This window comes from Patella vulgata, chromosome 9 (genome assembly GCF_932274485.2).
Source record: "Patella vulgata chromosome 9, xgPatVulg1.2, whole genome shotgun sequence".
NCBI classification, from domain to species: Eukaryota; Metazoa; Mollusca; class Gastropoda; family Patellidae; genus Patella; species Patella vulgata.
In genome coordinates, this window is record NC_065887.2 from 36,749,186 (window position 1) to 37,033,200 (window position 284,015).

Below are 284,015 nucleotides of genomic sequence, written 5' to 3' on the forward strand. Positions count from 1 at the left end.
ATAGAAGTACCGTAAAGTCCCGAATTTTCAGGTTAAATGTCAGGTTTTATAATAAATCAGTCAATTTATGAAAAAAAGGAGACAACTACACAAACAATTGCAAGAAGAGGTTATTTTGATGGTCTCTGGTAGAGCTGGGTTTACTGACTGACATCCTAAGAGTTTACTAAAATGGGAGTACCGTAAAATTCAAAACTTTTAGGATAAATGCTAAGCCTTTTTAAAGTCATTTTCCTTTCAAAGATAAAGTGAAGAGAAAGAAATGACACCTTGCCTTAGGTTGTCAGAGCCAATCTTTCATATGAAATGCTTTTCATAGATGCCCGATGCTCCCTGTGCCATTTTCGGGGGCTCCCCGACCCTCAAAATCTTTGGCCGAGAATCCACATGTATGAATGGACATAAAGCTGTACTGTTTCGTCATAAAATAGCAAATTTGGTCATTCTGGCATTTGTAGCAATGGTGTTAACTGGCCTTTTACACCATTTTCAAGTGTACTCCTACACCACAACCTGCGACCGAAAACTCAAATTGACGAATAGACATAACTAATGTTTTTGGGGTCAATATTTCATTTGAAGTTATGCTCAGGGGTGTTAACTGGTCCCATACACCATTTTCGGGGTACTTCATTACATACTGGCATATAGGATACCCCTATCCCCATAACCTACTGTCGTGGAAAATGAGTTAAGCAAGACAGGTAAAAACGACGTGTAAAGAATATTTACTAATAAGGCGTGCTGTTATCTAAATGATTTTCAGCACATGGAGTTGCTTCCCATTTGTTAAAATAAGCGTCAATATCAGTTTGCTGAACTATACAACGTTTTTGTTTGCATCTGATATACTATAGGAAAGGCATGTGGCTGTAATGAATTGGAGTTAAGAGGAGGTTGCAGTGTTGTACACGCATCTGCGGAAGTCGACAAGGTAGTTATTGAAGTTGTAGAGTTGCATTTCACGGCAATGATTGAAGAGGTCACAGATCTTCTGATACTGCCGGTGCAGAATGCAAACATCCGTGTAAAAGACATAATTTTCGTTTCGTTCCGACAAACAGAGTGCAAAATTTGTGTATGGTATAGTTTGTCTCAAAAAAGTTCTAGGATCTAGAGTATGTTCCCAAATCGTGTTTCTTCATGCGTTCGGCATTGGCACAAAATTGTTATTACAAAGGAGATCCTGTAATAGCAGCAGTATGTGCAATATAGAACATACTATTATGTCATGTCTTTCTGTGTTCACCATCTTGTTGTTGGGAATGTTCATGATGATGCACCAGAAGCATCTTCCTCTTGTCCTGAAAGATACTGATAACATTCCCGGGGCAGTTTACAACAGTTTTTAGATGACCACAGAAAGACATGATGTAATAGTACACCATAAACCGTCCATATTGTGTCATTCTAATGTTCTAAAGACCCTTCAGTGTCATGTTCGGATAACCTTAATATACATTTATAGGGAATAAAGCCACAAGTTTAAATGTTTTAGTACATAGATGTGCCGGTCGGCATAGTATCTCATTATATATGGCTATATGACGATAAGATATTCCTATACGTTCATTTTACATATAGGGTCTTAAACCAACCGTTGATTAGGCGAAGGTCGGCCATTTTGGATTTTAACAATTTGTACCGTTTACCGTTGCGCAAGATTTGGTAAGCTTTTCGGATGTTATAAAGAACACCTAAATTAACGCAAAAATGCCTAAAAACCTTGTCTTGCAATCATTTAGGGGTAAAATCATAAATTGGCTGGTCTATATTGTTTTTCAAGTGATCACGTATACCAGATTGTGAATATAATGGTAAATGAAATTAACATCCATGTGTAATCGATACAACATGAAGACAGTAACTAGACTATCAGGGGCGGATCGAGGGGGAGGGGGTCCAAACACCACCCTGTAAAGCAACACTTTATGAGAAAAGTGTAACGGTCGTGTGCTTTATCTTTTATCATCAGATGGTGGGATAAGATTGACATTCAAAGCGCGGAATATATACATATGTGATATCACAATTAATACTTTGTATCAATGAAATTGAATCACAATGTGATCCTATGAAGTCATTATAAAAATTGATATCAAAAGGGGTGTTGGATTTCTCTCTTTAAAAAGCTCAATGTGTATTATGCCTACATAATGTAGAGACAATGATGGTATCATGCATTGTCAACAGTCGAATTTCCTAAACAGGAGTCTGCCCCCCCCCCCGCCCCTGCATAAAATTCCTGGATTCGCCCCTGACTATACATAGTCAATTTCATGTAATCAACCTCCATTAATACCTCAACATGATTTATAAAGTGCACAGGATTGTAGGCTTTTATGGTTGTTGTCTTGTACGTTTTATAATTCAAAATCGTTTAACTGGAATTTGAAGAAACAGACGCGAGGACTACTTTCAGAGGACTGGGTCTGGGAACCATCGAATGATAACTTCCTTTTTTCAAAGCGGTGAAGAGAAAGATTTATGGATTTGTCTCCCTTGTACAAGTAAACCAAACCCAATACTGTATTAAATCCTCTGGAAAAGCGAGCATAGTATTTTACATTACATTAATGGTGTACATGTAGGCCGGAATTAAATTCATATTGGGAGGGGCGACGGAGGGTGTGTGTGTGTGTGTGTTTGGGGGGAAGCCTCTCTTCTTTCGGTCACATACATTTTTAAGATAAATTGTATTATAGTTTCATGTTCAGATAATTTTCCTTTGCTCATTTCTATTTCCGTGTTCCACAGAGTGCAAATATTTTAAATGACAACCACATTCTTTTACAATTTTGAGCCCTATATGGTTTGTGTTATAAGTATCATGCAGTTGTTAGTTGAGAGCTCGGTATTTCCTCCACCTGTTGTGACCTGTCTAATGACCGCCATATGTCCATCAAACAGCAACCACGGCAAATAAACGGTGGCTACTGTCACGAAATTTTTAAAACACCCGCTGTAGCTGTACAGTCATATCACGTCAAACGCGACATTATATTGGTTACCGACAGAAGATCTCCAAACCGCCATAACTGCCCATTCAAGATAACATATATCTTTATGTTTCATGCCATATGTATTACGTAGAAACGAATCCAGAGTTCGTTGTGCTTTTGTCTTTATACTATTTAAATCAAATTGTATTAATTATGCTTAAAGATGCCTTCCCGCGTACAAACTGTGGTTTGATGATATATTTGGACTAAAAACATTATTCTAACAAATTTATCTATTAAATCTCCCTCAAAACATTTTACTAACAAAAACCAAGCCATAAAAATCAATTTAACAAGCAGGTTGGTGGGGGGGGGGGTAAATTCTTCAATTATCCTCTGCCATATTCTTGTTAACTGTTCTCACTATCGATAGCTATTCTATAAACACCACGACGCGCTCCTTACGTCACTCGAACAGATATCAAGTGGACAGGTTGCCAGTTACATTTTTGTCCTGTGCGTGACCAATATTGTTTTTCTGGGAATGCATTATTATTCTAGTATACTTTCCATACCAAATTTGCCACACATTTATTGGACTATAAATACTTTCGTGAGAATGCATAGATTATAATAATAAATATATAACGATGAGGAAATCCTAGAGTAGCGGAAGTAAAGCCTTTTGACAAAGATGAATGAGTTATGTTGTTTTTATCAATAACGAATTCTAAAGCTCTTTTGGCCATTGTCAAGTTATATTAGTAATTCTCTCAGCGATAATTAGATATAACAAGCTTGAAACTAAACATTAAAGGACAATATCCGTATAGTTGCATTTTGTCCACCTTAAAAAAAACCATAACAATTTACCAGATCCTATAAACTAAACCTCTATTGTCTCGAATAAGACACCCACTGTGTCCTGTTGGGTTAACAAATTAACACAAAGTTATAAAAAGTTGGACAATATAAGAGCATCCTTTGTCCGAATGAATCATTGCGTCTACTCCAGTATAGACATGCTGATATTCCATATTCAATCGTCGTTTGATTTGATTATTTCGCAGCTAGTTTATACATTGTAATATAATTTAATTTAATGTAATTTGAAATGTTCACAATAACGTTTACAACCCTACAAGCTATCAATTGCGTACCTGTAAGAGGATATGTCTTCCAGGGCAGTCCTTGACTGTTTTCGTGAAAATAAAACTGTTTTTGTGTTCTGCTACAGTACCAATAGGGGAAAAAATGGTTTCTCAACGCAGTAGACCAAATGCCCCACTCCCAGCTATCATACTGTATGTAGTGCTTTAAAAAAAATTCGTTTTCTACCAGACATTACATAAACAATTCTGCTGTTTAATTTTGTCCGACAGAAGTTTCGAGTTTGTAAGCAATTGGCCCGTCTTCATTAGCCCAGTTGGAGCAGAACTGGAGGGCGTTAAACCCCATTTCATTTTATTTCATTTATAAGCAAATGATAATAAAAGTGCCCCCCCCCCCCACACACACACACACTTACACTTCATCTGATAAATTCACACTTAAAACAAATTTTAAGTCCACAAGTCGGACAACTTCAAAACCGTATCGATTTTCTGAAAACTTATTGACAGTATAAACACAGCATTATCGGTGTTAAATTTTCTTTTGATGAAACAGTGCATTGTCACTTTAAATAAAGAATAAATAAACAAAATGGCGAGATGTTACTCAGCAAACATGTTCCAGTCCCTGAAAAACACCTTAAATAGTATTTAGTACATATAGCCTCTACTTTCTTATACTTACAAGACCTAATTTGGATATATCCTTTAAATGTCAGGGGTCAATATTGACACTGTGAGCTTGTCACACCAGTTTCACCAACCATAATATTGTCATCATCCCACAAAGAGACATCGTCGTACAACCATGTCACTTCTCTTCATCATTTAATTCGATGAATGAAGATTGACTCCCTGAAACGAGTTGCTCTGAGTGGGCTAATGCAGACGGTCGATGACCTGCATCACACGAAGATCTGATCAGTTGTAGTGGGGGCGTGTCAGGGGTCATACGAGCGGCTTTTGACCTATGAAGTCAGACATTTGATAAACCAATCAGCGTTGACGTTTCTAGTAGGATACCCACAGTTCCGTGCATCGCACGCAAAGAACTTGCTGCAACAGACCATTTCATTGGCTAATCCCTCACATCAAACAGAATGCGGGTTGTAAAACAACTCCTCCAGATCCTAGTATAGTAAAGACAAGTAAAATGAAATTTTGAACTATAAAAAACGTAATGACATAGGATCTGTATTTTAATCAGATTGAGAGTAATTCTTTAAACATACATTATACAAGAGCTAAATCTGCCTATTGCAGGTCTTTCTTTAGGCCTGAAATGTTATATAAACTATTAATTAGAAATTAATTAAATTATCCAAACCATAATCAACTTTCGATGTCATCGCTATCCTGCGATGTTTATTGGATTAGGTTCCGATTTGCTCTTTGACTTCCATTCATGATTTAATTATGAAATGGATAATCGAGACTATGTTTTTTATCCTACCGACTTAAGTAATGATGAGCGAGGCTAGGCCGAAAATTCAATCGCTAAAATCTCGGTTCAGAGTGAATCAATCTGACTGAAATTTTCAGCAAATTCGCTATACATTATCTAGTTTTTAACTATTATAATGAGAACTGTCAGCTCTTTATCTAATCTCCCATAATGTATCTTTAATATATCAACGGATTGGCCATGGCTTTTCGTGCTATACAAACAACAATTCTCATTGCATGAAGTCACAATGTGCATCAATCCTGCATGGAGGTGGGGGGGGGATCTATTGGCTAGCGGGATAAATTTCGCCATGTTGAGCGAAGATGTTAACCGACCTACAATATTGACAAACTGTTTTGACGAGCCCGGGAACATGAATAATACAAATAAAGAGCGTATAAAAGTATTATATGTTAGAAGTTTAAGACTATTCTCACGTTGGACTACTTACAGCCTTAGTGAGCTCTCTACACATATTTTTTAACATTTTCTTTATTTATTTAGAAATCAACAATCATGGTAAGTGTTGCTTATTTCTATTATATTTGAGACATCTGTGACGTTGAATCGTTGATTTATTACACTATGATTAAAAAAATCATTTCCTTCATATTTCATTCACGGTCTTATAGTGGGTATATGTTGGATATGTTTAAAAAGTCCCTTTGTAGACGTATCTGAAGACAATGTTGAGATATATTAGAAATATACCCAAGTATATTCAAATGGACCATATATTCAATAAGCCAGAACATTCACCTTTGTGAAATATGAATAATTTTTACTGTTTTATACAGTGTTGTTATTAGTATGTAATTTTTGTAATTAAGCACAGCTGAGTAATAAAAAGAAATTCGCGACGAATAGGTTGGCTTGTACAAAATTATTATTACTTTAATTGCCTAAGGTCCATAAAGATGACAGTGTGCAATCAATAGAAACAAACGTAATCGAAGCTGCACTTAGAATTGAATCGATTTTTACAAATAGGTAACAATACCGTTGATTGTATATGGTCTTAAACTCGATATTTAACCATTTCTTTTTTGAGGAGATGGGGGGGGGGGGCATTCCTAAAGACTTATAATTAATCAGTTAGGACTTAGAAAGTTTCCATGGGAGTGTTTACAACATGATGGAGATGCTGGATAAGATCAGTTTGTTCCTATTGTTTTCTTAAAACGAATATCAAATATTTGAGACTTTCAACTGCGTCAACAGCCAGTGCATATAAACATTATCTCTAAACATGTTATTTTGGCAACTGACCAACATGTGTATGTTTGATGCTAAAATAGATAAATTAAGAAAGGTGTTGAATTTGTCTGTTTATTTCATCGATTAACGTTTAAAACAAGTAATTTGGATAGTCTGTTTATAGTTTAAAGTTGATTTTCAAATCTTTCAAGCCATGCATCACCGAGATATAAACGTTTTAACTACAAATTTACAAATGTTTTAGTTGTTTTTAAGACTGTTGTCCAGAGTGATAATTCCCCTTTAAATGAGCAACATTTGCTTGTGAGTTAGTAATTTAAGTTTAAAACCTTGTAGATGCACCGTTGTAAAATATTCACCGAAACTAACATGAAAACGAGCTTACAAGTTGAATATTTATAAACATATAATTAACATAAATTTAAACTTGCACAACCAGTTGCATTTAGATTTTTTTTTTTTTTTTTTTTTTTTTTTTTACAATAGACCCGTTTTACCTGTCACTCGCAACAGTATACATTTAAATTTTCGACAAAATCTATTTGGCCGAACAGATGCAACATCTGTAAGTTGTTGACTCAACTTACATCAAACGTCAAACCTCCTTCAAACGATCACAACAGTTTTGGCATTTCATTTGACAAAACGAGTTTTCTATCTGAGTTCATAATGTAAATCAAGAAATGTTCTATTGTTTGATTAGGAACGTACTAGCATATACATTTCGTATTATGACCAGGAAACTGTACAGAAGAGATGCGGAACTATCTCAGAGGTGTAAAAATGTAAACCTAAATATGGACATCTCCATAATAACCTAACCCAGATTAATATTAGACTAGTTTACATTTCAACGTAAAAATCAATAGAAATTGAGAAAGAAATGGTGAATAATGTAAACAGTCTCTTTAATCATAATTCATTGATCTTGACACCAGTCAGCAAGGAATTTAATAAACGGCTTACCGATAGACTCTTTATATGGTATGTTGCTGTCCGTAACAACATCAAAAATCTAAATTAGATACTTAGTATAAAAACTAAAACGACTGAAGGGTAAATGGGGTGTGGTGGGCGGATGGAGACAACAGACTTCTATCTGAAAAGTTATTTCCCTTAAAATATTTTGATAGCTATTAATATGAAAATATAGCTGGAATAAGTATCATACTAATTTTCGATATGTCAACTGCATGAGTCAGTACAGACAGATGTTACAGGATATACGAATTCTTTCAAACTGTCGTATTGATTTGAAGTTATATGTGTGTATTATTTTGATTATATAAATTCAATATGTTTAATCCACACGCTATATTTTTTTATTGCAATACAATTGGTATAACTGTGTTATTTGGTTGATAAGACTAGAAAGTTCTAGATGAAACATCGTTTACAATGAACGAAAATTGTAGTTCATCGTTTTGTGTCCTGTGCATTTTCAGTTCCATTATATGGAACGATTTTATAAAATATAATCTTAGATTGTATCTATATAGGCTCTAGTTGAAGGATTAAAATAAGACTAGCTCGTTTACGATCAGGGATTAATCATACGCCTGGAAATCAATTCCTGTCTGAGCAAAATTTGCATCATAGCCCACTGGGGAGGAGTCACGGTGGCTTAATTAGTAAGGCGCTGGCTCACTAACCAGGCGGTCCCAGAAAGTTAATCTGGGTTATCTAGCGTGGTTTCTCATCGTCGGCGATGCAGGATGGAAGGCCTGACAAGGACCGGTGTCCGATCAATCTGATTAAAACACAGATCCTATTTCGTTTCGTTTTTTATAGTTCAAACTTTCGTTTTATTTGTCTATACTACACTAAGATCTGGAAGAGTTGTTATAAAACCTGCTTTCTGGATGGCGTGAGGGGTTAGCAAATGAAGCCATCTGTTACGGCGATTTCTTTGCGTGCGATGCACGGAACTTTGGGTAATCCGGAGAGGGCTAGATCGGCGACGGCCCTGCACATTTTAGCACATGTGCAGGACCGTCTCCGATCTAGCGTTCTCTGGGTAAACCGCTAGAAACCTCAACGCTGATTGATTAATCAATGTCTGACGTCATAGAGTCAAAAGCCGTTCGTACGACGCGACCTTTTACTACAATCGGCCAGATCTTCATGTAGTGTAGGCCATCGAAAGTATAAAACAACGAAACGAAATATAGATCTGTATTTTAATCAGAGTTATGACCAAAATTTCCCTCACTTCACACCGCTTACCACATGCCCGTCTTCGTTATCTCAGTAGTGCCAAAAAACCCATTTCATTTCACTGGAAATAGCTAAATGAGATTGCAATGGAAAGATATGCGTTCTTTCAATGAACAACGTATTGGGCCTCTAAATGTATTTTCGGCCCCGTTACGTATAAGATACGTCCCTTGTAAATAAGATTTGAAAGTTAGGTAGTGCCACTGTTGGCTGCAAGTCACAGAACCTGACAATCTCAGCACCCCAGGTCGTCTTGCGACACCAGAACCGTTTCTGCTCAGCGGTTCAGGCAAATAACAATGCATTTATTTTTTCAAGATTAAAAGGAATCTGAAAATCCATTTTAAATATGAGTAGACTGATAATGACCGCCGTTTGATGATGACTATCACCAATGCCAGAAAGGAAAGAAGACCCTATGTGTCAAAGTTTGAAGATAATTATTGTCAAATGGAATGTTTGTTTTTTAGTATTCACAAACTTTTTGATTTGTTTCAGCGTGAGTGTATTTCCATCCACATTGGCCAAGCTGGGGTACAGATGGGCAATGCCTGTTGGGAGTTGTACTGCTTGGAACATGGTATCCAACCTGATGGTCTCATGCCATCAGATAAAACAGTCGGAATGGGAGATGATTCATTCAACACGTTCTTTAGTGAAACTGATGCAGGCAAACATGTACCTAGAGCAATATTTGTGGATTTGGAACCAACTGTCGTAGGTATGTACGGAATAGAGGGTCTAAATTTCACCCCCTTTTCACCAAATATGGTGAGGTCGAAAATTCCGACTGTCCACACCTAGTTTTCGTGTTGCGTACACTCGGACTGTTGGTATAATCTGCCATATAAGTCCGATTAACAATGTCACTTCTGCGAACACTTCCCGGTTAGATATCATGTTGGTTTCTAGCATCCACTAATTGGCTGTATAGGCTAGGGGTAGGGGGTAAGTTTAAGTCCGGTGACCACATTAGATGTATTAAATACACGTGTCCCAACATATCTAAGGACCCCAATAAGGTCAGGTCAACAAACATTTAGAATTCAAACATGGCACGTCGCGTAGCTATGTGAAGTTTATCCATAGAGTCTTTATCGGCGAATCTTTACTTTATAAGGAAATAAACAAACATGGAGTAACTGTTTAACATTTACCCAGGATAGGCCTGCACCTAGGTAAACAATGAAAACATATCATCGTCTAATTACAACACCACGGGGAACACCCTAAAATGTTGATATTTGTATTGCTAAAGACTGATAACTGGGCTCACTATAAAATGAAATAACTTACATATTCTGTAAGTCCAGATTGTGCGTTCACTTGGACCATCCTTTAACATTCTAAAAGTCCAAACTGAGTTCACATCAACTATTCTATTTATTGTAATATGAAAACCCTAAATGTTTAAACATCTAATGCATTAGCCCCAACCTGTTATAGAAACAAGGTGTGGAATTTAAAGTTTTCCCTTTCACAGGTGCACCTATTTTGACATATAAATTATAGAATGTTAGCGCTGATCGTTTGTAATTTTGACTAGTTCTGCATTAACTATTATTTTTTCATTCATTCTTCTTTATTAGAAAACGTTTTGATGTTATCATAGTGGACGACAAATGAACAAAGATTTGACACTGTATTTCTAGCGTGCATAAGACGACAAACGTTGAACAATTTGGTGCACGTTGTACAGTTAAACTTTGTTGTTACGAAAATGGTAATATCGAAGACCTGAGTTATGTCTGGCGTCCGTTGTCTGTCTCGCAAAGCAATTTTCTGTGTTTGTCTCAAATATGGTTAATTTGAGAACTCAATTTGATCCCTGACAATCAAAATACTACATATCACCTTTCATATTTCAGATGAAGTTAGAACTGGTGCATATCGTCAACTCTTTCACCCAGAGCAACTTATAACAGGAAAAGAAGATGCTGCTAATAATTATGCTCGAGGCCATTACACCATTGGTAAAGAGATCGTCGACAGCGTCCTGGACAGAATCCGAAAACTGACCGATAACTGCACTGGTTTACAAGGTTTCCTCATCTTCCACAGTTTTGGTGGTGGAACCGGCTCTGGGTTCTCTTCCCTGTTGATGGAACGCTTGAGTGTCGATTACGGTAAAAAGTCGAAACTCGAGTTCTCTATCTACCCCGCTCCACAGATTTCAACTGCTGTGGTTGAACCCTACAACTCTATCCTCACTACCCACACTACTCTAGAACATTCCGACTGTGCCTTTATGGTTGATAACGAAGCTATTTATGACATCTGTCGCAAGAATCTTGACATCGAACGCCCAACCTACACAAACCTCAACCGACTGATCGGACAGATTGTCAGCTCTATTACGGCCTCTCTCCGATTCGATGGTGCTCTTAACGTCGACTTGACCGAGTTCCAGACTAACTTGGTACCCTACCCACGTATCCATTTCCCACTAGCTACTTATGCTCCAGTTATATCGGCAGAAAAGGCGTTCCATGAACAACTGTCCGTTGCTGAGATCACCAACGCATGCTTTGAACCAGCGAATCAGCTGGTAAAATGCGACCCACGTCATGGTAAATACATGGCATGCTGCTTGTTATATCGAGGGGATGTTGTTCCCAAGGATGTTAACGCTGCTATTGCCACCATCAAGACCAAGAGAAGCATCCAGTTTGTGGATTGGTGTCCAACTGGTTTTAAAGTGGGTATCAACTACCAACCACCAACTGTTGTACCAGGAGGTGATCTGGCGAAAGTCCAGAGAGCCATGTGTATGTTGAGTAACACCACTGCTATTGCTGAAGCATGGGCTCGTCTTGATCATAAATTTGATCTGATGTACGCTAAGCGAGCTTTCGTACATTGGTATGTCGGTGAAGGGATGGAAGAGGGTGAATTCTCTGAGGCCAGGGAAGATTTGGCTGCCCTAGAGAAGGATTATGAAGAAGTGGGTGTTGACTCGAATGATGGTGAAGCCGGAGAGGATGGTGATGAATATTAACTTCCGATTACAACATCGTCCAATGCTAATTTGAACACCAAACACGTGTAATTTATTTATTTTAGACACAAAACTGAAATTTTACCATTCTTTACCACAAATATTGTTTGAATTACATACCAATCTGATTATAAATATACACGAAACGAAACAAATGTGTCATGTTATTTTAATTAGATTAAATTACACAGCTTTTGTTGTTTTAAAAAACACAACATACCAGATATACATATAGTCTTCCATTCCAAAGATGAACCCATTGCTTTAATAATAATTTCTGCATGAATTCCCGTTGAGTTCTAAACCCTTTTTGTTTTATCACATAGCGTATTTTGATTTAAAAACCTTTCACCTAGAATCTCCCCCTCTTGTCGTATAGAATAGAATAGAACCAATTCAACAAATAGTCGTGCAATGTAAACCAGGCTTAATAATAGTTTATGTATCCATATTTATAAGAGTTATCATTTTTTAACTGACTATAATAACTGTATCATGACTATAGTTTTATTTTGACAATGCTGATGCAATGGTGCTTGTAAGGAAAGACTGAACTATTTATTTATATGTTCAATATTTCAATTATAATAATTCAATACAGAGCTGATTTTTAAAGCCAGAAACAGACTCTTGTTATTTTATTTCCTATGCTACGCTCTGTATAAACATCAGAAATGGTATAAGGTATTCTAGACAAAGTAATCATACCCTGTCTTGTATCTGATACTCGTCTTGTGCTAATTGGGGCGATATTTTAACAAGGAAGACAGATGAGTTTATTGTGGAGGTGGGTGGTTGGTGCGGGCGGGTGAAGAATCCGGAGAAGATGAATGTGGTTAGTAGTAGCAATGGTCATCAAACAAGATAAATATAAACGAAATGAAATGTCTATTTTTTTCACTCGATGTTCAGCAGGCACAGGTTCTCTTACGGGCATGTCTTACGTTGTCCCTTGCCAGGTCTTCCGTCCTACACCGCTGGTTAGGTGGAACCCTGCCGGAAAATCCTGATGAACATTCTGGGCCAACACAGGACCTCCAGGTAAGCGAGACGTAGTCTTACGCACTGAGCTACCGCGGTTCCAAGATAAATATAATCTAATATCCCACTTTTCGCATGAGAATAGCTTTCCTAACGTGTTTTAAACGGTGTAAGAAGTTCACCTGAATGTGGAGTGAAAGGATTGCCACTAACATACTTTTCAGTAATAATACGCTATCATCTTTTATATCTTAGTCCCAAACTGACCAAGTTTCAACGGACTGTTAAATCCCATTCAATAGAAAGTATGAAATGAAATGAGTTTTACTTTTCTAAAATCAACTGGGTTAATGAAGGTAGTTGTATTTTGATTTCCGATTATCACGGGATCTGCAGCCAATGTTATGCTATCATGCAGAATCGGTTAAGAATGTATGGCGCTGTTATCAATAATCAAGTATCTCACATTATACAAGATATGTTGTCTGGCAACGAAACATACACCCACAGCAGCTAAATCGTCCACGCAGTCTACAAGGGTTGTCTCATATTTTTCTTTTGTGGGCAATGGGGGCGTTTATAAAACACTGGTATCAATTTAATACAAATCTGGTGATAACATTTGTTGTCTGAGCGCTCACGTGGTTATATACTCTTATTTCGAATTCGAACTGTCAAAGAGGTTTTTTTTACGTGCACGCTAACGTGTACACACAGTTTTACGTCCCATCTGAATAACTAGACGCTGCCTATGACAGGTCCTCCGTCCTGCACCACTGACAAAGGGAAACAGCGCTGGAAAAATTGGGGGAACTTTCTAGGCCAAGATGAGGATCAAACCCCGGAACTCCTGATTAGTGAGCCAGCGCCTTACCGAGCCCATCGTAATGCAATACTGATAAGGGGAAAGCACGCCGGACCAGGATCAAACCCTGGACCTCCCAGTAAGTGGACCAGCCCCTTACTGAGTTACTGCGACTCCCTTGCATGGAAAGCAGGGATATTAGCCATACATGTACATTGCAAAGTTTCTCCCCAATAATGCATGGCTTATGCTCATCTTCATTATACGGGTTGGTGCAGAACAGTAAGCTATTAAACCCCATTTGATTTCTTCTCTCTTCATTACAAATGTCACCCCCATTACAGCATTATTTAGTTTTGGCCATATCTATTTTAGTGAGAAAACTAGATATTTATAAATGCTTTGTTTCAGTTTAAATACCTGTTAGAACTTTATCCTCAAATCCTATCTGAAACACAGGTTTACAGCTATTATAGTAGAAATAATATTTTGGGGAGCACTTATATGGGCCCTTGTCTGTTGTTAAATCCTATCAGTGTACAAGGTACAGGGGATTCTTATTTAAATCAAAATTTGACCAATACACTATTCTTTTCCAAGGATGAAGACATTATGTATTTTCGCCAATATTTAATTTTATGTCAACTTCAGAGTTGTTAAATAATGCGTATACATTTTATACAGATCAGATGATAACTTTTGTCATTTGACCATTTATAAGATTCTATACAGTGAGAGAGAGAGAGAAATGGGGTTTAACGTCCACTCGACACAAACTAGGTCATTTCGGGACTAACATATGGTTTAATTTTATTTCAATAATTCGCTTGCGCGTAGGGGTCTTTAGCAGTGGGAGGAAACCGGTCCATACAGTGAAACAAGGGCCAGAAATTAACGGAAATTGTTGAAATTAAATAGGATTCTTCAAATTATTATTATAAATAATAAACATAAATTTCATACAGATCGGGTGTATTCAGATGGGATTAATTTCGTTATAAACAGATATTGTTGAAATTCAATAGATTTCTTCCTTTTACTAATTTAAATAATATACATAAAAATTCCATACAGATCAGTTCGGGAATTACATAAATGGCATGGGTTAGGTCAAAATTGCTGCAAGATATTAACTATCCAAATTGTTATAATATAAATCAAGTAACTTGTATTCCATACAATTATGCCAAGTTATATAGCTTTGAAGATAGCAAGATAAGCCATTGAACCACCCAATAAAAACTACGTTAATATCAAATAAATGCTGACCATTACACAGTTAAAGCTGAACTCCGATTACAAAACTACAGAAATAATCAAATAAAAAAAATTAACACCCTAAATAATCGCCATACTTGTTTTCAAGTTGTAGAAAAATCATGGACGATTGTACGGCGTACAAAAACAAGAGGCATGTCACGCCCACATCCAGTTCACGCCTTGTCAGTTTACTGAAAATATTATTGCTACACAATTATTATATCTGATCAGGTACATATTATTTTACTAATTAGACGAAATAAGTAAACCACGGTGTACTTTTGCTCTAAAAATAAGAAACAAGTGCCTTACCACAAACAATAACAAATCTACGAACAACACCAACCAATTCTATGTTGTTGACATAACATCAAGGGACATAACTACTTCACAAGATGGTGAATATTTTGAAGTGAAAAAACACTTCTTTGATGGAGAGAACAACAGTTTTATTGCTGCTTTGGATATATTTTGGAACGATAATACTAGACTTTATAATACTAGAAATTATTTGGTGTTCCCACGCTGTTGTACAAAACATTTCAAGAAATAAGAAAAAAATTGTTTGTGTTGGTAGATTTGTTATTGTTTGGGGTATCCCAAGGCAGTTTTTTAAGAGCAAAAGTACACCGTGGTTTACTTATTTCGTCTAATTAGTAAAATAATATGTACCTGGTCAGACATAATAATTGTCTAGCAATAATATTTTTAGTAAACTGATAGTGAAAAAACGTCAATCAGTCAGCTAAAATAATATTGCTAGCCGGATGTGGACAGTGTGGTTGACAAGGCATGAACTGTGTGTGGGCGTGGCCTGTCTCTTGTTTTTGTACGCCGTACAATCGTCCATGATTTTTCTACAACTTGAAAACAAGTATGGCGATTATTTAGGGTGTTAAATTTTTTTATTTGATTATTTCTGTAGTTTTGTAATCGGAGTTCAGCTTTAACTGGTTAAAAGGGTTCAATTTGTGTTTTCTTTAATATGTTTATATGTTTGTCAACATGCTAAAGTCATAGGCTTCATTTTAACCTTTTAACATCCACAATTTTCACGACTGCTTGTATGGTGAAGTTGTTGTTGGAATCTAGGAACCCATTTTCTTGGTTTACGAATCGCTTCCAGTTGATGAAAGAGTACCATCCAAACCCTTTTTGAAAACCCTCTGAAGCCTTGGGAATATTGACACTTAGTCTTAAATTATTTTCATCTAATTCATTAATTAGTTCTAAAGAGTAAAGAACATTACAAGATAAAATATCTCGGCCCATGTTCACAAAACGAAGATAAATTTGTAAACTTTCACTTTCATCACGAGTATTTGTCACGACAACTACACTCCACTGTAAACCCTGAAATGTTGTAACAGGGCTGTCGAAAAACTCATTAAGTTTGACTTGATCTAAGTTAAATGTTTTTATAAAACTTGTTTCAAGCTGTATATCCATTTCACCAAGTTGTTTCTGAAGAACTGTTTCGTCTATCTTTTTTTCTTTAAACGATGGGTACGTCACATCCGGGAACGACACTGATCGCTTCTTGGCGATCTTTTTGCAGTCTGTCCAAAACTTGAACAATGGATATGTCTTCTATAATGTTCTCAGAATACTTGACATCTGCTTTCAAATCTTCTGCTAGGGTTTCAATGTCTGCCACAAGCTTTGCGAATTTTTCATTTTCTTCATTGCAGGTCTTTTTAATTTCTTGTTTGGTATTTCCTCCAATTTCTTGAACTTTAGCACAAATGTTTCTGACATGAACATCAAAGTTGTCACACGCAGATTGTGCAGATTCTTTCACATGAGATAATTTACTTTGTAAGAATGTTGAATGGTTTTGAAGTGTAAAAATATGTTTCTTTATTTCTAATATTAATGTTCTAAGTTCGTTAGGGTCGCCTGTCCAACCTCGTGGGTTTTCTCCGGGTCCTCCGGTTTCCTCCCACTGCTAAAGACCCCTTACGCGCAAGCGAATTATTGAAATAAAATTAAACTATATGTTAGTCCCGAAATGACCTAGTTTGTGTCGAGTGGACGTTAAACCCCATTTCTCCCTCTCTCTCTAAGTTCGTCTCTGAAAAGTTCACACACGTCATCTTCTTGTAAATCTAACAAGGTATGTCCATTATGATCTTTGATAAGACATTTAAAACAGATCGCCCCAAACAATCTTTGCAATAGATGTCTCTGATCTTTACTGGGTGGAGTGGACAGAAATCACTAGGGTGTACAGGTGGCATTTTTTCGCTGCTATTTTGCTCTAACCCTGCTCTCCTAGTGTGCCAGGAGATCTTCCTTAGTGTGCCACTAAAAAAATGTAAAAAACCTCGTGATCCCAATTGAGTATTCACTGGTGTCTACTGCTAAGTTCATAGCTGTGTTTTTCTTTGTTTAGTTTGAGTCATTCTATGTGTCTATGACTATTCTCTGTCTACGGTTGTATTCCGTCCAAATTACCATGTTTTTATTTTGCAAAATTCAAATATTTTTTATATGTATTTAGCCAGGTGTGCCGTTATTTTTTCATGTGTTCCAAGATGTGCCGTTGGCAAAAACAGGTTAAGAACCACTGCTCTAACGTAACAACATGTGCAGGTTCCTACTCACGGAAAGGGCCACACTCTGGATCTAATTATTACAAGAGATATTGATGACATAATAGCCGGTACAAATGTTCTTGATCACTGTATCTCCGATCATTACAATGTTTTTGCCTCCCTTAAGCTCAACAAACCTGGCAGTGTATCAGAAAGACTGACTTTTAGGAATACAAAGAACATAAATATAGATAGTTTTTGAAGTGACATTAATGACGTTTAGCAAACTAAGTAATCTGGACGATCAAATTTCGGAATATGACAAACAATTGGCTACAATATTTGACAAACATGCTCCTGAACAAACAAAACTATTGACAAAACATCCAAACAAGCATATTAGTTATAAAAAATAAAAAGCGATCAGCGGAAAAAATATGGAGAAATTGTAAAATTGAAATAAACAGACAAATATACAAAAATCTCCGTACTGAAGAAAATAAATTGATAAAATCAACAAAACGAAACCACATTCAAAAACAAATTGAAGAAAACAAAACTAATTCTAAACAAGTGTATCGTATTGTGAATAGTCTGCTTAAACAAAGTAATCAAAGTCAGCTACCATCGATTCCTGACAATGTCCAACTTTCAGAAAGATTTTCGTCTTTCTTCACCAACAAAGTAGCCGAAATACGAAGTGAATTAGAAAGTGACATTCTGTTGAATCATACGCATATCAATAACTCTGTGGCTAGTGATACCGATCTTAACACATTTACATTGGTAACTGAGGATGAACTTAAACAAACCATCATGGCATCACCTAGTAAATCCTGCAGTCTTGATCCAGTTCCAACATGGCTATTAAAATTATCTTTACCAGATCTACTGTGGATTATCAAACAGATTGTAAATACTTGCTTACAAACTGGTTATGTATCTCCCATATTGAAACAAGCTATTGTAAACCCTTTACTAAAAATACCTACTCTGGACCCTGAAATCTTAAAAAAACTATAGGCCTGTCTCCAATTTATCCTTTCTGTCGAAAGTAATTGAAAAAATTGTAGCCGTCCGTTTTCGTAGCCATCTCCAACAATTCAGACTGGAAGAACCTTTTCAATCAGCTTACAAAACGAAGCACAGCACTGAAACAGCTCTTTTAAGGGTTCACAACGATGTAGTGTCTTCATTAGCTGGTAAAAATTGTGTATCCTGATTCTACTAGATTTAAGTGCCGCTTTTGACACAATCGACCAGGAGATTCTGCTCACACGTCTCAAATTCCAGATTCGGAATTAACGGATGTGCTCATGCGTGGTTCAAATCATATCTAAAATTAAGATGTCAAAAAGTATCAATACACGGCGTTTCGTCTCAACCAAAAGAATTAAAATACGGAGTACCGCAAGGCTCCGTATTGGGCCCATTGCTTTTCACAGCCTACACAGCTCCTCTTGGTGATGTCATTCGAGATCATGGATTAGATTACCAGTTGTACGCCGATGACACCTAACTCTATGTTGCTGTAAATGAACATTCTGAAACTGTGAAAATTACTATTCTAGAACAATGTATTTTAGATATTAAAGCCTGGATGAAAACCAATCTATTAAAACTGAATGACAAGACCGAAGTTATAAGATTTTCAAACCGCTTTAATAAACACAATTTAAAAACCAATGCAGTACATGTTGGTAATAGTTCAATCGCATGTGTTGATACTGTAAAGAACTTGGGTGTTATATTCGACTCAAAGATGTCAATGAAAGCACAAATAACTGCAATGTGCAAATCCTGCAATTATCACCTGTATAATATTGGCAAAATTAGGTCCTTCATTGATTATGACACAACTAAACTACTTGTAAATGCCTTTATCGCCTCAAAATTAGACTACTGTAATTCGTTGCTTTCTGGCCTTCCTTCTTCATATATCCAACCGTTACAGCTAATTCAAAATAAAGCTGACCGAATAGTGTCCCGGACTAACAGGAGTATACATATAACACCAGTGCTCAAAGTCTTACATTGGCTTCCAATCCCATTCCGTATTGAGTTTAACATATTATCATTGACATACCTTTGTTTAAACTGTGACAATGCTCCAAGATATCTTAAAGACCTAATTCAACCTTACAGGCCATGAAGATCTTTAAGATCAAGTGATCAAAATCTTTTGGAAATTCCAAAAGTCACTACTCTATTTGGACAAAGAGCCTTCTAATTTTCTGCCCCGATGCTATGGAACAAACTTTCCCAACAAACCAAATCCAGCTCAAACTATGCAGTATTTAAGAAAAACCTTAAAACTGAACTTTTTAATCATGCTTTTAAATAGTGTGTAAATAGTGTTTAAATTGCTTTATTCATGTAATGATTTTATTCGTATTTGCTAATTAACTTTTAAAACTTATATATATTTTAAATTTTGAGTAATTTTAAGCCTTGTGTTTTTTTTAAAAATAATTGTTTAGATCGTATATGTTTTTTAAAATAATTATAAATTTAATATATTTCAAATTTAAAATGTATTTTTAAAGTATTTATCTTGATGTAAAACCAGCGCCACTGAGCAGCTATACTAGCTGGAACGTGTGCGCTTTATAAATGTATTAAATTATTATTATTATTTATTATTAACAACGACGTGTTCCTTACAGCCAGCAAATGTATCATGCCCATGGATTGATTTACATGAATGACATAAATATTGTTGACACTCGCGACATCTGCATGTTGTTGGAATGTTTGAACAAACGTCATATTGTGGAACTTGCGGTGTTGAGTCATTATCAATTTGGTGTTTGAATGAAAAATCTTTCATACCTCCTTTAGGAACCTTAATAATCTGACGACACAATGGGCACTGGAAATTATCATTAGTACAGGTTTTATTGACGTAATCTCCTAGACAGGTGGAACAAAACACATGATGCCAGTCAATTACTTTAGGTTGATGGAAGTTGTCCAAACAAATACTGCACATTATTTTTATCTGTCTGCTCAGCCATTCCGTATAATAAAATGAATAAAGAAAATTATTTATCAATTTATTGTCCAGGAAAATTCCTGGAAATATCCATATGTACCGGTGTATGTACGATTAATATTTTAGGTGTTTATGATTAAAGAGTACGGCCATTTCACACAGAATATATATAATTATATCTATACATACTATCGCATAAAGTTAACAAGACACTTTAGATATTTCCAGCTGACACAGAATATGCAGTTCTGCTCCTATGATGGATCACTTTGTTGACAATTACATAACATATGGTCTGTTGATCTTGTTCCAACTTTCAAATTAAATTCTAACCATCAGACATATACAGGACTGTATTCTATTAATGGTTTTTAAATTACTTTGAATCATCAATTATATGACGTTACAAAAACACACAACTTTGATTTTGAGTCTATTACACTATGTTATTAAAATACACAGAGATAATACGAGACACAAAAATTGAAATATTGTTATATTACTCCCTGGTAATAGTAATAACTTTGTCACCCAGGCGGTGGTGTATTTAACGAGATATGGGGTAAACAGGATCTGGTGTGCGTGTGTGTGTGTTATAAATGTTTCACCAAATTGACCATTGTCATTATTCAACGTCACCACTCTGCACAATACTGGATCTTCAAATAAGGGTTGTTGGTTAGGGTTAGGGTAAGGGCTAGGACCTGCAGATTTCGTCAAAGTCTTGGTATCAAAATATTTCGCACAATTTTGAAGATCCAGTATTGCTCTACAACTCTTCAGAAATCTTGAAATTCAAAATATAATACATTTGTCTCTCCTCAATCTGAGAATACTCAAGGGATACAACTCTTGAACGAATACGATGAATGCAGACCACCAAAGAAACTTACATGGATTATTATTTCTTGTCTCTCTGTCGGGCTGCAATTTAAATTTTCTCCAAATGTTCGTCGGGCTGAACGGCTTACGCCATAGATGGGGTGGAATCTAGCAATGTCTTATGTTCTGCTACAAAGCTTGCATCAGGTTGGTCATGGACATTTTGATACCCAACAAATTGAAGTAATACCAGTAAAACATGTTTGATTTTCGGAATCTTTATAACCACAAAGAGCCAACCATGTCACAATGATCTGCTACACATATTGATAGAGGTAACTGTTCCGATTGTATTCACGCCTCGTCAAATCGGTGGTATCATTTTCGACGGTGATTCATATTTCTTTCCCCTTTGATCCTTCCGCCTCAAAATCACGAATATTTATCCAAAGTTGGCAGAAAATTTACATTCAAACACTCGCTTCTTCGATTTTAGACTAAAAAATCAACAAATTGAAAAAGAAAGAATTGCTATAAATAGACGAAATGCATTCGCATATAACGAAGTACTAGCCCTGATTGTAATTGTTTACATGTGGAAAATGATAAACCTTTATTAGAAGGTCTGTAATACACAATACATTGTACTTAGTACTTCCCACATAGTAATCAAAGTCATAAAAAAACATAAAACGAAAGACCAAAAAGAAAGACCAAAATTAAATACCTGTGGTTACGTTTACCCGGGCGACCCTATTTTATAGACCCAAAATCGCCGGTCATAAACTTTGTAGTAAAATCGGACTTCCTCGTTGTGTTTCCTGATCGTAAATAAAATTACAGATTAGTTCGTTTCTATAACTTTATTATTAAACTGTTTGGATTCGATGTTCCTCGTCCTCAATAAGGTATAGATGATAGCTGCTCAGAATATCTGGGTGAGCTCTGATGAATTCCGCTCAACACCCTCTTTTATAACCCCCTAATTTCTGTACGTCATAGACTGACCTTGGCGTTAATTTCCTTCCCAGATATGGAATAAACATTTCCATTCTCCAAAGACCGGGAGGAGAACATTACTTTATTTGGTCTACCAAACACATGTCAAAAACAAGATAATATTTGATGGATATTTGGACAATGGTAAGGATTTTACCAAAATAACACTGGGTTTTTTTATACATGTATATAAATATATCACTCATTTCATTAAGTACGTGTGATATGACTCCATAGAAAGTGTGAACCAAATAATTAGTTTAAGGACCATAGTATTACAACTTATCATCGTTTTGCAGGTCTATAAATCGACTTGAGGATGCAAATAAGTTCTACAGACAACTGTGGTTTTTACCGCCAATTCTAAGCAGTAATAAATCTATAGGTTCATTCATTTCTCTGTAGTTTCTTATAGTATTCTATAGAATTCTATAGGAAATTACACTTAGAAAACTATAGTAAATTAAATTTTTTTCCAACAGTATTCGATAGAATCCCACAAGTTTCTGTAAAAACCTTAAGTTTTGCTATAGGCAGGGAAAGTTAATCTCAAATGTGGAGTGACCCCAAACAAATTGCAAAAGAAACCAATGCAGTTTGGTTCAATCATACTTATATAAGACATTATCACACTCAAATTCGGCCGAAGTCTGCCAAGACGAAATGACGTAATTAATATAATTCAAAATTTGGTTGAGTTTTGATCTCAAAAAATTAATTTTGAAATCCAAAATGGCCTCTAGAATGAAGTCCAAAATGTCGGATTTTTAATTAATCGTCATTTTCTTCCGTTGTATATGTAATGGTTTGTAATAATGTCTTATATAAGGTTTCTGGGGTTACTGGGTTCAATTCTGACACCTACATCTAACTTTGAATAGTCCAGAGGGTATAAATTTAAAACGGCAATCAAAATAGAATCCATACTGGCGATTTTTTCCATGTGGATATTGCTTTTAAAATATATCTACTAAGGTTTGCAAGGTTACTAGATTCTGTTTTGGGTTCAAATTTTAATTTAAGAATTCCAAACATTTGTTCTGTTTAGCCTTCCTTTCTTTAAATGCAATTTACTTCATTTTGTATGTCTGTGTACCATCTTCACCGGGGTTAAAAGTTGTTTTGATACATCTAGCTGTTAAGAATTTGCGCCCTAATATTAGGTCAGAAATGGTTATGCGATCCTTGTTTACAGCCCTTGTGGTATCAATTCCAGGTATGAACTGAACAGGGGTATGGTAGTTTCAAGGTTCTCTAAACTGATTAATGTTCTTGCGTAGTTTGGGTCCCCTGTTAGTCATAAATTTACGTTGTTTTTGTTGAATTGTTAAGAATGCCACGCGTTAAATATGTGCATACGCTAGAAACACTATGATATACCATAGAAAGTACCATTTACATACAGTTTTTCAAAATCATTTCGCGCCCATTTGGAGAGACCCCCCCCCCACCACCACCACCAACGGAGCAATGATCAGGACACCCAATATAGTCCGCCCCTAGTATCTTATAGATCGATAGTATGGAATGAAAGAAAATGAAATGAAATCGGGTTTAACGTCCTACTGTTCTGCTCCGACTGGGTTGTTGAAGACGGGAAGACCGATAGTAACCCACAAGTTCATTTAAGAAAATACACATGTAAACAACATTTAAATATGGCCTAACACCTGCAGCACTTTCCCCTCGAACTAAAAAAAAAATTATTTATTGGAATTTTCGATGAAACCGAAAGGTTTGTTCCGCATAGGAATTCGCTTAGAAGGGGCAAATACAATTTGTAGAATCAGATATTTGATGTCAGAGAACCCGTTTGTTTCCTCTCCGGCGCGAAATTTCTTTTGAACACCTGACTATAAATTTATGTTTTTTTTATAGTATGTCCTGATGTTTCTAGCTTATGCACAAATTTGATGTGTGACAATCTTATCGGAAATTAATTTTTGAACCCAATATTGAATTCAGTAACCCTGAAAACGTTTTTTTACAAGCAATATCCACAACAACAAAAATCGCAATTAAGGATTCTATTTTGATTGTCGTTTTAAATTTACACCATCTTGGCTAGGTCTTTAGGTAGAAACTGAACTCTGCAACCTCAAAACCTTTACATAAGGCCATTACAAGCCATATCCAACGGGAACAAATACAATTCCGCCATTTTGGATTTCATTTTTAATTTCAGCAGTCATGGATTCTCGAAATTGAATTTTGAGATCAGAATTGAAACTCAGCGACATCGACAAGCACATAAATGACATGCTACAGGTCATAGCCATCTGGAAAATATGACGGGTAACTTTAAAAGAAAGAAAAGTTATTTTCCTACAGTCCTACCACTAAAACACGCTGGTTGTATACGAGATATCGCTCTCCGAAACTTCACGAAGACCGTCATTATTGACTAATGTTATTTCATCTTGGCTGAATTCGACCGAATTTGAGTAGGCCCCATGATGTTGTCTGACATGTATAATTGAACCAAACTGCATTGGTTTCTTTAGAAATTTGTTTTGGGTATAACGTTATCCCTCTCCGACTACTATAGGACTTTTTCATAGCGGATGTCCCGGAATCTTACCCAAACAAAGTCTAGAGAATGCAAGTATCCACTACATATAAGAGCATGCTATGTCTATTTTCTCGATCTTGGGGCCAAACATTCCATAGGTGCATTAAAACGATCGTTTTTCCTACAAATATATATAGACTTAGGCCTACCCATTAAAATTCTACTTGAAAATAGTACTGGATTATTATAACTTTGTTTCAGATATGGCGAGAAATGATTAGGCGTACTTTTGACGAACAAAGAATAATTGCGGTGAAAAATAGAAGGTACGGACTCTAAAATAGGCCCTAGCCTTGGAATAGAGTTGGGGAGGAGTGGTATTTATAATAGGGCGGGGAGATGACTTCGTCCGTAAGATAGCCTACCGTTCCGCAAGGAACTATTATAAAAGAACCCCCAACACACTGTAGAGAGACAGTTTGTTTGTGAACACTCTACAGGTCACAATTCTTATCCGATTTTGACGAAACTTGAAATATAGGTTTATCTCCAAAAGATCTCGGTTCATATTGGCATGTATCGGATCGAAACTTCATGGATTATGGCCCCTGTCTGTACGAAAAATCACGTTTTTAGCTTGTGGACACTATAGAGGTCACAATTTTTATCCGATTTTGTTGAAACTTGAAATGTAAGTTTATAACCCAAAGATCTCGCTTCTTTTCGATATTCGCTCATATCGGACCCTAACTTCCTGATGGCCCCTGATTGTACGAAAAATCGCGTTTTTAGCTTGTGGACCCTATAGAGGTCATAATTTTTATCCGATTTAAAAAAAAAACATATTATCATATCACCGTTACCCCCTAAGGACGGCTGAGTTCGAATTTCGTGTAAATCGGCCCAAAATTGACAGACAAAATGGCCGCTGTTCGTTCTCAAATAGCGTAAAAATATGGTATATCAAGGTTGTGGACCCTATAGTCATAGAGGTCACAATTTTTATCCGATTTTGTTGAAACTTGAAATGTAAGTTTATAACACAAAGATCTCGGTTCCTTTCGATATTTGCGATGATTGTAGGAAAAATCACTCTCTTTTTAGCTTGTTCTCTATCCATCTCTCGAAAATGTGGGCGTATCCTGCCGGGCAGCCGCTGGTTTATAATACTGTTTTCAAAACCGTACTGGCTTAATTCCGCCACGGGGGATATGATATGGCAGACATAGGTGTTTTGGGTAATTAAAGGTGTTTTGGGTTGTTTTGGAGATGGAGACGTGCTAATTATGGAAGCGGTATGACTTTATTAACGTTCGTTTCCATTCCAAAATGACGCGTGCGCGTTGGATCATTGGGTCTGTCAAGTGGCGTCGTTTTGATTCACGCCTTGTGTAGGCCTACGTGACAAGAGGAATAGGGTCGTATGTCCAACCTTGTCGGTTTTCTCCACTTTCTTCCCACTGCTAAAGACCCCTACGCAAGCAAATTATTGATATAAAATTGAACCATATGTTATTCCCGAAGTTAAACCCCATCTCTCTCTCTCTCTCTCTCTCTCTCTCTCTCTCACGAAATGAAGCGGGTGTTTATTTTACTTTTTCGTTTCGTTTTATATTATTGGATTCTGGGTAATGTCACGTGATATCTATTTTTAGCTCCAGTCAGTCAGCAGCAGTGATAGAAGTCAGAGTTAGAGTAACGATCATGGAGAAACTAATAATAACGAAGTTATTTTGTATTTTGCTAGTAATATTATGTATACAAGATTGCGGTACCGTGAATCTCAACACACTACGTCTAACTAATGTAGTAAGTATTGAACTTGAGTTAAAGTCAATGAAGTTGACAAAGACTCAAAGAGATAGACTGATGATATAGACTTCACTTAGTAAACTTTGATTTTGATTAGCCCAATCAGTTGAGGCGTAGCAGAACAGTAGGCCAAAGAAAACGTTAAACCCAGTGTAAACTTGGCCAAACTATCATAACAGTCGATTGCAGACGTGCTGGGGTCTCCGAAGTAGTGTAGGCAGACCAAACTTAGGGTGGGGATTATATAAAGTCTAGAAGATTTGAACAAGAACGTGGGTTAGCAACAATCATGAATTAAACGACCTATGGGTAAAGAAAAACAAGTAGCAAAATTGACTAGGTTACCTTACAAAGGGTACGGTACCTGCCCACTTTTATTCGATTCTGTTCTTAAGAAATAACTGACACAACCCTAAGAACGAGAAGGTTTATACACTGGCCGTGGCATCGGTGTAAGCCTGGCCAAGGGAGTTACTAGGGACAGAATAGATGTCAATAGGGTTCGTGATAATGGCTAGTGTATAAGCTTAGTCCTTGACTAGAAATATTCCCATTGCCTGTATTGCAATCAACGATTTTTTTTTCTTCCTAAATTGATTTAACGAAATAAATGGAATAAAGCCAGATTAAATGATTCTGAATATGGAACTAGCAGGTCTGTCCCTTTTAATTTTAATACAGGGCTAAATGCAGAATTGTGTTTATAAATGGTTGCAAACTGCGAACTTTTTAAAAATCGAATCCAAATGAGAGAAAATTCAATACCAGCCACAATCAGTCAATCACCAGCAGCCTTTTAAAACTGGTGTCCTGTCCCTCTGAGACTGAGAGCCACCAATCAAGGCCAAGGGGGATTGATCGGTGGTGCATATAGGCTACATACATTGAGAGCAATTGGTATTTAGTATCGCTGGATCTGTTTGGACAAGGGAAGGGCAGCACATCTCTGGCGGTTACTGTAGCCACTATAGACTATAGCCATAGGGCAACATTTAACAAATTAAATATAGTAATTATCAAATTGTTAATAAAACATACATCCAGATGTATGTCTACGCAATGCATACTAGATGTACATGCCATATGACTAGAAATATAACTATTTTTAGTCTTAAATATTAAGCTAAATTTTTTATTCCTCTCTTCTGCTGCGCTAATACTAGATAATAAAATTGATCTCTCAACCCTGCATGTCTCGAGATATGAGTACTAATAGATATAGTTCTTTCTGGAAGATGCAATTATGTGAATAAGCAAAATCTGTAAATTATTTCTTCAAAACAATTGATGTTAATTATTACATCAACTACAATTAAGCATATAATCCTACCGGACACAGGCACAAATGGTCTCTTTTAAATCGAAGTGTTAAAGGCTAGCTATGCTCGACATTTTAAAACAGAAGAGAACCTGTAATGCACCGTAATTATGAATGTCATTTGATGGCTGTTACAAGTTAAAAACACCGCTTGATTAGCTTATCTGTATTTATTTTAAATGGGAATGTTGATATCAGTTTTAATGTGATAAATTATTATTAACACATGGTGTCACTATAATATATCATAATTGTAAATTCTTATTAATTATGTAATGTATGTTATAGAACAACTCTTCCAGGTCCTAGCGTGCATGTGCTAACCATTCAGCCATCCACACACACCCCTCCCCCGACCTACATAAAGAAAATCGGATTACTTCCTGATCAATCGTCTAATTTAAGCCATTGTTATTAATTACAATCATTCTTTAGTTTTCAATCCAAAGTATTTGTTCATTGACTTTTTTACTTCTTCTTTTGTCCTTGCAGTTTCCAGCGGAGCAATAAGGCTTTACAGTAGATTTCCATTAATTATGGTTTAAAGCTACCAAAACCTTCTTTCTTTCTCCCCATCAGCTATGTACCAATGGTCTTTAATTGCGAGTTTAGGTGTGTTCTCCGATTCGACCTGTCTTAACATGATGTGTAACAAAGACAGATTCATGTATTTTAAAGGATCTGCACCTCTATTCTTTATATCATTATTGTATTTTGTTTTGTTTACAGTTGTATCGTCATGGAGATAGAAGTCCTGTGAAGATCTTTAAAACAGATCCTAATACACTCAGTAGCTGGCCACAGGGATTTGGATATCTTAGCAAAGTGAGTACATCCACATGGCATGTAAATTTCTTGAAAGGGAATTTTTTTTTACATGAGCACAAGCGTACTATGGACAAGCAACGGAGCATGACATCTTGGAACTGTAACGTCTTATCAAAAATTGGAATTCTGTCAATCGATTTACAATTGTCCTAGGCACATGCATGCCAAGTTCATGTCAGTCATATTTGAATTGACAGAACCTTGCACTTTTTCGAAGCGTGTCACCCCCAGGAAGAACAAAAAGAAGATGAGTATGTTTGGGGCACAATTTCTGGTCCTAAAGTCAGACATAATATCACCAGACATAGACATCTGAATATAAACTCTACACATTAAAAAAAAACAACAGTTTTTAAGTTTATTTTTCCATAATTCAAAGCGTCGTAAACATAACCATTATATTCCAGATTGGAATGCGACAACAGTATAACTTGGGTAAATATTTTAGAGAACGATACAATGGATTCCTAAATGAATCCTATATCTTTTCAGAGGTAAGTCAATTTTATATTTCTTGAATTTTTCTTTCAGTTTTCTAGAATATTCTGTCTTCCTTAGCCCAGTTTGGAGCTGAACTGTAGAGTAGAACGTTAAACCCCATTTCAATTCTTTCTAGAATATTAAAATACAAGATAAATTCTAACTAGTGTTATTGATTGGTTGTTATTTACATATATTTTTGGTATTATTATTGAATACCAAGCATCCTCATAAAGCATCCATTGAATAATTGCAGTCCTTGTATAATTCATGCATCCTCTGTTGAATGCCTGGATGTATTAGTCTATTGATACTGATTACCAGGTTTCTTTAAAACAACCAATCTCTGCAAATCACAGGTGGTAAATGAATTCTGTCTGCTTTATTATCAGACTGTCAATAAAAATCTTATAAAGAATAATGGATTATTAGTACTATGTCATTCATATTACATTAAATTACACTGTTTTTCCTGCTTGTCAAGTCATACTACTTGCATTGACACAAGATTTAGATTTTAAGTTATTATCCGGAGGGTTAAAATTTAATAGATACTTTAAATGGATATATAATGATTAGGTTGGAATGTAGCTGTTGTGGTAGAATCACTCATATTAACATATAATGATGATAACCATGTTAGTCATCCTCAGTATCCCCAGTGACATAGTTCCATTCTTCTCCACTAAGTGGCACTAACCCATGGGTCAATTCATGGAGTATTCACAATTTCCGATTATCTGCCCTTGATGATTTCATTGGCCATGTAGATTTATTATACGAACCAATCAAAAACAGTTTACATACCAGTTTTAGTGTCATTGTGTACGCTTACCACAATACAGGGGTTATTGGAGCGGAACGGAAATATACCACCTGGGAAACCAAGGATCGTCTCAAGTTAGACCTTTTTGCTCTTTATAGACACTTAATTGCAATTGGAGACTACATGTACTTTTGATTTTTGTATGTTTATGTTTTTCCTATGAACTATACTATAAAATCTAATAACATCTTTAAAATTATGTGTTCAGTTTACCTAACTGATCTTTCATTTAACTACTGGGTAATGAAAATATTCTTTGGTTTGGACAAAAAAATGATTTTAACCAATCACAGCATCTGTGAGCATCTACAGATAGACTTGAAAGAGAACACAGAATTTAAATGAAGTAGTCAGAACTCAGATCTCATGTACATGTAGTGTAGGTCAACCAAAATTAAAACCAGATGATCGAATTAAAGATCAGATATTAATTGACTTGTCCTAATTTAGATAACTGTAATAATTGTTCAGCAGAATCTAAAGATTAATATTCTGTTAATTTCCTCTCTTCTTTGCACAATTAAAATGGAAAGGGGTTTAACATAATATTTTTATGCACCAATCTGTCTAATGAAGACTTGAGACAAACTAGTTGTTTGGGAAACATTTCAAAGTGTCGCATGATTGAAAGTTATATAATGTTGAAGCTGGTATATAATTTTATTACAGATATACGTCAATAGTTCTAATGTAAATCGATGTTTAATTATATTACAGATATACATCAATAGTTCTGATGTTTAATTTTATTACAGATATACATCAATAGTTCTAATGTAGATCGATGTTTAATGTCAGCGTACAGTAATCTAGCTGGTTTGTATTATCCAAACAGTGATGAAGAATGGAACACGAATATAACATGGCAACCAATACCAGTCCATACAATACCAGAACCACTAGATAATGTAAGTTCCGGTTTCCTCCTGCTATTAAAGACCCCTACGTGCAAGCGAGTTATTGAAATAAAATTGAATCCATATGTTAGTTCCAAAGTGACCTAGTTTGTGTCGAGTGGACGTTAAACCCTATTTCTCTCTCCCTAACCTTTCTGCACCAATCGAGCTAATGAAGATGGGTATATAGTATGCTGCACAGGCAGCAGCAGCTTTACCCGTTGTAAACTTTTCCCAAAATGACCTAGCTTGTAGTGAGTGGACATGAAACCCCATTTCTCTCTCTCTTATAATGTAATTATGATACTTGTGTTGGCTGACAAAGTTCATCTGGATTTTCAGGCATTGTTCCCCCTTGTCAGTGGTGCAGGGCAGAGTGCTTGGCAAAGGACAACATAAATATAATCGTTTGGAGGTCCTGTGTACACATTGGCGTGCGCGTAAAAGAATTTGATAAAATAGTAGGCCATACAGTCATAGCAACAATATGCTACTACAATCATAGCCATTTTATGATCATTGACTTAGCTGAGCTATCATTCAAAAAATTGTTTTCCTCATTCCACCCTGGTGTACACTTAATTGTGAAATATGGACTACAAGAGGCCCAAGGGACTTTCAAGGTGAACATTATGAAACGGCTTTACCATTCTTGACCAATCAAAATGCTTTTTTTATGTACATCTCTACACTTAATGGCCATGTATGACCAAGTTACAGTGAAGGTCATAGAACCTACCATGGAATCCTGGATGCAGGAGCTTATTTTGGAAAATTTACTCATATATTTCTTTAAAATTCTACCTTGTTACCATTATGGCTTGCCATTCTAGATGGGTGTAATATATTTTGGAAAATGTTTTCCTGTTTAAAATGTGTTAGTAATGTTTTTATTTATGTTCAGTTGATAAGTTTACAAAGAGCATGTCCTAAATATGATCAACTATATCACCAATCATTAAAATCACCAGTAGTTAAAAAAGAAGAAATAGAAAACAAGGTAAAAACTTCTGTTGCTGAAATCATTAGAATCCACTCGGAATCAGACAACAATGGTCATTTACAAAATAATTAGTACTTTTAATGTCTATTTTTATCAGAGAGGTGCCAATCATTGATGACAATATTGGAACACTTAGTAAGATATCAAAATGGCAACCAGCGTTCATTTCTGACATTTGAAGTAAAGTTTTGGTAAACACTGATCCATCGTCAATCATAAACAATGTTATACAACAATAACATGGTTAAGCTTAAAGATGCATTATGTAAGAGGTAAATCTACCTATTGCAGGTCTTTATTTTGGCCTCAAATATTATATGAATAATTAGACATTTATTAGCATGACAAGACCATAATCAACTCTCAAGAATATCGCATTGTTGTGATTTTCAATGGATTGAAACAAGATCGTGATATAATAATTTAATTAAACAGTGGCAGTGACACTAGAGACTCTGCTTTTCTTAAAACAGCCATAACTTAAAATGAAATAATTTGACTGAAATTTTCAATATATTTATTTTTCATTATCAGTTTTTAAACTATTATAGTGGGACGTGTCAGCTCTTTATCTAAATCTTACATAATGCTTCTTTAATGTGTCTAACTATTTTGTATACAAATTATCACTATCGTTATTTGTATCAGTCTATAGTTTTACTAAAAGTATTTGAAATTGGTTTTACCAATAACACTGGTATGGACTCTATGCGATTATACTGTTTGCTGTATGTTTTGCTTGTCAGTTATTCTGTCATATATCTCTTGTAATTATAGTGTGCATTTTCTATGGAATCTCTGTTTTTCACCTGGTGCTAAAGGAAGCTTGACACATGTCAAATTATGTAATAAAGATATAGCTGTGTTTGTGTCGAATGTGCATTAAACTCCATTCCAGTCTTTTTCTTCGTTTTATTAATCGATTCAATTCCCAAGTAATTCTTTTCTAATTTTGTGAGGTATTTTGAAAAACATTTCATTTCATTCCAGGGTTTTTATGAATTTGTATCCCAAAAAAGTGGCCAGTCAAAAGAGACTATAGAAACAATATGGCAAGTAGCTGATACTCTGCTATGTGAGGTTAGTTTTCTTAATAGTATTTAATAGAATTTTGACTTATTGTAGTCAAGGAATTGTGAAAAGATGGGGTTATAAATAGTGGCAAGTCTCTGAATGATCTGGAGATCAGAGGGCTTACAGAGATGTGGGGTGATTTATATATCGGTTTCTACTCCAGACCTCCATTAAACACCTTGGGTTAAACGCCTTTTATTCACAATCCATGCTACAAATCTCAAATTTAAGATTAGTCAAATTCTATAAACAGTTCTGTGTTTGTGCTGAATATATCAAAAACCTTGTCAAATCTAATATTATATTTTTAACACATGGAGGATATTTGCAAACACTCGGAATTCTACAATTTCATATTCTTGATTAAAATGAATCGAACCATTAGCCTTTTTTTTTTATTTGTTAAATGTGCTATGAAGTTTATTCAGACCAAATCTATTTTGAACATATGGTTTGAATTGCTAACTAAGCATTAAATGAAGATGATCATTTTCTCTATTTCTAGCAAAGACATAATAAAACGTGGGCTCCGTGGGTTAATAATACAATTTATAATAAACTACGAGATTTAGAAAAGTGGGGTTTTGATCTTCTATTTGGTGGTAGAACAGTTAGTAAATTAAAGGGAGGTAAGTATCATTGTAGTGCATACTTAATTATTAAATTGGTCCTAACGATCACTGGAAGGTGTGACAGTAGGTTGTCACTATTATGACGGCCAGAACAATTCTTATTTTTTAACCTGCTGAATGCAAACTGTGGAGATGCAGGCAATTATGTTTGTTTTAATTCATTGTCAAGGAACTCTTTTAAATTCCAATTGTGACAAAAAGAATCCTTTACAATTGGAATTCGAAATAAGATTAGGTCATAGTACTGCAATCTTATTGATCTACTCTGAACCAAGATATTAGCTTTTGAATTTTAGGCCTGGTCTTGACATAGTCTTGATTATCCATTTTTGGATTGAATCAACAATGAGCATTGAGCAGCAGATTGGATTCAAATCCAGTAAATATCGCAGGCTCGCGATGACATTGAGAGTTGATTATGGTCTGGATAAGTTAATTAATGTCTAATTAATAATTTAGATAACATTTCAGACCTAAAGAAAGACCTGCAATGGGCAGATTTAGCTCTTGCATAATGTATGATTAATAATGGCCAAATGTTTAATATTTCAGGTCCAATCTTGGGTCAAATTGTCAACAATATTCAGATGAAGATAGCTGGACAATTAGATTATAAAATGATGATGTATTCAGGGGTAAGACATCAATTATAAATATTTAAATCACAATCAAACTGTATTTTATGGATTGAGACCACTTTCTATAGAAGGCTATAGTATGAAATAAAACATCCTATTCTTTACAGCATAAAAGCAAGGCTATATTGTTTAAAGTACAAAACAATACTTCATAGTTTTAGTTAGTGCTCAAACAATTTTTGTGATTCAAATATTCAGAGTGTTTATTGAATAATCATCAAATAATCAGCATATTATTGTTTGGTAGATGGAAGAAATTTTGAAATCGCAATATACATATCCCATGCTCTAGATCCCAATGAGTTTCTCTCATGCAAAGCAAATGGTTCAAATATTTCAATGGTTTAAAAAGGGATCATTTCAGAAGAATCAAATTTTTACTGAGTAATTGAAAGCAACTGTTTTTATTTTGTCAAAAAATCATGTGGCTAATTAACCTATCACAAATATCATATTTCAAGGCTCCACATTTATATCATCAATTGTCTTATCATGGTGTTTATAGTAGTGTATGATTATCCAGTATTATTTATGACTGTCAATCAGGGTTGCATATTTAATAACTGAGTAGTGCTCCTACGATTAGTCGGATAGCCGTAAACGGTTAGAACTGGACGGTTAAACGGTTTGAATTCAACGGTACGGTTATTCGGAGATGTCCCCCATTACATAGAGTTGTGTCTGATTATATTCCTCTTTATAACAAAACTTGCCCGTTGTAATTTTGTATTTGATGTTTGAAAATTTTAGAATGTAACAGTCGTTCAACGATGTCGACTGCTAAACAATGATACTATTAATAGCACTCGTCGTAGTCATACGGCAAAGTCAACGGACCTTGTTCGACTTTTGCTATTGTTAATCCAATCTAAATACTTCTCGGCATTTCTAACTATATTCTACCTTTTTTATTATTTACTTCAAAACGTAACCACCATTCAAAATATAATCATAAAGGCTAGAAAATGACATTATACTAGATTCGTTACGGCATTGAACACGTTTCATATCTCGTAATTTCTCGAATGAATTCTACTTTGGTTTTCAGTTAAATTAACCAATCATAAAATTCTACTTGCAAGCGAGGAATTATTTCTTTATTGTCCAATCAATAGACGCCTTCTAATTTACTTTATTCTATTCTTAGTAACATTGTGTAATCGTAATATTATCGCCGTTTGTCACGTACGAAGGGAAATTGAGTATTGTTTTGTATATTATCGTTATATTGAATTAAAAAAATGTTTCAAATGAACCAAGTTAACCAGGTAAATAAATAGCTACGGCCTTAGATAGTTTAAATTTTCATTAAAGAATTGTACATGTCTGAAAAAATTCCTGAAATTTTTGCGCGTGTAATGCCTTTTATAACGCGAGTATAGCGTGCGCCCGAGTAATGACTCGTAGCTCCTGACAAGCTCTGTTTTATGTTTAAAATTGATACCATACGGTTAACGGTTACTAACCGGTTAATAGTTACGGCTATTCGAATAACAAAAAGTCCTAACCGTAGGAGCACTATAACTGAGTCTGCTATACACTGCTGGTTTCATTAGTTTATGTAACCAGGGGTAACGGTGGGTAAGACACTGGCTCGCTAGCCTTGAGGTCAGGTGTTCAGTCCCTACTAAGTTCACCCAGATTTACTGGCATGGTTTCCCCTTGTCAGTGATGCAGAAGGGAGGGCCTGACAAGGGCAGCTGTCTTGTTGTTCGGATGGGACGAAAAACCAATGTCCTGTGTAAATATTGGCGTGCACTTAAAAGATTCCTTGGTAGTTGGAATTAGATATGAGAGTAGGTCGTAGTGCCACTGTCCGGGCAAGATTTCCCTCATAGCACACTGTATGGCGTATGTCCGTCTTCATTAGCCCAGGTCGGAGCAGAACAGTAGGACGTTAAACCCCATTTCATTTTATTTCCAGGTGGAATATGAATGTACACCAATTATTGAGAATGTTTTATATTGCCACATTTTCACTATATTGTGAAAATTTCAAAGCCTGATAACTCCGCCCTATATTAAGAAGATTGATTGCTATTTTTCAGCACGATACGACAGTAGCTGCCTTGTTAAATGCTATGCAGGTTTATAACCTAGAGAGTCCACCATATACAGCAACAGTTATTATAGAACTACATGAAGAAAATAACCAATATTTTATATATAGTTATTATAAAAATAATACCTGGCCTAATACTACATCAATACATAATCTTACATTACCAGGTAAATATTATATTTATTACTTACTACCCAGAAAGCTATGGTGGTTCAGTGAGAAAGGTGCTAGCTTACTAACCAGCAGGTAAGGGTTCAATCCTGGTGTGTGCTGAGAAAGTTTCACTGGATTTTCCTCTTGTCAGTGGTGCAGGACAGAGTATCTGGCAAGGCAGCATCTAGTTGTTCAGGTGTGATGAAAAACCGAGATCCTGTGTACATGTTGGTGTTGACAGTTGGAATTCTAAATAAGAGTAAACTCTAGGGCTGCTTCTTGGGCTAAATTCCACTCCAACCACACTTTATGGCTTTCACCCATCTTCATTAAACTGTTGGTGCAGTAGGGCGTTAAACCCATTTCATTTCATGTTTTGACTGACAAATGTCTATCTTTTATTTCTATGTTCAGGTTGTGATTTCCGATGTCCAGTTGATCAGTTTATTGCTATAACTAAAGATAGAATTCCTGTAGACTGGGAGAAAGAGTGTAGTATTAATCAACATGGTCAAAATCCAGTAGAATTCAGTAAAGGTAAAAAAAACCTATTTTAGACATTTAAAAAAATAAGTTGGCTGATAATACCAGTTATATACTAATATATATATCAACTTCCTTTGTCTACAAGCCATGCCTTGAAATAAGATACCTTTCACAGATATTGTCAGGCACAAATTACAGCTTTGTCAGGTATAACCCCACTGGTGTCTTGTCATTTTGTCTGGCACACATATGATTTTTTTTTTATTAGTGTTTTTTATTAATATTTTTAAGTTCAAAATGTTAGGGCTGGGGGTTACTACTAATATCATAATTTCCAGACCTGTAGAAACTTCCATGAGAATCAAATTACGATAAGTTAACAGTTACAGTGACGATTATATCTATATTAGGGGAGAGAGAGAAATGGGGTTTAATGTCCACTTGACACGAACTAGGTTATTTTATGACTAACATATGGTTCAATTTTATTTCAATAAATCGCTTGCGCGTAGGGGTCTTTAGCAGTGGGAGGAAACTGGTGGATCTGGAGAAAACCCACGAGGTGGGACATGCGACCCTACTCCTTGTCACGTACAACCGGGCAATCGAACCCATGACAGTTGACGCAATGATAGACCTATGGTACAGCACACATGTGATGAATTTATAGTACAACGCGACACACTAACCATTTGGCCATCCAAACCCCCCCCCCCTTGCCCTGTCTATATTAGGTGGTATGTGGTTACAGGAACTATGTTTTGTCTATTTTAGGTGGTATGTTGTTGACAGTAATTTATATTATTTGTTATTACAGGTGGTATGTGGTTACAGGAACTATGTTTTGTCTATTTTAAGTGATATGTTGTTGACAGTAATTTATATTATTTGTTATTACAGTTGCAGTGACAATTATGTCTATATTAGGTGGTATGGTGTTACTATTGACAATGATTATATTTATATGTCAGTGTCGACAGAAAAATACAAAAACTACTAAATACAGTTTGTTAGAAGAAAATGGTTACCAAGATTCCTGATTATGAATTTTTTTAAAACTTGGTTTTAACTTTTTTTTTTAATTTTTTTTTTGGTTTTATCCATTTTATCAATCAAGTCAGGGCTAGGGCTGACTTATGTAATGAAATGGGGGGCATATGTGGCATTCAAGTGTTATTTAGTTCTTCAGAAAGTGGTGGGGATGGGGTGAGTGTTTAATATCAAAATATGGGTCTTAATATGAAATTCCAGTTATCATGTTATACATCACCAGAAAGTAAGTTTCTATGGCTCTTTGAATCTACTTGTTATTTTCTAGCATATTCATGAATACAGATCTATATTTCGTTTCGTTTTTTATACTTTCGATGGCCTACACTACATGAAGATCTTATCGGTTGTAGCGATAGGTCGCATCAGAGGTCATACGGGCGGCTTTTGACCTATGATGTCAGACATTTGATTAACAAATCAGCATTGATGTTACTAGTGGATTACCCACAGTTCCGTGCAAAACACGCCTAACGCTCGCCGTAACAGGCCGTTTCATTGGCTAATACCTCACACCATCGAGAACACGTCAATGATAACAACTCTTCCAGATCCTAGTGTAGTAAAGACAAATAAAACAAAATTTTGAACTATAAAAAACGAAACGAAATAAGATCTGTGTTTTAATCAGATTGCATGATTACATACTTTCGAAGAGATAAAACCCTTTTTATTTTGAACAAAGAAATGTGTCGCCATCAGACAATAAGCTTGTTACTAAAAATAGACTACTTTCAATTTATTTTATTTTGGATTAGCCCATACTGAGCACGTGATTTCACTGAAGTCATGGTCATCAAGTGAATTCGTTTGTGTATGCTGACTTGATTCCCCCTTATTGTTTGGAGTGCAGGACATAATATTTTGTAATATATTTTCAACTTATGCATTTTATGTCAATCAGTGTAAATAGTGTTCATGTTGAATGCTCATATTCTAAATCATTTCTTGAATTGATCTACAGTGATGAATACTAAACACATATAACCATACTATGGATCAGGAACCAACCATGACATTATCGCCGCCATATTGGAAATGTTTATGATATCAAAATTCGAAGTCTGTCAGTCGATGCAAAATTGTCCAAGGAACAAACATGCCAAGTTTTATGCTGATCGTACTTAAATTGACAGAGCCTGAGGCTTTTTTCGAAGCTTGTCAACCCAAGAACAAGATGAGACAGTTACTGGTCCAATTGTTTCTTCAAATGGCCACTATTTTAATTTGGGTATTCATGTAAGAACATGCATTACTTAAATAATTATACATATATTACCATTATGTCATTGTTTCATAGCATGTTAGATTGTCATTTTGACTATGTAACTGTTTATTGGTTTACTGTTTGTTCTTTTAAAATATATATTGATTGATAGTTCAGTTAAAAATGGCAATCAGTTTCTGGTCCAAAAATATATACTAATATTTGTTAGTTTTTAGTCCAATGGAAAGATTGCTTTTAAAATTCTGATTTGTTCAACAATGACAAATCATTCAGTTTAAGTAAATTCTTAGTAACTGCACCTTTTATTTATTTTTATCAATAGTTTTTAATATATATGTTTGTATGTATGTAGAAAAATGCTGTAAAAATGCTTTTATTCTATTTTTTTCATTAAAAGGTATTTTTGATTATTATCATTTTGTTAACTATTTTGCTGCTAGTTGTTTGATTAGAAACATTTCATCCATTATCGAACTTAGTTAAGGTATTGATGTAATGAAACTATACACCAAGTTTCATCACTCTCACTTAATTAGAACTAAAGTTATCGTGTCCCAAAGCATCAACCAATCAAATTGCTTATCTCTGCTTACCCTAAGCAGAAAGTGCTCATCTGCGAATTCCATCAAGGCATTGACCTAATAATCACTTACACCAAGTTTGAACATTCTAGCTCAATTAGAAAGAGAGTTATTGTGTCCCAAAAAATGAAATGAAATGAAATGGGGTTTAACGTCCTACTGTTCTGCTCCTAACCTGGACTAATGAAGACGGGCATACGCCATACAGTATGCTATGTGGGAAATTTTGCCCCGGCAGCGGCGCTACGGCCAGCTCTTATATCGAATTCCAACTGCCAAGGGATCTTTTACGTGCACGCCAATGTGTACACGGGACCTCGGTTTTTCGCCCTATCCGAAGGACAAGACAGCTGTCCTTGTCAGGTCCTCCGTCCTGCATCACGGACAAGGGGGAAACCACGTGTCCCAAAAAGTGTGACGAACAGACAGACAGACGGACGAACGCATTTTAATAGTCCCCTGCTTTCTTCGAAAGGCGGGGGACAAAAAGTACCCTATCAATCAGAACAGGAATGTGGACGTATATTGCGGCGGTAGCATACTCTTGTTCACTGACCATTGACATCTAAATTTATTCGACAACAACGCTGACGCCAGGCCTTTCAAAAGTTTTATGACCCTCATTCCAACCTATATCCCATTTTAAACTAGAATGTCAAATCTCTTTACTTGAGAATCATATTTCATGAAACATAAACTCATTTCATCAAGATGACTCATTATAATAAACTGAAATTTGACTAACATGTAAACCTACTGTGATATTAATTCATATTCATTCATTATCATATATTTCATTACTAGATAGCGCAAAGTATAGTAAATATGAAATATACGTGTGTATGGCGAATAAGAATAATTAAGTGTATGGTAAATCCATTGTATGGTAATTTGGTTCAAGATGAAAAAACAAATACATGTCGTATTTAAGAAAAAACGACGAAACATATTTGTCACCAGTGGAAGCTTTGAAGGTACGTATGCCCGGTCAGGAATTGGCGTAGCCATTGCATCATCGGAGTACATCGATGTTAACTTATTACATTATTTAGTTTATATTTAGTTTATATTTAGTTTATATTTCGTTCCCATTTAAAGCAATCTGATTAAAATACAGATCTATATTTCGTTTCTTTTTTATACGCCCACATTGAAATGTGGTCGTATATTGTCGTCGCCCCCGTCCGTCCGTCCGTCGGTCTAGATCGTCGGAGACGCTTATTGGGCAATACCTTTTATTGGTAGACCAGAGGTTACCACAAGGCGACAAGACCGCCATGTTGTGCGAAAGCACATGCAGAATCCCTTCACACAGGCATCTGAGACAGCACGTCAGACAGTGGGGACACATGGAAGACTCATCAGTACCGATACAGTGCGTCGACGTCTCACCAGAGAGAACATCCATTGCCGTAGACCTTACCGTGGACCGATCGTCGCCCCTCGCCATCGACGTCAACGTCTACAGTTTGCCCAACAACACCAGAACTGGCGACACTTACAATGGAGAACTGTTCTGTTCACAGATGCGTATCAACTGCAGATGGCAGGACTCGGGACTTTCTACAGCAGAGCGGTGTCAACGTTATGCACTGGCCAGTCCTTAGTCCGAACTTACACCCGATTGAACATCTTTGGGATGAAATTCAGAGGAGACCAAGCCCAGCTTTTCTGAGAGTGTGGTTCCAGGTGCCAATGGCGTTCATGGTCCACTTCGTGTACAGACGCTGCGTTGCTGTTATTGACACTCGCGGTGGACACACCAGATACTGATGTATAGACTGTGTACAGACTCTAAACCTTCTCGTATTGTCTTGGAATTGTGATGAATTAATCACTAATGTGTCAATATACTGTTCACAATAAATTGCCTTGATCCATTTAGTAAGTCGTTTTCTAGAATGATTTGATTAAAGTGCCTCCCTGATTTTGAAATCGTACTGACGATTTTTTTGCTGTTTAGCATATGTTGCTGGGTAGTTAGTGTTTAAGAAAGAAGCCATAACAGTTCTAACATATTTAATAATCATAGTTAACTCCCCTGATGTGATACAGTATATTAATAATAGGCCTACATAGTGATGCACAATACAAATAAATAAAACTAGGACAATACTTAAATATTGATATTGTAACATCCTTCTTTCTGTAAGGAAAAAAAATGAATTAACTAAATTGTCAATAATACTAGAATCTTACTGTTATAGGAACATTAAACACAATCAAGGATAATTAAGTCTTTGAGGAATTTTTACAGTTCTTCCTGAACTAGTATTTATTACACCAGGGCCCGATTCCTAAAAAATCCTTAAAGGACAATATTGGTGTCAGTCATTATTACATATGTGATAGAACTGGTTAAATACATTCCAAATATAATTTTAACACAAAGATCATTGCTACGGGAGATGTGTAACAAGCACGTGAAGAAACGTGAAGTGACGCTAAACATGACAAACACGAGTTATCCTTCTATACAACTGACTGAAGTAACGAGCGATAACAGACAAACGATCGAATTTCATTTCACTGATAATTCCGTTGAAGTTGAAAAGTTATTATATGGGACGGTGAGAGGGTATCTCACAATTCAAAAATAGAATTGGCTGTCACTAGATAAGGGAAAACGAGGAAAATAGAAAAATTCCGTGCATTCCCCCGTTTTTATTCATTCTGTTCTTAATAAAAACATGGTAATGCACGGACTTGTTTTAAGTTCTTTGAACAGGCAGTCATAATAATATCGTTTACATATAAACACTAAGTTATTGGACGCTTTGTCAGCCGGTACAATAACATACTTGTCATGTAGGGCGTGGAGATTTTCAACAGTGCTAACATCATTGAAAATAGATTTAGGCCTAGTATCAACTAACAAACGTATATAAATTCTTCGTTTAAGTAAACGACTGATAGACTTAGTCCAATTTGAGAGAGTATCCTATGTTCACAGATGAAGAACTTATCGCCCCAACAGAACCACTGAGCTGCACATGCGCCACGCAATAGCGCCATACACGTGGGAGGGGTTCATTGTCAAATTTCACACTTCAAGGAAGGGTTGATGAAAACTGCCCCGTGCTAGTTTATCTATCCATGTTTGCTTTCCTATCGGTTCTTGCATAAGATTTACTGTTTTGTGTATCTTTGCTTTAGTGTGTTACGTTTAATTTGATCGGGAGACATGTTCGTCGACGTCAACGTCAACCGACAACACTGCAAGAATTGGCCGTGGCACTGCAAGAGGAGTGGGTCAGATTGCCCCAAATCCTCATTGGACGGTTGGTTCAGGAGCATGCCACGACGAATTGCTGAATGTCTGAGGATTGGTGGAGCAATTACTCATTATTAGGACAAAAATCAAAAACATCCATTTTCACTTTTGACGGTGTATCACTTTGCGAGTGAAATGGGTCCGTCAGATAAGACGCCCATATGAACTGTTTATGTTCATGTGTAGGCAATTGGCCTGTTATTAACATACACTGGTTACCTCTAATAAAAACAGCAGTGCATTTCTGCAGTTTTGTATTGTTTCTGAATATCCCGTACCTACTTTTTTGAAGGGTATATATTGTCTGGTTGGAAATTGTGTATACATATATATACGGATAGAAGGTCAGACTCCTGTGAGCGGACGTACATCCCCACATTGCTCTCTCTCTCTCGTGGCACCAGGAAAGCATTTATTGCGTGTTATAAACAAGAGTATACACGTGCAAAATGACCACATGGCGTTTCCCATCCACGTAAAACTAGACAACTCACAGATATTCGAGTGAATTATCTGTGAATTATTTAATGGATACTGACTAGACGTGGTAAGCGACAGTTATACATGTATGTATACCAAAGACTTAAACATATTGAAGTGGATTTAGTTATTATTATTTTAACTAATTATATATTGTATATTATATATTGTCTAGTCGTTCGGATGGGACACGTTGTACACATTGGTGTGCACGTAAAAGATCCCTTGACAGTTGGAATTCAATATAATAGTAGGCCGTAGTGCCGCTGTCCGGGCAAAATTTCCCTCATAGCACACTGTATGGCGTATGCCCGTCTTCATTAGCCCAGTTCGGAGCAAAACAGTAGGATGTTAAACCCCAATTTTTTTCATTTCATTTTTTCAATCCCAACACAATAGGTTCAGTGGTTGTAATCCCCATGTTTATTGTTCATATTTTGATCAATTTATTCGTTTTTATCTATGTTTTATTTGTTACAGGAAGTCCTGAACCAATATGGTTTTGTCCTGTACACGGATGCTTCAGGTCGATTTAGAAGTTCAAGATTTACACCAACTTTTAATTATGTGAAGGAAACAGGTGTCATTTTCCGCTCAGTAGAACATCTACCATATTTTCTAGTTAATCACACATTTGCTAAAACATTTGAATATTTTCAAGAGAAACCATGTTTGTTTCATAAAATAAAAGAACCAGGCGCGACATTTGGTTTGGTTGTGAAAAACAACCTGTATTCCTACGCCATCATGAGATCGTGGTTAACATGCGCCCTTCAGAGATATTGTATTATGCCCGAAGGGACAGAACAAAGACTTAAATGTCCATTGAATGTTTTTAAATATCATAAATGCCATCGTGAAGATCAATCAGCTTTGGGTATTGCTATAAGCATGATTTATCATTACCCAGAACGACGACCTTATCTTGCAGAGGAAATATATTACATCTACTGGGATAGAAAACCGGGCTATTTTTAAACTAAAGAAAAACAGATCAATTTAAATCACAGTCTGTCCAGTGGACTGACTATGTCGTTCGCCATTTGTACAATAGCGGTAAAAAATATTTGGGCGATTTTTGTTGTGGTAATATTTTTTGGTTCCGTGTCTTGTAAATTCTTTCATTATGCTTTACTGAGCGACGTTTGAATTAGGATGGTCGATTCTTTATCAAGCAAATGCTGAATGAAAAAGATTAGAGAATCCTGGTATTGTTTATTAACTGGAATGTGGTGGAATAGTGGAATGAAGGTATTCAAAAAGGCATTTACAACAGCTTGTATACCTATGTTTTGGTATTTACACGCGTTTGAGATGACATCGAACATTCAAAATATGGATGATAGTCCAAAATATTTCCAAAGTAGCAAGGATCCAGATATTTGATTTAATCTTCAGTAACAGGGGGTCCATGTCTATGCGATAAAAGGACAGATTTCTTCGTGAGCTTTTTAAAGTACAATATCGGTGTACGACTTAGCTGCTGTGGGTACATGTTTCCTTGACTGGAAATCTTTTTTTAGTATACAGATACCGGTCTGTTGTCATTCAAAACGTTCCATAAAACAACAATTATTTTGTTTTTTGCTTGCCACACTTGAAAATTACACAGATCGCGAGTATGTTCAAAGAATTGTGTAATTACTTTTGGAACTGTGATAATTACCGATTTAAATACAAAAATAAGTAGGCTATGCTTTGTCGAATCTATGCCCCCATGACAGTGTGATGAGATACGTAAACTGTTTTTACTCGTTTTTAGATATCTGGGCATTTTTATTTGTGAATGCTGATCTTTTAAACAAACATAATGGTGTTGTATCTCAGTGTCTACATCGTTCATTGTCATTGACGGCTTTGGAAACGGATGGAAAGTAACACCGATCATATAATATTTATGTTTTCTCTGTTGGTTTTGTTGCAAGTTCCCACTCGCGCATCGTTTAGTCACCAGAGAGAGAGAGAGGGGGGGGGAGAGATAGATAGATAGAGAGAAATGGGGTTAAACGTCCACTGGACACATACTAGGTCATCTCTAGGTCATGTGGTTTAATTATATTTCAATAATTCGCTTGTGCGTAGGGATCTTTAGCAGTGAGAGTAAACCGGAGGACCCGGGGAAAACCCACGAGGCTGGACAGGCGACCCTACTCCTTGTCACGTACAACGGGTAATCGAAACCACGCCAGTTGACTCAATGACAGACTTTATGGTACAGCACACACGCTAACCATTCGACCATCCAACTCCTCTTGCTGGGATGGATCAATATTTTTCGTCCATAAGGATGTGTTTTGTTTTATTGTTTTTATGTTGACTTTATCAATAAAATATTACCTCCATGAGTGTTCTAACTATCGTCTAGATAACCCAGATCTCAGAACCTATGTCAGATGACCGGCATATTGCAAATATTAAACTGCACATTAACATACATGTATATTTAAATAATAATCTCGTCCCTCTCGGTTTCGGAAATTCTTCACGCACCACTGTAAGGAATGAAATGAAATGAATTGTGGTTTAACGTTCTGCGCCGACAGGGCTAATGAAGTCTGGCATAGTATATGCCATAAAGAGGACTACGCGGGAACTGCGCCCTGGCAGCGGCACTACGACCTACTCATATTTCGAATTGCAAATGTCAAGGGTCCTTTTATGGACTTCGGTTTTCTTCCCATCCGAACGTCCATTGCCAGGCCCTTTGTCCTGCACCACGAACAAGGTAGGGGAACGACGCAGGAAAATCCCGATGAACTTTTTGAGCATCACCTGGATCGAACACGAGACCTCCAGGTTAACGAGCCAAGGTCTTACTCACAAAGTCACCGCGGCTCTGTCACTATGTAGGCATATTATAATAACAGCAATGTTTTTTTTATATTCATATAGTGATTACAATGACAACAAATTAAAGAAGACATGTACTTTAATATATTATCAGTTTACTGGGGGGTGGTTTACGGGGGGGGGGGGGGGTAAAACACATTTTAGATTTTTCAAACAATCCTTCCAGTATTTTATCTGTTTGATAACGTAAGCGGTATCATGACAGGTCATGGGAAGGCAACAAACTCCACTCTATGGTCGATAACATGTGAAACCTGCAAACAAAAACAGATTAAAAATAAAACGTGAAAGAATGTTTTTTTTTTTAAAAAAAAACATGAATAGATTAAAAATAAAACGCTTAAAACAATAATTATACCAGGCTATTCACGACCTGCTAAAACTAAAGTTCTGTAATCCATCCCGAAGTTCAGTTTCGCTATTTTCTTCGAGTAAAAATCTTTCAGGAACCACGTAATTCTCCTCATATAATACTGTCTCGATAAGACCCGCGTTGTTTACATCGGTGCCTTTTACTCATTTTACGTTTTACTATTTTATGCACCGATTTACACTAAATAGGGAATATTTTTTATTCCAGATATACTTCCAACACATATATTTATTTTTTTTTCCCAATAATTTAAATTTAATGTTTTAGGATTTAATTTGCAAAAGAACAAAATGTTGATATTGAGAGCTCGTTAACTCGCTCCCATGCCATCATCCCTCCCAGTGATAGTAGCGGCCAAACGAATAATTTACTGATAATCAGTTTGCAATTCTCTTGACTAGATTTAGTGTATTGATCAACCGGAAAATAAAATGGAACGAAATGTTCAAATTAGACTAGAATTTTACCTGTATCACATTGGCAATCACCATCACATGCTTCGCCTGGTTTTGCTTTACCTTGCGTGCAAGTTCCTTCACCGTCTAATAGAATTCCTGTAATACAACACAAAAATATACAAATAGCTATTGAGTACTGGTACAACCACGGCTGTGATTGGATCCAAGCGAAAAGCCGCGTGAAAGCATTTTAATCCTCATTGTGTGTTTCAATAATATTTTTAGGGAGCCTCATATACTTAAAGGGTGTATGGCTCTAAAACCTTAAAAAAAGACGAAAATCGGTCTTAAAGCATATATTATTGTCATATTAATGTCTTTAAAGTGATTTAAATTCAAATTTGAATTTTTTATTGTATCATCTAATTTAATCAATTATGTCCGATGAAATACGCGTTTTCTTATTATTTTGTTGTTTGTGAATCAGCCATTACTAATTTCTTCGATACATTCTTGTATGATATGCTTTTCTTTGTTCATTACAAATGGTACACGAAGACATAGAAATACACGACTCGTGTACTGATTTTAGAATGGTCATTATGTCTTAAATATTGGGTATTAAGATCTGATATTTTCACGACAAGATAACAACACCAATATTCATTGACGTGGTCCAGTATTGAACTTTAAATCGTGTTCTGAATTTAGAATTTTATGGAAAATATTGAGTTAGAGGTTTAGCTCCTTTACGTGCGCCAGAGTCCCCGTGTGTCTTAATCCGGCACTGACCCACCATCGTCCCCAATTTTTCCTCGGCACAAAGTTACCATTTGCTGAACAGTTATCCACTCTTATTACAATGTTGTTCTAAATATAACATGTGTATGGAAACATATAACTACCATTCGTAATTTCTACTTTTCGCCCCTTCAGAACGCGAAAATTGAAAAGGGGAAAAGTAGAAGTTATGTGTGTTTATTTCTTAATTTCCTATTTTCGCATCGATTTGTTCTTAGTGTGCATGCTGTTGTTGCCTTACATTTTATCGTAACTTCTACTTCACGCGTTCTGAAGGGAGGAAAAGTAGAAATTACGAATGATATTTATAGACTTCCAGCAGAATGAATTGTCCGACAATGGAGAAACCACGATGTAATCTCGTAAATTAAGTTTATAATCACCCTTATTGGATTTATAAATAGTCCGAAAAGGAGAAGCAATGACTACTGTTCGGGATTGGATTGATGAATTGTCCGACAAAGGATTAATTCAGTCAATCATAAGGCAGATTAAGTAGTTAATCAAGGTGTTGTATAGGCGGTAAAACACGAAAAATATGTTGACCATTTAATTACCTAATCAATCAAGTCCATTATTAACGATGATCGGGTTGAGTGGTAGATATTGGCTCAGTACACTATATTAATTTTGGAATTTTGGAATTTTGAATATTATTCACCATAACTTGATTTCCGATTGAGCATATTCCTGGTCGGACGTTTGGAAAATAGCGTAGGACATGTCCGGAATATACGGGTGAAATCCCAACAGTGGGAGGCTTCCATACATGCGTGACTCCGATCCATAAATGTTCTCTTACTTACCAAACCGATCATGGTGCCATGGAGTACGAACTTTGTCCGTTCCCACCTTCTTTGTTTGAAAGTAAAAACGTGATGAGGGCGCCCGACAAACCAGCACTGTTGCAAGCCCTCGCAAAGTCTATTCACAATGAAGAAGCTGAAGACAACAAAGCCATTTTAGATTATATACCGAGCACTGACTGGTATGTTATGGACGGTGGTTCATTACTGCACCGTATCAAATGGACACCAGATAGTTCTTATGGTTCAATAATAAAGTCGTATGTGAAACTCTTGGATAAGTATGGTCTAGATAAAACAACGATCGTCTTTGATGGCTACGACAGTGGACCAACGACCAAATATTGTACACAAGAACGACGGCATCCCTGTAAATCTAATAAAGTACACTTTACTATCGATAGCATATTTCACGGAAAAAAGGAAGAATTTCTGTCAAATTCGTCCAACAAACAGCTCTTCATTACGATTTTAGGAACAGAGATTAAGAAAGCTCGAGGGCAAGTTGTCCATGCTAATGGAGATGCAGACCTAGACATTGTACTGGAGACAGTGAACACGGCGCTGATACATTCCACAACTGTGATTGGTGAGGACACTGATCTCATAGTTCTACTGTTGTACCACTTAAAAGACCCAGTAGAGTCAGAAAAACTATACTTTCGGACGGACAAAGAAGAAAAAAAACATTAAGGTTTATGATATAGCATTGGTAAGACAAATCCTGGGAGAACGTGTTTGTAAGCGACTACTGTTTCTACACGCTTTTACAGGGTGTGACACAACATTAAGGATTTTCGGAATTGGGAAGTCGACGGCGTTCTCCAAACTTATGAAATCCACTAAACTAGGAAAATCTGCGGATTTGTTCACTACTAGTGGCAAGAATGTGAAGGAAATTTCGAAAGCTGGCTGTGAAGCAATGCTCACGTTATTCAACAGCAAAGAAGAAAGTTTAGCGAAATTACGCCATAATCAGCTGACAAGCAAGGTCTTCTCGTCGAAAAACGTTGTCACGCCTGAACGGTTGCCTCCGACTGCGTCTGCGACGATATTTCACAGCTTGAGAACATATCACCAAATAATGACTTGGAAGGCTGAATCTGGTGATATGGTGGTGACTGATTGGGGATGGAACATGTCTAATGATAAACTCTTACTTTTACCAATCATGACTGATCAACTTCATGCACCGGACGAATTATTGAGAATAGTTCACTGTAACTGCACCACACACTGTGCCAGTATGAGATGTGGGTGTCGACGATACGGACTCTCCTGCACTAGCGCATGTGGTTCGTGTCAAACGGACAGTTGTGATAATAGCATTAAACCCGATATTAATGCAGATGGAGAGGATAATGATGCACTACCTGACATTCCATAGTGTATAATTTAAATAAATGAAATGGGGTTTAACCTCCTACTGTTTTGCTACGACTGGGCTAATGAAGACCGGTATGATTTAAATAAGACATTTAATATATAAAGTGTGATAGTACCTCCATTTATTCTTACTTTAATTTATTATAATCCATTTCTATTCAATTTGTTTATTTTCTGACTAGAAATTGCGTTATGACGTCACTTTATATTTAATTACTTCCTTTTCTGACTCGATATTGCGTTATGACGCCACTATGACGACATAGCTACAATTTGACCCCATCATCTGATTCAGTGGTATCACTTTTATATTAACTCATAGTACATTTATATGGTCTAAAACGCTTCCTTTCCGAGATATTTAGCATTTTAAGCCATTTCACGTCGTCGTCCGCCATCTTGGATTGATTATCGATTTTCGCATAGACCCGCAAATCCGATTTTGGAAGATTTTTGGTTTTTTGATAAGCAAGTACCCTAGATACAAAAACAGTTGAATCCAGCTTTCTGCAAATTTATTCCAGGTCATAGTGGGTCTGTTCCATAGATTTACGGGTCTATTAGTCCACGGCGAGCTATGAAAAGACGCAAAGCACGAATGCAGGAACTTGTGTCTTGTGTCTAACGGTCACCTATCTCAATATGTGTAGGACGAGAGGATATTTTGGTAAATAAAATACCTTATCGTTTCTTAAGAGATCGTCCACATTTCTCTTGAAATGGTCAGAAATAATCTAGCCCAACTCTTGTAAACACTGGCTCATCTGGTTTGACGCGGAAGGATGGTGAATCTGAAATGTTCAACCTACTTTCATAAGCCCTTCATTAGTTATCAGATCTAAATTTGCAATATTTACTCTTAACTATCGCATGCTTATTCAGGAGATTCATCTACACTTAAATGTGTCTACTTTAAAGAATCCGGAACTTCCAGGTTCGGGATGACAGGAGGTCATAGACTGATCTCATGATGGACAATGACTCAGTTTTAACACTTAGCCAGTCGTGTTTGTCTAGTGGATTTGTTGTTTGGGACCAAGATGACGTAGGATTTGCTGAGTGCGATCACTTTGGCGTGATGGGGAGGAGTGGGAGGGGGAGATGGGTGTTCTGTCGTATCAGTTACAGCAGACCACTCTGCACCAAGACCATGTTTAAAATAACGGTTGTCGATATCAAAATCTAGAATCGTAAAACCGTCTTCTAAAGTAATTGTTTACTATTGCTGACTCACAAATTTCTTTTACAGTGTTTACACTCCCTATTACAGTTGGTAGGGATTTCAGGAACTCATCAACATTTTAACATTGCCAAGTTTTTTTGGGATGAGAAACAGAATGGTGAGGAATATATCATACCCTTCTATCATTCCTGGCTAAATCTTTAGTCGGAATCTTCAAACAGTAATTCTTGTTTTCTAGATCCATGAAATCTGTTCATTATTCACGTAATGAACTGGTTATCTTCAGAAGACTTTTTAGTCGAAACGCATATATTTCGGCTTGTAGTTTTTTCTTCGGCACAAGTCGGTTCGGAATCCGAAAAGGTAGCATAGCTTCCAAATGATCATCTTTCAACACGGCATATTGGCTCACAATCTGTAAACTGTTTGTCTTCTATGGAAAAGGTCAGCGTGTTGTTAAACAAAAGTTCGCCAAATTCAAGGATGAAAAATCGCTTGACCTGTTCTACTAAAACTTTACTTTCACGTGGCTCACTTCCACATCGTTTAGCTTATTAAATCTACTGAACAGTCGTAGGATTCGCCTAATTAGCCTGTTGCGGATTTGAAGATCGTTTCTGCAGCTGGCACGTTAATTCTAATCATGTTGGAAAGTTTAAGGATCTTAATTTCACAAACATCAGGGACGGAAATTCCTTTAAAATGTCACTATTTGTCTAGGTCATTTCTGAGTGCCAATCGCGGTAACAGAGATCTTGTCTCCACTTTCTAGGTTAACACATCAGTCACAATTTCAATCTTAACTGACATTTCATTGTTCAATGTTTTCGCTTTACGGTACACTGGTTAACAGTTAACTTTTAAAGCGGTTTCAATAACGGGTGTCACAAACCCTGCACTAGAACCACTATCAATAACAAGTTGTCACATTATCACTGGCTGTCTTAGATGTTATTTGTACAGATGTAACAGCCATTAGTGAATCACCATTAGAGACGATTTCTAAAATTTCTTCAGTTTCTGCACTACAAGTATTACACGTAGCTGTCAAAAGAACAGCTGAAAGTCACATTAGTCTTCGGTTGTGTTTCATCATTTATGTTCTGTAGATATTTTCATTGATAGTGGGCAGTTGTGGGGTGGGATCTCTGACGCTTTGTGCATTTTGCGGATTCAGGAAATACACAGGTCTGTTTACCATGCCCACTGTTCAACTATGAAATACAAAGTCCAGCTTTGAATCAAAATGATGATCTATCTGCTGGTGATAAGTGCTTGCTTTCTCGACTACAGTAAGTACACGATAGCTTCTTGGGTAAGTTCGGTCAAGTTTTGCATTCTGGTTTTCGAAACTATCCACACGCAACACGTGACTCATTCCCATTTCTGGCAAACGACTCAAAAGCTTTTAATATTGTAGAGCGGTATTCAAATTCACGCATTTGAAAAATAAAACATTGATTTTAAAGGTTAAAAATATATTGCTTTGAAAAATGTAGTCACGTCCTGTGTTAAGTTTTAATTGTAATCAATTTGATATAACATATATAGCCATTAGGCATCAAATGGTGTGACTTTTATGAACATTAAATAATAATTGACTCTTTTACAGGTAAAATTACTTATTCCTCGGCAACATCCCAAGTTACGAACTCATTTTGACATAGATTATCTTTGTATAGTTTAATGCTACAAGTTTATAAAAGTTACGAAGATATACAAAGATACGAAGACGACGAATGGATTGTAAATACCATAGAAAAATATAAATAAATAAACATTTAAATTTGGTGCCTAATATCTGCGAAGATCTCAAGCTATCCGAAACATATCAACTGTTCAAACAAGATGCTTATTGTTAAAATATTTAAAAAGAAACGGTGGTGGCTCCGTGAGCATAGCACTGACTCACTAAGCATGGCGCTGGCTCACTATCAAGACCACTGTGTTGGAATTTTCCATACTGCTTTCCCCCCCCCCCCTTGCACTTATTATTAACTCGATTCTGCCTTTCGTTTTATTTTCTCGTTTGTCTGTGATAACAGTTAAGGATTTATGACGTGCGATATCTATAATTATGTTTATTCATGACCAATTGTTTTCCTCCATAGAAAATTAGTGAAAATTGCGTATATTTAAAGATAAAACTGTACACGACACTAGCATTTATCTAAATTGATCTATTGATAATCGATACCAAATGTCATAATAATAATGATATTTTATATTGGGTTGTTCATTCCATACAAACATTATATGATTCAGGTTTCTTTATGTGTTTAGTGTACAAGAGACCTCGAGTTTTCGTATTATCCGAACGACTATACACTGTTCCTTGCCAGGCCTCCCGTCCTGCATCATTTTTATGTTGCGCAATGATGCATTGGTCATTTATATTTCATGTACCTACGTTAGTTGTAGTAAGTGATATGCTTTACCTTGTGGGCTACGATGGCTAGACGACTGTGGGGATTTCCAAGTCTGGTTGTCCATCGTTTGTGGTTCACAAATTCAACTCTTTATCACGCAGTATAAAATTCAGAATAACCTCTCTAGCCACACTGTCCTACATTTAGAATGAATCCCTGATATTTCTGATAATTGTCATTATTGAGACTCGATGTTATTAAAATGAATCTTTTATTATTTCAGATGAAATGTCCATACCGACTATAACCATATTCTTTCCATTTTTATACGCCCACATTTACAAGTGGACGTATTATGTCGTCGCCCCTGTCCGTCCGGACGTCCGGCCGTCCGTCCGTCCGTCCACAATTTGTTTGTGGACACTCTACAGGTCACAATTCTTATCCGATTTTAACGAAACTTGAAATATAGGTGTATCTCCAAAAGATCTCGGCTGCTTTCGATATTGGCATGTATCGGATCGAAACTTCATGGATTATGGCCCCTGATTGTACGAAAAATCGCGTTTTTAGCTTGTGGACCCTATAGAGGTCACAATTTTTATCCGATTTTGTTGAAACTTGAAATATAAGTTTATAACCCAAAGATCTCGGTTTCTTTCGATATCGGACCGTAACTTCCTGAATTATGGCCCCTGATTGTACGAAAAATCGCGTTTTTAGCTTGTGGACCCTATAGAGGTCATAATTTTTATCCAATTTAAAAAACGTATTATTATATCACCGTTACACCCCAAGGACGACTGAGTTCAAATTTCGTGAAAATCGGACCAAAAATGACAAACAAAATGGCCGCCCTTTGCTCTCAAATAGCGTAAAAATATGGTATATCAAGGTTGTGGACCCTATAGAGGTCACAATTTTTATCCGATTTTGTTGAAACTTGAAATGTAAGTTTATAACACAAAGATCTCAGTTCCTTTCGAAATTCGCGCATATCGGACCATAACTTCCTGAATTATGCCCCCTGATTGTACGAAAAATCGCGTTTTTAGCTTTTGGACCCTATAGAGGTCATAATTTTTATCTGATTTAAAAAAACGTTTTATTATATCACCGTTAAACCCTAAGAAGGGCTGGGTTCGAAAATCGGCCGAAAACTGACAGACAAAATGGCCACCGTTCGTTCTCAAATAGCGTAAAAATATGGTATATCAAGGTTGTGGACCCTATAGAGGTCACAATTTTTATCCGATTTTGTTGAAACTTGAAATGTAAGTTTATAACCCAAAGATCTCGGTTCCTGTCGATATTCGCGCATATCGGACGTAACTTCCTGAATTATGGCCCCTGATTGTACGGAAAATCGCGTTTTTAGCTTGTGGACCCTATAGAGGTCATAATTTTTATCCGATTTAAAAAAAACGTATTATTATATCACCGTTACACCCTTAGGACGGCTAAGTTCGAATTTCGTGAAAATCGGCCCAAAACTGACAGACAAAATGGCCGCCCCTCGTTCTCAAATAGCTTAAAAATATGGTATATCAAGGTTGTGGACCCTATAGAGGTCACAATTTTTATCCGATTTTGTTGAAACTTGAAATTTAAGTTTATAACCCAAAGATTTCAGTTCCTGTCGATATTCGCGCATATCGAATTGTAATTTCCTGAATTATGGCCGTTGATTGTAGGAAAAATCACTTTCTTTTTTAGCTTGTTCTCTATCCATCTCTCGAAAATGTGGGCGTATTCTGCCTGGCAGCCGCTGGTATTTATTTGTGTTATATGCTTGATAACGACTTGTGAAATCTTGTCAAAACGTCGCAGTGAAATAAACCTTAGAAATTGTTATCCATAAATAATGTTTTATTTGATTATTCCTTCTATCCTAAGGAACATCCCAATTGTTTGTGGTGAATGCCCAAGCCCCAGGGTCAGAGCCACGCCCATTTTCATTTTGTGTCAGTGTGTCACTAACAGCCTGCAATGCTTAATCGATCGTCTTGAAAACTTTTTTATACTTATTCCTTATACCCTTGGGCTGGCCTCTATTATTTTTGGTGCATTTCCGACCCCCTGGGACAGAGCCACGCCCAATGTTTGTGTGTCTTGTGTTTCGTCTACTGGCCGCAATTCTTAACAGATCATTTTGAAACTTTGCATACCTATTCCTTATACAATAAGAATAACCCATATTGTTTTTTGGTGATTGTCCAACCTCCAGGATGTCACAGAGTCAACTTGCGTGGTTTCGAATCCCCGGTTGTACGTGACAAGGAGTAAGGTCGCCTGTCCAACCTCGTGGGTTTTCTCCGGGTCCTCCGGTTTCCTCCCACTGCTAAAAGACCCCTACGCGCAAGCGAATTATTGAAATAAAATTAAACCATACGTTAGTCCCGAAATGACCTAGTTTGTGTCGAGTGGACGTTAAACCCCATTTCTCTCTCTCTCTCCCAGGGGCAGAGTCACGCCAGATTTTTGTGTTTTTGTCTACAGGCTGGAATTCTAAATGGATCATCTTGGAACTTGGCTTATTTATTCCTTATACTGTAAGGATAGCAACTATTTATTTTGGTGCATGTCCCGACCCCCAGGGGTATTAAAATACAACATACATATAAAATTATTGTTCTTAATTATAAATAAAAATTTAATATTATAAATTTAAGCTCAAAATTATAAATTAAAAATCAAAATTATAAATTAAAGATCAAAATTATAAATAAAGGTTTAAAATTATAAACTACTTTACAAAATTAAAAAATAATGTTACAATATTGGAAATTCAAAAAAAAAATAATTTAGAAAATTAAAAATCATTCTACAAAATCCAAAATAAAAAATAGAAATTAGAATTTATATATCAAAATTAAAGCACAAATAGGAAATCTAATTTTCTGTAATGTTTTTTTTTTTTTTTTTTTTTTTTAGCGTGTGCGCGCTGTATCATAAGGTCTGTCATTGAGTCAACTGGCGGGGTTTCGATTCCCTGGTTGTACGTGACAAGGAGTAGGGTCGCCTGTCCAACCCCCAGGATGTCACAGAGTCAACTGGTGTGGTTTCGATTCCCCGGTTGTACGTGGCAAGGGGTAGGGTCGCCTGTCCAACCTCGTGGGTTTTCTTCGGGTCCTCCGGTTTCTTCCCACTGCTAAAGACCCCTACGCGCAAGCGAATTATGGAAATAAAATTGAACCATATGTTAGTCCCGAAATGACCTAGTTTGTGTCGAGTGGACGTTAAACCGCATAAACCCCATCTCTCTCTCTCTCTCTCTCTCTCTCTCTCTGTAATGTTTTTGGTCCATTTCACAGTTTGTGATTTTTATACAAACTGTATGCCATCGACTCGTGACAAACAGTCTGTTGTGACGACATTTTGCGTAACACAGTTTGTTAGCAAGTTAACCTGAAAGGCGAATACGTTTACAATGACCAGGTGCTCGGCCACCCAGTAAGAAATTTCAGCCTATTTTAATGTATACTATAGTAGCTAAACATAAAAATAAGGAGATTTTTACCAGTAATGGATCAGTGTGGAGTCTATATGGCTTTTTGTTTTCAACAGGTCTTTAACAACCGGCAATCTGTGTTGAAAATTTTACATCTACAAAGATAGGCGTACTGGCCGATTTTCATTGAGAGGTTGTATCATCTTTGCCCGAAATATACGGCGACAGCACCCGAAAAAAGAACCTACATAACTTTACCACAGAATAACCGTAGTAAAATCTCAAAACATAACGGCAAATTTTCTGGAACTGCAGTTTGAGTTTGAGATCTAGACATCCTGAATCAAAATCTGAACTCCGGATGGGAATTGCGTCACCCCATCCAGTGGTCAATAAAAGTCCTGGATTTCGGACATTTCAATTTGCTTGATGGAATAATTTTCACATTTTCTTTTATATCCTTTTTCCTTTTTCGTAATTTGGCCACTGCCCGAAAAATTTGATGGTCGCTCGAAAAAATTTTGCCCGACTTCAGACAAAATCAAGCCAGTGTTGATAAAACACGTCATATCAACTAGATTCTAAAACTGTATATTTGTACCCAATTAAAACAGGTTTTACTACCTAAAACAAAACAACAAAAAATCACGAATCCGCCCTTGATAATTACCTTCATATTGATTGACACCAGAATATTGCTTTCATCCTTATTAAACATGGCGGCCATGTGGTCGTCTAGTTTGTACCCATGTCAACCTACGTGCAGCGTAATGCTAATTATCATTGGCTGCTGCTAATGAACGTGGACAGAAGGCTATTAATAATACATTTATCTGATGAATAGAACTACTGTATGTTACAACATCTTAAATGTAATAGTTCTTTCTACACATTAGTTTATATGTCGTTGTCTGCTACGAGTAGCTAGAACTATACCGATTAATGGAAAATCAACTATGAGGAAATGAAAGGTAGGAATAGTTTCCAATATTATTAACGAACTGGATACCTTTTAAATATAATATATAACGTGGCTTTAACTCATAGAAAAAAACAACCCAGAGAAAATCTATGGATGAATTCGGGGGAAATTAACAAGGGCAAGACTGGGGGTAGGTTTTGGGGTTGGGTTTCCTTGGTCTTGTCCATTCGTTTTTTGTGTTCTGGGTGGCTAGTTAGTTGTTATGTAATGATGTGTTTATGTAATGATGTGATTCCGATAAAGAGAGAGAGAGAGAGGAGAGAAAGAGAGAGAGAGAGAGAGAGAGAGAGAGAGAGCAATGGGGTTTAACATCCATTCGATAAAACTAGGTCAGTTCGGGACTAACACATGGTTCAATTTTATTTCAATAATTCTCTTGCGCGTAGGGGTCTTTAGTAGTCGAAGGAAACCGGGGGACCCGGAGAAAACCCACGTGGTTGGACAGGCGACCCTGCTCCTTGTCACGTACAACCGGGGAATCGAAACCACGCTAGTTGCCTCAATGGTAGACATTATCATACAGTGCGCACGTGCTAACCATTCGGCCATCCCCCCACCCCCGATTCCGATAAAGAAATAAAAATGTTGATTTGATTACGTTTAATGTGTAAATTAGTTTTGTGAAGTCAGTAATATGTCTACATTTTAACGTTTTAGACCCACAGATGGGGCCAACTGCCAAAACGAAACTCAAATTATAAACAAACTGACTTCCGCTTAAGATTTCGAAACGAAAATCGTATAGATCTTGTCCCAACACTTTATTAATTTGATTTTCTATACGGATAAATTAATAGTTTAAAAGTGGACAGTGGACAATGTCTAGTATTAGTAAGAAAGTTGTTATTTGCCAACTGGGCTCAGTTTTAAAATAGTTACTTGAATAAGTTGACTAATGTCAATTGTTGATAGTCATTTACTGTCACGGATATTTCAATACTAAATGATTTGCATCCTAATTGTAATTAAGTGAGACAATAACATGCGGTTCCGTCTTTTAAATTATTCTATGATAAGGATGTAATTGATGACGATTAGGGACGCCCCTAAATACAAAACTGGTTGTTTGGAAATGAGCTCTACTTCCATTTTTGGGACAATTTTCAACGTAAAATGTACTCTCATCAAAAATGCAAAATCAGAATATCGACGGTAATCTCCAGGCTTGGATTCAACCAGATTAAAAAGTGGTCAATCAAAAGATGTCACCCAACACTTATGAATGTTGCTGGTCTATAGAAATGAAATGAAATGGGGTTTAACGGCCTACTGTTCTGCTCCGAACTAGGCTAATGAAGACGAGCATACGCCATACAGTGTGCTATGAGGGCAATTTTGCCCGGACAGTGGCACTACGGCCTATTCTTATATCGAATTCCAACTGTCAAGGGATCTTTTACGTGCGCGCAAATGTGTACACGGCACCTCGGTTTTTCATCCCATCCGAACGACTAGACAGCTGTTTTTGTCAGGCCCTCCGTCCTGCATCACTGACAAGGGGGAACCACGTCGGAAAATCTGGATAAACTTTCTCGGCCAATGCAGGGATCGAACACCCGACCTCCAGGCTAGCGAACCAGCGTCTTACCCACTTAGCCACCGTGATCCCTAGCTCGTCTATACAGGATGCCGTTGGTCTTTATATATAATGAACGGAATTGAACCATTGATTTTAGACTTATATTGCTTTTTATAGTGTTTCAACTTTCACAATATTACAGTTTGCAATGGATTCAAAATCCCTCAACTGTTCGAAGAATTTGAACGGGAAAAATCGAAGGATGTACGTGGCTCAGTAACCTTGGTACTCACAAGGCGCAAGAGAAGCATCTGGAATTTTTATCTAAAAAGCGGCTGAGCTGGTATTATTGTGTGTTTGTAATATTGTAATATTGACATTTACATGGTTTTATCGATATCTTGTAATCATCATACCTGACTTGCTAACTGACACCATTAACAGTAGAAACATTCTCTAGGGGGCTAATTAATAAGTATTTCACACGCAGAGAGAGAGAGAGAGAGAGAGAGAGAGAGAGAGAGAGAATTATTATATGATTTCCGGTTTGGAATAAATGAAACCGAGTAGTTATACCCCCCCCCCCCCAAAAAAAAAAACCAAAAAAAAAACCCACCAAAAACAAATCCTTCAAGACAAGATGAAATGATATGGTGTTTGACGTCCTACCTTTCTGCACTAACCGGACTAATTAAGAGAAGTTTTGCCCGGACAGACAGACTTCCACCTATTCTTCGTCGAATCCCAACTATTAAAGGTTCTCGTACGTGTACGCGAACACCAGGATTGAAGTTGGGGTGATTTGCTAATGAGTCAGTACACTACCTACTGTGTCACCTGCGCCTCTCCTGATATAAGATATAGAGGAGGGTTTCACATGGCCCTGCATGTTCCACAAAGCTTATTCAGTCACTTTCTCGAATTAAACTAATTCCCCTCACAGTAGGTAAAATGAAGCTGTCATAGTTCCACCAGAATAGATCTTATTTTTCAAATATCTAGAACATTGTTAAATAAGCATTGATTTAGTGGGACAATGGTTTCGTCTGCAATACGTCGTCGGATTCTTAATGCAAAGGGTGCTTTTACATACACGCCAAGGTGTATGGGAGAGAGAGAGAGAGATAGAGAGAGAGAGAGAGAATGGGGTTTAACGTCCACTCGACACAAACTAGGTCATTTCGGAACTAACATGGGTTTAATTTTATTTCAATAATTCGCTTGCGCGTAGGGCTTTTTAGCAGTGGGAGGAAACCGGAGGACCCAGAGAAAACCCACGAGGTTGGACGCCAAGGTGTACACGGGACCTTGGCTTTTCATTCAATCCGAACGACTAGACGTTTTGCCTTGCCCGGTTCTCCATTCTGCGTCTTTGACAAGGGGTAATCACGCCGAAAAATCCCGGGGAACTGTCTTGGCCATCATCGGGATCGAGCCTCGGACCTCCTGGTTAGTCAACCAGCAATCTACACACTGAGCCACCTCCCCACCCTCACCTTCCATCCTCCACCCTAAATAAACACTATATGTTTATTAAAACATGACATGTCGCGTGAGTAATATTGCTTTGAATATCAAGGCTTTTAATCCATATTTTATTAATCTGTGGGTGGGATGGAAAACTGAATATCGGCATCAGAAGAGTCTTTATATATAAAAATTCCAATGAAATAAATGAAATAGATATGACTGAATTGATATATAAAATATCTGTGGAATCTACTCATATTAATTGTTTAAAATAAAAGTTGAATTATTTTCAAGCTCAGATCAATATCATAATGTATGAGATATAACATGTTAAATATATACATGGATATATTTCACTACTGAAGGTTTTAATGTAGATGTGAATAGAGAGAGTACACTCATCCAATGAATTCACAAAGGGTTCATTACTCTAAAAAAGGTACGGTGAAAAGTTTGGACATATTCTAACATTCTCGTTTGTATTTTGGCTTACGTTTTAGCGGATTCTTTTATTCCATTACTAGTATTAATCTGCTATAAAGGGCCTTCTACGTCGCACTAGATTTTGCCACGCTGTTGTCTGTTGTCCTGTGCCATGTTCACAGAGTTGGTTTTATCGAACTAATTTCTTGCAAAGGGCTTCGCCCACTACGCTAAGATGGGGTGTACTTTGGGGGAGAATTCTAATAATTTTGGCACTAATGTATAATTACTTTATGTATATTTCCAGGATCATTTTAATATACTTCTCGGCACATATATACTTGGAATATTGTAAAATGGTCGTACCTAAATTCGTGATTACTTGTCAAAGACGCATTCTTGGAATTAATTATCTAAATTGTTCGGCTTGCAACTCACTTTTAGCGAGTATTAACAAGTGTTACAGAATGTTACCGAGTGCTACCAAGTTCTTTTTGTAAAATGCTGTTACCCATTAGGTATACGACAAAACCCACAACCAATGGCAATGGACTACCGAAATGAAATTCATCATCACTTTTCAAATACGCATTGTTGGAACCAATCATCTAAAATGTTTGGATTGCAACTCAGGTTTACTAAGTATTACTGAGTCTTACAGAGTTCTTTTAGTAAAATGCTGCTATTCTTTAGGTATACAACAAAACACACAACCAATCAAAAAAAGTTAAATGGCATAACGAATCAAGATATTTCTGTAATCATTGTTCATCAATGTCGATGAACTTTCGAGAGAAGAGTGATTTTATCTCAGAAACACATCACTAGTTGCAGCCATTTTGCAGTATCAATTTTAAACTCGTTTTTAATTTTTTTTAAGCACCTTTCTTGAGAGATTTCTTATGACACAACCAGTCTCCATGTTATGTTTCGTCAGAGGATCTTTCTCATTGAAATCTACATATCGGTACCTATCAAATACGCATATTGTCTTTTACTTAATTTCGTCTCCTTTCAGATGTCAGATTTATTGAAATTTGGCTGACACTTCAATCGGCAGTCTTGTGGCTAACGAAGAGTTTAATCCGACTTTGGCAGCTGAATCCATTGAGTTTTATACAGCGTCGACAAAAACAACTTTACTCTATCGACATTCCGGATATAGCACCAAGTTTCCAGGAGAGGGTTGCTGGCTTTTTTCAGTCCGGTAAGTTGGGGTGGATTTTTTCAAACTTTCTACAACATGTCTACGATAGACTTCTCATTTTTATAAAATATTTCGTGTCGTACTACTATTATAACACTTTGGGGTTATTTTAGGCCTAAGAAAAGTGTTCTGTTTAATATAGAATCTTTACCTACATGATGTGGGACGAAAACTAGCTTGCATTACTCTGCTACTACCTTAGACTAACTCACAGACATTTATGTCAGTATCCATTTCTGGAAAGTAGGGTACTATCGTCCAGTCATCTCGTGCACAGATTACTACAATTAACTAGAATAATGTTGACATTAAACGGTGCCTATGTGAAACACTTACCCAAAAATGGTAATTGTCCCGCCCTTATAGATGACGCATTACATTTTCTATATAAGAAAGAGCGAGTTTGATTTACCCTCAGACAATCTTTTGGAGCTCGCGAGATCACCATACCTATAGCCTCCTCGGCTTAGAGGCTAAGGTAAACACATCATCCTAGCGCGAACCTTATGTAGAACTAGCAAGAAGTATGTGGCTCTTGCCACGTTTAAGCCGTTCTGGTCTGAGTCAGAAAGGATATTAAACTCAGACCGTGGATATTTTAATAACTCGAAAAGTACTATCATAACTTTGTAGTTTGCTGTATGTATTTAATTATATAAACTTAGTAACAACATAAACGGTGTTCCAGAGTCTGTTAATTGATGATTGAAATAATTGATCTCATAACGTGAAGTCGAAGCAGGTCCTAGACGATAATGTCACATTGTCACACATCTGCATCCCGTAGTGCCACAACCGTATTATTTGGTACCGCGACACAGGATAGTGTCACACTATTTGTTTTACGTTTCTACTGTATCATACCACAGTAAGGACTGTACCGTTTTTGCTGTGGTAGGATTAATCGTTCCGATCTGGTCGAAAGTATACCATTGGTTGATTTTATATTGACAGAAGACTAGTCTCCGTTGCTAAGGAAATTAGTGACCTATTACATTCTTGAATCAGCAGGTCTCGCCAATAAGTGACATGTTTGAGATGTCAATAATATATGCTTCTTCGACCCAGTCTATGACAAAAAACCCGATCACATAAGTAGCGTATCATGAAGATAAATAGACTCAGGAATAACATAGGACTATAGAAGAATATTTAAAACTAATTGAATAATTTGTATATATTTAATTCCTAATTAGACTTCTTCCACTCTGAAACAGTAAATTATTTATCGAACTCTCCTTGTCCATGGACAGTTTTACTACAGTCTACAGTGCCATTATCATTTCTATTATTCCTATTACAGACACACAAAGAAAAATAAAACTACTAAAATGGGTGCAGACTAATTTAACGAAGTTTTCAGTGGTTGATTTTACAACATCATGGCAAGATGGAATAACCCTGTGTGCCTTATTAGAACACGTCTCGAATGGCGCTTGTCCTCGTTTTGACTTACTCAAACCGCATCACAGAGTAAACAATTGTAGACTGGGAATAAAACTCACACAGAGATTTCTTGGTTTGAAAAAGGTAATGTTGATAGTTTAATTATTCTCTTTATTCATTCTGATGACTGGCTCTCAGGTGTAGGGCTTTCAATATTAACGTTCAGGGCTGCAGGGACAGAAAATCACCCTTTTCAAACGGGAGATGTCAGGGGCGGATCTAGGGGTGGGGTGGGGTCCAAACCCCACCCTACTCAGCTATATAAAAACAATTCTAAAACAACACTTTATGAGAAAAGTGTAACGGTCGTATGCTTTATCCTTTACCATCAGATTGTGGGATGGGATTGGCATTCAAAGCGCGAAATAATGATATGTGTGATATCACAATTAATGCTTTGCATCAATGAAATGTGATTCTATTATTCATATAAAGATTGACATTAAACAGGATGCTGGATTCCTGGATCCGCTCCTGGATGTACATGGCGTTATTTTCTACCCAAGCTCAAACATTCCCTCCTACCAATGCCAACTAACGTCCACTGCCTACCAACGCAGACTGTCCGCATATGCTAACCTGGCTGGATAATCTTGATTTAAGAGTTCTTACAAGATCAAATTTCTTTTAAAGGTCAATTGCTTTTGGTTTCATTTGAACATAAAATGAACTCCAAGAACAATGGGCTGGGTTGTTCGAAACGTATATCAGAATTGTTATTACTTTGACGGTTTGAAATCAATATAAAACCAATGTAAACATTAAAATGGTATGAACTAAATAGAAATCAATGTAAGCTTTGAATTCTAATAACTTAATAGGTTCCAATTGACCTATTTGAATATCCAAACATTAAAAGCAACACAGGTTGTGCTTCATATTCCCGAAGCAATGGTCCGAGAAATCCCTCTCTGGCCATTGCTGGATTGGCTTCTGATACTTGAGCTTTTGAGGGAGTTTGTCTATTTTTCCCGTTTCACCAAATCTTTCCCAAGTACAGCAACATGACAGCCCTTCGTTTATTCTGGGTCTTCCCTAAAACTTTGGACAGTTGTGACACTTCGGGGACAGATGTGACTATCCTGGTCACGACAACAAATAAAAATGGCTGTGACAGTATCATCTAGGACTTCCTTCGACTTCACGTTGTTATAACTATTTCCAATGATCAATTAAGTCTGAAACCCTGTTTAAATTTATATAACAAATACAGCAAACTATAAAGGTTAAATACAGGAAACTACAATATCTATGATAGTACTTTTCGAGTTATTAAAATATCTACGGTCTGAGTTTAGCATCCTTTACAACTCAGACCTAACGGTTTAAATACTACATTGTCTCTATCCCAGCCTCTCAGCCGAGGAGGCTACGGCGTTCCCCCAGAGCTCCGAACGACGTTTATCTTCCAGCCTCTCAACAAGTGAAATTAAACTCGCTCTTTCTTATATAAAGATGATACATGCAGGAGTCAGTATTGAGCCCCGGGAAATTGACCAGGTACTTCCTTTATCGGATTGGTCAGATACACAGACACTACCCTGGATTTCAACACAGTATAATTATATGGGCACCTAGGAGGGCGGCTAATCACATTTCTAACGCATGGGATTGGTTGTTAATCGGACCATTGACCAGTCATAATTTGGAACAGAAATTTGTTTTCGTTAAAGCTCTTTCGTTAAAGAAGTGTTTAGTGGGATTGGGTATAATCAAACAAAACACTGCGAGGAGTATGGTTGTGCTTTATCTTTGTTGACAATTCATCAAGCACCTGAATAATTAGTTAGTTTGTATAGAATCGTCTAAACGATAACGAATTGTTATTAAAATTTGTCTAACCGATAACAAACTGTTATTAAAATGGGTTACGTGTCCCTGAATATAAATGACACTGTGTATCCTCAATATTGAATTTGAATTAGATTACTATTTCGTTTCGTTTATAGTGTTATGCTTGGTTATAATTTAACTGACGAGACTGTGACAGCCGTGTTCTGCCAGTGATTGTTCTTGTAGTTAATCATATTCTACTCGTAAACCCAACAGAAAAGAAATTTGTAAATTTTAGCCATAATTTTCAATTTTCTGATACACTTATGAATTAGACAATAATTTGTAATATTACTTATAAAAGTTGAACTCCTTTCTATCAAATGTCATTGGCAACACGCTTTTTACATTACAGATGTCAATAACTCCCGAGGAAATGGCGATAGCTGATGAGGACACAGGGCAGAAGATCGTCCATATGGTCCAGATGATCAAATGGAAGAGCAACACCACCAAAAACAATGGTTCTTGTTCAGCCTTGATTATCAACTCCACCCAGTCCATGGCGAATAAATTGTTGGGTGAGGTTACAGCACGGGGCACTGGCCTCAAAAAGGGTATAGTTGGTCGAAAGGCTAAATTCCACATTCTCACAACAGTCGGCACCATTATGAATCTCCATATTGACGTCCGTGGTCCTAACAACGAAATGAACAGTGAAAAGATTGTGAGTATTGTTTCGGGGGTTCGTTTATCAGGTTTAAACGATAATCAAACAGACGGTCAGCAGGTCATCAAAACCTCTGATAGTCACAGAACTAAATATATCAAAGACACGTTAGGAAATGTCTTCGTGCGTCAGAAGACCCTAGAGGAAGATGTCCAAGACGTCATTCCATTTGACTGCCAATGCGTAGGGGAGGGTCGTTTTCAAGTGACTTATATACCAAGTTCAGTCGGCATTTATGTAATAAATATTAAGTCAGAATGTCGCAACATTGAAGGAAGCCCTTTTGAAGTTAAAGTGAACGATTGGAGTAGTTCCTGGAACCGTGTCTCTACAGTAAAACACGTCCCTTTTGATATGCTGTCTGCTATTGATGAGAGTCAAACCCAGCGGAATCGTCAGCGTGCCCATAAAACCAACAGCGATCGACATAATTCCAAAAACTCGATAAGCAAGATAGCGGGTGTTTCGAAGCAATTGACGATAATGCGAAGACGAGTTTTGAAAAGAATCATCACCAGAAATGGCGAAGAAATTGTCCTACACGACGCCGCCGTGTCACCTACTCTGTCGCGACAAAGCAGTGCCGATATATCAGACATATCTGAGGATGAAGGTGCCAAACGACTTTCCCCGCTTGATTTAACAAAAGGGTCTGCAACGGACCATGGTTCCCAAACTAGAATGGCCGCCTTACTTCCCAGACCTATCATCCCAGTTAGCTTAAATTCGAACCCAGAGGACGGTAGATCTAAAACTGACAGTCCGCCACAAAAGCGCCGACTGCGGCCTTTAACTCCCTGTAGAACGGAAGTCATATACACCGATGAGTCTGGAATAGAGAGGAGAGATACAGAAGGTTTTGATTCACCGGATTATCCAGAACCAAAATATAAAATCATCATTGATGATCTTCACGCTACTCCTAAGATGGACCTGAATCGCTCACTTGTTGATGACACAACAAAAGACACTCCAGATGACTTCAAATTCCCACAAACACCACAGAGTTATGAGAATAGAGATCCCGTCGATTCAGCTGATGAAGAGACCTGTGCTGAAGATGACCTTAATGATGTTAAGAATACCAATGACGAAGATGATGTTTTTACGTGGGATATCCCTAACCCAAAACTGCCAGCAAAGAGAACTATGTCAGATGACGTTATTCAACGATCGCCTGGACACGGGTTCTTTAAAAGCAAATCAGTAATGCATGACCACTCAAGAAATGTACATTCTTCAAAGATAACGACTTTGAAATCAGCTAGTTTGCAGAAAGCCTGTTTTTACATAAGTAACAAGGCTTTCTCGCAAAGTTTCAATTCGACATCAGAGACCGATAACAATGATTCACCGGGTTTTAATTTCAATTCATTGGATATTAGTCGACCAGGGTCCATTAATTCGGATAATACTGACGAGGTATCCGATCATCAGGATGCCGATTTAGAATTGACCGAAATTAATTCCACAACAAAAAACGCTACAGGATCTTCTGATTCAGGAGATGCAGACGCCATGGAGTACGGGAGTAACGATGATAATGAAAACTACTTAAGAAAGTCCTCTAATACTACTTCTAAACAGAGACGGAGTAATTTACTCCGACAGGCTACGTTACATTGTTCCCCGACATTATCCGATAACACATCAAAAGAATCAAGCTGTGACCCAGTAAGTTTAGTTCGGTCTAGAATAAAAGTAGACAAATCTACACAAGTAAAATATGATGAAATAAAAGCTGAAACTGGGTGGAATTCCAGAATTTATACTCTCCACCGAAGAAACTTGGATAATTCTTCGGAAATATCCACAGCGACGACGGGATCAAACGAAAACACAAATCGCAAATTAGCAGCGTTGCAACAACTTCTCGTGAACAGTCACCATTCATTCTTTCGTCCAGTGTTTGAGGATACAACTGATTTTGGACGAGTAATGCATCAAAATGAATTGTGCGAGATTAGCAACATAGAAAATCCCAGTCTAGACATTGGTGAAAACCGGTCTCGACAATCCACAGTGGAAACAATTGATAGCGGTATCGACGACAGTCAAAGAGAAATTAGTGCTGGTGGGGTGATCAACGGACACAGACGGCTGTCGCGACATACATATCCCTGGGAGATCAACTTGGACCCAGACTTGACTAAAGGCAGTAGCTGCAGCTCGATGTCACCAGATGAAGAAGAAGGCAGATTCCGAATGTCTAAATATATACATGCTGCTGTTAACCGAAGCATACAACATATACTATCCCAAGGATCCGACACAGATTCTCCTGAAGTTGTCTCGTCGCCTGGCATCACCGAGGAAGGCAGTTTATCCGATTCAGAAGTCTCATGCCTCAACAGTTATGAGCGACGAAGAATCTTCAAACATCAACGTATGCAACGTCAAATATCAAGTAACTCCAGTTCTGGCAGTGTTAAAGCTTTTGATAATCTCGGCATGAATATCTCTTTGCAAGGAAAGCGGTTCAAATTTAGAACCTTGACAGTTAATGATGGCGACTGCTTTTTTAACAGTCCTATGAGCAGCAAACCATCTGATCAACTATCTCCAGAACAAAATGTTCGCCTTTCGACAGTCAGCAAGGGGGAAGAAATAAGTATGGACCGTCTATCTCCATGTAAAAGAACCGTGTCGTGTAGCTCAGATGATAGTTATTGTGGATTTGGATTATCCAAGAGTCAACGAAAAGATTTTCTCGGAAACCTGGCTAATTTTCAGAATCTTAATGTAAGTTCCTGTGACCAATCTCAAAGTATATCACGGGACGCGAGTCCAAATTTTGGGGAAGAGGTCAGGGCTTGCGACAAAGAGGTTGAGCGGGTGACTTCAAAATCTGACTTGGATAGATTTATTCCAGATCCGTATGAGATAACCAATATGTTATCAGATAGTGATAACCCATTTGATAGTGATAATGGTCAGAGCAGTGAAGTCTTTATTAAAGAGTTCATAGACAATAATTCACATCTCTTATCTCAGAAGAGTCCAATCGAAGTAGTCCCTAGTGCCTTGATCCAGTTCAGTGCTGAGAATATCTATGCTTTTGGATCTGGTTTATTATTTGGTGCCGTCGACGTGAAAAATCACTTTCAGGTAAAACTTACTTATGTTTCGTATTGAAATAGATTCTGTGCTTCAATAATTGGCATGCATGCAAGGGTCTTTAAAAATAAAATCAGAATAAGGGGGTCAGTCCTACTCCTTGCGATATAAAACACGACACGTCAGTCGACGTTAGACCATACAATTTAAAGTGCACGCGTTGTTAAACCATTCGGCTACCCCTTCTGTTAGCACTCTGCTTCCCGTGTTCCGAATTCACCTTTCACCAAGTAGGTTCTGTTTCTAAAATCACCCACAAGTTTCATAAGCAGCAAGTTATTGTGGTTAATCGTTCTACAACTATTTTTAACAATTTTCATTTTTAATGTTTAGTAAATTTCGACCCCTTTTTTTCTATCTCAGAGATTTATTACGTCATTTAGTAAATAAGTAGTTAGTTAGTTATATTCTTCATTAATTCTACGAGACCATTTATTAAATGCGTGTTGTGACAACCTAATAAGAATATGTAATCTAAATCCACCTTATTTGCAACTCGATATTCCAATACTGTTACTATGGTGACGGTTTATAATGTCATTTGATATATTTCCTACATTACTAGCTAAAAAGCTGCTAACATTGTTTTCGTGTTTAAGACCTGAAGCATGAAGTTAGTGTGGTGGTCGTGTATTTGGCACAATAAGGTTCTTAATGAATATTGTACGATATAATGAATATTGTATGTTATTTCATCGTGTCATAATCTCAAATGAAACAATTCTAATAAGAGATTAGATAAATGGAAATCCACGTCAAATCCAAGTAGATATTTTACAGCCCAACTTATATATCGACTTTAATGGGGTGGGTGTGGTGGTCATAATTACATTGATTAATCGAAATCGAACCGATGTTATGTTGGGTTTTTTTTTTTATAAACAATATTTTTATTCATTAAATCTGAATTTGGATTGGGGAACAAGCTATGCCTATGTGTAACCCATCACTCCTGTTTAAAAACATGTATATATTATAAATACATGTATATACATACATAATTACATAAATATAGAACATCTAGGATACATAATGGATAATATAAAGACATCATTTTAAAAATATAAATACTTTAGTAGGTATATAGGATACATAATTGATAATATAAAGACATTATTTTAAAAAAATACTTTAGTAGGTAGCAATCTATTTTGAAAGAACTGTTTGGTAATGTTGGGTATGGTAGGGCCTGCACAAGGGACACTCGTCCAATACCTCCAAACCCCACAAACGAGTCGTGAGAGGCGATGATATTATTAGATAACAAATTAGATGATTGTACTGTGTGCAGGGCTGGAAATAATGTAAGAATTGTTTTATTGTGATTTAAATCTTTATGATAAATGAATAAATTTTTGAACTTCATGGAAAATAAGTGTATTTATCTCAGAACTTATGTTTTGTTGAGCCATGCAACAGACGACTGGTCGTTTTTATGCGCCCATAATTTTATGTGGACGTAGGACGTATAATTGTCGTCGCCCCTGCCCGTCCGTCCACAATTTGCTTGTGAACAATCTGCAGGCCCGATTTTATCCGATTTTAACGAAACTTGAAATATAGGTTTATCTCCCAGAGATCTCGGTATTTGCATGTATCGGGCCGTAACTTCATGGATTATGGCCCCTGATTGTACGAAAAATTTCGTTTTTAGCTTGTTGACACTCTGGAGTCACAATTCGTATCCGATTTTGATTAAACTTGAAATGAATGTATATAACCTACAGATCTTCGCTCATATATCGGGCCGTAACTTCCTGTATTATGGCCCCTTATTGTACGAACGATCCCGTTTTTAGCTAGTGGTCTCTCTAGAGATCACAATTTTTAACCAATTTTAAAAAAAACGTTTGAATATATCAACGTTACACCATAATGACGATTGAGTTCGAATTTCGTGAAAATCGGCCCCTGTTAAAGTGTTAACGTATTTAATATCAAGGTTGTGGACCCTCTAGAGGTCACAATTTCGATCCAATTTTGATGAAACTTAAAAAATGTGTTTATATCACAAAGACCGCGTTTCCTTTCGATGTTCGCGCATATCGGACCGTAACTTCTTGGATTATCGCCCCTGATTGTACGAAAAAATTGGATCAAAATTATAAAAAGCGTTTAAATATATCATCGTTACACCCTGGTGATGGTTGAGTTCGGACCGAAACTGCCCAACAAAATGGCCGTTCCTTGAACGCAAATTGTGTAAATATATGTAATACCAAGGTTGTGGAACCTTTAGACGTCAGAATTTTTATCCGATTTTGATAAAACGTAAAATATATGTTTATATCCCTAAGATCTCGGTTCCTGTCGATATTCGCGCACATAAGACCATAACTTCGTGGATTAAGGCCCTGAAAAATCACATTTTTTAGCTTGTGGAACCTCTAGAGGCCACAATTTTATCCGATTGTAAAAACTGTTTAAATATATCACCGTTGCACCGTAATGAAGGTTGAGTTCGAATTTCAGGAAAATCAAAACGCCTTCTAGAAGTCGCAATCTTTGTCGGATTTTGATGATATTTAAAATATACCTTTAAATCCCAAAGATCTCAGTTCCCTTCGATATTCGCGCATTTCAGATAATCCGATTTTTTAGCTTGTTTTTAGCATTAGCGGTCACAACTTCGAAGATCCAGAACATTATTTACTCGTATGACCCTTACATTCAGATGCAAGAAAACAGACAATTCAAAACCTTCAACATAATTATACAAGCGATTGCCATGCAATTAAAGCCTACATTTTGCAAGAGATGGACAGAGAACAAGCTCAAGAAAGAAGTGCTTTTTCGTACAATCAAGGGCCATAATTCAGGAAGTTACGATCCTATATGCATGAATATTGAAAGGAACCAAGATCTGTGGGTTATAAACATGTATTTCAATTTTGATCAAAATCGGATCAAAATTGTGTCCTCTCTTAATTTAGAGGTTCCAAAACCTTGATATACCATATATTTACAATATTTGCGTACGAGTCGAAACCATTTTGTCCGGCAGTTTTGATTCGATTTGTACGAAATTCGGACTCAACAATCATAAGGGTGTATCAGTGATATGTTCTAACGTTTTTGTAAATCGGATAAAAATTGTGACATCTAGAGGGATCACATCCTAAAAACGCGACTTTTCGTGCAATCAAGATTCATAATTCAGGAAGTTATCATCCAATATGTGCGAATATCGAAAGGAACCAAGATCTTTGGGTTATAAATATGTATTTCAAGTTTCATCAAAATCGGATATACCATATATTTACACTATTTGCGTGCAAGAGGCGGCCATTTTGTCCGGCAGTTTTGGTCCGATTTCCACGAAATTCGAACTCGGCCATCATAATGGTGTAACTGTGATATATTGGAACGTTTTTTTTTTAAATCGGTTAATAATTGTGACCTCTAGAGGGACCACAACCTAAAAACAAGATTTTTCGTACAAAATTCAGGAAGTTACGATACGATATGAGGGAATATCGAAAGCAACCAAGATCTTTGGGTTATAAACATACATTTCAAGTTTCATCAAAATCGGCACAAAATTGCAATCTGATTAAATTACAGATCTATATTTCGTTTCGTTTTTTTATACTGTCGATGGCCTACACTACATGAAGATCTGACAAGTTATAGCGATAGGTCACGTCAGGGGTCAAAAGACCGACTTATGACCCTTTGACGTCAGACATTTGATTAACCAATCAGCATTGATGTTACTAGTGGATTACCCACAGTTCCGTGAAAAACACGCCTAAAGCTCGCCGTAACAGACCGTTTCATTGGCTTATCCCTGACACCATTCAGAATACGAGTTAAATAACAACTCTTCCAGATCCAAGTGTAGTAAAGACAAGTAAAACGAAATTTTGAACTATAAAAACGAAACGAAATAGGATCTGTGTTTTAACCAGATTGCACAAAATTGTGACCTCCAGAGGGTCCACAACCTTAATATACCAGATGTTTACACTATTTGCGTACAAGGGGCGGCCATTTTGTCTGGCAGTTTGGTTCGATTTTCACGAAATTCGAACTCAATCTTCATTACGGTGTAACGGTGATATATTCAAACGGTTTTTTAAATCAGATAAAAAAAATTATAACCTCTATAGGGTCCACAATCTAAAAACGTGATTTTTCGTACAATCAGGGTCCATAAATCAGGAAGTTACGGTCCGATATGCGCGAATATCGAAAGGAACTGAGATCTTTGGGTTATAAACTTACATTTCAAGTTTCAACAAAATCGGATAAAAATTGTGACCTCTATAGATTCCACAACCTTGATATACCATATTTTTTACGCTATTTGAGAACGATGGGCGGCTATTTTGTCAGTCATTTTTGGTCCGATTTTCACGAAATTCGAGCTCAGCCATCCTTAGGGTGTAACGGTGATATATTAAAACAGTTTTTTAAATCAGATAAAAAAAATTATGACCTCTATAGGGTCCACAAGCTAAAAACGTGATTTTTCGTACACTCAGGGGCCATAACTCAGGAAGTTACGGTCCGATATGCGCGAATATCGAAAGGAACTGAGATCTTTGGGTTATAAACATATATTTCAAGTTTGAACCAAATCGAATAAAAATTGTGACCTCTACAGTGTTCACAAGCTAAAAACGTGATTTTTCGTACACCCCAAGGCCATAATCCATGAAGTTACAGTCCAATACATGCCAATATCGAAAGGAACCGACATCTTAGGGTGATAAACCTATATTTCAAGTTCCGTTGAAATCAGATAAAAATTGTGACCTCTAGAGTGTTCGCAAGCAATTGTGGACGGACGGACAGGGGCGACGACAATATACGTGAAAATGCGGGCGTATGAAAAATAAAAGACTTTACACCAAATCGCCACTTGGCGGACATTTGCTAAATCTGCCTATTGCAGGTCTTTCTTTGGGCCTGAAATATTATCTAAATTATTAATTAGACATTAATTAACTTCTCCAGACAATAATCAACTCTCGATGCCTGCGATATTAAGTGGATTTGAATACGTTTTTTTGATGGATGATTTAACGTTAAAATGGATAATCGCGAATTTGTTTATTATTGTACCAACGGTGGTAATGACGACTGATGCTAGCCAAAAATTGAAATGGCTAATACCAGGTTCAGAGTGAAGCCATTTGACTAACATTTTTAGCATATTCTTTTTTCATTATCTATTTTTCAACTATTATAGCGAGAACTCACAGCTTCTTATCTGCTCATACCTAATGGCCCTTTAATGTATGTATATGTACATTCATGCTATCTACGTGACATTGTTGGGATGATAATGAATAGTGTATGATATTTAACTTGCCTGTATTCCCGAGAGAGAGAGAGAGAGAGAGAGAGAGAGAGAGAGAGAAGAGAGCGAGAGAGAGAGAGGGAGAGATGGGGTTTAACGTCCACTCGACACAAACTAGGTCATTTCGGAACTAACATATGGTTTTATTCACATGACAAGCCCATAATTAACTCCTAGATGATCGGATGGCCGAGATACTGAATGGATTAGAATACCAGGCCATATAACGTTAAAATGGAGAATTGGTTTGTTATCGTAGCAATGGTACTTGACAGTCTAGACTAACTTCAATATATTCATTTTCATTATCTTTTTTGAACTATTATAACATAATGTATCTAAATCTTACATAATGAACCATCAATGTATTTATTTTTTTCTATGGACCATTATAAGGTCCATGGAAGAACTTAATATATAGGCTTTAATCTGGTATATTGGGGTTTAAGTTACAGATTTATTAAAGATAATACGCCCATTAAAATACACAGTAACATTTGTACATCAAGTCATTAGCAGGATGCTAGGTTTATTTATAGCTCTATATATTAATAAGCAGTAATTGATTGTATTTCAGGTTTATGCTGAACGATCGGATAATGGTTGTTTAACGGTGGGTATGTATGGACCACGGCCACACTGTGTGGTAGAGACGGCAGTCAACTACACCGGAAGTGATATATATGAAATAACCTACCAAGTCTCAATACCGGGACAATATGTTATATCAGTTAAATGGGCTGACAAAAATATACCTAATAGTCCATTTATGTGCAGTGTAGAATAATTAAATATTTACTGAGGGCAGTGTTTCAATCAAAACATTCCTGATTTGGACTTTGATACAATCCCACAGAACTACTGTTCTGCAAGGAGCGATGTAAGAGGGTACTAGGTTATATCACAGTGAGCTTATTGCTTGAAGTATTTCCTTTGAATATTCTTGTGTCGGTGTCCCTGTTATAGCTTTGAACCATATTAAATGAGACAATCTCTGTTTTTGATATTATTCACCTTGTGTGGCCTAATTAATCTTTGTTATGTTTGTAAAATTGTTAACTTATTTGTTTCTTTTATAACATGGATTTAACAACAGAAAAATAAATTGTTGCTTCTTAATCGTTTTGATTGATATCACACAATACCGCATCTGGAAAGTGGGTTTTTTTTAGTCTACCAGACAACAGACCATCGCTGGGTTGTATGAAATGTGTACAGTAGTAAATTGAATCGTAAAATGTATTGACAGATATGTCTCCGATTTGTCCACAGTCTAACTTGAACATTATTATTATTGTTCGATTTATATAGCGCTTACGCCCCATTAAGCTGTTTTGTCAAATTAAGTCAAACTGGAAATAAATCTCACGATCACAGACGGTTGCCAAGGCGATTTCTAAACATATATATATCTGAAAGTATTGATACCTGGTGATTTGATGACCCTACATTTCAACCTAACAAACCTCTCAATTCTTGTATCCTTCCGCCTCAAAATCATGAATATTCACCAAAACCTGGTAGAAAACGTATTTTCAAACCCTTCTCTTCGATTCTACACCAAAAAATCTACAAAAATCGCCATGCAAAAGGGGGAAAAAGGGAGAGAAAGACTAAAAATAACTTTGTCCGTATGTTTTGTAGGGGGAGGTCACTCTTTCCAACGGTGCATTGAAATTCGGTTTAGGGGAAACGGATTCAATAGATATCTAGAGTAAGTGATGTTTTATTTTAGAGGGAAAGTCATTCTGTTCAACGTATGCAATAAAAATGTTGAGTTTTATTTTAAAGCGGAATTTGACTTTGCCTATTACAGATCTGGATTGAGAGAGCAGGGAATATTTTTTTTACTGTAATAGTCGCCCTCCTAGGCGTATAGTACGGTGGCTGATAAGGGACATGAAAAATAATATAATTTGTTTTTTATAATTTTCACCCAAGTCAATTTTAATTTTCACCCAAGTCAATTTTAATATAATTTGTTTTTTAAAATTTTCACCCAAGTCAATTTTAATATAATTTATTTTTTTATAATGTTCACCCAAGTCAATTTTAATTTCCACCCAAGTCAATTTTAATATAATTTGTTTTTTTATAATTTTCACCCAAGTCAATTTGTTTTTTATAATTTTCACCCAAGTCAATTTTAATATAATTTGATTTTTATAATTTTCACCCAAGAATTTCCACCCAGCGCGTGACGTCATCTCAATTAGCCTCGTTTCCATTGTAATGTATTATGTTTTATCTTATATGGTTCTCATACTGTAATTAGCAGATTGCAATGTATTATGTTTTACCTTATATCAAATAGATATTTTTATACGCCCACATTTTCATATGGACGTATATTGTCGTCACCCCTGTCCGTCCGGACGTCCATCTATAATTTGTTTGTGGACACTATACAGGTCACAATTCTTATCCGGTTTTGACGAGACTTGAAATATAGGTTTATCCCCAAAAGATCTAGGTTCCTTACGATATTGGCATGTATCGGATTGAAACTTCATGAATTATGGCCCCTGATTGTCACTTCTTTTAGTGTGTGGACACTCTAGAGGTCACAATTATCGTCTGCTTTCTTTCGATATTCGCGCTAATCGGATCTTAACTTTCTGAATTACGACCCTTGATTGTACGAAAAATCTCGTTTTTAGCTTGTGGTCCCTCTAGAGGTCACAATTTGTATCCGATTTTAAAAAAAAAACGTTTGAATATATCACCCTTACGCCCTAATGATGATTGAGTTCGAATTTTCTGAAAATCTGATCGAAACTGCCGGACAAAATGGAGAGAGAGAGAGTGTGTTTAACGTTCACTCGACATAAACTAGGTCATTAGTGTTTTGGAAATTATAGAATTATAAAAATCAAATTATATTAAAATTGACTTGGGTGAAAATTATAAAAAACAAATTATATTAAAATTGACTTGGGTGAAAATTATAAAAAACAAATTGTATTAAAATTGACTTGGGTGGAAATTAAAATTGACTTGGGTGAAAATTACAAAAAACAAATTATATTAAAATTGACTTGGGTGAAAATTATAAAAAAAACAAATTATATTAAAATTGACTTGGGTGACAATTACAAAAAACAAATTATATTAAAATTGACTTGGGTGAAAATCAAAATTGACTTGGGTGAAAATTAAAAAAAAAAAAAAATATTATTTTTCATGTCCCTTATCAGCCACCGTATTTTTCACGTCCCTTATCAGCCACCGTATTTTTCATGTCCCTTATCAGCCACCGTAGTATACGTCTAACAACTAGGGTAAAGGCACGGTTGTAAAAAATCATCCTCTTCAAAAGGAATTATTAAATTCACGGCTTGCCTGATATATTAATTATTTGGAATAGGTTTATTACATAGTAAAATATTAAATACAAACAATTTATTTTTATTTATTTTTATACAAAACTCACAAAAATTAGTTAATATTACACTCAATGTTCTTGTTAAAGTTCATGCGACACTCACTATTTAGGATAAGTTTGCTATATCATATTTTTAAGTTCTATTTTAAAAATGTATTAAAATAAAGCCTTAAAATAGATGTATCTATAAACAGTCCTACCTTGTTACAGAATAATCCTATTAACCTTATAATTCACTATTGCCAATTGAGAAATTGGCAAAAATATCATTTTCAACTTCAAATTCAAATGTTTGAAGATAGCTATTCCGGGGGGGGGGGGTAGAAAAACAAGGGTGGTAATTGTGTTATTATTTCCGGGGTCAAGGATTTATATGTAGGAGAATGATACCTATGATCGTATAATAGTGAGTTGACAACCTATTGAGCAAAAGACATAGAAATAATTATGTTTTGACTTTCTTAGAAAATATGAAATTCTCGCTTTAATACTACCCTCATTTACTGTGCCCACTATTTATGATTTAGTTTCTACATTCACTTTTTATAAGTTCAGACAGCACCCCAACAACTCTGAGGGAGGTAATGGGGTGTTCTTAATGGAAAAGGAAGGAAATGTCGGGGTCTTCTTAAGCAGTGTTATTGATGACATCTGAGGTTGGTCGATTTATGCACGAAAGTTGATCGCTGTACGCAAAAATCGAATTAAATTCGAGATATCGACGTTTTGTCCGACCTCCCACCCCCATGGGAAGGGGACCCGCAACTTAATAATCAAGGTTCAGAGTACCGGGCACCGCTGTCCACGCCTCTAGCATGGTATGGTGGAATATTGTGCGCGATTTTTGAAACAACCAGTACCTAGCTCCCTTACTATAAAGCCTACAGCCAAACCATCACAGCACGGAACGGTTAAGAACGTGCACAATATGAATGTAAATTGTGGTGTTTTTTGTGTAGAATTGTTAAATCAATTATTTTGGATTGTCATCAATATTATTATTTCGAATGTTCTGTGTCATCTAAAGCATGTGAAAAAAACAAAACATAGATATAAAAGCTGTTGTAAATGCCCTTTTATAGACCCCACCCCCATCATATTTCAGTTAATAAATAAGAAAACGTTTCTCTAATCTACTTCGATCATCATTTACTTGATAAAAGAGTCTACAATCCTAATCGATTCGACGTCCAGTAATACAGGTAATAATATTCCATAGAATCGTGTCCTGTGTTTTTTCAGCTCAATTATTAAATAAAAGAATTATAAACCAACAAAATATATATAGTTCATCTAGATGTCAGTAACGTGCAGACTATCAACAGCCTGTCAGGTACTTTTACACACCTGGAATACAAATAACGTCTGAGCGGAATGTCACAGATTTTATTGGTAACGGTGTATTTGATCAGAGAATGAGTATTTATATAGGTATATATACTAGTCGTGTTTTAGTCTCCGTTTTACCTACAAATGAGCGGCGTGTAGTCTATATCCTCCCAGGTGAAACCAGGTCGCATTTGTTTTACAAATTCTCTCAAAAGTGTAAGTATTATTTATTCTGTTCATCTGCGGACTCGGCGAATGTTTCCCGAGGTACGTCCACGAAGCTAACATCCTTGCATTCATGTTCATATCTAATTTATGTGGTGTTCGGTTTCATGCATTGTCTATTAATTTTGTTTTGTATTTAAGAGAGGGAAGGGGGGGGGGGGGTCATTCGGAGACGAACATATGGCATATCGTTATTTCAGTAGGAGGAAACTCGAATTCCAGAGAAAACATCCACGGGATTAGGCATACAGCCTTGTTCCTTTGCATGTAAGATCCAGGATTGAATCTATGATTTGCATTTGTTTAAAGCCTTCTGATCTGCAGAGTAAGCGTTAACCCCGTCCCCCTTCGATCTCTTGTAACTAGTCTGAAGGGGTATATGCACCTACTGCTCGAGACTATGACTAACATACAGGTATTTTGTCCACTTTAAGTAAAGAACGGGAATGGAAAGGTGGGATTTTACTTGGGTTCTTAATCAAAGAGAGAGAGAGAGAGAAATGGGGTTTAACGTCCACTCGACACAAACTAGGTCATTTCGGGACTAACATATGGTTTTTAATTTTATTTCAATAATTCGCTTGCGCGTAGGGGTCTTTAGCAGTGGGAGGAAACCGGAGGGTTCTTAATCAAAGTGAACTATTTATATAGCACAGATCCAGGTCATCAAATTTTTCGGGCAGACGGGTACGATGAAAACAAAATAATATATTTTGAGGGAAAAACCTTTTTTGCCTGCTTGTCGGCAAAATGACATTTTGGTGGGCAGTCATTCTGCGAAAGTTTGCAAGACATCGATCATTATCGGTTTACTCAATATATCGTTAATCGAAATGTCTTTAAATTGACCAATGGATAAAACATTTAAATCAGAGTAATAGACATTGTCCAGCGAGACTCTGCTCTCAGAGCGATAAGAGCGACATGTTTTTTCGGGCATCATCATTTGTTTCATCAGTGAAATCTAATGTTGCATTCTAAATTTTCTAGGGGACGTATGACTGATTCAGATATTTGCTTAGCGCGGCCAGAATAGTTGTGTATCTTCTTTACTCGCTAACAATCGATTCTACAATATTGTGTCAAAGATCATATCCCAGCTGCACTATGTCTCGCCAGCACTCCCATTTAAATCCACGATGCGTTGCACTGCGTCTCAGGTGGATGTCCGTTTTCTCCTTTTGGAACTAATAACTTTCGTTTTGTTTCCAGATGGCTTTTAATAAAACAAGTTTACAGTTAACAATATTTGTTCTATTAATCGTGGGCAGTCTCTTCATGTTCTACATCTATTTAATATGTTCTACCAATGGTTTTCAGCAATTCACAATTACTAGTTTATCGAGTTGGGCGAATATCACAACCTCTATCAACGGATCACTAGAATCGTCAGTGAGATTATCTGTTTCGAATTCGGGATCACTAGAATCGTCTATGAGATTATCTGTTTCAAATTCGGGATCACGAAGCTCAGCTTCAAGCACCCAAGTAAAAAGAATAGCTTGGGAAAACGCGCCACCTTGGTTACCCACACTCTTGAAAAATGACTCTATATTTGCGAAATGTGAAATTAAATCGTGTGTTATTGTGAACGAGTTAGAAGCAGCCCATGCCGCAATCATTTATATGGTTAATTATCAACGGAGACATCCTTTTCCTCGTCCACCAGGACAGGTTTGGGTTCTGTTTGGGTTAGAATCACCCCCGCATTCCAACTCTCAAGTTTTCAAACTAACGGAATGGCAATCACAAATAAATTGGACAATGACATATCGCTTAGATTCCACAATTCCGATTCCATACGGACAGACATTGCATCGTCCGGTTCGTGAACAACCAGATTTAGAACAAATTCTCGTGAAAAAGACTAAATTTATAGCATGGGTTGTTAGTAATTGCGTGACTGAGAGTCAAAGACGAAAATATGTTCAACTTCTTCAAACGCATCTTCGTGAGCCAGTGGATATTTATGGACGATGTGGGACCTTAGATCCTGGAACAGGAGAGGGCGTGTTCAAGACTATTAGTGAAAAATACAAATTTTACTTGGCTTTCGAGAATTCCTTGTGTGTGGATTACGTTACAGAAAAATTTCACAGCAGACAAAATTTAAATTTGATCGTGATTGTCAGAGGCGGTGGGAATTATTCTCATTTCTACCCCAAGAAGTCTTTTCTTGACACCAATGATTTCACCACGACCAAAGAATTGGCTGAATATATTCATTATTTAGACAGAAATGATACGGCATATTTGGAATATTTATCAAATAAAGCACCTTTTGTGGCTAAAGACACATTTTATACGATGTCCAAAGCCGTGTGTGAAATTTGCAAGCGACTACACGAACCGATTGTTCGAACTTATTATAAAAACATTGGTAATTGGTGGTATCAAAATGCATGTCACGAGCCCAAAGATCTCCTATAAAATATTTATATTGTTTTGGTAAGTATTACTGTCGCTATCTGCAACTGCCTAATTTCCTGTGATCAATCTCGCGAGTTATCGGACATTATTTTTATATAAACATGAATGAATTGTTCTTTGGGTCAAAAGTAAGACCCTATCATCTCTTGGAAAATGCATGGCAACCGCTTGTTATAGCAGACAAGGTATACAAGATGTTCTTCCAACATCTCAAATTTGAAAACTGTTTCCATGGTATTTAATGATTGAGTTGGAAAAACACAGGACTATGTGAAGATTAATTTTGACCAGACTCATATTTCTGCTTGAGTTACGGCCCTTGATATCTTTGCAAAATCTTATAGATGCTCTAGAGACCACGGATATTATCCGATTGGCGTGATTTTCGGTCTTGAAACGGGAAAACCTATTGAATTTCAATAATTTCCGATAAGTATTACCAAAGTTATTGCCCTTGATCACTTTCTAAATCGTCTGGTGAAGAAAGTTATCATCCGATTGACTTTAAATTTATAAACTGTGTTTACGGTCTTGCGACAAAGAATCCTCGAATTTCCATAACTAATTGAACAGATAAATTTGTACAATGTTTACGACGAAGAATCATGTTGAGTTTTGACGATTACCGATAACTTGAACAGCTAAATTCGAGCTGTCTTGTATATTCTTTCATTATGCTTTACTGAGCGACGTTTCCATTTGGATTGTCGACTCTTTATCAAGCAAATGATGATAGAAATACAAATAGAGAAAATGGTGGAATGGAAGTATTCAAAAAGACATTTACAACAGCTTTTATATCTATGTTTTGGTATGTTTTGGTATTTACACGTGCTTGAGATGACACAGAACATTCGAAATAAGGATGACAGTCCAAAATATTTCCAAAGTACTAAGGATCCAGATATTTGATTTAATTTTCAGAAACAGGGGGTCCATGTCTATACGATAAAAGGACAAATTTTCTTCGTCAGCTTTTAAAGTACAATATCGGTGTCAACATATTTTAAATGGTCGGTTTCGGACGACTTAGCTGCTGTGGGTGTATGTTTCATTGCCTGGAAATGGAAATCTATCTTTTTCTCATATACAGATATCGTTCTGTTGTCAATCAAAACGTTCCATAAAACAACAATTATTTAGTTTTTGCCTTTTGCTTGCCATACCTGAAAATTACACAGATAGGAATGAAAGGTCTTTTTTGATATCTGTGTAGCTATCGTACCCATATGACTGTTGAAATTTGAAATAAGAGTAGGCCGCAACGCCGCTGTCTGGCCGAAATTTCCCTTATAGCACACTGCCCATCTTCACTGGTGCAGAAAGGTAGCTTGTTTGATAAAAAATACCGTAGTTTTATAAATAACCGTGATCTGTCCCTGAAAAGTGTGTTTTTGATTATAAGATCTATAGTTTCTAATGAAATGGGGTTTAACGTTCTACTCTTCTGCTCCGGCTGGGCTAATGAAGACGGGCATACGCCATACAGTGTGCTATGAGAGAACTTTTGCCCGGGCAGCGGCACTACGGTCTACTCTTATATCGAATTCCAACTTTTTTACGTGCATGCCAATGTATACACGGGACCTGGATTTTTCGTCCCATCCGAACGACTAGACAGTTGTCCTTGTCGGGCCCTCCGTCCTGCACCACTGACAAGAGATGCCACGTCTTACCCACTTAGTCAACGTAGTTTCCCTATAGTTTCTAATAAAATAAACATAGCATATTGTCCCCAGAAACGTTCAAATAGCGACATATGGTGATAATAAATGTGATTTGAGTAGGAATATCAGTAGATTATTGTGGATTTGGGTATAATTGTGTGTGTTTGGGTAAATTGTGCTGTTGGTGGTAGTCAGTGAATATGCGTAATAAATGAAATTCCAAGACGAGAAAGCGGAAGTCAAGACGGAGGTCGAGGTTGCGAAGTCGAGGGCCAAGGGGATGGGGGGAGAGAGATCGCGAGCGTTTTCAAAAAATTGTGTATTTCTTTTTGGAAGTGTGAATTTTAGCGATTTAAAAACAAAAATAAGTAGGCTATGCCGAATATAGACCCCAATGACAGTGTGACGAAATACGTTATTTTCTTTAGATAACGACTTTATCTGGACATTTTATTTGCGAATGCTGATCTTTTAGATATAGTCGATCTACCTTTTAAACAAACATAATGGTGCCGTTGTATCGAGGGGTTAACATCCACTCGACACAAACTGGGTCATTTCAGGACTGACTAACATATGGTTCAATTTTATTTCAATAATTCGCTTGCGCGAAGGTGTCTTTTACAATGGGAGGAAACTGGAGGACCGTGAGAAAACCCTCGAGGCTGGATAAGCGACCCTATACTTGTCACGCACAACCAGTAAATCGAAACCATGCCAGTTGACTTAATGACGGACTTGCTCGTATAAAATGAGACAAACACCATAATGGGTTTACCTTTATCAATAAAATATTACACCCGTGAGTGTTCCTTCTAGATAACCCAGATCCCAGAACCTATGTCAGACGACCGACATATTGTAAATATTAAACTGCACATTAATATACATGTATATTTAAATAATAATCTCGTCCCTCCCGGTTCTGGAAATTCTACACGCACCACAGTAGGGGATGAAATCAGGGCCGTAGCTAGCTCAGAGGAACGAGGGCGGCGGGAAGTATTTTCAGGGGTGCTGTAAAATTGACGGTCAATGTATATCTAGAGGGTCCCGGGGTGGGGGGTCTCAAAATTGGACTGCTGGAAACGCCATTTCCTGCACTCTAGGCAACGATGATGCAGACGGACCCTTATTTGAAGAAAATTTGACCAGAAAACCTCAAAATACCTCTCATTTGAAGATCCGAAAAAGGTGAAAAGTCCAGAAATCTGGATAAAATCTGTATACGATATCAACTACCGATGATTTTTGTCACAGGGGGCGAATTTTTTTTATGGTCGACAATGTTTTCAGTTACGGGCCTGGATGAAATGAAATGAAATGTGGTTTAACGTTCTGCACCGACAGGGCTAATGAAGACGGACGCGGGAAATACGCCCTGGCAGCGGCACTACGGCCTACACACGCTAATGTGTATACAAGGACTTCGGTTTTCGTCCCATCCGAACGACTATGCGTTGTCACCTTGCCGGGATCACTTCGTCCTGCACCACTAACAAGGCAGGAACCAGGCCGGAAACTCCCGATGAACTTTTTGAGCATCACGTGGACCGAACACTGGACCTCCAGGTTAACGAGCCAACGTCTTACTCACAAAGTCACCGCGGCTCTGTCACTATGTAGGCATATATACTTACTATAATAACAGTTTTATAAACATATAGTGATTAAAATGACAACAAATTAAAGAAGTCGTGTACTTTAATATATTCTCAGTTTACGGAGGTAAAGCACATTTTGGATTGCTCAAACAATCCTTCCAGTATTCCTGCTGTTTGATAACGTAAGCGGTATCGTGACAGGTCATGGGAGGGCAACAAGCTCCACTCATTGGTCGATAACATGTGAAACCTGCAGATTAAAAATAAAACGTGAAAGTATGTTTTAAAAAAAAAAACATGAATAGATTAAAAATAAAACGCTTAAAACAATAATTATACCAGGCTATTCACGACCCGCTAAAACTAAAGTTCTGTAATCCATCTATTCTGTTCGAGTAAAAATCAAGTAGGAACCACGTAAACAGTCGTTAATTCTACTCATATATTACTGTCTCGATAAGACCTGCGTTGTTTATATCAAACGTAGTAACACAAACAGATCCGGGCATAATCGGTGCCTTTTACTCATTTTACGCTTTCGCGTACTATTTTATGCACCCATTTACACTAAATAGGAAATGCTTTTTATTCCAGATATATTTCCAACACATTTTTTTTTTTCTCTATAATTTAAAAAAATGTTTTAGGATTTAATTTGCAAAAGAACAAAAAGTTAATATTGAGGGCTCGTTAACTCGCTCCAATGTCATCATCCCTCCCAGTGATAGTAGCGACCAAACGAATAATTTACTGATGATCGGTTTGCAATTCTTTTGATTAAGATTTAGTGTATTGATCAACCGGAAAATAAAACGGAACGAAATGTTCAAATTAGACTAGAATTTTACCTGCATCACACTGGCAATCACTATCACATACTTCGCCTTTGTTTGCTTTACCTAGCGTGCATGTTCCTTTATTCCCAGGTGATAACAGAATTCCTGTAATACAACACAAAAATATACAAATAGCTATATGTTATATTTATAGCACAGCTTTCGTGAGTTAACAGGTTTAACCAGACGCCGAGGGCCGAGGGGTTAAACCTGTTAACGAATGAAGCGTGCTATAAATGACTTGTAACATTGACAACTGCTCAACATGCTTATTGTTATTGCACAGAAAACCCACCCCACTTCTCCATATGATTTCTACTAAAACTAGTGTAAACCAGCAAAAGTGTGCAATAACATTGAACATGTTTAGTTATTGCACGGTTAAGCTTCACCCAATCTACTAGAGGGAAGACAATCTGCTTATTCAACGAAAAGAACAAAGGAAGATTTCCCATCCATGTTACAATCAAATTTTTGTTTGTTATTGTAATATCTAATGTAATCAATTATGTTCGGCGAAATACGCGAACAGTCCAAGTTGAACGTCAGTAGTTTGTGTCTGCCTGTTCCATTCTACGCGTGTACTGATTTTAGATTTTAGAATGTTCCCGGTATCTTTAATATTGGATATTAGGATCCTATATTTTCACGACAAGATAACAATTACATCAATATTGATTGACGTGGTCCAGTATTGAACTTTAACTCGTGTTCTGAATTTAGAATTTTATGGAAAGTAATGAGTTAGGGGTTTAGCTCCTTTACGTGCGCCAGGATCTAGATGCTCCTTAATACGGCACTGATCCTCCATCGTACCTGTTTCGAGTGGCCTTGACATTGCCATCTATGACCCTGTCGTGAGCTCTGCCCAATTTTTCCTCGGCACAAAGTTACCATTGCTGAACAGTTATCCACTCTTATTACAATGTTGTTCTAAATATAACATGTGGATGGAAACATATAACTACCATTCGTAATTTCTACTTTGTGTGTTTATTTCTTAATTTCCTATTTCCGACTTTTCGACTTTCGCATTCTGGAGGGAGCAAATGTAGAAATTACGAATGGTAGTTATAGGCTTCCATACATGTGTAACTCGGATCCATAAAATGTTCTCTTACTTACCAAACTGACCATTAGTAGATAAAACTCTATTATTGGCATCTCGACAGCAGAAGCCTTTACCACATTCATACGACGTCTTACAACTAGTTCCGGTTGTGGCACCCTATTCATTGACACGATATAAAATATTAATCCATATATGTCACAATGGCTAACTACTAATTACTAGAAACATCTCAAAGAATGCAGAGTGACCGTTGTAGGAAATAAAATGGGGGTGTAAGGTTCAACTTTTCAACACCGACTGGACTACTGAAGATGGACAATACGCCTTGCAGTGTGCTATGGGGGAATATTTTCTGTTTACACCTTATCAAAATACTTGCACGTCAATATGTATAGGGTGTCTCGAATTTTCGTCCCATTCGACCTACTAGACACTGTCTTTGTCAGGCCCTTCATCTTGCACCATAGATAGTAATAATATTGACTAGAATTAGCACGCAAAATTAAAGTATAGATCAGTATGGTGGTAGTCTAATTGGGCCACGTTATTGGGCCTTATTTTAGACCCAATTTGTCGATAAGAATTTGGAATCTGATGTCACTATCTGGTTTATTATAGATAAAATATATGACGCTGTCCATATTATTAAGAAAAGGGTGAACATGTAGTTCTTAAGATATTGAAAATGTTACAATAGAATAAAACGGTTTCGAGAATCTAAAAGTTGAGATAAAAAAATCATCAAAAATAATACTTATAGTTATACCTACCTTTATAGCTTGACAAATCTACAATATAAAAATACATATAGAAGAAATGGTTTGTTTGTGATCCAAATAGTAACTCTTGAATTGGGGTTTAGAAAAAGGTATGCGATTGGGTTAAAGGAGCTAAATCGCTAATATTTGGGACCTAGAAATTGACACAAATGGGTCGCAACGCATATAATTTAATATAATATGAATGTATACAAACTGATTTAAATTCAATCGTTTCCGTTTTTACTCTAATTTCAAATCAGTTATGTTCTGTGAAATACATCAGAAGTCTCAATCGAATAGCAATCTCTAGAGCTGGTTATTCCAGTCTATACTATACTGTCAAAAAATTAGTTTCTTCTTTTTGTCAGTGAACCCAAAATATCTGTATTTTCAGGCCCTCCTATCAAATGTGTCTTAGGGCCAGTAGAGCCTTACTCCGGCACTGGTATATCTGCGGCCCACTGAAACTAATTTGTCAGGTTTCAAGTGTACAATGGGTCCACTGATGAGTTCGGTCTTGGGCCCAAAAGTATGTAAATCCAACCTTGCGAAGCGGACACACTAGACGAATAATACTTATGGTTACTTATGGTTGTTTCCCAGATTAGATTCTGTACGACCTTTTACTCTGGACTGGGTGTAATTGTATGTGTACAATGGGTCCACTGATGAGTTCGGTCTTGGGCCCAAAAGTATGTAAATCCAACCTTGCGAAGCGGACACACTAGACGAATAATACTTATGGTTACTTATGGTTGTTTCCCAGATTAGATTCTGTACGACCTTTTACTCTGGACTGGGTGTAATTGTATGTTATTCCGGTAAATTTAACCTTGTAGTATGATTCATGTCTTTGCCACAATTTGTCCAGTCGGGACTTGAAAGTGTTCATGTTTGGTGCATTGACCACATCTCCTGGCAGAGTATTCCAGATGGGGGGGGGGGCTGGCTGTCTTGTTTGCTCTCTGGATGAAAATCTTCTTGGAATTTCCACGAGCCACTCCTGATCAAATGAAAAAATTCGGCCGAACATATCCGTGCATATGGCGGATTTCAATATTTCACCAACGTATTTGGCCAACGTATATGTTATGTCGGGTAGACCTATATTTATAAACAACGACGCTGTATTACATAAAAATAGATAAGTGAGCAAGTCTTATGTTGCTGAAACTTACTGTGATCAATAAAACAATTGTTAGTAATCCCCGCATGTTGGCACCTCGCAAATAAAAGTACTACTACTAGTGCGTATAATAATTCAAGATAAAATCCGGCTGTCCTACATAATGTTTATAATTCAAGATAAAATTTGATAAACAGACAATAGCCTCGCCCTCACCTTATCTTTTATTTATTTGTGGGTCATTTAAACAGGTCTAGATAAAAGTAATTTTTAAAAATCAAATCGTGCCACTGTTAACACATTTGTGCCCTCAATATATCGTTAATCGAAATGTCTTTAAATTGACCAATGGATAAAACATTTAAATCAGAGTAATAGACATTGTCCAGCGCCAACTAAGCTCTAAAGAGCGATAAGAGTGACTTGTTTTTTTCGGGTATTATCATTTGTTTCATCAGTGAAATCTATTGTTACATTCTAAATTGTCTAGGGGGGGGCGTATGACTGATTCAGATAGTTACTTGGGGCTAGAATGGTCACTTGTGTCGCTAATAATCCATTCTACAAACATGTCAAAGATCATATCTCAGCTACATTATGTCTCACCAGTAGTCCCATTTAAATCCACGGTGCGTTGCACTGCATCTCAGTATTGATGTGCGTTTTCTCCTTTTGGAACTAATAACTTTCCTTTTGTTTCCAGATGGCTTTTAATAAAACAAGTTTACAGTTAACATTATTTGTTCTATTAATCGTGGGTAGTCTCTTTATGTTCTACATCTATTTAATATGTTCTACCAATGGTCGTCAGCAATTCAAAATTACTGGTTTATCGAGTTGGACGAATATCACAACCTCTATCAACGGATCACTAGAATCGTCAATGAGATTATCTGTTTCGAATTCGGGGTCACGAAGACCATGCAGCTTCAAACACCCAATTAAAAAGAATTGCTTGGGAAAACGCGCCACCTTGGTTACATACACTCTTGAAAGATGGCGTTGTATTTGCTAATTGTGAAATAAAATCGTGTGTTATTGTACACGAGTTAGAAGCAGCCCACGACGTGATCATTTATATGGTTAATTATCAACGGAGACTTCTTTTTCCTCGTCCACCAGGACAGGTTTGGGTTCTGTTTGGGTTAGAATCACCCCCGCATTCCAACTCTCAACTTTTCAAACTAACGGAAAGACAACCACAACTAAACTGGACAATGACGTATCGCTTAGATTCCACCATTCCGATTCCATACGGGCAAGTATTGCATCGTCCGGTTCGTGAACAACCAGATTTAAAACAAATTCTCGTGAAAAAGACTAAATTGATAGCATGGGTTGTTAGTAATTGCGTGACTGAGAGTCAAAGACGAAAATATGTTCAACTTCTTCAAACGCATCTTCGTGAGCCAGTGGATATTTATGGAGGATGTGGGGTCTTAGATCCTGGAACAGGAGAGGGCGTGTTTAATTCAAATTTTACTTGACTCTCGAGAATTCCTTGTGTGTGGATTACGTTACAGAAAAATTTCACAAAAGACAAAATTTAAATTTGATCGTGATTGACAGAGGCGGTGGGAATTATTCTCATTGCTACCCCAAGAAGTCTTTTCTTGACACCAATGATTTCACCACGACCAAAGAATTGGCTGAATATATTCATTGTTTAGACAGAAATGATACGGCATACTTGGAATATTTATCAAATAAAGTACCTTTCGTGGCTAAAGACACATTTTATACGATGTCCAAAGCTGTTTGTGAAATTTGCAAGCGACTACACGAACCGATTGTTCCAACTTGTTATAAAAACATTGGTAATTGGTGGTATCAAAATGCATGTCACGAGCCCAAAGATCTCCTATAAATTATTTATATTGTTTTCATAAGGTTTACATACGATAAATTGTCGGACATTATCGGACATTATTTTTATAGAAATATGAATGAATTGTTCTTTGGGTCATAAGTAATAACCTATCATCGCCTGGAAAATGCATGACAACCGCTTGTTATCCCAACATCTCAAATTTGAAACTGTTTCCATGGTTTTTAATAACGGAGCTGGAAATAGACAGTTACGGCCCTTGATCACTTTGCAAAATATTGTGAATACTCTAGAGACCATGGGTATTATCCAATTGACTTGATACAAAGTGTTTACGGTCTTGAGACGGGAAAACCTATTGAATTTCAATAATTTTTCGATAATTACTGTCAAAGTTATTGCCCTTGATCACTTTGTAAATCGTCTGGGGACTCTAGAGACGAAGCTTACATCCGATTGACTTTAAATTTATAGACCGTGTTAAAGACCTTGAGACAAAGAATCTTCGAGTTTCGATAACCTGAACAGATAAATTTGTACAATGTTTACGACGAAGAATCCTATTGATTTTTGACGATTTCCAATAACTTGAACAGCTAAATTCTATATGATTTCTTACTCAATTTTAAGTGTCTTGTAAATTCTTTCATTGTGCTTTACTGAGCGACGTTTGAATTAGGATGGTCGATTCTTTATCAAGCAAATGCTGAATGAAAAATATTAGAGAATCCTGGTATTGTTTATTAACTGGAATGTGGTGGAATGGTGGAATGAAGGTATTCAAAAAGGCATTTACAACAGCTTGTATACCTATGTTTTGGTATTTACACGCGTTTGAGATGACATCGAACATTCAAAATATGGATGATAGTCCAAAATATTTCCAAAGTAGCAAGGATCCAGATATTTGATTTAATCTTCAGTAACAGGGGTTCCATGTCTATGCGATTAAAGGACAGATTTCTTCGTGAGCTTTTTAAAGTACAATATCGGTGTACGACTTAGCTGCTGTGGGTACATGTTTCCTTGACTGGAAATCTTTTTTTAGTATACAGATACCGGTCTGTTGTCATTCAAAACGTTCCATAAAACAACAATTATTTTGTTTTTTGCTTGCCACACTTGAAAATTACACAGATCGCGAGTATGTTTAAAGAATTGTGTAATTACTTTTGGAACTGTGATAATTACCGATTTAAATACAAAAATAAGTAGGCTATGCTTTGTCGAATCTATGCCCACATGACAGTGTGATGAGATACGTAAACTGTTTTTACTCGTTTTTAGATATCTGGGCATTTTTATTTGTGAATGCTGATCTTTTAAACAAACATAATGGTGTTGTATCTCAGTGTCTACATCGTTCATTGTCATTGACGGCTTTGGAAACGGATGGAAAGTAACACCGATCATATAATATTTATGTTTTCTCTGTTGGTTTTGTTGCAAGTTCCCACTCGCGCATCGTTTAGTCACCAGAGAGAGAGAGAGAGAGAGAGAGAGAGAGAGGGGGGAGAGATAGATAGATAGAGAGAAATGGGGTTAAACGTCCACTGGACACATACTAGGTCATCTCTAGGTCATGTGGTTTAATTATATTTCAATAAGTCGCTTGTGCGTAGGGATCTTTAGCAGTGAGAGTAAACCGGAGGACCCGGGAAAAACCCACGAGGCTGGACAGGCGACCCTACTCCTTGTCACGTACAACGGGTAATCGAAACCACGCCAGTTGACTCAATGACAGACTTTATGGTACAGCACACACGCTAACCATTCGACCATCCAACTCCTCTTGCTGGGATGGATCAATATTTTTCGTCCATAAGGATGTGTTTTGTTTTATTGTTTTTATGTTGACTTTATCAATAAAATATTACCTCCATGAGTGTTCTAACTATCGTCTAGATAACCCAGATCTCAGAACCTATGTCAGATGACCGGCATATTGCAAATATTAAACTGCACATTAACATACATGTATATTTAAATAATAATCTCGTCCCTCTCGGTTTCGGAAATTCTTCACGCACCACTGTAAGGGATGAAATGAAATGAATTGTGGTTTAACGTTCTGCGCCGACAGGGCTAATGAAGACTGGCATAGTATATGCCATGCAGAGTGCTACGCGGGAACTGCGCCCTGGCAGCGGCACTACGGCCTACTCATATTTCGAATTGCAAATGTCAAGGGTCCTTTTATGGACTTCGGTTTTCTTCCCATCCGAACGTCCATTGCCAGGCCCTTTGTCTTGCACCACGAACAAGGTAGGAACGACGCAGGAAAATCCCGATGAACTTTTTGAGCATCACCTGGATCGAACACGAGACCTCCAGGTTAAAGAGCCAAGGTCTTACTCACAAGGTCACCGCGGCTCTGCCACTATGTAGGCATATATACTTACTATAATAACAGTTTTATAAACATATAGTGATTAAAATGACAACAAATTAAAGAAGACATGTACTTTAATGTATTATCAGATTACTGGGGGTTTTTATACGTTGGGGTAAAGCACATTTTAGATTTTTCAAACAATCCTTCCAGTATTTTATCTGTTTGATAACGTAAGCGGTATCATGACAGGTCATGGGAAGGCAACAAACTCCACTCATTGGTCGATAACATGTGAAACCTGCAAACAAAAACAGATTAAAAATAAAACGTGAAAGCATGTTTTTTTTTTTTAAAAAATACAAAAAAAACATGAATAGATTAAAAATAAAACGCTTAAAACAATAATTATACCAGGCTATTCACGACCTGCTAAAACTAAAGTTCTGTAATCCATCCCGAAGTTCAGTTTCGCTATTTTCTTCGAGTAAAAATCTTTTAGGAACCACGTAATTCTCCTCATATAATACTGTCTCGATAAGACCCGCGTTGTTTACATCGGTGCCTTTTACTCATTTTACGTTTTACTATTTTATACACCGATTTACACTAAATAGGGAATATTTTTTATTCCAGATATACTTCCAACACATTTATTTATTTTTTTTCCCCAATAATTTAAAAAAATGTTTTAGGATTTAATTTGCAAAAGAACAAAAAGTTGATATTGAGAGCTCGTTAACTCGCTCCAATGTCATCATCCCTCCCAGTGATAGTAGCGGCCAAACGAATAACTTACTGATGATCAGTTTGCAATTCTCTTGACTAGATTTAGTGTATTGATCAACCGGAAAATAAAATGGAACGAAATGTTCAAATTAGAATAGAATTTTACCTGTATCACATTGGCAATCACCATCACATGCTTCGCCTGGTCTTGCTTTACCTTGCGTGCAAGTTCCTTCAACGTCTAATAGAATTCCTGTAATACAACACAAAAATATACAAATAGCTATTGGGTACTGGTACAACCACGGCTGTGATTGGATCCAAGCGAAAAGCCGCGTGAAAGCATTTTAATCCTCATTGTGTGTTTCAATAATATTTTTAGGGAGTCTCATATACTTAAAGGGTGTATGGCTCTAAAACCTTAAAAAAGATGAAAATCGGTCTAAAAGCATATATTATTGTCATATTAATGTCTTTAAAGTGATTTAAATTCAAATTTGAATTTTTTATTGTATCATCTAATTTAATTAATTATGTCCGGTGAAATACGCGTTTTCTTATTATTTTGTTGTTTGTGAATCAGCCATTACTAATTTCTTCGATACTTTCTTGTATGATATGCTTTTCTTTGTTCATTACAAATGGTCCACGAAGACATAGAAATACACGACTCGTGTACTGATTTTAGAATGGTCATTATGTCTTAAATATTGGGTATTAAGATCTGATATTTTCACGACAAGATAACAACACCAATATTCATTGACGTGGTCCAGTATTGAACTTTAAATCGTGTTCTGAATTTAGAATTTTATGGAATATATTGAGTTAGAGGTTTAGCTCCTTTACGTGCGCCAGAGTCCCCGTGTGCCTTAATCCGGCACTGACCCACCATCGTCCCCAATTTTTCCTCGGCACAAAGTTACCATTTGCTGAACAGTCATCCATTCTTATTACAATGTTGTTCTAAATATAACATGTGTATGGAAACATATAACTACCATTCGTAATTTCTACTTTTCGCCCCTTCAGAACGCGAAAATTGAAAAGGCGAAAAGTAGAAGTTATGTGTGTTTATTTCTTAATTTCCTATTTTCGCATCGATTTGTTTATAGTGTGCATGCTGTTGTTGCCTTACATTTTATCGTAACTTCTACTTCACGCGTTCTGAAGGGAGGAAAAGTAGAAATTACGAATGATATTTATAGGCTTCCAGCAGATTGAATTGTCCGACAATGGCGAAACCACGAGGTAATCACGTAAATTAAGTTTATAATCACCCTTATTGGATTTATACATAGTCCGAAAAGGAGAAGCAATGACTTCTGTTCGGGATTGGATTGATGAATTGTCCGACAAAGGATTAATTCAGTCAATCATAAGGCAGATTAAGTAGTTAATCAAGGTAGGTGTATAGGCGGTAAAACACGAAAAATATGTTGACCATTTAATTACCTAATCAATCAAGTCTATTATTAACGATGATCGGGTTGAGTGGTAGATATAGGCTCAGTACACTATATTAATTTTGGAATTTTGGAATTTTGAATATTATTCACCATAACTTGATTTCCGATTGAGCATATTCCTGGTCGGACGTTTGGAAAATAGCGTAGGACATGTCCGGAATATACGGGTGAAATCCCAACAGTGGGAGGCTTCCATACATGCGTGACTCCGATCCATAAATGTTCTCTTACTTACCAAACCGATCATTAGTAGATAAAAGTCTGTAATTGGCATCTCGACAGCAGAAGCCTTTACCGCATTCAGACGACGTCTTACAACTAGTTCCATTTGTGGCACCCTATTCATTGACACGATAAAAAATATTAATTCATATGGCTAACTGCTAATTACTAGGGAATATAATGGAATGGGGGTTTAATATTATCTACGTCGACTGGGCTACTGAAGATGGGCATACGTCATGCCGTGAGCTACGAGGGAAATTTTTCCGCCTACACGTCATAGAAATCCAACTGTCTATAATGGTTTTTTTACTTGCACGCAAATGTGTATACGGGGCCTCGGTTTTTCGTCCCATTCGAACTACTAGACACTGTTTTTGTCATGCCCTTCGTCTTGCACCATTAAACATTAATAGTTTCATACTGAGGTATACGCATAATGAATAATAGACAGTACAATTATTGACTAGAATTAGCAAGCAAAATTAAAGTATAGATCGGTATGGTGGTAGTCTAATTGCGCCACGTCATTGGACCTTATTTTAGACCCAATTTGTCGATTAGAATTTGGAATCTGATGTCACTATCTGGTGTATTATAGATAAAATATATGACGTTGTCCATATTATTAAGAAAAGGGTGAACATGTAGTTCTTAAGATATTGAAAATGTTACAATAGAATAAAACTGTTTCGAGAATCTAAAAGTTGAGATAAAAAAAAAATCATCAAAAATAATACCTATAGTTATACCTACCTTTATAGCTTGACAAATCTACAATATAAAAATAAATTTATTACCAAAACATATAGAAGAAATGGTTTGTTTGTGACTCAAATAGTAACTCTTGAATTGGGGTTCAGAATTGTGAGATCGGTCATTAGCCGAGGAGTGTTTGAAAATGGGGTGGGGGTAGGGGTATGGCCTTGGTGGGGAAGGCTATGGTCTTGTCGGGAATGAATGCTCAGTTTGTCGGGAAGCGGGCGTCGCGCCGTCTGTCGGGTTTTGAATATTTTTAATAATATGGAAGCGGAAAGAAAGCAGTCGAGTCAATGATGAACACGTACGCAATCTGAATAGAACTAGCACGTACACATGGCCTTTTTCAGTTCTTGAGTACTGTGTTCCTGTATACTAGCATCCAACTCCATGTACCGGACGAGCCCAGTGAATAGTGAGATCTGGATAAAAAATGTGAAGTCTCATAAAATGAAAAATATGACAAAAGTAAATTGTTCGACTTGTTCTTGTTTTCGTAGTAATTGAGCTTGTATTTTAAAGATGACTTTTTACCAGTTGTTATGCTGCAACTGACATAATTTACTACCCACTCCAAATTAGTAGAAAGTATTCAAATGCCTGGAAATCGCGTCTACGGCCGTCTGGTTTTCAAAATTTTCTGGGGGGGGCCCCCCATACCCCCCGTCGGACGCTTCGCGCCTCTGGCGCTCGCGGGCGGACGGCATCGCCGCCCGCGGCTCGGCGGACTGTAAAGAAATATATTTGTCGGGAAAATATGCTGCCCCCCCCCCCCGAAACCAATTTAATCCCCGTACGTCTATGGTTAAAGGAGCTAAATCGCTAATATTTGGGAATTAGGAAATGTCATTCGTAAATATTATCAGATATTCGTAAATGGGTGGACTCAAATAATGAAAGCAGGCAGCAACTACTAAAATCTAAAACAGAAAACTATCAAATCGGCAATATCTGTATTACACCAACAGATACTGTAAAAAAATTGTGGTGTTTATTTTGACTTTCATCTGGACATGAATAGACAAATTTTGGCCATGTGTAAAAGTATTAATTTTCAGATTTATAATATTGGAAAAATTAGATCTTTCATTAATAGTGACATGAATAAAATGCTGGTAAACACTATGGTTACATCAAGACTCGACTATTGTAATTCACTTTTGTACAATCTACCTGAAAATAAAATCAAACGACTTCAGAAACTGCAAAATATAGCAGCCCGGGTGATAACCAAGACGAAACCAAATGAACATGATTATGACACCAATTCTGAAAGTTCTCCATTGGCTTCCAGTCCGTCAACGTATCAACTGTCTATTACGTATTCTGCTATAAATGGCGATTCTTCACCTCAATACCTTAGAGTCGACCTTCTCAACACCAATAAACCTTGCAGAACCCTTCGATCACAATCAGACAACCTCTTAATTAAGCCTTTTTCAAAAAGCAATTCCGGTGATAGATCTTTCGCCGTCGGTTCTCCGAAGTTATGGAATTCAATATCAAACGAAACCATAAGCGCAAATTCTATTATAGGTTTTAAAAGTATCTCAAAACCGAATTTTTGAATCAAATATAAAACTGATTGAATACGGTTCTAGCTGTGTTTGTGTCAGACTTTTATGTCTTTTTATGGATTTCTGTGTTGTGATTATTGTAATTTTATATTAGTTGTACTTATGTAAAGCGCCCGAGAAGCAGCTCGATGAGTTGAATTGTTGGTGCTATATAAATCAATTATTATATTATTATTATTATTTGAAATTGACACAAATGGGTCGCAACGCATATAATTTAATGTAATATGAATGTATATAAACTGATTTAAATTTAATCGTTTCCATTTTTACGTAATTTCAAATCAGTTATGTTCTGCGAAATACGCCAGAAGTCTCAATCGAATGACAATCTCTAGCGTCTGGTTATTCCAGTCTATACTATACTGTCAAAAAATTAGTTTCTTCTTTTTGTCGGTGAACCTAAAATATCTGTATTTTCAGCCCCCCCCCCCTATCAAATGTGTCTTAGGGCCAGCAGAGCCTTAATCTGGCACTGGTAGTATACGTAAGATATCTGCTGCCCACTGAAACTAATTTGTCAGGATATAACCTTGTTTCAAGTGTACAACAGGTCCACTGATGAGTTCGGTCTAGGGCCCAAAACTATGTAAATCCGACCTTGCTAATAAGATAAATTTTAGATAAGACTTAATTGTATCATTGCATCCACCAAGGACAGCATACAATATGTGTTTTCTGTCTATAATCGGGCACACTAGACGAATAATACTTATGGTTAATAATGGTTGTTTCCCAGATTGTCTTTGCCAAAATTTGTCCAGTCGGGTTTTAAAAGTGTTTATGTTTGGTGCTCTGACCACATCTTCTGGCAGAGTATTTCAGATGGGGGGAACTCTCACAGTGAATGGATTTTTTCTGACTGTCTTGTTTGCTCTCTGGATGAAAATCTTAGAATTTCCACGAGCCACAGATCGAATGAAATAAGTCGACCGAATATATCCGTGCATATGGCGGATTTGTTATTCAATATTTCACCGACGTATTTGGCCAACGTATATGCTATGTCGGGTAGACCTATATTTACAAACAGCGACGATATATTACATAAAAATAAATAAGTGAGACAATCTTATGTTGCTGAAACTTACTGTGATCAATAAAACAATTGATAGTAATCCCCGCATGTTGGCACTTCGCAAATAAAAATACTACGATTAGTGCGTAATAATATTTCAAGATAAAGATCCGGCTGTCCTACATAATGTATTCAACATAGGATAGGACCTGTTATAAATTTCATAAACAGATAAAAGACTCACCTTAACCTTATTTTTATGTATTTGTCTGTCATTTAAACAGGCCTAGATAAAAGTAATTTTTAAAAAAGGCGCACGAGGCGGGGTTGCGGGTGGGGGTGTGGGCAGCTCTACCCTCCTAACCTTCGAACAATCGGACTCTAAGGACAGACGGGTTAAGTGAGAAAAGAAAAATATTATTTCATCTAGTTGGCAAAATAAAGTGCCCGAAATCTAATAAAACGCTAATTTTACTTTTCTTTTAATTGAATACCACGAATTTGAATTGAATTTACTATGGATTAAAGCATTTTGCCTGGAGCCACACTACTTTGTGCGACATTTTTCGGGCATCGATTATTATTTGTGAATACAACTGCAACAGTCTGATTGGATGATTTGAATTCAGGCCGGTATAGGGTGGGATTTCGGTTGCAAACCGATTGGAAACTTTGAAGTGGCTTAATTCACGAGTTAGAATAGCAGAAAAACGCCTTTGCGGCGTTTAAATTTTCAAAATACCCCGCGACGATTGATTGGTTGTTTGGGATTCAGGTAAGTCACCCAAGGTAGGCTATTATTTGATCACATTGAAGTTGCTGTATTCAGCTGGATTAGCAGGAAAACGCGTTTGCGGCAGTTAAATTTTGAAACATTCATCGAGCTCGTGCGCCTATGCATCATAGGACCATTTTATGTATAAATTTGTCTCATATTCATAGCTTTATCTTTGTAAGAGGACACTGGTAAAACACCCTTCATAAAAGGCTTCTGGTTATTAAAAAATTTAAAATTCACGTCATGATCCAAATGTATAAATAATGAATTACACCAACCATATTATTTGCATATGTATACAATTTGAAACACACTCTTCTTTATATTATTATTAGCATCGGGCCCGTATCTAGACACCATTAAGCGGGGGGGGGGGCATTACCTTTCGGTAGGGGGCGAACATTTTGAGGAAATTTTCGGAAAGGTCATTCTAACAGACTGTTCATCTGTTGTTGTAATCATCATGCTATGTAGTTACCTCTAATAACATTTTAAAATAAGTATTCAAACAAAAAAAAATCGTGATTTTTTTAATTTATTTAAAACTATTTTAGATTAGTACAAAAAAAAATGGTTTATAAAGTAATGAGATACCGTGGGATTAATATGCGCATAGTCGCCTGAATTATACCTCCTCCTGCTTAGGGAAGCGTAGTTTTTTTAGGTTAATATAAGGAACTGTGTATAGTTTAATGATTGTTAGCAATTTCTGACGGGGGGGGGGGGGGGCGAGCATTTCACGCGGGGGGGGGGGGATGCCCCACCGCGCCCCCCTGTAGATACGGGCCCGATTAGCATACTTATTCAACAAGGACGTTACTCAAATATCTATTTTATTTTTACACATGTGACGGCGTTAAGGAGCATTAAAGGTCTGGCTATTCATTTTATTCGTGCTACATAGAAATAGAAGATGTTAATACAACCGTTTTAACGCTAGGTTCCTACTGTCACGATTCGCGTCAGGAAACGCGTTTGTGGCCATCAGACTTTCCAATTTTTCTTTGGGGGGAGGAGGGGGGGGGGCGCTATACGGTAATTGCGGTAAATTTTTACTTTGTTTTGGAGCTTGTCCACTGAAATACGTGAAACCGTATTAAAATAAAAGATGAACAGAAAATGGTCTGAGACTTTTACCATGTCTGTTAAATAAGTTCGGTAACATAATGTTGATCTCCAAAAAAAAAAAAAAAAAATCAGCAACATAATTTTTGAGAATGTGGCCCTTTAATTTTGTGAATCAGAAAAGCTATCGGTACAAGAGAGGCTACTCTGTTTCAAAGGCGTGATATGTTTTTAGGATATCCAGTCTTTTGGATGAATCATTTTGATCACATGACAGGTTCCACCAATCACGTGTTACCGCTTACAGCCATTTTGACTCGAGCACTTCCTGCTTACTTTGTAGAAGTTATTTTTATTAAATAAAAATGATTCTGTTAGAATATCGTAATCGTATTGTAGAAGAAACACTGACCTATAAATTCAAAAATGCATTTGAAGGGTATGTATTTTTTGTGAACCATTATTAGACTGTTTTCTAAATCATTTCAACGTCAGTAATACAGTCAAGACTGAGAGTGAGACAAAATCCTAAGAAGAGTCAAGAGAAGGCGGTTTATGCAGAAGTCAGTCATGATGCATATATTCATTGCATGTCAAAAGTTCAAGAATCCTTTGCCAGAAACACTCCTAATGGGCATGTCTTGACCTAATATAACGTGTAGGATCACTAGCTTACAATATCGGGTGCCAGAAGTGGTTCATACTAGGATATTTTCAATAATAAATGGTGTCACACTCACCTCACAGAAATTATTTAGCCCCTCCTATCCAGAGACAGCTAATGGATGGCTTGGTACATGACAAGTAACATACATACATTACATGCTCACATGATAGAAAATCAAGTATGCGGGCATGATTTTTAAACATGTCCCACTAAATAATTTCTTTAAAAAAGGGGTGTGGTACTCCAAATATGGTTAATTAAAAAGACATTTTGTTTTCTTGTTTTGGATATAAAATGGCCAATTACTTGTCGTTCATTTGTAAGAAATAATTATTTGGTAAATAGACATTGTAATAAACATAAAAAAAACCCCATCTAAATCCTTGTAATTAGTATTGGATTGGCTGCACTGATTTTTCTCAGGAATTTGTATATAGTCTAATTTGAAAATGACTGATTTGTCAAATCACAAATTTGGTTTATAAGATATGAAATAATTGAATAAAGAAAGTGCATGAAAAGAAGAAATTTCTAATTATGTATTATATAGCCTACATGCACATGTATGTACATGTATGGGTAATAAATCAAATGTTTTTTTTCTACAGAGGTAAAAATGATGCCGTAGAAATCACAGTAGCGGGTAAGTACATGTATAAAGTTGAATGTTGAAATCAGCTATTACCCAGGGCAGTTGGTATACTGTATATTAGAATTGAGTGTTTGCAAGATTGTAGGCCAACATGCAAAGCTAAAATGATCAATTTTGATAAATATTTTAAAATATGACATGTACGTTTGAAACAGTTGAAGTACATGAATATGATGTGAGATTTGAACAGCAGAAATTAATTCATACATGTATTTTTGTGTTAAATTTTGAATTATATGTACCATATTGTGAAGTGTTAAAGAAAAATCATTTTCTTTTTAATTTATTATTAGATTTTGATGGTGTTCTTTTCCATATTTCCAACCCTGATGGAGATAAGAATAAATTAATAGTGAGTTTTCAATTTTATTAATGCTTTTAAGGGGAAAGGCAAATTTGTCTGATTATCATATATTTGTGTGGAGGCATAGGAAAACCCTTCACATGTCGCGCTGGCTCAATCCGAGATATATGCCAAAATACAATGGCAAACAATATATAGGTCAATTTTCCGTTCTTGACATATTTACATTTATTAAACATTTATCTATGAAACTACAAAGTTGTGAAACAGAAAAATGATTTTAAATACATTTATTTTTAAATAATTCTAAACCGTTTGAGACTTGCAGAACGGTGCCGGTGCCATAACAATGTCGGCCTATTTCGTCGGTGTCTTTATAAAGTTGCCTTTTTGCACACTCACACATCATTATAAAGCCTGCAATGAGCAGTACAATACTAGCTATAGTGCGCATAAATACAAAAGAAATAGTTCCCACGCGCATCAAACAAACAAGTCCATTCCCTTGTCTCAATTATTCGACTTTTACGTCCTGTTTTGAGTAGATTTCTCACTATAAGGTGCAATCAAGACTAAATTCTACAAAAACAACATCTATTTAATTGATTTTGATTGAGTTTTATAACCTTTTCAATAAAAAGAAGCCAGTTATTTACCGAATACGTTAACACTAGTCGTATTCCATTGTTTACAAATTGTTCAAGATGGCGGCGCCCACGAGGAAATCGGATTTCTCTACATTTAAACCCCCTTCAAGTTTCGAAGACACAGTAACTAAACACCCAAATAATGTAAATATTTCTTAGCACAAAGATAAATACTGTCTTCTTAATGTAAATAAAAAATGGTGTGACATTGCGTTAAAATGAGTGCTATAAACTGCCCGAAACTGTGAAATATCAAAATTTATGTTTAAACTGCATTTTCTCCCCTTCCATTTTTCTTCCGAAGGTGTCATTTTCTTGTATTAAATTATGAATATCTCCACAAGTTATCAACCGATTTTGATCATTTATAGACCATTTTGATCCCCAATTTGTGCTTGATGTACACATACCCAAAACAATTTTTTTTTAATTTTCACCATGTGAAGGGTTTTCCTATGCCGCCACACATTTAAGTTAAGGTATAAGAATTGAAAATGCTTAAAGCTTGTGTTCCACATAGATCTGTGAAAGAAGAATCAACCAAAGTTGTTCTTTCTCCTTAAGCGGTGTTGGATGATCGAATGGTTAGCACGTGCGTGCTGTATCATAAGATCTGTCATTGAGTTAACTGACATGGTTTCGAGTCCCCGGTTGTACATGACAAGGAGTAGGGTCGCCTGTCCAAACTCGTGGGTTTTCTCCGGGTCCTCCGGTTTCCTCCCACTGCTAAAGACCCCTACGCGCAAGTGAATTATTGAAATAAAATTGAACCATGTGTTAGTCCCGAAATGACCTAATTTGTGTCGAGTGGACGTTAAACCCCATTTCTCTCTCTCTCTTAATTACTAAACCTTGTTAAGATACTGGGGGTCTTAGTCATTGTTACTTAGTGCCATGAAGCATACATTATATGAGCAACAGATGATACTAGCGCCATACACGTGGGAGGGGTAACAGGGTTCATTGTCAAATTTGACACCTCGAGGAAGGTTTGATGAAAACTGGCACTTGCTGGTTTATCCTATCCATGTTTGCTTTCCGATCGGTTATTGCATAAGATTTACTGTTTAGCGTATCTTTGCTTTAGTGTGTTACGTTTAATTTGATCGGGAGACGTGTTCGTCTACGTCAATGTCAACCGACAACACTCAAAGAATTGTCTGTGGCACTGCAAGAGGAGTGGGTCAGATTGCCCCAAATCGTGATTGGACAGTTCATTAGGAGCATGCCATGACAAATTGCTGTATGTCTTAGAATTGGTGGAGCAATTACTCATATAATTAAGACAAAAATCAAAAACGTCCATTTTCACTTTTGACAGTGTATCTCTTTGCGAGTGAAATGGGGCTGTCAGATAAGCCGCCCATATGAACTGTTTATGTTCATGTGTAGGCAATTGGCCTGTTATTAACATACATTGGTTACCTCTAATAAAACAGCAGTGCATTTCCCCAGTTTTGTATTGTTTCTGAATATCCCCTACATTTTTTGAAGAGTTTATATTAGGGTTGAAACAAGTCATTTTCAATTTCAGGTTAGTATTTCTCTGAAGTTCTATGCAGATCTTCAAGGTCATGGTGCAGATTCTGTAAGTAGTATATAACATTGATCTTGCAGCTCTTCAACATTAAAAATTTGTCTAGATTTTTTATGATCACTTAAACATTGAACAACTAAAGTTTCTTTAAATATGTACATTTTATGTGTATATTATATTTTGTGTATATTATATTATATTTTGTGTATATTATATTATATTTTGTGTATATTATGTTTTGATATTTTTCAGTTAATAAAAAGAGAATATGGAGATAATTTAACATCACCTGAACCAGGTAGGTTGCATACTGTTTTTATCAACAAATTACTAGAACTTGGTTTTTAAAATGTCTATCCAGCTTTAATGAACATTTCAACTTGTAAGCTTAAAGACGCATTAGGTAATAGCTAACTCTGCCTAATGCAGATCTTTCGTTTGGCCTCAAATGTTATATAATATATAATTCATTAAGTAGACATTTATTTACATGCCAGGCCCAAAATCAACTCTCTAGAATATTGGATGGTTTTGATTTTCCATAGATTTAAAACAATTGGATAATAAAGACTTTGTTTATTATCGTAACAACAGTGGCAATAATAATCGAGACTACACTGTTCTCAATCTGATTAAAACACAGATCCAATTTCGTTTCGTTTTTATAGTTCAAAATTTCGATTTTACTTGTCTTTACTACACTTGTATCTGGAAGCGTTGTTATTTAACTCGTGTTCTGCTTGAAATGAGGGGTCAGCCAATCAAGTGGTCTGTCAAATCGAGCGTTTGATCTTTTTTGCACGGAACTGTGGGTAGACATTAGCGGCAATAGAAATCAAAACAAAGCAAAAGTAGATAAAAAAAATAAATGGCGGTCGCTAATTGGTTAATCGAATGACTGACGTAATCGGGTCAAATGTCGCTTGCTTGGTACCTGACGTCATAGAACGTGAACTCCTACTATAACTTGTTAGATCTACATGTAGTGTAGGCCATCGAAAGTATAAAAAAAACGAAACGAAATATAGATCTATATTTTAATTATATTGCACTGTTCTTCAGTCGGCCATTACTCTGCTCAGAATTAAGTCAGCACTTTATTGAAATATTACATAATGCATCTTTAAGCAAAAGGTAATTAAAAAGCAGTAATAACCTCCCAAGAATTCTATAACTACCAGAAAAACAATTACATCACAAATACATGGCTGGAACTGTCACTGTACACATGATTGAGTTCTGGACAGGTTTAGTCAGAGTCAAGAAGCTTGTCTTTAACTCCATCAGATAATTTAACATACTTGAGATTTCGCTTTTTGACCATACTACATGTGGTTTTCAAGAATGACAACACTGTTCCTTTGACCTTTTGATTGAGGAATGAATTTCGTGTTATGTTTTAATACATTTTTTAGGAGTTGATGTTTATTTTTTCAGGTTATAATGTAACCTTGTTATATAGTTTAGAAAATGTTCCACAAGATTATGAAGAGTTGGCAAAAAAAGCAGCATTATTAAAGAGGAATTGCTTTGCATCTGTTTTTGAGAAATATTTTGAATTTCAAGAGAAGGGTATAGAGGGTCAACAAAAAGCTGTGATACATTATAGAGAAGATGAAACTATGTAAGTTTAAAGAATTAATATGAGATAACCCTTGTCCACTGCTCAGACAATTTATCTGCTGTGGGTGTATGTTTTGTTGCCTGACAATCTATCTTTTCAAATGACTGATTGAGTAATGAATATTGAATATAATAGTTTTGTCATCAGCTCTATATTAGGATGTTTCATGCCTTCAGTTTCCATGGTTTTAGATAAAAAAAAAAAATACAGCTTGAACATAAACAAATGGTGACTTCTGTTCTAAACAGTAGTGGGCATTTTCTGCCCTGTGTACAACATCATCAGTTCCTAAAGCTAAACAGGGTCTTATTATAATTGAATTATAATTTTAGGTATGTAGAAGCTAAAAAAGATCGAGTAACAGTAATTTTCAGTACGATTTTCAAAGATGATGATGATGTTATTATTGGCAAAGTTTTTATGCAGGTAAATTATGCTTTCATAATTGTTGGGTAGTCGAATGGCCTGAATCCTTGGGGATTTTGTTGCAGGTTATAGGTCTGTCATCCTGTGACAAGAAGTACAGTTGCCTGACTTACCTTGTACTCGGCATGCTAGTGAATTGCTGAAGAAAAGTGGTGTACGCTTTAGCTCATAAGGTCTGTCAATATTCCATGGTTTTAATCCTATGTTTGTATATAACAAGGAATAAATACACCTGCCTGGGTTTTCTCTGTTTCCTTCATCAATTTTTTTTACCACCCGCTTAAGGCACCTGAATACAAACAAATTATTGATATAAAGATATACCATGTGTTATTTCCAAAAATTGAAGCTGTTTTTTTTTTTTTTGAATACCTTAAATAAGCCAGTATTTCTGTAGTTCTACAGGGAACTTCTGTTTTACATGGTTTTACTATACAGGGAATTTATTTATATTTGTAGGAATTTAAAGAAGGTAGAAGAAAGTATCAACAGGCACCTCAAGTTTTATTCAGTCACAGAGAACCACCTCAAGAATTAACAAATACTGATGCAAGAGTAGGTGATAATATCTGTTATATTACATTTGGTAAGTATATCACATCTATCATGTTAATATACTGTGTAAAGAGACAGATTAGTCATTGAAATGTATCAACCAGGCTAATGAAGACGGTGATATTATGTTCTTGTATTTGTTTAATGTAATTTATAATTGTTGTTATTTTTATTACAGTTTTATTTCCAAGACATACCAGCAAAGCAGCACGAGATAATACAATTAACTTGATCCACACGTTACGAGATTATCTCCATTATCATATTAAATGTTCCAAGGTAAAATCTTCCACCATCAGTATTTACACAGTATTATATACAGTATATATACAGTATTATATACAGTATATATACAGTATTTACACAGTATTATATACAGTATTTACACAGTATTATATACAGTATTTACACAGTATTATATACAGTGCACTCTGTCACATCCGACCTCTGATCACTCCGGCACTCTGTTACATCCGACACCATTTTCATGTCCCAATTTATTTCCTTATTACTTCAGCCAAAAAATCTCTGGGTAATTCGACCTCTGTACGTTCCGGATTACGACATCGATCAGCCGTCCCGTCATACGATTTCCATTGAATTGACACCGTATAATCAGGCCTTCAATCGGTGGGTGTGAAGCAAACACTTACCGATCAATTATCCATGAGTTTAAAACTGGATGGGTGTGAAGCCACAAAAGATTAAGAAGCAATCACCAATCAATTATCTGTGAGATTAAAACTCGCTACCATGGATCTTTGTTGATTACTTTGATAATTTTAATCTTTCGTATTACAGTTGTGACAAATACTCAAGAATATCCATGAATTTTCCCCCGAATTCACAGTCGTAAAAATATTCCTAGCACCTGTTGGAAACATTCGTTGCGCATGCCGATTGAACCTGAATAACCTATAAGTTTGGTCACCCTACGGATCTCTTCGAACCGTGTGACAACGACCTGACGATGCTCGAGTCACAGTCCGGAACGTCCCGAATTGCAATCGAGTGACACGGAATTCAGTCCTGTCACAGTTCTGTCAGTCCCGACAACGGAGGTGGCGTGAGTAGAATTATGACGTAATTAAACACGATGAACAGGTTTCGGCTGCATGGTTGGATTAGATATTTATATATCCAGTCGACGCATGCGTTGTGGCCCGAAGTACCCATTTTCACTCGATTGTCATTATTTTTGGGATTGAGAGAATTCAATTCCGGAACGTTCAATCGAGTACGCCCAGTATCAATGAACACGTGATAGCAAAGACAAGAGTGCGATCAACTGAAGACCGCGAAGAAGATAAATTAACGACAGACATGATCTATTCAAAATGCCTACGCATGTTAAATAAAATAAAAATTAATGTAATAAAATTTTGAATGTACAGAAAGGTTTATCATTTTTAAAGGGAATAACATTCTGGTGATTCGAAGTTCTATGTTCGAAGCTACATTATAATAATACTTCCGGTTTTCGAAGTTACAATATTTCCGGTTTTGAGAAAACTGGGTATTCCGACACTCTGCGTAATCCGACATATTGTAACGATCCCGTACGATGTCGGATGTGACAGAGTGCACTGTACAGTATTTACACAGTATTTATTAATCTAGAAATTATAGGAAATGATTAAATAATGAAATTACTGTATTTAGAATGACATGACAAAACCTAGGGAATGCAAGTATCCACAACATAAGAGCATGAATCTCCCATGTAATGTTGAGATGACCTAATGGTAGATATTTCATATTCATTGCCCGTTTCTGACCAATATTTATTTATGATATTGAATTTGTATGATCAATATATATGAATCATTTACTTCCTGTTACGTGAATAAAACATAAGTAACATATGAATTTCTATTTTAGGCTTATATTCACCAAAGAATGCGAGCGAAGACCTCTGATTTCCTTAAAGTATTGAACAGAGCTAGACCAGAACAAAAAGACAAGGAAAAGAAAACTATTACAGGCCGAACATTCAATAGAACCTAGTGATATTGACCTTGGACCTTTAGGTTATTACATAATACAGATTATATTTTATTATCTGTAGGTTGACGACAATACATGTATCCTGCTCTTTCATATACTTAATATACCATATTTACATAAGGACTTCACCATAATAGCTCTGATTGACTTTTTCACGGTTACTGAAGGGAGGTAACTCTCATGGGGTATTTGCTTGTCATGTGCTCGTTAGGTTTCACAAAATTATTTTAGACATGGGAACATAACTTCTATGAATTGAAATAACATAACTTCATGTGTCCGAACATGGTCACTTGATGGTGACTATTTTTACATCATTTTACTGAAAAGTCTCAGGAACCGGTTTAATTGAAAGTAATAACATTATAGTGAGTACCCCAGTGTAAAAATTTTGACGAGTGTTGAACTCAGTTGATCACATGTAAAATAAGAGAACAAAGTTGTAATAAATAAATTAAACAAAGCCAATCAAATCAATGTTTCTTTATCATGTAGTATTAAGTTTATAGCCTACTTAAAGCCAACAGTATATTTATTTTATTGGTTCATAATAAGGCCCAACATAAAAAATATTCTGGTTCTCAGACAATCTTTACCAAAAATCTGATGCTGAAGGAAGGTTTTTATTTTTTGTTGATCATTTATGATTGTTTGTAATACTTGATAAATGAACCTATGCTACATTTCTGTATTCATTCAAATATAACCAGGCTACAATATTTACAAGCAGTAATTAAAGATATTGTTTTTAGTTTTTTAAAATAAAAACGGGCCATCTGACCGTTTTTGAGTGACTCAGGATTATCTGATAACCAAAATATTTTTTGTATGGCCTAACCTGAATGAGGATTTACTTCCGTAAAATCACAATTTATCTTGTGCCATTTTTATGTATAGTTTGCAAATGTTGTGCATTATAATTGCTTGATCAAGTCAGCAGTGTTACAATGAACATTATAATCTAAGCAAAAACAGATTCAAACTCTTATTGTGTGTATAAAAACATGCTTGATGTTTGTTGACTGCTGACAAGGAGCTTTTATCAAACAGAAGTATTCTACTAATATAGAAGGTATATTCTACTAATATAATGAGAAATTAGAAAGAATGATAGCATTGTTAGATTTCTTTTTATTAAATACATTAACATTTAATCACAAATTTATATTCCAGCTATATACAGAGCAAAAAATATATATTTAGTATGTGATAAACAAGTTACTTAATATGTGGTGTTACATCATTATTCCTGTTGTACCTATTTATTTTTAAAAATATATTCTTCTAGTATTAATTTACATGTGTAAAAATAAAAAAAAAAGAATAGCCATCACAGGGTCATCCGCATTATAACCAGTGGTATCGTTCAGTTCTACCGTACTAACCAAAGGGTCTAATTACGGGGGAGACAGTCAAATTATCCCCCCCTTTGTGGTGAACGTAAACAATGACGCTAAGACTGGTATGTAAACTGGGTTTTTTTTATTGGTTCGTAGAATCAACCTACAATCAAGGGCAGATTATTTGAATTCGTGAAAACCCTGTGAATGGACCCAGGGTTCAGTGGGGTAAAACAGAACGATGTCACAGGGTTTACAAACAACAATATAATATTTTAAAGCTTGGGTTAGCCTCATTATGAAAATACAAACAAAAATGAACATAAATTTAACCCATATACTGTACAACCAGTGCTAGATTTTTAGATAAAGAGAGGTCCTGGGCTATTCCACTTATGAGACGCCTCCCAATCCCCCACCCTCACGACAATGATGATGTCATAGTTGATATCGCATTCCTTACCACTGATGATCTATATTTAGTAACTTGATTATCACCAATATTTCCTCTCTGTTATTTATAAATAGTGTATGTGTAGAGACAACTCGACTATTCCAATCATACATAAAGAATGATTTGTAAAGATTATTTATTAAATAATTGTATAAATTATATAATTCTAGATTTAGTAAGTAATGGTGACACTAGGGTTCATAATTTTTTAATGCAATTGTTAAAGATTTACTACTGATAGAGGTTGACAACTCAAACCTTTAGATACAATACTACCTTATGATTAATAAATTGCTGAATTATTTCTTTCTTTCATTTGTGACATGAACTATGTATTCCTGTGGTCTGTATAGTCAGCAAGTGTCTCTATGTCCAAAGGCATTAAATTAAACCAAGAATTGATATTGATGTTTTGTATGTTCACATTTGGTCCCAATTTTATGAGTTATATCCTTAGACTGTAAATATTTATCACAGATATATTCCCTGTGCTTTGTATAAATTATAGTTACTACGCAAATTATGGTTAAAATCATGTACTTTTAAAAATATCTTCACTATAATCTATTCAATAAACAAAAATATTTTAACTAATTGCTTTTAATTTTATTTTGAACATCTGAACTATTTATTTATAGACGGATTGTTTACAGATTTTGAGTGAGGCCTATGTAATATGTGATAGCTACATGTAGCTACATTTTCGTGATTTTTTTTATCTCTGATTCTCCCAGATTGACAATCTGATTAAAACGCAGATCCTATTTCATTTCGATTTTTATAGTTCAAAAATTTCATTATACTTTTAGGATCTGGAAGAGTTGTTATATAATCTGCTTCCTGGTTGATGTGATGGATTAGCCAATGATTCAGTCTGTTGCAGTGTGTTCTTTGTGTGCAATGCACGGAATTGTGGGTATTCCACTGGAAACATCAACGCTGATTGGTTAATCAAATGTCTGACGTCATATGTCAAAAGCCACTCGTATGACCCCCTGACACGACCTCCCTCTACAACTGGTCAGATCTTCATGCAGTAGAGGCCATCGAAAGTAAAAAAAAAAGTAAATGAATTATAGATCTGTATTTTAATGATTGCCATATTGAAAAACTGATAAATGATAAAATGCCCATAGGCAATAATACCAATACCTGTGCTAGTTTGAGCAATATCTGTATTAGCATATTATTATATGAATCAACATAAATTATTCTTATACTATGACTTGTGTCCTACACATGATTACTGAAGTAGTGAAACAAAGGAGATTTACTGGGTGTCGGGCTGGCTATGATGCACATTTATTATATGAGTTTGTTACTGAGTATGTTTGACAAAAGGGGATTTCCATTTAACGGACTATTATAAACTTTAAAGATGCATTATGTAAGAGTTAAATATGCCTATTACAGGGTTTTAATTTGGCTTCAAATATTATATGTATTCACATGGCAAGCCTATAATCAGCTCTCTAGAATATGGGACTGGGCAGATGTAAACATTAAAATATGATCGCCATTTAATGATTTAATTTAAAAATGGAAAAGCAGGCCTTCATCAGCTCTATTGGTGCTGAAAAGTAGGGCAGCGTTAACCCCCATTTCATTTCTGTTCAAAGGTACCTGTAGTCTAGCCATCAAAATTTTGTTACCTCCAAACCAACCAAATCGTCTAACCTAATCAGAATGGCGTGGACTGCAGTAACTGCCGTCCAGGGACCCTGCCAGTTGGGGTCGTCCGAGGATTAGGTAAAATTTTAACAAGTACAGACATGTATGTTGGGCCTACCTCGGAGAAAAGTTATTTCATGTCTGAATGCTATTTTAAAAAAAAGAAACTTGATATACTGTATGAATATATAAATGGATATAGACTATTTTTACTAAGGCAGGAAGAAAACTGTGTCTTGGGGAGGCAGAGCCTCACTTTAGCGTGTACCCGATATCCGTTGGTCCGTTCAAAATCTTAATTCGGCTCTGCTAATACAAATAAAATATTAGCAGAACACAGTTTTTTATGGGAAACAATCACTGGTTTATTCTAAAATCACGACGTTTCGACAAGTATGTATCCTCTTATCGTTATCAAGTAGGCATATCCTCTTATCGTTATCTTATCAAGTTTGTATGGCCTTATATTTAATCAATACACTCGATAACGATAAGAGGATACTTGTCGAAACGTCGTGATTTTAGAATAAACCAGTGATTGTTTCCAATAAAAACTATGTTCTGCTAATGTGTTTCCCAATCGCTAAATGCCACTTAAAGATTACAAATAAATTAGTAGGCCTAAGCATCTTAAATAAATATTCTTTTCCCGAAAACTTAAAAAATCACGCAACTGCCGTCTCAGTGTCCGATTTTATTCCTTTTCGTGGATCATTCATCCTTGATAAATATACATTCAGACATAATTACTGTCGTACCAAGTATTACAAGCGGCCACGCTAACGATAAAAACCCGAGACCGAAGAACTACTGCCTGTTTTTGAGAATTATCTCCTCTTTGATTATAACAGATGGCGCCTCTCTTTTTTTTAATAAATAGAGTATTTTGATTGGTTGAGGTGATTACGAGTTTAAAATTCTGCCGGGAGGGAAACAATAATATTTGAAAACAATGTCAGCTTGAAAGGTGATTATTAATCAGCTCAAAATGTTGCACGAACGTAAAGGTTCACAGGTAATTACAACTCACTCTTTTAAGTTATGATTAACGTATTCAGCTTGGAACGAAACAAAGTCCACCAGTTTGTAAATCTGGTTTTATTTTGAGTTGGTTGACTTTTAAACTGTCGGCAGACTGAGGCTGAGCATCTTATCTTCGTCTTCGACAAGGTTTATGCTTCTCTGTTGGGGTTAATTTGCTATTCCACCCTCGTTGATTAAGTTCGAATCTATACGCATGTCAATATCACCATACTTTATTTTTTATGTTTGATATAACTTGAAACTTACGAAAATGTCCTGGACTGGGTGACTGATTCACTGAGATTAGATAGATAAGCTGATAAGGTTCAATCAATGTTTGTTCATTGCATTGCACTTGCAGTGAGATGACAGATTTAGCATAATTTTTGTTGGTTGATACTGATAGATCTACCAGGTCATTCTAAACAGCCACACCAATAATTTATTCACCTTATTTGATTTTGTAGTTTGCATACCTTTCTAATTCTTTCTAAAACTAAAATTAAAATGCTTTTTTTTTAGACTAGCCACTGGCTATATACATGTAGCTTAAATTAAATGTATTTCTTATTACATCACATGATGTACATATTTATTTACTTTGAATTTCATAAAATTATTATACAAAATATTACATAAAGTAACATTGCAATACTGTACCTGGCTCACTACTACCTGATACGGATAGTGTTGGTCGAGTGAATCTATGTAAATGTCAAATCAAATATCACAACTTGACTTTAGCCTAACATTAGCCTTTTCTTTAAGAAAAGATTAAACAAAAACACAGAAATAAACTAGTTTTCAAATGGAATTACAATTACAACAAAAAGGACATTTTCGGCAAAATATTGAACTAAATCATCTGATTAGCTCTTGAAAGCTCAAAGAAAGACATAGTAACATAGTAATAGTATAGTTCCAATCACAGTAACAAATTCAGATTTTCATAGCAATTAATAAAACAGCTAAGTCTTTAGCCCACAATATCATCCACTGATCCAGTGCAGTCTTTGACATTGAAAACACAAATATTTATCAATTTAATTCAACATTGATATTGTTATCTTACCGGGAAAAGATGGGCTTCTGCTGATATCCAATATTTAAGACAAAATAAGCATTTTACCATTGGTACATAAATCTTGTACCAGAATGCATTTCGGCGAAATTTGTAACAAGGGACTCGAAGAACGAGGCTAGACATATTCCACAAGCCATGTCAAATGATGAAACCATATTCTTATCTGGGGAGCAGGCACAGTAAATACTACTGGTGTAGACTGGAATAACGAGGCGCTAGAGATTGCCGTGCGATTGAGACTTCTCACATATTTCGGCGAACATAACTGATTTGAAATTCAAGTAAAAACGAAAACGGTTAAATGTGAATCAGTTTATATACATTCATATTACTATTACATGCGTTGTATTACATGCGTTGCTACCCATTTGTGTCTAATTTTTAGGTCCCAAAAATTAGCGATTTAACTTCTTTGTGGGTTTTCTGTGGGTCGTCCAGTTTCCTTCCACTGCTAAAAAGACCCCTACACGCAAGTGAATTATTGAAATGAAATTGAATCATATGCTAGTCCCAAAATGACCTAGCCTGTGTTTCTCATTGAAACCACTCCTAAGCAAAGTAAAAAAAAAAAACTCAACAGTAAGCTGAGAATTATATCTTACAAACACATATTATAATTGTTATGTTAAATCTATAAAGTTTACATGTTGTTTACAAACAGATTGACAGTTTGTAAATAATATGTACGTTTAAAACAGAATGTATTTTACATTTATTTGAAACGGAAAATTTTAGAAATTTCTTGTAACTTTGGCACAATACAAAACTGTACAGATAGTTACCGTAGTTGATCCTGGTGTATTAGATGTATATTTGAATTTCAAATCTAATTATTTTACAGTCCTTAATACTATCATGTTCAGTTGTATACTAATGTCAATTTTAAATTTAAAGAAATGAGCAATTTTTAATTTTAACAAATGTCTGAAATTAGTAGTCTAGTCTCATTGTAATGTGTGAAGTAATTAAGGGTTTGTCTAGCTATTAAACTGACATGTTGTTTTTACTGACAAATCTATTTACAGTTTAATTAAACCTAGGTTTTACCAAGCCAGTTTATAATTAATGACTTAAAGGTGGCTACATGTCTGATTATATATGTTTGTGTAGGTTAACCATATATTGAGAATTAGGATTTGTGTCCAATGTAGATTTTAAGAAAAAGTTGCCATGTTAAGATCCACATCTAAGGAGCATGTATCCTCCAAATATCTCAGATATGGAGGGGTTTCAAAGCGTCCCTCTAAAGAAGATATTCGAACATCATCTTCAAGTCTCAATGTAAGATTTCTAAGAGTTTATGTGATCATCATATTCATAGTGAAAGAAAATAATTTATAACAATAAATTTATGTGAAAAAAAAAAGAACTTTTAATGAAATAGAGTAAGGATAGTTGTGCTAGTCATTGCCAGATGTTATCCTGGTATTCTTGGTACAGGATTGGGTAAGCATTAATAGTGTTTGTTTGTTTTTTTTAAAAATAAATGAGTTTCTAGAGTAGAAGGTTTTTGTTTTTCAGTCTGATGCCAAGTTATCATTGGTAGCAGCATTTGATGATTTAGCAAGAGATGCCAGAGTTCTTAAAGAAAGCTGTGAATTAGGTAAGATATTAATAATAATAGTTAGATTAGAATATTTTGTTATTTAATTCTCTTGTATATTAAAGTTATATTGCAATCTGTAACCTTTCTAGGCTACTTAATAGCATGTTATAAATAATGTGGCCTTGAAAGTTTACTGGCATAATTTCATAAATTGCAATGAGAAATCTCGGCAAATGTGATCATGAGATTAGAGTTTTTGTTGTGTCAAAGTAACATATTCAAATTTCTGTATAAATTATGTTTCAGAATTTAAAGTTTTTGTTCATGGACAAGAAGATTGTAGAAGAAAATGGATGGTAGCTGAACAGAATGTTGATGTTTTACAGGAGAAAGTTGAACAACTATCATCAGAGAACAGTAAATTACATACTAGACTAAAACATGCTAAGTAAGTTTTAATATTTGAAGATAATTCACACTTTTTTCCTGTAAACATTAATGGATGTGGGTTAGATTATTTTCCAAAACACTTACAGTTGTCTAGACTTCTATAAGAAACATTGGCATGCATGTAAAAGAACCGTTGACAGTTGGAATTCAAATTAAGGGTAGGTCATAGTGTCACTGTCCAGGCAAAATTTCCCCTTGCAGCACACTGCATGGCATATGCCCATCTTCATTATCCCAGTCAGTGCAAAACATTTAGACATTACACCGAATTTCATTTCATTTAGACTTAAAGAATCTGTCCATCACTCTTATAACTATTATTAGCCGTTAATTCTGTAGTTAACAGACTTGAATCCTTGTCAGAGATCCAGTAACCCTTAGCATTTACATGCAATATGAACATGTTTATGATGGATTTGCGGCCCGGTAATTACTATTACTAGAACAAATTACTGGACAGATTGTGTGATCACTGATCACTCTGACAGTTTGTCAGTAAAACATCAAACTTTTAAAATGTTTCTTTATATTTACAAATAATTACTGTGTAATAAGTAGCGTAAAACAATTGCACAAATATTTAATATCAAACTGTATGCAGTATTTAATATGAAGATCAAAGTATATATTTTCTACATATTATTTCTAGAACACAGATTGACTATGAAATGCAGAGACGTAAACAAGTGGAGTTGGAGAAAGAAGCAGTGGTATGTATATTATCTAGTGTTATACATGTATATCCTACAAGTAGGGGAGCCATGGAGACTCAGTGAGTAAGACACTGGCCCGCAAGTCTGGAGGTTGTGGGTTTGCTCCCAGTGTTGGCTGAGAAAGTTCATTGGTATTTTCCGGTGTGGTTCCCCCTTGTCAGTGGTGCAGGATGGGGGTCTGCAAGGACAGCTGTCTAGTCGTTCGGATCAGACGAAAACAGAGATTCTGCGTAAAAATTAGGGGGCATGTAAAAGATCCCTTGGCAGTTGGAATTCGATATAAAGAGTAGCCCGTAGTGCCTACAAAGATATAAACATTCCTTTTTCACCCTTATTTTCTGAATATATTACTTTTAGATTAAAGAATCATTGATAATAACTCTCCAGTCAATGTTTATTTTTTTATTTATTTTTTTAGGAAAGACAGATAGCTCTGATACGAGAAATGTTAAATAATAAAAATGGTGGTAATAGTATCATGTTAAATGAACAAGATAGAGAAAGACTTGCCTTTCTTAGTATGACACAACAGACATCTCGACATGAATCACCAAAGAAGTAATTATAATTTGTTGTTAACTATGGTACCCTATTACTATAAACCCTCTTGTACTTGGTGTATCATGTAAATATTTACTATCCTGGTTTCCTAAAACAATTACTTTTGTAGCTCATATTGGAATCCACTGAAACTACTGCTTAGCATGTTATATGTAAAAAGGAAGCATTTTATATGTAAAAAGGAAGTAATCTTTCAATGACGGTTTGAAAATAAGATGAAACTCCAGGAATGTTTTATGTCTGGCCCCGAGTTCACAAAGCATTCTAAAACTGAAGTTAAGAATTTACTCAACTTTCAATCACTTCAAACAGAAATATCTTTGATCTGGAAACACAAAACTTTGCACATAGTTTCTTAATGATGTATTTGATATATTAGATCAACAAAAGTTTTGTAAAGGCTATATTTTAATTAAAATAAGGCGAACAATTTTGTGTAAATTCTTAACTTAAGCCTGAGAATGCTTTATGAACTCAGGGCCTGGTTTTCATTTCTTGTCTGTAACACCTGTAACTCCTGTACGGTAGTTTGTTGTCTGTAACACCTGTACGGTAGTTTGTTGTCTGTAACACCTGTACGGTAGTTTGTAACACCTGTACGGTAGTTTGTTGTCTGTAACACCTGTACGGTAGTTTGTTGTCTGTAACACCTGTACGGTAGTTTGTTGTCTGTAACACCTGTACGGTAGTCTGTAACACCTGTACGGTAGTTTGTTGTCTGTAACACCTGTACGGTAGTTTGTGCGAGCTGAAAATCCAAGTTATCTTTTACCAATTGGCAATACATGGACGATATATTTCTTGTGTTATTTGTAATTTTAAGTCCTACGGAAATCTCACCTGTTCAATCCACGTTCCTCATATAAGAAAAATAAAACCCACTCTACTGTAAGTCTTTTTCCTGATGACAGCCGTGTTAAATGTTTTTAGATTCTAGATTATTCCAAGGTTTTAAAATTTGGTACATACTATAAAACAATATGTCCAAGCAAGTAAAGAAATTATGTATTATTTTGTTGTAGAATGCAAGCTATATTGGAATCCTCGGCCTCCATCCTGTCAGATATCAGCTACGATAAAACAGAAGATGATTTAGAAGCCTCACATCTACGTAGTGGTAGAAAATGGAAACGTCCATCTGCTCCACCAGTAGAAGACGAATATGATCATCATAATACAACTCCACCTAAACGTCAATGTTTGGGCACAGGAGAGGTACATACTAATTACTTTTCCTCTTTATCATGGTAGTTTGGGTGAAATATGTACAGGGAGACCTTCATGATTTTATTACCTTGTCCCTGTTTCTAAAAATATAATACACTTTAATGATTGTATTTACATCTTAGTCAATCGGATGGGATGATAAAACAGAATCTACCAGTGTACACGTCATTAACAAGCATCTAAAAGAACTTTTTGTGGAAGAGTAGACGGAAACACAACACAATAATGACTGCAGCATTCTATGTCCTTCGGAATAATTTTGCCTTCATCAATCTGTCTATGATCATACTAAATGTTAAATATTGATTAAGAAATTCTAAGTGTACTTGTTTAACGCTGGTTTGTAGGATTCGGTAGATGGCCAGAGCAACTTAATGTTGTATGTTTTCCTTATAATTACTGGACATGGTTTGTTTTTATGTAAAATAATAATATTTCTATTAAAGTGAAGTTTCAATGGTTTATATATTACAGGATCCTAATGGTTCGATAGTAACCACAACTACAATAGCTGTAGATCAACATGGTCAACCCATGTATGCTGAAACAGAAGTTAGAGTTCCTAAATTAAACAAAAGTTTCAGTGAACCAGCACTTGATAAACATCTTCTTAATAAACCAAGTAGAGATATCGGTAAGTCTCTTGATAAACATCTTAATAAACCATATAGAGATCTATATCGGTAAGTGAATCGGGCAGATAGACAGTAAAAAGAAAAATCTGAATTTGAGTCTGGACCTTTTCCGTGACTCCATCTACCTTTCAAGAGATAGTTGAATTGAATTTACCTGTGTTTATTGTTTTATTGCAGACAGTGATCCTGAGTCTGATGATTCTTTCTGGGGCAGTAAAACACCTGGTAATCGTAATAAAAATAACAAGAGAACACCTCAGTACGTATACCTTCATATTACATGCATTATTTATATTTGGTCAGATTATTCACAAAAAAGAATTTGATATTCATTCTCAACCATGCTGGGTTCGGTTCATAGAAAAATGTTTTCGACTCACTTCTCAGACCACATTGCGACCTTGTGTATATTTGTTAAATTTGATTAAATTCATCACCAATATTGGTAATCGTTCAGGTAATTGTTGATTTTAATGATTGTTTTCTGTAGGACACCAATAATGAGAAAAGCTAATTCTGCTAGTAAAGGTTTAAACAGAGTTCATGTTTTTATATCAAAAACAGTCATCAAACCAGAATCTTGTGTACCAGTAAGTCTATTTTATCACATTTATATTAAAGGGTTTAGAGGTATTTAACGTTCTACTTTTCTGCACCAACTGGGCTAATGGAGACAGGTATACGCCATACAGTGTACTATGAGAGGAAATTTTGCCTGGATAGCGGCACTATTGTTTGCTCTTATTTTGAATTCCAACTGTCGAGGGTTCTTTTATGTGCATGCCAATGTGTACATTGTACCTGGGTTTTCGACCCATCTGATGACTTGTTGACATATTCCCTTGCCAGGCCCTCTGTCCTGCACTACTGACAAGTGGGAACCACATCGGAAAATGCTTATGAACTTTCTCGACCAGCATCAGGATAATATACGGACCCATATGTGTTGATGATAATAATGTTCATTGTATACACTATTACTTTCATATAATAATATATTATAATTATTGTTTGAACTATTTAATAAATTATATTTTGTATTTCCAGTGTGGAAAGAGAATCCGATTTGGTAAGCTTGGAATGAAATGCAAAGGTAAGAGAACTTTTGGAGAGTTTCGTAATGTTAGACATTGTTAAATAGAACAAAAGGAAATATAAAATCTGCAAGTAGAATGGAATTTATTTTATTTATATATCAGCATTTAGCTTATGTGTTAACAAGAGTTTTACCAACGGATGAAATTAATGTAAATGTTTTATCTTATAGATTGTCGATCAATGTGTCATCCTGAATGTAAAGATAAACTACCATTACCATGTTTCCCATCATGCCCTAGCACACCAGGAACATCAAAAACACAAGGAGTAAGTTCATATATTCAGATATTCATTAAACCTTAAAGGGGCATTATAAGAGATAAGATAAAGCGTTGACAGTTCTTGCTATAATAGTTAAAAATAAATATAAATATTCTGAAAATTTCAGTCAAATTGCTCCACGCTGAACCAAGATATTAGCTTCTGAATTTTCGGCTAGCCTCGATCATCATTACTAATGGCAGTATGATAAAACACAGTCTTGATTATCCATTTTTTACATTTATTCATCCATCACAAAATGTATTCCAATCCGCTAAATATAGCAGGCTAGCGATGGAATTGAGAGTTGATTATGGTTTGAATAAGTTAATTAATGTATAATTAATTATTTAGGTAACATTTGAAGCCTATAGAAAGACCTGCAATAGGCAGATTTAGCTCTTGCAAAATGTATGTTTAAGAGTTTAAGATGTTGAACCTCATAGAATTTGTATACGATGAACTCATGTAAAGGCAATTTAAATTGTCCTCCTTAGCAATGTTATGTTTTTGAACTTGTATATTAACACTCAGACACAGATGTTTTCTTTCGATATTTTTCCTCTTTTTAAATACTTTTAAGTATGTATGTAGTTGTGCTGTTGTGTTTTGTCTATTGTTTGTTATACAGTTCTCCTGTTATATTTTCAGGGTCTTATATCAGACTATACATCAGTTGAACCACCCATGTTACCAGCCCTTATTGTAAGTTTATTTACTATGTAAATATATGAATTAATTGAAAAGCTACGTCTTGAGGTCGGAGATATAATTTTATATCATATGATGGTTTTATAGATGAGTTCACTCAGGGTTAATTAGGTCATTTAGTTGAACCCAAAGCTCAAAAGAAAATAAAAAAGGACAGAATTCCTTTTTAATTGTTAACAATTTTGGCAAACATTGGTATTAATGAAAAGTGACAGCTGGTCATTAGCATTTTGGTTAAAATATGAAATTTCTCATGGCCTAATCCACGCTAATATGTACTTAGATTGATTATTTAACATTTAATTAAGAAAAAAAAATCAAAATACCAACACTATATAATCATCCGGCTTGGATTCAGTTTGATTTAAACTTGGTCCATTAGGTTTCACTGCTACTGATAAAAGATGGCTGTGTCTTGTTACACTCATAACTTTGTAAATACTGAACAGAATTTAACCAGGTTTAGACTGATATATCTATTAGAGATTCAACTTTCACAATATTCAGCTCTTTAAGTAATGATCAGGCAATATATCTTCAAGGTATTTTATTTTTCTATAAAGGTACATTGTGTCAATGAGTTGGAATCAAGAGGATTAAATGAAGTTGGGATTTATCGTGTACCTGGGTAAATATTTTCATACACTATAATTTACTGTCTTTTGTGTTTACTATTGAATATATCATTGTTACTTTCTGTGATCGAGGGGAGTGGAGGCAAATGGTTTACCGTGTGCACGTTAGATTATAAGATTTGTCATTTTAATGGCATGGTTTTTGGATTCTCTGCTTGTACATTACAGGGAGTAGAGTTGTCTGTTCAAACTTCCCCCCACACACATATCTAAAGACGCTTGCGCATAATCGAAATTATTGAAATAAAATTGAACCAAATTAGGTCCCGAAATTACCTAGTTTGTGTCAAGTGGATATTAAACCCCATTTCTCCCTTTCTGTAATTGATAAAATCTTTTTATAAGTCATTGAATGAAGTAAGCTTTATACTATTGGTGGGATTTTCAGGAAATGAGAAAAATGAATTGATTTATTTAAATATATCTTTCAGCTCTGATAGAGAAGTAAAAGATTTGAAAGAGAAGTTTTTACGTGGAAAGGGTATCCCTAACTTGGTGAGTATAAAGTTGATTTTATTTATTCAGCATAGTTATAACGACATTCCATTGTCAATTTTATATTGCAAAATGTAACATTCAAAAAGTGACATCAATTATGAAAGGAAAATGTGACTACATGTACAGTGTGAAATATAGGATCAATAACATTTCTATTATTTAATTATTTATGTGGTTTTCAAGTCATTGGGACTGCTGATAAAATAAATCTCTTGACAGTAGGAATTCAAAGCACGGTTGAGGCAGAAGTTTCAACCATTATATTTTATATATGATTGTAAAAGATTTGATTTTGTATTCAGTCTCGTATTCAGATCAATTTTTATTTTGTTTTCAGTCTCATATAACAGATATACATGCCATTTGTGGTTGTATCAAAGATTTCTTGAGACATTTAAAAGAACCGTTGGTGACGTATGCTTTGTGGAATGATTTCGTTCATGCTGCAGAGAGACCTGATTTAAGATCTAAGTTAGATGGGTTATATGATTGTATTGATAGATTACCACAACCTAATCGGGATACCATGGCTTTCCTTATTATACATTTACTAAGGTAATAAATACAAATCAGACTATGGGCTATTTCCCCAGTTATATATTTGTAATTTTCATTTAGTTATATGTTCTTAGTGAGACTGGGCCATGTAAGTTTTCCTTTAATTTTATTTTATTTGTAAATGCAACTGTGCGGACCCGTTGGTATTGGAGATTTGTCTACATTAACTCAAATATATATATATATCACCTTCGGAACAACTAGGCATGCTTTCCTAGTGACAATCAATCTGGAAAATTGAAACAATTCTTCACAGCCTATTCCAGGATTCAAATTTAAATAAGAAACTAATAATGCACATGATGTGATATACTGATGTAAACTGATTGGATTTCTAAGAAACCGAGTCACTGAGCTTTTTTTTTTTTAAATGTATATTATCTATTTTATTGAAACAAGTTTTACTTCAAAAGAATCAACATATCATCCTGATAATATTTCAGAGTGTATCAATCAATCCCATGTTTCTGCCAGTGAGTAATTAAGTGAAATTGTTCATCTTTAACAGATATTATTCTCTCTGAATAGATTGATGATGTCAGTATGATGTCTATTTTTTCAGAGTTTCCCAAACACCTGAGTGTAAAATGCCATCCAGTAATTTATCTAAAGTTTTCGGTCCAACTGTGGTAGGATACTCTTGTGCTGAACCAGAACCAATGCAGATGATTAATGAAACCAGACGACAAAATATGGTGAGTGACTTTCTTAAATATTAGCAAAAAAGAAATTAAACCCCAGTTCATTCTTAATTAAAGATACATTATGGGAGATGAGATAACGAGTTGGCAGTTCTCACTATAATAGTTAAAAACTACATAATGTAAAGGCAATTTGCTGAAAATTTCAGTCAAATTGATCCACTATGAACCGAGAACCAAGCGGATGAAAGTTCCGCTTAGCCTCGATCATCATTACTGAAGTCGATAAGACAAAACTAATAGTCTTGATTATCCATTTAATCGTTAATCACGAAGGAAAGTTTTGCAGCAAATAGGACTGCAATCCAACAAAATCGCAGGCAAGCCTTGACATCGAAAGCTGATTATGGTCTGGATAAGTTAATTAATGTTTAATTAATGGTTTTTATAACATTTCAGGCCAAAAGAAAGACCTGCAATGGGCCGATTTTGCTCTTGCATAATGTATGTTTAAATAACGGCATAATTCTTTTGTCTGAAAAAAGGGTTATCTATACATTGGATGACCTATTACTACCAATCCACAGGAAAACTGGTAGTTGTACATGACCAGTTTTAAAGGTTTCTAAGAACCTTTCACATAGACAGGTGTAACCAGTTCTGTTTACAATGTTTTTAATTAGTTGTATATTTGTAGGTAATGGAGTATTTATTAGAGATACCACATGAATATTGGCAGAGGTTTATGGATGTTGAGAATTCTTTCTTGTATCCTACAGAATGTACACCAGGTACTCCTACGCCAGTTAAAGGAGGTAATATAATATTCTACAAAATAAAAGAAAATCCTATGAACTAAATAATTTAGGCCATATAAAAGAAATATTCTAGTTCTTAGATAATCTTGCGTCACTTAAAAAGAGCACCATGACCTGTTTTTATTTCAAAAAATAATTACCACATGTAAATATTTTACTTGGTTAAAGGAAGTAAATCTATAAATAAAAATTTGAATGAATGCAGAAATCTTACTGGATAATCACACATTGCTATAAACAACATGAAATAAATGAAGTGCCTTAAAATGAGAAGTTGTTTAGTCCAGTACGACAGTAGAAAAACCTACCTCCTGCCTCAGGGGGGTGGATGGCCAAATGATGAGCGCTTTATCATGCGGTCTGTCATTGCGTCAACTCACAACTGGCATGGTTTCGATTCACTGGTTGTACTTTACAAGGAGTAGGGTCGCCTGTCCAACCTCGTGGGTTTTCTCTGTGTCCTCCAGTTTGCTCCCACTGCTAAAGACTACGCGCAAGAAAATTATTGAATTCAAATTGAACCATATGTTGGTCCTGAAATGACCTAGTTTGTGTTGAGTGGATGTTAAATCTCATCTCTCTCTCTCTCTCTCTCTCTCTCTCTCTGTCCCCTCCTGCATTAGATTTATTGTAGGGATTTCTCTGAGAACCAGAATATATTTTTTGTATGGCCTTATATTTTTGAGATGTTTTTCTTAATACACTATGCCTACCTACCCAGTTACATTTAGAATAGGAATAACATGTACTAATTGATTCAAGGACATAAACTTTCACTTCTAAACTTCTGCTGAAAAAATCACTACACTGTTCCTGTATAAGATAAATAAAAATCTTCATCTCATAATAAATTGTTCATTTTCTGTTTCATTATAATTATTTCAGCTTTGAGAAGTCGTCTTGGACCGATTTTAACGCCAGGATCTTATGAAGAATACCAGAAAAGTCGAGTTTTGACTCAAACTCAGACTACACCAAGGTAAGGATAATGGTTATATATAAATCTTAATCTCAAAATAGCAATATAAATTTTCAAGTTAAATATTTTAGAATATTTTCATAAGTAACTATATTTGGATTAAATGTTAAAAATAATGAATACGATTAAGTATTCAGTTTAATTCACTGTATGTCTTAAATAATATTAAGCTCAAACTTTCTTTGTCAGATTCAGATATTGCTCTTTGTGATATTCTCCATAAAAATGTTTTGGTGTATTAATTCTGGCTAACATCCTCTACTTTATTTATTTCCTCATACTAATTCAACCACTGCTTCAATAATGATTCAACTAATATTTCATCTATGGTCCAATTCCCAGTGCTGCAAGTTATTAGTCTTGATTATTATTTTTTAAAAATAACCAAGTGAGCTAATTCCTTCTATCACATGATTTGAAGTTACATTCATTGACATACATATTACGTTGCTGGCAAAATAATTTCAATTTATAAAATATTTCCATATTTCAAGTACTGTAATAAATTCAATATTTTAGCAAAACCTGTAATCACATGTTATGCTATTGATATTCATTAAACTTGATGGTCTGTCAGACGTAAATTTACCTCCAAGAAATGATCCTATCTCGAAAAAAAAGACACAAACTGACTAAGAAACTCGATCTATTGGAGATACTAAATACATGTTCTGTAGGATTACTCTAATTGCACTGTGAACTGGACTTAATACTTCAACTAACACTGGAACAGACTTGTTCTGTAGGATTACTGTACTGTGAACTGGACTTAATTCATAGACATGTTCTGGAATTACTCTAGTTGCACTGTGAACTGTACTAACAGAGATCTGATCTCAATTGTTATAATCACACTCTTTAATATTAAAAACTCAAACCATTTCATCTGGTGGAAATAATTCCTATAATTAAATCTCATTTCTATTTCTTCATAACATTAAAACAAATATACTGCATTTCATATTTCTTCCTTGAAGGGTCAGATATAATATTTAGGAATATTGCACAAATTGAAATATAAACTAAACTATGAAATTAAACCTAAACTAATAACCAATATATATATATATATCAATATTAAGGTGCCTTAAAATAATACTTCATATATCATACTAACATCATTTATAAATCATGGATCGGCTGTGGTCCCCATGGTTTAATATGATGCTTTATGTTTAGGCCGTTGATGCCTCCACTGCGTAGATCAGGCATTCATCAACAAGGAGCTCCATTGGCTAATATTAGTGAGAGTTATTTGTGAAGGGAGATTAGCATGTCAGGTATCTATGGTAGCTTTTGTAGAAAATCAAACCGCTTCATTGGGTAATAATTATTGCCGCAGAAAATCAAATATATTCTTTATTTTTATTTAGATCTAGTTTACTTTTTATATTAAATATTTATCAGCTTCGAATATTTTATTAACAATGGAAAAAGCTTTCAAATATTCTTTTTTCTTGGGTATTTTAGTAATCTTTTGATCTTATTGTATATAAATTGCTTTCTGTCTCTCTTTATTTACTGTCTAGGCTAGGTGAAGCATATTTATTATAATATTTATATGAATAAAGGTGGAATATAGAGATTAAGACTAAAACACATAAATTTACATTTATTTTAAAATATTTTTTTCCCAATAAGTGTTCCATCCATGCCAAGTTGACATTAATTCCTTTTGTCTTAATCTTAGACAAATAAAGTAAAAATAATTCTTTCTTATTATTTTTTTTTGTACAAACTAGCCATTTTCTTTCAAAAACAAGACTGGTAGAATAGAGGAGAATTTATTCCAAAGGGCCATGCCCATATATAAATTTTTGTCTTTTGTTATTTATGTAAATAGTCGGACCATAATGAATCATTATTGGAGGAGATAATCAGACTGGCATAATCATATTTGTTTTAGTATTAAGAATATTTTATTTAATAAAGAATGATATTTGGGAACTGGTAAAGTTCATTATCTTCTGTGATGTATTTGAACGACATCACAAAGCTTGTGACGTAATTAAACAATTTCACTATTAACATAACTTTCTTTATTTGTATGAAAAGTGCATTTTTACTTTTTAGACAATTTTCTAGTCTGCCTGATGGTACATATTTACCATATATATTACAGTTGATTCTTTCTCAACTTTTTACTTCTATGTTAAACAACATTTGTTTTTGTTGTATGACTAATTGTAGAATGGTAGATATAGATCACATGTAGTTATTAACTAAGCTCTACTATAGAGAGTATGTTGTTTTAACATGTTTATTAAATTAATGTGTCAACGAAAAACATTCTTAAACTAATTAAATTTTAGCACCTAATAAAGTTTTCTTTTATTATGTGCAATCTTTTGATTATACATCTCTTTGTTTCAAAATACAGGTGTGGACAAGATGTCACTTCCTGTCAGTTATTTTATTTTTAACAAAAGCTATGAAGAAGAACCTAGATAGCTCGTCTTGATTCTCTGTCTCAAACAACATTACTAATTGTTCTTGTAAATGATAAATGCTTACTTGAAATTTTAAATATTTCAAACTTTTAAAACAAAATATTTACTTCTTTTTGCAGGTTTGGTGACAAGAGCAAGACAATAAGCAGGAAGCCAAATCATTTCTTCAATTCACCATTTGTTAACTAGATAACTGAGTCTATTACTGGACAACACTGACTAAACCATAGCTTGTACATAGTGTATAGTATAATTATTAAGGATATATATGTTTTTGTACATAGACTTTTATATATCAGTGCTCTTAGATCAATTTCATGTCCTTGTAATTGATACCCGGTAATTGAAAACTTTGATTATACGTCGGAATTACGTGAATTGATGGAAATCAATACAGGTCCATCCATTGGCTTAAAACTATGCAGACAAAACCAGCTGTTAAAAAATTGTGATTGTGAAAATGGTGTAACTAGCACAAAAGAATCCAGTTCAACCTGTGTTAATGGCACAAGTTGCCCATAAGAATGAAGTTAGACCAACTAATGTATTATTGTGTTAAATATCATTAAACTAGTACCATACTACCAGTATCAGTGATAATTCATACAGCAGTTTAAATTAATAAGATACAATAATACATTGGTGTCGTTTAATGTGATGTGTTAGTTAAAGATAAGTTAACTAATGCCTAATACAATCCTTTCTGTTAATAAAGTTCATATAAGATATATGCCTCTGTTATGATTAATAATTATGACATAAAATATCTGTGACTGTACGCATCATTACAGCAGGTTAAATTAAGATTCAATAATACATTGGTGTAGTTTAATGTGATATGTTAAAGATAAAGTTAATTAATGCCTAATACAATCCTTTCATTTAATAAAGTTTGAGAGTTCATATAAGATATGCCTCTGTTATGATTAATAATTATGACTTAAAATATTTGTGCCTGATAAAATCATTATTATGCGTTCAATAGTCACCAGGCAGAAGTAGGTTGTGTCACTGTCAATTATATGAGTTAATATAATTTGAATAGAAAGATACAATAAATATCTGAATATGTATAAACATTGATATCACATCAAGGCATATATTATAACTATGCAGTAATTAAACCCAATAAAGATATATTATTCATAGCTGGTAGGATACTGGTATATACTCATTTCACTGCCAGACATTGGTTGTGTTCTATTTGTAAATATTATTAGGTAGAAAATTTATTTTGATCTTTCAGTCACTTATTACCATTAATTTGGCTTATTTCACATCTTGTGTATACCAATATAGTTTTATTTGTTCTATTGCCTGTATAATACTATAGAACTTGTGTATACAAGTTTAAAGTATTTAATTATCATAATGGTATTTATTAGGTTATGGTGATTAATACTCTACCGTGGGATCAAACTTGTATACTAGGCTTTTACTATAATGTGGGTACCTTGTCTGTATTAAAGTTATTGTGTATAATATTTCACTATTATATAGTGACTGACGACCTTATCAACATTATAGTAAAACTCCAGTGTAGTAAAGCTCACCTTTACATATATCCTTCTATATGCTGCATTTTCATTATTCATTTATATAAATAAAGGAACAAATTATTTAATATTTACATTGAATTTTAGGCTGGGAAATTTTCTAATGTGAGTTATGAAGGGCTGTACTTTAAGGTTCTAGATTTTGTTCTTGATATATATAATCATGTTCTATTTTACACTAGTAGCCCCTGACCATAAATCCTTCATCACATTCTCTTCAGTCATTCTGTTTATTTAGATTATTAGTTTTTCTTCTCTTGCATTTAGTTTTTCATTATTTCAAATTTTTAGTTTTTATATATTTCATCAACTTCCATCTATTTTTTTATAATAAACTTTTTAAACATATTTTTGGTTGAATAATATTGTGTATTTTATACATTGGAAAGTCTTCATAAATAGATGTTTAAATGGAGTTAACTCCCATGTCATCTTCAATAGAAGGCTTGACCTCGCTTTAACTACATACATCTTATCAAAGCCTTCACGTAATACCCTGCATATTGCGGCACTAATTTCGATTGTGTACAAGCCCCACTTGTCAGCCTATCAGATTCCTCGAACGTCGCGAATACCAAGTCTCGCGCTTTCAAGCTAAAATGTCTACCTGTGATAATCGAGTTGCAAAGTTCAAGGTTCATTCAATGTCAAGGTTTCCGTGGAGGTAGTGATGTCACAACCTCTGATTGGACGCTACTGCTCACGTGTCTGTAGATAACATAGCTATAAGTTCGGGAATTGTGAAGTAAACCAGCAACGGCCAGATGTTGTGAAACTCGCAGTCGTTGCTTCAGGAACATGCTCCCATGTATGACATGGCCTATAGTATTCAGAACTTATCCAGGACTTACCCCAAAGTTACCTTCCAAACTCTTTGACATGCAAGAAAAAGGGTTTAAGGTCTTATTTTTCTGCATCAATTGGGCAAATGAAGACAAAAATTTTACCCTAATACTATAGCAGTATTACAGCCTACAGTAACTCTTGATATGGGACTGCAGTACTGCACTAACTAGAGCAATTAAGACTAAGACAGAGATATGCTACAGAAATTTTGTTTTTGTGTGAAATGTTGGTGAGAGGAAACATTACCAGTTGTTGCTGGGGTGTATTCCACAAACCCCATTAATCATTGAGTCAAGTTCCTTGTCCAACCTCATGGGTTTCCTCCCGCTGCTAAAGACTCCTACGCGCAAGTGAATTATTGAAATAAAATTGAACTTTCGGGCAGACAGATAAAGTGACAACAAAAATATTATTTCATCTAGTTGGCAAAATAAAGTGTCCGAAATCTAATTAATAAAACACTAATCATTTTTTTAATTGAATACTGCAAATTTGAATTGACTATGGGTTAAAACATTTTGTCTGGAGCCACACTACTTTGTGGGATTTCGGTTACAAAACCATTGGACAACTTCAAAGCTGTTTAATTCATGGGCTAGAATAGCATAGAAATGCATTTGCGGCGGTCAGATTTTCAAAATATACTCCGGGAGGGCGTTTGGTTATTTGGGATTCAGGTCCCCGCCTAAGGCCATATTAGACCACTTTGAAGTAGCTGTATTCACGGGCTGGAATAGCAGGAAAACACGCCTGCGTTAGTCAAATTTTCAGGTCTGTAACCCAAAATTGTTTCGGAAATTTCGGGTTCTGCCCCGCTAACAGTCATCAAGCCTGTATGCCTATGTAAAATTGAAACATGTTAGTCCCAAAATAATCTAGTTTGTGTTGAGTGGACTATAAACCCCATTTATCTCTCCCTCTCTCAATTTCTGTGATCAACAGTTATTTTAAAGTGTCCTTTTCACTTGTTTAAGAGGCCATTATTGTAGGAAACTTTGATCCAAGAACAAAATGGAATCATTTCATTCAGGACTAGGCATGTATAAGATGACAAAACACTCCTTAGTAGGTCGTAACCTGGAGATAAACTGCTAACCAGCGGTTGCCAGGCAAGATACCCCACATTTTACAAGAGATGGATAGAAAACAAGCTAAAAACAAAAACGTGTTTTCATACAATCAGCGGCCATAAGCCAGAAGGTTATGGTCTGAAATGCTGCAAATATTGAAAGGGACTGAGATCTTTGGGATTCATCAAAATTGGATCAAAAAAATTGTGACCTGTAGAGTGTCCACAAGCTAAAAACGTAATTTTTAGGGGCGATAATCCATATCGAAAGGAACCGAGATCTTTGGGAGATAGACCCATATATCCAGTTTCGTCAAAAATGGATAAAAACTGTGACCTGCAGAATTCCAACAAACAAATTGTGGACCGACTGACAACATAATATGTGAGCGTATAAAAACTGTAAGGTTAGGCAGACAGAAGAAATCTGGATAAAGTCTGCTTCTTGTGGATTTAAAGATGCAGAATGGATCAGGAAATAATACTGAATATAACTGAGTAATGGAGAGTGAGAGATATGGGGTTTAATGTTCACTCGACACAAACTAGGTCATTTTGGGTCTAACACATGGTTCAAATTAATTTCAATAATTCTTATGCGCATAGGGGTCTTAAGAAGTGGGGGAGACCTGTGAGGTTGGACAGTTGATCCTACTCCCTGTTGCATACAAGCAGGAAATCAAAACCATACAGGCGGTTGGATGGCTGATTGGTGCGTGCTGTATCATAAAGTCTGTCATTGAGTCAACTGGCGTGGTTTTGAATCCCTGGTTGTACGTGACAAGGAGTAGGGTCGCCTGTCCAACTTTGTGGGTTATCTCCGGGTCCTCCGGTTTCCTCCCACTGCTTAAGACCCCTACGTGCAAGCGAATTATGGAAATAAAATTGAACCATATGTTAGTCGCGAAATGACCTGGTTTGTGGCGAGTGGATGTTAAACCCCATTTGTCTCTCTCTCTCAAAACCACACAACTTGCCTGAGTGACAGACATTATCATGTATCTTGAGTTATGGTATCCTTCACTATGTTCAAAATATGCCATATTCTAATACTAGTAGTCTATTACTTGATTTTGATAAATGCGTCCACAGGATTTTTCTTGTGATCGTTCCTTCTTTGTTGTTATTCTTCACAAATAGGGAGATGTGGAGTCAGAAACCTTCCCGTTTATTTTTCTGGAAAGGTCATTTCCATAATTTCCAGGTAGTTTTACAACTCGAAAAGACACATAATATAGACAATTCTCGCCAGACGGGCTTTGACATATTATTTTGAAAGGTAAATATTCCGTAGGGTGCAGGTATTTTATTTTTGGGTATTTGACTTATTAATTGTTAAGCCTATTGTTTAAAATTGGGAGAATTTAGAGATCAATTCTGGGATCAGTAAACCATAAGCCACACCCACCACATGATATATTCCAACTGAGATCGTACAACCCCCACCACTACTTTTAGGCCGGCGACACTGCTGTTTATATATGATTACAGAAAAGATCAAGAACTTCTGGTTGTCTTCTGCCCCCCAATAAATTCAAATGTGAACAAAATCTCTATAGAATAAAAACAAAGACAAATGTTTCATAGACAACAAATTTTACTTGACATTAAATGACCAGCATTTCTACAATATTTGTACGGAGTTTAAAAATGGCTTATTTCGCTATTTGTACCAAAATATTGAACTGAAAGCAAGATAAATAGACAGATAGTATCACGCTCTAATGAAGATGGTAATTCTATATTTAGTAACATGAAATAACATATATTTAATTTGAATGCCAGTGATGTCACAGGGTTATAAATAGAATAGAAACATGAGCAGACAATGACATCCAGGTACGTAAAAATAAAATAAAACCTGCAGTAACATTAATTATGATGTCCATAGCTAAACTTATACCTATTTAGAGTAGAATCCCCTTAAATGTGATTTAATGTTTCAATTGTGATGTTCAAGTCTACACCTTTTTTAATCTCGACTACCGGTAGTAGTGCAATACATATCTAAATAAACTAATATATCAGTTGATTGTAATCTGTAATAGGAGATTTATTATTGTCAGTAAGTCAAGTCAATAATGCCAGTAGTTTATATTCCCAAAACAGATTTGACCACATAAAAGTTAACAATAAGTCGTAACATTTTAGTAGACTTGACTATCCAGACAAATAAATTTCAATATGTGTCTTATACATAAATATTACAATAACGTTTTCCCCCATTTGAAGTTAAATTTGATGGCAAACAACCAAATTGTTAATTAAACAAATCCATGATTTGGATGACGAAAGAATTTAAATTGATGTGGATGTGTTTACGAGATTGGGTCTTTGTAAAATTCTCCTCAGTGATTAAAGCCAATAAACAGATCAATTGACCTGGTAAAATGAAAACTTGATCTAGAACATTCTCCATCTCTCGTCAAAAGAACACAACTGATCAAACCAATCCAAACTGTGACCAAAATCAAAGAGATTCTGTTCAATAAATTAATTGAAGTATCCTATTAGGAAGTGTAAAAAAAAAACAATTTCATTTCATATCCAAGGTTTAATCATGTCACTTCAAATAGTCAATCAAAATGATTTTTTTATTTGAAATTTTTGAACCACCAAAAAGAAACAAATATATTTCTTCAAAGAATATTTATGTTCAAGAGAAAAGAATAAAAAGTGACAGATTAATAGAAATAGTTTTACAGCACCGAAAATTTGGCATATAATGTCATATTTTTGCACAGTTTTCAAAAGTTTACGTCCTGGACCAATGAAAATGAGTATAACAAATGAAATAAGGTGTAGCATGACCATAAATGGATAATAATATGAAATGATAGCAAGTCTTCTAATTTAACAAATTAGGTGGTAGTTTAACTAATATCGACGTGTGTTTGTTTCTGATCAAAAAGATAAACATACATTTAACAACAAGAAAATGTTCGGGGCAGGGGTTCAAGGTTCAGGGGTCGTTATCTACTAAAGGTTTAAGTAGCCTTTATATCATCACAAATATTGATACAACACAATTAACTCTTCACATTATGCTGACAACCAAATTACAATTAAATATATTTATGTCAAACCCTATAAATATTAATTATAGGTCAAAGGTAACATATCAATTTGTTCATGGCCATATTAATTACAGGTCAAAGTTCAAAGATCATGGCTATATTAAATATAGGTCAAAGGTAAAACTTTTACAGAAGCCACAAGAAACATTTCTTTTTATTAACAAATACTTCTTCAGACTAATAAAACTCGGAAAAAAAAGTTCCTGTTTCTCACAGGTCAAAGGTCACAAGCAGAGAAGAAGTTGTAAATTTTATATGACTCAAATTTGTGCAGTCAATTTTTATTCCTAACCTAAAATGACAAACGTTGAAAATCTAGTCTTGAAACAACTAAGTATCAAGGTTTGGTTAAGAATGTAACATTGACTTGATCGTTCATTATTGTGATAGTAACAGCATCATATTAAAGTAGCTAACGTTAGTGGAACAAGGGGAAGATAACTCAATGTATTGATTAAGTATATATGAGTTCGTAATTCCTTTTCCTTCTCAATACCTCACATCTTTGCCTTACCCTAATATCATACTACTATCACATTATTGGACGATTGAGTCGATATTCACCATGTCAAATATTTCATACATTTGGCTTTAGTGATAAAACCAATTAAATACAACAATATTAACTCAATATTTACTAACAGTAGTTTAATGGTAGTGGAAGGCCTCAAGGAAGAGTTTTAACCGGTTTAATCAATCATAAATTGACATCTGATTGCTTATGATCCTTTAAATTGTTAGGCCACATTAAATCTCATATTCTAATACTAATCTGTGTCTTTAGTTACAATGGAAATATTTCATTTGAATCTCTTACTAAGTCATGAATAATAATAATGATATTTATTGGATTAGAAATTTTCAGACTATTCAAAAAATGTATAACAGCAGACAAAATGAAAATTGAATAGTGCCGAGTTTTCATAATTTCAGTAAATAATCTGGGTATCTTTTGCAGACCAAAGCCTTGTGGATGTATCCATGAACCTTAAGGTCCATGATGTATCTTAATGTAGATTTCATGTCACAGGACCAAATATCCTTGTATTTTTTGTTTATTGTATTCTTCGCAGAAGCCTCACATGATGTCTTCACGCAAATGCATCATTTTCGCTAAAACATCAAAATTCTCACGGCTTAATCGATCTTTAGTTTGACCTAAACAAAGAGCTTTCACCCCTTTTATAAAAATCAAGGATGTAATTTTGTCGTTTTCATTTAAAAACCATGGATTTTATTCTGAAAAGCACTAAACAATTAAAATAAATTGATTGTCACATTAGTAGAATATCTGCTGTCACTAAAGTGAGAAAATGTTGTTAATGAGAGCACTAGATGCCATGGTTAATTGACAAGTGTTTAAAATAATGTAAACAAATGATATTATAAATCTCTTACAAATAATGGTGCACTATAAAATATAGAATGTGTTTTGACTAGATTTCTACAGTATGTTGAAAAAGGTTTGACATATAAACTATTAAAGAATTCTATTGGTTGTTTTAAAACATTAGTGAGATATAATATATATATATATAATATATATGATGCGATTTGAAACATGTACAATGTATAATATAATTAACAATGTTGTTTAAAGTCCTTATCAGTTGAGGCCAATATTAAAAATAGCTTTGTGAGGAGTATTCCTTCTCTCTTAATATAGTTTAATAATGACAAGAGGCTTGATCAATTTTTAAAATAGTTGCAATAAATTTTAAATTTCACGATCTAACTTGATTTATAGATTTAAATCTATGTGGTTGAAAAACAAAATATTTATCATTTCAAATAAAATTCTCAGGCATGGGGTGTTTTATGTCCCTTTAGACAGTCTATAAAAGTCCAGTGCCATAGTCAATCATCCGCTCCCTGTCTAATTTAATTGTGGTTTATTTAAGAGGGAATCTATTCCCAACTTCACAATTTTTATTATTGGCCCCTAATAACCTAACCTGCTCTTCTACCGTACATATCTGTCACAGCCGTTTTTCGCATTAAAATGGGTCAATATCATATGATCATATTTACATAACAAGTGTCCAATGATATTGGAGCAAATTTTAACCAACCAATCACCAGAGAGGAACAGTACATACCATACATGGCTTTGATATTTATTTTCAAGAAAATAAGCCGTATAGAGTATGACTGTACAAAACCCCTTTAATTAATAAATTCCGAAAGGAAAATTTTGCTAAAGTTTTTTTTTTTTTCCAAGGGGAGATTTAAATGGTGAGCTCAACAATAAACTGGTCAAAAAACAAACAATAACAGGTATTATGTACAACCTCTGAGGTCAAAGGTCAAAGGTTACATTCAAACTTAACAACTGATATATCAAATATACAGAGCTCTATTTTAAACAACTAAATTCTACAATGGTATATAAGATAAAGGACAAAAACATATATTAATATCTGTACACAATTTCACCACGGCACGGGAACGAAAAACTTTACAACATACAACGTTAACAATTGTTGGAGTTATTCCCCTTGTTGATTGACATTTAACAGATCTATGATAATAATAATAATAATAATAATAAGTAGTAGTGGATTTAAAGTACACGTCTTCTGTCCTGTGTAATGATGGAGACGAAGCATGATGACACGACAACGAAACAGTGACACATTCGACAACATCAAATAACTATTTCATAATTCTAACGAAATTTTCAAACCTAGGCTAATTATATGATAAACTGATTATGGCCAGGAATTTCTGATATTTTTATAGATATACTATATTTATTTACACAAAGTCTTTACAACAAAATATATATATATATATACTCTTTCTAGTCTTTTAAGCCAGCACTTTTAAAAATCAGAACTGCCGTTAACAAATACACCTCCGCAGTTTCCTCAACACAGATTAACAGCACTTTCGTAAACGTTATTATCTATATAATATATTGAGACAAAATCGTGATGTTTATTAATCGTTCTTAACACAGAAACATCGAGTCCACCATCTTGTTTTTATATATATAGATATATAGTTAACAACACTGACACTGTCACCATAGAAACATACGTTAAGCAGACTCAAGGATGGTGATGGGGAGGAGTGGGGAGCTGGGGGAAGGGGGAGTGTAGTGGCCACAACATCACGTCACTGTTATAATAATCTATCACAATAAATACATATTAACAGAAATTCATTTCATATTTACATTACATTTGTAGAAATTTATTACTTTTGGGAAATTGGTCGCCAAAGTTGTAACTATCTTTTCTACAAACAACAAATCTGGGCATGTGAACTTTAAAAAATTTAACTAAATAAAAGCTGTCATGATAATGAGCAATCTCTATAATGATTCCAAACGTTTCGTCCTCGATGGTATATTCATTTTTTTTTGTGAAAAAAAAACATTCTTTGTGTCATTTCATGCACATACCAAATTCAGAGCAATTCACCTGATTTCAAAATATTGCACATGGATGTTGTTTTATTTCTAATCTTGTTTATCATCATCACAAACCAGCACAAAGTTTCTTCCTGGAGGTGAAGAGGATCACAAGAAGTATGCTGCTGCAGTAGAAAGTTCACATGCCAATAGGAAGGTTAATGGTTTCTTGGACTTGCGTATATATTGTCAAAAGTTTTCCATCTGGTTTTGGTTGAACTACAGCTAACTACCCCGTTTTATGTGTAACACCCCCGCGTTTTAGTAGCAGCCTCACTGTGGTTTATGGTGAAGGTAACTCTAAAGTTTACATAATCTACGATTCCTCCTCCATTGGTTCCGACTCTCGTTCAATTGAACTACTGCAAAACAAAATTGTTCCATAATTTCAAACAGATATTCTTTATTCCAGAGACTTCTAAAATCTCACAATTAAGTGTCTAAACCTCAGTCTGGTCCGACTTGAAATTAATGCTGGGATCAGACTTTATACATCACAACTCAAATGTTGACAAAAATTGATATGTGACCAACAGACCAATTATTAATATAGTGTGCACTTCGTTTCTTTTTATGTTCTGAATTTTTAGTCAACCTAACCCGAGTGAACAATTACACCCTGATCAATTCACTTGATTTGATGGTGTGATTATGATTATAGCTTATGTACATAGTCAGGGTTTTTGTTTAGTTAGTGAACTATGCCTCCTGGCTTTCTACTTAAACGTTCTGTGTTGTGTTCCTCCCGCAGTTATCATTAGCAAAGATGGACCAGTGATCTAGGCTGGACAAATGATCTAGACAGGGCAAGTGATCTAGGCTGGACCCATGATTTAGACTGGACTAGTGATCTAGACTGGACCCTAGACTGGACTTCTGATCTAGTCAGGACCAGTGATCTAGGCTGGACCTGTGATCTAGGCAGGGGCATTGATTTAGGCAGGACTAGTGATCTAAACTGGACTATTGATCTAGGCTGAACCAGTGATCTAGGTTGGACTAGTGCCCTAGGCTGGACCAGTGAAGCTGGACCTGTGATCTAGGCTAGACAAGTGATCTAGACTGGACCAGTGATCTACTGATATTCTTAGATACGGCAAAACTGAAGGTGTGGCTCCTCAATGAAAGTGAGCATTGGGTAATGGGACAACACTATAAAGGATAGTAACTCAGTTTATTTATATTTAGATGAATGGACACCAGACAGGTGACCACCATGTGACTGTACCATCAACAGAAGGAGACGGAGAGAGCATCTTCTTCACAAACCTTAGTACAGAATTTACTGTGTTAGGACCATAGATTGACTTCAATTAAAGAGAAATCAGCCTTCACCCACAAAATAAATATCTATTAAATGTGTAAAATGGATAATCGCAACGAGTTTGCATCAATTTAAGACTTCTAATTATTACTGGCAAAAGATGGATTACCGGTACAGGTCAGTTGATTTCTGAATTACACCAAATATTTTCAAAAGTCATATCTACCTTTTCTTTTCTGGAACCATAGAGAGTGAGGCAAGGGCACTAACTGTGGCTGCTTCTTCTCTTTCTCTAGTCTGTGCTTCCAGTAATGAATAATCAATTGTTCCTAGATATCGTTTAACACATGGCCAATGGCGTGCTGAAAAAAAATAAACATACAGAATAGTAACATTTTCACTATATTGATTTGCAAGGGGGTGGAAAATATCTTAGCCTAACATGAGGGGTGGTGGATCCTGACTGACACTTTAACTGATATTTTTCTAGCTTTTCCAATGAGATCCTGCAGAAAAGCCACAACATTAGGCAGGAAATTCTACTCCTTATCAGAACCTGGGATCGACCCCATGACTTGCATTACAACCAGCCTTATATTCTACAGCACACAAGTCATACCATTTGGAGACTTTAACCTCCCTTTCCTGAACGGAACCAATTAAAAACAAAGAGATATACTAAAACTATACAAACTTTGTATTCTTATTGCTGTTTCTAAACTATCTTGGGCTGGTTGACATGGTTTACGTCGTGATTCTTCTTCCAGTAAATCCAACTGTAAAAATATATCACAATAAATAGTTTTAATATACATATATATTAATGTCATCAGTGATTGACATTACACATGGTTCAAAGGCTGTCTCTATAAAATACCAAATTCAAACCACATTTATACATAATACAGACCAAAAATTTAAAACACTGAACCACATTATTTCGATCATTAATGGTAAGACAAGAATCTAGCACCAATTCTTCATTTCTAAATTATAACAGTTTTGCATATGAGGGATTGAGGAATCCGTTGTAAACTACAATGTTGTGAAAGTTGAATCTCTGACAGGAATATTAATCCAAATATGGTTCATTTCTGTTTAGTATTTACAAAAATATCATTAACTGAAAATCTGACATCATCTGGTATCCTCTGCAGGTGATATAGGCGGAATATGATCAAAAGTCAACGCTACCTGTAATCTTTGCTGAAATCTTTTGATGTGTGTCTTAGTCAGACTGAATCAAAGACAGGAGATTTTGACTTTACATTTTATAGTGGATTAAGCTATAGAAAATTTGGTATATTTTTTGTAAATGGAAATGATGCACAGAGTCTTTAAAGGAAAAGAATTAAAGTAAAATTGTGGACTTACCTCATCCCCTAGTAGAGCTTTAACACAAGCTTCTGATGCTGAACATATACTAGGTATATCATAACCTCCTTCTAAACATAGAACTATTTTACCATTAGCTAATGCCATCAACTCTCTTGTCATATGACTAAAACCTATAGAATAATATAAACATATAATATATACATTTATTTTATTTAAACATGCATTATGCAAGAGCAAAATCTGCTTATTACAAGTCTTTCTTTAGGCCTAAAATGTTATCTAAATTATCAATTAGACATTAATTAACTTATCCAGACCATAATAAACTCTCGATGTCAAGGCTAGCCTTCGATGTAGGCTGGATTAGATTCCTATATGCCGCTAACGGCCAAAGATAATTAAATCAGAAAAAGTGGATAATCGAGACTATGCTGTTTATATTAATGATTTTAGTAATGATGACCGAGACTATGCAAAAATTTCACACGCTTCTTTCTCGGCTCATAGTGGATCAATTTGACTGAAATTTTCAGCAAATTACCTTTACACTGTCTAGTTTTTAACTATTATAGCGAGAACTGCTATCTCTTTATCTTATCTCCCATAATGTATCTTTGAACAAAATACATCTTCCTCCTCTTGTACGTATTACACTCTATTCTAAAACATATACTACACCTCCTCCTAAAACATATACTACATTTCAAGTTTTAATCTATAAAAGTAAAGACAGGAACTTACATGTCGAGCTAACTTCATAACCTCCAAGAGGTGGTGGATGACCTTTGGCGGCATCAAAACCTGCCGACACCAACACAATTTCTGGTCGAAATTCTCGAGCTATCGGCATTACAACCGTCCTATAAAACAATACCAATTCATGTACAATTATACTGTAATTTTTTGATTTTGTTTTTTGTTTTGATAAATGATTAATCTAGAATTACTTCTATTTACAGCTTTGATCCGATAATTAACAGCTCATGAAAGATCACATGTCAAAATAAGCTTTAAGCTTAGTAAATGACAATTAACATCACATCCAAGGTCATAATTATCTTGTGCATGGCTGAAACTTATTCTAAAAATATACCGTTTTGATCAATAGTTGTGACAGATAAAAATTAACACAAGACTGTCCTTGTCAGGCTGGATTTGGCCAAACCTCGGTTGTGTGCAGGACTGAGTTGAACATGGTAAAGAATAAACACCCACTGAGTGTTCTCATTTCGTTTATTTCCAATAAAATAAAATAGTAACACAACGTACAATTTTATGGATACACAATTACTAAGTTTAATACTAAGCCACGTTTCAACGAGGATTAAACTCAGTAATTATTGATCCATAAAATTGTGTTAATATGTTCAATTACTAAATGAAATGAAATGGGGTTTAACGTCCTACTGTTTTGCTCCGAACTGGGCTAATGAAGACGGGCATACGCCATACAGTGTGCTATGAGGGAAATTTTGCTCGGACAGCGGCACTACGGCCTACTCTTATATCGAATTCCACCTGTCAAGGGATCTTTTACGTGCACGCCAATGTGTACACGGGACCTCGGTTTTTCGTCTCATCCGAATGACTAGACAGCTGTCCTTATCAGGCCCTCCGTCCTGCATCACTGACAAGGGGTACCACGGTTCAATTACTAAATGCCAATCAAATAAGATTATAAAATAGTATTGGTCAAAATGAAAATCTTCCATACCTAAAGGCCGCCAAATATTCCGCATCTCTCATAGGTGGATTAAGACTTCCTCCAAAAGCTATGTTTACATTAAAACCCTGACCACTGTCAGCACCACATTCATCAGGTGCACCGGTTCCAGGGAAAAAATGACCGTTGTCATGACGATGAATTGATATGTACAAAACATGTGGATTGTCATAAAACATTTGTTGTGTTCCATTTCCATGATGAACATCCTGAAATAAAAGTCACATTTCTCAATATAATTTTAACACAAATTATCTGATTTGAAATGCTGCTAAGTTGTACTGACAAAAAATTATAAAAATTTCCAAGTATATATTCCAGATTCATGTCACTCTCACCACAAAATAGATGATAATTTTGAATTTTTACAAAGATATGAAGTATTGAAAGTTTGTATTGTCTAAAGAGTCATATATAAACAAGACAGTTGGGTCAAATCTTGTTCATCAGATTGAATCAATGTCGTAAGACTATCTACTTTTGATATTTTGGATTTTGTTTTTTTAAATGTTAAGTAATTAATCTTTTAGTGTATACAGTCTGCGATTGTGCAATGACATCCATAAAGTAATTATGTTCAGATCGAATGCTCAGTTTAAATGAAGGCTTAAAGAGACATATGTTCATGATGTATTAGCCACAGTAGCCAGTGACTTAAGACCGCACTTAGAGCATACAACTTGGATGGATTAGGCGCACATTATCATTATCAATCGATACTACAGATGAATTATTGGGAAACTAAATATATCTTACCCAATCTACTATAAGTACTTTCTTTGTATTACATTTTTCTTTTAACTGTTTAGCAGCTATAGCTATTGAGTTAAAATAACAAAAACCCCTACAAAACAAATAATCATCATCATTTATTATAACGTTGATAGTCTGAATAATCTGTGGAGCTTTCAAATAATAACTGCGATAATAAAAAAAACAATTATGAAAAAGTACAAGATACAATCATTTCAGAATTGATCGAAATAATTCAATAAATTTATCAGAGCTCATACGGAACAAAAACAATTTTCACAATGTAATTCCATATTACATTTTAATAGAATTGTTCAGGAATAAATGTGCATTAAATGAGGCCTTGAAAAAAATCTAAAATAATAATGTGATTAGATTTGTATAGATGAATGTATGGTTTTGACAGGTGACAGTGAATAATATAACAACTACTTACATTGGTTGATGAGCTTCAGCATGATGTCCTGGTGGTCTAACAATGGCTAATCCATTCTGTAAATGGAAAAAATAATTGGCTATGGTTTACATTCATAAAACTTTGAGGTTCCAATGGTTTTTTTTTTATATTTACAGAGGTCTCCACTCCATCCCCCAAATTCAGTATTGATAATTAGGTCTACACTACAGTATGCCAAGATTGTTTTTACATAGAGAGAGAGAGAGTTTAACGTCCACTCGACACAAACCAGATCATTTCGGGACTAGCATATGATTCAATTTTATTTCAATAATTCACTTGCGCGCTTTAGCGGTGGGAGGAAACTGGAGGGCCCGGAGAGAATCCCACGAGGTTGGACAGGCGACCCTATTCCTTGTCACTTACAACCGGGGAATCGAAACCACACCAGTTGACTAAATGACAGACCTTGTGATACAACGCGCACACGCTAACCATTCAGCCATCCAACACCCTGTTTTTACAGGCAAGATCATATTCTAAATATTAAGATGCATTATGTAAGATTAAGATAAAGACTTGACAGTTCTCACTAGAATAGTTTAAAAATAGATAATGAAAAATGAATATATTGAAAATTTCAGTCAAACTACTTCACTCTGAGAGAAATTATGACTGTTTGTAGAATAGCCTAGTCTTGATTTTCAATGCTACGATAATAAAAAGTTTCAATTATCCATTTTTAAATTAAATTATTAAATCGCGATTGTGTGTCAATCCATTCAAAATCACAACCATCTGATGTTCCTGAGAGTTAATTATGTATGGGCTTGTCATGTGAATAAATGTCTAAATTAATATCTATATAACATTTAATGCCAAAAGAAGGATCTGCAAAATGCAGATTTGGCTCTTACATAATGTATCTTTAAGTTACCACAGATAGAATCCTGTATCTTTAAGTTACCACAGATAGAATCCAGTACTTTAGGCACCTTTGAAACCGTTTAATTTTCTACATTTCTGAATATATATCTTATTTTAAAAATATGCAGGTTTGCTACCTGGATAGAAAGATACATTAATAGTTGTTTTTTGTCAAAAAGAATTTAAAACATTCTGAGGCAGATGTTGCATTTCTGTCAGTAGAAAGTTTCTTTAGGTTTGTGTATGTTGAGGTTAGCGTGACCTTCGTCTCTACTTGTCGATTGAGTGGTAAGATAATTTGTGTAATGGCGTCTAGTTAAAACACATTTACATGGAATGGAGTAGAGGAAGAAAAAACAGTAATCTTTTTAACTTTTCTACAACAAAAAGAGGGCATCTTTCTTTATTTTAGCAATCTGAATGACTGAGCCACGTGTCATGTCTGTAACTACTGTCCTTTTTTATTGCTATTTTCTGGTAGTTCACTATTCATCTGATTTATTTTTTACTAATAGTTTGAGGCAGGTGTCATGCACAATGCAGAGTATATATAAGAATATATATAATTCAACAGTGTTGACAAATGAATGTATTATTCAGTAAGAATAAGTGTTTTGACGAATGAATGTCTATTTTAAGTTCAGAATGTTGGAAACTTTTTTGTAAGTGAATTTGTTTTCACTCTGCCAGTTCTCAAGTAATGTCTGCCTTTTTACTTTGCCAAATTCTTTATCAGCTGTGCATTATGATATAATGTTTGTAAAATATTGGTTCCTCCCAAGATTGGATTCTCCACTTAAAATTACTCAATTAAATCTAGTTTTGTTACTTTAGGTTCAACTTTTCATTACAAATGGGTTTTTTGGCATCTGCTTGATTTTTAGTTTATTAAAAAAAAAAAAAAAACTCAAGCCAGGTCAGTGTGACATTGTTCACTTCTTCTCAAATATCAGTCATAGAAGTAAACAGACTTCTATTTTGGTTTTACCAGACTTTAAACATCATTCACACACCACTCATCATCATATTCATTCACTTGGGCTTTGTTGTTTGGGAGTGGTATGGCTCATAAAAAAAAACATGTATCACATTTTAAAGCAAAATGGTGCAATGTAAAATGATGTATGCTCGCCTTTATTAGTCCTGTCAGTGCAGAAAAGTATTCCATTTCACAGAGAGAGAGAGAGAGAGAGAAAGAGAGAGAGAGAGAGAGAAATGGGGTTTAACTTCCACTCGACACAAACTAGGTCATTTCGGGACTAACATATGGTTTAATTTTATTTACATAATTCGCTTGCGCGCAGGGGTCTTTAGCAGTGGGAGGAAACCGGAGGACCCGGAGAAAACCCACGAGGTTGGATAGGCGACTTCAAAGACAGAAAGCAGAAGGGAAAATTAAAGTTATCTGAATGTGATCAGAATAGCTGAATATCTGAATGGTTTTAAATCCATCTAAATGGAAGCAGGCAACTATGTATTCTGCAAAAATTCATTTCTATCTCCTTTGCACCTTTCCAGGAGGATGCATGTACATACACCAGCACAGTCTATGGTACCGAATTAAATTTTGATCCTTCATTTATGTTTATTTTTAAACGCATGCTTTGTTATCTCATGAAAATGTAAACTTTGAAGACAGGAATGTAAACATGGTAATTAACCTGGTATTAGGTAAATTATGTGCCAGGGAACATGTAGTAAATTATGTGCCAGGAAACATGTAGTAAATTATGTGTCAGGATAGTAAATTTTGTGCTAGGGAACATGTAGTAAATTATGTTAGGGAAATTAAGAATTTAAACTTTGATTTAATTTTATTGATGTAATATTGACATTTAAATGTTTGTATTAGATTGTGTCCAAATTTGAGAGTCAAACAGAGACTAACACATGGAACTATTTTTTTAAAACAAAATTTGCATGGATTGAAAGGAAACCAAAACCCACAAAGAAAACCCACATGGTTAGGCAGGCGAGACACTATTTCTTTCCAAATACAAGTCGAGGATCGAAGAAACTCAACTGTACTGAATGACAGATCGAATACCACAATTGTACTGAGAGGTCCTTATACATCTGGTTATCTTTCATCTAAATCTTGGGTATTATACATAGCGATATTTATAGAAAATTCATCCCTAAATAACTTTTCATAAGAGCAAACAGTGAAACTAGATAAATTTATTACGTCAATGGGATCTATATCATATAGACGGTACACATCCTATATGCCTAGTATACATTATAACGTAATCACCTTCACAACATGAACACATGCAACAAGAACACTTCAAGCTAAAAGCATGGAGTTGGCCCTTCATTAAGTTTCGAACGAGCGTGAAAATGTCACTGATATAAATTTATATTTTAGCAAGAAGCTTTTTATCTGTTTAGTTACTGGTTTTAGTGAAACTTGGCAACTTTCATTCTTACAGGTGTGTAACCTTCAAATAGAAGATAAGAGCTTTATTAACCCATAAATACAAGATAGAGCTTTATTAACCTATAAATACAAGATAGAGCTTTATTAACCTATAAATACAAAATAGAGCTTTATTAACCTATAAATACAAAAGAGATCTTTATAAACCCATAAACAAAAGATAGCACTTTATCCATAAATAGGGGGGTTGGATGGCCGAATGGTAAGCACGTGCGCGCTGTATCATAAAGCCTGTCATTGAGTCAATTTTTTAACTGGCGTGGTTTCAAATCCCTGGTTGTACGTGACAAGGAGTAGGGACGCCTGTCTAACCTCTTGGGTCTTCTCCGGGTCCTCCGGTTTCCTCCCACTGCTAAAGACCCCTACGCCCAAGCGAATTATTGAAATAAAATTAAACCATATGTTAGTCTCAAAATGACCTAGTTTGTGTCAAGTGGACCTTAAACCCTGTTATCCATAAATACATAAGAGCTTTATCCATAAATACACAAAAGAGCTTTATCCATAAATACACAAAAGAGCTTTATCTGTGACGATAAAATTCTATAGCAAACCCATCAAACTGACATTGTTCTAGTAGAGCCTAGACAGGTACAGAAAATTTATTTATTTTATTGTGAGTCTACTAATAATGTCTATTTTATCTTACATGTCATAAGAAATATCAAATAATGACCTAATTAATCTCAAGGGTACATATCTTTAAGTTCTATTTTCTTAATATTTTCTCCATCACGAATATTTCTATTAATACTATGATTACTTTCCCCCACAAATTCTATTACAGCACCATGATTTAACGAAAACAAAATATGATTGCTTTGGAAGTGTTTCAAAAGAATGCATCACTACTTAACCTAGTGCAAAGAGGTTGAAACTAAAATGTCAGAGTTTTGTATTAAGGACAAAATTTTCCACTTCCAACACCATTTAATATCATTATCCCTTTGGCCAAAAAGTCATATTTCCTAACCAAACCAAAATTAAACAAGTTTTTTCTGAAATTTTGTTTTTGTTGTACTGCATAATTGGCTGTGTGCCAAGACGTCTGCTGGTGTGTAGATCAGTGAATAGAACAGTATCAATTCATTAGATCTGATGTTTTGTTTTATTTAAAGGGAAATTGCCAGATATTACATCTGTGTTTTATGCATGCAATTTGCTAAGCACAGAAAAACGCTGACTTTGTGAGCTGTTAATTCTACTTATATAGGCTGTAAAACCAGGATTTATATGTTGTGCATTCTTTTTTTTTGTTGAATGCCCTTCTCAAGAGTCATTTCAAAGTCTGGACATAAGACACCTGTCACAGACATTGTCAGGCACAAATTATCATACAACGTAATATATACCATAAGCTTGGATATAAGGCACCTGTCATAGTCAGTGTCAGCCACAAATTATCATACAACAGAAGGATTGTACACATCTGACAAATCCTGAATTTGTGTCTGACAATGTCTGAGATGGGTCCCTAATGTCGAGGCTTGGTCATTTCTCAATATGAGCATGACTATAGCCACTGGATAATCAAGGTAGCTTTACTTTCTCTTCAGATTTTTCGTCAGGAACTGGCCCCATGCTCTACTTATTTTGTTCTTATTGAGGGCGATTCTCTTCGAAAAAAGCTTAAGACTCTGCCAATTCACATACAATTGACACAAAACTTGGCATGCTCGTTCCTTGGATAAATTGCACAGCGATTGACAGACATTGATATTTGATATGACATCACAGTTCCAAGATGGCCGTGATGACGCCATGATTGGTTCCTGGTCCATACAGTGTTTATGTTTGGTTATTATATTTAATGCTACTAATACACCATAGATTATCCAGACATCAGTATAGAATAGCAGCATGTTAAAACCCCATTTCATTTCAGGGATCAATTAATCATTTGATCAGCACTGTTGACTAGAGTACTGTTACCATGCATAACCGTAACCACCCAGACATATCATTTATTCACGATTAAGGTGAAACTATTTGCATAATTTACACAAGGTAGCATAATATCATTGTTATTGTCTATCACCTATAGAACAATCTGTCTATGTGTGGTATGAATGGGTACATCTTACTTTCAATCAGTTTTGAATTTAAAATAAGTTTTAAACAAGAGCCTCCAGGTAATACTGAGAATATGCAATAAAGATTACATATGAATATATAAATATTATGTAACTTCCGAAATATTTCATTAATAACTTCTACAAGGATTTTCTTTTTTCACGTATACAAGATGTGTTGTGAATTTTATAAATAAATTAGTAATGATATCAAATAAGGATTCCCTACCACTAGTTTAATGTTCATTTGACACAAACTAGGTCATTTCGGGACTAACACATGATTTTATTTCATTTCAATAATTCGCTTGAGCATAGGGGTCTTTAACAGTGTTATTAAACTGGAGGACCTGAGGTTGACAAGCGATCTTACTCCTTTTTAAGTACAAGTGGGGAATCGAAACCACACAACTTGACTCAATGATGACAGATATATACCATGTGGTGTGTAATGAGGCAAATTCTGCCCAGACAGTAACTCACCACTTGATATGAAACCTATCACTATCATAGTCGAAAGTGGCCATTACTAGTTTCTGAATATCAGGTTTTCACTGCAACTTTATTCATTTCATTTTTTTAAGGAATACCCAACAGTATTTACATTAATGGGGGGGGGGGGGGGAGTAATATCTTTGATAAAAATTCTATCTTGTCATTGCTTGCCTAAAATTCTCTTTCCTCTTGGACATGTCTAATTCAATTATTACTTACTGAATTTCTTTTTTATGACAACAGATTTTTGTCACAAAGTTTATGTCCCTTGAATAGGCTCAGTCAAGTCTCTTTATAATTGTCACATTATTAGAGCATAGCAAGCATGTGATTTTAAAAATAATTAGTTACTTTTAGGATCCCAAAATCTGACAATTCTTAATTCTAATTAAGGTGTTGATGTAATTGTCAGATTTGATGCTGCCCAGATTTTGTTAAAAGGATTAGGTACAGCTCCTTCTACAAACTTGATATCTCATTTCCCAAATTCAAAAATTGTCAAGAGATGGCACTTAGAGATGTTCGAGCCATCCATCACTTCCTCAAACTACTTGGCTAGCTATTGTATATCAATGATCTAACAGAGGGTGGACATTTGACCCAAATACCCAGATTCTGTGTACAGACTATTCATTGAACTTTAAATAATTGGGAAAAAGAGAGGACTCTTACCTTTAATTCTCCTACTGCTACACGACAAGCTAACTCTGTTACTGAACCTGCAGCCTGATAAAACAAAATAACTGGTGTTTAACACGGTCAACAAATCAATTTGTTTATAGAACAATACAAAGTATACTTATTATTGTAATGTCTACATGCATATATACCCCACCTTTCACCGGTTCACCCAGTAACCTTATATAATTATAGCACATGTCTAATGTTCCTATTGTTTTTTATACTCTCAGGTCAGATTTAGGAACCATTTCATAAATTGTTATAATGGTGTTTAGTAAGGTGACTCAACAACTTGTCACATACAAACACAGGATATTTAGGAGGCTAGCCCACCCATTTGTCACATACAAACACAGGACATTTAGGAGACTTACCCACCCACTTGTCACATACAAACACAGGACATTTAGGAGGCTTACCCACCCACTTGTCACATACAAACACAGGACATTTAGGAGACTTACCCACCCACTTGTCACATACAAACACAGGACATTTAGGAGGCTTACCCACCCACTTGTCACATACAAACAAAGGACATTTAAAAGGCTAACCCACCCACTTGTCACATTCAAACAAAGGACATTTAGGTTGGTACCCAACAACTGGTCACATACAAACATGAGATATTACTCATGGATTGTATAAATGACAGACCTTTCATCTTCAATGTAAAATTTGGGACCATTTGGTCATCTAACCTTTAGCAACCACAACCTATACTACTATGGCCTATTAAACCCTCTCAATTCTATAAATAACTTACAATTCTTGCAGCCGTTGATGTATGTAGATCATTCCAGACGGTATCTGAATCAACACCGACTCCACCACATGGTAATAAACAGAAACGCATTGGTGATGATTCTATAATAACAAAATACAGGTAAAAGTTATTTTAATATTCTAATCTAAAATGACAGATGTAGGTGTTATAGAACACCTGATAATACCTATCAGAACACCTATTAGTGTATAATGAAAGTGACCTACCTAATAATTTATGTCTGTTTAGAGGATTGGTAGCGTATAATGATGTGTAAGTTTCTGTATGACAACTACGTAATTCTTCTAATGTGGCTTTTCTTGAGCGTACCCTCTGAAAACATAAGAGAAGAAATGTAAATTAAATTGATAATTTGGCAGAGAAAGGTGGATGTGTATGTGTCTTCTGTTTCCATATAGATACAGAGGGGCTACATATAAATCTTAAACATACTACACAAAATGGCAGTATAACAACTGACTATTTACCCTCGCAGATTCTAACATATCCAGGCTACCCTGTGTGAAAGGATCCTAGATATTAAATATATACGTACCTCACAGCGAGTAGTTAGTCCAGTTTTCTCTAGTTGGTTCCAGATACTCTGTATTCTACCCGCATGTTCTAAATGATTATCATTATTACCACACGTACACGTATGTTTTAACATTACTGTATCATACACAATACCTGTAATATAATAACATAACATTACTGTATCATACTCTATACCTGTAACATAATAACATTACTGTATAATACACTATACCTGTAACATAATAACATAACATTACTTTATCATACTCTATACCTCTAACATAATAACATATTACAACACTCCAAACAAATTACATCAATAATGTTTTTAAGTTGATAACAGTATCCATGTTTTGTTTGTGTTTGAATTGAATTGAATAAAGAATTGTAAAAAAAAAATTAATAAAATTATACTTAAATTTCAGCATGTTGAAAAATATGAAACAGACCAAATGATGCCAAAAGTCTCCTCAGTGGAGAGAATTTTGTGAAACATGCAAAGCTATCCTAAGTCAGTAATTCTGATATGGGGCCTATCAGTTGTGTGACCCATCTTAAAGCATATTTATTGTTTTAAACAATATATAGACATATTTTTGTTTTCTATGAGAAAAGACATTGACGTACCTGTAGTAAAAGTGTAAGTGACGGGACCGGTATCTTGGGTTGATTGTGGGGGGACAGAAAATGTTACAAGTGGACTGGACTGTGTTCGGGACAAAGGACGGTGATGAGATGGTCCTCTGTGTCGACCTTTTATAATCTCTCGCTGTTGACCTAGGAATGCTTCCCGACCTTTCTGTTGCTTAGCTAACTCGCTAGCAGCTTCTTCATCCATTTTATCTTCACGTAACTGGTCCTGTTCTCTTGATTCCTTCATTTCCTGCTCAAATAGAAGAAGAAAGTTTTTATGATGACAGTACGTGAAGTATCATTACATGATTTGTCCTTTATACTTTTAAAATGAGATGAAATGAAATGGCTCCACCCTGTGTGCCATAAGGGAAATGGCTCCACCCTGTGTGCCATAAGGGAAATGGCTCCACCCTGTGTGCCATAAGGGAAATGGATCCACCATGTGTGCCATAAGGGAAATGGCTCCACCCTGTGTGCCGAAAGGGAAATGGCTCCACCCAGTGTGCCATAAGCGAAATGGTTTCACCCGCGGTGCTCATTGGAAATTTTGCCTTGGCCTTTAAGCGCACATTCCTGTCCCAATATGCATTCTCCGTCAATCTGGAATTTTAGCTTGTATGGGATGGAGAGACAACACAAAAAAAAGAAAGTAAAAGTAGAAAATCTGTTTTCTGTACGAGACTTCAAATCAATTAGATTATATTTTACCTGTGCTAATTTAACTTCTGTTTCTTCGTCTACATTTTCCATGTGACCTTTACTGCCAGCTCTCTGTAAAACTGTCTGTCGTATATGCTACAACATTGACAAGAAAGTTATATAAATTACTCTTATTGGTGTTTTTAACGCAATATAACATCTGACGATGCTCATTAACGACAGACAACTCACTTATCATTTGATTTATATCAGAATGAAGCAGTAAAAATGGTTGTTTTTTTTTTTTTAAATGGAATCATTTGGATCTTTTTATGTATGATTAAATTGCTTGAAGACACGGATTACCTAAAATAACAACATCATTTAGTAAATAACCAAGATCTGAATTTGACTGTCAAAATATTTAATGATGCAAAACAACTATCAAAACATAATAAATGGGCTGTGAACCATATTAAAAGATGCATTACGTAAATCAGCCTATTGCGGGTCATTCTTTATGAACATATCAATGATTGCAACAAAAACCAAGACTGGGTTGGGTCACACATTTGGATTAATCATTGAAAACAAAACCTAGTGAAAGTATAGTTCAACGTCAGCTATTTTGAGAAGCCGAAATTCTGGTCCAGTTTGTATGACATAGTGAATATGAGTAGGAGAGGTTCTTCGGGATTTATCTGTAGGCCAAAACTTCTGTAACTACAGGACAAATTTTATCATTCACATGAATGAATTTGTCTTATAGATAAAACCTTAAGATAAATACACTAGTCAAAGTTTCCAATTGTTGGATTAGTCGTCGATATCAACAGGTAGGGGTGGAGTGGAGTTGTAATTTTAACAGTGGAAAACCTTCAGTATTGGAATAGAAGGCCAGATGATTATAGAATGTAAATCTTTTTTATCTTGTTTCTGTTTTAAATACATATAACTAACTGGCCTGTTTTAAATACATACAACTAACTGACCAGTTTTAAATACATACAACTAACTGACCTGTTTTAAATACATATAACTAACTGACCTGTTTTAAATACATATAACTAACTGACCTGTTTTAAATACAATTTCTGATTTTCTTTAATGAAATGTTCATGTTGTTGTTGTAAGAGTTGTTGTTGTTGTTGAAATGCTGGATGACCAAGAGGCAGTGGAGCTGAATGGGTTCTTCCTAGAGGTTTATGGCTGTAACACAAACATTTAAACAAATTCAAATACAGAAATCAACAAAACATTACAAGAATAAAACTTCTTATACGATATTCCAGAATCAAAAATCTACACAAATAAAAATGCTCTATAAACTGTCAACAGTGGAACACAAAATCGAAATGACATGAAATGGGGTTTAACAACCTACTGTTCTGCTCAGGCAGGACTAAGGAAGACGGGTATACGACATACAGAGTGCTATGAGGGAAATTTACCCGGGCAGCAGCACTATAGCCTACATCTTATATTGAAATCCAACTGTCAGGGGATCTTTTACGTGCACGCCAATGTATACACGGGTCCTCGGTTTTTCGTCCCATCGGGACACAAAATCATTTGTCTAACCATTGGCTCTATTTGTAGACCTAAAATTTTAAATGTAGTTCTTTTACCCACATTTAAGAGGCCTAGCCATATTTACTTACCGATGAAGTCTGTGAGCAGGATGGGGTGATTCTGAGATTCCACTAGCTGATGTAGGAATGGTGTATGGGCTAATAAGTGGACTGCTTGTTAATTTGGCTTGAGCAGCTAGATAGGCTGCGGTTCCACCAGGAAACTCTCCTTCTGGAAAGAAATATAACAACTATCACAAAACTTGTCACAGAAAAAGTCACAGCAGATAATTGAGCTTTTATCTCAGCCACTAACACTGAAACTTGTCTGAATTTGGACAGTAGGAGATCAACCATATATTTGCATCAGACATTTTAATGACTACAGTAGTATAAAAACTGTAGGCTGAGATAATCAATCACCTTCAAAAAAATACTTAAAAGATTGATTCTCATCAAATCATGATTTAAAATTTCTATCTGTTATATAATAATTAATTGAATCTGGATAATTTGATCCAATCATTGGCTATTTAAAGACCATACACAAGATCTGCATTCATCCATTTTACATTCCAGAAAGATGTTGCAAAACATGGTGCCAAACCCAGGCTGAAACAAGCTTCAGTTGTTTAACAAACAATTTACTCTCTCCTACAAGGTTCTTTATTCCAACTGTTTACGAGTCACTCTTCCAATCCACCATTTACGTAGAATTGAATATTTCTGTTGTAAATGAAACAAAATGTCTTACTTTTCTGCACCAACTGGGCTAATGAAGACATGCATATGACATGCAGTGTGCTATGATGGATATTTTGCACAGACAACAGTGCTACGGTCTACCCCTATAACAAATTCCAAATGTGTACACAGGATATCAGGTTTTCGCTCCTAGCCACTGACAAGAAATCAGGATGAACTTTATCAGACATTACCAGGATCGAACACGGGACCTCCAGGTTATCGAGCCAACGTCTTACTCACCAAGCCACTGTGGATCCCATCTGTTGTAAAAGGAATTAAGTAGGTTTTATAATTACCTGGTGGTAAAGATTGATAATATGCTGGTAATGCACCGGGTAACATGGGTCCAGATATGGGTAAACCCCCTAATCTAGCTACCATGGCAGCATGTAACTGTTCTTCTGATGATATACTACTACTAGGTGAGCCCTGAAATAAATAACAAATTTTCTTTACAAATGAATCCTGAACCATCTCACAATATTGGTGACAATTTTGAGTTGCAAATAGCCATTTTTTAAATCACAAAAGTTTCCATAGAATGGACTCCTAAAACTTCCAAAAGCTCGGAAACAAATTGAAATTGAATGGGGCTTTTTGAGACAAGACATAGTTTCCACCCATTTTCTTTTATATTTCCCAAGTCAAGGGTTGGACCTTGGCTTTTTGTCCAATTCAAACAACTAGACACACTTCCCTTAACAACTCAGAAATAAACTCCAAAGATAAATCTGTATATATCTTTATATTAAAATATGTGTAAAGGTCAAGTTTGAGTACAAGATCAAACAAAAGTTGTTTATATAACAATATTATATAATAAAGATGAATAAATTAACACAGTTAGGATAGGAAATAAAATAATGTTTACAACTTTAACATCACACAGATCACAAAAATAGCAGATTGCATCTAGGGCGGATGAGTTCAAAATTACTGTTTGGAGATTGATTTAAAGATAGCTAGCCAGGTAACAAAACATATGCCCACAGCAGCTAAGTCAGTCGTCTGAGCAGTCCACAAGGGTTGTTGCATTTGCATATTACAAGAAATTACAAGACCATGGGCGTATAAAAATAGCTTGTGGTAAACAGTTATATATAATTGTTTTAAATATACTTACAGATGAGGCTCCAGATTTTGGGGGTCGCCCAAGGGATATGTTGGGCATTGAGGGAGAGGTATAAAGACTAAGTTCAGCTCCAGGATATGATAATCCAGGTCGAAATATCTGGAAGGGATATGCTCCATTATCCTGAAAATACACAAAGATCAGATCAATTAGTCTTCAGTTATAGTTCTTATTTCCAAATTTGTAATTTTATTGAAAAAAGTGTAAGTCTACGAACATGGAATACATGAATCCTTAACATAGGTTGTGTATGTAGGTGGGTGGGGATACTTTAGATTATAAATGAAATGAAATGCGGTTTAACGTCCTACTGTTCTGCTCCGACTGGGCTAATGAAGACAGGCACACGCCATACAGTGTGCTATGAGTGAAATTTTGCCTGGGCAGCGGCACTATGGCCTACTCTTATAACAAATTCCAAATGCCAAAGGATCTTTTACATGCATGCCAATGTAGACATGGCACCTCGGTTTTTCATCCAATCCAAACAACACTTTATAAGGTCTGTCATCAATGCAACTGTTTTGATCCTAAATTTATATGTGACAAGGAGTAGGGTAGCTTGTCTCCAGCATCTGACACTAATAAAGATATACCATAATTTTAATGTCAGTTAAAGTCACTGATCAAACTCATTGATTATTAAACATTTCAATAAAAACAAAATCAAAATATCAAAAAAGAGGCCCATCAAATGATTTGAGCAAATTATATAGGTAGTACTGGCTTGTTTTGGTTATATCCTTTGTATATCATCTGCAGTGGATGCTTTATACTGACAATTTATCATATCTTTATAACCACTGAATGGAACTGAACTACTTTTAGACAAATATACCTTATAGATTCAATTTACACAATATTGTATTGACAATACTTTGACAATCAGATACATTTAATATTAATATATTGAAATGATATATTTTACATTCACTTCAATAATTCTATTCAATCGGGGGGGGGGGGTTGGATTGCCAAATGGTTAACGCATGCGCGTTGTATCATAAGGTCTGTCATGGCGTCAACTGGTGTGGTTTCGATTCCCCAGTTGTACGTGGCAAGGAGTAGGGTCGCCTGTCAAACCTTGTGGGTTTTCTCCAGGTCCTTAGGTTTCCTCCCACTGCTAAAGACCCCTACGCACAAACGAATTATAGAAATAAAATTGAATCATATGTTAGTCCCTAAATGACCTAGTTTGCGTTAAGTGGACATTAAACTCCATTTCTTTCTCTATTCAATCTGCTTGTAAACTATAAACATGAGGCTTTAACATTCAATGTCCAATGTTTCTTGGGTTGAGTACGGTATAAATATGTATTCCCCATGCTACTATGCAGTGCGATCAATACTTTCTTCTGTGACAATAAAGACGCATTAGATCTATTTTCGTACAGTATTATATACAGGTTATTTTCCTACCCAGGCACGACAAAAATAGCACACATTTCTCATAATTTAAGCTAATACTTTCAACTTTAATGTCAGATTTAAGATTGATACAGAAACTTGATTGTCGTAATCCGAAATGAAAATATATTGTGAAATATATCATGTGATATTTTGTTGTTTATTTGTTTTATTTGTTATGCAGTTAAATCACTCAATTAGAATTGATATTGGATATTGCTCAATAGTTCAGGAAATACATCAACACTACTAAATAAACAAGCCAACAGAGAGGCTGATGTATGTCCCCGCCGAAATCCAAAATAAATAGATGATATATATTGATCGATTGCACATTTATCTTTTTAATCAATCAAATTGCTTATCGTTACTTAGCCTAAGCAGAAAATTTTCACCATCAAACTTAGTCAAGGTACTGATATAATGAATCTATACTCGGGAGTTTCATCGCTCTAACTCAATTAGAATTAAAGTTATCGTGTCCCAAAGCATCAACCAATCAAATTGCTTATCTCTGCTTACCCTAAGCAGAAGATGCTCATCTTCAAACTCCACCAAGACATTGACCTAATAAACATCTACACCAAGTTTGAACATTGTCGCTCAATTAGAAAGAGAGTTATTGTGTCCCAAAAAGTGTGACGGACAGACAGACGGGGGACAATTATTTTCACAACAAATTATAGATTACTTATTTTCAGGTTTTATAAGAGTTTTTAAGGAATGGAATATAACTGGGTTTAACATCTTGACAACAGATTTGCGATTAGCATATGGTATTGATGTGTGTACAATGCAAGGTGCAAAATATTGCCTGGATAGCTGCATTTCTGGCCCCTCTTTATCAGATTCAAATTTCCAAGGGTTCTTTGATAAGCACACCAATGATTATATGGGTGAACCTCGTTTTTTCTGAGCCATCAGAACAACGAGGCATACAATGTTGTCAGTAACGCAGGAGCCAACCCTCAACAGCAAGAGGCTGGATTGATAAATCTTGAAGCTTCATGACTCCTACTTCTACTTTTATTATATTATTCAAAATTAACATGTGTCTAAAATATTCAATACAAAGTTACATAAAGTACAACATGTCAGCTACACACAGTACAACATGTCAGCTACACAAAGTTCACTACATTTCATTTAATCTTTAAAAGGCATTTCGTAACTCGATAGAAAACAAAAACACATAATTATGGACAACAGATAGAAAACAGCTACTAGTGTATTTTAAGGCAATGTTTCGAAGAGTAATCTCTCAATGTTATAAAGTTAATTAGCCCTCTTCAAAACGTCATCGTAAAATATACTAGTAGTTGTTTTCCATAAGTATGTGTTTTGGGGTTTGTTTTTTTTTACATTTTATTTGTTTTCATTTGATAACCATGTTAACATCAACCAACCAAACATGTGTGGGAGATTAAAAAGCTACTAATCCATAAATCACAACATAATCATCCAACTTATTGGTTTCTGGTAATCCATGGAAATCCTTTGAAAATAGCAACATTACTATAATCAATTGAATAAGATTTTATGAATGGATTAAGAGAAATAAAGAGGTTGTAATGAACTAAGCTGGAATAATGGATTAAAACAACTAGACTGAAATGGTGGCTTAAAGTAGCAATATTTTTTTTTAATTTTTGAAAACCAACCATATCCAATCTTTGCATGGAGTTATAAGGCCAGTCGTATTTAAACCCCTTCGTCCTTCTCTGTACAGAAACTCAAAAGCTCGAAATTTACCACGGCAAACGGCAAAGCCATGGTAGAAGCCGACGCAAACCATGTCTGCCACGGCATACCTATCATCCCAAATTAGTTTAAAGAAAGAAGTATTGGTATTTTGTTTATTTATATTTAGAAGTTGTGTAGGTCTATTCATTTTACAATTCTACGGTCTTTAAATTTGTATATTTGCCGTAAATAGGTCCCCCAGACCAATTTAAGGCACTCCAATGTTAAAGGTTTGGATGTCGTAAATGGTGTCGTAATTCGTGAGACACAAGTCAAATAAAAAAACGTGTTTTAATTATCAATATCTTCCTGTTGTCATAATTCGTTGTACTCAAATAAAACACAAACACCGTTTTAAGAATCGTTTTAATTTTCAATCTCAAAGTAATAAGGTAATATTTGCCAAAAAACTGAGAAACAGAGTGGGGTGGGGCGATTTTATGCTCGGTCCGTTGGTGACAAAAAGTTTTTAAATCCCTGGCAGAGTCTCTGTATCAATGATGAAAATTAAGTGAATTTGGTAAAAACTTGAATATATAAATGGAAATTTGATTTGCACTGAAGCAAATACAAAAGGCAGCAGATGCTCTGAAAATACACCAAGAAGGGTTGAATTTTCATAAAAGACCACGCCCCCCCCTCCAAAATTTTTTTTTTACTCGGAAGATATTTTTTCCACAAATCAGCAAATTCTGGCTAGGTCCCTGATACTATATTGCCAGCATCTACAAACTTACAAATTACCATATTTCTCAAGTACAATGTTTAAAGATAGGTTACTAGGCAATGAAACATACCCCCACAGCAGCTACATTTTCCGACAGTCAACAAGGGTTGTGTGATATTTTTTCTTTTGTCAGTAATGAAAACATTTACAACACACTAAAATCTGATTACGAGTTACAACCCATTAAGTAATTATCAGAAATCATTGGAATTTGTTTGGCTTCTAGTTCTACCTTATACTAACATTCAGTATAAAGATTTAATATCAAGGGCCATAAGCCAAGAAGTCATTATCATAAATCATTGAAAATCAATAAGCTTCCTCATCTCATGACCTTAAACACTGTGTATAAATTTAGTCAGTCTGATATTGAATTTAGCCTCTAGAGCGTCCACAAGTATTTTCAAAGTGATCATGTACCATAACTCTGGCAGTAATCAGAAATCCTTGAAAATCAATAGCATTCCTATCTCATGACCTTAAACTTTATTTATAAACTTAGAGTCAATCAGATATTAACTTAGCCTCTAAAGCCAATCGGACATTAACTTTAGCCTCCAGAGTGTCCACAAGATATTTTAAAGTGATCAAGGGCCATAAGTCTGGCAGTAATTATCAGAAATCAATAGGCTTCTTCGTCTCATGACCTTAAAAACGTGTATAAATTTAAAGTCAATCGGATATTAACTTTAGCCTTTAGAGCCTCCACAAGCAATTGTGGACGTCAGACTGTCAGACGGGGGTGACGACAATATACAACCACATTTCAATGTGGGCGTATAAAAACTTTAATCCTTAAATTGGTTGGCTACCTAAATAACATTTGTTTACAGTGAAGTTAAGAAAAACAAAAGGGGTTATTTAAGAATATTGCAAGTATCGTAGCCTAAACTGTTACACCAATACTGGGATATATTTCTTATTGTTCAATTTAAGTCATTACAAGACAAATATACACTAATTTTTATTTCTAGGGTTATGTGAGCAATATGAGATAAGAGAATTCTGACCAAACAGTGGTGTTTTCATCCAACCGTCAAGGAATCTTTTATGTGCACAACAATCTATACACATGGGTATTTGGTTTTTCATTTATTCCGAACAACTAGGCCCATTATTAAAGATGGATTAAAGTCATTATTGTAGTATATTGAAGAACAGAAGAATTCAACACAAAAGTTAACTGTGAGAAATGATATTAGGTGTTCTTGAAAGAATAATCATAGATGAAAGATTTTATTTTTGGACACAAAAACTGTTGGAAAGCAAAAATAACCACCTAATTCAAAAAACAGAGTAAGATATTTGGAGGTCAAAATATGTGTAAATACTTATAATTGTTGAGTTATAGACAGTATATGTATGTAATATAAGTATAATATATATAAATACACTAGGCTATATAAATACATCTTAACCAGAAAAAGTTACGTGCAGCTGAATATAGTAACACTGGTGTATTTTTAGCCACACTTGGAATATACTTCTTCTGATGAATTATGTCTGTTTTCTTACCCAAGTAAGATGAATTTGGAGTTTGGTGAAATGTCAGAATGTCAGTGTATTTATATTTTGAGCAACAAGTTGGCGTAATCAATAACAATGGGAGATCGCATTCTTCTTACTCAACTCGAAAATAACTCAACACTCTCAATGCTATCAGGCAGCTTAAGAAAAAAATGGATTCTGTTTCTTTTCTGAAACAGGATGTCTGGAAGATCCAAACAAATCGACATGAAAACATTTGTTTTGTTCAAATAATTTAAATATAAATGTTATTAATAACTACCACATATCAAATCATTAAATATAGGTTTCATCTGGACAAAAATAACACATGTTGGGATGTGTGGTCCATGTCTTGCCTTGTATTTGAGAAGGAATTATAGTCTAAACCTGAACTTTAAGTAGTTCTGTCATGAAATAAGAGCGAGTCGGTACTAGTTTTTTTTTTATCCAATTAAAGAAATGGGGTGAAATGTCTTAGATGATGAAGACAGGCATACACCATGGAGTGGGGTATGAGGAAAATTTTGCTTGTCAACACCAACTCAGCTATAATGTACAAAACATACAGCATGTCAACACCAATTGAGCTATAATGTACAAAACATACAGCATGTCAACACCAACTGGGCTATAATGTACAAAACATACAGCATGTCAACACCAACTGGGCTATAATGTACAAAACATACATCATGTCAACACCAACTGGGCTATACTGTACATAACATACAGCGTGTCAACACCAACTGGGCTATACTGTACATAACATACAGCATGTCAACACCAACTGAGCTATAATGTACAAAACAAATAGTGATCAATAAAAGTCAGACAAAAAGTAATTAAAAATAGAAACTAGTAGGTTGATAACCCATGCTCAGTTTAACTGGTAATCATACAAATAGTTGTCTATTCAGTACGCCTTCAATAAATGTCGAATGTCGACACACACAAAATCATTTATCAAGCCATTGTCTAATACAATTTGTAAAGAAATAATATAAGTAAATCTGCTAGAAGGAAGTGTATTATGTTTTAACACCTACAACAGGAAAAATTCATTTCCTATACAAGACAACTTCACTTATTCTTAGTAACGCAACAATAAAATCTGGTGAAAGTAAAATTTGAAAAGAAAAATAATTATTCCTTTGTACTATAAAATAAATATCTTTTTTTAGGGAGAGAGAGTTTAATGTCCACTAGACACAAACTATGTCATTTCAAGACTAACATATTGTTCAATTTTAATCAATAATTCGTTTAAATAGGGTGTCTTTAGAGGAAGGAGGAAAAGGAGTACCCAGAGAAAACCCATGTGGTTGGACAAGCGATCCTAATCCTTGTTAGGTACAAGTTGTGAATGAAAACCATGCCACTTATGATAAACCTTATGATATAACGTGCAAGCATTAAACCATTCAGCCACCCAACTCCCAAGCATGGAATATTAACAATGTCGATGTTTCAGTCACAGAAATAAACATTCTTGCAGTATTTTCCTTTATAAGCTTGTTACTTGTTTGTGATGTATTTTGATTTTACTCTTTATGCTGACACCACTGCCACATTAACAAACACACTTATGTTTTTATCTCTTATTTTTGCTTACTGATGTCTGTGGTTTCCATTTTTTGTTAACAGAGAGAGAAATAGGGTTTAACGTCCACTCAACACAAACCAGGTCATTTCAGGACTAACATATGGTTTATTTTTTTCCAATAATTCGCTTGCGCGTAGGGGTCTATAGCAGTTAAAGGAACCGCAGGACCCGGAGAAAACCCATGATGTTGGACAGGCGACCCAACTCCATGTCACATACAACCGGGGAATCGAAACCACACCAGTTGACTCAATGGCAGACCTTAGGATACAACACGCACATGATAACCATTCGGCCATCCAAAACCCCGGCTATACAAAATTAACAGCAATAATGGACAGCTCATCATGTTTAAATTTAAACCACTTTATAAATACTACATTACATTACATTTTTTAACTTTTTCTATTCTATCAAAAAATGAGTGATTTATTATTCATTTTCATGATTTACAATATCAGATGCAAAGCTCATAAATTTCATTTCTTTTTTTACAATTTTTGGCAGTTCAACATTATTTAAAGAATTATATTCAATTCTAAATATACTTAATCAATTAGTGTCAAGTAAAGGAGGTTATCATCTGCAAAAATTACACAAATACTTTCTACCTTAAAGAGACACACTGACTAAAATAAAACAAATACTTTCTACTTTAAAGGGACACACTGACTAAAATTGAGGATAATCTTATGCAATAATGCAATATGTAATAATGCAATATGTAATGTAATAATATTAATAGATCAGCCGAAGTTTATTGAACTCCTCGAATGAAAAGTAGAATCAAGTGTTATAATGTGTAAGCATACCCTGCCACACACATGATACCCATCATTGTTTCTAAACAGAGTGGCAGTTTGCACCAGAAGTCAAAATTATAAGGTAAAGACAAATGTAACATAAACACAATTTGTAACTTTAAGAGTGTTTATAATTCTACTGAAGTACATATAAATGTTTCCTGAGACATACTAGAATTCAAATACAGATCTTGAATTCTGAACAAATTCCTTGAATACAGTTTTTATCATAATAAGCATAGAAGTTAATATCTTGATCGTAAATACATCTGAAGGTGTGGAAAGCTGAAAGTTTATGATTTCTGCATTAAGAGTAATTATCATCTTTTTTTGGCTTACTATCAGAATATTTGAAATAACAGTTGGCTGTAGTCTCTCTTTCACACATTTAGCAAGTGGTTAGTTGTGTGGTTCCAAATATAGATTATCAGACAGCTTATATATATATTTTGTATACTACTCTATTTTGGCACCAGACTTTATTTGCAGGTAGTAGTCGTCCAGTTTTGATAAAAGACATTCCTGTGGAATTCTGGGAAGTAGATAACGAACGATTGAGCTCCAATCAGTGAACGTAACATTGATAAAAAATACAAGAGGTAAATTTTGGGGCTTCCAGCCAACACAATTCTAAAAACAGAAAATTTTGGCACTGTGCCAGTATTTCAGTTACAATATTTCCAATGCCATTTGGTTGTCTTTGGTAGAATTTACTTATAAATAACATGATTGGCTCTTAGTTCTTGTTATTAACATAAGACAGATTTAGATCAGGATCCTTATTCATGAATATCTAAACAAAGATATTTAGAATTCTTATAGGTTGACAGTTCATATTAATAGTACAAATTTTAGCTCAAGACCAATGCAAAGGGCTGGATAATTGAACATTTTAGTTTTCAGTTTTCTGAACAATTTTCCAGAAAGCACTTCTAACATTTCTTTTCCCTATGTACAACAAAATCCAATTGATATGAATTGGATGTACATCATAAGAAGTGGCATCAGACCTTTCATCCAAAGAAACAGTGACTTCAGTAGATAATTAGAGACTAGCCACTGACTATCTTATAAACACGTTTCTTTTGACATTCCGAAACTAATATGCAGTTATTTTATTGTACAATGTGACGGGTTTGGATTTTGCCTACTATTCTTTGTTTTCAATTAATCAGGGGATCTTTCATGTGCACTGTCAATAAACCCACGTTTTTAGAATATTCAAATGGAACAGGGTTTAACATCTCACTTAAACCTACATCATATGTTTATAGAATATTCAAATTAAATAGGGTTTCACATTTCACAGACACTTTGAAACTAAAACACAATATTTTTTTATTTCTCTAGTCATGTGTGCTAAGATAGGAAGAATTTAGTCCTGGTAGTAGCGTGACTACTCTTCTTTGAATTGACGCTGCAAAGGGATCTTTTACATGAGCATGGTAGTTTGTTTTTCTGTTCCGTCTAAAAGCCTACACACTTATCTTTTCTGACCAGTTAGTGAGAATCTCTGATGATTTTCTCAGTCCAGACTTTATTTTATAACCTAGGACATTCTGGTTTTTGAGTGATGCCCTAGCTGAACATCTAGATGGATGTACATGAACCAGGCTGCACAATTCCGAATAGGTTCTTCTACAACAATTTTTTTTTTTTTATCAATGAACTTGTAAATTACCATTGAATGTAAACTTAATAAATTAGTTTGTGTTAGCAGTAAATCATCACAGATGTTCATTACGTGCACTATCTGTATACACACCCAAATTTATGTAACTTGTGAAATTAGAAACCATGGGCATCTCATTTCATATGATATTTGTTAAGAGAGCTTCTTGTTTTGAAGATACATGCTAACGTGATGTAATAAAATAGGCATACAAGTACCCATCAAAAGATACTTCATAGTGGAGGGCAAAGCAAAGTTTAAAGCAATCTGAATAAAATATATCTAAATTTCATTTCATTTGTTTTATACTTTCCATAGCCTCCACTTCACAATCTGACCGGTTGTAGTGGGAGGTCGTATCAGGGGTCATACGAGCAAATTTTGACCCTATGACATCAGACATTTGATTAATCAATTAGTGTTGATAGTTTCTTGCACAGTTCCGAGCACCACACGCCAAGAACTTGCCACAACAGACCGTATTATTGGCTAATCCCTCACATCAACCAGAACTTGAGTTATATAACAAGTCTTCTAGATCCTAATGTATTAAAGACAAGTACAATGAAATTTTGAATTGAACTATACAAAATGAAACGAAATGGGATCTGTGTTTTAATCAGATTGAGTTTAAAGGGACTTGGGTTTTCACCTGGAAATTTATTTTCAAAAATTATTAGTCTTTGTTTGATGGATCCAACTCCCAACTTGTAAAGCATGCTTCAAAATCGATATAGGAAGTCAAAAGTACAACAAAAATTTGTTTGCTGTGTGGGCTGTTCCAATGAAAAGCTGTATCAGGTAATCTAGAAAAAATAAGCACACCCTTCCTGATCCACAACACCTGTCATCATTTGTAGCTAAGTGTAATGGTGATTTGGAACTGAAACCACGCTCGATAGAGATAATAAATGTGAATGAATTATGATGAGGTAGGGACAGAGGTTTATCATCCAGCAATACAAATCTTTAGCCATTTTGAAACAGAGGTACTGTATATTTATTTTTCTACTGTATGTATGCAGTGGGAAGGGGAGAATTTTGCACAGGAAAAGCTTGTTTGGGGGTAACAAATAACCCTTGCAAGCACTGCATATATATTTAGCTAGCCAAAAATCCCTTTAATATCAATAAGACAATATATTGTATTTCTCTTCTGTAATAGCGAACATGACATACCATTATCAATTGACACTTTATCATAGATAGTAAGATGCATTATTATAAGGCACATTTTCTTCACTTTTGCACTAAGAATCATATTTCAAGCTATGAACTACATTATCCATCTTGACATTTGGGTACTAAAAGCTTTTACAAGATAAAACTATTTTTGAATTGCGCTGGAACTATCTAGTTTTATTCTAATTCAGATGACCTGGCATAGATAAGTTTAACATTACATTAGGTGTAATTAAAGCATGCTTCTCGTTTCAGTTATATATACAAGTCTTGAATTACAGGCAGTAAATTTGACTACACTTTTTCACCAGTATCCATTTAAATTTATTGTTTATTATTTGCAAAGTCCTTGTACTGTGTCTTCTGGGTGTTTTTATGTCTTAAGACTTGGATAATGACCATCTGATTAAAACACAGATCCTATTTCGTGTCAATGTTACTTGTCTTTACAACACTAGGATCTGGAAGAATTGTTATATAACATGCGTTCTGGTTATGTGAGGGACTAAGCTATGAAACGGTCTGTTGCAGCGGGTTCTTGGCATGCGATGCACAGAACTGTAGGTATCCTACTAGAAACATCAACGCTGATTGGTTAATCAAATGTCTGACGTCATAGGGTCAAAAGCCGCTTGTATGACCCCTGATGCAACCTCCCACTACAACTGGTCAGATCTTCATTTAGTAGAGCCCATCGAAAATATAAACAAATGAAACGAAATATAGATCTGTATTTTAATCAGATTGAGATAATGTCAATATAAATACACTCCCTACTGGAGAGAAATAGCGTTTAAGACAAAACATTGATAGGTACTTTGGATGAAAAGAAATATTTTCAAATAAAAAAGAATAATTTCAAAATATATATATATATATATAATGTGTAAACATTACAGAACAAACATAGAAATTACAAAATATAGTTTAAAATTCATGACCTACCTCTTTGGGGAGACTACCATTTTGTACAGTTGAATGAGAAGGTCCGGGAGGGGAGTTGGGGCCTGAATCTGGATTACTGCTACAAACACCAGTTTCAACTAACAAAATAGAATATATAAAATTCAAAACACTGAAATGAAACCTACAATTTATGTGAAAATATGCCTCCACAGATTAGTAGAAAACAATATTTTCTCAATGTCTACTTTCTTTAATAAAAAATAAATAAATTTGCAAATATACAAATTTATCAAAATATACGAGTTTCTGAAAAATTACAGAATAATCATAGAACTAACAGACTATAATTGAATATAATGTTCAAAGACAAGTTTGATGATGCGTTATCAAATATTAAAAACAATCTGCTCATGAAAGTGTCAGTAAAAACAATGTTAGCACCAAGACAAAAAATGTTCTCAATTTATGCCAAAGCAACTTCAAAAAATAAAATAATAATTCATGGCATTACATTTCATCAAATTTACTTTTAGTGAGTTAGTAAACAATCTGAATTCTCATGCATCGTTATATTTTAGCTTGGTTTTTAATCAATATTAGCACAAATGTTTTCTCTTAAAAGTCAAAGGTCACAAATCTGCACACCATTATCATGCTTTCTGTGCTAAGTTTGAGTTATAAAAGTTCCAAAAGCTGGCTCAGCGTTACAACACCAATTTTTTCAAAATTCTTAGAGGTTTTTCATTGTTACAATTTGATGCCAATAATAATAACTACAGTAACAAATGAATTAGACATTAATAATTAGTTTCCGTTTAGATTTTAAAAACTGATTGTTAAAAACTGAACTTACTACTTTTATTTAACAATTACAAATGAAAAGTAAATGATTATGAAAAATACTTCTATGGTTATAACACCTAAGGTATCACTGCTTCCAACATGGATATTTTTATCCAATCAAAATCTTAATAACAAATAGCCAATCAGAACTGCTGTTTCTAATTGTATTAGAACATTTCTAAACTGCTGACATTCTTTACAGGGATGCCAGACCAGACGGATTAAAAAATAGTATGGGTACATACTTGAGAGCGCAGTTTTGCGTTTTGGCAATGGCCCTTTCTCTCTTCTCCGAACCAAGGGACTGTGAGTGTTCATTCCGCGCCTGGTTTCCAGCTTCTGTTTTAGCGCAGAGCGAACTTTTAGTATATTGGGTTCAGACGCTGAAATCAAGAACACGTCAAACATGTGTAAAATCTACAGGCAAAAACATAAATACACAGGCAAAAATAAATACAGTGCACTCTGGAAAACCTGACATCTCTTAAGTAAATTAATAAACCAAGCTGGAACAATGTTTTGTTAGTTAATAAATAATCAAACTTCTTCTTAATTTTTGGATTTGTTCATACAGACAGACGATCAGATTAACAAGGTGCACTGTACATCATTCCATATTCATATCATATCTGTCATATTTCATATCATTTCATTTCCGGAAGAAAGTTAGGACTAAGTAGATACTAATATCCCCTATTTCATGTTATGTAAAGCTAATATAAAGCTCATTTGTTGAGGGAATTAGACAATTTTGGATAAATAGGGTATTTCCCCCCCTGTGACTTATAATCTCCATTTCATCTTATAAGTAGCTAATATAAAGTTACTAATAAATTGTCTGTGTCATGATAATTTTAATAATGTGCAAAAAATATTATTTTTCAATTCCATGAAATTAATTTTGACCAGTCAAAAATTGGCACAGTAATTTCATGCAAGTTTTAATTTGATGTTCTTGTAATTTTTCCAACAAGTCCCTCAAAAATATCAACAAATTTATGGCAAATATCTGGGCTGCCCGTAAAACAAAACATCGTGGAATATTAGCTGGAAAATGAAGACATGTTTCTAATTACTGAAAAACGCCTCAAAATAAAAATAAAACAAAAAAGTTATAATATTTTTAAACTTACAACAAAAAAGCCATGAAATAATGACAGTAATAATACAAATATCATGCAATAACACACCATTACGTTACTATGGAAACAATCAAATGACTTTTTCTCCTAGTCAGAGGTTTATCAGGAGAAAAATCTATTTTTAAACCATACCATTGATATTAAGCTGTAATTCTAGCGATTTAAGAAATGTCACAAATAGAAATTCTATTATGTTTTGTAGTAATAAATGGTTATAAATAATCAGATGTATGTTGTTGAGCCAACATATACCAATTCCTATCTCCAATAAACAATAACAGTTAATGCACAACAATTACAAAAAATGTTGATGTTTACGCTAAAATGTTTTTAGTTTTTTTGCTATCTCAATGTCACATTTTATCTAATTATACAGTCTCTACTGTACTAATGATGTACTGTTTGTTCCATCTGTGCTCGATTGTTCAGATACCCTTCATTATCTATTAGCTATATGAACTTCTTCAATAATTGAGAAGTGGTATCAGGTGCTTCTCTACTATATTAATGTACTGTTTGTCCCATCTGTATTCAAGTACCCTTTATTATCTATTAGCTATATGAACTTTTCCAATAACTGAGAAATGATATCAGATGCTTCTCGCCTATATTAATTTACTGTTTTTTTCTATCTGTGTTGAGTTGTGCAGTTATCCATAGCTAAATGAACCATAGAGACAGTAAAGTTTTAAATTGGAATGAACAAAATGTATCTAAAATATAATAATTTTTCATTTTCAAGGCAAATAAGAATTAAGATAAAATTATTTTGATCTGACTGTAAAGATTATCTATCCTTTATATCTTTAGACATGCAGCATGTCCATTACCTATCAATTTTAATACCAGCATCAATGAAAACTTCAGCTTTGTGTTTCTATATTAAGATACACATTCAATTGAGAGAAAAAAAAACTGTTTGGATTCCTTATCTTTGAATATGGGTAAAATCTATTTTCTACAAAATCAATGACTACAATGACTAAAAGTGTCTCCATTGACCTATGTAAGGCATTAACTTTTATACCATTAGCTTTTAAAGTAAATATTTAAATGTGGTCTTTTCGCATTTCTTATTTATGAAAGGTTGAAGACGTCTTTATTTCCTCAATGTAGCATGGACATATTTTAAATTATTGATATTTAGCAAACTACCATTTTGAATAGCATATAAACAAAAAGACTAAGTCATCCATATCCTGTCCCCTTGTATTCCAAAAATTTAAGTGAAATTTGTTTCCATGGAAACACAAAAATTATTAGATACAAAAGGCACAATTATGATAATAGATACAAAGTTTCATAAAATATCTTGAACGGTTTATGAGATATTCTCAAAAAACTGACAGAAAGAAAGCAGAGCCAATTTCAATATCCTTCCATTAACTTTACATTTGTCCTTTGAATATTTTTAGCAAATTTGACCTGTTAAAAAATAAAAATTTTCCACTAATTCATTTCAAGCAAATTTGATATCTGAACAAGAAGGAAGAAGATAAGAAACCATTTTTGGTAAGTTGTTGTTTTCTATTTTCTAACTGACTTGCCTGTTTCTAAATCAGTGGTGATAAAATGTAATGGGCAGACAATTTTAAACCAAGTAAAAGGCCTTTATTTTTAGTAACAGCAAGCTTAAAATAGATCTTTAATTGGTGCAATCTACATTAAGCATCTGCCTGACAGAATAACACAAGTGGCTGTATAGAGAGTATTTATACCAGATTGAAAAGTACAGAGGACTAAAAAAAAAGGGTGCAAATACTTTGGTTAGTTTGAAAAGGAGCCAAGCCTTGTACCCAAAAATAAATATTTACATCTTATTTGTTTGTTATGTATTTATTTATACAATTTATTTTCTCAAGTGACTCTCCAAGGTGATGTAATTAAAGTTTAGAGATACAGGTATTTTTTCTGGCTTAAATTGTTATATAAATTATCATTTAGACAAACCCATAATCAACTCTCTAGACTATCTGATGGCTGAGATATTGAAGGGATTAGAACACCTGTGCCATTTAATAATTTCATAATTTGACATTAAAATGAATATCAAGACTTTGTTTATTATCATGGCAATGGCACTTGACGACTGAGATAATTTGGGCTAAATCTTGTCAAAACTTCAAACATTTATAACTTAATCAGAATAAAGTAATTTGACTGAACTGTTGCAATATATTTGTTTCTCATTACCTATTTTTTAACTATTATAACTAGAATGGTCATCTCTTAACTTAAATCTTACAGACTGCATCTTCAAGTCACTGTTAATTTTACAAAGAAGCCAAACTAAACATTAATCCTTAAAACGACTAGACCTATTTTAATAAAAATGTTTATTTAATGACGTTTGGTGTGTTGATGTGTTTAGCATCTAAAGCCCTAGTAACTGTTTCCTAATTAAAAATCCTGACAAAAAAACTTTTCAATCATTTCTTTCCCCTTGATAACATTGAGAGAACCTTCAAAGAAACGTCGCTTTAATTAAAATAGTAATTGTGTTCCATATTATGTTTTTGTGTTTATTACATGTGTCAATTGCTAAATGTTGCTCAAAGAAGACATTTCAGCTCCAACAAATCTTATGTGTTAATTATTTTGTTGTGAATTTTTGGACAGTTTTACAAAAGTAAGAACAATTTGTATCTTAAATGCATGTGGTTTTTCAACAATCTTAACCAGACAGGAAAATAAGTGGAAAAGAAAACAACTTGTCAGTCACTGTCATCATGAAAACAACTTGTCAGTCACTTTCATCATGAAAACAACTTGTCAGTCACTTTCACCAAGAAAACTTTCATTGTGAAAACAATCCTATTTAATTTAAATGACAATCTGATTAAAATACAGATCTTTATTTTGTTTCTTTTTTTTTTATATACTTTCGATGACCTCTACTACATGAAGATCTGAGCGATGGTAGCGGAAGGTCGTGTCAGAGGTCATACAGGCGGCTTTTGACCCTGTTTCGTCAGACATTCGATTAAACAATCAAGACCGCTTCATTAGCTAATCCCTCACATCATCCAGAACGTGGATTATTATAACAACTCTTCCAGATAAAAGTGTAATAAAGACAAGTAAAATGAAATATTGAACTATAAAAAACGAAACGAAATAGGATCTGTGTTTTAATCAGATTGTTTGAATGAAATATTCTGATTCAATTTTCTAAGCCCGGGATTCATTTTAAACAATTCAAAACAAAATTTGACTTTAATTCTAAATTCTCGACATTAAAACAACAAAGTATAAATCAATATTGACACAACTAAAAGTATCTTTAAATTACGATTCCATGTATAGAAAAAAAAAAAATACAAAAATATCCAGCTAATAAAATCGTTATGTCTACAAAACAAAATGAAGAATATCTATTTATAACAAAGAATCCAAAAATGAATGAATTCTATTATGAAGAGGATTTACTTGTTTTAATATTTTATAAATCTAATCTCTTTTGTTAAATATCTTATTACATATAGGACCGTATCCATTGCTCTTATTTTGAATAAAGTCATATTTTGGTAACATTTATTTGCAAGTAAAGCTCATCAAGGCAGCAAAAAATAAATGTTTTATAATAATAAATAACTTAATAATTGTGTTCACCAGTACTGCCATTATTGCATCTTACTCTGGAAATTTTTGGAAATAAAACTATAAAACGTACAAAAAAAAAATTGTCCCACCCAGCAAATCTTTTTCGAAATTAGTGATGAGAAATATTTAATTAATTTATTGAGGCCTTGTTGGATTTTTGTTTTCTTGCCTTAAGAATGATTTATTCCAGAAACATAATAAATTACATTCATTCTGATATTATTACATATTTGTCAAACACTCATTAGTCTTTTTATTCCTTAAATAAATAGTTTTAATTGCCCTAATAAAACCTTAAAATGGAAGTCATTAAATCACAAGTTAAGAGCAGTGCATACGACCTTTCATGTTTAATTATACTCAAGTTAAAAACATTAACAAGTTCAAAATAACCACTCAATTAAACAAGCATTTCATCTAAATATACAACAACACTGCACACTAACATACACACAAATACACAAACAACTAAAAAGATCAAGTATCACATGTTGGGCTTCATAAAGTTGTCAAAGAATTCAAAAATTGAAAATTTGCTGTTTATAAACAAATTTAATCCTCACATATTCTTTGGAAGACTTCATCAAAAAAATTGACAAATGTCTATAATTCAGATTCGTTTGAAGACTTCGTCACTCTCTAAAAATTGTTTTGCCAATTTGATTAAATTATGTATATTATTCACATTAGAGTTTTGAGGAAAATTCAAAGAATCTTTATACATGCTGGCCCAAAACCATAACATTATTAACCATTAATGTTTGATTGATTGAAAGCCTTATGTTTCAATTACTCAACTTGCCATGCAATTTAATAAATTAGTTTATCAGCACAATATCTTACTATGGTTTCTCTAAGGTCAATGAAAATGTGGAAATATTATTTTGTTTCCAGTTCAGGGAGAAATAAACACATTTTACAGTGAACAGTAAATGAAGAAGGGGTAAATTTGACAGTCTTGTAAGAAATGAAATGAAATGGAGTTTAACGTTCTGTTCTGCTCCTAAACTGGGCTAATGAAGATGGACATACGCCATACAGTGTGCTATGAGGGAAATTTTGCCCGGACAGCGGCACTACGGCCTACTCTTATATCGAATTCCAACTGCCAAGGGATCTTTTACGTGCACGCCAATGTGTACACGGGTCCCCGGTTTTTCGTCCCATCCAAACGACTAGACAGCTTTCCTTGTCAGCCCCTCCATCCTGCATCACTGACAAGGGAGAACCACACCTGAAAATCTGGATGAACTTTCTCGGCCAATGCAGGGATCGAACACCCGACCTCCAGGCTAGCGAGCTAGCGTCTTACCCACTTAGCCACGTGATCCCCGACAGTCTTGTAAGACATTATTTGCAGTAAACCAAGATGGGATAAATTGACAATCTTTGTAAGACATTTAGTTAAACCAGCAAGTCAAAAGTCTGTGTAAACCAACTGGAATGTCAGATTAGTCAAGTTTTTATAAATCCAGGCTGAAGTCTCAGTGTACGAAATGTCATATTAGTCAAATTTGTATTATGGAATGTCAGATTAGTCATATTTTATAAACCAAGGCATAAGTCAGTATATGGAATGTCAGATTAGTCAAATTTGTATTATGGAATGTCAGATTAGTCATATTTTATATACCCAGACAGAAGTCAATATATGGAATGTCAGATTAATTAAATTTGCATTACGGAATTTCAGATTAGTCATATTTTATAAACCAATCCAGAAGACAGTATATGGAATGTCAGATTAATCAAAATTGTATTATGGAATGTCAGATTAGTCAAGTTTTTATAAACCCAGACAGAAGTCAGTGTATGGAATGTCAGATTAGTAAAATCTGTATAAATCAGTGTATGGAATGACAGATTAGTAAATTTGTATTAACCTTGATCTGAGTCAGTGTATGGAATGTCGAATTAGTCAAGTTTAATTTTAATGCAGGACAATCAACTAATCATGCTGTACGATTGTTTGTATCTTACCTGTCTTACGAAGAGGAAAATCATCCTCAGCGTATTTTCCTAACATAGGATGTGGATAGGGGGGTGACATACTACTGGCCGGCGGAGAATTTTGATCTAATGAGCTCTGGTTTGGTACCCTGAAATTATAAACAAAATTAAAATATATAATGCCAATAAGCCACCTGTCAATGACGTCTGCCACAATTCTGTGCATGCCTGTCATTTTGTCTGGCACAGATTTGTCCATTTTGTTTTCTTATCAATGATTTTATACACGTTCGATACAAAGTTGTAAATGTCAGTTATTAGTTGATTAGTGTATGTCGTTCGGTACAACTAATATTGATATTTCTAGATCTGTCAGGATATATATATATATCACAAGGTGAATATCACTAAATCATTTTACCACCAAAATTTTTGTTTAATTATAAAAGATAGGTTGACAGCCAACGAAACAAGCCCTATGTATTTCATTATCTTAAAAGTAAGAAAATTCTTCCATTGAAATAATATTTTTACAACTTATTGTTTTATTAATATATGTAAGAGGGGAAATAGAGATTGCTAGCTGCCATAACATTATCCAATTAAAACTATATAACTATCTAAGAATTGACTGAATGTACCACACCCAAAAACATGTCCATCATTTAATTACTTGTGTATACTCATTGATTGGTTGAATTTTGGTTTGAATCAGGCCAAATAAAATTGTATTTTAACCACTCTATTTAAACCATTGATCCGTTATTTCAGGGTCAAGAAAATGTAAGTGACCAAGATTCTAAATTAAGTTTTCTATAATAATTAACATCATTCGATTTTATAATAGGACACTATGTTGCGGAATATTACAAAAACAATATTTAGAAACATTAACAGCCTGTCTAGATCTGAGTTTAACAAATAAAGTAATTAATTGTAATTACTTGTATAACAAACTTGTACGACTATATAATTATATTATATAAGATGGTTATTTTGTTGCTAAGTTACCAGCCTTGATATATATCTGTATATAGGAATCAGTAAAAATTGTTTCCAACTGAAGATGATTATTTTTAACCCATAAAACAAGTATATATATTACAGCTCAACACATGTAATCTAAGATAATTAATTGAAATTCAAAAAGTAACATAACAAAACCAGACATTGAAACCTTATAAAGAAATGAATCTGTTTTTTTGTTAATACAATTGTTTTTAACTGTGCTGAACAATTTCCGCTAGCCATGATTGTGTGAAATTACAATTTTTAACGTTTTATACACAGCAGTTCAGTTTCAATGCATAAATTTGATCAGGTAATTGTTGGGTTGTGCAAATCAGCCACGCATTCACTTGCCGGTGCAGAGCAATGTTTAAAAAATATTTTATAGCCAGACAGCAGCATTTCCACCAAGTCGTCTTCGATTTCTAACTGCCAGGGGTGTACCAATGTGTACAAATGTGGACCTTGTTTTTTTTTGTCTGATACAAACAACTAAGCAGTCCTTCACATTTAAGGTGAGCTTTCGCTCCTGTGCCTCTCAATGCACCTCAACGTAGCTTCAGGGGAGACATTAAACACTCCCGCAAATTAGCTAAATCGTACACCTAAATATTGAGATTCATAAACTACTGTACTTTCAGATTTTGTATAATTTTAAACTGCATATGTTTTGAACACAGTGACCTCCTCCTTCGAGCTATGAGCATTTCCATGTTAATTCTGTGGCTACCATAATTATTCACCAAACATATCAACCCTCCTTTACATTCTGATATCGAATGTTAATATAAGGGCTCGGATTAATTGGATAGAAGTCTGAAATCAGCCAATAGAATGCGATGTTATCTGACAGCCTAATATGTCGCTGGATGTTAATGGAGAATGTCCGCGGGAATGATAGATTGACATGTCTAACAATAACATTACATTGTTTAATTTGTTTTTTTAACCATTTGTGTCATTGTGTTGATTATTGCTATCAGTACATGTATGTCTGGAGATGGACACAAAACTGTCATGTATGCAACTTTTTTAAATTGGAATACTGAGGGGGGGGGGGGCCTATTTGTTTGGATGGAACAAAAAAACAAGATTCCCCTCTGTATTACTCAATGAGCATTTAAAAGAAACCTTGGAAGTTGCAATTGGATGAAGAACAGGCTGAAATGCCAGTGCCTCAGAAAAATTTCCCTTACTGCACAATGCATCTTCATTAACCTGGTTGGGTCAGAAAGTAGTACATTAGCCCTTAACCGGTCATTGTCGACTATAGTCACCACAACGTTATACAGCTAAGTGGTCACGGTCGACTATAGTCGACCACAGCAAGAACCTTTTTTATAAGCCGCATTTGAGTATTTAGTTTCGTATTTAATTCATATGGCCACGCATGTGTGTCAGACAGGAACTTGTCTTGTCAAGGGCATTGAGAAAAACATGTCTTTGTTCAACATTTTTTGACGAAAAACGTAATTTAACGGTGTCGGGAACGTTAAAGACGCTCGAAGCGGTTGAAATACTTATGAATTATTCCGAATCGGATTATATCGATGATACCGATTCTGAAGACGATATTTCTGATGAAAAGGATTTAGAATGATTTGCAAATTATAGATCAACTTATCCCCAACAACTTTTTTATTTGTGTCAAGAGTCTATCACTTATAATTATTCCGCAGTAGTCGATTGAAATAGGTATACAATACAAAATATTTCACGTCAGCCCTTATTTAGTCTGACCACTTGACGTCATAACGTCAAAATGACGTCGACCGGTTAAGGGTTAAACTTCATTTCATTTGAAAATAAAATTTGATCTTACCATGGATGTCTGAACTGTGGGGGTGAATTATTGAGATCTTTAACAGCCTGTTCTCTTTGTTTCTTGGTTAAAACAAATTCTTGTAATTTCATTTTTACCTCGGTAGAAGCTATAGCACCTATAATATAAAAATATGATTATACAACACAGAATAGAGAATGTTTTAATTTGTATCCCTAATAATTAAAAGTCAAATATGAGAGTACTGAAATATTGAAAGTCAAATACAGATACAAGTCATACTTTATTAAAGTCAGATACAAGTCATACTTTATTGAAGTCAGATACGAGTCGTACTTTATTGAAGTCAGATACGAGTCATACTTTATTTAAGTCAGATATGAGTAGTACTTTATTGAAGTCAGATGTGTATCAAGATTGAAAGTAGATTGAATAGAAATTATAATTACTGAATGTCATATATGTAAATATTTACAAACTATCAATAAGCTATAATATTGAGAAATTTCTAACAACAGTTGTATTAATAGCCTTCCATATGGAACTTAATCTATCAATGTTGCCATAACGATCACAATAATGAAAATAAGTGATATTATTATATACTGTCAATTTTCCAAGAGCCAGAAATTTTGGGCACTCTGGCGGTCAATTTTGATGGGAAACTTTACAAATTAAATCTATGTATAATGCATTAATTATGTTACGGTGCGATGTATGTTGTAGTTTATACCAGTTGTCAATGTAAATCAAATTTACTATATTTAAATAAGAAATAAAATCTTAGTATAATAATTCAGCTAAAACTGCCTATTGCAGATATTTTCTTTTTGCCTCAAATGTTATATAAACTATTATCTAGACATTTATTCACAAGACAAGCCTATAATCACTAGTTATGATAGTTATTTGAATTTGAAGATGACATTATTCTCTTTTACACTTGTAACTCGACAGAGATAGAATATTGCCATGTTTGAAAAAGGAGGTGGGGGCAAATACTCCAGTATTACATTGTGTTAAATGATCAATGTTTTAAAATAATCGGTCCTGACTAGTATACATGAACAAAGTGGAACCCATGGTACAAAACGACTAACGAACAAATCTTACTTTCTTGTTCTTTATTTTTATTTTTTATGCGTTCTAATTGTTCCTTCTCCATCAGTTCTTTTTCCATCCGTTTATGTTGTTCAATTGTCTTCTGCTGCTCACGATCCAGGAAACCCTGAAAATGCCACGGTAATAGTGGCTTATGAGAAATATAAAGAGATATTTATGCAGCCTCGCTAAAAATGACTAAAAACACAAAAAAAAACACAGAACAATAAACATAAAAAAAATAAAATATAACACAACAAAAACAACAAACAAATAAAACAAGATTTCAAATAACAGAATAAATAAATGTAAGCAGACTAATTTTGTATGTGACTAAATTAGCTTTTGAAAGTGTAAAAATAACATTTCAGATAACAAAAAAGATAGTGCAAAAACAAATGTTTAGCTTGAATTCTATTTTTTTAAAAGCAACTATCTACAATATTTCAATATCAACAGTCAAAAGATGCAAAATGGTTTTTAAAACTTACTAAATATATAAATTTTAATTGAATTTTTGAAGCTACTAATTTTTTGTGTCCAGTTGATTTCTACTAAAACTACATGCTTAGCTAAAGTTGATAACTCCTATTCATTCATATGTCAGCTACACAATATCGTTACTATATACTTATCATAGAAATACAACAGCCTCGTCCATATTTTCTCACTGAGGATGTATATTTTTCAAATATGACAGGGATTTTGCCAATATTGTGGAGATATAAATTGCTTAATGTATGGAAATACGGCTTTACTGATATACATTTTATACAAAACACTTTTAACAAATCAAGAAGTTTGAATAAGAACTATATTAAGGCTATATAAAAGAAATATTCTGGTTATCAGATAATACTGTATCACTTCAAAAGGTCTGCATGACCAGTTTTTATCTTTAAAACATAATAAATACAATCTCATTAAACAGTGGCCTTGAAATGTGATGTTTATGAGAAATCATTTAACACAAACAAAACCAATTTCTCCCAAATCAGATTTTTGGTAAGAATTGTATTGAGAACCAGAATATTTTGGCCTTATATAGAATAAAACTGACCTAAAGCGCTACCATGTTCTAATAATCAGCAATTTCCATAAGTAAACAATTCTTAATTTACCGGTACAGATTCTAATTGTATAAATATCGTGCAATGAGGCCACGATTTAAAAATATTCTCTACTAAATAAAACATTGCAAGACAACAAAACACACATCCGTAAGTGCCAAGTCACTCAAACAGTCCATTACGGCTGTCGCATCAAGGGCAACAACCCATGAAGTATTCATATAAACAGTTAAAGTTGGACAGATTTCTAATTCGTCCTTGATCTAATATTTTTTATACAAAACCCGATACCATTAAGCTTCTTCATTTCATCAACATAAACATTCTGCTTAAATTTCAAGTCAACCGGATGATCACTTCAGCAGGATGGACTGATAGAAGTTGACGACAATATACCACCACAATCAAATTAGATGTAATATTGAAGAAAAATTTGAAATTAAACTAGAATTCATGGGATTAAATTAATCCAAGCTTATCTTTAATCTCCCGCATGTGTAACACGATTACCTTAAATACTGTACCATGACAAATGTTAACCATGTAAATGATATGCTAATTGTATCAACTGACCAATGACTGTGTTTGTTACAACTAAATGCAGGATGTAATTTGTATCCTGCTCTTACTGACTGACCAATGACTGTGTTCGTTACAACTAAATTGACCAATCACTGTATTACAACTAAAGTATCTGGGCAACTAAGGCTTGTCAAAAATAAAATGTTATGTAATATAATTCTAGCGTACATTGCATGTCATATGTGGCCATTACACATAAAAAGTGTTCTAGTATTACACATAGAGATGTACATAAGTAGTCAATAATTGGAAATCAGTTTCAGACAGTTTACTATGAAAGACTTTCCCTGCATGATAGTCTCTTGGTAATGGAAATCGTCATCTGCAATGTTCAAAGTCTGGACATGCTAATCGAACATAAAATAGCAAACGCATAATTGATATCATCAGAGAAGTGAAATTTGCCCTGTAAAGAATCACATTATAGGGTATGAGTGTATATTAAAGATGACTACCTTGATATGATCTTGAAGTTGTTTTTCATGTTCTTGTTCTAGCTGTATTCTCTGTTGTTCGTATTGTTGTAACAACAGTTGGTGTTGTAATTGTTGTTGTTGTTTAATAGAGGCCAACTGTTGTTGAAGGTGTGTGTCGGGATACATTTCTCCTGAAACATAACCCATACATTCTAAAAATAAAGAAAACAAAAAAGATGGACCTCTCTGATTTGGGTCAAAAATTAATACACTATTTGACATCTGTTATACACACAAAGACTAAATAAACCATTTCTATTTCATTAAACGGAAACGAAAAAAGTACTTCTCAAAATTTGTGAAGTATACAGAGTGTTTTCGACTAAAATCGTCGATTTAGGAATTAAAATGTCAGTCAACTAGCTTAGTGTCTATTCTCAAGTGGAGTTAGATGTAGACAGACAGCATAAGTTTAGTATGGCCAGCACAGTAGATTTACCAGTGTGTCTAACAAACACTTAGTCTCAATGTGACTAATACCCAATTAATGTTAATAGGTTAAATACGGTATACAGATCATGTATATCAATATAGATATTATTGTCATAAGAACATGATATACACAATATAATATCAATATTCAAACATGAATGGCTAGATCATTAACCACAAACTTTATTGACCTATATTCCTTAGAGACTTAACTGCCATGAATAAAAGCATTCCTGGTGATTTATAACAGGAGACAGAGAGTGAGAAAAATGAATAAAACCATTCCTGGTGATTTATAACGGGAGAGAAAGAGCGAGAAAAATGAATAAAAGCATTCCTGGTGATTTATAAGGGGAGGGGGGGGGGAAGAGAGAAAAAAATGAATAAAAGCATTCCTTGTGATTTATAAAAGTGGAAAGAGAAAGAAGAATGGGGTTTAAGTGTTTAACTTCCACTCAATACTAACCAATGATTAAAATAGTATTGTCTTTTTTTTTAAATTCATTAACTTGTTTGTGCAGAAGTTGTTTTTATGGGGTTTTTTAAAAGTGGGTGTAAACCAAGGGTACTTGTAGAAACCCATCAAAGTTTGGTAGGTGACCTTACTCATTGCCATGAACAAGCTAAGAGATTAAACCCAGGGCATGCATAGACAATGAACCCTATGATCTACTGTATAATAAACTGGACTGTCAACTAAATTGTTTCAATGGCATTTAGTAACTGAACTGGAGTATACAGCTCACAATTCTAGAGAAGCCTAGTCGAAAAGTCGCTCAGTAATAAGTAGTAATTGTATTCCCTAGAACTGTGACATGTATATGGACTGTCACCATCATCAGTTTAACGTACTCTGTGACGAGACTGCCAGTTTAACACAGTCTGTGTCGAGACTGCCAGTTTAACCTGATACGCGTGGCAACTGCTAGCTAAATTGGGTCTGTCTGAAGGCTTCAAGGATAAAATTTTGCTCGGACAGCAACATTTCCGTCTACCCTTCATCAAACTCCAACTGCCAAGGGTTCTTTTAAGTGCACCCAGAGTGTAAAGGGGTGGACCTCAGTTTTTCATCTCATGCTTATAAAATTAAAATAAACTTACTGAGTTGTGCTTGACAGTTTTGTTCAAATTGTTGTAATAACATATTTTTTTGGACTTGCTGTTGATGTTTGAGTGATGCCAACTGTTGTTCTAATTGTTGTTCATTAAACATCTCTCCTGAAAATAAAATAAAAATATTGTCATTAAAGGCTCAATATACCACAATGAAGGTTAAATATTAAGACCATATAAAGTCAAAAGTACTACTGAAAAAAATTTTGGTTCAACATTTATTCAATCACAACCCAGGTTAATTATATTTTTTTAAGAATACTGATTTATTAAAGCCTCAAAAAAACAGAATGAAGATTAAATCAAATACACAATCATTTCTATTTGAAAGATATTTTTCTATAAAAATATACAGAAATACTTTTAAGTAAAAGCATTTTAGTTCAAAAGTTAATCAAATGGATCAATTCTAATGTTTTTGTACTGTCCTTGTGTCTTCTGTGTCTACTTTGGTTGTGTGGGGCGCGATTCACTATCATGTTATAGTGGCTATTCAAAGCTGACATTGGTTTCTTCAAATTTTACATGGACAACTTAATGCATCTTAAGACAATAAAGTAATAACAATTCTGTGTTTTTTCGTACAAGTTTTTCATGCATATTTTTATTTTCAATTTATTTTGAAATAAACGATATAGATTGTGTCTAACTGAACAATAATAATCATTTAATGGAATCCAGCATGGTACTAATGATAGATGCATGAACAAGCAAACCCCGTCTCATTCCTTAAAAACTTCACATGTTTTCCAGCGTATTTGAATTTATACAAGTGGAAGGGTTAACCAAGAAATACAGTGCCTATTTCTCATTGAGATTTGAGAGCTTATTTTCTACTGGATAATGTGGCACATTCCTTTGCATTTGATCAGGTATATTTACTATTTCTAGACCACCTGATAACAATTATCACTTCTAATTTATTTGTACCGACCACATCACTCAAAGTTGTATAATATTTAACAAATATGTTATATTAGAAACGATCATTATGACTAAATTGGAAATATTTGTCCAAAATGGCTTCTATTGCTAAACAGTTGATTAGAAACTAACGTTTCTCGGCATGACACAATTCTTCCATTGGTGACATTTACTTCACAAATAAACTCAAAGATATTTTTGCCATTGGCTCCATGGCAATCATAAAATCAATAGTGTTATGGCGCTATCCAAGTCCATGATTTTTGATGGTTCATGTAAGAGGTTGTTATCTCGATCGTTATTATTGTGAGCTATTTATAAACATACACAATCACGCCTCACGGTAATTTACTACAGTAATTAACTCTATAAATAACTCGCTAGGCACATCATGACACAAATTTTGTTTTGATATTTTTTTCATTTCTGCTCATCCTAAAGGCTTATGACTTCATCACTTTCAGTAGGTCAAGTAGGAATTTCACAAATGCACAACAAAACATATCGAACAAAAATATAAAAGAAATGACCAAAGGTTTTTGATCTACCCACGAAAAATCAATAATTACACAAAGGACATAAAAAATAAAAACAACCCCTTTTTTTTAGTTTACAGACACATTATGCTTTCATCGTGAAAATACATATCTTTAATGTTTTATTTCTTTGTGTTTATTTTTCAGTAAACAATATGTTTATTCAGTAAATATATGGATTAGGATTAAAGAAGAGGTTAGGCCTAACCATAACCATTCTCCATACAAAGGGGGTTGGATGGTGTTGTAACATAAGGTCTGTCATTGAGTCGACTAGCGTGGTTTCGAATCCCCGGTTGTACGTGACAAGGAGTAGGGTTGCCTGTCCAACCTCATGGGTTTTCTCCGGGTCCTCCGGTTTCCTCCCACTGGTAAAGACCCCTTTGTGCAAGCAAATTATTGAAATTGAAACTTATGTTAGTCCCAAAATGACCTAGTTTGTGTCGAGGTTAAACTCTCTCTCTCTCTCTCTCTCTCTCTCTCTCTCTCTCTCTCTATAAATGTATGAACATAATAAGCTAACCTACAGTGTAGTACCGATTCTTTCACCTATTAATACAGTACTTATAAAGGTGTTAACTCATTGTCACATTCCTAGTGTTCATTACATTATAATCGCATTTATAGTTTGTGTCGAGGTTAAACTCTCTCTCTCTCTCTCTCTCTCTCTCTCTCTCTCTCTCTCTATAAATGTATGAACATAATAAGCTAACCTACAGTGTAGTACCGATTCTTTCACCTATTAATACAGTACTTATAAAGGTGTTAACTCATTGTCACATTCCTAGTGTTCATTACATTATAATCGCATTTATATTATATAAATAATATAAAATACATGGCAGACTTTCTTGGAAATTAAGTCAGGAAGTGGTTTGATACTATTGTTAAGATTCTAATAATTCTCAGGGCATTGCACTAAGACTGTCAATTCAAGTACAATCAACATGAAACTTGCTATACTTGTTCTTTAGACAATTGTGCATCAATTGACTGACTTCTATTTTTGATATGACTGGTTCCCTGTTCATAGTAAAGTCATATTTGTTGAGCAAACAACAGATCAATGAACAATTCCTCAAAATAACCATATATATATTTGAAGCAATTTATTTTTCCATATTTAAATAATGAATAATCATATTCCTAATCTTGGTGTGCTACCATGTATCTGTCTATGTTGACACTAAACGAATTGAACATGATGAATCTTATTATAAATCGTGAATAAATGAATATATATAAATAAAACCCACCTAACACCTGACATTATTAGTTTATGTTAAATCATGTGATGTAGATCTAAATACAGTACAAGTAACAAGTCGAGAATTCTTAAAATCAAATGACTCTCACAAACCCAAAACATTTTTGGAGTATATCAAATTTCTCACATCTTAAACCATACTAATATGTACTCAGATTGATTATTTAACGTTAAAAAAAAAATCAAAATACAACGCAAGATAATCTCCTGACTTCGACTCAAAACAGACCCATCAATTGGTTCACATCAAATAAAGATGGCAGCTTTTTTGCTACCCACGGAGCAGCATATAGATCAATGGAATTTCAGTTCATCATATCTGTGTAAATACTGAACAGAAACATTTTTGGACTAATATTCCTTTTAGAGATTCATCTTCTACAATATTGTAGTTTCCAAGTGATTTATATTGCCCTAAATGAGCATTCATTTATCACATTGACAATGATAATAATTTATTACATCAGTAAGAAGTGTTTTTTTATTTTACTGAAGTAGCCTACATGTAAATTATTTCATAAAAGATAGGAAATTACGAATACAAATGTGAAATTCTCCATCAACTCCTGGAATTCTGTACTTATTAAGTATCATATAAGTATATAAATTAAAGGAACTCCAGGCAACAGCAGGATGACATTTCTATTTGGCCACTAGGTGAATGGTCTTAAAAAAATAAACAAACAAGAGGCCACTGAAGTGATTAGAATACACCATGTGACCCGGACGCATGACGTAAATCATTTCCACAATTAGCTAATAAACTATGGACATGGATCTGACTTTAAAATAACTGTAAACTAGGTACCTGAAACATGATATTGCTTGCCAGTAATTTAACATTATGATATCTAGCAATAACAGCATTCAAACTATGGATGGGTACCTAAAACATGACATGCAAGTAGCAATTTAATATTTTAACTATACTTTAAATATAACATAGCTGCCTAATATTAACTTTATATCACGCGTTCTAAACTACTTAAAATATAACATAGCTGCCTAATATTTTAACTTAACATTATAACTGTGTTCAGACTAAATATAATAAATTTTAGACGAGTCTCTTGCAAACTACAATATAGTGAAAGTTGAAACTCTAAAATGATTATCAGGCAAAATAAATGGTTCAATTCCATTCCTTATTTACAAAGATATGATGGATTGAACATTTGTTAATGTTAGGCATCCACTGTAAACTATATAAATGATATTAAATGGGATATATGGTCAAACAAAAGCCAGCAATAGTTGGCGATATCACTGTTGGCTGAAACAGACATTAAATAAAGCTATTTCACATACAAAAGCCAGCCATTTGTTTTCTATCACTGCGAATGTCTACCCACAGAACCCAGTTCAATTAACAACTCTTCCAGATCCTTGTGTAGTGAAGACGAAATTCTGAACTTTAAAAAAACGAAACAAAATAAGATCTGTGTCTTAATCTGATTGATTCACAAGGCCTAACTACGAGTTAAAAACCGTCCATTATCAGTGCACATTGGGTAAATATTTAAATATAGCAGTAATTAACTCAATAATGTGATTAACTAAAGTGATAAAAATAAAAATAAACCTCTACTTATGCTAATGGTCTCATTGCCGCTAGGTACACAAAATTTACCTGAGACTGAACTATTCCATTAATATGACAACAATTGATTAAAGGTCAATCCACTTCTTGTATTCAAACGTAAAGGTCAACTATCTGTTAAAACAAGAAGCATGTTTATCACAGTAACAGTTGAATAATCAAACGCCTCGACAAATATCACTGGAATAAACTCGTGAAAAATCGTTACACCATCAGCAATTATTCTTTTTCTACTTCAAATTGATCGTAAAAAAAAAATGTGGAGTTTTATCTTTTACTATAGTAAGTACAGGGAGATGATCCAAACTCAACAACTAGAAACCAGAGATAGGAGCAAGTCATGGGACCTCGAGTTCAAGTAGAGTCCCAAGTTGACGCATCTTGAGTCTGAATCGAGTTCCAAGTTGCTGACTTTAGTAGCGAGTAGAATTCTAAGTCTTCAAGTCCAAGTCCTGTTTAAGTCGCCAGCTCATCAAATGAGTCAGCAATTCATGAAGGCAGACCACCATTAATTTCCCCATTGACTTCAATGTTAATTCTGGCCTCTTTGCCCACCTCCAACTTTTCCCCAAATTTTCGTTGGGCTGAATGCTTTTCACTACAGAGGAACAAATGGTCATCTCTTTGCACTAAAATTTGTATGAGGTTGACCACCAAAATTTTAAGATACACAAACTTGAAGAGGCATACTAAAAACATGTAACTAGTTGCCGTACATATCACCGTAGCCAACGTGATAACCCTGTTATCCTTCCGCCTCATAATCATGAATATTTAACAAAACCTGGCAGAAAATGTTAATTCAAACCCTCTTCGACCATTCAAGACCAAAAAATCAACAAAAAATGGGCATGCAAAAGGGGAGAAAAGAGACAGAGAATTGCTATAAATAGACGAACTACAATTGGTGGGTACCGAGATGGTGAAATTTAATGGTGGTCTGCCTCCTCATGGCAAATTAGAATTATGTCCCCTCACTGCAACTCGACTCCTTAGCTATTTCAAGTCAAGAGTTTTCATGACTGCCTATTCGAGTCAAGTCTTGATAAATATTTCAAGTCGAGTTGCAAGTCGGGACATTGATGCGACTTAAGTCCGAGTTGCTAGACTCTAGTTCCCATCTCTGCTAGAAATGAACACAAACATCTTACAGGAAAAAATCACAGACATTTACGAGAGAGAAAAGAGATTGAGAAATGAAACTTAAAATTTCCTAATATATCTTGACATAAATAGTATTAGTAAAAAATTAAAATATATCATTTATTGTCCAGGAAAACTGCCAAAACAAAGAAATAACCATATAACAGCCCAAGGCTACACATATTTGTTAAAACTACGCTCACACATGTATTTGTATCAAAATAAAATGGCTGCCAGCCTTACTCTATATGATTTAAGATGGATTCATTTTTGTTTTTTTGGTCGTAAAACTGGAGTATTATGGGTATTTATACCATATTAATCTGTACCAACTTTATCAGGGGTTAAAAGGTCACCATCAAGCCTGAGGATAAACTACAAAACTTTATTTGAATATTAAAGGGCCACTCTTCAGGAAATAAGTCTCAAAATAGTTCTACGGTGTCTTTTCGTATTAACACTAAGATTTTAACTGCTAACCAATGAAATATGAGTATCCTAAAAATATTTGCTGAATGTCCCATGATGGTCAATAAAAGGTTAATAACATCATAATGTTTAATGTTTGTGCTGTCTCTATTTTGTGGTAGATAACTCCGGCATGGTCGAATAATTCATCAATGTTAATATTTAATATATGGAAGTGCAGGTGCGAGGGTTGTGGTGGTAGTGTCCCAATGGTTTAACGCATGCACATTAGACCATAAGGTCTGTCATTGAGTCAAGTGGCAAAGAGAGAGAGAGAGAGAGAGAGAGAGAGAGAGAGAGAGAGAGGGTTGGGTTTAATGTTCACAAACTAAGTCATTTCAGGACTAACATACAGTGGGAGGAAACCGGAGGACCCGGAGACAACCCACGACAAAGTTGAACAGGTGACTCCTTGTCACATACAACCAGGGAATCGAAACCACGCCAATTAATTCAATGACAGACCTTTTGATACAACAAGCACTTACTAACCATTCGGCCATCCACACTACCCTCCAACCACCTGCCCCCCCGAGTCAAGTGGCAAGGTTTCGATTATATTTGATAAAAGGTGACAAGGAGTAGGGTCACCTGTCTAGTCTGGTTGGCTCTCTTCAGGTCCTCTGGTTTCCTCCCACTGCTAAATCCCCTCTATGCTGAAGGAAATTATTGAAATAAATTGAACCATATACTGTGTAGGTGATGATGAATTCCTTATCAAATTCACAAAATTGCAATATTCTATCAGGTTGCTTTAACCCTTCTTTTCCATATAAGATATAATTGTAATGAGAGAGTCCCTTTAAAGTAGGTTGCATATTTACATGTATATGTTGATCAGGATGTTTTATTTGTGTAATTAATCATCGTGTTTATCTAAACAATATGTACAACAGTAATTCTTCTATACATTTACATCATAAACAGCCATTTCTTCTATATGCCACATAAACAGCAATTTCTTCTATATGCCACATAAACAGCCATGTATATGTCACATCAGCAAGGATCAAATCTGATTCATTTAGCAGAAAATCCAAATATTAAAAAAACGCTCATCATCATGTGTAGTTTTCGGACAATATCTACTTTTTCACAACTTAGTCCATGTTAAATATAGTTAAATTGATTGAATTAAGAAAAAAAATGTTAAGACTTTACTCCCTCATGGTGAATGAGCCAGCACCTTAACCGCTGAGCCACCATTGCTCCCAAAATGAAATATAACCATAACAGCTGGTATATACAGCTTTCTTATATTATATAATAATTTGTCTTTTAATTCATAAACTATGGTGATTGTCAATCTGCAGTGATTTGAATTGTTTCCACCTACACCAATACAAGAATCAATAATTGCACCATTTGCTGCTAAATCACAACAATTTAATATTAAAGGGGTTTACAAAGTCCTTCCCTCTATGGATCACAGTTTTTGAAGTTTTTATTTCAAAATTGAATGGAATTGTGGTTGGTTTTTCCTACCATACAAGCCTTAAGTCATGTACACCTAGGAATCCAGGCTGGTAATCGTGAGGAACATTCTCAAACAACACAGAGATCAAACCCAGTCCTACTCTCTGAGTCACCATGAATCCCTGGGGCGGGGTTATGTCAGTTGATCACGAATGTGAACGTACCGTAATGTTTATTGTGTGGGAATTTAATTCCCCACAAATTAAAATTAAAATGCCAAAAATCATTTCACATCATGTCACATTCACTAAACTCCTAGACATAAATAACAAACTATCTGAACATACTTACTATGTTTGTGAACTTGATACACATTATACCAATAATTCAACATGTCTAAATCCTCGGGGTCACACTACAGCAATGAAATATGTTTTAAATCTAATATTAGTTCTTCCTCAAGTTGATTTATGTTCACATTTCTTCAACCACACTTTGATCACCTTATAATTTAATTCTCGAATATCCTTTCTGAATTTTTAACAAAGTAAGAAAGTTTGAATAATGTGATTATGCTGGGAAGTTATTAGTAGATAGTAATATATACAGTCTACCGTATACAGTAACACGGATATATATACATGACGTGTTTTATTTACGTATTATTACATAGCCTGTAGGCTGACAACATAGTACAAGTTACCCATGTGTGACCTCAAATTTTAAACAACTCCCAGATATACTATAGTGAATAAAACTGGTTAATTTTTCGTGGAAAGACCTTTAAACCCTAACCTCTGTGATAGTTTTTTAAAGACATACGAACATCTAGTTGTCAGAGTGAGCTGCAGATAAGCAATAACGTGGTACATGGACTTCCTGGGTTTGTTTTGTTTCCCAGCCAGTAATATAATTTTGCTGCCGTTTGGTTAGATCTTGGTAAAATATACAAAACAGTATCAAATAGTTGTGTTAATCAGTTCACTTAATGAAATGAAACAGGGTTTAATAATCTCTTACTTCTCTACACTAACTGGGCTAATGAAAACGGGCAAACGCCATACAGTCTCTTATACTCTTACTCTGAATTCAAACTGCCAAGGGTTCTTTTACTTGAATGCTAATGTGTAGACAGAACCTCAGTTTTTCATCCCATCCAAACAAACTATACATTGTCCCTTGCCAGGCCCTCTGTCTTGTATCACTGACAAGGCTGGAACCACAGGGAACTTTCTCAACCAACACCAGGATCATGTACAGGACCTCCTGGTTAGCAAGCCAGTGTCTTACTCACTCACAATTCAAAGGCAATGTTATCAAATGGCATAACTTTGCTGATAATAACCTAAAACAGTTACAAAATGAAATGGGGTTTAATATCCTACTGTTCTGCTTCAACTGGGCTAATGAAGACGGACATATGCCATACAGTGTTTTATGAGGGAAATTTTGCGAAGACAGAAGCACTACAGTCTACTCTTATTTCGGATTCCAACTGTCAGTGCCAAGGAAAGGATGCTTTTACGTGCATGCCAATGTGTACATCAGCCCTCGATGTTTTGTCCCATCCGAATGACTATACATTGTCCCTTGTCTGACAAGGGGAAAATAGTTCCAATTACATCTGTACCATAGTGTCTTGATAACTTTTGTCATTAGAACACCCTACAAACATCAAGACAACTTTTTGTCACTTGAGAGCGTCAAATAAAATCTATTTTACTCTTGAATTAACATCAACTATCAGGCACTCTTTAAATGTTTAGAAATTAAGATTTATAAGAACTGTTTAACAGACCAATTGCTAATGATTACATAGAACAGGAAGTAATAGGTACTGTAACTTAAAACAGCTAAGTCTCTAACTCAATTTCATCCAAAGTCTTAGACATTGAAAACACAAGTTATTTGTCAATTTAAATCAACATTGATGTTGTGATCTTACCGGGAAAAGATGGGCTTTTGATATCCAATATTTAAGTTTATATACATTCATATTAAATTGTGATATGCGTTGCGACCCATTTGTGCCCATTTCTAGGTCCCAAATATTAGCGATTTAGCTCCTTTAAACATTGATTTTAATGTTTAGTTAAATAAATGTTTAAGCGATGTGGTCAAACGTTTGCAAAATGGGTGATATGACATCATCAATCATCATGGGATCATTAATTCAGCCATCATGTGTGACAATTGCATAATTGATCTGGAATAAACTCTGTATATAAACTCAGAATATTCATGTCCCTAAACTAAAGGGTTAAAATGATTAAATCAGCCATCATGCAAATTAAGGGGGGGGACATACAATAGCATAATTGAATTGCAATATTTATAAGTTGTATGTAATCATGTGCCTAAAGGGTTAATATACTTAAGTAAGATATCCATTGAAAAGACATTAAAGATTTATAAATATCCTTTGAACAATGAAAAATGTATTTGTTAGGTCAAAATGTGTAAATTGTTCATTGATCTATATTATTGTTGACTCTATTTATATGGCATGGACAAAAGAAATGAAGAGGCCATGACAAGTAGACAAGCTCCTCTGACGTCACTAGTATAATTGGCCTGACTTCCATCAAGGACAAGTGATGAATAGATTGTTATTTTATACTATCTTAAACCTGTTATTGACAATCATAAAAATAAAACATGCTAAAAACATCCCCTTAAAACTCAAAAACATACCTATATTATCTCTAAAAATATATGACAAAATACATGACAACTATATGATAATATAAAACTTATGATTGAATAAGATATGTAAAATGATCCATTAAACCAGCTGATTGTCAATTACATTTTTCGGGCAATATTCTAATTGTTCACAGCTTCATTATCGCTAAAATGTACTTAAATGGAGTTTTTATCATCTGTTAATTAAATATAAATAAAAAATTTCATGGTGGATTATCTTCCAGCTTAGATTCAATCGGATTAAAAAAAGAGACCTGACAAGAGTGTTTCCGTTTACTCTTCATCAATCTCCAAATGCCAAGGGTTCTTTAACGTGCACAGGTAACCCTTTGTTCAGCCCCGAAGGTGCCACCAATGCCAGGATTTGAATCCAGAACATTCAAGTTTAAAGGCCAGTGCAAGGACACCAGCACTGTAGAGACTTCTGTAATTGTTTGAGAATAAAATTAGTGCCACCAATCCTAAAGGGCAGTCAATTCAAAGTAATACAAAAAAAAAACCAAAAAAAAACCTAGTCTATGGTAAAGTAGCAATTGCTGGTAATTATGCGAGAACATTTAATATAAGAACATGCTGTAATATGACCAATTCAATTTCATTAAAACACAAACTAGACTGCCATTCACTTCTTTAATACATCATGTCTTCATTAGCATGTTTCGTGCAGAAAAGTAAGATGTTAAATTCCATTTCATTTATTTAATATATGCACATAACAAAGCGATAATCATTGTTTTCTACTGGGGTTTTTTCCTACATTATTTTCGACTTTAAACATTCATATTTAGATACAAATTAGGGAATAATGGACATTCAAACCCAGAAGTAAAGATTTTAATCACGTCTAACAAAACACAAGGCACAGTTGCAGTTCTAACCTTTAGAGCTTTGTGCCCGACATTTACCTGTATTCAAAATATGCACAAGAAAAATTGTGCTAGACAAGTACGTGATTATCAGGCTTGGTATATATATTTAGAATTGGTAATTCATCAAGAACATCTCATGGGACAACAAGCCTGGAAATGAGGCACCTGGCACAAACATTGTCAGGTATAAATTATCACAAAACACAGATTTCTCTTTTTATCAGTGTATTTAATTATAAATACTTGATACATGTCAGGCACAAAGTTAAATAGGTACTAAATGATTTGTGTCCCAACATTTTTATCCTGGAAATCAGGTACCTGTTACAGACATTGGCAGGATACTCTTTATATTAACACCTGATACCATTTAGTTTTGTTTTACATAGCTGATAATATTTCTTGTAATTTATATTTAGTAACTAAACTGACGAAAATATAATGAAATGAAATAGTTTTTAACATCCTGCTGTTATGCTCCGACGGACGAAAATATAAATCAGGCCTATTGATCATTCCTATGCACCATTACAAATAGTGTCAATGACATTTTCCCATACCATTCAAAAGATAAAGATATCTATCTTTCTTTTTTTTATAAATGAAAAGACTAAAAGGTTTTTTATATCAATTAAAAAATTTATACAACTAGAACTACAGATCCTTTTTTTATTATTGAAAGATATAATAAGCATTTTAAAAGGTTATACAACTTTCTCTTCCTTTTATGAGCGTTTGTTCAAAGTGATCTGAGAAGTTGACAACACAGAGTTTATATCTCTTTCCTTAATGAATTGTTTTTAAACAAAAATTTGAGATATTCGAATGATTAGAGGCTGATATGTAATAAGTAAGTCTTGATCACTCCACCCTAAATTCTATTGCTACTAATTATATAATGGTCTGGACAAAATAGTGTTCAAAGCTTACATAATATCAAGTTTAGGCTTGGTATTGCGAGAATTGTATTGTAATATACCGTGATACAGTCAGATGAAATATGTATTGTATTATACCGTGATACAGTCAGATCAAATATGTATTGTAATATACCGTGATACAGTCAGATGAAATATGTATTGTATTATATTGTGATACAGTCAGATGAAATATGTATTGTATTATACCGTGATACAGTCAGATGAAATATGTATTGTAATATACCGTGATACAGTCAGATGAAATATGTATTGTATTATATTGTGATACAGTCAGATGAAATATGTATTGTATTATACCGTGATACAGTCAGATGAAATATGTATTGTAATATACCGTGATACAGTCAGATGAAATATGTATTGTATTATATTGTGAAATCCATTCCAGGACATAAACAATATTTATATTAGATCAATTAGAACGATTCTGTACGTATTTAAAGATTTTATAAATGGAATATTGGAATTGAAAGATGATTTGTTACAAAATACCAAACAAAAATTACAATACAGTTATACAGATTGAGGAAGACCTAAAATAAAACAATATTTACAGCCCTAAAATCATGTGACACAGACATTTCAAAATGTCACACATTTACCTTGCACTTGAAGTATGCATAATGCATTGTTTACTAATGGTTTGAAATAATATTTACCATAAGTCATTGCTTGAACAGCACAGGTAAACAGTCAATCAGTTACCATATACAATGGATGTTCCATTGTCCAGACCAATACTTGTAGTTGAAATAAAGACAATTTCTACTGGAGCGATAGAAACTAGTCTGTCTGTGCCATTAAAAATCTGTTATCAGGAATTGGGGGTGAGGGTGAGCTTTTTTAATTCCAGTTAATAATCAGGGAATCAATAACAAGAAACTCATGGTCATCTGATTAGTTCTTCATAAGATATTTATCACAAAGTTCTGTAACTAGGCCAACTTTGTAAATATCAGGTCTAATACCAGGAATGTTATAGACAAATGTAAGAAAGCGTCTATAGCATCCCAGTAAACCAACACAAGATACTGCTCTATGACACAATTACATTTTGTACAAACCACATGAACATTTATCAGCTAGCTAAGTATTACTTTACTTAAGCTTGGAAGCTTGTTAGCTTATAAAGAGTAAGCATATCCAACCTCATGCAGGACACCCATCCCTATTTGTAGCTAATTGGAGTGATACAAAATACACTATATAAATTAGCAAACTAATGAATCTAATAAACCACATTTTATTAGTGATAGATGATTTACCATACATTCCTATGTTCATGTGTTTAACTTTAAAGATGCATTATGTGAGAGTGAGAAATGGGGTTTAACGTCCACTCGACAGAAACTAGGTCATTTCAGGACTAACATATGGCTCAATTTTATTTCAATAATTCGCTTGCACGTATGGGTCTTTAGAAGTAGGAGGAAACTGGAGGACCTGGAGAAAACCCACGGGGTTGGACAGGCGACCCTTCTCCTTGTCACGTACAACCGGGGAATCAAAACCACGCCAGTTGATTCAATGACAGACTTTATGATACAGCGCGCCGCGCACGTGCTAACCATTCAGCCATCCAACCCCCCCAGATGCATTATGTAAGATTTAGATAAGGAGATGATTGTGTTTGCTATAATAGTTTAAAATTTGAATGAAAAATTAATATATTAAAAATTTCAGTCAAATTACATTAATCTGAGAGAAGTTATAATTATGTGTGAAGTTTTGAAAATATGTAGCATAGAGTCTTTATTGTCAAGTACTATTGCTATGATAATATATAAAGTCTTGATAATCCATTTTAACATTGAATTATTAAATTAAATCAAACTATTGATGAAAACTAGATTGTGATTGGTCAAAATTATCTACTGCCTGCGTTTTCAGAAAGAAGTCTATCAGAGTAAGTTTTATCTCTAATGGGATTAGAAATTACATGTATGTTTTTTTTTTAATTTTTATAGTTAAGGGCAATAACTTAGTAAATATTTGAAGAGAATGGTCAATTCTCAAGATAAAATGGTCAGACTCTAGTTATCTGATGTCATGTTCATCAATAATTGTTTCCTTGAGTGCATTAATTTCAGTCACTAGTTTTTTTTAATTTTTAAGTCCCTCAATTGAGCTCAAGTGCCCTGAAGCATCTGAATCTTGCCTGAGAAGATTGAGTTTTTATAGCACCTTACAGATTAATATTGCTTCCCATGATAACCACATGCTACTTTGAATTAGTGTTGACTATAGAGACTTGAACTCTTAAGTATCTCTGCCTTATGAATGAAAGGAATGACTCTCTCTATTATTATAACTCTCCTTATTAACAAAATCTCTTATTGGTCCAAACTTTAAATTGAGAGAGTTTTTTCAGCACAGTGATTTTTGACTTTTGAAAATAAAGGAGACCTCTTTGCAGCTCACCAACCAAATATAGAAAACAATGGCATTCACAAATTTTCCCAGGTATGGCCATAACAGACAGATATGAACAGATTTTAGATTGAGAGTATAAATAAGCTATATCATTGTTTTTAATTGGATAAAGTTTAATCTTATCTAATGATCCTGATTGCACGACTCAATGACAATGTAGGCCATACTTCACATAATCAGGCCTCAGGTGCAGTCGATCTTTAGGTCCGTACTGATATAAAAACTGTTGATCAAACTAATATTTATTCACCTTTTTTAAAGATAACAGTTTAATTCAACCTTCAAACAAGAAACTAAGTAAGTGGGGTTACATTTGCTATCATTTTGGATTGGTTCAATATTATTTATTTTTTAATCGAAACTTTCAATGTAAATATTATGTTTGTTTACATATTATGGTTGACTTGCATACAGCAGAAGACATAAAGCTAGTTGTTTCAATGGGAACTTGGACTGTTTCTCAAACACCTTAACTGTGAAATATGTTTACATATCTTGATAGATGTAGAATACATTAACAAATATTCTACACAGAAAACTTGTCATAAAATAGGTAATCTGGGAATTCTCTTCATTATACAATCAATAAAAGTTGTGTTTGATTTTTACAGCTTGGCTGACTGGTCATTTCTCATAATGTTTTTACATTTATCTGCTAACAGGAGAGTGTATTTCTCAACATGTCAGCAAGACTCCATTCTCGGTATCTCCAGTGGTATTGTTCCATTCTATTCCACTAAGCCCTGTGTCCATTCAGGGGGTTTCCATGAATTCAAATTATCTGCCCTTGATGATTTCATTGGCCACGTAGGTTGATTCTATGAACCAATCAAAAAATAGCATCATTGTTTATGTTCACTACAATACAGAAGCTTGTACGTTCGATTATGAGAAGGTTTGCAAGAAGTGACTTGCACACCAATCTGATTAAAAAGCAGATCCTATTTCGCTTCGTTTTTTATAGTTCAAAATTTCGTTTACTTGCCTTTACTACACTAGGACATGGAAGAGTTGTTATATAACCCGTGTTCTTGATGATGTAAGGGATTAGCCAATGAAACGGTCTGTTACTGCGAGTTTTTGGCTTGCGGTGCTCGGAACTGTGGGTAATCTACTAGAAACATCAACACTGATTGGTTAATCAAATGTCTGATGTCATAGGGTCAAAAGCGCTCATATGGCCTCTGACGCAACCTTCCACTACAACCAATCAGATCTTCATGTAGTAGAGGCCATCGAAAGTATAAAAAAACGAAACGAAATATAGATCTGTATTATAATCAGATTGCTTGCACACAAGACGATGTCCTAAAATATTTTGACAGAATTTGCAACAACAATATTGCAAAATTAGTTGCAATAAATTGCAAGTTACTTCCCTTTGCTTTGTATTTATTGAATTATTTTATTGGGCAATAAAAATACCACAATTGTCCAGGGCGGATAATTTAACTATGTAGAGTAGAACGGAACAATACCACTGGCAAACGAAGGATGGCAGGACTCTAGCAACATCTTGCTTGTAGTTTAATGAAAACCAGGAAATACTGTCACCAGCTCGATATAAGATAAAGAGTTAACCATACCTTTAATTTTGAAATGTTATTGTTTTTTTGAGAAAGGAAGTAGTTTTTTTAATCTGTCTAACAAGATGTATTTATGTATCATAAAGTTATGTATGATGTATGGCAGCAGATTTAAAATAATCTAAAACTTTTAATTGCTTACCTTTCGAGTCGGCCTTCCGACTCATGAGTGGGAAAGAATTTATCTCCATTGTGCTGTCATGAGGAACTAAAGGATCTAGAAGAGAAAAAAAAACAGATTTGATAAAATAGGAATTAAAAACATAACATCAACTCTAATTTTAGAGGGTTTATTTTTTCTATTTATCGCGTGCCCCAATTATATGCACCAGGATATGCCTCGACCATCTTTATGAGTTTGTTTTATGAAATGACAGTTTTGTCTTCTGTTAAAAATTGTAGGTCAACCATTAGATATAAGTGTCAGTAGTTTAGCCAAAAAATGAAAATATAATAAGTAAACAAACATAGACTTTCCCTTGATCTTTCTAATCTAAATAAAACATCAGATCAACTAACTTCCGCTAAATATCTTTGATCAACTCCAATTTATTTTATGACCTGAATCAAAGAGGTGTAGCTCCTTGAACATTTTCAGGAATATTTTCATGAATTTGGTGATCTTAGCAGATAATGACTTCAATCGACTTTTTAAAGTATACAAATATTTAGAATTACTTTATTACAAGAATGGTTTTCTTTTATGTCCCTTCCAAATGACTAGACACTGTCCTTGGCAGGACCTCTGTCACTGAGACCTGGTTAGCAAGACAGCATCTTATTCACTGAGCCACCGCATCTCCTTTATCTTTTTGTATAAAGATATAACGATCCAGTAAAAGTTGGAAGTACAAAAAAGGTAGAAGTTCACAGAAAAATAGTTCAACTATAATAAGTAAGTTATAAAAGCGAACCACATAAACAAACAACTTAACTCCATAATCCTTTAATTAACCAATTAACAGAGTCTATCTGTCATATTACAGAGCCGAGTTCATAACTCACAATAGGTAAATATGTGTAGTAATAATAGACAGAGATCTACAATATAGTATGTATAGATATAGATATATATATAGGCCTAACCTCCCCTTTACTTATTCTGTATTCAGCTACAGCTCACCTAATCTAAATAAACAAATCTTATAATCAATCAATGGATCATTCCACACAGACAGAAATAAACAGTAGAAAAATCTCATTTACTCCACTGACCTACACCCCTCAACATATTGGACTCAACCATCCACCATTTTCCTATCTATTATTGGCAGCTTGTTACTATTTTTAGAGTAACGACCTTTTCCCAGGCAACTTTAAGTGAAGGAAAACGAGAGACTATACATCAGCTAAACAAATAATTCAAGATGGCGTTCAATTACATATATACATATAAATAGTATATACCTAGAGTAAGATATATATATATATATATATATATAATTTACACTGTGCTGACACTCTGCAGATGCATTTAAACTTTAATGCAATAATAGGCCTATTCATGAAGATTTACTCAATGACATATTCTAATTCCTGGAAATCACTTGTGCATTTACAGTCAACAATGTCAAAATTAGCTTTTGGAAAAGGACAAAAAATATTATTATTTGCACACTGCAGACATATTTCAACTTCAATGCAATATACATACCGGTACAAACATTTCTCAATGACATTATATTCCGAAGATATGACATTCCATAAAATTTCTGTTTATAAGAATTTGTAATTAGTAGTGAAAATAAGAGTGTTGCAATAACAATATAGCCTAAGCTAGGTAGACAGACATACAGCAATACGATATTCATCAAAATTCATAATCAGCATTTGGAGAAAAATATTATACAAGCTTAAAGGACAATATTGGTGTCAGTCATTATCGTGAGAGAACTGGTTAAACACGTTCCAAATATAATTTTAACAAATAGATCATTGCTACGATAGATGAGTTATGAAGATTTCAAGTGACGAACACAAAAGGAAAACATGAGTTATCCTTCTATATAACTAACTGAAGTGACAAGTGATAAGAGATCCACAGGCAAATTTCTGCTCAGTAATAATTCTTTCTAAGACCAAAAGTTGTTATATGAGACTGTGGGAGGATATCTTAGAATTAAAAAAAAATAGTTGACAGTCACTAGATAAAAGAAAGCGAGAAAACTAGAAAAAGTCTGTGCATTATCATCTTTTTATCAAGTATAGAATAAATAAAAACAAGTGAATGTATGGACTATTGTGTATGACCTCTGTGTTAAAATTATATTTGGAATGTTCTTTACATATGTAATAATGACTGACACTAATATTGTTCTTTAATGCATTTTTAATCTTTTCTACTATTAAATATAGACCCTTTGTGATACAAACAATATATTTTACAAACATATCTAACTTTAACTTTAAAGGGCTAATCCCGATATTTTTGGGAGAATAAAACTGCTTAATTTTGTGTTAAAATCCCTTAAATTCCTCTAGCTAAGGGCCGAGCAACTAACTCAAACAACTTAAACCCGTCAGTCTTCATCTGGAAATGGAGACCGGTGTCCCAAGCTGTATTGTGCAGTGTCTGGATAAAACTAGACTTTTATTTTTTAATAATAATGTGTAGGTGAAATTTACCTTTCGTTATCAAGTAGAGCACATCGGTCATTCACTATATAGACCTCTCAAGGAACGGGAATCGATTATCAGGTCACCCAACGAAAAAACTGACCCGAAATCTTAAAAGGGTTACGTGTCCGGATAAGCAGTTTTGACGTTCACGTCCAAACGACTCAATATTTTGAGATGGAATTTTGAGAGAAGGTAAATACACCATTCCTCTATATTTTGGCGCTTAAGTTTCATATGTACTCCGACTTTTATTTTTGAGACTCTCTTGAAATCGGGATAGTCCCTTTAAAATCCCATAAAATTTGTAAAATAATTATTTTGAAAATGATAATTAGGCCATGCCTTTAAGTTGCAGTGAGTAGTATAGTATTATATTTAAATTCCTAAAGCCACTATATAAGTTGGAATACATGACAGTAATAAAATGTATTAATTATTACTGGTAGGTGGGCCCCTTACCAAGCATTAATATTCACAAACCAGTGAGGAATATATAAAGACTTCTAACAGACTATAATATCAACAATAAATAAAGATGATGATATTATTGTTTACCAACATGATAATCTCATTAACACAGTTAATCTGACACTAATTTATACATTAGCAGATTCTATTAATAAACTAATCTAAATATATGACTGTACAGAAATGGAATGGGGTTTAATATCCTATTTTTCTACACTGACTGGGCTAATGAAGACAGGCTTTTGCCATACAGTGTGCTATGAGATTGGCACTACAGCCTACTCTTATTACGAATTCCATCTTTCAAGGGTTCCTGTAGGTGCACATCACTGTGTACACAGGACCTTGGTTTTTGTCCCATTCAAACAACTAGACACTGTCCTTGCCAAGCCCTGTCATCCTGCACCACTGATACAGGGAAACAACACTTGAAATTCCCAGGACCAGGATGGAAAACTGTTATACAACCGTGTTAGTGTGCCTTGTTTACTAATCCACTATGGCAGCCTAATCTCCAAGAATATCTCCTAGTGTTAGTTTATATTACAAATATTAAATCATCATACAACTTCCAAAAACTTGTCATTTCAAAAATGTCTCCTAGTATTTCCATTAAAGATACAGTATGTTAGATTTAGATAAAAAGCGGACATTTCTTGCCATGATAGTTTAAAAATAGACAATGAAAAATGAATATATTGAAAATTTCAGTCAAATTACTTCATTCTGATTATTTAAAGTATAGCATAGTCTTGATTTTCATTGCTACCAGTGTTACGATAATAAACAAAGTCTTGATTATCCATTTAAAAATTGAATCATTAAACGGCAATCGTATTTCAATCCATTCAAAATCACAGCCATCCAATAGTCTAGAGAGCTGATTATGGGCCTGTCATGTGAACATACATTTAAGGCCAACAGAAATTTCTGCGATAGAAATATTTAGCTCTTACGTGTTGAATTTTTAAGTACATGGAAGTTAAAGCAAGGCGATTACAGTCACCTAGGCAGGATGTGACATCTCAATACCAAGCTATTTCTAAAATTTGGAGCAGGACTCCACCCATTCTGCTGCATTAGATCATTGAGATGTTATGTTGGATTTAGTTTACAGTCAATGAGAAATAGGTCAGGGTCAGTACCAAGTCTTGTTTTTGTCAAAATCTGTGCCCTTTTTTTCTTCATTTCAATTTTACATCAAAATCTTGAACAAAACCAAATCAATCGTATTTTTTCATGAATGAATCCTAATGCTAATGTTTATTTGGATCGAAGAGATAATTTTCAATAGAATCAGAACAAGCCTGAGATATAATTGATTCTGGTGCCAGAACTATCGATCGTCCACAAACGTTGTGTAAAGTTTATTTCACAATAAGTATGTTGCAAATATCAACCTCTTTATTGCATCAATGGAACTGGAAATCAGAGCATTTATTCTCGTACTAAAACTGCACTCTGCAAATTCTAAACAGTCTTCATTATTGATAGGAGTGAAAATGAAAAAAATACTTTTTTAAACTTCTCAATTTCAAGAAGAAAATATCTATTCTACGCCTTGTTAATTAATTGAATATTCTTTAAAGGTACAAGCCCTACCTCAAAAGTCAAAAATATGGAATATTTTAATGTAAAGATTGTTGTTATTATGCAACTATGCATATCAGATTATTAAAAAAGAAATGTCTGGAAAAATTAGAAGGCTTGTATGAAAAAAATAGAATTATTATAATTGTATTTTGGTAAGACATTTCAAGATGGTGTTGTGAAATCAATAGAAACCACTGTAAACTTTAAATAGCCATAACCTATATATTGTAAGTGCAGGGAGGCTGCACCACACAATTAAATCAAACAAATCTACGGACAAGACACAATACGCAGAAATCACAAACAAACATACATGATCAATAAACAAATTTTGGACCAATATGTATTTGAAATAAAAATACTTTGACAAAAATTGTTTGATCTATTTTTAAGTAACAAGGAAAGATAACTAGGAAGAAAACAGATGCTTAGTCATACACAGCTTAATTATGGAAATGGGTCTCATGATTACAGAAGACATAAAAACCTTTCCTCTTTATTGATCACAAGCGCACTGAAAGATTTGCGTTCTGAAAATAGCAAAGATTAAGAGTTTAGTTCTATCTTTAGTCTGCTTCTATCTCAACGTTCAATTGACGCCATGTTTAAAAGTATGCTATTTGTAGCCGTCGACTGAAAGTTGACAGCCATTTTGAAAGTAAAGACATATAACTTGCGTCTTTAATCAATATATATATAGAAATAGTATGATTGATTTCGGCCATAAATAGCCCTGTCGATACTCTTCAAGACTCTACATAATATCAACTAAATCAATTAGTAAAAAGTTCATCACAATCATTATACATTAACAAAAATACGCCCTTGAAAAACATAACCTGATTGTAATTCCTTCATAATAATTGAAAAATCTATACCGTATTCACACAGATAGTGGAATTTTTCATTACATTTTTCTATGAATCATGGATTTAGAGTTTTTGAGCCCCCTCTCAATGTTAAACATCACATGGTTACAAAGTTATAATCATAATGCTCAACCAATGTGACAACCAATGTGGCTCAGATGTGCTAAAATTCGATTCAAGCAGGTGTCCTCACAGCCCCATCTCTACAACTCAGCTGGGCGATATCCCTAGAAACAAATATCGCAATATTTTTAGAAAATATTACAATATTGTCAGTATATCGCAAATTTTATAAAATGTCAGTTACTTATTGCTTAGCACCCTTTAACTGTAAATAAACATGCATTAAAAGTTTGAATACCCTCTAATTATTCATGTAACATTTTATAGTCAATTATTAGTATTTACAAACAAATGATCAAGTTCAAACACAGATCTAGCCACAAAGACTTGCTAAAAATGTTTGGTCTATATTATTGTTGTTTATTACAATTTTAACATCCAATACGAGAGAGAGAGAGAGAAATGGGGTTTAACGTCCACTCGACACAAACCAGGTCATTTCAGGACTAACATATGGTTTAATTTTATTTACATAATTCGCTTGTGCGTAGGGGTCTTTAGCAGTGGGAGGAAACCGGAGGACCTGGAGAAAACCCACGAGGTTGGACAGGCGACCCTACTCCTTGCCACGCACAACCGGGGATTCGAAACCACGCCAGTCGACTCAATGACAGACTTTATGATACAGCGCGCGCGCACGCTAACCATTCAGCCATCCAACCCCCCAACATCCAATACATTAGTTATGTTATGGGCAAGTTGATTTAATTAAAATTATTTACATTTGAAGGTGGCATAAAATGGGTAAAAACATAAAAAAAAAAGTTCTTGTTTGTGTATCGGATGTGCATGTTTATAGCTACGATTGGAGGATATTCATTTACCCATACAGACTCGTTTTTCTAATTCAAGTGTTTGTCGTTTTGAAAATTAATTTTACATTTACAATACAAGAACACTAAGTCAATCTATAAAACATCAGTGTTGCCTTAAAAAAAAAAGTGTCCATTAACTAAGACAAATAGCGATTTATCGGATCACGGGCAGCCATGACACATTGACAATCAGTCTACCGATACTCTTGGCATTATTTATATTTTGGCCTTATTAAGAAAATCAATGATTCCTTTGAAAAATTATCGAAAACATAATAAAGGTAGAGATTGGTATTAATTTAGGTCCTAAACTGACACATTTACTGACCGAGATATAAGGCAAGGAATTTTCGTTGAAATAGCAAGTTCCGGTTAAGGGCAAATTTACTGATGCATCAATGGAAGTACTGAAACTTGCTTTCAATGCAGTGATGTGTAAACTTTTACATAATTTCAGCACCATATTTACACCAAATCAGATAATGAATTAATAAAGCAAAAATTCATGTGATCTGAACAGGGACTTGATATAAAATATCAGATGTTAATCTAGATGTTTTAACTTAAAAAAAAGTGTGACGGACAGACAGACGGACAGACAGACAGACGGACGAACCCATTTTAATAGTCCCCTGCTTTCTTCGAAAGGCAGGGGACAAAAAAATAAGACCAAACAGAAATAACATGTGGTTTTATCCAGGTTGAACCTGTATATTCTACTCATTATAATTTTACTCCTACTCAATAACAAAGATAAATTCATTCCATATGTATATCCTCCATTCAATATTTTACATTGTTTATAATGTCCAGTCAATAAACTATTTAATGTAATGCTAGACATTGTTTACATAGATCTTAAACCTACCATAAATACTAGTATATCTTAGTTTTATCTGAATCTGACAAAATGTTTGTCTTGTGATAAGCAAGGTATCTAGATCAGGATTGTATTCCTAGTTCACTGTCCTGGGGAAACAGGGATTTTAAAGTAAGCATCGCCTCCTCAACCTTTAAACTAAAATTTGATATTATTAATAGTCAACTATAATAGTCAACTAATCAACAAGCAACTATATTTATTATTTAAACTGATTAAATTACAGGCCTAACTTTTATTTTGGTTCTTGACACTTTTAATAGCCTCTATTACTTATTGATCTGGTCCAGTTTATACAGGTCACATCAGGTGTCACACAGGTAAACTATAAATAACAGTAATGTTTTTAATTTTTGTTCTGTTTTCAACTTCCCTATAGGTGACTCCCAGAGATCTGTGCTCACTGTGTGTATTGCTAAACTAATCAACTATGTCATTGGCAAAGCCACGACATCAGACCTTTTCCTGTTGTCAAGGGAAATAATTCAAAATTTGCACAGGTAAAAGCACATTAATTAAGAAGTCAAAGACACTTTCATCAGCCAGTGTCACATTTTTTACACGATTGCACAGAAACTATGGGGATACTTGACTGAGCGCTTTGGAATTTGAATCACTCAATCCCACAAATAGTGACAATCAAGCCAAAAAGTAGTTTTGGGCTACCGCACTTGCATCAGTTGAATAAGGAAATAATAGTGACAATCGAGTGAAAAAGGAGTTTTGGGCTACAGCACTTGCATTGGTGGAATAAAGAAATAACTGAACGAAAGAAGCAGCTGAAAAAAATTTGCTGTGTTTAATTATCAGGACTGAACAGAATTTTGACAAGACTGAATTCTGTGTCCCTTGGCTGCAATTCTATCAATTCAAATCGTTCCAGACTAACATTCGAGCATCCCCTACTATTTCTAAACACGCAATTATATTAAAAGCAAAATCCCATTAATAACATCTCCCTCTGCAGCACTTTTTACTTATTTGCATCAATATACCCACCCACACCTACACAAAGTCCAATTCTATTCCACGAATACTTCGTACAAAATAATAACCAAATAATGAGAAGCTATAACACACCTTGCACAACGAAGAAAGTTAATAAGAGAAAAGATTTTCACAAAACGCCTACATACTATTGTCTACTGATGAAACTACTGGCATTTTCTTCCCTGCCGCTATCCTCCTGAAAATGTCACGAAGAAGAAGGTTTTTGATTAACCGACAGAGTTGTTATAACTGACGTGTGTCTTGATCCAGGCAAGGAATTGTTTTGCTGAACCTTAGTGGTCGTGATCTATAAATATTCCACGCGGCTATTTTTATCCTGGGATAATCAATAAACTGAGTTGTTGATGCTGTTATTTTAGTCCAGTTCTCATCCACGGCTATCGAGAAACCAAAATAGTGTTTCATTATTAGGACTACATGAAGCATTAGTAAATGGCACGTTTATTTTTTATTTTGATTTCGCTGTAATCCAAATTAATAAGAAAACTCATTTCATAAATAACTGTTTAATACTTGAATCCTTAAATAGGTTTGTATGAGGATAATTTGACAGGTATTACAAATAACTTATAGAAATCTATTTATATCTATATCATATATGCTTCTATCTTATTATATCAATATTGGTTTATTAGCTTAGGATTAATCAGAGAGAGAGAGATTTTACTAATGATGTCATTTTCGGGACTAACATATGTTAAATCTTATATGCTAAGGAATATTGACATGACAGAAAAAGGAATGAGATGAAATAGGTTTCATGTCCTACTGTCCAACAGAAAAAGAGATTTACTAACAACAATGCTGAATAACATATACTAAATCTTATGTGTTCAGTTAAGGAATAGCACCCTATTAACATGACCAAGAAATTAATAATGTTTTGTATCTCCTTGTCTCCACTGAATCTTTATTTCAATATTTTATTCTGATGCATGATGTCACCATAGAAATGAGGAGAGAAATCTTCAATCTATTTATTTACTAATCTCAGGAGTAACAATATGAAAGCCAGAGAGAAACCAATGATTTTGGGATGAAATAACTCTAAATCTTTAATTGAGAAGGCTAAAAGTGTATTATCACTTTCGCCAAGAAAATAAATTATTTATCAATAGATCAATATTGGATATTATCATTTTCAAAAAAACCATATCGAAATCCAAGCTCTGACCTACTTCCAGTACGGTATTTTATGCTACTGTTCATTCAAATCCTTAATATCTACTGAAAAATTTCTTGACTTGTAAATTGATGGTTACAATGTGTGAAAGTTTGGTTAATAGCTAAAGTGTGATAAATCATTCTTTTTTATTTGTCAAGTTTCTTTATTAAATATTTTTATTAGGGTTTCACACTGCGTAGCTTGTGTGAAACACTATTGTTTTTGTTAAAATTATTATTCTTATTATTATTATTCTTCTTTTGTTTTGAGTAGATCTCAGCAACTGATTGTCGGATCGTTACGATTTCTTCGGTTTTATCGGAAAAGTGGGTGTGACTTAGAGGATAAAGCTATTTTGAACGTTCTGCGACAATGCGAAATGTCCGAAATCACCGAAGCTATCGTTTTTAGAAATATTGCAGTAATTTTAACAATAATCATTGGATTTTAACTTTCGATGCATTTTGGCATAGCCGGAGACGGGGCACATAGCTACGCTACTTTTGATTTTTGATTTTCGGCAAATCTTCGCAGATATTAGGCGCTAAATTTAGAAAATTTAAATTTTTACAAAAAACTTTTTTATTTATGAATATTTTTTAATCGTGTTTTACACAAATATAACGAGTCCTCTGACTTGGGCAAAAATGTGAAAATTTTTTGTCTCGGTAATTTTCCTTGGCCCCCATTGGCTAATTCAGTTTTTCAGTCCTAGATTAATTATTTATTGTTCGATTTGTATAAAACAAAGTTCATATGCTCCGTTGTCTCAATTGTCATTTTTTTTGTTACCAATAGTGTTATCTGTCGGCACCGGAAGTGGCGTAAATTGACAAAAAACTACAATTTTGACAGTTAGGTACCATTTTTCGAAAGCAAATATTATTTTTTTCAAATCTGGTATAACTGAAATTGTGCGCCCTTTAAAGGCGCACAAAATGTTGGGACCATTTTTTTTAATTTCGATTCCGTTTTCGGGCTATTTCGATTAAAAGGTGAAAAAAGGTGTAAAATTAAGCTATTTACAACCCATCCAGCGTTTTCATATTTTAAAATATTACTTCGTAACTTTCATAAACTCGTAGCAATAATCTATACGGAGAGAATGTATGTGAAAATTAATTTGTAATATGCGCAGTTGCCGAGAAATGGGCAATTTTGCATGAGTCACTTTTTACGCTAGTTTGCCTGTAAAAGAGTCAATTATTATTCGATTTTCATAAAAGTGACACCATTTGATGTGTAATGTCAATTTTAACTAGGTCAAACCAATTTAACATTTTCAATATCACCGGAAATGACGTAATTTGGGCAAAAATTGTATTTATAGCCTTCGAAACCAGTAATTTATTCAAATGAGTCATATTTGTTATTTGTTTAAAATTTTGATATTTGATTCAAATCAACTAATACAATGAACCCTTACGATCATATAGATATCACAAAATGGTTTCTAACTTGTTCAGTTGCGGAGAAATAGGCAATTTTCAACAGGTCACTTTTTAAGGTTTTTTTGTCAATAAAAGTGTCAATTATTATTCGATTTTCATGAAATTTTCACTGTGTGATACATAATGCCATTTACGATTTCATACAAGTAATTTAAGATTTTCATTATCACCGGAAGTAACGTCATTTTGGCAAAAACTGTATTTTTAGCCTTCAAAACAGATATTTTATTCAAATGAATCAGATTTGTAATGTTTTTAAAATTATGATATTTGATTCCAATCAACAAATAGAATGAACTCATTCGATCATACAGATACCTCAAAATGGTTTCTAACTTGTACGGTTGCAGAGAAATAGGCGATTTTCTACAAGTCATTTTTCAAGGTTTTTGGTCTATAAAGGTGGCAATTATTATAGGATTTACATAAAATTTTCAACATGTGATGATGATGCTATTTCTGATTTCATAAACCAATTTAACATTTTCATTATCACCGGAAGTAATGTAATTTTGACAGGATCACTGACATGTAGCAAATGAATTGGTTGCTGGATTTGGTTGTTTCTGTGTCCATTTTATTTCATGTGTGCAATGCTTATGTGGAAACCTGTTTAACGGTTTCATTGGTACCGGAAGTGACATAAGTTCAAGGGTAACGTGGCACCGGTGAAACCCGTCATTACTGCTTCGCAGTTCTAGTTATTTTTATAATTGATCAAAGAAAACATACTTCCAGGGTTAATATTTTTGAGTCAGAAATATCACTGAGTTCCATTAAATTTTGTTTAATGCTTGATCCATCGTCAATCATTCAGTAAAGATGACATTTTATTACTTTTGATGACGAAATTCTCAAAAGAGTTGCTTACAGTGACATATAAAACCCCTCATATATAAAACAAAAATCTAACTAGATAACAGTTTCTGAGGATGTGTTCTGTGTTCAGAATATCTCTACCTCAAAGATAGGTTGCCAGGCAACGAAACTTACATCCACAGCAACTAAGTCATCCGAGCAGTCAACAAGGGTTGTCGCATATTTTTGTCATTGTCAGTAATGAAAACAAATGAAAATCTGATTACGAGTAACAACCCATTAAGAAATTATCAGAAATTATTAGAATTTATTTTGATTGTTTGTCTCATGACCCTATGTATCATTTTATATTAACTTTAGCCTCTAGAGTGTCCACAAGATATTTGAAAATCAATAGGTTTCTTCATCTCATGACCTTAAATACTGTGAATAAGTTTAAAGTCAATCGGATAATAACTTTTGGCCCCAGAGCGTCCACAAGGTATTTCAAAGTGATCATGGGCCATAAGTCTGGCAGTAATTATCAGAAATCGTTGAAAATCAATAGGCTACTGTATTTCTTCTCATGACCTTAAACACAATGTATACTGAGCGCCATGGAAAACGCATCACTTTTTTTTCCCAAATATTTTATTACTAGGTGGTTTTGTATGTATAATGTTATGCAATACTATGAACTATTGTTTCACACATTGCTCCCAAACGTGTGCACAAAAAAAATCGGCCCGTATGCACAAAAAAAAAAATGCACGAGATGCACATGAAAAACCCAATATTCACGTGCAGCATTGTGTGTGAGCCCTTTAAAAGCATGTTTTCAACTTAATGTGCAGTACATGAACTGTGAAACGCCAATCTGTCGTAATTTGTTGTTGGACGTGTGAAGGAATCGAGCTAGAGATGCCGCGACTTACTGAAAATCAACGGAATGAAGCCATGGGAATGTCCAAGGCTGGCATGTCTACACGTGCTATTGCCAGACACTTCAATTGTCATCAGTCCACTATTATAAGGTTGGTGGAACGTGTTCGAGTACTGGATCAACACGTGACCGTCAACGTCCTGGTCCACAACGCATTACAACCCAGACTCAAGACCGCTACATCCGGGTCACTCATCTGCGTGACAGATTCCGCCCAGCGACTCGAACAGGTGCAGCAGTCGTCGGAAGACAAGGACCAGTAGGTGCCAACACCGAAACACGTCGTCTAAGAGAAGTAGGACTCCATGCACGACGACCGTATGTTGGAGCTATCCTCAGGGATCATCACCGTCAGCGGCGTTTGATTTGGGCTCAAGGACCCCAGACATGGAGAAGAGTAGACTGGCAAAGTGTGCTCTTCAGTGATGAGAGTCGCTTTCATCTTTATCAAGCCGATGGCCGTCAACATGTGTGGAGACGTCTAGGGGAACATCTTGCAGACTGGTGCGTCTTCGAAACGAATCGATGGGGGAAGTGTAATGGTGTGGGGAGGCTTCACATTTCATCACCGGACCGCCCTACACATTTGCAGGGGTCGCGTTAATGCTGTAGCCTACCGTGATGATGTCTTGCAACCAATTGTTGTTCGGATGTTTCGAGCGCACCCACAACTTCAGCACTTCCAACAGGATAATGCATGTACGCATATCGCCCGTTTTAGTATGGACTACCTGGCTGCTAACAACATCAATGTCTTGGACTGGCCAGCCATGTCTCCGGACATGGCACCGATAGAACATGTCTGGGATGAGATTGGACGCCATCTGTATCGGAGACCACAGATGCACACCATTGCTGCTTTAGAAGCTGCTCTTGTCCAAGAATGGAACAATTTGCCCCAGGCCTTCTTTCAAACATTGGTAAATTCCATGCGACATCGCTGCATAGCGTGCATAAGAGCCCATGGAGGACACACGTGTACAAATGTGTTGTTATTGATGTGTTCCCATTTGAATATTGTTCACAATAAGAAGCAAAATAAATAAGATATGTTTACAGGATCATTTTGTTATACGAAAAACAAAGTGATGCGTTTTCCATGGCGCTCAGTATATAAATTTGAAGTCAATCGGATATTAATTTTAGCCTCTAGAGCATCTACAAGAAATTGTGGACGCCGGACAGGACTAGGACAATATACAACCACATTTCAATGTTATTGTGGTTGACTTGTGCTAATTTGAACACTAACAATGCAATTGCATAGTAAAATCAAACATTATTTTTTCTGTGCACTGAACAACTCCAAAGCACTTAAGCTTCTTCAAGGATTATACTAAATATAATTCCTAAAGGAAAGTATATATTGTGTAACAATTCATGTTTCCATACTTAAAGTACTAAAGTATTGAATTTATCTATTGAATTGAATTACATAGTAAGTGAAATAGAGTGCACTGGCTGTCGAAGGTTTTGTACTTAAAAACGGACCTGGTGTGTATATGTATAGTAGATGCTACCACTCAACTGTAAATATAGCCATGACCGGGGTGGATAGTACATACATATAGGCCATATTAATAAAATTCTTTGCTTACATTCCTAGTAGTGGTGAGGGGGTGGGGGGTTGGGGTGGGGTGGAGTTAGACTAACGTTTTTTTAGAGTAAGATCTGTTACAAATGCAAGTGTAGTGTGCTCACAGTCAGGAGGACCGCACTACACACAAACAAAATCAAAATCAAAAGACAAACCTGCACACAAGACTCAAACTACACAGACGTTGCAAGCAATAATAACAAATAACAAATCAAGTGAATGAATCCGTGGCATGTGACAAGGAGCTGGTAAGCAGACAAAACTTTCATCTGTGACCTCTTGTTTTCTTTTTAAATGAAATGAAATGGGGCCTACTCTTATATCGAATTCCAACTGCCAAGGGATCTTTTACGTTCACTTCAATGACTCAACTTTTTCCCTCGCCTCCCCTCTGTTCTGTACGACTGACAAGGATGAACTGTTTTCTTTTTAATGAAACCACGTGAAATACTGACATCAAAACATACCATACATGTATGTTAGTTATGAAATGACCTTGTTTGTGTTTAATGGACATTAAACTAGTGTTTGTCTGTTTTTAGTGTGAATTGTATGATAGAGAGAGAGAGAGAGAGAGAGAGAGAGAGGGAGAGTGATGGTAATTCGCTTGCGTGTAGGGATCTTTAGCAGTGGGAGGAAACTGGAGGACCTGGAGAAAACCCACGAGATTGGACAGGCGACCCTACTCCTTGTCTGTACAACCGGGGAATCAAAACCACGCCAGTTGACTCAATGACAGCAATGAATTGTATGAACAGATGATCACACTCTACATGTTCTGGCAAGTGGTCACACAGAATAGTGATTTTACTATTCGAATATTTTAATTCATTATTTGAATGCTAATTGAATATTGAATTAAAATGATCGATATTTGGATATTTGGATCATTTAGGGGTCATTTTCAGATATATTTTTCTTTCTCCGTTTATTTAAAGTATGACTTGATCTCACTGATTTTATATCAGTAAGTATGCATTTTACACACACTAAACAACTATCAATTTGGAGATAAACACCTCCTGTTAAGAATTTTATCGATATTGTAGCCCAAATTATTTAACATTTTTCTTGGAATTTTTTCTTTTGCGATTGTTGACAGTCCTTTTTTGATTTTAATGACGTAAAAACCAAAGAAAACAATTTTGAGGTAATGTAATAAAGATAACATGCCACTCGCGTTCGATTAGGTTCACCAAGTGACTGATCATTGCTGTCAGTTTGAAAAGGGAGGTCTCTCTGCGATAATTTTGAACTCCGGAAGAGAAATTGTAAGTGCTTTTTTTATGTACTTTTTAAATGATTTTGAACTCCAGCTGTGACTAGGTTCCAAATAAATTGCATATTATGTTTGATAAATGTCCATACATTCGTGTGACCATGTAGATATGTGCTGTGTAGCATACTCCTGCGGTTGCTTCACTGATTTAAAAACTGTAAACACTTGTCATTTTGACAATGTGTGTTTCAATAAGCCAATGGTTGAATCAGGGCTGTAACTAGCTCAGAGCAACGAGGGGGGCGGGAAGTGTTCTCAGGGGTGCTGCAAAATTGACGGACAATGTATTGTCTATTTTTATGGTCGAAAATTGTTTCACAGGGGGGAGGGGGCGGAGAAACTTTTTGCAGCGGGGACTTTACCCCCACCCCACCCCCTAGTTACGGGTCTGGGGTGAATTTCATTGTTAACCATCCAACCTCCTCTCTCCCCTTGCAGCCCCCCTGCACTTACTATTTTAGTTAATAACTTGATAGATCAACATCAAAGCAAGACTTAGTCTGTGTTTTTCCTAATCTAACAATAAGCTGTTCAAAATTTCCTCAATATAATAATACATCAATAAGAAGGTTAAAATACAAGTCCTACTGAAATTAATGCTCACCGTCTTTATCAAACATTTTTTTTAATAAGACTTAAATAATCTTGTTGTCTGAGTGGCATCTTGTTACAGACTATATCAGAAAAATAATCATAAATAATCTAATTTAAAGATGCATTATGTAAAGAGGTAAATCTGCTGGATGCAGGTCTTTTTTATTATTATTTAGACATTCGTTCAGATGACAAGCCTATAATCAACGCTCTAAAATATCAGATTCAAATAATTTGACACCCGAGAGATTTAAAAATTTAACAGTAAAATAGATACTTGAGACTTAGTCAAGTACTGTTGCTACGATAACAAGCCAACAGTGAGGCTGATGTCCCCCGCCGAAATAGGAAAATAATTAGAGGACACATATAAATTTATCACAAATTATCTTTTACAAAGTATTGAACAATCAAACAGTATATCTTTACTTATAGTCTAACAATCAAAGTAGGAGAGTTATTGTTTTCCAAAGTCTCGACCAATCAAATTGCGTATCGCTCTGCTTACCCTGAGCAGAAAATGCTCATTATCAAACTTAGTCAAGGTATTACTGTAATGAAACTATACACCAAGTTTCATCAATCTCACTTAATTAGAACTAAAGTTATCGTGTCCCAAAGCATCAACCAATCAAATTGCTTATCTCTGCTTACCCTAAGCGGAAAATGCTCATCTTCGAACTCCATCAAGGCATTGACCTAATCAACACATACACCAAGTTTGAACATTCTAGCTCAATTAGGAAGAGAGTTATCGTGCCCCAAAGTATCAACCAATCAAATTGCTTATCTCTGCTTACCCTAAGCGGAAAATGCTCATCTTCGAACTCCATCAAGGCATTGACCTAATAAACACATACACCAAGTTTGAACATTCTAGCTCAATTAAAAGTTATCGTGTCCCAAAGCATCAACCAATCAAATTGCTTATCTCTGCTTACCCTAAGCGGAAAATGCTCATCTTCGAACTCCATCAAGGCATTGACCTAATCAACACATACACCAAGTTTGAACATTCTAGCCCAATTAGGAAGAGAGTTATCGTGTCCCAAAGCATCAACCAATCAAATTGCTTATCTCTGCTTACCCTAAGCGGAAAATGCTCATCTTCGAACTCCATCAAGGCATTGACCTAATAAACACATACACCAAGTTTGAACATTCTAGCTCAATTAGGAAGAGAGTTATTGTGTCCCAAAAAGTGTGACGGACAGACAGACGGACAGACAGAAGGACAGACAGACGGACAGACAGACAGACAGACAGACAGACAGACGGACGAACCCATTTTAATAGTCCCCTGCTTTCTTCGAAAGGCGGGGGACAATAACTTATCAAAAATACATCATCAAGCAGTCATAACTTCACCCACAATAAAATAATTTGAATGAAATTTACAATATATTCATTTTTCATAATCTACATTTGAAATATTTTAGCAAGTAGAACAGCCAGTTCTACATGTATATCTAAATCTCACATACATGTACAGCATCTTTAGTCTTATCAAATTATATATAATTTAATTAAAGTTGCTCATCCTCATCTGAGGTATTGTCAATGTCTTACAAATTACAATAATGTGAAAATTAAATCTTTAAAATGAATATCAGTCCAATTTGAGTACATTTTTTGCATAGATTATGCAGTAACGATCCATAGCTTAAATCTCTGTTCATTATTTGATTGTTTCTGCTGATCATCAACTATTCAGTTCACTATTTTATTACAGAATTGTTTATCAAATACTTGAAGACCTCAACTGACAGTTTGGGCATTCTAGAGCAAAGATACAGTCTAGTCATTCATATTGAAATCAGTTTACCAAATAATACAGTAACAAACACTTAATAAACTAGCCATAACTTGTCTCACTGCCATAACTAAACTTAGTTATAAAGAATTTTCTAGGATTGGCCTATGTGGAGGGCTGATTTAAGTTTGTTTATATATGTGCAGAGTAAGAGTAGAGTATATATAAAGATATTTTTATAGACTAAATGACTGACCTATATAACCATGTTAACCCTTAAATAGATTTAAATATAGAAACCGAGTGAAAGAGGTCATGGTAGTAAATACATACCACTAATTCTTTTTTATCATACAAATAATTCCAGGTACAAGCCGTATGAGGTCAGCTTCATTACATATGCAGTCAGTTCTATTTTCCTTTAGGGTAGATGAATCGGGATGGGTTCTTTGGTAACATGGTAATAGTTAATGCGGTTAATTTCAAGTATGAATGAGCTTTAACATCTCCTACACAAACTGTGACTAGTTTGTGTTTATTTTGAGGGGGTGGGGGTGGGTATAAATCAAGCAGATAAATTACAAGTTATGAATGGAATGGGGTTTAATGTCAGGTAACAAGTGGTCAAAATTAGCATCAGTCTGTTAGTCTAAAAGCAAGAACTTTTATCACAGAATGAACCCTATAAGACTGGCAGCAGGGGTGAGGGTGGGGGTGGGTATCAATCATGCAGATATATTACAAGTTATGAATGGAACGGGGTTTAATGTCAGGTAACAAACAGTCAAAATTAATAGCATCAGTCTGTTAATAAGAAACCAAGAACTTTTATCACAGAATGAACCCCATAAGCATGTCTCACAGACTAAATGGAAATACATTTTGTTTTCTTATAAAGTACATTAGTGAACTAAAATGCTTTAATAACAAATAGATTTGTCATTTTCAGACTTTTTAATAGCTTCGAGTCCAAGTGGCCTGGAACCGTGGAACGGTTCCAAGTATGGTATTCTTGTCGCTGACCAAGTGTAAACACAGCTTTGGCTTTAGTGTCTATTAACATCTTTCATATATAATTATTGAAGTTTACACACAATGTGACACGGATAACTGACTAGTAAAATGAAGATTCAAAGAAGGAATGTTACACAAATGTCAAGGTTATGTTCCCTACATTGTACATCACTAATTCTTACACAAAAACAAGAAACAATCATGGACTCTTATTTACATGAGGTAGGCACCCCTCATACTGGATGTCAGCTCTAATTGAAACACACTCCCAGAATATGATACATTGATACACTTTAAAGATATATTTTCTCCAATGAAATTTGTTTCATTTTTGTGTCTGCTTCAAAGTAATTTTAACAAGATGTGTATATGTAAAACTAGGATAAAATCATGAACCGAATACATGTAGGCCATTCTAAGACTAATATATATATATATATACTAATCGCATTTTACATGTGAGAGGAGGGAAGGGTGACCGTTTCTATCCTTACATGTGAGAGGCATGAGGAGGGGAGGGTGATGGTTTCTATCCTTACATGTGACTGTGAAAGGCATGAGGAGGGGAGTGTGATGGTTTCTATCCTTACATGTGAGAGGCATGAGGAGGGAAGGGTGATGGTTTCTATCCTTACATGTGACTGTGAGAGGCATGAGGAGGGGAGGGTGATGGTTTCTATCCTTACATGTGAGAGGCATGAGGAGGGAAGGGTGATGGTTTCTATCCTTACATGTGAAATGTGAAAAGCCAGATGAGTGGAGGGTGGTGGTTTCTGTGGCAACATGTGCAATATGAGAAAAGCGAGAGGAGTGGAGGGTACTGGTTTCTATCCTTACATGTGCAATGTGACAGAAGCGAGAGGAGGGCTGCGTGATGTAGGTGGACTCCCTCTGATCACATGGAGTCTATACAAACGAGACCCAGGAGAGAGCCTAAGAGGGTGCCTATATAATTTTAGAGTAAATTTCCTTCAGAAATGGCCTTAGATGCAAGGAAATCAACTTCAAACTTTCCAAATTTCCTGGGGGGAGAACCCCATAATCCCCTTGAGACTACACGGTCAGTCACACTGGAACAGGCCCCTGCTCATTTTTCTGCACACGTCCCTGAATGTTGAAGGAACACATCTTTTAATATGAACCTGTTCAAAAACAATCCAACCAAATGAATTGTTGACAAAAAACGAGGCCATATATAAGTTAAATATAGTATTAATACATACTTCTAGAGTAAAGTAATATCCAACCTTGGTTTTATACACAACAAGTCACTGTTACTATAAATAAGCACATATACTACTTACATACAGTGTATATATATATACCATAGTACTGTACTCTATGCTAAGTCATTTCAATACTAACTGCTACTATCAATAGATATTACTACTTTAATTAGTTACTATTTATAGCATGTCACATACATATGTATATATGTATATATATATACAGTTAGTGTATGATTTGATGTATATAGGAATGAAGAAGTAAAATATACATTCTGACTTAAGTATTATAAATGTGAAAAGGGCACACCCATGTCATTTGAACAAATTATTTGATGCACAGAAAATAAGAGTTCTATTTCTGAATAAAAACATTTCATCTCAAATTAGATTTTTCAAGTCTGTCTAGCATATTTCTAATAACAAAAAAAATAAGAAAGCAGGAGGATTCTTTTAAAAAAAAAAAAAAAAAAACCTAAGAATTTAACTGACAAAAAAGTAAGACAGACAATTTATTATTGTATGCTTATAAGTTTGTTTTAAATAAAAATGAAAATTTTACCTTTGTCTACATCAAATGCAAGACAAATCAAGAGTTGCTTGACATAAGATTATACAAGCATAAAATGCTTAACTTTGAAGATCTTTTGCTGGTTGGTAAAAAAAAATAATTTTTAATTTGCCCTGATTTAGTTGACACTGATTGTATGCAAATTTTGAGATAAATCAGTCAAGCTATTACTGACATACAAACATTTTACCTGCTGATTTACCAGTCGAAAATCTTTTAGTAACTCACGAAGCTGACTCATGCAAGTAAGTAATTCAGTCAAATAATAACTTTTAATAGATCCTTGAAGCTGGCTCATGCAACATGCTCAAATTTTGGATAAGAAGTTGAAACATACATTATGTAAGAGCTAAATCTGCCTATTGCAAGACTTTTTTAAGGCCTGAAATGTTATATAAACTATTAATTAGACATTTATTAACATGAAAAGACCTTAATCAACTCTTGATGCCATCTTATGTGTCTAATTTTCACTGGATTTGAATCGGATTTGCTGATCAACACTGTTTTAGTAGCATGATTCAATACACATGTAGGAGTCATTTGTATATGGAGATTGTACACCCCTCAACATCACCTTTCTCAATATATGTAATTTAATAATTTTGTTGCCCCTTGCTCTCAGAAATCCTGTAGATGCCACAAATAAAATACTATTTCTCTCCCTTAAAGGAGCTAAGTCGCTAATATTTGGGACCTCGAAATTGACACAAATGGTTCGCAACGCATAAAATAATGTAATATGAATGTATATAAACTGATTTACATTCAATCGTTTCCCTTTGTACTCTAACTTTAAATCAGTTATTTTTTGTTCGGCAAAATACGCCAGAAGTCTCAATCGAATGGCAACCTCTAACGTCTGAATATTCCAGTCTACATCGATAGTATCTATTGTGCATGCTCCCCAGATAACAATATGCCATCACCGTTTGACATGACTTGTGGATTATGTCTAGCCTCGTTCTTCGAGTCCCTTGTTACAAATGACGCTGAAACGCATTATGGTACACGATTCGTGTACCAATGGTAAAATGTTTATTTTGTCTTAAATATTGGATATCAGAAGCCCATCTTTTCCCGGTAAGATCACAACATCAATGTTGGTTTAAATTGAAAAATAATTAGTGTTGTCAATGTCGAGACTTAGCAACTTTAACTAATCCTTCAATAAAACATTATGTTTCAATAATAACTAAAATATTTAATCTGTAATACTTTATAACATCGAAAAGACAGATAATGTATTATAGAACACGAAATGAATGGATTTTGAAAATAAATCTGATCTGCAAATTAACTTCACCATTATTATAATCAGGTGATACTTTGATCAAATCTTTCTTCCACTCAATATAAGTCATTTCTAAAATGTTATGTTTATTATTTTACCAAACTGCTCTTGGAAACTGGGCTCTTCGGTGGGGAACTTTTTTTTTAAAATACCATAAACAGAGAGATGGTATTATCTAATTGTAGGATCAATGAAGGCATTGACCGCAGAGACGGGGCACGCCGCTGTGGGGGGGGGGGGGTTCCCCAAGAAAATTATCCGTCATTTCCTTGCATCTGTAGCCATTCCAAGAGCTATTTCACAGACTGGTGTGTTTGAGTCGATGGTTTGAGTCATTTGGGATCCCTACAACGGGTTGGGAACGGACATATTTGAGTCTGAGAAAAGACACTTTCAGCAGTAAAAAAGGGCACTGTCGAAAATTAGGGGAGGCGCGCGCCCCCCATTGAATCCGCCTCTGAAACTCATATTGCATTGATAACAAATCAACGATCCACAATCGTTAGTACTAATTTACCATTTTTTTGCTCTATATTATGAATTAAACTGGTACCATTTTGACATATATTAAATTAATTACGCCAATGAGTATTTGGTGGTCCTGGGAATTCAGACCATTCAGTGACTTAAACACCCCCTTGTTCATTAATATTCCTGCTAGGATAATTAGGTCATCTAATTTACAAATTAAAGATACATTATGGAAGATTAAATAAAGAGCTGGCAGATCTCTCTATAATAGTTCAAAACTAGATGATGTAAAGGGAATATGCTGAAAATTTCAGTCAAATTGCTTCACCCTAACCTTATTTTAAAATCTTTGAAGCCTTGATTGTCATTGTTAGCCCTATCCATTTTTGTGTTTAATCATCAACAGATCTTGAAGAGCAGATCGGAGTCAAATCTTGTCTACGATATCACCCTTGGAGGAAGTGGACGTAAAACTCCAGGAACGAACAAAATCTAATCAAAATCGGACAGATAACATTGGCATCAAGAGTTGATTATGGTCTTTTCATGTTAATAATTGTTTAATTAATAGTTTATATAACATTTCAGGCCTAAATAAAGATCTGCAATAGGCAGATTTACCTCTTGCATAATGTATTTTTAAGTTTACTGGTATTTGAAAACAAAATTTCTAATGAATGGGAAAATTAAAGTGCCAAATTAATCAGGTGCAAAAGGAAATCCTGTTTCAAGGGAAATCTGGCATTTGTCTGAAACAGTTTGTAGAAGCTAGTGAAGTATTTCAAGGCAAACATTAAACTCAATTCTACTTACTACTGCTACAAAAAAAACGTTCAGAAAGTTTTTAAAAAGTATGCAGCTAATACACAAATCCCAGATGTCAAAACGCATGTTTCACTTCTATTTCTAGACAATCGTTAGATCCAAGGTTAAGACAAAATATCACAGAAATGTAGCTGTGTGTTTTTTTGAGAATGATTTAAAGATTGTTTGACTTACCAACTGCAATACATATTACAACCAAAACAAAATTTCTAGTCCACTTTTTAAAACTTAGCTGTCAAGTCCAAAAAAAACACACAAAAATAATCCGATAAAAATGGTGGAATAACACAGCACGGCTTTCAGTACAAAACAGTAAAGCACAACTTCTCAACTCCACATTAATATCACGATCTGGGCAGAATCTTGGAATTGAGAGATAAATTGAGTGTACATACATACAGACTTATAGCCTCTTATTACTATTACATACACATAACAAGACTAGGAGAAGTTCGCCAGTTATTAATAGACTCAACTTGTTCAGTCCTGGTAGAGTTCATTTAGTAGATAAAGCAAGGGGTGATAGGTTAGTTGTAATTCACAATTATTTTTAACACTGCACAACATATTTATTAACTTGTAAATTATTAAAGCCGCTGACCATCATTGTCATTTTTTCAGACAATATCTAACTTTTTTTCACTCAATCTACACTAAAATGAACTCAAATTCATTTAATTAAGCAACAAATAAACTGTAGATAATTGCTCAAAGGGGATTCAATCAGATGAAAAGATGCTTATCAAAATATTTTATCAAAGATTATAGGTGACGCTGGCTTGTTATGACCATATCCTGTCGACAGAGGATACCAATTGTTGACAAACTGGATCTTTGTCATAGCTATTAAAGATACATTATGGGAGATTTTAATATAGAGTTGGCCATTCTTGCTATAACAGTTCAAAAATAGATGATGAAAGAAGAATATATTGGAAATTTCAGTCAAATTACTTTATTCTGAACAAAGTTATCACCATTGTAATTTTTGACTAGAAATAGGAGTCAACTCTCTCTTCGCTGTCTCCGAGAATGGTCGATCGTTTGATTGACCGGCGTTAACTCCACCTACATAATCTAGATTATCAAGTAACGTTTTCAATGGCTGTGGTACTGTTAGCCTATTCGGTTTGAGACGTGGTTGCAATTCAATTCGTATCACATTTATTTTTACTACAAATTAAAAATAAGACTTTTAATATAGATAAGAAGCGAAAGTTTGAAAGGAATGGACCAAATCAATGAGGCATAATTATAGCCGACTTCTTGTTAGCCTGCGTGTACTGTTGTACTGTAACTGGTAGGCCTAAGTAACTCCCGAAGCAGACAAATAGGAAACAGTGATCCAATGGAGCTGCAATTTAACTGGGGTGATGTTAGCTGCGATGTTTATCAATTTCTATAATTTTTCTGTAAACGCAAGTGACAAAAGAGTGTATAATACCGACATCCAAACTCTCATTTTAACCACAACTAAACATAATATCAAGGCCGGATATATTGAACTTTCAATCAAATTGACTGACATGCGGCCTCACTCAACAGCGGCCTCGCTTCGTACACTATCATTTAGCCTCAATCTAAAATTTTCGGTAGTATGACGTCAACGTAACGGTTAATCTCCGCTTACGACGCCATTTAAAAATTTAATCAATCAATGAAATCCTGTTTAAATCCAAGCCGAATCCAAGCCATCCGTGGGTCTACAGAGTTTATTTTGTGCTTGTTGTGTAAATAAAGATATAATTTATAATTTATATGACATCTGAAGCCTAAATAAAGACTTGCAATAATCAGATTTAGCTCTTGCATAATGTATGTTTAAACTTAGGTAATTTTGTAGTTTGCAAGGGGTTCAAATCTTCAATGATGATCAGTGATTTTAAGGTAAGAAATTATTGAGGAGTCATGATGGCACGAAAGCAGACCGGTTTTATTCTAAGATTGTGCTCCCAAATCAACTTTAACATTACAAGTGATAATAAAAGCCCTGTCAAATGAAGTGAATGTATCCAGAGACCATCCATTGTGCTGTACAGTTCCAGGCCTGCAGTCATTCAGGCTTGACTTAATAAGAAAACAAATTCACTAGTCAACCCTGCATCACCAAAAACGAAAAATTTCTAAAACACTATTTTATTCTGGTGCATATCATGATCGACAACTAGATCACCTCCCCACCCCAGCCACCGACCCATGAAAGGAAGAGAGACGTAGCTATATGAGGAGTTTAGTTTATCGTGTATAGGTTGATCTAGGTTTGTTTAGTAGAGCATGTGTGCAAGCTAAGTTGTATATTCTACAGATACATGTACAAAGGAAATTAGTTACAAGTGGATTGTAAATTTGATAATATAAATAAAAGTTGTCAGATAAATTAACAAAACTCCTACACAAAATCTGCAGGCTACACGGAAATCTTTTCTTAAAACCATTAATTATAAAGTTTCTAAAGGTTAATCATGCTCATTTTAAAATGAATCTACAAGTTCTGTGAAACTTGGCCAATAATGTTATAAATGATACTATTCAAGAGGAAAAATATGAACCAGTTTACACAATGGTGAGCTGAGTATCATCATGAAAACAGCAGCCTTTTTACTCAAAATTTTATACCACAATAGATGACTCATACTATGATGATAATAAATATGATGCTGATGATGTTAGTCATTCATTATTTATGCTGTTGGTAAAGATGATGATACCGATGATGTTAGTCATTCATTATTGATGCTGTTGGTAATGATGACTGATGATGATACTGATGATGTTAATAAATACTAGGATGATAATAAATATGACGCTGATGATGTTAGTCATTCATTATTGATGCTGTTGGTAAGGATGACCGATGATGATACCGATCATGTCAGTCATTCATTATTGATGCTGTTGGTGAGGATGACTGATGATGATACTGATGATGTTATAGTCATTTTTGATGCTGTTGGTAAGGATGACTGATGATGATACCGATGATGTTATAGTCATTTTTGATGCTGTTGGTAAGGATGACTGATGGGGATGCAGTTTGTAATGATCCTGTTGATAAGGATAAATGATGATGATGCACGTTAAACATGATGTTGATAGAAGGACAATTGATTATCATCATGTTTGTAAGGATAATTGAGGTGACAATTATGATGTTGATCATTCATTATGCTGTTGGCTTGGAGGAATGACAATATAAATCATGATGCTAATGGTAGGGATGTTTTTTGGTCAACAACTAAAGGCCAGTCATGAGACATCGCTTATTATACTAACGGTAAGGATATTTCCTGGTGACCAACTAACGGCCAATTCGATTTCGATTCATGAGATTACAGTCATGATGGTGATAGAAAGGATGTTTCCTTGAAACCAATAAAAGGCCGATTCATGAGATAACAGTCATGGTGCTGATGTAAAGATAGCTTCCTGGTGACCAACTAAAGGACGATTAATGAGATATGGGTCTTGATGCTGACGGGAAGGTTGTTTCCTGGTGACAAACTAAAGACTGGTTCATGAGATATCAGACATGATGCTGACGGTCAGGAAGATGTTGTTGGCCATATTGATATTAGGATGGCAGATGTGACCAATCAATATGAAAACAGACTATCTATTTAAAGAGAAACCAAATGACTATGCTAAAGCAGTATAGAAATAATAGAAATAATCAGTGAGGCGGATGTCTCCCAACCCAATCCCAAAATAATTAGATGGCACATATTAATTAACTGCACATTTATCTTTTTATAAAGCATTGAGCAATCAAACTGCTGATCTATACAGGTCATGATAGAATTTAGTCATGGTTTTGATGTAGTGAACATATACACTAAGTTTCATAACTCTCCCTCAATAAGAATCCAACTTTATTGTGCCAGAAAACATGAAGTATCGAGGAATCAAATAGTTTACACTACTTAGCCAAAGCAGAAAAGGCTCATCATCAACTCCGTTTAGGTGGGGACAATTAAATCATTTATCAATTGTTAAACTATAATAATTATAATCAATAACATACATCTATATTTATTTATTCAATAGTATATAATATGTATGAGACGTAAAGACATACACTACAAAGTTTACTTTTCTAATTTTTCACATCATTATATCAACATGAGAGAAAAGTATGTGATACATGCAGGTTGATTTGCTAATTTGTCGAGCAAAAAAAAAATCTCTGAAGAAAAAAACATTAAAAAAACAATCAAATGGTAAAGGTCAAAGTAATTCAGTAAAATATTAGATTCGCGTAAAGTTCATCATGTAGCACAGATAATTTCAATAGGTCTTCTCCCAGCTTTCAAATGTTATTCGTTCGTTTTCATCAAAAGAAAATTCTGTTTTTGTCTTGTGTCCTTAAAATAATTTTGTACACTGCGACATTTGTAAATCTTCATGATTCAGTCAATAACCTTTAGTTTAAAATTTTAATATGAGAAGTTTAATATCTAACGGACAGTCTCACAGTCTCCAAAACGTTGACATATTTTTAATTTATCATTTTCTATGTAAAGTGTCATTCAACCCAGTTTGGCAGGTTATTTGTTTGGATGCTGGTGATGAAATTTTCAGATGGTCCCGAATAGGATACTATATCACTAGAGCATACCCATAGCTCCCAAATAGCATTGGATGAGGGGAGAGAGAGAAACTAGAGACACAAACTAGGTCATTTTGGGACTAACACATGGTTCAATTCTATTTCAATAATTCGCTTGTGCGTAGGGGTCTTTAGCAGTGGGAGGAAACCGGAGGACCCAGAGAAAACCCACGCGGTTGGAGAGGCGATCTTACTCCTTGTCACGTACAACCGGGGAATCGAAACCCCGCCAGCTGACTCAATGACAGACGTATGATATAGCGCGCACATGTTAACCATTCGGCCATCCACCACCCCCCATCCCACCCCCGGATGAAGGGACTACGAAGCTACAGATATGTTCTTCGATATCATTGTTGCATATTTTTGAGCTACTTAGTCCTTCAAAACCACGGGACAGGGACACAAGTATTACCGGTACTATGTTACAGACCATGGTTAAACTACATTCAGTTTTTTAACATGATAACCATGGCAATATTGTCAACATTTTCATAGGTTGTCAATTTGAAAGATTCTCTACTGTGGTTATGGCCTGAAAATAGTACACGTTCCCTGCAATCTAGACATATTATGTATTAAAAATGTCTAGCTAATTTATGTCTGAGCTTGCCATGGAGACATTCTTCTCGCCCTTCTGTTCAAGCGGACGCATAAAATTATTTTTCAAAATTAAATCTGAACACATCGACAATTTCTGAAAACAACATTTGGTGCAACATTCATTGAAACATGATCGCCATTTAACTATTTCATTTAGAAATAGATAATCAAGATTTTTTTTATTACTGTACATGTAACAATGGTACCAGTACTTGAAAAAAGATTATCTGAATCTTACATAATGCATCTTTAATTATGTTTTAGTGTATTTAGTATATGTTGTTGAGTGCTGTATTTAAATTGAAAATTTCAATATATGTCAGGAGGACTGTACTACACACAAACAAAACCCGTAAGACAAAACTGTGGACAAGACACACATTATGCACAGACATGGCAAATAATATAAACAATATACATATAGATCAAATCAAGTGAATGGATCCGGGGACAAAATGTAAGCGAATTAAGCGTCCACACGTACATGTATGTTGTACATTACGGATATGTGTCAACATTTGATCTTTTGGTAATGACTACCCTAGACTTTTAACACCTTTAGCCAAATTGTTAGCCAAATCAAAATTTTATTAGCCAATTCAAAAACTTGTAGCCAAATATCATATATCATTCTTGTTCATCATTTTTATTAGATGTCATACGAATAACATTCGTAGTTGTACTCGTATAGACCTCATCACATCAATGACATTGACAGTATCTGCTGTATCGTTAATAATATGCTTTGCGGATGAAGGTAGGAATAATTAATCTATTCTCATTTTCGGTTTGCGTAAATAATCATTAGTAGTCCTATTATAATGTTTAGACATGTGAATAAAAGAAATTGAAAAATTGTAGCTTAGTGGATGTAACCAAAGCAGCGCCACACAAAGGGGTGTAACTGTGTTTGAAAGTTAATAAGTTTCAAGATTCGATCTTTCGGTCATTTTAATGCTTTACAAACAATGACTAATTTGCAGCTTGTAAGTGACACTAAAAATAGACACTAAATCAAGTCAATCAAAAGTGTTGAATAAAAGGATTTCAAGTTTAAATTAGCAGATTTACGGAATTACACTTTCTAAAATTCATTTGCCAAAACTTTCACCACTATCATCAATTTGATCGGCAATAAAAAAAATTATCGGGTGGTCACTGCTTTGTCATCGTAGTATCTCAGGCATCAATAAATAGTTCCACTTACCTATTGGTTCCTGGAAGCCCGAGTCGACACTTCCTTTATAGAATTTATTCCCTGCATGATCTGTAAGAAATATTATCAAGCATTTTATTCAAAATTTCTAAAACTGTCTTATAATGAGTATTGAAAATGAAAAGGTCTATGTATGGTTTTCAGTAAGTAAGATAGGTTGCCAGGCAACGAAACATACGCCCACAGCAACTAAATTGTCCGGGCAGTCAACAAGGGTTGTCGCATATTTTTACTTTTTTCGGTAATGAAACATTTATAATACACTAAAATCTGATTAAGAGCAACAACTCACGAAGTAATTATCAGAAAACTATTAGAATTTGTTTGGTTTTTATAAAGTTCTGCCCCATGCTAACGTTTTGTATGCAAAGCTTTTAATATCATAGATTTAACTGTTCAAGTCATAAAAATTCATTGAAAATCAATATACTTGTTCGTCTCAAGTCTCAAGATCTTAAACTCTGTGTATCAATCTGAAGTCAATCGGATGATAACTTAAGGGCCATAACTTTGGCAGTAATTATCGGAAATCGTTGAAAATCAATAAGAATCTTCGTCTCATGACCTCAAACACTGTGTCTAAATTTAAACTCAATCGGATATTAACTTGAGCCTCAAGAGCATCCACAAGATTTTTTGAAGTGATCAAGGGCCATAACTCTGGCAGTAATTATCGGAAATCGTTGAAAATCAATAGGCTTCTTCGTCTCATGACCTTAAACACTGTGTATAAATTGAAAGTCAATCGGATATTAACTTTGGCCTCTAGAGCATCCACAAGATTTTTCAAAGTGATCAAGGGCCATAACTCTGGCAGCAAATATTGGAAATCGCTGAAAATCAATAGGCTTCTTTGTCTCATGACCTTAAACACTGTGTATAAATTTGGCCATTAGAGCATCCACAAGATTTTTTGAAGTGATCAAGGGCCATAACTCTGCCAGTTATTATCGGAAATCGCTGAAAATCAATAGGCTTCTTCGTCTCATGACCTTAAACACTGTGTATAAATTTAAAGTCAATCGGATATTAACTTTGGCCTTTAGAGCATCCACAAGATTTTTTGAAGTGATCAAGGGCCATAACTCTGGTAGTTATTATCGGAAATCGTTGAAAATCAATAGGCTTCTTCATCTCATGCCCTCAAACACTGTGTATAAATTTAAGGTCAATTGGATATTAACTTTGGCCTCTAGAGCGTCCACAAGATTTTTCAAAGTGATCAAGGGCCATAACTCTGGCAGTAATTATCGGAAATCGTTGAAAATCAATAGGCTTCTTCGTCTCAAGACCTTAAACACTGTGTATAAATTTAAAGTCAATCAGATATTAACTTTAGCCTCTAGAGCGTCCACAAGCAATTGTGGACGCCGGACCACCGGACGGACGGACGGGGGCGACGACAATATACGACCACATTTCAATGTGGGCATATAAAAATGTAAATCTAGTTGAAAGAAGGCATCCCAGATATATTTTAGTGAATAAAACTGATTAATTCTGCGTGAAAGACTTTGCTAAAGTCTTATTCAACTACCTGAAGCTCTCTGATTGTTTCCTGAATAAATACAAATTCTCAGTATCATGTGGTGTTAGCTGTAACTAAATTAACCAAATAAAGTGACTTTCATTTTTATTTGGGTTATCCTGTGCAATTTGGGACCAGTATCTATGAGACCAGCATTCATAGCTCTTCAAAATACTTGTGCAACCTCATCTATAAAAGGATTCTGACTACACTTTTAATACCAGTCGACATTCGTAGAAAAATGAAATTGTGAGAGAGAAATGGGGTTTAACATCCACGGGACACAAAGTAGGTCTTTTTGGGACATACAGTTCAATTTTATTTCAATCATTCACTTGCATGTAGAGGTCTTTCGCAGTGGGAGGAAACCGAAGGACCCGGAGAAAACCCACAAGATTGGACAGACGACCCTACTCTATCACGTAATGCGTAAAGTTTTTATTCATTCATGGGTGATGGACAAACGACACAACAATCACGTGACAACCATAATTGGAATTGCTTTACATAAAATAAAATTCTGTACGACTATGCCATAGCCTTTAAATAATAAAGGACAATATTTTTAAAGATAGGTTGCCTGGCAACGAAACATTCGCCCACAACAGATAAATCGCCTGGGCAGTCAAGAAGAGTTGTCGCATATTTTTACTTTTTTCAGTAATGAAACATTTATAATACATGTACACTAAAATCTGCTTAAAGGTCACCGGAAAAGCATCAATTTTTTAAAAATAATGCAAGTAATTATGTCAACATATCCTTTCTATAAGTATAACCCGAACCCGAATGTCAATATTACCTGCAACAGGTAAATTTCAACATTAGTAATTTCCGCCGTTCTCCGTGGGTAGTCGTAACTTTCCGTCAATAAGCAATCTGTGACGTCACTTTAGTCCTTCTGCACATAGAAATATAGACTAGAATATGAGCAGAAGGACTAAAATGATGTCACAGATTGTTTATTTACGGAAAGTTACAACTACCAACAGAGAATGGCGGAAATTACTAATGTTGAAATTTACCTGTTGCAGGTAATATTGACATTCGGGTTTGTGTTATACTTATGAAAAGGATATGTTGACATAATTACTTGCATTATTCAAATAATTTATGAACCTTTTCCAGTGACTTTTAAGAGAAACAACTCATTCAGTAATTATCAGAAAACCATTAGAATTTGTTTGGTTTTTATAAAGTTCTGCCCCATGCTAACATTTAGCATACGAAATATTTAATATCATGGATTTAGCTGTTCAAGTTAAAAAAATTCATTGAAAATCAATATACTTGTTTGTCTCAAGACCTTAAACTCTGTGTATCAATCTGACATCAATTAGATGATAACATAAGCCTCTAGAACGTCACAAGATATTTCAAAGTGATCAAGGGCCATAACTCTGGCAATAATTATGTGAAAATCAATAGGCTTCTTCGTCACAAGACCTTAAACACTGTGTATAAATTTAAAGTCAATTGGATATTAACTTTAGCCTCTAGAGCGTCCAAAAGATCTTTTTAAGTGATCAAGGGCCATAACTCTGGCAGTAATTATTGGAAATCGCTGAAAATCAATAGGCTTCTTCGTCTCATGACCTTAAACACTGAATAAATTTAAAGTCAATCGGATATTAACTTTAGCCTCTATATTATAATTGTCTTTTTGAGAGAAATTTAAGGTTGCAACACTACATGTACACATGTAATCGTTTTCATCACTTCTATTTAGTTCTTTTGTTATAAAACTTTACTGATAGAGAATCAGTTCAGACAAATTATTTGCCCCTGAATTTGATAATGTCGCTTACAAACATGAATGATGAATACAATTGACTTTAGACTAATACTTAGATACAGTTAAATGTTATTTTCCAGGTTACATGTACAGGACCCTGTGGTTTATCATAGTTAATCTGGCAACTCTAATCCTTGAAATCACCAAGTAGCAACATTAATCCTTGGCAGCACTACTCTTTGGTTCCCTGTGGCATTTTTAACCCAGTTAATGCTAGGTTCCCATTTGTGGTTTTAATCGTGGAATAATCATGATGATCCTATCAGGTCTTATCATAAACTGCAGTCAGTCGTAGCAATTGTGTTAATTGTATTGAAACTTATCTGCACCTACCAGGACGTGAACTCAATAGGAACAATCCTATCGTAATGCATCGCACGGCAGTGGGAACTTAGCATAATTTGGAAAGTCTATTACTGGATATAAGAAATTTCCCTTTATTAGGTCAACATTAATAACAATTTAGGAAACATTGTAAATTCATTCTTAACATCAGTTATTGGTTAATGAATTCACAGTTTCAACTGATCAAATTCAATATCTTTGACTGTGTATAACATCTCGTCATTACATTTTGAGACTAACATTTGTTAATCTGAAACATGTGTAAACACATGACTTGAATAGCCATATAAAGACACCATTTGGCTCATTATAACAAAAAGTCAAAAATAACTTCATGCACACTTTGTCGAAGACTAATCAATATGCCTTGAGCAATGTAACTAAGCAGTTATGTGGTTTGGATCGGAATCATCCTTCCTAGTTACATATGATATTTAATATATCATAGGAAAAGATAATTGCAAAATAAACCATGGTTGATATTAAATGTAATACAGGGTGGCCTAATAATTGTTCTCAAGTAATCATAGACCCACGGCCTGCAGTCATCTTGAAAATAGCAAATAATGACCCCCCCATCAGAGGCAGCACACATCTTTTAATCGTGATTGTTCAAACAAAAAATTTATCTCTTATCAAGAGTGCAGAAAAGCAAGAGGGATCTAAAAATAACCAGGAAGTACTATATATAAACTGGATGATGAGTCTTGTGTTAAGGTTGAGTAGACAAGGTAGCAACTCACATTGATAATTATTTGACGACATCTTGACAGGTCTATTTGCGTAAATTCTTCTGTTGATGATGAAATAAAGGGCTGATCTAAGATTTCGGTCAATCAGGAAATCTCAACATGATTCCTGTCACCTGAAAAAGACAAAAAGATAAAAAAATTAAAGATATATATTCCTATTTGATGCTTGACTTTCTATTTGCATAACCACTGCTTTAAACATACATTATGCAAGCGCTAAATCTGTCTATTGCAGGTCTTTCTTTAGGTCTGAAATGTTATCTAAATTATTAATTAGACATTAACCTATCCAGAAAATAATCAACTCTAGATGGCATCGCTAGCCTGCGATCTTTAGCGGATTGTGAGCCGATTTACTGCACAACTTTCCTTCACGATTTAACGATTAAATGGATAATCGAGACTATGCTGTTTATCGTACTGACTTTAGTAATGATGATCAAGGCTAGCCGGAAATTTCAACCGCTTAGTTCTCGGTTCATAGTGGATCAATTTGAATGACATTTTCGGCAAATTGCCTTTACATTATCTAGTTTTTAACTATTATAGTGAGAACTGCCAACTCGTTATCGAATCTCCCATAATGTATCTTTAAGATTACAAGTATATGTATATCCCAAATTGATTCAATGGCATCTAGTAAATGAATTAGAATATACAAGACACAATACTAAGGAATACAATCACTGTTTATTACTGAGTATTGTTTCAATTAGGGTGTCTCTAGTTTTCATCAAGCAATGATAAAGACTAGAGAAGCCTAGTTGAAATGTCAATTAGTAATAAACAGTGATTGTTTTCCATAGTATCTTGTCCTGTATACAATGTATTTATAAATGAAATGAAATGAAATAGGGTTTAACGTCCTACTGTTCAGCTCCAGCTGGGCTAATGAAGACGAGCATGCGCCATACAGTGTGCTGTGAGGGAATTTTGCCCGGACAGCGGCGCTAAGGCCTACTCTTATATTGAATTACAACTGTCAAGAGATCTTTTACATGCACGCCAATGTTTACATGGGACGTCAGGGTTTTTTTCATATCCAAACGACTAGACAGCTGTCCTTGTTAGGCCCTCCGTCCTGCACCACTGAGAAGGGGAAGTCACGCCGGAAAATCCCAATGAACTTTCTCGGCCTATGCAGGGATCGAACAAGCGACCTCCAGACTAGCGAGCCAGCTTCTCACCCACTCTGTCACTGTGGCTCCCCAAAAATCTAAATATACTGCCATCACTTAGACATAGGCGAGGTGTTCATGTTGACAGTTCCATACATGTATAGTTAGCCTATGAACCATAGCATCATATGGTTAGTCTATGACAGTACCATATAGTTAGCCTATGCTATGGCAGTGCTGACAGTACCATATAGTTAGCCTATGCTATGGCAGTGCTGACAGTACCATATATATAGCATGACAATACCACATAGTTAGCCTATGCTACGACAGTACCATTTATAGTTAGCCTATGCCAAGACAGTACCATATAGTTAGTCCATGGCAGTACCGTATAGTTAGCCTATGATAGCACTATGATATTACCATATATTCTACGACAGTACTCTGATATTACCACATAGTCTATGATATTACCATTTATAGTTAGCTTATGATAGTACATGCACCATATAATTAGCCTATGATAGTACCATATAGTTAGTCTATGACAGTACTGTGATATTTTCACATAGTCTATGATGGTAGTATGATATTACCATACATACACTGTAGTTGGCTTATGATATTACATGTACCATATAGTTGGCCTATAAAAGTATGATATAGTTAGACGATGTGAAAATATCACAGTACTGTCATAGTTAGCTTATGATAGTACATGCACCATATAATTAGCCTATGATAGTACCATACAGTTAGTCTATGACAGTACTGTGATATTTTCACATAATCTATGATGGTAGTATGATATTACCATACATACACTGTAGTTGGCTTATGATATTACATGTACCATATAGTTGGCCTATAAAAGTATGATATAGTTAGACTATGCTAACAACTAGCTGTGAACTGCAAAACCTGCAGTTGACAAAAATAAAAATTTCCCTCTATTGTATCTATTGCGAGCTTACTAATTACTTTCAAGCTATAACTTTATTTTTCTGGGTCAGACTAGTTTTCTGAATGCAGTAAAAAAAAAAATCTAATTAACCAAGATCAAGCTACACAAAATTCATTTGCTCAGGATTCAATTACCCAGTGCATGTATCTAAATGTCTTTGTGGGCAGTTAGGTAATTTTACCTATCCAGGTACGGTAGCTACGATAAAATAGCTAAAAACATTGAGATATACTGTCTTTAACTAAGGTTGGATGCCTTTGGTTTCACCTGGCAAACTTAAAAATAAGTTAATTTTATACTATTAGGACTACTTAAACATACCCGGTCAAATGTAGTGACACAACTTTTGTTTATCTGCAAATATTGTTAGTAAAGTTAATCAAGTAGTGTTTTTAACAAAATCGGATAGGCCATTCATAATTACGGTGTATTAGACATGCGCGACCCTTAACGGTTCTCTTGCATGTACTTGTGGTTTCATGTCCCGTATCTTAATTGGCTGTTGTACAGGAGATATATTTAGCCCCACCTTCATGACATCAAACCTATTCTGTTTTAAAATGTCAGTTAAAGCCATTTTTTAAAGCTTCGATTTAAGAGAAATGATTTTTACCGATGTCAGGTAGGATTATATGCTTCATTGCACGTTTAGTTGGATGTGGCAGAAATGTAATACATAACAATAGTCGATCGTTGTTTTGAAGAAAAAAATGGACACTTTTGCTTATTGAAGTACTATGTGAATCACATCTGCACCTGCCAGAAAGAACTATATAGTACCACCTTTTATCTCGAGACACGCAGGGACGAGAGATGAGGTTTCTTATCTACAATCCAGGGTAAAAGTACACTTGCCCATTGTGAAATAATCCAAAATATCTGACCCTAATGGCCTCCGACAGTTTTAGGCAAAAGTCATCCAAGAAGGCGCATAAGCTTTAAGTTTCTGACTCTCATGGTCAACATCTGTCAACAAAAAAAAAGCCTGCGAGAGTTCAGATTTTTTTGATTAACTGTGAAACACCCTTGGTTGTGATGCAAAGTACAATAAAGACTAAATCTAGTAGATAGTTTACATATAGTTTATTTACTCGAACATGCAACAGGTGGAAATTGAAGTTTGTAGCCATACATGTACTATAATTTACTTAACCTCATTATTGCACTAGTTGTTTTTTAAAAACCTAAATCTTGATGATTTCATTCTCAATTCCTACAAAATTCTACTCTCATTATTATGTGCACGAATGTTGGTTCATATTTTCAATTTGGTAATCGAAAGTGACATTTGGAATAAGGAACTTTCCAACAAAAAAATTTTTATTCAATACATGTATCAGGATTGCAGGACTTGGATAAATCATGTTGACATCTTATTTCAATAAACTTATTCTAACAAATGAGCCTAAATGTCACTGATAGTGATTGACACTAAAAGCCTCTGACTTTCATTTGCATTTTTGGGGACAATCTAATTTTTTACAACTTAATCCACACTAAGTTGTACTCAAATTAATTATTTAACATTCAATTAAGAAAACAATACCAAAATATCAACAGCAGAAAACCCCAGGGATTGGATTCAATCGGAATAAACGGAGGCCCATCAAAAGATTTTACCCACACGCTTATTTATAACGTCTGCAGAGTATGCTGAATTTTGAGACATTTTCTTTGTAAACTACTGGACAGAATTTAACGACTTTTAGACTGATATGACTTTTAGAGACTCAATTTTCACAATATTGTAGTTCGCGAGGAATTAATAATACCGGTACCTGAAATGATCAGCAGTAGCTTTATGATAGGTTGCCAGGCAACGAAACATACGCCCACAGGAGCTAAATCATCCGAGCAGTCAACAAGGGTTGTTGCATATTCAATCTTTTGAAGTAATGGGGGGGGGGGGGGTCGGGGAGGGGGCATTCACAAGACAATTTCAAACAGATCAGATTATAATTTTTGTCCTTTGAGGGTTCACAAGGTGCCTTAAATATGAAAATAATATACAAAAATTGTTGAAATTCGTCAGCATTTTTTGTTTTACTAATTTAAATAATGCATATAAATTTCATATAAATCAGATGATCACTTGTCGTCCGATCATTCACATTGTTCAACAAAGTAAAACAAGGCCCATAACTCAAGAAGTAATTATTGGAAATTGCTGAAATTCAATAGGCTTCTTTGTTTCACTTATTTAAATGATGTATATAAATTCCATACAGATTGGATGATACCTTTCATCATTCGAGCATTCACAAGGTTCAATAAAGTTAAACAAGGGTGATAACTCTAGAAGTAATTATTGGAAATTGCTGAAATTCAATTTGCTTCTTTGTTTTACTAATCTACATGATGCGTATAAATTCCATACAGATCGGTGGTTATAAACTTACATTTGTAAGCTACGTGATTGACCCATGATTTCCACAGTGTCGGATCTTTTAAGCTCCTTGATGTTGGCCGACAGCATGTAGAAATTAGTCACTTATGTCACATATCCTAATTGTACATAACACCCCAAATCAGTATGTATCCAATAACTCGTCTGCGATATCACTTCGGTGGAAGCGAGCGTTAAATAAAGCTATTTCACACACACACATATCCGAAAAATACTGCCAAATAAATTTCGGGATATCATTTTTTTACCCTCCGTATATAAATATAAGACGAATGCCGGACTTTTGCTGAAAAATGTATCGACTGAGACCAGAAAAATATGTTAATTTTGGAGGAATTTGAAACAGTACGGATATGTAGTCAGCACGCTTTCATTCTATCGTATTACAACATCAAATAATTTTGTGGCAATATTACTGACAAAAATTTGAATACCGTACGGGAATTAAATATGAAAAATACAGAGGTGCACCTATTTTTTATTACGTACAAATTTGAATATTTTGTTGACATGTGATTTTCGTGTGTGGTCTAAAAACTGCCTTCTTAAATAACAATAAGAGTTATGTCCCTTTATTTTCGGTAAAAATGTCCGACAAGAAATATTTTGAAATCCCATCACTGGTCAGAACTCCAAAAGAAATTAACGGAAATTGCTGAAATTCAATAGGCTTCTTTGTTTCACTAATTTAAATGATGCATATCAATTTCTTTCAGATTAGATGATAACTTTCGTCATTCAAGTGTTCACAAGGTTCAATAAAGTGAAACAAGGGCCCTAACAGTAGACGTACATGTAATTAATGGAGATTGCTGAAATTCAATAGGCTTCTTCGTTTCACTAATTTAATTAATGCATATAAATTTCATACAGATTGGATGTTATTTTTTGTTGTTAGAGCATTCACAGGGTTCTACAAAGTGAAACAAGGGCCATACATGTAACTCTAGACCTAACTAAAATAAATCGATGAAATTCAATAGGCTTCTATATTTCACTAATCTAAATAATGCATATAAATCTCATACAGATCGAATGATAACTTTTGTTGTTAAGAGTGTTCACAGGGTTGAACAGAGTGAAACAAGGGCCATAACTCTAGAAGTAATTAACGGAAATTGCTGAAATTCAAAAGGCTTCTTCGTTTCACTAATTTAAAGGATGCACATAAATTTCATACAGATCAGATAATACTTTTGGTCGTTCGCAAGGTGCAGTAATGTGAAACAAGGGCCACAACTCCAGAAGAAATTAACGTAAATTATTGAAATTAAATAGGCTTCTTCATCTCACTAATGTAAACAACATATATCAATTACAAAACAATCAGATGATAAATGTGGCCTGTAGAGTGTTCACAAGAAATTGTGGACGACGGACCGCCCGAAGGGGGCGCCGACAATATACGACCACATTTGCACAAAAGCAATAGGCTGTGTAGTATAGTTTGAGTTCACTGTATATCATAACCAATTTTGTATTCGCCCCATGCACCCTTTGACTACTGATATGTATAAATTTGCTTAAAGGGACATGAAATGATGTTAAATATTTTTACCAGCCATAGCCACCACCTACATGTACCTGCATAATAATAGGCATCTTTTTGATCCAATAGTATTCAAGCTGGGAGATTATATAATGTTGATATTTTGAATTTCTTAATTAAATGTTATTGTTACATAATCAATGTGAGTACATTTTAGCGTGGATTCAATCACAAAAAAAAGATGGTCTGAAAAATGCGCGATTGGAATCAGTGACTTTACCTTTCTTGTGAATTCTAAAGTTGATATTGTTTAAATCAGATTAGTATTTACTGAAAAAACTTTTATAGCTGAACTAGCAGACATGTAATTATAATGTGTGTATGCACTTCTTGGTTTGGCATACAGCAAATACAAGTCTGGACATCACCTGCACTGTCTGTGACATGTGCTATTACGTCAAGGTTTGTTTATGGGTATACACAGGTACATGTTAATTTGTGATAATTTGCACTTGACAATGTCTGTGACAGGTGCCTTACAGGGCTGCCGACAACCAGTATCGCAGCGCAATTTGCGATACATATTTTGTCTGTTGCTAATCAAAAATTAAAATCTAACGTTTTTGATATTATGCCTGTCATTTTGAATACTGACACGAAAATTTATCCAGATTTTAAAGACTAGAAGGCTTTCTCAACACTTTCAACGTAAATAAAATATCAAATAAAATTGTATAAAAAAAAAAGAATTCTTCGTGTGACATTTTCTTCTCGACTACCCAGACACAATTCATGATACTATATAATACAGGGACATAACTCTATGAATAGGGACTATTAAACCAGAAATAGAGAATCAAGATGTACCACTCATGGTGCGAGACACGTCAATTTCAAGTAATTATATCAGTATTCAATTTGAAAAAAATAAATCTAGTGTATCCACCACGTATTTTAAATAAAATATAAAAAATAAATTTATGTAAACGTATTGTAAAATGAGAAATAAACATAAGATTACCCGTAAAATATTATTGTTTATATCGCGTGTGTTGTATGTCTAGTTAATTTAGATTATTTGTAAACAAAAATATTGACGCACGATAAAAAGCAGATGAAATTGTTTTCTAACGAAAACATAAGAATTAAAATGAGTGGGGCGTTGGAAGCCACTGCCAAGAATCTAACCAACAGTCTACATCACATTCACAAACTGTCACAGCTACCTGTAGCAGTGCTAAAAAAAACCCTTAAGAATGAAATCTAATCATTGGTTATGAATTACAATTAAAGTAATATCTTGTTATTTAGGTGTTTTATGTTGAAACTGAAAAATGGCTAATCAATTTTTATGTCCATGCATGTTGACATACATTATAAGATTTGACATCATGTCAAATCATATTCATATCTAATACCGGTACAAATGAAATAGAAGGTTTATGTTTATGCACACGAAACACTGGAAGTGTATGCTAATGGTGTTACACAATTAGAACTTAATAACTTTAAGCCATTCATCTATTAAGGATTTCAGATTGATGCAAATGATGTCACACTATTTGTTACACCTATTATGGATTGCTGTTTTTAGCTATTCTCCCACTTCTTTCATGCTTATTTATTTCTTTTACTGATACGCTATGGGACTATTTTTGCCATTTCTTATTAATTATTTAATAAGGTTAGAGGTTTGTTACTAATACCAATAATTGAAACATCTAAATGGAAAAAAAAACATAAGTGATAAGAGAACAAAATAATTGAGTTTAATTTCTTTAAAATAGACAAGTTTATATCAATTAAAGTTTTGGCAAATAAGGCGACATAAAAAAAAGTTAGTTGGTGATCGTCCCCGCCCGCCCAGAAAATACTACCCGACCAGAATTTTTTTTTATTTTTTATTTTCAAAATTTACCTTCTTACGATGTTTAAATCCAACGGTTAAAGTTACAAAATATAGCCAGACTAAGAAATTCCTAAGCGCAAAAATTGATGAAGTGGATATAACTATTGACACGTGTTCCAATACTCTTAAAATGCGTAGGACTGAATGAAATAAACAAATTGCGACCTGTTAACGGCAGCAATTTATGGCCGACATTTTCGTTTGCACGCGTACAGCACACAACCTGGAACTAGGCCTATATGTTAAGATGGGAATACGTCTCGCCGATTCTGAATGACCTGGAACAGTCTCTCGAATAAATGTAACAACAGATTTTTCGGAATGGCCATTGGTGGTATGAATGACTAAATCGACTGATCATTAGATCTAGTGATCGTAAGTCATTATGCAAAATCAAAATGTTTTTTTTTTCGGTTTTTTCTTCACACACTTTACGGGTTCTTCTGGTCTTACTTTTCGCAAAATACAATATTATGAAAGTTGAATGTCTACAAAGAATATCAGTCAAAAGACATGATATGAATTGAAAATTTTGCAACATTTGATATCCTGCAACATTAAACCAGTCAGCACCACCTATGGCTATAGGCCTCAGTGTTCAGTTATAAATCTCTTTATACTATCTGATTGAATCCAAGCCGGAATATCTAAAGTTTAAATAATTAATCTGAACAATTCAAATGACGATCAGCGGCTTTATATGCAGATGATCAGTTGTGTGTTGACATGAAATAAAAGGTTAATATTCCTGAAGTATATTGCTTATTCTGTATATTCATTTAAAAAAAATAAAAATAAAAACCTCCCTCCCTCCCACATTTTTTGAAAAAAAAGGACGATTACCAACTATTTTTTTTTAGGTGGCCTAATAGTGTTATTTTGTACACTTGCTAAAGTTGCTTAAGTTTCTACAACACAATGTCAATTTAATGCACAACTATGCACCCATTACTATTTACAGAATAATTTTCCCATAACTATTTAAAAACAACTAACTGGCTTTATTCACTGTTTATTTAGTATGAATTCATTATGACATCACTGGTCTAACTGTTGTTTATTTCAAGAGATTATTGACATACTGCCGTTATCCGGCTGGGTAATGGTGTCTATACTAATGCCTCTATAAAGTTTCGATTGAGTAATGAAAATGAACGCAAGTGCCCCATAAAGTTCCAGTGAGAACTGTTTTCTTAACTTAGAGCCAACAAAACGACCTTATTCACTTCATACGGTCCATGTCATAACACTATTAAACTATTCCTGCAGTAGAGATCTAGATTATAGCTGGTTTATTTAGGATTTTAATGACATGATTTTGAGAGGCGACTTCGTCTCGAGCTTCATGGGAGGTATGGCAGGTCGTCTTTTGCTCACTTACCATGCCGCCTGGAAACACGACAGGTACTTGGACAGCCAAGAGACATATTGTAAATTTATTCTTACCTTTGAAACGCAATATCAAAGTATATCCAAATAGCTGGAGTTTACAAAAGTCCTCGGAAAACCTTCGTCTTCTCGGCTTCATCAGATCTTCGCCATTGCGAAAATGTCACGTGACCTAAATTCCACCAATCGCTATAATGTTACTGCAAATAGCCGCGATCGTTTTCTATGTGTTTCATTCTTGGAGTTATTTGGGGCAGCAGGAACTCTTGTAATATTGGTCAATACGATCGATTTATGATGAACAGAAGCTGAATTTTACATGAAACTTTGTAGATTTTTCACGTAATCGAATCCAATTAATTGTTCTTCCCAATCTTAATTAATTCTTTTTATGAAATAGAAATATATAATTTTGAATATTATTAGGCCGATGTTAATGTAAAAATAATAGTCCGCAGAGATTTAATTGGGTCTGTAGGCGGTAACAGATAGTTGACTGAAAACAGGGATCGACCAGTCGGCCGCTCTTCGATCGATGCATGGATTTTGATTCCTCTGGTAATTTTCTCGACCAAAATAGAACGGCGCTAAATCCAATAAGAATGTGTTATGTGTCATAGTAACAAACGGTGTTGCGCTATCTGGTTGTTTTTTGTTGGCGATGACAGCAGTCCAATTTATAGAAGAGTCGCTAAAAATAGACATCATTATCTTGTTAATAACAGCTACAGCAGAATTGATGGCGATCAGAGATTGACCCTTAACCCTTTTATAATGTTTGTACTTTCTTGCATGAGCATGTTTGAGTTCCATTTATTTTGTTGTCTTTTAATGGCCCGTGTGAGTACGACATAGTCAAATGTTTTAAAAGAATAAATGTGCACATCGCTCTGCTCGGTGATGTTTTTAGGCCCAATCATCCACTTTTCCTTCTGCTGAATCCCTGATTTCGCGTTTTAATAAAGAATTTTGACAGTTTATTTTTGCTCGAATTTTGAAAATTCTGTCTGATTTTATTTAAAACAATTTGTAATCATTGAAAGAATCCCAATGATAAATTCAGTTCCCTTTCTTTGTATGCAAGTTGTATCCTAATTCTACTAATATTACATAATATAAACCCTGGCCATGGACTAAAAAATAATTCCCTATTTCAAAAGTGTGTCAGTTTCGTTTCATTAATAAATTATTCAGTTTTGTTGAGAGGATATCCGCAGGAAATTTCATCGTGTTATGATGCAGGTCGTCAAGCTGATCATTCATTATTTTATCATATTATAACATCCATCCTAATTCTTTCTACATGAAGGTTTGGGTATTGAATCGTTACATACATATGGATGATTATTAAATGTAAAAAAAATGAACTTATAGGGTCGCATCTGACAAGACGACAATACCGACACGATTGTGTCACGAATAACTGATAAAACAATTAAAATGTAAACGCAATTGAGCATAAAACCCGGGAAGTGCCCACGCTTTTGCCGCCCTTTTAGACAGATTATCAGGCTTCGCGGAGCGCAGTGTTATTTTGCTTGTAATTAATTGCAAGGACGAAAACAAAACCTTAATATGTATTGGGGTTTTCGTATTCTTCTACCCATCTTGGAACAAGTTCGTACATATAAGAGATTTGGGGTACATGCGTAACCAAACTTCAAGCTTACATGACTGAACCATAATCCAAGAATAAAATGAAATGAAAGGAAATGGGGTTTGTCCTACTGCAATCCCAGAATATTGTACAGAGCGAGGGGGTGAAATGGGGATTCAAGTTCACTCGACACATCGATCCCTGAATTGCCGAGAACGTTCATCCCGATTTTCCGGCGTGGTTTCCCCTTGTCATTGATGCAGGACGGAGGGCCTGACTAGGACAGCCGTCTAGTCGTTCGGATGGGACGAAAAACCGAGGTCCCGTGTACACATTGGCGTGCACGTAAAAGATCCCTTGGAAGTTGGAATTCGATATAAGTAAAGGCCGTAGCGCCGCTGCCCGGGCAAAATTCCCCTCATAGCACACTGTATGGCGTATCCCCGTCTTTATTAGCCCAGGTTAGGAGCAGAACAGTAGGACGTTAAACCCCATTTCATTTCGTTTCACTCGACACAACTATAGGTCATTTCGGGACTAACATAATATATATGGGAGAAAACTGCAGGACCGTCAGAAAACCGACGAGGTTATACAGGCGACCCTAACTCCTTGCCGCGTACAAGCGTCAAGCGGGGAATCGGAACCACGCCAGATGACTCAGTGACAGACCTTATTATCCACAGCGACGCGCAAAAGCCCCCCCCCCCCCACTGTATAGAACATCTGAAATACAGTATACTCTTCCCAGACAAACAAAATGGAAAAATTAAGGCAATATTCGTGTGGAGTGTCATTTTTCCCCGCTATATTATAGGGTCAAACATCTCATGCTGTAATATGGCGTTGCATGATTAGAGAGAGAGAGAGAAATGGGGTTTAATGTCCACTCGACACAAACTAGGTCATTTCGGGACTAACATATGGTTTAATTTTATTTCAATAATTCGCTTGCGCATAGGGGTCTTTAGCAGTGGGAGGAAACCGGAGGACCCGGAGAAAACCCACGAGGTTGGACAGGCGCCCCTACTCCTTGTCACGTACATCCGGGGATTCGAAACCACGCCAGTCGACTCAATGACAGACTTTATGATACAGCGCGCGCACGCTAACCATTCAGCCATCCAACCCCCCTTGCATGATTAGAAGTGGCACATTGTATACCTGCGATTTTATTATTGCGATTTTATTATTTCGTGGACACCCTTTATAACGAATGTTATTTACTTTTACGTTAATCTGTTTTCATATTAAAATATGCTTTTTGAACAAATTGACGCATGTATGTATAAAACATTAAACACCCTTTTATCGTCCACCAAAACGGCTGGGCTCTTTCATGTATAACAGCAGTTATCTCGGTGACTAGTTGATCCATTTATACATCTTCAATGTTATAAAATTGTGTATATAACCCAAAATCAATCGACTTCTACCGCGCCAATAAAGAGCATTGTAAAGATGTTTAATCGAGAATCTCCCAAATTGACGGATTTCCAAAAGACCATAACACTGGAAGTTCGTGTCCTCCCTACGGATGCACTGAGAAGCAATCTGTGAGTATGGTTGGCCCAAGTCCACTAAAGAAGTTAATTTTCTTGCGTAGATCCCCCGCCGCTCCCCTCCCACTTTTTGGACCAGAAATTGGTCGAAAACCGATACTCATCTTGTTCTTCTTCTTGTTCTTGGGGTAGCCCTCAATTAAAGTCCAATCGACATGAAATTGGCATGCTTGTTCTTTGAACACTTCTGCATCGATTTGGTGAATTTTTAAATTTCACCCAACAACATGGTCAGTTACTGCATAGTACCATCGTACTTGTTTTTAGTTAGGGCCCATTTTTAGTCTTGATTTGACATTGTTTCTGATGAATAGGTAATTTATGCTATAATATCACCAGGATAAACTCTAGAAGCAACATTTACAGTAGGGGTCTCTCGGGACCAGGCTCAGCCCCACCCCACCGATATCCGCACCTAATTAAGAGAAACACTGCGAGGAAAGGGATACATATATGGAATATTTGTACTTATATAACGTAGATTCTCGAGTGTATACACATAAATGTGTAAGATAAAAGGAGTATCGAAGAACTGTTTTCTAATCAATCATTTGTTTAATCGATAGAAGTGCCGTATTATACCAGCTAATAGATAGATACACAGACACCAGTCCACCGACTTTCCTCGTGTATCGTTTAGGGCTAAAGGAAAATCTATAGTTTTGTGAAGCACCACTGGCATAATTTGGAACCAATCTGGACTGGGAAGAGAATCCTTATGATGTGTGATCCTACCCTTTGCAAACAATCGTAAGGTGTTCATGATGTCCAAAACAACATTATTTTGATTATGTCAATTAGTGTGTTTGGTATATTTTATTTTGGTGGGCCAAGGAGTATGATGTTTGGTCGATGATTTCAGAAAAAAAGTTTAACAAATGAATGAAACGGGCATTAACGTCCTACTTTTCTGTTTCAATCGGGCGAATGAAGATGGCCATACGCCATGCAGTGTACTGAGGGAAATTTTAACAATTGATATCCAACTGTCAAGGGTTCTTTACGTGCACTCCACGATGTACTCGGGACCCCCTTTTTGTGCCATCTGAACGACGCTATAGACGATGTTCCTTATCCAGGCATCACGGAAGGGGATGCAGCCGGTGCGCCGACCCAGGGCCCATAAGAGTCTATGGGACCCATAAATATCATAGTTCAAAATTGAAATGGGCAATTATGCATGAATTTTTGATTGTTCGGTAGAAGCTTATATAATTATGTACAAAAGTTTTCGCTTTATGGGAATTACGGTGGCTAAGTGGGTAAGATTCTGGCTCGCTGGCCTGGAGGTCGGGTGTTCGATCCGTGCTTTGGCTGAGAAAGTTCATCCAGATTTTCCGGCGTGGTTCTCCCTTGTCAGTGATACAGGACGGAGGGCCTGACAAGGACAGCTGTCTAGTCGTTCGGATGGGACGAAAAACCGAGGTCCTTGACAGATAGAAGAGTAGGTCGTAGTGCCGCTGTCTGGGCAAAATTTCCCCCATAACACATTGTATGGCTTATGCCCATCTTCATAAGCCCAGTTCGGTGCAAAACAGTAGGACTTTAAATTTCATTTTCACTTTATCGCAATCTGCTATATAGTGAATCATCCAGATATGACTTGTGTTGGAAAGCCCTCAGTTCGACATCATTGACAAGGGGAAACCACGCCGGAAAATCAATTTTGTTTATTAGGAATATGAAGGACGCAGTTATTGGGTCAAATACGACATATTAAACATACATTATGCAAGAGCTAAACCTGCCTATTGCAGGTCTTTCTTTAGGCCTGAATTGTTATCTAAATTATTAATTAGACATTAATTAACTTATCCAGACCATAATCAACTCTCGATGTCATCGATGATTAAATCAAGAAATGGATAATCGAGACTATGATTTTATCGTACCGACTTTAGTAATGATGATCAAGGCTAGGTCCAAAATTCAATCGCTAAATTCTCGGTTCAGAGTGGATCAATTTGGCTGAAATTTTCAGCAAATTCCCTTTACATTGTCTAGTTTTTAACTATATTATAGTGAGAACTGTCAACTCTTTATCTAATCTCCCATAATGTATCTTTAATTCTCTCACTGTTTATTTCATGGCGAAATGTAAACACAATAATATTATCGGTAAAAAGATAATAATTGATTTTATTAAAAGGCTTTCATTGTTAAGGAGAGAAGATGGTGTAAGAGGTAAATGTCTTTACATATACTTTATTTACTTTACGTAAATGTTATAGTGACCCTTATATATAAGGAGGCTTTTTATGTACGACCTATTAAATTATTAAAGAGTAACCGCCATAATTTAAATGAACGGTCCTCAAAGTGTGTTCTTCGAAACCCCAGGGTTCCGCGAATTTAATCATCCACATTAAACAAATTTCCAGCGGATACTGGAGTATTATTAACATTATTATAGGTAACCTTTTTATTTTTGTTTTACCAATTAAGATATTTTTATTCGTATGGGCTTAACATAAATAAATCCTCTCTTTATCCCATAATATTTGGTTGTTATTCTTAAGCATGGGTTTAAACATAGACTTATTTTTAAAATAATGTCAAAGCGTTCGGGAACCATTTCATAATAATTATATAAAAAGAAACAGGGCTCACGATTAAAATTGCCCATTGGAATCCTGATGTGCACCTAGAAAAGTCAAGTGGATGCTTTAGGTCACACGGTCTGTCACCGATACACGTCACGAGTAGTATCATAATGCACAAGATCAAGGAGCCCGTCTCCAACCATACTCCTCGCAGTGTTTCGTTTGATTAGACCTAATCCCACTCAAACACTGCCATACTCGGCGCAAATTCCTGTCCCAAACAGTCTGATCAACAACCAGTACAATGACAGAGAAACTAATTGTGTGATAAACGAGGCTACCCAAAACAGCTTCAATGTAAACATTTATCATTTCTTGGACCACACAGCAGATCAAAGAGAAGGACTGTCATGTTACATATTGTGTTTCAACAAACTGGATAAAAATACGACATAAATTGTGCTTTTTTGATAAAATAAATAATTCATGGATTTCCTTCACAAAAATGGATAAATATTATCGAATATTTAAAGGTACACTGTAAAAAAATATCCATTTTTTATGTGCCGAATTCCGTAGTTTTTTTTTCTGTTAATCGATGCCCTTTTTTTTAGAAATTGTGTTAAAAGTGTGAATTATTTCTTCAAATTACGTGTTTTATGTATTTCTATGGAATATTCAGTATTTGATAGGAAATTTCCGTGAAATTTAGGGATAAAATGTTTTATTCCCCTCTATAAAGGACACAATTCTGTTATTTTACCGAATAAACGGTAGAATGACCAGGAATTTTCGTGAAATTTGGGATAAAAAAATGTTTAATTCCATGGACTTAATTCTGTTATTTTACGGGATAAACGTTGGAATGACCAGGAATTTACCGATTATTTCTGTTTGCAAATGCAACGATAAGTAATCGCATACATATATAATCATTCCTAATAATTATCATGTTATAGTATCCATTTCAGTTTATGAACCATAATATGAAAAATCATATTTTGTAAATTTCGGTACATTACATGTCATGTATATCTAATTTCCATTATTTATAAGATCTATAAAGTGTATTGTTATTTATCATACGTTAATCAGATTGTAATTATTTTCATAAATGTATAACAATATGTTTTTAACGCTCCGAGTGTGTTGTTTGTATTCTCTGATAATCAAGCACGCTTAAATCTGGATAGTATAACCGATTGGACAGTGTAAGCCGGTTGCCTCTATGGTAAAAACCTGCAAATTGATAGTACGGCAAGGTGACATCTGAAAGCCTCTAACCGGTACAATCACAGAAGAGTAGCGGGTTGTGATACCTTACGCTCGTCACTCGATTAGGAAATTCCGTATTCCTATATTAGCGGAAAGAGGTTGTGTATAAAGATTGTCTGCGATATCGCTTCGGTTGAAGCGGACGTTGAATAAAGCTATGTCACACACGTGTATAAAGTCAATGGTTAATTCAATGAAATTGCTATCACTTTCATGCTCAGGAAACAAAAATTACCACGTTTATAAAGTCAATGGTTAATTCAATAAAATTGTTATCACTTTCATGCTCAGGAAACAAAAATTACCAGGATTTTTTTTTCTGTATTTAAAAAATGGAATTTATGTTAATTGATAGAATTTCTGTAAATTACAGGAAAAACTAATACGGATAAAAGTTTCCTGCTAATTTTTGTTTCCGGAATTTATTACGTCTTTTCACGGATTATTTTGTTACAGTTAGGCAGTAATAATTTTGTATACGTTTATAGAATTTATATTGGAAATTTAAATCAAAAAAGTTTTGTTCCATTAGCGAGTTTCAGTGACGGCCAAATTTACTTGATTTTTTAGAGGTCACCCCGGTTAAGTCATGAAAATGCCCTATATTTAAACATACATTATGCAAGAGCTAAATCTGCCTATTGCAGGTCTTTCTTAGGCCTGAAATGTTAACTAAATTATTAATTAGACATCAATTAACTTATCCAGACCCCAATCACCTCTCGATGTCATCGCTAGCCTGCGGTATTTATTGGATTATGTTCCGATTTGCTGTTCGACTTCCATTTATGATTTAATCATGGAATGGATAATCGAGACTATGTTTGTTTTTATTGTACCGACATTAGTAATGATGATCGAGGCTAGGCCAAAAATTCAATCGCTATAATCTCGGTTCAGAGGGGATCAATTTGACTGAAACTTTCAGCAAAATCCCTTTACATTATCTAGTTTTTAACTATTATAGGGAGAACTGTCAGCTCCTTATCTAATCTCTCATAATGTATCTTTAAATATACATTATGCAAGAGCTAAATCTGTCTATTGTAGGTCTTTATTTAGGCCTAAAATGTTATCTAAATTATTAATTAGACATTAATTAACCTATCCAGACCATAATCAACTCTAGATGGCATCGCTAGCCTGCGATCTTTAGTGGATTGTGAGCCGATTTACTGCATAACTTTCCTTCACGATTTAACGATTAAATGGATAATCGAGACTATGCTGTTTATCGTACTGACTTTAGTAATGATGATCGAGGCTAGGCGGAAATTTCAAACGCTTAGTTCTAGGTTCATAGTGGATCAATTTGAATGGAAATTGCCTTTACATTATCTAGTTTTTAACTATTATAGTGAGAACTGCCATAATGTATCTTTAACTCAGGAGAGATTTGATTGAACGATGAGAATGGACACGCTCCGTCAAAGACTCATGTTTTCAGTCTCAATATAGCAATGGCTAGAGAGGGATTTCTCGGGTCATTGCTTCGGGAATATGGTCTCCAACTGCATTTGTAAAAATTGGACATTGGTATTTGTTTTAAAAAACGTATCGTCTCTGAGCTACAAATAGTTGTATGGGACGAGAGGGGATGGGGTGTACAACAAATATGTACAGAGAATTTTAATCAACATCATGTAGTTTTTTTTTTTTGCATATCTGTTAAAAAAGATAAGATTTAAGCCTAATTAAAATCGGTCTAATTCTCTATATAATTTATCCAAGATCAATATAAAAAAAACAACACACACACTCTACGACCTAATCCCCTAAATAGGTCAGTTAACATTATGGAATTGTGAAGTGTTAACGAGCAATGTACGTCCACTGGCGAAACACGTAACGGATACTAATCCAAAAATGTATATGACCTTTGCCAAAATAATGCTACCTACGTCAACATGACGTCATTATCGGGTGAAAGACTGTCCCAGTTCCGTGTTTTAATCGGCCGGTAAATAATGTTTGTTTGTGGTACGAACAATTAGGTCGCATGAATCTTATGACGCAATGATTTTATTAACAGTAATTAACAACCCGAAAAATCTGTGTTTGGAAAATAATCGTGTTTAAAAAAGAAACAAGGTAATTTAACCGTATTGCGCTTCTTCTTGCTTCGATTGATTCTAATTTATAAATGCGATGGGGCCTAAAATAATGCCAGTTGTACATGTACCTTAGGGCGAAATTGTCATATTTTTCTTAACAATTTGAAGATAACCCTTAAATTAGTATGGCTTAAAGGGATTGTCCCGATTTGAACAGAGTCTCAAAAATAAAAGTCTGAGTACGTATGAAATTTAAGCGCCAAAATATAGAGGAATGGTGTATTTAACTTGCCTCAAAATTCCAGCTCAAAATATTGAGTTGTTTGGGCGTGAACGTCAAAACTGTTTATCCGGACACGTAAACCTTTTAAGATTTCGAGTAAATTTTTTCGTTGGATGACCTGATAACAGGTCCGTAACTAAGGGGGGGGGGGAAGCCCCCTTCTCTGCAAAAAGTTTCGCCCCCCCCCCCCCCTGTGAAAAAATTTTCGACCATAAAAAAAAAATAGATATATACATTGTCCGTCAATATTACAGCACCTCCGAGAACACTTCCCGCCCCCCCCCCCCCCCGTTGCTCTGAGCTAGTTACGACCCTGCCTGATAATCTATTCCCGTTCCGTCAGAGGTCTGTCTATTCAATGAATGACCCATGTGCTGTACTTGATAACGAAAGGTAAATTTCACCTACACATTATTTTTATAAAATAAAAGTCTGCTTACATCCAGACACCGCATAATACAGCTTGGGGCACCGGTCTCCATTTCCAGATGAAGACTGATGGGTTTAAGTTGTTTGAAAACGTATCTCATATGTTGAGTTAGTTGCTCGGCACTAAGGCAGAGAATTTTAAGGGATTTTAACACGTAAGGGTTTAAAAGGGCAGAAAAAGGTGATAAACATAATATTTTATTTGCTAAACATTACAACATTGCCATTAATTTCACTCATCTTTTAAATTACACAATATTTGACTTGGAAATAACAAATTAATGATGCGTTCCCGAATACAAAATGAGTGATTTGATGATATATCTGGATTAAAAACATATTCAAACTAATTTATCTTTCAAACGTTGGCTGCAAATCCCTCCCAAAACATTATTAATCGTACGAATCTATTTTCATCAGTCTTGTTTGTCACGTGACTTGATCGAGGACTATTCCATAATAGCTTGGATTTGGCGTTACTCGCTACCTAAATATATTCTTGGATTACCCCCTGCCGGCTTCTTTTGCGCCGTTTAATCGCAGAGTCTAGCGTGTAAGTATCTAAATGTTCTTTTAACTGTTGTTAGTGTTAGCCATTATTTCAACACATAAGAGGTGATCCTTACGTGACTCAAACGGACTGCCAGTTAGTGGACATAATTACATTCTTGTCCTTTGTGCATCCCATGGGTGTTTTTCAGGGAATCTAACATTTCTCTACTAAGATTCAGAATCTCTGTATGACATTCATGTCCTATAAATAAATTTATGGGACTTAAAAGTGTCAATGCCTTCGGCTGGAACGAAAAATGAGATCATACGAACATACGCACAATTTATTCGAAAAGTGTCCTTATCAGGTCATCACCTATTTATGATTGGGAATCGGACATGGGTATGCCATGTTGGCGATCCCTAGTTTGTAACATTGCAGGGGTCACCAAACTAGATCCGGCCGGCGACGTCAGTTTGTCCGGCCCGCCGTTGCATGTTGAACCCCCCACCCCCATGTTTTAGCTTCTTACATAACACATATTGTTTTTATTATTTTGTGTATTTCATGTATTGATAAATAAATAGAATGACTATCCTTATCTTTTGTGTACATTCAATGTATTATGTATTGAACAAAATATTTATCCGGCCCACGCTCGACATTCTTTTAGTTATATCTGGCCCACTATGCAAAAAGTTTGGTAATCCCTGCATTAGAGAGTGTCATAAATATTAAAAACTCGAGTCTATAGTATGCCTTTTTTATAAGTAACTAACTAATACATCTTTCAATAATAACTTATAGTTGGTTCCTTGTGCAGGTAAGTAGGGCGTTAAAACCCATTTCATTTAGTTTCATTTTTAACCTTGGTACAGTAAATACATTTATTCTCCGATCCTGACCCGAATCCAAAAATAAAAATACTTTGTTTGTTTAAATTCTAAACGGTATCCACTTAACTCAAATTTGGCTTATTCGGTGACGTAATTATAGAATATCTTTTAAGCCAGTATTGACGTAAAACGAAGGTCATCGCGAATAAATTTTCACCTGTAAGGTCACCCTCTATTTAGAAGTTTTGTAACGCTAGACTGTTTACGAACAATTAATGTAAAAATATTAAGAATAATTGACACCGGTTGCGGTCGGGTAACACCATAATAAAGATGAAATACTGTTTAAATAAAATAGCCATCATGGTGATGATTAGTTTTCTGTGTGGGGTCAGACATGAATGTGAAAAAGGGTGTCTTACACTGTCTTATATGAAACATTGTTACCAAATAGTAAAGATGTGCCCCAGGGCCGATAGAAGAAAATGTGAGCCCAATTTGGGATGCCCGGAGTTCAAGGATATATGAAAAAAGGCACAAATGGCACAAATGGCACAAATGTTCCTCATTCCTATAGGGAGGTTGGATGGCTGAATGGTTAGCGTATGCCTACCTCCTAATTGCTTTACGTCATAGACTGACATTGGTGTTAATTTCCCAAAAATATGGAATAAACACCCTCCATCTATACCCCGTTCATACGTTCAACTTTTTCTGAAATCTGGACCAAACATCATACTTAAACTTAGTATCTTAAAATATGATTCTTTAAACGAACAGGAACAATAAATGGTAGATGTTTAATAAGTATGTAAAAAATTAGTAAAATAGCAGCCATGTTAATACAGCGACGGAATTAGGGACAATTCGTGCGATATATTACATAGTAAAAATCAAAGACCTCACGAACTTTGAAAATGACAAATTGTGGATGACAGAAGCCAATTTATCTGAAATTCGAATCACTGATGTTGACAAAAAAGTAATTTGCTGGTGGATTAAATTTTGACTAAGCGCCGATTCTTAAGGTAATTTATCGGTAAAACCTTGATAGTAAACAACTGGATTATATTTTGATTCCTTTAAAGGGCTAATCCCGATATTTTTTGCAGAATAAAACTGCATAATTTTGTGTTAAAATCCCTTAAATTCCTCTAGTTAAGGGCCGAGCAACTAAATTACTATTTGTGATACGTTTTCAAACAACTTAAACCCGCCAGTCTTCATCTGGAAATGGGGACCAGTGTCCCAAGCTGTATTATGCGGTGCCTGCATAAAACTAGACTTTTATTTTATAATAATAATGTGTAGGTGAAATTTACCTTTCGTTATCAAGTAGAGCACATGGGCCATTCGCTATATAGACCTCTCAAGGAACGGGAATCGATTATCAGGTCACCCAACGAAAAAACTGACCCGAAATCTTAAAAGGGTTACGTGTCCGGATAAGCAGTTTTGACGTTCACGTCCAAACGACTCAATATCTTAAGCTGGAATTTTGAGAGAAGGTAAATACACCATTCCTCTATATTGTGGCGCTTAAATTTCATACGTACTCCGACTTTTATTTTTGAGACTCTTTTGAAATCGGGATAGTCCCTTTAACTCAAACAAATACATTTTATGTGCAAATTTAATGCTGCCTTCCCACGCACAAACTGGGATGTTTGGACTAAAAACATATTCAAACTAATTTATCTAACAAAAGTTTGCTTTAAGTCCCTCACAAAACATGGCAGCCTTCTTTGTCACGTGACTTGATTGAGAGAGAATCCATACCAGCTTGTACTTGTCTTTACTCGCTGTCCATTTGCCATAATTAATATCGATGTTTAAGTATATTCTTGGATTATCCTCTTTTCGTATCCTTTTCGGTAGAAAATGTGTAAAAACACAAAATAAAATAAAAAAGTTCTTGTATACTCGTCAAAAAAAGTAGGGGATATTGAAATGCAAATACCTATGCAGGTTGTGATATGATAAATAGTCATGGACACTTGACATGCTTTGAGAGTATGTTCACAGCTGAAGAATTATCGCCCCAACAGAACCACTGAGCTACATGTGCGACACGCAATAGCGCCATACACGTGGGAGGGGTTCATAGTCAAATTTGACACTTCAAGGAAGGGTTGATGAAAACTGCCGCTTGCTGATTTATCCTATCCATGTTTGCTTTCCTATCGGTTCTTGCATAAGATTTACTGTTTACCGTATCCGTTCTTTAGCTTGTTACGTTTGACAACACTGCAAGAATTGGTCATGGCACTGCAAGAGGAGTGGGCCAGATTGTCCCAAACCGTGATTGGACGGTTGATTAGGAGCATGCCACGACGAATTGCTGAATGTCTGAGGATTGGTGGAGCAATTACTCATTATTAAGATAAAAATCAAAAACGTCTATTTTCACTTTTGACAGTGTATCTCTTTGCGAGTGAAATAGGGCCGTCAGATAAGCCGCCCATATGAACAGTTTATGTTCATGTGTAGGCAATTGGCCTGTTATTAACATACACTGGTTACCTCTAATAAAAACAGCAGTGCATTCCCGGAGTTTTTTATTTTTTTTCTGAATATCCCCTACTTTTTTTGAAGAGTATATATCAAAGAGTCACATTAAAACACAGTTTTTAAAAATCGTTGTTGGAAATAACAACACTATAAAGACTTTCGTGGAAATGCATCTTTACGAATAATGACGTTATTGGCAATCGAGGGTAGTTGTTACCAGTTGTAACAATCATTATAATAAAGAGGGTTTTTTACCGTTTGTATTCAGTGACATTTTAATAATTATTTATACCAGACTTTAAACATACATTATGCAAAAGATAAATCTGCCTATTACAGGTCTTTCTTTAGGCCTAACTATTAGTTAGACATTTCTTAACATTAAAAGGCCATAATTAACCCTCGAAGCCATCTTATGTTTCCGATTTTCTTTTATTTGGATTTTAATTCGATCTTCTTTTCAACGTCCGTTGATGATTAAAATCAAAAATTCTAAATCGAGACTTTGTTAATTATCGTGATAGCGGTAACAATGATAATCGAGGCTACAGTGATTTTTAAAATAAGTTTTTCTCCCGCTTAGAGTGAAGCAATTTGACTGGAATTTTTAGTATATCCCCTTTACATTATCCAAATTTTAACTATTATAGTGAGAAATGTCATTTCTTTATAAAACCTTCCATGTGTATCTTTAATTATTTAGTTAATTGGTAATAAACGAAAAACCGCGATAAGCGACAGCATTAAAATTATGGTTGTTATCCTATAATGATTCGGTACAACTGCTGGACAACACATTTAAAGGAGCTAAGTCTCTAACTCAATATTTTTCTAATATTCGAAATTAAAAATACGAATTAGGTTCAATATTGATCAATTTCAATCAATATTGATGTTGTTAACTTGCTGTGAAACTATAGGATCCTAATATCCAATATTTAAGACACAATTAACATTTTATAATCAGTACACGAGTTGTGTACCCATCCCAAACTTAGGTTGCCTGTCTACAGCTAGCTCCGCCTGAAAACTCTCGAAGTATGACGTAGAAGGATCGCTGCGTGCAGTTTGTTGTGTACCCTATGGTTTCGGGTGCCATTTTGTAATGAACAAATAAAAACATATCCTACAACACAATGTGGAAGTAATTATAGTAAAGGCCGATTCGCAAACGACAAAATAATAATTTAAAAAACGTGTAGAATGCACTAAGAAGGCGTAAACGACTGACGTTCAGTTTGAACTGATCACGTATTTCACCGAACATAATTGATTAGAAAATACACAAAAAAAGAACATAAATCGCTTTACATACATTCATATTACATTAATATGTGCCTTTAGAACCATTTTTGTCTATTTCAAGGTTTCAAAAAATAAAGCCATACGCCCTTTAATCTGATGACAAAATCTTACTCGGTAATGACCTCAAGCCTTCTGACAGTCGTAAACATAATCGCTGATGTATAGCGGGAATATTTCGTAATCACTTTCATTTTTTTTATTTTACATGGAGAGCTTTAACAGCGATACATACCGCAATACCAGCGCGCGCGACTCGATCTGTCTTTATCATAGGAAAAAATAATAATTTGAATTTGTCAGTTAATTAGATAGAAGAGTTAAGAACCGATCAAAGGAAATGGTCTGGGATATTTTTGTCAGGCCAACTAAATTAATGTCAGTCTTCTTAGCTAAATATAGACTCTCGTGTTGCTAGTTATCGGAAACATCAACAAAAATCGATACCGAGGACATGGCCATGACGTCATATTGAACAGGGGGAGTCCTGAAAGTGTTAAGGTGCTGGTGGATATTATCTGTTTACATTTAAATATAGAACTGTCTACGTCATTTAGGAATCTTTTAATCTATTTACAGCGTCATACATGCTAAATTTAGTTGTTTACGGGTTGCTTTCAATTTCGGAAAGGCAATTCCTCTCATTTCGACATTCTTCGGCAATCAAACAATCCAAAGTAACAAATGTCAATTTTGTCGTCAAATGACTTAGTATAACTGTGTTGATTTTATCAGCAAAATATTTTTTTTAACCTTGATCGATTTTTGTTAAAAACAGAGGTATGTGGTAAGGTCGCGATTATGTGGGACAGCAATTAAAGACAATTGACGCAATTAATTCAATCTGATTAAAATACAGACTCTATATTTTGTTTCGTTTTTTTTTATACTTTCGATGGCCACCACTACATGAAGATCTAACCGGTTGTAGTGGGAGGTCGCGTCAGGGGTCATACGAGCGACATCTGGCCCTAAGACGTAAGACATTTGATTAACCAATCAGCGTTGATGTTTCTAGTTTGAAACCCACAGTTCTGTGCATCGCACGCCAAAAACTCGCTGCAACAGACCGTTTTATTGGCTAATCGTTCACATTATCCAGAACGCAGGTTATATAACAACTCTTCCAGATCTTCTTTTAGGGTTAGTGCTAAATGATAAGATCAGCTTAATTTTCGTCATAAGTCACGAGATGTAAACAGGGCTAGCGCTAATCCCAACCATTGAGCTAGCCCCAATGCTTACCCTAACCCCAACCTACAATCTCGCCAACAATCACGTGCCCTTACCGTATTTACATCTCAGCAACCTTGACAAAAATTGAGCTGGCCTCGTAGATTTAGCCCTTCGTGTAGTAAAGACAAGTAAAATGAAATTTTGAACTATAAAAAACGAAACGAAATAGGATCTGTATTTTAATCAGTATGCAATTAATTATAAGTCGAAAATAATCATTTTGAAGACAACTGCGCATTTGAATCACATCGCATATTTAGCGGTATGCGAGTGCGAGTTCCCATTTGGTAATAACAATCAAAAAGCTTCGATATGATTGATATATGTACACTTCCCTATATACACCCATAATCTAGTATGAACTGTCTGCTATCTGATTTAATGTAAATCGCACCGTGTAATAAACAAAGCATATACACCACACCTCGTAATACACATTACGGTCAATACACGTATAAACCACGCCTCGTAATACACATTACGGTTAATATACATAATATAAACGGCGAATTGTAATACACATTACGGTCAATAGTACATACATAAACCACACCTCGTAACCCACATTATGTTTAATACGCATATAAATCACGCCTCGTAATACACCACATTTTAATACACATATAAACCACATTTTTGTAATGCTCATTACGTTTAAATAAACCGTTTTCATGTGGTACCTATTGTATAATATATTGATTTATCCAGTTCCTTCATTTATGTTTTCGACAAGGAGTAGGGTCGCCTGTCCAACTTCGTGGGTTTCCTCCGGGTCCCCCCCCCCACTGCTAAAGACCCCTACGCGCAGGCGCATTATTGAAATAAAAAAAATTAAACCGTATGTTGGTCCCGAAATGACCTAAGTTGTGTCGAGCGGACGTTAAACCCCATTTCTCTCTCTTTCATTTATATGTTCATTTCTCACTTGTTTCTTGCCAACCCACTGTATATTATTAGTATAAATCTTTGATTTGGTACTCACGACGGCATGTCATTTATTTAAAACTTCTGTTATTACTAGGTTTATCTGAGTAATGTGTTGTATGTAATGTAAATATATTTCAGCCAAATAAATATCGAGGTTTAAATCACAGATTGTATAACTAAGGTACCGAGCCAAACTGGGAATCGTACAGTCGGTACATCGCTCAGGGCCCATGAAATCCTAGGGGTGCCATACATATCTATTTTTTGTTCGACATGACTGGTATTCGTCCTGCAAAGCCCCCCCCCCCCCCCCGCAATAATTTTAGAAAATAAAAATTAGTATTTGTGATATGTTTCGGTAATCAATACCTTCTACGGTGATTAAATCCCACATTCCCACTCAATCATAGACTTGCACGTTGTAGAGTCTGAGTGATTTCTTACCAAGCCCATCCTGTTGTAAACCTACTACTATAAACAATAACAGATGAACAACTTGGGAAAAGCTTTTTACGATCCTCAAAGTTTTTGTGTATAGGTTCAACTCCGTTCATTTGACACCTCCCTCACTGTTAGGCGACGAACAGTATCTGGTCAGCTCTATTTATCTCGACGACATTTGACATTTTCCTCTCTGGTCGGATATACTAGTGATTTGGCGATAGATCGTATCTGGTAAGCTCTATTTATCTCGACGACCAGATCAGTGCCTGCGATGCTACCAGACTGCACTTCCGGGGGCTTCGTGTTCGTTTGACAATGTTCTCTCTTAGGTCGAATAAACTAGTGAACAGGCGACATCTGATCAGCTCTATTTATCTCGACAATCGGTGTCTGGATACTGTAAGACGGCATTTCTGGCAGTCTATTTTTCAAAATTTTCTTGGGGAGGTCCCCAATACCCTCCGTAAGCACTCGCTACTTTCGAGCTCATGAGGGGGCTTCGTTGACGTTCGCATGTCCGTTCGTTTGACACTTTCTTCTATGGTCAGATAAACCATTGATCAGGCGACAGACGGTGCCTGAATAATGTCAGACAGCATTTCCAGCAGTCTATTTTTCAAATTTGTCTCGGGGAGGTCACCCATACTCTCTGTAAGGACTCCTTACTTTGGCGCTCCTGAGTGGGCTTTGTCGAGGTTCACAAGTCCGTTCGTTTAGCACTTTATCTCAAGGTTCAGTCCCTAAAATACTGCCAAACTGCATTTCCGGCAGCCTGATTTTCAAATATTTCTGGGATAGCCCCCCCCCCCACACACATCCCTAGTTGAAGCTCGTGCCTTTACCCCCTTAACCTTTGACTTTGGCCCAGCTTTGCCCCTCCAACCACCGGCGGCTATCGCCGCCACTGAATGCAAGGGGAAACTTGGAAATCCTATATTTTGCAAAGTCACTGCATAGGTGTGTGTGTGTGTGAGTTGGGGGGGGGGGGGGGGTGTCAAAAACTGTTATACTAATACTCACTGAATACAGATTGATACCGAGTTGATTTTAAACTGTTATACTTGTACTCACTGAATACAGATTGATCTACTAATCCATTAACCAAATTGAGTTGATTTTAAACTGTTATAATAGTACTCCCTGAATACAGATTGGTCCAAAAACTAGATTTGACTTTAAACTGTTATACTAGTACTTCACTGAATACAGATTAATCTACTAACTAGATTGGATTTTAAACTGTTATATTACCACTCACTGAATACAGATTAATCTCTTCTTTGAGTGGCATTTAGCAATTGACACAAAAACTTTACATGGAAGACAATTACTATTTAATTAAAGCGACGTTTCATTAAGGATTCTCTCAGCGTTTTCAAGCATCATCATGCTTTAAACACGTAATATTTTTGTGTTTATTACAGATTAATCTGTTAACTACTGTTAAACCAGTACTCGGCGAAAAAGACTAATCCAGGGGCGGATTGGACCGGTCGGACAAAAAATGAAAAAAATATTTTTGTCCAATTCGTCTAAAAAAACCTTTTCTGCTGAACATTATATGGGGGGAGGGTGGGTATTGGACCGGCCATGGAGCGATGATGATCATGTTGTATGTGGCCGGTGGCCATCCCTGGAGTCTGGAATGGGCTGGTATAATAGACTTTCTGGGTCGGGTGTGCTGGGTGTGGGCCGGAATTCGGAATCCTTCAATGGGGATTCCGAATTTCATCCGAAAATTTCTACGGATTCACCCGACACTGTCGCCCGCAAATTTACTTATTATTAAGTCACCTGCACCCTGTTTGTGGGGATATGCCAGAAACGTCTGCCGATGGTTCGTAACTACAAAAATATTCAATTTTAAGGCCTCAGCAAAATTTGATGATAGCTGGTCTGCTGGCTGAATATTAACTCGTTATTTTATGAGATGAAATTACAGAATTGGGAACGGGAATGGTCTCAAATTGCGGGAAATGGCCTCCCATTTCCAAAAATTCAAAAATGAATTTTGTCCCGTACGCCTATGCATGTCCGCTCCCACTCCGTCAAGGCCACCTGTTATTCAATATTCATAACTGGTTAATCAAATGGTCAAAATTTTCTCAACTAGTCCCACTTTTAACCAGTTAAATACTCTTGACTCTTGACGATACAATGATAATATGTTAGTTAATAATATGACGATATGATAATTTCACAGGTTGATGGTTGTAAATTACTTGCAGGTCGGGGTTTTGGCCTAAATTAGTCGATTTATGAGATATTTGACAGAGGTTATAATCAGATATAAAATTTTCCCCGGGGACCCCCCGTCCGGGCACCACGGTCAGTAAAAGTGGCCGCTCCGACACGGCAACCCGGGCCGGTTCCCGCCCCCAATCCGCCCCTGGACTAATCTAAGAACTATTGAGTTGATTTTAAACTGCTATACCTGTACTCGCCGAATAAAGATTTATCTACGAACTATTGAGTTGCTTTTGAACTGTTAGACCAGTACTCACTGAATACAAATTGTAATCTACAAACCACTGAGATGATCTTAAACTGTTGCGCAAATTTGTCTTGTCCAGACACATAATAATTCCCTCGGCGGGCCTGATGAATAGGATTTCACCCAGAGATCATATCATGTTTCGACGAGTGTACCAAATTGACCTTTTTTTTTACGTCACATGTTAAAAATATAGTAAAAAAATCCTCAAAACACATGGGATCTATACATAGTCCCAACTTGTTGAACATTTATCTTATTGATAACATAATTAAATTTGTCAGTTGAGAAATTAACAAATATATCATTTTCAAGTTGAAACATCAACGCTGCAGTTTGCCAATTCTAGGGAGCTGCGATGACTCGCTAACTGGGGGGTCCCGTATTCGATCCCGGCGTTGGCCGAGAAGTGGTTCCCCTCGTCAGTGATGCCGGGACAACGTATGATCGTTCAGATTGGACGAAAACCCCATCCATCGGTCCCGTCTACACATTGGCGTACATGTAAAATAACCTTTGGCAGTCGAAATTAGACTTAAAAGTATGTCCGGGAAAAAGTTCCCTCATAGCACACTGTATGGCGTAGTCGGTCTTCACTTAGCCCAGTATGGGAGCAGAACAGTAGGACGTTCATTAACCCCATTTCGTTTCATTTCCATGTCAGACAGTGGTGTTATCATTAGAAAAATATGGATCGGTTAAGAATCCTTGGCAAGTAGACCAAAACGCTACTGTCCGGGCAAAATGTCCCTCATAGCACATAGTGCAAGGTGTATGTCCATCTTAATTACCTCGTTTAGTGCAGAAAGGTAGGTCACTTTCTAAGTTTGACACTTCACACCCCGTTTATCGCTCACAAGATCCTGCTCATTTCATATTTGTTACACTGTCTAATGCTGTTTAGGATTTAGTTAGGTGATAGTTAAAACACGGCTTCGGTCAAACAAAACGTTGCCAACGGACGTATTTTTACCGCAGCGGTTTGACTAATTTGGCTGGCAACCGTCTTATATATTTGTTTAGGGCGAATTTAGCATTGTCATTTTTGCAAATATTGGTAGATATGCACACTATACAACAATGCGATATTCAAGTGATTGAATATGCATGTTATCTAGCTTCCATGTGTTTAATAATGAACAACAGAAATAAAAGTAACAGCAAAAATGATAAATCAGTTCTCAGCTGTTATGAAATAGTTTTTATGTGCTACATCTAATGCGGTTTCAGTCGGAACCCTTCCAGAAGGAACCGAACCTAACTGCAGCGACGTTTTTCCTGCTTTACTAAAAATTCAGGACGCGTAGGCCCAGCGCGGCATGGTTAAAGGGAGACAACTACATTTTTAAACACCTCACACATTTTGCTCTTTTTCTTTCAGACGGTACAGGAAGGACTTATAACACAATACTCTCTGTCCTAGCGTTTCTATGCTGAAAACAGAATTTTGGTTTAAAAGTTCATTCAATAACGGAACGCGGAACGGCCTCATAACACCAACACCCCATCAGTAACTGGCCCTATTCTGAAACCGATCCGAAATTATTATTGTATTAACCGGAAGTGACGCGCGTGAACCTGAACAAAGGCGGAAACACGACAACGGGCTCTTTGCCGATGATACCACGTTAAATGTTGTCAAATTTATAGTTAAAATACTGCATAAGTAAGTAAAGTCAACTCTAGTAACTTAGGCAAAGAAGCATTCTATGATATCTTGCATTTTTGAAGGCGATTAGGGGTTAGATGTCAGAAAATTTTTCTGCATGCAAAAATTACGGATTGACTAAATTGTCAAAATAATGAACGTTTCACTGAAATGCAATCACTACAAAGTGAATCAGGACTGATTGACGTAAAGTGTCGACTCTTGTCTCCGACACTGTGGTGTACTTAGTTTATTTGCTCTTGGGTTTATTGTTTTTGTTACGTGCAGTGTGAGGAGCTTTTTTCTTAGACGACACTGAGTTAGTGAGTAGTACTGTAGGGGTTTCAGTAGGTACAATACTGCAATAGTACAATATTGTACCAGCGTGCTGCCTTATCCGCGGCTACAAATTTTCAACACATCACAGTTTGCATGGAAATAAGTATTTATGTTACAAATAGTGAAGAGTGGAGCACTGAAATCTTAATCTGATCTTACCAAACAGTTTCAACACATCACAGTTTGCATGGAAATAAGTATTTATGTTACAAATAGTGAAGAGTGGAGCACTGAAATCTTAATCTGATCTTACCAAACAGTTTTCTGTATTTTCGAGGGGGATCACGTGGCTAAGTTGGTAATGGGTAAGACGCTGGCTCGCTAGCCTGGAGGTCGGGTGTTCGATCCCTGGGTTGGCCGAGAAAGTCCATCCAGATTTTCCGGCATCGTTTCCCCTTGTCAGTGATGCAGGACGGAGGGCCTGACAAGGACAGCAGTCTAGTCGTTCGGATAGGCCGAAAAACCGAGGACCCGTGTACATATTGGCGTGTACGTAAGAGATCCCTTGGCAGTTTGAATTCGATACAAGAGTAGGCCATAGCACCGCTGCCTGGGCAAAATTTCCCTCATAGCACACTGTATGGCGTATGCCTATCTTTATTAGCCCAGTTTAGGAGCAGAACAGTAGGACGTTAAACCCCATTTCATTTCATTTCTGTATTTTCGAGTGACATAAAATCATGAGATTCTGGTTCGGCAGCAACTTAAAATTAACAGAAATTTCGCATAGCATTTGGGTCTAATCAAATCATATAATTATGTGTTAAGGTTTCACCTTTATTTCAATGGGAATTGATTAATTATATGTTAAGCTATGTGCAGTACAGTTTGGGGTCAGTGTAATTGGAAATTAAGAGAGTTATAGGCCAGTAACATCTTTGTAGTCAAATGGCTACAAAAAGGAAGACCTTAGAATGGTTCACTACAGTGGCTGGAGCAAGATGGAAGACATCAGTAGTAGAACCATTTCAGGTCAATGTTTTAGATTTGTGAAAATATGCATAAAATACTACCCCAAAAAACTTTATTTCATTAAAATATTCTAATTAGATCCAAAGTTATTAAATTTTAAAATCTGAGACCGAAGTCAATAATGTGAGAGAGAGAGAAATTGGGTTTTATGTCCACTCGACACAAACTAGGTCATTTCGGGACTAACATATGGTTCAATTTTATTTCCATATTTCAATAATGTAATCAAAATGCTCTGTCAGTGCGTGCCAAGTCATATCTGAGTCTGAGTGACATCATAAGTGGTATTTCCTCTTCAGCATTGCCCTCACCAATTTTAAAACTGAAATCCGTATGTTATCGGCAGGTAAAATTTATAAAAATCTTAAAAAAACTTGAATGAGGATATATTAAATATTTATAATCTTTTTACCGTAGTATCATGCACCATAATAATCACAAAAATGTTATCTATAGTTTGGCTGGCCTAATGTTAGAATCCCACAAAAACTAAGGTGCAGATTCACCAATGAAGTGAGCTGTAGCAAATCTCGTTGATGGAAAATCCCTGGCCATGCGACGTCAGGGTGGTATTTTCCCGTGAGTGTCTCCAGCACATAACCTGTAATTTTGCTTACATTTTGATAATTCTTGAGTCAGAATCTTTTCAGATATTGAGATTGGTATTAAAGTATTACAATACAATCACTAATAATACATTTAAATGAAATAGTAATTCAAAATCGTAAATTGAAAGTGGGCTGAATGTCAGCAGCAGAATGTCTTGATTTCATGCTAAAGTCACATGACCTGAAACCCCTAACAGCAGCATTTCAATTAACCGCATGACTAGTTGAACAGCTATACTATTTTCCGATTACCTCTACCAGTTAATGTTTTGTATGATAAATGTTAACTGTACTAAAGACTAGAAACTTAATATATTTTAATTATTTCTAATAAATACTTTATGGTTTGTTACGGTCTTTCAGTTTTACATGTCTTTGAAAAGCTCCAATTCCTTCCGAAAGAATAAAACTATGACAACTGCTATTAACTGCACTGATGACTAAAGATGTAATCGGTTAACTGGTCACGTTTCATTTGCACTGGTGAACCGGTTCAAAATTATTAAATGATATTCGTTTCCATATCATGGGGGGGGGGGGTGTGGATGGCCGAATGGTTAGCATGTGCGCGCTTAGGGGTGATGATTTTCCGTGATCGCGGAAATCGCGGAATTGTCCACTCAAAACGGAATTTGAAATCTCATACGGAAAAAGACGGAAAAGCCGATATTTGCTGATACTAAACACAAACTCAAAACAATTTTGCAGTTATCCAAGTATTTCATCTTTTTATTCATAAAAATCGGAAATATTGAATGATATCGCGTGGTTTTGTTACTGTCTATTTTAGTATTTAGCTACTTTCATTTCATCATTTAGGAATCATAATTTTAATCGAAACGAAAACCTGTCTTTCATGTATCCCTGTATAAAATTACTCTGTAGTTTAACTTGAATTAAACATTGTAATGTATATATACTATTCAAAAAAAGTAGGGGATATTTGATTTTTAAGTGTTATTAAAGTCACCTAATGAAACTGACGAAGAAACAAATGACAAAATGAAATGAAGTTCACATTCATCGATTTATTCCAAATGATCGTTAGACTAAGTAAGGCACCGACTGACCATTATAAGGGTAAAATGATATCCGGGGTCAAACAGCAAAGTTACCACAGCATCACAACCAAGTCAGTAACGGGTAAATCCTCCTCTGTTTGCCAAACAAGCATTGATCCAACGTGGCATACTCCTAATGAGACATCTAAGGTCATTTTGGTCCAGATTGTCCCATTCCTGTTGCAACGCAGCAGCAAGTTCTTGGACATTGGCAGGACGTTGTTGACGTTGACGTAACCTCTGTCCAAGCATGTCCCAGACATGCTCGATGGGGGAGAGGTCGGGACTCAGTGCTGGCCAAGGTAATGTGGTGATGTTCTGTTGTTGGAGGTAACCTGTAACGATCCTGGCCCTGTGACATCTTGCGTTGTCATCCTGGAAGATGAAACGGCGGCCATGACGTCGTGCGAACGGCACAAGATGGACTGCCAAGATGTTGTCCCGGTAGTACTGGCCTGTAACACGCCCTGCAACAACATGTAAAGCCGTTCTTCCAGCAACAGTGATGCCTCCCCACACCATAACAGAACCACCCCCAAATCGATCATGTCTGATGACGTTAACGTCTTGGAAGCGCTCGTTTCGACGACGCCACACCCTCCTACGTCTGTCCAAAAAATCAACAGTGAACCTTGACTCATCTGAAAACATCACATTGCTCCAGCGTCGATTATCCCAGTGTTGACGATCCCTACACCAACGACGTCTTGTCTGAATGTGATGATCTCTCAAACAAGGGATCACGCGAGGACGTCGGGCGCGAAGGTGACCCCTATGCAGTCGATTCCGAATCGTCTGGCCACTCACTCTCACACCAGTGTCTGTTTGAAGACGAGCGCTGATCTGATTTGCTGTGATGACACGATTTCTCAAGGCCAAGGTACGGATAAATCGATCCTGGGCTTGAGTTGTCGCCCTTGGTCTACCTGAGCGTGGTCTGTCCTGTACAGATTGTGTATCACGGTATCTGGACCATAGCCTGCTTATGACAGACTGAGAAACATTCATCGTCCGCGCCACAACCGCCTGTGTTGGGCCGATCTGTAGCATGCCAAGGGCACGTAACCTTTCATTTTGGGTAAGCCGACGCATATCAAAATTTGTTTTCTGGTCACTAAAACAATTAAACTGATGTTTCCACCCTGGAATTCAATGCCACAATGACTGTAACATTCAAAGTCAGAGTCGTGCAAATCTTGGGTTGGACCCCCACGATGATCCAAAGCATCACCTGCATTCCATGCGGTAGCTATTGGTGCGTTTGGGCGTCACATGTAACTGGAAATGTTTCTTCTGTTAGGTTCTATAGTGATTTTTTTCGTAGTCATTTGCATATTTTAGTATTATGCCCCCAAAATCAAATATCCCCTACTTTTTTTGAATAGTATATATGTCTTAAAAAAAACTTCTGTCACTTCATAAAAGTAAAAATCGTTTCATTTACTTCTTATTTTACTGCCGGGCTTGTGACTCGTGTTTATCCGCATTAACCACGTGACATCAGAAATATACCGTAGCCTTGTGAATCCAGTCCTTTTTCTCGAAGAAACGGTAGTAACTACAAAGATGTCTGGATAAATCGCGACTACAACTAGCAGCTGAGAAAAATGGCTTTGTCAGCTAAAAAGATGAAACGAGCTCACAAGATGTAATTTTCTGTTATTTAATTCGGGAAACAGGTTTAAAGAATAACTAGTCATTGAACATTACAAGTCATTCACAATTCAACATTTGTTATCATTGGTTTAAAATGATCCGTTTTGTAATAAAAGGCATTTTAAGATGTTTTATTCATTTATTCATAAAATAACATTTTATCTCGAAAAAACGGAATATGGTCAGCTCTGAAACGGAAAATAACGGAATTAAAAATACTTAAAACGGAATTTGCTATTTTCTGAAACGGAAAATCATCACCCCTACGCGCTGTATCATAAAGCCTGTCATTGAGTCAACTGGCGTGGTTTCGAATCCCCGGCTGTACATGCCATGGAGTAGGGTTTTCTCCGGGTCCTCCGGTTTCCTCCCACTGACAAAGACCCCTAAGCGCAAGCGAATTATTAAAATAAAATTAAACCATGAGTTAGTCCCGAAATGACCTAGTTTGTGTCGAGTGGTCGTTAAACCCTATTTCTTTCTCTCTCTCCATATCATTATATATCTGACAAAGTTTTGTATAGTTATTAGCACTGGCTGCCAAGCATGAGGTTTTACTTTATTTATTAACCTGGTCACTCAATAAACAAAATCTCAAAAGGAAACAAAACAGTTTGATGTGATGCAATACTATTAAAATAGACAGGACAGTTAATTTGTTTATACTATCACTCCAGCTCCATGGTCACTGGTACCATACAGCATGGATTGTGAAACAAACATGTACCAAATTCTTTGGAAATAGCTGACATGTTAAAAAATCAAATTTATTTTGTATTTAAAAATGCAAAGGTGTGCTTTCAAATATTTATGGCATAACCAATCTTATAAAGATTCTGGTGGGCTTATTTTAAAATCCACCTGGTTTCATCTGGTCTGTATGTGACCTGTCAAAGTACAGCGTGACCTATACATGTAGCTTGACCCATCAAAGTACAGTGTAAGATGGAGAAATGAAATATCAATGGAATTTGTACTGATGATTAATTTAAATGCTATATGAGTATATGGTGCAACAGTTAGTTTGATAAAACTATTTTTATTAAATGTAAATAAATCAGTAAACCGGTCGCGGTTGGGTTTTTAACAACCAATTAACAGGTTCAAACATTTTGAACTGTTACATCCTTACGGTGTGGGTGTATATTTTGTTGCCTGGCAACTTAACTCAAAACACTAAACAGATTGTCTAATAATGTGTTTCTGTCTAATTAGTAATAATGTGTTTCTATCTAATAATGTGTTTCTGTGGTACATGTATTTAGTAAAATATTAGTTTGACCTTATTTGAAGAGGGGTTACTCACTTTATTATACAAATCACTTTAACTTCATTAAAAAAAAAACATCCCTTGCTTACTATTGTAAAAAAAATTTATTCTACAGAAGGAAAAACGAACACCTACTTCTTTCAACCCAGTACCGACCTGCAATGGCCGTAAAGGCCAACAATGGGTTATGGGGTCTCTCTCTACACATCCCAGTAACTAGCCATAACAATCTGATTAAAATACACATCTATATTTCATTTTGTTTTTTTATACTTTCGATGGCCTACACTACATGAAGTTGTACTCGAAGGTCGTGTTGGGTCGTACAGATCCAAGTATAGTAAAGACAAGTCAAAACGAAATTTTGAACTATAAAAAACGAAACGCAATAGGATCTGTTTTTCAATCAGATTGCTAGCCACAGGGTTCTTATATCAAACAATCACTTCTCAAATTTTCCTCAGCAACATCAACTTCGGTAAAACACAGGTTAAATACATGTAAACTAGATACACTAAGTATTATAGTATATAAAGGATAAGATATAATACTATGGTCCTTATTAACTAATTACTTGGTTCATACTTTCTATAGAGTCAAATCACACATATTAAAGCGGAGATTTCAAATTTTTAAGTTATATTTTTAAAAATTTTTAAAATAAAGCCTTAAAATAGATGGTATCCATAAACAGTCCTATCTTGTTAAAGAATAATCCTATTAATCCTATAATTCACTATTGCCAGCTGAGAAATTGGCAAAAATATCATTTTCAACTTCAAATTCCAACGTTGAGGAAATGGCTGACCATTGTTTTCAATAGGAAAACAAGGGAGGTAATTGTGTTGTTATTTCCTGTGTAAATGAGTTTTAAGTGTGAGAATGACACCTATGATCGTATAATAGTGAGTTGATAACCTATTGAGCAAAAGACATAGAAATAATTATGTTTTGACTTTCTTAGAAAATATGAAATTCTCGCTTTAAATGAAATTGAGTGATATATTTACAAAACAGTGATGTTTTGGTAAAATCCTTACCCTTCTCCAAGTATCCATCAAATACTAACTTGTTTATGACATGTGTTTGATAGACCAAATAAGGTAATGTTCTCCCTCTGGTCTTTGGGGAATGGGGATGTTTATTCCATGTTTGGGAAGGAAATTAATGCCTAGGTCAGTCTATGAGCGAAATTCGTCAAAGCTCACCCAGACTTTCCGAGCAGTAATCATCTATACTTTATTGAGAACGATGAACATCGAAGCCCAGCGGTTTTAATAGAGTTGTTGAAACAAACTAACCTGTAGTTTTATTTACGATCACAAATGAAACACAACAGAGAAGTCCAATATTACTACAAAGAGGACGGAATGCACATAGACTGGCCTACATACATGTATACCCCCATATAAACACATGCATGTGTAAGCTAAACGTCCATTATGACCACAGAGAATCTTTGTCACGTTTACAACATTACTTTAAAATGTACATGATAATACATCTACCTCAATCTACATTGGGGGGGGGGGTCACGGTGGCTAAGTGGGTAAGACGCTGGCTCGCTAGCCTGGAGGTCGGGTGTTAGATCCCTGCATTGGCCGAGAAAGTTCACCCAGATTTTCTGGTGTGGTTTCCCCCCTTGTCAGTGATGCTGTCTAGTCATTCATTTGAGAAAAAACCGAGGTCCCGTGTACACATTGGCATGCATGTAAAAGATCCCTCGACAGTTGGCATTCGATATAAGAATAGGCCGTAGTGCCGCTGTCCGGGCAAAATTTCCCTCATAGCACACTGTATGGCGTATGCCTGTCTTCTGGCGTGGTTTCCCCCCCCCCGTCAGTGATGCTGTCTAGTCATTCGGATGAGATGGAAACCAAGGTCGCGTGTACACATTGGTGTGCATGTAAAAGATCCCTTGACAGCTGGAATTCGATATAAGAGTAGGCCGTAGTGCCGCTGTCCGGGCAAAATTTCCCTCATAGCACACTGTATGGCGTATGCCTGTCTTCATTAGCCCAGTTCGGAGCAAAACAGTAGGATGTTAAACCCCATTTCATTTCATTTTATTTCATTTCAATGTATATTGTTATATTTTTACTTGCAGTATTGTAGTGAGTAGATATTTTCAACAGTTAAAATTGGTTCAAAATGGATGACGAAGTAGCACAGAAGTTTATCAACTCGGTTGTGAAGAATTTACAAGTTTTGTGTCACAGTAACGTTGACTTTAATAAAAATGTGGAAGTTATCGGACACTTGTACTTAAACGTTGACAGTTGTACAAAATTAAACTATATCGTTAACGAAAAAGTTTGTAGAAATGAATCCTCGTCGACAGTGTTTGTAAGTAATAGTTTTCATGCAGAAGTTGGTGTGAAAAAAAAGGAGAAAGAACAGAGTATGAAAAATACTAATGAAATGTCTCCTCGATTACAGAGATCACAATCTAGAGATGATTTCCCTCGTAGACAAAGCACAGACGTAAACAATACGAAACGTGATCACCAAGGACATTATCCTCCAGAGCCTAAAATACCCAGATTATCTGACCCAGGAGGTCATAGTGAATCCAGACAATCCTCCACGTATCGTTCACCCTTTTCACCCAATTCACGTAGCAGACATTCTCAGGAAACTTCTAATTCAGTGCAAAAAAGTCCAATAGAAATTGATTTGACAAAAGTGAAAAAAGAATTTATAAGTGGTAGCAGTAGTGGAGGTTGTGATATGGATGGAGGAGGAGGTAACAATGATCCCTCTTCCAGAACTGGCTCGACTTCTTTCACTACTGGTAAGTTTCAACCCAATAAGAAAATCGTTCAAGTCTAGTAATGTTCACTTCAACCCAGTTTGTCTGCTTGCAACAGAAATTGATCTGATTACGATTCCGTCCAACGTGTATGCAACTGGTCGATCCTTCAATGGTGTATCAGGCATGTCTTAGTCCACTTGTTGATCATTTTTCCTGTCCTTCAGCTATAACTGTTTTCAGATCAATATTTGTTGTAGTTGAAGCAGAGATAAATTAAGACTGGAGGGATTGAGACCAGTTGGAAAATAAATGACCTGTTAGACTGTTATTACTGTCTACTAAAATAGCTAGGGCTAGGTTTTTTTTAACATGTGCATCGATCTGAGATCTTATGAAATAAGTCACATTTAGCTGCCTGACGAATTTCACATGTTAAAACCGGGTACATGTACGACTAGGTTATGATCCCAGGGGCCTTATTCACAACAACTTAAATTAGAATATTATAAGGATAATGCCTTTTCATTGGTTGAGAAAATAGAATAAAAATCAAAGTACAAATTCTAGCTCTTGGCCAATGAAAGGATTGCATTATTAAAGGGGCATTATGTAAGATTAGATAAAAAGCTGACATATCTCACTTTACATGTAATAGTTAAAAGATAGATAATGAAAAGAAAATATGAGGAAAATTGCAGCCCAATTACTTCCCTCTGAGCCACGTTATCACAGTTTGAACAGTGTAGCTTTGATTTTCATTACTACTGTTGTTAAGATATTAAACAAAGTCTTGATTATCCATTTTAAGTTCTAATCTACTTCAAAATCAGAGCCATCCGATAGCTTCGAGAGTTGATTATGGTCTTGTCATGTTAATTAATGTCTTATTGATAATTTATATAACATTTAAGGCCTGAAGAAAGACCTGCAATAGGCAGATTTAGCTCTTGCATAATGCCTGTTTTAAATTTTTTAGGAATATGAGCCTAGGTCTTCTATTTTCTTTTGCAATAGTTCCTAAATAATGTAGTTATGTGTATATGTACATACTGTTACAATTTTATTTTTCAGAAACAGATTCAATAGACTTTTCTACAGCGTTTCCTATCAGTTTACATTCTAATCACACCTTAGTGACATCAGCTTTAAATATTCCTGATATTACAGCTAATAATAATACCACATCATCAGCGTCTTCAATAGATCAAAAACCTTTTATTCATGACTCAAATATTGAACCTCAATTTTCCCCCATGATTCCTGGAGGTAGTCCAAGATTAAGACCACCATGGATGGGTGAACATTCAGGCAGTCAATCTACAGCGTCCCCCAATTTCCCAGGTAGGTCAAGTTTTATTTTATGTCTATATCAATGAAGATGCCTTGATTTGAAATCAGCAGACACAATTCTGAAAACCTGAGATAGATTTTATATTTTTTTTTATAATTACTTGGGTTGTACAGATCCTTGAAAAGGGTTTGTGGTCTTGAAATAGAACTTGAAATGAAATTATATAAAAATGATTTCAATGTGACAGAATTTGGTGGGTATGCAAGAACTAAGAATGATAGTAGTGGTGGTCTATGGATGGTTGTTCAATGTTGATAAAGGGAGACAACTATAAAAAAAAAGTCATTGATCAGCTACAAATATCCTTAGGCATTGAAAATTCCTTGAAATGATGCTGAAAATTCCTAAAAAAATATAAAGAAAACTAATCTGTACAAACCATAAATTACAATGTAAGAAGACAATAAAAATGCAACAAAAAACTTATTTTCTAGATCATTTTGAAACCCTTTAGAAATATTTTCTGTTTGGTTCCTCTATCAATTTAAACCTACATATAGAATTTCTATTTTAGTCCACAGAAAAAAAATATATTCTGGTTCTCAGACAATCCTTTTGAAAAAATTTATCTGGGAGGGTGGTTTTTTTTTTTGATTTTGTCAAAATCTAGCTAGTTTTTCATTTTTAAGACACACAAAAAATAATTATAGAGTTTATATTTATCCAACTCTTAATAAGAACAACAAAAAAGAAGTAAGAATTTGAAAATATCTACATTAACTCCTGGAAAAATGTTTTCAAAACCGTAGACTTTTATTTTGGCGACCATTACGTGGTATCGATACCATACTCATTGTTAAAACAGGATTTAGTTTTACTGGTGATTTAAATTGAAGTCTGACCCATCAATCTCCACAGCAGAGAATATTTTCGGTCATCTCTCTTGGTCATATTTCTCTGGAAAATATAAGGCACTTTGATCATAATAAAAGACAGATTGACAGCAAAATTGATGTCATCTTTACATTAACATTAAATTATCCAGTGCTGTTTGTGATTGTCAATATTGTTTCCCATCGTTACGTACTTGATAGCTGAGTCTACTTTTCATTTCCTGTTACCAAGAAACGTTCAATAGAGTTACTACCATTGATCGAAGGGAATATGAACTAGCAGAAATTATTAACTTTGTTTTTATGTGACACAGCCCATTTTTGATGATGCAGTGTTATCTGAGAACCAGAATATTTTTTTTTGTTTGGCCTTATTGAGGAGTAGGACTTTAGTTTTTGATAGATTTGTTCTTGACTAACGGTTACTGATTTCAACTGTCAGTATGCCATCACAAGTTAATAAGAATTAGATCAGACAGTTTGGTTTTCTATGTAAAAACATGTTTAAATAGTTTATACTTTGAATCAGTATTTACTTAATAATAAATCAGATTCTGGTAAACTGTGGGTTTAATGAGCTGAAGTCCTACATTAAATATATCAAACTTTTCTCTTGAAGAGATTTCACAGGAATCTGTATATTCCTGAAGCAATGGTAATAAACATTATCATGTAATTAAATAAACTACATTTAGATAGAAATTGTCATAGAAACAATTGTTTTCTTTGGCGATTCAGTCCTTTGAATTTTATTTCGTATTTCTATTAAACCAATATCTTTTATATATTACTCAGGCCGCAGTTAATTAACTGTCTGTTTCTCATGACCCGGCCGTATGTTTATTTTCATCCGTAGTAATTATGCACTTCCATAATGAACAATGAATTGATGCATTAAGATCCACTATTTATCGATAAACATGACCCTGTAGGTGATAAGTAAACTAGGCTAGTCCCTCCGTAAAACAGGAAGTTATAAAGCTGTATCATATCTGTCATTCAAAGCAACTAATAAATCTTAACAATGTGTACACAAGTGACATGAGTCTGGTTGTATGGAATGAGGTTTAACTTGCTGTCAACACAATACTTCATTTCTTTAGTTACATGTATAATACACAGGGTGTAATTTTGTCTGGACAGTATCATTTCCGCATAGTCTTCAAACTCCAACTGCCAATGTGTGTAGGTGTGTAGACAAGCGGACTACAGGTTTTCGTACTCTCCGAATGACTTTTCCTTGTCAGAATGAGAACCGGGCGTGAAAAATCCTGAAAACTCTTCTGGGTCCACGCCAGCTTTTGAAGTCGGGACATTCTAGTTAAAGAGTCCACCTTGTTCCTAGTATGTCTGTATTGCAGATCCAAGGGAAGATAACTCATTAGTAACATCACTGTAGTAAGTTAAATGCTTATAAGTTACCATAGCTTCAGGAATACAATGATTTTTGGAACAATAATTATGTAAAACTGTTTTATTTCAAACAAGGCATCTTCTATTGATAATAGTGTATCTTGAATATTTACATAGTTTCAAGGGTTAAAGGTCAGATATAAGATTATATTACCATTGATAATAAAATTCCTGTCTAAACATTCAGAAAACAATTGCTGTTAAAAACACAGGAATAAATCAAAAGTCAAAGATATATCTTCATAACATGATGTCAAGATGATTAAATTTAGGTAATGTCAAAAATGGAATAATTTTGAAACATGTGAAAATTCAAGATATATGTATTTTATTTTTGTTTTGTTATGATGTTCACCAAGAATCTTTTTCTTAATCTAAAGAAATAAACAAAACCACATCCTAAACAAAATAACTAATCATACACAGATCTTTCTAATACAAAAATATCTTCCTAATGTAGCATGACATTAAGCTATTCATAAAATCATCATAAATGTATGTGTATTATGAAGATTTGTTAAAAACGCATGTGATCTGAAGTTATCTCAATAATAGACCGTTTTTAGCCTATTTGCTAAAGGGCGTAAAGTATGTTGTGCTGTTTATCATCCATCAGTCAGGCATTAACCATTTTAGATTCCCCAGTCGCGTAAGACAATGGTTACATTTGGTGTTGAAAGTGTCTTGTATAATATGAAATATACAAGGTATACTGCATACAGATGGTCTGTAAATATATTGGCAATCTTTTCATATGTCTGTGTCTTATTTCGCAGTCAGTGCAGCAAAGATTCAAATTTGAGGTGATTTCGAAGGAATTGTTTATTGATTGACATATACGATATTCATGAATGGTGATGGGTAACCAGGGCCCTTGCACTCCTTGTTCATATCATATTGTTTAATTCTCTGGAGATTAAGAAAAAGGTTCATTTCCCAACCCACAGTAAAAATTAACAACTACTTAAAGGGACAATAACACTCTTGCTGGCTTGACAGCTCCAGAAAATAAAAAATAGCCTTATTCTAAGTACTAGATGTGTTAGTGTCCTACCTGTTGTGTAAATTATCCATTAAATCCTATTTTACTTGTCCAAAGGGTTCAAAAATATTTTTAAATCCAAGTCACATTTGAAAAGCTTTACGTCAGGCTTTTCAACTCATTTAGTTGAATTTTTCCAATTTTTTAAATAAGGTGTGTTAAGATGAAATTTGTATCATCAATTAATTGGAATATTGTAAAATAGTACAATTTGTTGACCAGAATAAAGATTGGGACATATTATTCAGTTACAACAAGAGTGGTATTGAGCCTTTAAAGGAACTAAACCTCTTTGATATACTTCCAGATCAGATCAAAATAAAATATTAATTTGGGTTGATTTAATGTGTTGTTTTGAATAATGGTTTAACTCTTAATGCTTAAGAGTTTTGTTTCGAAAGATAAAGGTTATATCTCACCACTGCCTTTGTCTATGGTCTAAACAAATCAACATATGGATTCCAATAAAATCACCAAACTGAAAGAGATCTAGTCATTTTAAGGGTCAGGGGTCCATTAAACTAAGCTCACAGTCCAGTTTCACAAAGCAAACGCAAGACCAATCTGATTAAAATACAAATCTATATTTCGTTTCGTTTTTTAATACTTTCAATGGCCTCTACTACATGAAGATCTGACCGGTTGTAGTGAAAGGTCGTGTCAGGTCGTACGAGCAACTATTGACCCTATGACGTCAGACATTGAATAAAAAATCAGCGTTGACGTTTCTAGTGGTTTACCCACAGTTCTGTGCATTGCACGCCAAGAAGTTGCCGTAACAGATGGTTTCGTTGGCTAATCCCGCACATCATCCAGAAGACAGGTTATATAACAACTCTTTTAGATCCTAGTGTAGTACAGATAAATAAAACGAAAGTTTGAACTATAAAAAACGAAACGAAATAAATAAGATCTGTGTTTTAATCAGATTGATGCCAGGTGTACATGTACATGCATAGTAGTCCATTTGTCACAATTAAACTGATCAAGTGGGTGGAAACAGCTAGAACAGTGGGATACATTGTATATGATGGTGTTGGGTTTCCAGGAATGATTGAATTCAGTTTTTAATAACTTTCAAGATTTTGTCAAGAGAGATTTATAACTGTATTAACAGATGAAGAAATGGTTTATAACAAGACAACCTTTACATTAACATGCTACAAAATATCACCATTTAAGTTTTTTAAAATGGATAATTTACTTACACATGTACAAGGGTTATTTGTGCCAAATACAATACATTTTCATATTCTTGTAAACTGGAAAAGTCCTTTCATATAACAATAAATCTAAGTACCAGATATTATTATGACTGGTTGACAGAAAATAAAGAACTTTCAGTCCATAATCTAGTCTCTAAAAATAAGGGTTATTCTCTGGGTTGCAATCTTTGACCCTGACTTTCTTTTATGAAATTTAACGGACACACCTTTTCTGTCTTAAGCCAAATTCATCGCCTTCACCGTATCATATTTTTGTGGCAGAAAATGTGATGTAAGAGAAATATGGAATAGGCAAGTAAAAATCTGTTAGCTGAGCCCAGGAAATTAAATTGGTATGGTATACAATAGTTTGATCAAAAATTAAACAAGGGTAGTTTTAGATGAGCTCCTGCTTTGACTGGATTTGATTATCTCCATTCTAAGATTTGGATATAAACATTTAATATTCATGGTGAATATTCAGTTTACAAGCCCTGTAAACAGTTTAATAAAAAATAAAAAAAGTTAAGCTTTTAAAGTTACAGTGCATATATTATTACAGGAACACAAACTTTTGACATTTAGGCATGTATATAACAATATTGTACATGTGAGAGTGATGTGAGCACATCCTTTGAGTGACAATTGTCATTCCAGGTTTTCACAGTTAAAGGCAACAAATACATGTACTGTACATGATGTACATGTACAACTTCACTGGATATTAAGAGTTTGAAGTCATGAAAATGTGTATGGGGTTCTTACCCTTCTAAAATACCTCATTAATTTAAGAATGTTAATGTTATGCCAATATGGGTAGATTTTGGTTTGTAGTTTGGTATCTTTTAGTAAACTTATTGGTAGGTCACTAAATTATTTTAAAAAAATGGTGCAGTTTGATGCATGTTACGTTGAAAAGATCTCATATTAGTTTGGTTTATAGTGTTTGGGCTCTTTTTCATAATTTATTTTTAGATTACCTTTGATTAATAGGTCTCAAAACCATTTAAATCACATACATGTATGTTACTGAAATAAACATTATAATTATTCTTTAAAACATCTAAAAATAAATAAAGATATAGTTTTTCTGTATACCAGTTTGTAAATTTAGCTGTGTGTGGTATCGCATTAAAGAATACCCAACATGTTGTCGTGCAATGATTAAAAGATGCATTATGCAAAAGCTAAATCTGCCTATTGCAGGTCTTTCTTTTGGCCTCAATTTGTTATATGACTTGTTAATTAGACATAAAATTCACGTGAAAAGCCCATAATCAACTCCCGAGACCATCGGATAGTAGATTTTCAAGGATCAAAACACAATCTCCATTTAATAATTTGATTTAAAAGTTGATAATCAAGACTTTGTTTATTATTATCTTAACAATGGTACTTGACACTCGAGAGTCAAGACTATATTGTGAACACATCATACACTCACAACTTAATTTGACTGATACTTTTAATATATTAACTTTTCATTATTTATTTTTGAACTATTGTAGCAAGAAATTGTACTGGGGAACAGTACATTACAATGTACGTTTGGAAAATCTTATGCTTAAAGTTGTTTCTTAAATCAGGACTAGTCATCTTCAAATAATTATATAAACCTTCCTTATGTAAAGTCTTAATAGGCTACTTTGTGTTATTTTGTTTCATTTTTAATTTCTGACTGTACTGTTCTGACTGTACCTTTTACACAGTCGTGATTATGGTGTTGGTTGATTTTCTATTATTGACAGAAGACAAGATTTTATGCTAATTAAATCATTTCTTAGAAAATTATCCTCCCTTCTCTGAGACTTGAATAAATTTATGTCATTATGGAAAATTCCTCGGAAGAACTGATTTCTGCACCCTCCGTCCAATCTATGAAAAAAGACACAAACCTAATAATTTACAATTACATTATTTTTATAAATGGTGTTTTGTTTGAAAGGAGAGCCACATTGGCTCACTAACCAGGAGGTCTATTATTCAATCCTGGTGTTGACAAAGGAAGAATGCTGTCTAGTTGATTGGATGGGATAAAAACCGCGGTCCCGTGCACATGTTGGCATGTACATGTACGTAAAAGAAACATTGACATTTAGAACTTAAGAGTAGGCAAAAATTTCCTCTTAGCACACTGCATGGCATATTTCTGTCTGCCTTTGTGAATTCTTTGTATGCATTGACACGCGGCACAAAACTTTTAAGAGAATTTTGAACTGATGTGTGCATAATGTTAGTTCTTTGTTTTATACTTCACATTTCACGAGGGCAATTTGTTTCTTTGTTTTAAGAAAAGCTAAATACAATGTTGATCATTGGTTGGTAAAGGTGTTCTATTTAAAAGACATGTGCACAAGAAAATTATTAAATATAAACATGTGTTTGTTCTGAAAAGGACATCCAACCCCATTTCTCACCTTCTCTCTGAAATTTTGCCAATTCGATGAATATAAATCCGACACTTCTCCTTTTACTTCTTGCAGATGATCTGACATCCATATATGGGCAATATTACCGATCAAAAATTGAAGGGAAAGACGGGAAGATGGCGTACCACTATCGCTGTTCAATGTGTGATAAATCGTACACCAGTAAACAGAATCTAGAAGGTCATTTAAACAAACACGCCAACATTAAACCTCATATGTGTGAAATTTGTGGCACCAGTTTTACTCATGAATTTGCTTTCAAACGACATATCCGGGCTAACAAATGTTTTAAAAATGGATCTCTCTTTATTTGTGATAACGCTTGATTCAATGTTCTTTTAATAATATGAAATGCAAGGAAACTGTACTTCTAAGCATAAGACAGAGTTATAAGAGTACACAAAGTACCAGCACAAAATCCAAATCTTTATTCCAGTTGTGGCGGGGAGTATATTACAAAAGATCCCCAACATTTTCAAAAATTTCCAGTCAAAACAGGCAATTTTGAGTATGTCATGGATAAAGATGTCCTGGATTAAAGATTACAAGTAAATATAAACAGCTGCAATTTTTTAAATACCCCATCTAGCATCGCCATTAAATTCAAAGGTGTTAGCAACATGGAGTTTTCCTGGAATGTTATATAATGGATCCTTGAATGACTTTGGATAAAAACCCTACCGGTAATAGGATATCAGGAGATTAGATGATTCGCTTATGTGTTACACTGTATATCAATAGACAAAGGTGGTTTTAGACTATACATTTGAAAACTTGACAGACTTGGGAACTTAAAGTTTTAAATGTGCTAAATATAATTAAATATTACAAATACTGTATTTTGGCTGTTGATTGTTTGACAAGGTCAGTTCAAATGATTTCAAAGGATGAACAATCTGTTATAAACCTAATTAATATATCAATTTCTTGAAATTGGGAATGCGTGGAAACAAATCATATATTGGTTATTTTCGTGAAGTAGAAATAACGTCAAATGGATCTACTCTTCCGAGGATTGATCCACTACACTAGCAAATTATTGAAATAAAATTGAACTGGGTGTTAGTTCCGAATGACCTAGTTGTTTCAGTGGATGTTAATCTCTCTCTCTCTCTCTCTCTCTCTCTCTCTGAGGATGGGTGATTTTATATAAACAACAAAATGCAGATATTTGCATTTTTTAGTCATTTTCCCACACAACTCTCGTATCCATCATCTTATTCTGTCTCCCTATCTAAAAATCTGTATTAGCCAAATTTATGTAGTTTTAAAACTGCAGACCTGATTTCATTTTTTTTCGTTTTTTCAGTTGCTGGTCCGACTGATGAGTCTGATTTAACTTGTGATGTTTGTCAGAAAATGTTCAAATCCATTCGAGGTTATAAGGATCATATGAACACACATTTAGGAATTTATCGCTATACTTGTCCGTATTGTCAGAAAGGTTGTACAAGTCGAAACCAGCTTATAGGCCATAAAAACATGCATGAGAATATAAAACCTTATACTTGTGAAGGTTGTGGAAAGAGTTTCAACTATGCCTTTGCATATAAAAGGCACATCAACAGCAAGAACACTAGATGTTACAAAGAGGGATTGTTTATGACTGATTAGGTTTTATAAAAATATATTAGAATGGACACAAGGGGTTTGGACATGTAAATTGTGGACAAGAGTGGAAGATTGTTTTGAGTGTCGATCATAGTCTTAAATAAACACAATCGTTTTGTATAATTGTCAGAACCCATGACTGATCTAAATGTCCAAGACTTACTTCATGGCAGACTTTCACTTTATAAAAGTTATTAATTGTATTTCTATGTTACCATAACAGACAACATTAGTTGTCCTTTAATTGTATATCTATGTTACCATAACAAACAACATTAGTTATCCTTTGGTTAAAACTAAAGGATTATTTAACAGTCTACAATGTTTATCATCTGAAGATGGGACTCTAACCACGACGAGACGTGGCTTGTAATATTGCACCATTGGTCTTGAATACCATATTGAAATAATAGAATATGAAAAAAAAAATTATAGTTTCACCAGGGAAATATACTAAACTAACTGTGTTTCATATGAGAA

At 35.0% G+C, this 284,015-nt stretch overlaps 8 protein-coding genes and 1 long non-coding RNA gene across 28 annotated transcripts in view; 7 read left to right on the forward strand and 2 right to left on the reverse strand.

The window, feature by feature from the left end:
• The first annotated feature begins 5,862 nt into the window (after window positions 1-5,862).
• On the forward strand, window positions 5,863-12,557 carry LOC126832460 (tubulin alpha-1A chain). The gene is made up of 3 exons (XM_050563239.1): window positions 5,863-6,020; window positions 9,435-9,657; window positions 10,805-12,557. The coding sequence occupies exons 1-3, from the start codon at window positions 6,018-6,020 to the stop codon at window positions 11,932-11,934; spliced, it is 1,356 nt and encodes a 451-aa protein (XP_050419196.1). The 5' UTR covers window positions 5,863-6,017; the 3' UTR covers window positions 11,935-12,557.
• Window positions 12,558-26,514: 13,957 nt separating this feature from the next.
• Window positions 26,515-39,744, forward strand: LOC126832464 (lysosomal acid phosphatase). The gene is made up of 11 exons (XM_050563254.2): window positions 26,515-26,654; window positions 28,705-28,800; window positions 29,211-29,297; window positions 30,865-31,017; window positions 31,910-32,005; window positions 32,999-33,088; window positions 33,588-33,711; window positions 34,267-34,349; window positions 36,401-36,581; window positions 36,982-37,104; window positions 37,954-39,744. The coding sequence occupies exons 1-11, from the start codon at window positions 26,550-26,552 to the stop codon at window positions 38,091-38,093; spliced, it is 1,278 nt and encodes a 425-aa protein (XP_050419211.1). The 5' UTR covers window positions 26,515-26,549; the 3' UTR covers window positions 38,094-39,744.
• Window positions 39,745-67,314: 27,570 nt separating this feature from the next.
• Window positions 67,315-76,102, forward strand: LOC126832458 (dentin sialophosphoprotein). Its single transcript, XM_050563234.2, has 2 exons — window positions 67,315-69,941; window positions 75,836-76,102. Exons 1-2 carry the CDS (start codon window positions 67,317-67,319, stop codon window positions 76,043-76,045), a joined length of 2,835 nt encoding a protein of 944 aa, XP_050419191.1. The 5' UTR covers window positions 67,315-67,316; the 3' UTR covers window positions 76,046-76,102.
• Window positions 76,103-90,910: 14,808 nt separating this feature from the next.
• LOC126807733 (3-galactosyl-N-acetylglucosaminide 4-alpha-L-fucosyltransferase FUT3-like) lies at window positions 90,911-91,598 on the forward strand. The gene is made up of 3 exons (XM_050532506.1): window positions 90,911-91,124; window positions 91,265-91,404; window positions 91,584-91,598. Exons 1-3 carry the CDS (start codon window positions 90,911-90,913, stop codon window positions 91,596-91,598), a joined length of 369 nt encoding a protein of 122 aa, XP_050388463.1.
• Window positions 91,599-93,969: 2,371 nt separating this feature from the next.
• Window positions 93,970-99,841, reverse strand: LOC126832466 (uncharacterized). The gene is made up of 5 exons (XR_007684717.2): window positions 99,701-99,841; window positions 97,030-97,047; window positions 96,287-96,389; window positions 94,749-94,835; window positions 93,970-94,154 (listed from the first exon to the last, which is right to left on the reverse strand). It is a non-coding gene; the product is annotated as an uncharacterized LOC126832466 (long non-coding RNA).
• A 1,909-nt stretch (window positions 99,842-101,750) lies between these two features.
• Window positions 101,751-112,277, forward strand: LOC126832465 (actin-related protein 2/3 complex subunit 2). Its single transcript, XM_050563255.1, has 10 exons — window positions 101,751-101,909; window positions 102,746-102,780; window positions 103,083-103,141; window positions 105,275-105,328; window positions 105,530-105,575; window positions 106,715-106,901; window positions 107,234-107,327; window positions 107,787-107,913; window positions 108,061-108,161; window positions 109,764-112,277. Exons 1-10 carry the CDS (start codon window positions 101,836-101,838, stop codon window positions 109,887-109,889), a joined length of 903 nt encoding a protein of 300 aa, XP_050419212.1. The 5' UTR covers window positions 101,751-101,835; the 3' UTR covers window positions 109,890-112,277.
• Window positions 112,278-114,244: 1,967 nt separating this feature from the next.
• Window positions 114,245-131,140, forward strand: LOC126832459 (rac GTPase-activating protein 1). Of its 2 annotated transcripts, none has more exons than XM_050563237.2 (20): window positions 114,245-114,369; window positions 116,983-117,064; window positions 117,314-117,455; window positions 118,107-118,167; window positions 118,589-118,728; window positions 119,754-119,946; window positions 120,433-120,592; window positions 120,771-120,852; window positions 121,084-121,183; window positions 121,641-121,686; window positions 121,861-121,958; window positions 122,604-122,657; window positions 123,227-123,291; window positions 123,730-123,793; window positions 124,134-124,351; window positions 124,917-125,049; window positions 125,693-125,810; window positions 126,699-126,792; window positions 127,972-128,072; window positions 129,362-131,140. In XM_050563237.2, the coding sequence occupies exons 1-19, from the start codon at window positions 114,343-114,345 to the stop codon at window positions 128,051-128,053; spliced, it is 1,959 nt and encodes a 652-aa protein (XP_050419194.1). In that variant the 5' UTR covers window positions 114,245-114,342; the 3' UTR covers window positions 128,054-128,072; window positions 129,362-131,140. The 2 variants fall into 2 exon arrangements, with proteins under 2 accessions (XP_050419194.1, XP_050419193.1); XM_050563236.2 differs by lacking the exons at window positions 114,245-114,369; window positions 127,972-128,072 and adding exons at window positions 114,461-114,524; window positions 116,572-116,742.
• Window positions 131,141-134,292: 3,152 nt separating this feature from the next.
• LOC126832456 (histone deacetylase 4) lies at window positions 134,293-243,523 on the reverse strand. 5 transcript variants are annotated; one of them, XM_050563230.1, is made up of 29 exons: window positions 243,414-243,523; window positions 234,069-234,190; window positions 229,649-229,708; window positions 200,016-200,090; window positions 183,973-184,089; window positions 182,419-182,570; window positions 180,324-180,462; window positions 179,250-179,367; window positions 176,450-176,568; window positions 169,970-170,107; window positions 168,921-169,018; window positions 157,321-157,452; window positions 156,494-156,626; window positions 155,541-155,682; window positions 154,956-155,088; window positions 153,949-154,035; window positions 153,232-153,487; window positions 152,624-152,757; window positions 152,295-152,400; window positions 152,068-152,168; window positions 151,293-151,346; window positions 144,723-144,778; window positions 144,290-144,377; window positions 143,525-143,742; window positions 142,552-142,670; window positions 141,847-141,980; window positions 141,167-141,248; window positions 140,699-140,834; window positions 134,293-139,570 (listed from the first exon to the last, which is right to left on the reverse strand). In XM_050563230.1, the coding sequence occupies exons 2-29, from the start codon at window positions 234,088-234,090 to the stop codon at window positions 139,525-139,527; spliced, it is 3,195 nt and encodes a 1,064-aa protein (XP_050419187.1). In that variant the 5' UTR covers window positions 234,091-234,190; window positions 243,414-243,523; the 3' UTR covers window positions 134,293-139,524. The 5 variants fall into 5 exon arrangements, with proteins under 5 accessions (XP_050419187.1, XP_050419188.1, XP_050419186.1 ...); XM_050563231.1 differs by having other exon boundaries at window positions 180,324-180,438; window positions 182,419-182,591; XM_050563229.1 differs by having other exon boundaries at window positions 182,419-182,591.
• A 21,381-nt stretch (window positions 243,524-264,904) lies between these two features.
• The window catches only part of LOC126832462 (homeobox protein Hox-C12a), a 45,261-nt gene continuing 26,150 nt past the window's right edge, over window positions 264,905-284,015 (forward strand). For 13 of the 15 annotated variants that reach the window (XR_007684714.1, XR_007684715.2, XM_050563252.2 and 10 more), the window contains exons 1-3: window positions 264,905-265,008; window positions 273,004-273,690; window positions 274,723-274,992. Coding sequence is in view for 12 of the 15 variants with exons in the window: in XM_050563252.2 (XP_050419209.1) it covers window positions 273,048-273,690; window positions 274,723-274,992 (913 nt within the window). In the remaining 3 variants the exon portion in view is untranslated. Of the gene's footprint in view, window positions 265,009-273,003; window positions 273,691-274,722; window positions 274,993-281,978; window positions 282,789-283,233 lie in introns of all 15 variants that reach the window. The other 2 variants (XR_007684716.1, XM_050563247.2) reach the window with 2 other exon arrangements.

What these genes read in the sequence shown, in the direction of transcription:
- LOC126832460 (XM_050563239.1), top strand. An exon ending in TTTGGAACCAACTGTCGTAG is followed by an intron (nt 9,658 to 10,804) that starts GTATGTACGGAA and finishes TTCATATTTCAG; the next exon opens with ATGAAGTTAGAACTGGTGCA.
- LOC126832464 (XM_050563254.2), top strand. Translation starts at nt 26,550, where the DNA reads ATGGAGAAACTAATAATAACGAAGTTATTTTGTATTTTGCTAGTAATA. An exon ending in GATTTGGATATCTTAGCAAA is followed by an intron (nt 28,801 to 29,210) that starts GTGAGTACATCC and finishes ATTATATTCCAG; the next exon opens with ATTGGAATGCGACAACAGTA. An exon ending in AATCCTATATCTTTTCAGAG is followed by an intron (nt 29,298 to 30,864) that starts GTAAGTCAATTT and finishes ATTTTATTACAG; the next exon opens with ATATACATCAATAGTTCTAA.
- LOC126832458 (XM_050563234.2), top strand. Translation starts at nt 67,317, where the DNA reads ATGCGAAGACGAGTTTTGAAAAGAATCATCACCAGAAATGGCGAAGAA. An exon ending in ACGTGAAAAATCACTTTCAG is followed by an intron (nt 69,942 to 75,835) that starts GTAAAACTTACT and finishes ATTGTATTTCAG; the next exon opens with GTTTATGCTGAACGATCGGA.
- LOC126807733 (XM_050532506.1), top strand. Translation starts at nt 90,911, where the DNA reads ATGACGTATCGCTTAGATTCCACCATTCCGATTCCATACGGGCAAGTA. An exon ending in AGTGGATATTTATGGAGGAT is followed by an intron (nt 91,125 to 91,264) that starts GTGGGGTCTTAG and finishes TGATTGACAGAG; the next exon opens with GCGGTGGGAATTATTCTCAT.
- LOC126832465 (XM_050563255.1), top strand. Translation starts at nt 101,836, where the DNA reads ATGATTCTGTTAGAATATCGTAATCGTATTGTAGAAGAAACACTGACC. An exon ending in TTTAACATCACCTGAACCAG is followed by an intron (nt 105,576 to 106,714) that starts GTAGGTTGCATA and finishes TTATTTTTTCAG; the next exon opens with GTTATAATGTAACCTTGTTA. An exon ending in TATAGAGAAGATGAAACTAT is followed by an intron (nt 106,902 to 107,233) that starts GTAAGTTTAAAG and finishes TTATAATTTTAG; the next exon opens with GTATGTAGAAGCTAAAAAAG.
- LOC126832459 (XM_050563236.2), top strand. Translation starts at nt 116,632, where the DNA reads ATGTTAAGATCCACATCTAAGGAGCATGTATCCTCCAAATATCTCAGA. An exon ending in AATGTTTGGGCACAGGAGAG is followed by an intron (nt 119,947 to 120,432) that starts GTACATACTAAT and finishes TATATATTACAG; the next exon opens with GATCCTAATGGTTCGATAGT. An exon ending in AACCAGAATCTTGTGTACCA is followed by an intron (nt 121,184 to 121,640) that starts GTAAGTCTATTT and finishes TTGTATTTCCAG; the next exon opens with TGTGGAAAGAGAATCCGATT.
- LOC126832456 (XM_050563229.1), bottom strand. Translation starts at nt 234,090, where the DNA reads ATGTCGTCAAATAATTATCAAT. An exon ending in GTCGTCAAATAATTATCAAT is followed by an intron (nt 229,709 to 234,068) that starts GTGAGTTGCTAC and finishes TATTTCTTACAG; the next exon opens with ATCATGCAGGGAATAAATTC. An exon ending in GGGCTTCCAGGAACCAATAG is followed by an intron (nt 200,091 to 229,648) that starts GTAAGTGGAACT and finishes TTTCTCTTCTAG; the next exon opens with ATCCTTTAGTTCCTCATGAC.